The sequence below is a fragment of the Moschus berezovskii genome, chromosome 5 (assembly GCF_049115385.1).
Source record: "Moschus berezovskii isolate FMDL1 chromosome 5, NW_MosBer_1.0, whole genome shotgun sequence".
In the NCBI taxonomy this organism is placed as follows: domain Eukaryota; kingdom Metazoa; phylum Chordata; class Mammalia; order Artiodactyla; family Moschidae; genus Moschus; species Moschus berezovskii.
This window is the reverse complement of record NC_142464.1, coordinates 106,888,004-107,130,426: the sequence shown is the minus strand read 5'-3', so window position 1 is coordinate 107,130,426 and position 242,423 is coordinate 106,888,004. Positions and strand designations below refer to the sequence as shown.

Genomic DNA, 242,423 nt, shown 5'->3' with positions numbered 1-242,423 from the left:
TACAAACATCATTACTCAGTAATACCTCAGGTCATTATTTTAATGGAGAAGCACACCTTGCTGAATTTTGAATTCAATTTTTGACTGACATTCCACAGGCTTGCAAGCCTATTGTGCATCAGGTCAGCCTGACTGCTTTCATTGCTGGTACCTTATAATTTCCCAATCCATGAGTTTCTAAAGCCACGGTTTATGTGCCAGTGGACTCACACTGTGCAATTAGGAGAGGGAGAAGCCTTGTGAAATAGAGCAAACTTTCCTGTTTCCAAAAGACCCAAGAGCTTGTTGGATTTTTGGTTATTATATATGAAGTTAAAGGTAATGAAACTTGTGTCTCAAGTATATCCATGTTATCGCTTATATATCTCTAAAGGCTATTACATTTCCTAGCTCCTGAGAGTGGCCTCTTAGTGTTGTCATTGACTTTGTTTCTTTACTTCGGTAAATACTTAGGAAGCCCTTTACTCAGTTCAGTAGAGACTTCATGTCCAAATGGATATCCTTCCAAGTAGGCAATGTAAGTGAATCAGTAGGGAGCCTATCATAGGATCAGAAAGAATTCAGATTTGATGAGAAGAGAAAACATCCAGATTTTTTTTTTTTCTGAATAGTGCAAGGGTAGTGAGTATATAATTTAAAGGCGCCACTAAGGATGACCAGTAAATATGATTGGGCTGATGGTGAAAACTAACTTCATCTTGTACTTGGTCCAATAAAGGAACTACCCACTCCAGGAAAATTGAATTTATGGTGGAATCAAGTCTAAAAACAGATTTCAGCACTACAGAAGGAAAGCAACCACCTCCTAAAAGTGACCTAAAAATAAGCTGCTTTCTGGATTGTTGCTATTTTAGTTGCTAAGTCCTGTCCAACTCTTTGCAACCCCATGGACTGTAGCCTACCAGGCTCCTCTGTCCATAGGATTCTCCAGGCAAGTGTACTGGTGTGGGTTGCCATGCCCTTGTCCAGGGGATCTTCCTGACCCAGGGATCTTAGCCGGGTTTCCTACAATGCAGGCAGATTCTTTTCCATCTGAATCACCAGGCAACTTCAATTGCCTCTACCTGGGTCTCATGCCCACCACCTGCCTGATCAAGTTCCTGCCCAGAGATGTAAGGTATCCGAATCGGATGGCCCAGGTTATCTGCTCACCCAAGCAGAGTGATGTGAAACCCACCAGAACCACATGAAGTGGTTTCCTAAAGGAAAGGGTGCCATTTTCAGGAGAAGAGTGGAGAAAAGAGTAGGCAAAATGCTCCATTACCTCCTGTAGATCACAAAAGGGAAGTTATGGTACCAGGGTTCTAGACTAGAGAGTCACAGTAAAAAGCTATTAGGGAAAATAGATAACAAGGACCCACTGCATTGCATGGGGAACTAAACTCGGTACTCTGTAATAACCTATATGGGAAGAGACTGAAAAAAAAAGGTATATGTATAACAATCACTTTGCTGAACTCCTGAAACTAACACAACATTGTGAATCAAAGCATTGTAGTCCAAAAAAAAAAAAAAATAGATGTGTTTGAAAAGAAAGCTGTTAGGGAGCCCACTGTATCCCAATGGCTGTAATTGTAACTTCAAGAGGGACAGTGCAGAAGAGCACCTATCAGAGTCAAGGAGCTGGGTTCCAGTGTCTTCTCTGCCACTTACTGTTGGTCAAACCACCTCACTTCTTTCTCCCTCCATTTCTTACCTGTAAAATGAGGGGGTAGGACTAGATGATCTCTAAGGGTCATCCCAGGTGGCGCCAGTGGTAAAGAACCCCCCTGCCAATGTAGGAGATGCAAGAGACTCAGGTTCAATCCCTAGGTTGGGAAGATCCCCTGGAGAAGAACATGGCAACCCACTCCAGTATTCTTGCCTCTAGAATCCCATGGACAGAGGAGCCTGGTGGGCCAGAGTCCATAGGGTCACTAAGAATCGGACACAACTGAAGTGACTTAGCATGCTTCAGTGCCAAGTTCACCTCCAACTCTGGGAGTCTGTGACCCACCTCCTCACAGCGTCTTTGTATCAATATGTTACCTACAAGCCTTCAGAGGGAATGGAAAACAAATTTTGTGATAAGCACCGAAGCTTTGAAGAAATATGATGAAAACAACTCAGGCCTATTTATATTTGGAAACTTTTGTTCCTCTTGTAGAGTTTCTAACTGGAGAAAAGTCAATGCAACACTTTCCTTTGTTGGAAATGAATGGCAGGCATTTAAGAAATAGTTGGTAACTCACGGACTGGGGACAGATGTATGTGTTTGGCCTTGAGGTCCTTAAGTAGTGAGTCCCACAATTAACTTTTCTACAAACCCATTTGTTCCCTCACATCAAGAATACGCCCCATTTGACTACACAGGATATCCGCGATGAGCCAGTTTTCCCTCGGGTGCTGCAAATCTGGGTCACCCTTTTGACATTCCTGAACTCCACTGACAAATGCCCTCTCCGGGCTGGAAAACCACAGGGCCTTCGCCTTCAGAGCACCCATGGTAACTGACACAGCAGGAGGACAAAAAGGTCATTGACACAGAAACAATGACAGCAGCTAACGCTGAGAAGTAAATAAGAGCTTCTCTGCGTTTATCTGCCCTTGGAAAACCAAAATAACGATCCTGAACGAAATAGGGGTGGGTGTTGTGGGGAGAAGGGAGCTGGAGAGCTGGAAGAGATGTGGGTGAAAACTCAATACTGTCTTTCTTCTGCCACAACAAAAGGGATTGTTCATTTGTTTCAGAGAGCTGGCATTTAGGGGCTGGGAGAGAGACAGATAGAGGAGGAGTGTGTTTGGTTTGTGGACCTTGTTTTGAACCAGATGGTGGTCACAGGGGGACGTGGTGGAATATTAACAAACTTGACGTGTCACGGCTGGATCATAAAAAGGATGATTCCTCCATAACATTTGTTAGAGTCTGCGGCATACACTCCTTTTATTTTTTTAACTGGAGGATAATTGGACAATATTGTGTCGGCTTCTGCCATAAAAAGACCCTAATCAGCCATAAGTGTACATATATCCCCCCCTCTTGAACCTCTCCACACCACCCCTCTAGGCTGTCACAGAGTACAACGCTGAGCAAAACCTGTGTTATACAGCCACTTCCCATTAGCGATCTAGTTCACATGTGGCACAGTGTATGTTTCAGTGCTACTCCCTCAATGCGTCCCACCCTCTCCTTCCCCCTATGTGTCCAAAGTCTGTTCTCCATGTCTCTGGTCCTGCCCTGCAAATAGGCTCATCAGTACCATTTCCTGACCATTTTTCTACATTCCATATACATTGTGGCACACACTTCTTGTAGTGATCATTTGATTCCTCTTTGATTCCCCGACTGAGCAGTGAGTCCAGGAGCACAGTCATGGACTCTTCTGTCCCGGGAGCTGAGCTCCGTGCTTGCTTCTGGAGGAGACTAAAGAGACAGAGGCCTAATCAAGGATTGTTCAGAGTCAAACTGAAGACAACTTGGAAAGATGCTCGAGGCAGGGTGTCACTGACAGTGATACCAGAGCCAGGTTTGGTTTCAATACTCAGTGGTTTTTCATCAAGTAGACCCCCTCTGATCTAGGAATTAGGAACTAAGGGCCTTCATGGGATATTTCCAATGCCCAGTTTCCAGCTGCCAAACTGCAGCACTCTCTGAAGAGTGGTCAGGAAAGTGGGGGAAGGGTCTGAAGCACTAACGCTGGGGGTTTTTGTTAAAAGAAAACCCCTTCCTGGGCTTCCCGGGTGGCTCAGTGGATAAAAATCTGTCGGCCAATGTATAAAATCTTAATGGGAAAAATTTTCCAACTCATTTAGTACAGAAGCAGGAATGCCAACCCTCCTGCGAATGGAGGAAGCTGAGAAGATGCATTTTCTATCCACTGTGGTGTTGCTGCTGCTGCTGCTGCTAAGTCACTTCAGTCGTGTCCGACTCTATGTGACCCCATAGACAGAAGCCCACCAGGCTCCGCCGTCCCTGGGATTCTCCAGGCAAGAACACTGGAGTGGGTTGCCATTTCCTTCTCCAATGTGTGAAAGTGAAAAGTGAAAGTAAAGTCGCTCAGTCGTGTCCGACCCCTAGCGACCCCACGGACTGCAGCCTACCAGGCTCCTCCATCCATGGGATTTTCTAGGCAAGAGTACTGGAGTGGCTTGCCATTGCCTTCTCCGCCACTGTGGTGTTGCTGTAGCTCAAAACCAATCTTCCCATAATCTTGGAGGCTAACTTCCCAACTTTATGCTTCTCTGAAATCACTCTCATCTAAAGCCTGTGAGTGGTTTTCTCATCCTGAGAGCAGAAAGAGGTTTACATTTGAAATTTCTGTCCATGCAACTCACCCGAGAGGCAGGCTTTCTCCTCACGCCCCTGCCCCCACCCCCTTCATCCAGAGCCCATTCCTTCCTGAGCTGGAGGAGTTGCCCTAAAAGATTACCTCTGATAAAGGAGAGCAGGAGATTTCATTTCATAGTTCATTGAGGGTTAAGCGAATCCTGAACCCCTCCAGCTCACCCAGTCTGGGGACCCCAGAAGCACTGTGGTTTCCTGGCCAAGCAGGTTTTGTAACTGCATGGAGCCTATCTCTCTGGCCTGATTAAAAAACCATCAGATACCCAGCACTTAAGAGGTATCAAACCCCATTCTGAGCTCTAGTCCTGGAAGGAAAGGGGATGTCTCCATTTAGCACATGAGAAAAAAAAAAAAATTAGGTAAGCTGCACAGAGAGCATTCCCAGCACGGAGCTGTCTTATCCTTAGATTACGTAGGATGAAACTGAAAAGTTAAGAGACCGTCATCATCCCCAAAACACCAGAGTACTCAGACTGGCTAATTCAGAGAGGTGAGGTCAAACACAAACCCAGTTTTCAGATGCCAAACCTGGATCATTTTCTCAACACTGTAGTTCCTGTTGCCAAAATATAGGTTTACTTAAGAAAACCATAGGCATGTAATCCACAAACCAGGGATTGAGCCTGCACCCTTGGCAGTGAAAGTGCAGAGTCCCAACTGCTGAACCACCAGGGAACTCCTTTCCCTCCACAAACATCTTTTTAATTGGAATATATTGCTTTTCAATGTTATGGTAGTTTCTGCTATACAACAACGTGGATCAGCTATGTGCTGTGTTGTGCTTAGTTGCTCAGTTGTGTCCGACTCTTTGCAACCCCATGGACTATATAGCCTGCCAGGCTCCTCTGCCCATGGGGATTCTCCAGGATTGTCCAGGGGATACTCAAGTGGGTTGTCATACCCTCCTCCAGGGGATTTTCCCAACCCAGGGATCGAACCCAGGTCTCCTGCATTGCAGGCAGATTCTTTACTGTCTGAGCCACGAGGGAAGCCCTGAATCAGCTGTAAGTATACATAAATTCCCTCCCTCTTAAGTCTCCCTCCCACCCCTCTAGGTCATCACAGAGCAGTGAGCTGAGCTCCCTGTGCTGTACAGTAGTTTCCCACTAGTTAACTATTTTATGCATGGCAGTGGGCATATGTCAATGTTATGCTCAGTCCATCCCACCTTCTCCTTCCCCTGCTGTGTCCACCGTCAAATATTTTGATGCCTTTTTTTTTTGATTAATTTTGTATTTACCCTTTAGAGGAATATAACCTTAGATAGAAAGTCAATCCCTTGCCAGGTTCACTCCAGTCTCTGAGCCGATCCTTGCACAGTTTTCCAACTGGGAGTCGCTACCAGGTCATTCTATCTTTCAGGGCCTTATCTTTCAGACCCTCTCTGAGAAGCCTTCCTGACCACGCCAGACCACACGCCTCACCAGCAAGTCTCATTCTCAGTTTCTATAGGCAGTGTTGCCATCCAACACTTTCATCTTCTGTCTTCTTTCTCTCTCTGTCCCTGAAGCAACTTCTACTTCAAGGCACATACTACTGGCCAGAGCCTCGGCCCCTGGCTATGACAGTTTTCTTCCAGTACCTCTCAGAGTTGTTTTTCCAGTAGTCATGTATGGACGTGAGAGTTGGACCATAAGAAGGCTGAGAGCCTAAGAATTGGTGCTTTTGAATTGTGGTGCTGGAGAAGACTCTTGAGAGTCCCTTGGACTGCAAGGAGATCCAACCAGTCCATCCTAAAGGAGATCAACCCTGAATATTCATTGGAGGGACTGATGGGGAAGCTCCAATACTTTGACCACCTGATGCAAAGAGTCGATTCATTGGAAAAGACCCTGATGCTGGGAAAGATTGAAAGCAGGAAGAGGAGGGGACGACAGAGGATGAGATGGTGGGATGGCATCACCAACTCAATGGACATAAGTTTGAGCAAGCTTCGGGAGTTGGTGAAGGACAGGGAGGCCTGGCATGCTGCAGTCCATGGGCTTGCAAAGAGTAAGACATGACTTAGCGACTGAACAACGACAACAAAATATATAATCTTGTAACCACTCGATGACACTTGAGAGCTGTTTCCTGTCCTGGTTTCGGATGCGTCCCCCTGACCCTTGGGCACCTGACTCACCATCTTCGCCAGCTAAACCTGGATGCCACCCTGTGGGACTTCAGTCCCCTGTGGAGGTGCTGTCTTGATCCATCGGCCTCCTCAGCTCCAGGCACTGCCCCTCCTCTAGAATCCTGTGCCTCACCTTGGAGTTTATCAATGGGAACTCTTCTACCTCTGTAGGTCTGAAGTTCCAAATCCTGGTGCACAATGGCCACTGCTTCCTTTATTCTCATTTCTTTTTCTTGTTTTTGCCCATACTGTGCAACATGGGGGATCTTAGTTCCTCGACCAAGGATCGAACCCACTCCCCCTGCATTGGAAGTGTGAAGTCTTAACCACTGGACTGCCGAGGAATCCCCTAGTCTCACTTCCTAACAAATAGAAATCCACCTTTCAACTTCTTTAAAACCTCATTGCCTTTGCTTCCTCTGCTTCCTGTGAGTTCTTAGCCTCCGTCTGATCACATTTCCTTCCCCTCCCTGCAGCCTGGACTCCTTACAAACTTCTGACTCACTAGCCACTCGGGTACCTGGGTCTCCTGTCCCCTTCCTGAGCCCCCACCCCACTTCAATCTGGAGGTCTTGTCAGTGAGGCTCCATCACTGTGACTGCAGACTGATGCCGTGACAAGCTCATGGCATTCATTCTATGGTGGGCCCTTAATTTGACTCAGTAACCTTTGCAAGGTCCTAGGTCAGCTTCCTTTCTCATTCTGCTCAACAGATCTTGGGATCATTCATCACTTTTCTCCAACTTTCCCCCAAATTCCCACTCTGCTTACCTGGCAGGTGAGCTGACCTTCCCTGTGGAGCCAGCCAGCCATGAGGGCGCCCCGCCTCACTGCAGCGGCTCCTTCAGCAAGTGCAGCCTCCTTTCATCCTCATTGCCTCCCGTGCATGCGTGCTAAGTCGCTTCACTCGTGTCCCACTCTGGGCGACCCCATAGACTGTAGTCCTCCAGGCTCCTCTGTCCATGGGATTCTCCAGGCAAGCATACTGGAGTGGGTCGCCATTTCCTTCCCCAGGGGATCTTCCTGACCCAGGGGTCGAATCCAGTCTTCCTGCATTGCAGGCAAAATCTTTATCACTGCACCACCTAGGAAGCCCCATTTCCTTCCAGGCTCCAAGAAAAAATTGTCCCTCTGTTCAAAGGTAGGCCAACCAGCTGATCACCTGATCCCATCCTGTCTAACCTTCCCCCAGCCCTAGGAAAATAGCTCCATCAAGCATCCTCTTTCTCATGCTTTTGAACTTTGACCTTTCATTATCTTTCTTTCTCCCCAAATTTGAATATAATAAAATCCCTCCCATTCAAATCCATAGACCACACTAAACTTCATCTCTCTGTTCTCTTCTTCATTGCCAAGCTTCTTAAAAGTTAACTTATACAGGTATACCATGCTGTCTCCTCCTTATTATTATTTTTTTAAAATATGAAATGCTTCACGAATTTGCACATCAAGCTTATGAAGGGGCCATGCTAATCTTCTCTGTGTCATTCCAATTTTAGTACATGGGCTGCCGAAGCGAGCATCTCCTCCTTATTCTTAAACGCGCCTCTGTGTAAGGACTGTTCCCATCTCTCACTGAAAAGGCCTTGACAAAGGTCAGTGATGACCTCTTTGCAGTGGACTCTTCATTCCTATCCTCCCCAGCCTTTCTGCAGTGTTCAAGGCTGCGTCCCACACTCTGCTTCTACTTCCCCATCTCCCTTCTGTCCTCGGTCCACACTGGCTTCCCTTTCTTGGCCAGTCTCATGGATAGCCGTTCACTGGATGTCTATTTCTCATTCTTACCTTCCCTGGGCGACTACTTCTACCACCAGGATTTTACTAAACTGAACTGCAACTAAGTTATTCTCTCCAGGGACTTCCCTGGTGGTCCAATGGTTAAGACTCCACGCTCCCAATGCAGGGGCCCTTGGGTGTGATCCCTGGTCTGAGAAATAGATCCCACATACTCATTTGAAAAGACCCCAGTGCTGGGAAAGATCGAAGGCAGGAGGAGAAGGGGACGACAGAGGATGAGATGGCTGGATGGCATCACCGACTCAATGGGCATGAGTTTGAGTGAACTCCGGGGGCTGGTGATGGACAGGGAGGCCTGGCGTGCTGCGGTCCATGGGATCGCAGAGAGTCAGACACGACTGAGTGACTGATCTGTCATTAAGAGTTCACATGCTGCAACTGAGACCTGAGACGGCCAAATATATACATATATTTATTTTCTCCAGCCTAAACCTTTGCTGGATTCCAGGTCTATATGTATATTTAACAACCGACTGGACAGTTTCACTTGCATGTCCAAAACAAGACTTTTTTTTCCTTATTGAGCTTGCTCCTATTTCTTCAGTCCCATCCCCCAAATGATTGATAAGATAATAATGCTGATGATGACTAATATTTATGGATTCCTTACGACATGCCAGATACAGTTCAGTCACCATGAAAATATTGTAAGAGAGGTATCATTATCCCCATTTCACTAAAATGGTAATAAACATAGTATGATTTAGTACTCAGTAAGTGGCATTGTTTTTTACCTGAATACCCAATCCAGAGACCCCCCAAAAGAATCCTGTCCTTTCTATTTCTCCTCCTTCATGTTCAGTCAAGCATCAAATCCTGTTGGTGCTTCTCTTTGTGTTTCTCTGGCTTTATCGTCTCCTCTCTAACACTTCTTTTCCAGAATCTGTCCCTGTGTCTTACTTCAGATCCTTCTCATCAACTGACCAGATTCTTAACACGGTGTCCTAATAGATCTTCTTGCCTCCAGTCTTAGTTCCCTCTCCTTGCTGTCCAGTCATTCTCCACAGCTCCTCTAGAGCAGTCCTGATGAAATGCAAGCTTGATCATATTATTACACTGCATAAAGCCGATCAGCAACTCCCCTCACCTACCATGTTGCTTGCTCTGCAGGGCACGAAAGACACCCTCCAGGGGCTGCCCACTGCATGCCTTTTCATCTCCATCTCCCACTCTTCCCCTACTTTCGCTTTGGATATTCCAGATACCTCTCTAAGTGACAAAGGCAAAAGCTTTTGCTCACACTGCTTTCTCTTCCGGGAATGCCCTATGTCTCTGTCTAGTAAACTAGTCATCCTTCAAAACTGTGCTCTCTAGTATGTAACCAGTAGCCACGTGAGGCCACTCTGAATTAAGATGTGCTGTGCTATAAGTATGCTCACACTCAGTTGCTAAGGCATGTCTGACTCTTTCGTGACTATGTGGACTGTATGGAATTTTTCCAGGCAAGAATACTGGAGTGGGTTGCCATTTCTCACAAAATGGAATATTATTTGGCTTTTTTTTAAAAGGGAGGAAATTCTGACACATGCTATAACATAGATGAAACTTGAAGACACTACGCTAAGTGATCTGAACCAGTCACAACAAGGCAAATACTGTATTATGAGATATCTAGAGGAGTCAAACTCAAAGAAACAGAAAACACAATAGTGGCTGCCAGGGAGTAGGGAGACAAGAGAAACAGAGAGTTGTTTGATGTGTATAGGGTTTCCGTTTTGCTAAGTGAAAAAGTTCTACAGATTAGTTACACACCATTGTGAATACATTTAACACTACTGAAGTGAACACTTAAAAACGGTTAACATGGTAAATCTTATGTTCTGTGTACTTTACCACAGTGATTTTTTTTTTTTTAATCACGTTCCAAAAAAAGAAAACCTTTCCCAGCTACCACAAACCTCCTCTTCTCTACTGTGAATTAACTACGCCTTCGTCACACCCCAACTTTATCCTGCACACCACTCTTAGGGCTCTTATCACATTTTTGGTAATGATTTGCTTGACAGGATGAAAAGGTTACTGTTCCATGAGTGAGATGATCACTCATCCACTTCTAGGGTCTTGACCAGAAGCTAGGAAAATATACTAGGGTCTTTGGCAAGATGGAGAAAAAGAGACAGTAGTCCTGATGGCATAACATACTACAGGGGATGTTCATTATTAGCAATGGGATACCTTGTTTCTGCAGAGGTTTCACTCTGAGGCTAGACCTGGAGGGGCTGTTTTCTGTCACCCCTCTTTTGTAAGTATTATCTGAAGGGTCTGGAGAGCACTTCCTCCCACTTTCAAAACATAAAAACATCCCCCCTCCCCCTCCCCATCCTGAGTTCAACCAGCTGAAGTGGTTGGCACTACCCAGTCTGACCTGTGGGCAGGACAACAGGAAGATGTTAACTTAAGACAGAGTCAAGCTAGAGTAGTTTAACTAACAGATAAGGGTCTCTGAGGCCACATGAAGAATGATGTGGCCACCCCCTGCCCCCCACCCAGACTCTTGTAGGTATTGGATTGGGCAAAAAGTTCATTCAGGTTTTTCCATAAAGTCTTACAAAAACCCAAACGAACTTTTTGGCCAACCCACTACATGTGATGCCTGACAATAATGTTTTTTTTCCAGATAATGGACTGGACCTTGCTGCCCTTCCCAGTTCATAGCCAAGAGGTGACATTTCTTTAATCTGTCTCCTCTCCTAGGCGGAGCGCTCCTTTAGGGCAGGGACCACATCTTATCCATCCTCGTATCCCCAGCATCTACCAGTTCTAGCACCTAGCAGGTACCTAATACATGCCCAACCAATGACTGAATGGTTAGAGTGATGGTGGGGTGAGTCATTACGATAACCCAGAGAGAGGCTTTTGACAGAGCAACTAGTCTACCCTGAGATAAAGGACAGGCTGAATAGAGAGCCACAGAGAGTATGTGGGTCTGGGGGCTGTGGGGAGCAGAGGGAGCATGAGAAGAAGTGCTTCAGTATGAAACCAAGGTTGAGCAGGTTGATAAAACTGACACCCTCAAGTTTCATGTTCTTTTGTCTCACGGGTGTATTCTTGCCTGGAGGATCCCATGCACAGAAGAGCCTGGTGGGTCGGCAAGAATCAGACACGACTGAAGCAGCTTAGCATGCACACAGACGTTTCGTGTTCTGCTGTCTCACTGGTCTAACGACAGCGCTGACATTTATCTGGTGGCTCGGCAAGTATCCTTTCATTCTATAATTTCAGCTTTGTCTGAAGCAACACCCTAACACTGACTCAGTGGCCCCCATTCCACAAGTCACATATCTTGGGTCAGTTTTAAATTATACATTATTTTCTTCTGGCTGATTGGACCGACTCAGGTCTGCTCGGAGAAGGCAATGGCAAGCCACTCCAGTACTATTGCCTAGAAAATCCCATGGATGGAGGAGACTGGTAGGCTGCAGTCGCTAAGGTCGGACACGACTGAGCGACTTCACTTTCACTTTTCACTTTCCACTTTCACACATTGGAGAAGGAAATGGCAACCCACTCCAGTGTTCTTGCCTGGAGAATCCCAGGGACGGGGGAGCCTGGTGGGCTTCCGTCTATGGGGTCACACAGAGTTGGACACGACTGAAGTGACTTAGCAGCAGGAGCAGCAGGTCTGCTAACAACAAGCCGCTCGTATGTGGCCCTTTCAAGTAATCAATTCTTGGTAGTTTTTTTTCTGTCTCAGACAATTCGAGAGGGCTTCCCAGGTGGCGCTAATGGTCAAGATTCTGCCTGCTAAGAGACACAGGTTTGATCCCTGGGTCGGGAAGATCCCCTAGAGAAGGGAATGGCCACCCACTCCAGTATTCTTGCCTGGGAAGTCCCATGGACAGAGGAGCCTGGTGGGTTGCAGTCCGTCCTGTGGCTAAGAGTCGGACACGACTGAGTGCACAGCATGTACTACAGAGTGCTGGAAAGAATTACTAACAACGGTTGATCCCGGAGTCAGCTTTGTCAACTAACAGTCTCCTTTCAAACTCACATTTATAGAATTTGCAAGCTGGAAAGAAGACCAAGATTAGATGATTAGATAGCATCACTGACTCAATGGACATGAATTTGAGTAAACTCCAGGAGATAATGGAGGACAGATGAGCCTGGTGTCCATGGGGTCGAAAAAAGAGTGGGACATGACTGAGCAAGTGAACAACAAGGAAATTCGTTCCTAGGGCACTGAGCTGGGTCACAGTGAATAAGAATTAGCATTCGGGGCCCCTGGCTTCCATACCTGGGTCTGTCTCCTTCTGCTCACTGCAGGTGCAGCGACGGCTGTTCCCCGCACAGCCAGCTGCCCCTTCTAACTGCGCTCCTGTGCCATCAGGGTACTCTCTGGGGAGCTCTAAATTACCTGCCTTAGGGGGAATGAGCAGACAAGATTTTTTTCTTAGGTTCATTTGCCTTGGAACGTTCTGGGTGATTTTTTTGTTTTCCCCTAAAGCCCCATTCTCAACGGGGGCTGACTTCAAGGCTAAGACAGTCCAGGAACCGACTGGCTAGAGGAGAATTTGCCACGAACAGCTGCGAGGCTGAGGGGCAGCGCAAGTGGGCCGGGCCCGACTGAATACTAAAATGCCCCTTGATCATTTATCATCTGACAGGCGCTATCTGAGCACCTACTGTGTGCCTGACTGCAGTTGTTCAAATAAGAACCGAGCGAGCGGCTGCCTCCATCCCCTCCACACAGGCCCCAGAGCCATAGGAGCCGGGAGACACAGGAACTTCTGATCGTCATCCCAGATCTAGCCTTAACTTATGCTGCGATTTGGGAATAGGATGACAAATTCTTCAGCCTGTAGCTTCAAAGAGGGGGGCAGAAAAGAAATCTTTTTCAATAGGGAAAGGTATTTCGGGGAACTAGAGAAACCACCGCAGCAGCAGCACAAGTGGTTTGGAGGCTCTGCGGACTCCCTGACCTTGCAGCCACGGCCCCCGCGCCCCACTCCCCCGCGCCCCGCCCCCGGCGGAGGCTGCCCGCTGCCCTGCGGACTGCCCCGTCCGGCCCCGGAGAGCCCGGGCAGCCGAGGCCACGGGGGCGCCTTTCTCTTTAAGAGCCGCAAGGGCGACCCTGATTGGCTGTAGCTATGCAGGTCTTTCTTCCCCGCTCCCTCCGAGCAGTCCCTCCCCCGCCGCGCTCCCGGCTCTTTCCACACCCCCTCCCCTCCCCCGGCGCCCCCTCCCTCCCCGCGCGCTCGCCCCGGCTTCCTCGCCGCCGCCGAGTTCTCCTCCGGCAGCCGAGCGGGTGATGCGCCAGCAACAGATGCCGGGCGCCAAGATTGGCATCCTTAGGCCACGCTGAACGCCTGAAGAAGCGAGAAGGAAGCAGAGAAGGGCCGGGAAGGCGGGGACTGGAGGTGCCGGAGATACACCCCCCACCCAATCCCCTCAAAAAAAGGCAGAAGCCGCCGCCCCCACCGGAGAGCTCGGCGCCCCGGAGATCGCCGGCTCGCTGCCACTGCCGCGGGCGCCCAGGTCTCCCCAGCCATGCCAGGCCCGGCCGTGGACGCGGAGAAGGTCCCCTTCCGCAGCGCCAAGGAGGAGATCCGTGCGGGGGTCGGGGTCGAGGGCTCGGAGGGCGGCGGCGGCGGCGGCGGCCCGGAGAGGCCCGGCGCGCGCGGGCACCGGCAGGACATCGTCTGGAGGAACGTGTTCCTGATGAGCCTGCTCCACTTGGCGGCCGTGTACTCCCTGGTGCTCATCCCCAAAGCCCAGCCGCTCACTCTGCTCTGGGGTGAGTAGTCCCGCCCGCGCCCCGCTGCGCCCTCGGGCACCGAGGCGCGGCGAGGCCGGCGGCGCCGGGGCGCGCGAGATCGCGGGTGGCCGCTGGCTGCGGGCCGCGCGGAGCCCCCGCGGCTCTCGGGTCGCCTTCTCTCCTGCTCCCCCCGCTCCTCCCCCCTTCCCCCGCCCCCAGGCCTGTAGTTGACCGGCCTTTGGGACGGGAAGGTATTTCTGTCCAGGTATTTTCAACTTCTGCCCCCTCCGCTGTCTCCTTGAGTAGGCGCCCTTGGCGACCCCTGGATGGAGAGCGAGAGGGACTCGGGGTCCTGCGGCGCCAGCGCCGTGCGCAGAGGCGCGCGAAGGGGGACGCCAAGCCCGGGCTCCAGGGCGGGGAGACCAACGCGGTAACTGTGTAGCCCCTACGCGTCCCAGGGACGCTCCTATCTGCCGCCTTTCAGCGTCTCAGTCTCCTCCGTGGGCCACGGACCTTGAGGCTGAGTGAAGGACTAGAAAGGGAGTTGTAGCGGGGGGTGGAGAGACCACCGGCACCGGTTCAGCGTTGATGTTCGCGCAGGAGATGGAAGAAGCCGGTTCCCTTCCTGCGCCTGTAAGGCCCCTGTCCCTGCCCTCTCCGGGATCTCGTGCCCAGTTGCAGTTTTCCGGTCCCAGAAGTTTCTCGGCGAGCTCTGGCCCAGCACAGAGCTCCGAGGTGGCCGTGTAGCCCCTTCCAGGCCTGTCCCCTTCTGACCAGGTGCCAGTCGGTCGCCGCACCTGTAGCGCTCCCTCGCGCCACCCACTTTCCTAGCACTCCCACCCCTGCCAGCATGGGAGGGAACCCCGGAGCCCACTCCCCCTCCAACTGGGGGCCGGGGGGCTTCAGAGACTGCCCCGCGTGACTTCAGTGGCTGACTCAGAACCACTTCCAAACCCCCTTCCCTACTAACTGGTTTTGGCCTCAGTCACTGTAGTGGCCATCTTAGCCGGGACTAAAAGGCACCGGGGGCTTTGCTATCCTGGGTTGAGAATCTGGCGAAGTAATCCAAAAAGCCCTTTCAGATCTCCTGTCCAGGATCGGCAAGGAACAGGGGAGCAGGAGAAACACAACCTCCTTTTACTTCCAGAGGGGAAGAGGAAGGAAGAAAATATGAAGACCCCTTTGGGCAAAGCTTCCGACTTGGCATAGTGCCAGCTCCAAGTGCCTGGGTTCAGAATGGGGCCGCTGGGTTTTAAGCTTTCCCTTGAAACTCTGCAGTCTCTGCTCTTGGAAGCAGACCCTTCCAGAAGATGGGTGCCTCTTGGGGAGGGTGTATGGCTGAGCAGAGTTGAGGAATGTTGGGAGGGGCAGGGGTCTTTGGAAATCTGGGAAGCCTTTGAAAGTCCCCTGAAAGCTTTGAGTAACCTCTCCCAACGTCAGTACACTTCCTCAATTCAGGGTCCTTTTCTCCATCTTTTTTGTTATGTATTGGTTTCCTTCTCCTATCGGCCTTCTTCCTTTACCTCTAGATGATTAGATCGTAAGATGCTCAGCCATTGCTTCCTGGACACACTTCCTCCACCAGCCAACCAAAGCTCTTATTGCCCGGTATCCCCTAGAGCGGCTCCCTCTGCACCCCTCCTCTCCCCCACCCCCCACCCAGGGGCAGGACTGTGCCTTTGGACTTCAGAGCCCTCCTGGCACCAGGGGATTAGGGCTTGTCTTAATAGCTGCAGTGTCAGAGAGAGCTCAGAGAGAAGTGAGCACTTAAAATATTGTCTTACATGCCCGGAACTCCACAGGCCCACAGGCTCCACCCGTTACAGCCACCCACCCCCTGGTTTTGGCCTCCCCCCAGGAGCCACAAGGACAAGGCCTCCTCTCCAGGTTCGCCATGTCACCTCTGCCCTTTGCCAGCCACTCATGGTGGTGGAGACAGAATCTTCGTTCTGAAAGACCTTGGCTGGAAGATAGCAACCTGGCCCCAGACTCCTCTGGCTCCCTGGAGAAGTCAACACACTGCAGGAGTCTGGGCTCCACTTTATGGGTGATGCTGCCAGGCCCATCCTTTTGCCTCCCTGCAGAGTCTTCTGCTTTAGCTACTTTTCATCAGTTCCATTCCCTGAACCTTGATTCTCTCCCCACCTAGGCTTCATTGCCCTTCCCACCCCTGCTCCCTCCCCCCGCCCCCGCAAATAAAGAGCAGACAGTGGTGGATGTTACAGCTTCAAGATCCAGACTTGTGACTTAGAAACATTCCAAATAAGTGAATGTTATCTGATGGATATCTTGGGAGAGAAGAAGTGAGGGAGAGAGACAGCCAAGATCAGTGTGCTGATGGCTAAGGTCTCCTGGAGGACTGTTGATCAGGATTATTTTTGTTGAAAACCCCGGTGCCTTGAGCTACAGATTTCTCTCCACTGGATGCCTTTTCCATCCTCACTCCCACTGTCTCTGTCTAGTGTTAGGGCTGAGCTCATGCACCAGTGGGTTGTTCATCCACTTCAGGGACCTGGGTTGTCAAGGCAATAAGGCTTAGCCAGCCCATCCATTGCTTGCCACCCTCCACCCCAGGTATGGTTGCCCTGGAAACAGGAGGCATCCATGCAGCGTACCCAGGAGAGGATGTGTTAGGTGTGCAGTGTGTGGAGAGTCATTTGCTTGGCGGTAAAATGTCATCCATGAAAGATCTCATCAAGTTGTTCAGTCCAAACCTCCTCCACTGCCTCATCCCCCGCCTTTTTATGATTCTCCTTGGGGCCAGAGCAAGTTGTTTACTCTTCTCATCGCAGTTTTCTGAGTGGGCAGGCTGTCAGAATGGAATGCTCTTGGTGCCCACAGGTCCTAAGGGATGAGTTTATGAGTTTCAAGGGCAGAATGTGAACTCCAGCTGGAGGAAAAATCTTCACCTGAAGGTTTGAGCTCACAAATGGGCCTGCTTTGAGGATTTTTGACCAAAGGGGCAGTTAATTTATGCCCTGACTCCCAAGATGAGTAGAATAAGGGAGTGAGGAGCAGCAGTCATGATTCAAGGCCAGAGTCCTAGTGTTTTTCCCAGCAAGCTTTGCCCTATGTCTAGGCATTCTGGCCATTGGTTTCCAGAAACATGAGGAACTTTTCTGGTTTCCCTTGAAACGTCATTCGAGTCCCCTAACTATGCCTTGGTGACATCATGACCACCTCCATGAGAGGATCAGGCATGTGAAACAAGTCATCTGCCCTGCTCCTTTGCCTCTTGCAGTTATTGTTGGTGTTCAGTTGCTAAGTCGTGTCCAGTTCTTTGTGACCCCATGGACTGCAGCACTCCAGGCTCTTCTGTCCTCCACCATCTCCCAGACTTTGCTCAAGTTCATGTCCATTGAGTCGGTGATGCCATCCAACCATCTCATCCTCTGCTGCCCCCTTTTCTTCCTGCCATCAATCTTTCCCAGCATCAGGGTCTTTTCCAATGAGTTGGCTCTTCACATCAGGTGGCCAAAGTATTGGAACTTGAGCTTCAGCATCAGTTCTTCCAATGAATATTCGGGATTGATTTCCTTTAGGATTGGCTGGTTCGACCTCCTTGCAGTCCACGGGACTCTCCAGAGTCTTCACCAGGATCACAGTTTGAAAGCATCAGTTCTTCAGCTCTTAGCCTTCCATCTTGCCCCAGGCCTAATATGTCCATTGCTGAAGTAGATACAGGATTCTCTGGTGCTGTTTTGGTTGCTAGAACCCAGCCTATGGGAGGAAGCTGAGACGCGGCAGAGGTGGATAAGGTAGTCTGGCAGGAGCTTGGGTCAGGAGAGGCAGGGGTTTGGAGCCTACTGGTCCACCGGTCAAATTCTATCCAGTCCTGTGAGCTGCCCGAGGATGAGCTATTTTCTGTCAGACATTGGGTAGCCTGGATCCACACCTTCAATGGTCCTAATGTCTTTGTTGAGTTGCGCTTCTTTTTTTTCTGTCAAATCCCTAATATTGTTGAGGAGCTCCAAGAATGCGTAGCCATGGACTTCTGTTTCACCTCCGGGTTTTCTAGGGTGAGCGCAGCTCCAAAGAGAAACAGCTCTCAATGTGAATCCCTGCTCTCCTACTTGTTCACCAACTGCATAGCCTGATGGGACGAATGAACATCTCCAGACCTCAACTTCCTCACCTGTAAAATGGATAGGTCCATACTTCTTGCTCATGAGGTTGTGAGAACTAAATTCGATAATAGGTGTGAATTACTTGGCACAGTGCCTGGCCCTTGGCTGATGTCCAGTAATTGTTAGCTGCCCTTATTATTCCTGGTCCTGATACTGGCTTTTATTTCTTTAGTAGAAGGAAAAAAGGCCCTCTTGCAACACAATCAGTTCTACAAAGCTGGCATACAACGTGGCTTCGTTGCCTCTTGCATGGAAAAGATTGCTTTGGTTTGGGAAACAAGGGTTCTTTCTCAAAGTCTCCAAAGAGAAATGAACACAAATAGCCCTGTTCTTCCTCCCTCCCCCATTCCCTTCTCTTTCATCCTCTCTTCCTCCCGTTTTCCTCTAAAATGTCAGTATTTTGTAAATAAGTATCTTTTTGTTCAGCTGGACAACTCACCTGGTCTCTAGTGTTTTCTTTGGGGCTTTTTGAGCGGAGCCAGTTACAATCGCTGTAAAAACAGGGCTTAATCATTTCTCTAAATGTCTTAGGTTCTCAGTGTTGAATTTTTCCCACATTTTTCTTCTTGAGTCATCTTTTAAAAAAACAAAACTTTAATGTTCAAACTACTAAAAAAACTGAAAAACATCAATGAGACTTCCCTTTAAAGCCTGTAATTCCCAGCCCATTGTTGCAACTCTTCCATTTTTAATAACCGGGCAAGCACTAAGGGCCGCGCCCCAGGCTGGGTGGAGTACAGAGAAACCCGAGAGAATGGAGCGTGCTTTTACTGGCTTCATAGTCTCAACAAGTATAAATATAGGTTGAGATTAACGTTATTAACTCGGTTCTTTTTTTCTTCTAAAACTGGTCAAGGTCACTGCCAACTGCACTGTGATCCTAAAATGTGAAGTCCTTCTACAGAGTAGGAACCAGGGCTGAGATCCCAGCCTTGCCTCTTAGTTCAGCTTCAGGCAAGTCTCTTTCCAGTGTGTGAGCCTTGGGTTCCTGGTCTATGAAATAGGGATGATAATACTGAGCTGGAAGTTCCTTTAAGCATCAGGGCAAGTGTCAAAGTGGAGCCGCAGGGTAAAGAGTTCTCTCTTCTGCTCCTAACCCCCACCGCGGGGGCGGCATCAGGGAACTCACAGGGCTTCAGTGTCTGTCTGTCTGGGATCTGGAGTTCTTGTGGCTCCAATATAATGCACAATGTTTAAATCCGAAGAAAACATCACAACCTTTCCTGTATAACATTTAGTTCTCATCTTGTCCTGACTTATGTATTGTAGAAAATTATAATAATTAGTCACTCAGTCATGTCTGACTCTTTGTGACCCCATGGAGTGTTGCCCACCAGGCTCCTCTGTCCATGAAATTCTCCAGGCAAGAATACTGGAGTGGGTAGCCATTCCCTTCTCCCAGGGATCTTCCCAACTCAGGGGTTGAACCCCGGGCTGCTTCATTACAGGCGGATTATTTACCATCTGAGCCACTAGGAATCTTTTATAACAGGCACCATCATCATTGGCTGGCATTATTCTTGGTGAGTGTCTATTTTGATGTTCCATCTTCTCTGGTGTGCAGTCTCCCCATCCCTCTGTTGTGACGGGTCCTGTTTCTGTGGAAGTGGCACCATCCTGGGATTGAGAGTATGGGCATTGGAGTCTGAGTGTCTGGGTTCAAAGCCAAGTCCCACAGGTACAGTCTTGGGCAGATCAATCGCCCTCTCCAGCGTCCCCAGTTGCCCAGTGAGAATGACAGCTCAGCCAGCATCAGTTTGCAGCTGGAGTGAAATGAAACAAGACAGTAAAGAACTTGACCTTGCTACTTCCCTTCACTCCTTCCCTTCCTTCGGCTCCTCCTTGGCGGCTAGGACTTGTTCCAGCCGCCACACCACCACCCGCCCCCCCAAACCCTGATTGTCAGAAAGCCCTGGTCACGGATAAAGCAGTTGGTTTGATTTTGTTTCCCCTGGCAGTGGGTTGGTTGCCACCACAGCAGGGACCCGTTCTCCTCCCTTGTAAATGCCCGTGGTTTGTTCACTCTGCGTGTGAGCAAGCCATGGGAGAGATCCTCACAGTTGCATATGCAGTCATGTGCTGTACTCAGTATGCCAGCAAATTTGGAAAACTCAGCAGTGGCCACAGGACTGGAAAAGGTCAGTCTTCATTCCAATTCCAAAGGAAGGCAATGCCAAAGAATGCTCAAACTACCGCACAATTGCACTCATCTCACACGCTAGTAAAGTCATGCTCAAAATTCTCCAAGCCAGGCTTCAACAATACGTGAACCGTGAACTTCCAGATGTTCAAGCAGGTTTTAGAAAAGGCAGAGGCACCAGAGATCAAATTGCCAACATCCGCTGGATCATAGAGAAAGCAAGAGAGTTCCAGAAAAACATCTATTTCTGCTTCATTGACTATGCCAAAGCCTTTGACTGTGTGGATCACAATAAACTGTGGAACATTCTGAAAGAGATGGGAATCCCAGACCACCTGACCTGCCTCTTGAGAAACCTGTATGCAGGTCAGGAAGCAATAGTCAGAACTGGACATGGAACAACAGACTGGTTCCAAATAGGAAAAGGAGTACGTCAAGGCTGTATATTGTCACCTTGCTTATTTAACTTATATGCAGAGTACATCATGAGGAATGCTGGGCTGGAAGAAGCACAAGCTGGAATCAAGATTGCTGGGAGAAATATCAATAACCTCAGATATGCAGATGACACCACCCTTATGGCAGAAAGTGAAGAGGAACTAAAAAGCCTCTTGATGAAAGTGAAAGAGGAGAGTGAAAAGGTTGGCTTGAAGCTCAACATTCAGAAAACAAAGATCATGGCATCTGGTCCCATCACTTCATGGGAAATAGATGAAAAAACAGTGGAAACAGTGTCAGACTTTATTTTTGGGGGCTCCAAAATCACTGCAGATGCTGATTGCAGCCATGAAATTAAAAGACGCTTGCTCCTTGGAAGGAAAGTTATGACCAACCTTGATAGTATATTAAAAAGCAGAGACATTACTTTGCCAACCAAGGTCCGTCTAGTCAAGGCAATGGTTTTTCCCGTGGTCATGTATGGATGTGAGAGTTGGACTGTGAAGAAAGCTGATCGTCGAAGAATTGATGCTTTTGAACTGTGGTGTTGGAGAAGACTCTTGAGAGTCCCTTATACTGCAAGGAGATCCAACCAGTCCATTGTAAAGGAGATCAGTCCTGGGTGTTCATTGAAAGGACTGATGCTAAAGCTGAAACTGCAATACTTTGGCCACCTCATGCGATGAGTTGACTCACTGGAAAAGACTCCGATGCTAGGAAAGGTTGGGGGCGGGAGGAGAAGGGGACCGACAGAGAATGAGATGGCTGGATGGCATCACCGACTCTGTGGACCTGAGTTTGAGTGAACTCCGGGAGTTGGTGATGGACAGGGAGGCCTGGTGTGCTGTGATTCATGGGGTCGCGGAGAGTCGGACACGACTGAGTGACTGAACTGAACTGAACTGAACTCATTCACCCACGAATTCATTCATTGTTTTTCCATTTCAACTGTTGTTAAAACATCAGAATCACTTGGATGTCCTTTACAGTATTCAGAAGCCTTGGACCCCACCTGGACTTAATGAATTGGAATCTCTAGGAGGGAGGCCCTGACTATTTTATTATTATTATTTTAAGGTATTTGGGTGTTTCTGAGGCACAACTGGTGCATTTAATTCCCTTCTCCATATTCAGTTATGCTTATTATCACCCATGACTTGCCAGCCACCTGCGCCATCCCTCCCTGACTTCATGGCACTTAAGGCCAGTTGGGGAGACAGAGAGGTGAGACCTGCCAAGGCAGCCTGAGCTGCAGAGCACAAGCCTGGGGGAGTCAGGGAGGTGCCCTAGAGGAGGGGGACTTCAGAGGGGGCTCAGTGGTAAAGAACCCACCTGCCAATGCAGGAGATGCAGGGGCGATCCCTGGAGAAAGAACTGGCAACCCACTGCGGTATACTTGCCTGGGCAATCCCATGGACAGAGGAGCCTGGCGGGCTACAGTCCCTGGAGTTGCAAAGAGTTGGGCACGACTTAGCAACTAAACAACAGCTGAGAGGAGGAGGTAGCTAAACTGAGCCTGGCTGGAGGCCCCGGCTGAGGGGTCGGGTGCGATGGCATTGCAGCCACAGGACAGAGGTGCACAGGGGAGAGAGAAGAGCCAGAGCAGGGCCAGTCCAGGACCTGAAGGTTCAGCGGGCTTGAAGGTGATCGGGGCCCAGATCCAGGGCAGGCAGTCAGTCGGACCAGCGGCTCTGGGAGGAGATCGGGCTTGCGGAGCGGCTGCCCTTCATCCCCTACTTGCCTCTCCCCTCTGCTCACCCACCACACACGCCAGTGGTTCCGAGCATATAATTTCTAGACCAGACACATGCTGGTGGGATGAGTGAGCCCGAAGGTTTCCAGGAAAGACCCGGGGGCAGACGCCTTAGAGCGAGTGTGCAGTGGGGCTGGGTGCCTTCCCCTCAGGCTAGCCAGAGTTCGGGGAGAGCTAGGAGTAATGTCTCAGCTGGGCCTTTGATCTCACAGACTCGGGGGTATTGTCCCAGGACTAGATTACTAATGTGCCCCCAAGGGTATAACAGCGCTGGCACACCACACCCAGGGCATGCTTCTCCTCTCGTGCTTGTATGCTCTCTCCTCTTTTTCTCAAAGGTACAGGTGTGTGGGGGGTTCATCTGACCTCCCTTCCTCCCTGGAACCTGAGTTTAAACAGCTAGTTCTCACTATCCTCCTTCCTACGTCCTGCTCCCCATTTCTGCAGCCTACTGTTAAAGGCTGATGCTTACATGCTAAGTCCTTTCGGTCATATTCCATTCTTTGCATCCCTATGGACTGTAGCCCACCAGGCTCCTCTGTCCATGGAATTCTCCAGGCAAAAATACTGGAGCAAGTTGCAGTGCCCTCCTCCAGGGGATCTTCCTGACCCAGGGATCCAACCCGCGTCTCTTTTGTCACCTGCATTAGCAGACAGGCTCTTTATCACTGGCGCCAGCTGGAAAGCTGGTTAAAGGCTGAAGGGCTCTGCAAGTCCCAGCAGGCTGTGGCCCACCAACCAGCAGCAGCAGCATCACCTGGGAGTGTGTTAGAATGACTCTCAGACCCCATCCCCAACCTATTGAATCAATATCTGCCTTTTGATAAGGCCTCCGGGTGACCCGTCTGGGTTGAACTTAGAGAAAACACTCAAGTTGGGCCATAGGCTGATGGGTCAGAGAAACTGGACAAGTGGGATTTGTCAACTCTTTCGTCGTCCTTCTAATGGCCTCTTCCCCTTGGTGTCCCCTCCTCCCCTCCTGCCTCCTTGTAGCTTATTTTAGAACATGTCGGGATCCTGCTTCTCTTGCCAGCAAAAGGCTGTTGCTAAAATCTTTCAGCCGGCAGCCGTGATGTTTAATTCATGGGCTAGAAAATTATTTTTATTTTCATGAGTAGATCTGGGGAAAAATAACAGGGAGGCTCAGTGCATGGCCCTTGGGAACTCAGCTTGTCTCTTTAACAGATGAACTGATAGAGGTGAGGAGGCCTGGGGAAAGGGCCACCTTCCACAAAGGATGCTTTTGGCTGCAAGTAGCACAAAACTCAGTATGCCGTAAAAGACAAGGAAAATTTCTAATTTCACAGAAAAGTAATCCTAAGGTAGGGCACTTGTGGAGTGACTCAGAAATGACATCAAAGAGCAGATTTCATTTCTGCCATGGGGGTCCTGTGGAATTTAGTTTTCCACGTGGTTGCAGAATGGCTGCCAGATTTCCAGCAGTTACAACGATGTCCTACAGAAGAAAAGAGAGACTCCCCCTTCCTGAAGTTTCACCAGAGAAACTCTCCTGGTTGTCTCACAGCTGTTGTCTCCTCAGGATCATCAGCAGGACTGGGTCCCAAGTCCCTTGTTAAGCCACCATTGGCAAGAGAGTCAAGCTAATCAGGGTTGACCTCTGAGCCACATGGCACATGAGGTGGGGTTTAAGAACCAAACAAAACCCAGGCTTTGGGGGAAGGGAGAAAACTCAGGCTCTGGGGGAAGGGAGAAAAAGGGCCTGGCTTCTGGGACAGCCAACACCTCTGCTCCAGGGCCTGCCTTCACTCCCTCCCCTGACCTTCCCTCACTGGTGTCGCCTCCATTCCATGGGAAGGCCCTGGATTCATGTTTTACATGCTTTTCCCCTCTACTCCCTACCCATTTGGCTTGTCCCCACTCCTGCTGTCATCATGGTGAGTTGTCAACATCCACCTTTTCCATGAGGCTCTGAGCTCTTTCCTGGCATATCTGCCTCCCCAGGCCCCAACACATGGCCTCTGCTTCATATACATGGTGCTGGGAGGGTGGATGAAGGAAGAGTTGAATGAATGAGTTTGATGTCTGTGTGGCCTTTCTTTAAAATTGGGATACAATTGCCTTACAATGTTGTTGTTCATTTCTGTTGTACAAGGAAGTGAATCAGCTACGTGTGTGCATGTATCCCCTCCCTCTTGGACCTCCTTCCCACCCCCACCTCTCCTATCCCACCCCTCAAGGTCAGCGCAGAGCACAGAGCTGAACTCCCTGTTCAGCAGGTTCCCACTAACTGTGGTACACAGAGCTGTGTGTATATGTCAGTCCCAATCTTCCGATTCATCCCACCCTCCCCTTCCCCCGGGCTTCCCTGGTGGCTCAGTGGTAAAAAATCTGCCTGCAATGTGGGAGACCTGGATTCGATCCCTGGTTTGGGAAGATGCCCTGGAGAAGGGAAAGGCTACCCACTGCAGTATTCTGGCCTGGAGAATTCCATGGACAGCATAGTCCATGGGGTCGTAAAGAGTCGGACACGACTGAGTGGCTTTCACTTTCTCCTCCCCCCACTACATCCACATGTCTGTTTTCTCTGTCTATTCCTGCCCCACAGGTAGGTTCATCTGTACCATTTTTCTAGATTCGTGTGGCCTTTCTTTCTAAGGAAAGTTTTCGTTTTGTCCCAACTTTAGAAGTGTTTTGTTTTGTTTTTTCTCCTGTAAGAGAACTTTCCATGTGATTTTGGAGGATGGACTGGAGAGAGAGAAGTCATTCTCAGTGCCCCAGGATTCTGCATGCCCCTCTGCATACATGTCCACCTGGGAGTCACCCGGACTTCAGGAAGGAGCTTGCAGAATTCTCTGTCACTCTTCTGGGGTTTTTATGGGGCAAAACGGGGCTGGGGAAGGTTACTCTGGGCACCGAGAATTGTTAAATGCCTTGTGGGAAAATGAGATTAAGAAGAAAACGATGGACAGTGAGTGACTTAGAATGTGTTCTTCCCTAGCGTTTTCCGTGGTGACACTTTCCCTAGGTCAATGAGTGGTTTTCTTGGCGGATCCTTATCTTCATCTTTCAGGTGACACAGTGGTGTAAGATGTCAGTGATGGCATCACAGCCAGATTTCTGTCCCATGTCACCTCACCCAGCAAGTACTTTTTATCTGCACAAACAAGCTAGAAATGAAGCATCCGTGACTTTGGAGAAAAGGGCTAACTCTGTGATCAGAGAAACAAAGCAGTAGCTTTTGTCTGGAGAGTATGGCAAAGTGCATTTTAAAGATGAGACATGGGGAAATGTATCAAGCGGGTGGCAGTGTAGCTGCTGTGTGAACCTTTGAGTCAAAGGCTGCGTGCAGGGTGCCGAGTTAGGTCAGCGCTTAATCGCCTTTAGGTGGTTGCTGGGTGGCTTGTTAGGAGCAGGTCATTACTTTCCATACACGCAGGTGACATTGATGTGGTCGTTAAGGTCTTTGGGGATTGTAGAAGTATCCTGAGGTTGCCTTTGAAATGGGGGGGAAAAAAGTCAAATACCAGTGGACTCAGAAATGAAGAGGTAGAAGAATAGTGTTTAGAACTCAGGTTAAAAATAGTTTTATTTCTGTATCCCTGTCTGTTGTATGAATACCATTATGCACTCACAATTTGACTGTCATAGTTTGACTTTTTTAATTTTTAAAAAGAATATTTATGTGGCTGTGCCAGGGCTTAGTTGTGGCATGTGGGATCTAGTTCCCTGACCAGAGATCAAACCCAGGCCCCCTGCATTGGGAGCTTGGAGTCTTAACCACTCGACCACCAGGGAAGTCCCTGCTTCTATTGGTTCCCTGGTTCCCTAAAGAGACAATGATTGTAAATGCAACCTGTGACCTAAATGAGCAAGGCCATCTCGCAAAGCATCCTTCACCTTATCATCATAAAGCATTTATCAAGCAAGCAATTAATTTCCTATAGTCTTGAGTCAGGCACTATGTTAAAAAGAAAGAGAGAGCTAGTCTCTCAATCAGTTCAGTCACTCAGTCGTGTCTGACTCTGCGACCCCGTGGACTGCAGCACACCAGGCTTCCCTGTCCATCACCAACTCCCGGAGCCTACTCAAACTCATGTCCATCGAGTCGGTGATGCCATCCAACCATCTTATCTTCTGCCGTCCCCTTCTCCTCCCGCCTTCAATCTTTCCCAGCATCAGGGGCTTTTCCAAGGAGTTGGTTCTTGTATCAGGTGGCCAAAGTATTGGAGTTTCAGTTTCAGCATCAGTCCTTCCAATGAATATTCAGGACTGATTTCCTTTAGGATGGATTGGTTGGATCTCCTTGCAGTCCAAGGGACTCTCAAGAGTCTTCTCCAGCACCACAGTTCAAAAGCATCAATTTTTCGGCGCTCAGCTTTCTTTAGTCCAACTCTCACATCCATACATGACTATTGGAAAAGCCATAGCTTTGACTAGATGGACCTTTGTTGGTAAAGTAATGTCTCTGTTTTTTAATATGCTGTCTAGATTGGTCATAGTTTTTCTTCCAAGGAGCAAGTGTCTTTTAATTTCATGGCTGCAGTCACCATCTGCAGTGATTTTGGAACCCAAGAAAATAAAGCCTGCCACTGTTTCCATTGTTTCCCCATCTATTTGCCATGAAGTGATGGGACCAGATGCCATGATCTTAGTTTTCTGAATGTTGAGCCAACTTTTTCACTCTCCTTTTTCATTTTCATCAAGAGGCTCTTTAGTTCTTCTTCACTTTCTGCCATAAGGGTGGTGTCATCTGCGTATCTGAGGTTATTGATATTTCTCCCGGAAATCTTGATTCCAGCTTGTGCTTCATTCAGCCTGGCATTTTGCATGATGTACTCTGCACATAAGTTAAATAAGCAGGGTGACAATATACAGCCTTGATGTATTCCTTTCCCGATTTGGAACCAGTCTGTTGTTCCATGTCCAGTTGGTCTCTACCCTCCTTTTAGAACTCAAAGAAACAGCTGTGATTTTCCCTAAGTAATATATACAATTTAATGTAAAAGTTCCATGCATGAAATTAGAAATGAATCCCTAAAATGTAACTGTTCCCTGGAGTAGTTTGTCAATTTACTCTTCTAATAAATATGTTCATAAGAAGCTTTTATAGATGGTTACGATGAAGATTGTCCATATTCCCAGCCTGTGAGTCACTAGAGTGTCCCCAAAAGCAAGTGGTTTTGCCCTAGAGTCTCTGTAGGCAAAGGAAGATATTTATTAGCAAGTGTGAATAATACCCACATCTGCCCCCCTCCCATCACCCACCCCCAAACCCGTTGTGTTTGGCTCCCTGGCTCTTGACAAGTGGACAGGTTATTAGCATCTTTGAGCTCTACTGGAATTACTCTAGGCCATCTTGACTCTAATGTGGAACTCTGGGGAGATTTGTCACTACCTCTGAGTATAGACGGAATATGAACCTAAACTTAGCAGAGCTCCCACGAGGGTTGGGATAAACCACAGTTATTAGTGCTAATATTCCTTCATGCACAGAGCTGGTATTCAGTCAGCATGTGCCCAGTGGTTAAAATCATTGAATAGCAGTGCCTTCCCTGGTACTCCTGCAATTCCCAGCAATCCAAGAACTACAATTGCAAAGCTTAAATCTGAAACTAAATTTGTTCTGATTGGTTTTGATTGGGTGGTGCCCTTGTGGGTTGTTTATTTTAATTGAAGTACAGTCGATATGCTGTATTGTGTTAGTTTCAAGTGTATAGCAAAGTGGTTTGGAGACACATACATACATATGTATATATTCTTTTTTCTATTCTTTTCTATTAAAAGTTATTATGATATTGAATATAGTTCCCTATGGACTGCAAGGAGATCCAATCAGTCCATTCTAAAGGAGGTCAATCCTGGGTGTTCATTGGAAGGACTGATGCTAAAGCTGAAACTGCAATACTTTGGCCACCTCATGCGATGAGTTGACTCACTAGAAAAGACTGATGCTGGGAAGGATTGAGGGCGGGAGGAGACGGGGACAACAGAGAATGAGACGGCTGGATGGCATCACCGACTCGATGGACATGAGTTTGAGTGAACTCCAGGAGTAGGTGATGGACAGGGAGGCCTGGCGTGCTGTGATTCATGGGGTCGCAGAGAGTTGGACACAACTGAGTGACTGAACTGAACTGATGCTATATTCAAATATTTTTATGTCATCTCTGCATATGCATTTTCTTGTTATCATATGATCCGAATAATCGTTACTTTATATCCTTGTCTAATTGAGTGAGAACTCTAAAAAAAAAATCAGTTGATCATTCTGGCTGAAATTTATATTCTAAACCATGTAAGGAAAGGTACTAGGGCCCAGGTAAATTCTGGGGTTGAAAGTAACTCACTTGTCCTAATAAAAACTTCTTTTGTGATAGAAGCAATGTGTATCTAAAAGGTGATTTTTATTTTCTAATTTATAATTGCCTTTATGTAAGGTTTCCCCCAGAGAGATTTGATACTAATTTTATTATCAGAAAAAAATGACATTGTAAAAATAAGGTTGTAAAGGTGTATCTCTAGGTGTCGGGAGTGGGGAGCCCAGAACTGGGGACCTTGCCGCTCATCCAAGTGGTACTCCTAGCTCACAGGTCATTGCTTGTGATGTGGTAGATGGTATCTGGACACCCAGCAGCCCAGGATTCCTGCCACCTGGGCTGAAACCATACCTGTCTTATTGATGGAAAATTCCAAACATACACAAAAGTAAACAGAACAGAGTTTCTGTATTCTCCCACACCCCCTACTCATCTGGGGATTTGTTTTTCCTTGTAGCTTTTTACTTAGATATATAATTTCATACACACAGAACCAGTGTTAAGTTCCCTGTTAGTACAGGGAACTCGCATATACTCTAGGCAGACTGAACGGTTTGCATCTTATCACAGTGGCTTTATCATAGTCTCTATGCATATGTGTGCTATGCATATGTGTGTGTGCTATTGTTTTCTGAGCCATTTGAGAATAAATCAGAGCAATCTGTCGTTTTATCTCAAAATACTTCAGTATGTATTTCCTAACAGTAAGAATACAACCACAGGGAATTTCCTGGTGGTTCAATGGTTAGGGCTCCACATTTTCACTGCCAGAGGCGACGGTGGGGATCTGAGATCCCACAAGCAGGGAGGCCAAAAATAAATAAATAAAAATAAAATATTTAAAAAAAGAATACAACCACTGTACAGTGTTCAAAACCAGGAATTTAACTTTGATATTATCTAATCCAGGCTTCCCTGATGGCTCAGCAGGTAGAGAATCAATCTGCCTGCAATGCAAAAGACACAGGAGATGCAGGTTTGACCCTGGGTGGGGAAGATCCCCTGGAGCAGCCCACTACAGTATTCTTGCCTGGAGAATCCCACAGACAGAGGAGCCTGCTGGGCTACAGTCCACAGGGTTGCAAAGAGTCGGACACCACTGAATCGACTTAACACGCACACAGGCATTGTGTATTAGTTGGGGTAATTCTGGCTACACTGTCCACATAGAAAACCTCGAGGGACAGCTTTTCACCAATTGCCCACAGCTCTTTGCGGGAAAACAGCTTTGAGGGGCAGTTTTCAGAAGCAGGAAGGGGTAGAACCTGAGAAGCCAGGACAGGTAATGAGCGAAGCAGTGGTCCCCAGGGTGGGTCTGTGGACTGTTATGGGGCTCATCTGAGTTACTCCTCCCAGAGCCGCCCAGACTCTGCATTTTAACAGGTGCCTTGGGTGGCTCTTCAAGCCTGTGGGTTGGAGGTGCTCTGACCTGGGGGGCAGGTGGCTGAGGAGTGATGCAGTGTCCCTGGCAGTTTAACGTCACATCCCCCCCCACCTGTCCTGTCTTAGAAAAGATGCAGGATTGTCACCTTGCCTGAAATCCCACTGGCCCGAGATGCCTTCTGGTTGATAAAAAGCAGCTTTGGGGGAATGGGAAGAGCTGCAGGGGTTCCCCACACAGGGCTGATCCCGAAGGGCTGGTTGTCTCACTGCAGAGAGGACGTTAAAGAGGATAGAGAACCCGGCATGTGGTCCTGGAATGCTTTGTGGATGGAGTGTGTTTGTTTTCTGGGGGTGGGGGGGCGGGGGCAGAGATGCTTGGCTCATCCCTGAGTCTGTGGCGGGGAAGCTGTTCAGAAGAGGTGAAAAAAAAAAACACCTCAGGAGAAAACCTCAAACACATAGCCCTGGACAGAAACCACTACCTGCTCTGAAGAGGGCTCTGAAACCATTTCTTAGGACAGCGGTGAGGACTAAGGTGCGGCGGCCAACTGCGCAGCCTCAGCGCCTCCCCTGGCATCATTATTAGCGCTCCCAGGACCAGACATGCGCTTTGGTGCTGGAAATCTGCTATACAGATGTGATTTCATTCAGTAAATGTGTCCTTTCTAAATATGGAGGTCAATGGAGCCCTGCTCTCTGGGCCCTTTCATCTCTGAGGGTGGGTGACTTTCCAGACATCTTCATTTGTAGAGGAGCAGATACTGCTTGGGTCAAGCAGACGGGGATGCAGTGCAGCTCTGCCTGGGACAGGACACCCTTTAGGGACATCCTGGACCCAGGCTCCTTGGCCACCTGAGGTACGAGCGCCTTTGGAAATGTTTCTGACCCACCAACAGATGACAACCATTGGGAAGACACTCTAAATCGGGGTCCCCAACCCCTGTGTTAGGAACTCAGCCACACAGCAGGAAGTTAGTGGCAGACAAGCAAGAGAAGCTTTGTCTGTATTTACAGCCGCTCCCCATCACTTGCATTATCACCTGAGCTCCACCTCCTGTCAAATCAGTGGTGATGTTAGATTCTCATAGGAGCTCGAACCCTACTGTGAACTGCCCATGCGAGGGATCTAGGTTGGGTGCTCCTTATGAGCATCTAATGCTTGATGATCTGAGTCTGCTTTATGGTGGGTTGTATAATTATTTCATTATATGTGTGTGTGTGTTAGTTGATCATTCATATCTGACTGTTTGTGAGCCCATGCACTGTAACCCACCAGGCTCCTCTGTCCATGGGATTTCCCAGGCAAGAACACTGGATACTGGAGGCGGTTGCCATTTCCTCCTCCAGGGGATCTTCTAGACCCAGGGATGGACTTCAGATCTCCTATATTGCAGGCAGAATCTTTACCATCTGAGCCACCAGGGACGCCTCCCTCAAGGTAATAATAATGAAATAAATAAATTAATTCCCTGGCGGTCCAGTGGTTAGAACTCTGAGCTCCCAATGCAGGGGTTTGATCCTTGGTCTGGGAACTAAGATCCCACAAGCCACACAGCGTGGCCAGATAAACACACAATAAATGTAATGTGCTTGAATCACTCAGAACCCCTTCCCCCCACACCGTGTCCATGGAAAAATTGTCTTCCATGAAACCAGTCCCTGGTGCCAAAAAGGTTGGGAAGCACTGCTCTAGATGTTCACTGGGCATCTAGTGGAGGCAATGGGTTAATCCTAACCTGCATCCTGTCAGTGTGGCCATGTGACACAGGTGACCACCCTCTAGGACAGTAATCCACGTGGCTGCTTCAGTCCCCCCTGCCGAGGAGCCTTCCCCTCCGTTCTCCTGGCAAGTTGCTGCTCTCTCCACGTCCTTTTCCCTTCTAGCACACGTGCGTCTCAGGCTGCAGCCGGCACCTGTTTAGACAGCCGCCTGTGTAGACAGCTGGGCTGGATTTCTCACAGTGATGTGTGTGAGGAGGCGGCCGAGAGCCTTCCAAACCCAGCCAGGCTCGGAGTCTTCCCGGCGAAAGAGAAATGCAAAACCCTGAAAGCAGAGCTCCTGTTGGCCCTGTGCCCAGGCAGCCGGGCGTGTGGGAGCGGCCCCCGGAGCGGTAGACAGACAAGCTGGCCTCACTAGGCTCCCCCCCAAGGCTGCCAGGTGCTTCTTTAGTCTAAAGGTTGGAGGCAAGACTTTGGACTCAGATAAATTTTTGCTGGTTAGCAAACTCCCAAGTCTCTCCCTGGTCAGAGCCATTCCTGCTGCTGCTGCTAAGTCACGTCAGTCGTGTCCGACTCTGTGCGACCCCATAGACGGCAGCCCACCAGGCTCCCCCATCCCTGGGATTCCCCAGGCAGGAACACTGGAGTGGGTTGCCATTTCCTTCTCCAGTGAATGAAAGTGAAAAGTGAAAGTGAAGTCGCTCAGTCGTGTCCGACTCTTTGTGACCCCATGGACTGTAGCCTACCAGGCTCCTCTGTCCATGGGATTTCCCAGGCAAGAGTACTGGAGTGGCTTGCCATTGCCTTCTCCGAGAGCCATTCCTAGTGGTCATTAATTGGGTTTATGAAAAAAATTGCTTTAGGAAATTCCCTGGTGATCCAGTGGTTAGAACTCTGAACTCCCAATGCAGGGGTTTGATCCTTGGTCTGGGAACTAAGATCCCACAAGCCACACAGTATGGCCAGATAAACACACAAACCGATAAATACACAAATAAAAGTGTGTTCCTCTGAGCTTATTTTTTTTTCAAAGCTTAAAGTATTTTAAAGTGTGAAAGAGTTTCTCCTGCACCATGGTGATGTTGCTGAATGAGCAGATTGGTTTTTGATGTGTGCTCGGGTTCTAGGAGCAAGCGAGGGAGTGTTTTTGGGATGCGCTTTTCCATCTTGGAGACAGGGAGGTGGAAAGATTTAGATGTCTAATTAAATTCTGTTTCACACACATTTATGAACGTGTGCCTAAGATTCTCAGGTGGCGCTGGTGATAAAGGCTCGTCTGTCAATGCAGGAAATGTAAGAGACTTGAGTTTTATCCCTGATCACCCAGAGGAGGGCATGGCAACCCACTCCAGTATTCTTGCCTGGAGAATCCCATGGACAGAGGATTGGCAGGCTACAGTCCATAGGGTTGCAAAGAGTTGGACACGACTGAAGTGACTTAGCAGGAGCACCAGCCTAGTGTGGGCCAGCTTCTGGGAATACATAGATGAGCAAGCCGTCATTCCTGCCCACAAGATGCTCAAAATCTAGAAGGGGAAACCGACTGAGGAGAATTGTAATTCAGTGTGATAAACTCCAGGACCGAAGTGGGCCTGAGGTATGCAGATAGCCAGAGGAGGTGGGCCTGCTAGCTCTTTTAATCCACGTAATAGTAATCCTTCAGGGCATTTGTATCTGCACTGCAGTTCTGAACAATAGCAAAATTTGCAAACAAAATTATTTCACCACTAAATAATAGTGGGGAAGTGTAACCCAGTGAAGCCATTTGGTGGCAAAGCCTGACCTAAACTATCCTTTTCAGCCTGAATAGTCATACTTATGTGCTTAGGGCTTCCCAGGTGGTTCAGTGATAAAGAATCTTCCTACCAAGCAGGAGATGTGGGTTCGATCCCTGGGTCGGGAAGATCCCCTGGAGGAGGAAATCACAACCCACTCCAGTATTCTTGCCTGGAAAATTCCATGGCAGGCTACACAGTCCATGGGGCCACAAAGAGTCAGACGTAACTGAGCACGCACACTCACCACTGACGTGTCTGATGATGGACCCACTGTGGGTATTGCTGTAAAGGATAGACCCTCTCTTACCTTTCTCAGATCTGAACGATTCTGAATCTTGAAGCACATCTAACCCTCGGGTTTTGAGGAGGGCCTGGGGACTTGTCCTGGCATCGTCTGCATTTTGCATCTGAAAGGCAGAATGCAGGGCAGACTCATTTGCCTGAGATCCAAAGCTGTAAGGGGCGGTCAGGGCTGGTGGGAATGTCCTCCTATTCCCGGGCCCTGCTGGGCACCCCCAGGTGGCACTGCCTTGAGAGGCTCCGACTTACACTGCAGTGGTTTGGGTACCGGACTCCTGGGCAACTCTGGAGTGGTGACGAATTGAGGTGGCATTGCCCACGGATGTGCCCGGGCGGCTGTGCTGGGGATGTGTGTGTCAGTTTCCCGCTTTGGCCTGGGCTCAGCCACCTCACCCTGGTGGTAGTCAGGTCCTGTTGGACAAGGAGTGGGTTTTCTATGCATCTCTGCCCACAAGACCTGCTGTTGCCCTGTCCAAAAGCTGCCCACCTCCCCACCCTGGGGTCTTTCTCACTGCTCCTTTCCGCCATTCGTCTCCCGTTTTGTTCCCATCACTGTCTTCTGGTCTGTTACCCTTAAGGTTTCTTCGACCAGCGGGAAAGATGTACTTGCAAATAATTATGGAGTTTTGTAGGTCAACCCCAGGATCAGCTTTGTGTTCAGACAGGGTGTAGCCGATGGTGAGAAGTGGTTTTAGGAACCCAGGACAGGCCTGAAACAGCCCTCAAATCACCTTCCCCGGCTTTCCTACCCATTGAAGCAGGGATTCTGGACTGAGACTGCATGCTTCAGGGGTTTCATGAGCCCCTGAAATAGGTTTTGTATGAGTTGGCATTTTTCTTCTATTGGATTCTCAGCAGAGCCTGTGACTTTAAAAAGGTTAAGTGCTGCTGGACTGGAAAGAGCCTCATTAAACGTGCCAGTGTTCCCTAAAAGATAAACAGTAAATGAGTGTTCATTTATATACTGTCATCCATTATCGCCTCCTGTATCTATTGTCAATATGACCACTTTCATGCTTTATTTAGTAGGCAGGGTAATTAAGCTTTGATAGGCTGAGGGGCCGGGGCTTCCCAGGTGGCGCTAGTGGTAAAGAACCCGCCTGCCAATGCAGGAGATGTAAGAGAGTGGGTTTGATCCCTAAATAGGGAAGATCCCCTTGAGGAAGGCATAGCAACCCACTCCAGTATTCTTGCCTGGAGAATCCAACGGACAGAGGAGCCCATAGGGTTGCACAGAGTCAGACATGACTGAAGGGAATTAGCACTAGCACGTGCTGAAGGGAAAACCTGATCGCTTCTGGATTCCAGAGGTCTTCATTGGGTAGGTCTTCATAAAACACACCAGACCCCCTGCCAAATGGGCTTCCCTAGTGGCTCAGAGAGTACAGAATCTGCCTGCGATGCAGGAGACCTAGATTCAATCCCTGAATTGGGAAGATCCCCTGGAGAAGGGAATGGGAATCCACTCCAGTATTCTTGCCTGGAGAATCCCATAGACAGAGGAGCCTGGCGGGCTACAGTATATGGGGTTGAAGAGAGTCGGACCCGACTGAGCGAGTAATACTTTCAGTTTGTGGAGCACCCCATCTCCACCACCAAATGAGGTGTCCGCTTGGATTGTGGCACATGCCAAGAACAAAAATCATAGGGTGTTTTTCATCCTTTTATTTCATTTACGATTTTGCCGGGTCTTCTCATTACCAGGGAAGTGGTGATGGTTCCTCCAGGGGCCTTTCCCTGCCTCTGCTTTGTTGTTCTTCAGTTGCTCAGTCATGTTGGACTCTGCGACCCCACGGAGTGCAGCACGCCAGGCTTCTCTTTCCTTCACCCTCTCCCGGAGTTTGCTCAAACTCATGTCCATCAAATCAGTGATGCCATCCAACCATCCTCTGTCGTCCCCTTCTCCTCCTGCCTTCAGTCTTTCCCAGCATCAGGGTATTTTCCAATGAGTTGGCCCTTTGCATCAGGTGACCCAAGTATTGGAGCTTCAGCTTCAGCATCAGTGCTTCCAATGAATATTCAGGATTAAAGTCTCTGCTTATCTCTGCTTATTAAAAACACTCTGGCGTCATCATCATGAAGCTCATAATAATTATTGAACAAGAGCCCTGTATTTTCATTGTACACTCAGTCCTGTAAATTATGTAGCTGGTCCTGATACTGGGAAAGTTTCTTGGTCACCTTCTCCCTTCCTTCCCGGTCTCCAGCCTCAGGGCTTCCTGCAGGGCCAGGACTGCACACAGTCACAACAAAAGGTATGTTCCTAGAACTTCCCCAGTGGTCCAGTGGTTAAGACTCTGCACGTCCAGTGCAGAGGCCATGGGTTTGATTCCTGGTTGCGGAACTAAGATTCCACATATGGCATGGTATGGTGAAGTTAAAAAATAAATAAATTTTTTAAAATGTCCCTTTTTGGTGATGGCAGAGTATTTAGCCAGACTTGGGGCCCTTTTATGGCATTGTGTTCTCACCCTGACCATGCACCATGATGCGTGAAGAGGCCACTGCCCAGGATAACATTCGTGGTGTGTGTCCTTGGCTCCCTCTGATATCACAAGGGATGTTCCAGGACTGTTTCCCAGAGACCTGCCAAGACCACGGGCCTTGGCCCTGAGGACTTACTTTCTTATCATAGAACTTGTCTTGGTTGCACTGGATAAACAGAATAATGATGCCGCTTGACAGGCACTTGCTCTGTTTGGCAGGAACCCCACATTCCAGGAGCAGGAAGGGAGAGGGCTGTGAGGAGGAGAAACTCAGGATGCTCGGAGCCTCCTGTTCCGATAGCGTGACCTTGGACAAGCACCGGAGATTCTCCCCGTCCCAGTTCTTCATCTATAAGGTTACTGACTCCAAAGTGACTTCGTGAGGCCGGTTGGTTAAGGGGCTCTGAGAGGGGCCAGGACTGTGGCTGGCTTGTAGGGCCACCAGCTCCCCCACCCATCCAACAGGTCTCTGGCCAGAACAAATGGCCACAGAGTCTGCAGATGAGTGTGGGCGCAGTCCTTGAGGACCAGCTTCATTCAGTGTGGCTGATCTGATGTGCTTGTCCCCCTCCTGCCCTTTGCCTGCCCTCAGCACACCTGCACCCACACCCCACACCCGTGGAGGTGCTTTCCTCTGCAGGACCGGGGGCCGCTGATCTGAGCCTCCCCAGCCCCAGCCTGCCCAGAAGCCTTCCAGCCTGAAGCAGACATCTGAGGAAGACTCGGGATGGACAGGGGAGGGAACCCGCAAGGGAGGAAGGAGACCCTTGTGGTCCAGCGAATGGGGGATGGCCAGAGACTCATCTCCACAGACTCATCCCCACCAGCACTTGCTGCGTCTTTCCCAGCAACTGGTTCATGGGCACTGTTGGTGAGAGGCAGAAGCGATGGCTGGTGTGTCATCTCCCCCACCCACCCGGCTCTGGCCAAGCCCAGGGGGCTAATCAGCCTTGCAGAGGCAGGCTGTGTGAGGGAGGGGGTGCCTAGAGGATCTGGAATGTGCCCAAGGAGGTATCCCTGCTGCAGGAAGTGGACTGTGGAGAGCCCCGGGCAGCCAAACCCGGCTGGGGCAGTGAGCGCGCCTCTGAAGCTGTCCTGGTGGTTGAGGGGCCAGTGCCTCTCTTCTCCTAGCTGATAGCCTCGCCTTTAAGGGGCATCCTGGGAGGACAGGGTGGGTGGAACAGTGAGCAGGGTTGGAGAGATGCAGAAGGGGATGACTTCGGGTCTGGTTAACAGCTTTCTTCAAGCAACACAGTCCTTTCACCAAATAGGAGGAGCAGAGTAGGAGTGGGGTGGGGCTCGAGACCTGAGGCTGCTCTTTTTCTCTCTGAAGAATTTTATTTTACATCTTTGTTGTTGTTGTTTTAACACATATTTACTTTATTATTTGTTTATGTTTAAAATTAATTTTTCTTGGAGCATAGTTGCTTTGCAATGTTACGTTAGTTTGTTGTTCAGTTGCTAAGTTGTGCGCAGTTCTTTGGGATCCCATGGACTGCAGCATGCCAGGCTTCCCTGTCCTTCATCATTTCCTTGAGCTTACTCAAATTCATGTCCATTGAGTGGGTGATGCCATCCAGCCTTCTCGTTCTCTGCTGACCCCCTCTTCTCCTGCCTTCAATCTTTCCCAGCATCAATGTCTTTTCTAATGAGTCAACTCTTTGCATCAGGTGGCCAAAGTATTAGAGCTTTGGCTTCAGCATCAGTCCTTTTCATGAATATTCGGGGTTGATTTCCTTTAGGATTGACTGGTTTGATTTCCTTGCTGTTCAAGGGACTCTCAAGAGTCTTCTCCATTGCCTCCGTTCTGTTCAGTTCAGTTCAGTTCAGTTCAGTCGCTCAGTTGTGTCCTGGCAGCTTCACCTTCATGCGTGTCTTTAATTGTTTCCTCAGAAGACATTTTGATAAGCTTTCCATAGGATATATTTCATTCTAAACTTATTTTTTTTCAAAATTGAAGTACAATTGATTTGTAATATTGTGTTAGTTTCAGATGTACAGCAGAGTGATTCACATATATATATATGTATGTATATTTTCAGATTTTTTTCTGTTATAGGTTATTACAAGGTATTGAATATACTTCCCTGTGCTATACAACAAATCCTTGTTTATCTATTTTATATATAGTAGTTTGTATCTGTTCATCCCGTACTCCTAATTTATCCCTCCCCTCTCCATAGCATACATTTCTGTGTGCATTTTTAAAGCTTTAGACGAGTGGTTCTCCAGCAGAGATGACACTTCCCTGGCAAGGGGCATTTGGCAATATATAGAGACAGTGCTGGAGACCCGGGTTGGATTCCTGGGTTGGCAAGATCCCCTGGAGGGGAGCATGGCAGCCCACTCCAGTATTCTTTCCTGAAGAATTCTATGGACAGAGGAGCCTGATGGGCTGCAGTCCATGGGGTCTCAAAAGAGTCGGACATGACTGAGTGACTAACACTTGCACTTTCAGAGGCATTTTTGTCTGTCACAGCTAGAGGTGAGGATGCTGCCAGTATCTAGTGGTAAGGAAGCATGGTGCTACTAAACATCCAGCAATTACAGGACAACTCTCACATCAAAGAATTATCAAGTTCAAAATGTTAATTAGCACCGACGTTGAGAAACTCTGCTTTGAACACATGAAATCCACTTCTCCCCACCGAGCTTTATTAAGATATAATTGACGCATAACATTGTATAAGTTTAAGATGTATAATATGTTGATTTCATCTATTGATATCTTGCAAAATGATCGCCACCATAGCATTAGCTAACACTTCCATCCTGTCTCATAGTTACCATTTCTTTTTTATGGTGAGAACATTTAACTTCTACTCGCTTGACAACTTTCAAGTGTAGGTAGATCCCCAGAGCTTGTTAATCTTGTGACTGGAAGTTTGTGCTTTGACCACCATCTTCCCATCTACCCCTGGTAACCAGCCCTTTACCCTCTGGACCTCCGAGTTGACTGTTTTAACCTCCACACGTATATGAGGTCATGAGGTATTCGCCTTTCTCCTCCTTCACTTAGTCCTCAGTGTTCATTCAGATTGTCCCAAACAGCCGGATTTCCTTCTGTCTCATGGCTGGATAATATTTCATCACATACACATGGATATTTTTAGTTTTGGTAATATTTGTGGTGCTGGAGCTTGCAAGCCTCCAAGGAAAACAAGGTCAAGGTACTCAGTTTAATTGGCACGCAACTCGGACCAACCCAGTCCCATCCAGTCTCCCACTTGCTGTTTTGGAGAAGGGAAATGACTAATGTGAGCCACTTGGAGCCTGTGCTTGCATCCAGGAGAGAAAGAGGTGCAGGATGCCCTGGAGGAGGTGCAGGAGAAGGGGGACAGAGAGAGAAGGAATGGGGAAGGGGGTGGTGCTGTCCGGACAATGCCATCCTTGTTGCAATGAAAAGAGAATTGTATGTGTTCTTTAGGGACCTGAAGGCCAGTTCCGGGCACTGAGGACCCAGGCAGGGAGAACACACACCACTGCAGAGTGCAGGAGCAGGGAGTGATCAGAAAGCCCCTATTGTCTCCCTGAAGCTGTCATGGGGAGCGAGAAGTCCTATGTCCTGGGGCGCTGGCCAGGGCCCACCCATTGGGAATGGTAAACATCAGTGCTCCCCGTGCTGTATGTTATGAGGTTGTGAGATAACCTGAAATGTTATCCTGTCCATAAAGTCTCCTTTTCAGGCAAACCCACGGCGCTAATGGAAGCCGGCTACTTCATTTATCCATCTTTGAAATGTGTTTTAGTTGTCTAAAGTGAAAGTGAAAAGTTAAAGCTTTGGTTGCTCAGTTGTGTCTAACTCTTGGCAACCCCATGGACTGTAGCCCACTAGGCTTCTCATGGGATTCTCCAGGCAAGAATACTGGAGTGGGTAGCCTATCCCTTCTCTGGGGGATCTTCCAACCCAGGAATCAAACCAGAGTCTCCTGTATTGCAGGTGGATTCTTTACTGTTGGAGCCACCAGGGAAGCCCTATAGTCATCCATTCATAAGATGAATATTCCCCAAGCTTCTTTAGATGCCAGGCCCCATGAAACCCAGGGAGTAACACACAGTCCCTGTCCTCATGGAGCACAGACCCTCCAACAATGTGTCAGGCAGTGTGTGTGCTGTGAAGAGGGACATACATTAGGTGGGAGCACTCTACCTAATGGGGACGTGGAGGGAGCCTGGTGTCAGGAAACTTCTCGAAAGATGTGGTGTCTTGGTAGATACAGAGGCCAGAGTATGGTTCCCAGAGGGGAGGGGGCCTGGGGAGGGGGACAGGGAAATGTGTGAAGGGGGTTAACTGTATGGTAGTGGATGGAAACTGAACTTTGGGTGGTAAGCAGTCTGTAGTGGAGTTGTCACATGTGAAACATATAATGTTATAAACCAAAATAAAGTGAAAGTGAAAGAAGTTACATCAATAAAAAATCAATTTAAACAGTTAAAAAGAGGGCTTCCCTGGTGGCTCGGTGGTTAAAATATCCACCTGGCGATGCAGGAAACAGGGTTCAATCCCTGATCTGGGGCGATCCCACATGCTGTGGAGCAACTAAGCCTGTGTGCCACAACTACTGAACCCGCACGCCCTGGAGCCTGTGCTCCACAGCACGAGAAGCCAGCACTATGAGGAGCCTGTGCACGGGGCTCGAGAGAAGTCCCACCTCGCCACGACTAGAGAAAAGCCCGCCCAGCATTGAAGACCCAGCACGGCCAAGAGTAAAATAAGTAAAATATATACATTTTTAAATTAAAAAGAAATGATGTCTAAGTCAAGAATGGAAGGACCAAATGGAGTTCGCCATAAGCAGAGGAATATAAACTTTTCTCTGGAAGGCTTTGAAAGTAAAAAAGGTTCTGGTCTCCCCAAGGCCATTTCAGTGTGGTCCTTTATGAAGGAGTGCAATTGGACCATGTATACCTTCAAAAATCAAGGTTGGCGACTTTCCTGGTGGTCCAGTGGTTAAGACTCTGAGCTCCCACTGCAGGGGACACAGGATCGATCCCTTAATTGGGAGACTAATATCCTGAATGCAGCCTGTTACAGCCAGATGGATAAATAAATAAAGTGGAAACAGTGACAGACTTTTATTTACTAGGGCTCCAAAATCACTGCAGACTGTGACTGCTTAAAAGACTCTTGTTCCTTGGAAGAAAAGCTATGACCAACCTAGGCAGCATATTAAAAAGCAGAGACGTCACTTTGCCAACAAAGGTCTGGGTAGTCAAAGCTATGGGTTTTCCAGTAGTCATGTATGGATGTGAGAGTTGAACCGTAAAGAAGAGAGCTTAAGAATTGATGCTTTCGAACTGTGGTGCTGGAGAAGACTCTTGAGCATCCCTTGGACAGCAAGGAGATCAAACCAGTCAATCCTAAGGGAAATCAACCCTGAATATTCATTGGAAGGACTGATGCTGAAGCTCCAATACTTTGGCCACCTGATGTGAAGAACCAGCTCATTGGAAAAGCCCCTGATGCTGGGAAAGATTGAAGGCAAGAGAAGGGGATGACAGAGGATGAGATGGTTGGGATGGCACCACCAATTCAATGGACATGAGTTTGAATAAACTCTGGGAGATAGTGAAGGAAGGGAAACCTGCAACTCATGGGGGTCACAAAGAGTTGGACACAACTGAGCGACTGAACAACAAATGAAATACATATTAAGAGGTAATTGAGGCACAGTTAAAAGAAACTTTAAAAAAAAATCAAGGTCTTCTTTAGTCATCTTTTCTTCACTATAAATATTTCCATCATATATAAAAGTGAATGGGGTAATACAGAAAACACCTTTAGTGCTACCAGCACCCCCGTCCAAGTTACCCTGAACGATTCTCCTCCTGCAGTGCCTCCCATCTGCTGCTCTTCCTCTTTAGTCCATCCTCAACACGGCATCCAGAGTGGTCCTATTAACATGGAGCCCTGTGCTACGGTTTGCTTAGTCGCTCGGTCATCCCCGACTTTTTGCCACCCCATAGATTGTAGCCCACCAGGATTCTCTGTCCATGGGATTCTCCAGGCAAGAAAACTGGAGTTGGGTTGCCATGCCCTCCTCCAGGGGATCTTCCCAACCCAGGATCACCTGCATTGGACGCAGATTCTTTACCAGCGGAGCTACCGGGGCATCTCATGGTACTCTGATCATCCCTCTTCTCGGCTCAAACCCCTCCTACGGCTCCCATCTCACTCACTGTATGTGCTGTTCCCGCGTGGTCTCCCCCCTCACACCACCCCTGCCCCGGCCCTGTTACCTCCTTGAGCTCATTTCTAGTCCATTCCACTGGCCTCCTTGCCCTTCCACAAGCATCGCAGGCACAGTCCCAGGAGAGGCTGTTCTCTCTGCCCTGTGATCACTTTGGATGGGATCGCTTTGGATCACTCTAGAAACTCAGTGGTTTCCTTACTTTGTTCTGAAGTATAGTAGGAGCAGCTGAAGAGCTATGAACATTGGTTACGTAGACTCTCAGCCTCACCTCTTCATCCTTTGGTGCTTTCAGGCACTGAAGACACACACAGGGAGGAGAAAGGGGATCAGGAAGAGAAAATGATGTGGAGAAAGATGTCACAAATACTCTCTTTTATATTTGGATATGACAGGAGGTTTACAGGAAGGGTATGGGAGGAAAATAAATTTCAGTTATTTTTCTGAGCATTTGTTTGTTTTGTTTTGGGGATGTTCTCTTATACAACCATGATGGTGGTTTAGACACTAAGTCATGTCCGCCAGCCTCTTCTGTCCATGGGATTCTCCAGGCAAGAATACTGGAGTGGGTTGCCATTTCCTTCTCCATTGGATCTTCCCGACCCAGGGATCGAACCTGTGTCTCCTGCATTGCAGGTGGATTCTTTACCATCTGAGCCACCAGGGAAGCCCTCCTACCACAGGATATCACTTACCAAATGGGTTGACTTGGCACACTCGTCAATTTTTATCCAGTGAGATACTGAAACACAGGTTATGGCTCAACAGAGCTTCCAAATTCTATTGATTTTATTTCAATCTTTTTTAAAAAAAAAAATTCTAATCCTCTGTAAAGTGGTGAAACTTTTATGGGCCTTGGAAAACACTACCTACTTGGCTAATATCCTTTTCCCTTAATAGCCTGCTTCAGTGTAATGGTGTTTTATTAATTTATTAACCATCAGAATCCTATTAAGAGACAGTGCTAGAGCTGGAAGGGATCTTAGAGATTTTTCCAGCCCTATGTGTGTGCATGCAAAGTCACTTTAGTCATGTCTGATTCTTTGTGACCCCATGGACTGTAGCCCACCAGGCTCTTCTGTTCATGGGATTCTCCAGGCAAGAATACTGGAGTAGATTGCCATGCACTTCTCCAGGGGATCTTCCTGACCCAGGATCGAACCCAAGTCTCTTGCATTGTCAGGTGGGTTCTTTACCACTAGCACCATCTGGGAAGCCCTCTTCCAGCCTTCTTTACAATTAAGCAAACTGGGGACCAGAAAGACAGCCCTAACAGTCTTAGGGCAGTGCTTGGGACTGGAGCCTAGAGATCTGAACTCTAGATTTGGGAGTCCTTCAGAGAAGACCAGTCTAGTGTCTGTGAGGGGAGCCTGTGGGGCTCCTGGGAACCCACTGGGCTCTTGATGGGGTATGATGAGTGAGGAGAGCCACACCTCAGCCTCCAGCCGCTGTCTGAGAGCCTTGCTTCCTCTTTTGTTTTACATATACAGCTTCTGCATACGATTTTTTTTTGTAAACTAATTTATTTATTCTAATTGGAGGCTAATTACTTTACAATATTGTAGTGGTTTTTGCCATACATTGACATGAATCAGCCATGGGTGTACAGGTGTTCCCCATCCTGAACCCCCCTCCCACCTCCCTTCCCATCCCCTCCCTCAGGGTCGTCCTAGTACACCAGCCCTGAGCACCCTGTCTCATGCATGGAACCTGGACTGGCAATCTATTTCACATATGGTAACATACATGTTTCAATGCTATTCTCTCAAATCGTCCCACCCGTGTCTTCTCCCAGGGTCCAAAAGTCTGTTCTTTACATCTGTGTCTCGCTGTCTCACATACAGGGTCATCGTTACCATCTGGGCTCAGTATTACCCAGCAAGTGGATATCAGGGCCAGGTTGCCTGTTAAGTGCATGTCCTGGTCTACCTCCACACTACAGAGCCACCTCTCAGCCGTCTTGCTTTGCTTCTTATTTTCAAAGGAAATATTTGCCTTGGGGGAGCAAAGAGCAAAATATTTAAAAAAGAATATTAGTGACTTCGTTTCTCCAGAGCTCTCTCCCTACCATCCATTCCTATCTCACGTGAACCTTCACTGTGACACTGACCAAGATTCCCAGGATATGATTCTCAAGACAGGACATGAATCTTGCTCTTCCAGATGATCTCAGATAATAATACATTTCATTGCAGATCAGTCACATCACTACTACTCTCATTTATAATGCCAAACCCACCATCCTTCGGAATTCTTACCTTCACCTTTCACCAACTAGCTGTATAAAAGGTGATGTCTTGTTTTTCATTGCCTTACTTTTCCTCATTATTGGTCAGACTTTTCTTTTTCATCTAATAAAGACTATTACTCCTTGTTTGAATTGTTATTCTAATAACATTAGAATGTTATTTTTCCAGTGTTATGTTTCCTCAGTCAGGCAGTAGTGTTTCTGACTTGCCAGACCTCTCCTATTTATGACGGGTTTAGTGTCAAACAGACTTATTTCCAGTTCACCCAACTAGTGCGTGTCCCTAAGCTAATCTTAAGTCTCCGTTTCCTCATCTATAAATAATTCTACTGTTTAGAGTATTAGAGAATAATTATCCTGTTTAGTTTATTGCTGCATTATACTACAATTCATATGAAGTACTTGGAAGAGTATGTGATGTGTAATGAGTATTCACTATTCTTATTTTTTTATTGGAGTATAATTGCTTCACAGTGTTGTGTTAGTTTCTGCTGTACAGCAATGTGAATCAGCCATATGTGTACGTATGTATCCCCTTCCTCTTAAGCTTCCCCTCCATCCCACTTACTATTTTTAATGGGAGCAATTTTTGGTTAATCTCAGTTAGCCAAATAAATGAGAAAGTCCAGGGTGTTTTTTTTTTTTTCTTGTAGGGATGAATCATATAATGTACCTGGGATTATTTTTCCCTTGAAGAAGTGAACATATGGAGAATGTTTATGTAGCATAGGGTGAGTGAACTGATGAAACCAGGGTTTCTCTGCAGCCCTGCAGCATGTGGACTTGACAGATTGATCACTGCTGCTAGCATCCTTTCTGGTAATTTCCATCATTACCTTGTGATGTGGGTTTTCAGAGTGATAGTCTGTTTCGTGTACCTTTAGTTTTTAGTACCAATCAAAGAATGAAGAGGCAAAGGTAACGTACAAAAGACTACTTTTAGAAGAACAAGGAGAGAGAATTTTCAGGCACCAGAGCAAGGAGTGGGAACCCAGGTGACGTCTAACCTTGAGTTGAGTATAGGGAGCTAGGAATTCAGGGAGGCCAGTGAGACTAGAGTTCACAGAGAAGAGGACCAAACAGCAGACAGTTGCACAAAGGGAACAAGAGCTCTGGAGACGTACAGGGAGTCCTCCCCAGGTGTTCCAGCTAAGTGCTGACGGTGTATGCATGTGAGGAAACTACCTGAGGGCAGAAAGAAAGCCACAGAAAAGGAGCAGAAGAACAATCCCTAGATCTCACACAGGGCTGGAAATAGTTTGTCTTCCCACCAGCCACAGTGGGAAGCCACACGGTTCAGCGTTGGGTACAGTGCTTAGAGAAATATTGCCTTGTTAGTGGGGTATAACTAGCCCTAAAGATTGCTCTAGTCTCACCTGACAAAGCTTAAAAAATAAAAGTTGAGGTATAGAGATTGAATTTCAGAAGTTGAAAAGAGTTCTGGAGATTGGTAGCACAACAGTGTGAAGGTACTTAACACTACTGAACTGGTAAGATGGTAACTTTCATGTATATTTCACTACAATTAAAAATAATATAGCCCACATAAAAAAAGAAGCCTCAAAATGATGAAACTGTTTATAGGTAACGTAACTGCATCCTAGAACACGGCTCAAGAGTATAATTATAGGATGTAATTTTATATAATGGGATATAATTTATAGAATAATAATAATATTCTATGAAGAAACAAAAATATCTAGCACCAGACAAGGAAATATTCACAATGTCTCACATACAATCAAAATTACAAGACAAATAAGAAGGAAGAAGACAGCCTATAAAGAGGAGGAAAGTCAATCAAAAGAAACAGATTGCCAAATGACACTTATCTAATAGAATTATTCGACAAGAACACTAAGACTGTATCACATATGTTCAAGAAAGTAAAGAGTGAACATGAAAATAAAGAGGTGAATGACACTTTAAAAGACCAAAATCAAGCTTTTAGAGTTGGAAAATATAATATCTGAGGTTAAAAAAATACACTAGGTTGGACTTAGGGCAGACTAGACACTGCAGAAGAGAAGATTAGTGAATCTGAAGACACCACGATGGAAATGATTAAAAGTAAAGCACACGGAGAAAAAAAAGCTGAAAGAAGTGTAACTAACAGCATCAGTGAGCAGCGTTTCAGCTGAGCTTCCCTGGTGGCTCAGACGGGAAAGCGTCTGCCCGCGACGCAGGAGACCCGGGTTCAGTCCCTGGGGTGGGAAAATCTCCTGGAGAAAGAAACGGCAACCCCCTCTAGTACTCTTGCCTGGAGAATCCCACAGACAGAGGAGCCAGGTAGGCTACAGTCCATGGGGTCGCAAAGAGTCAGACGCGACTGAGCAACTTCACTTTCAATAGAGTGTAATTAAAGTCCTCAAAGAGGGGGTGGGGAAGAAAATATTTGAAGAAATACTGGCCAAAATTTTAAAAATTTGATCTGAATGAAAAAATCCACTGGTTCGAGAAATTCAACAAACTCAAGCACGAGAAATATGAAAATAAAAAATTGGAATTGCTTAAAACCAGTGATTCCTGGAGAAGCAAACAGCAACCCACTCCAGTATTCTTGCCTGGAGAATCCCACAGACGGAGGAGCCCGGTAGTCTACAGTCCATGGGGTTGCAAAGAGTCGGACACGACTGAGTGACTTCACTTCACTTAAAACCAGTGATAATGAGAAAACCTTAAAAGCGTACAGAGGGGGAAAAAACACATATTACAGACAGAGGAACAAAACAAGGAAGAGAACAAGCTTCTTGCTGGAAACAAGGCGAGACAGAAGGTATGGGAGCAATGTCTTTACAGTATTGCAGGAAACAAAATCAAGCTGTCAGTCGAGCACTTTGTATCCAGCAAAGATATCTTTGAAACAAGAGGCTAAAATGACTTACAGACATGCAGAAACAGAGAATCCATTGCCAGGAAACCTGCACTAAGAAATGTTAAAAGAAGTCCTTTAGTTATTAATAGGTGGAAAATCTACCAGTTTGATAAACTGATCAACATAAAGGAATGCTATTTATTTCTGATTCTGATTAGCATAAAAAATGTGAATATAATGATAAATATAAAAGACTTTTTCTTATCTTTAAAAGATAATGACTTTTTAAACAAAAATGGTAACAATGTGTTTTGGAGTTTAAAACATATTAATATGTTAGATGTGAAATATTAAATTGCACAAAGGCCGAGAAGAAGATTATTATGAGATTCTTATATGATGTATGAAGTGTTATAATTATTACTTGCAGGTAGATGATGATAAGTTAAAGATGTCTACATACTATTAATGCTAAAATAACCACTGGACAAAACAGTTATCACCAGTAAACCAACAAAGGAGATTAAATGAAATCATGAAAAATGCTCAAATAATTCAAAGAAGACAGAAAAAGATGAAAAAATGAACAAATAACAGTTGGACAAATAAAAATGCATATCAAAATGGTAGAGTTAACCAGCCATAATAGCACCAAATACAAATGATCTACAGCAGGTTACCCAGTAGAACTGTCTGTGGTGATGAAAATGTTCTTTATCGTCTTCTGTACTACTCAGTCACATGTGGTTATAGAGTGCCTGTGAAGGGAATTTTAACTTTTGTTAAATTTTAGTTAATTTAAGTTAAAATAACCACGTGTGGCTAGTGGCCTATTGGGCAGCATGGTTAGAAACACCCAAATTAAAAGGAAAAATTGTTAGATTGGATAAGGAGCGAAATCCATCTAGATGCTGGCAAAACAAACTAGTTTTTTTTTTTAAGGTACAGCATCTTTAAAAATAATTAATTATCTTTGGTTGTGCTGGGTCTGCATTGCTGTGCACGGGCTTTTTCTAGTTACAGTGAGCGAGGGCTTCTCTTGTTGCGGAGCACGTACTCTAGGATGCATGGGCTTTAGTAGTTTCGGCTCATCAACTTAGTTGCTCTGCAGCACGTGGAATCTTCCCGGACCAGGGATCAAACCCATGTCCCCTGCACTGGCAGGCAGATTTTTATCCACAGTACCACCAGAAAAGTCCAGAAACTCTCTTTAAATCTACAGACATTAAATAAATTAAAAGTAAGAGGATGGAAAAAAAATGTATCAGGCAAACATTAAAGGCTGAACTTTTTATGCCAAAGTCAACATCAAGAGAACATCACAACTCTTGTGAGGACAAAAATTTTATTTTGTCATCCTTGGTGTTACATTGTTGCTGGTGGGGACAGCCAAGGAAAGAAGGATGGTGTATTAGGTTGCTAGAGCTGTTGTAACAAAATACCATGTACTTGGTGGCTTCTCACAGTTCTGGAAGCTGGAAGTCCAAGATCAAGGTATCAGCAGGGTTGGTTTGTCCTGAGGCTTCTCTCCTTGGCTTGCAGATGGCCAACCTCTTGCTGCCTCTTGACCTGGTCATCCCTCTGTCCACGTGCACCCCTGATGTCTCTCTCTCACAAGGACACCAGTCATATTGGATTAGGGCCCACAGTCATGGCCTCACTTTAACTTAATTGCCCCTTAAAGGCCCTCTCTCCCAAAGCAGTCATATTCTCACATAATGGGGGTTAGGGCTCAGCATACGAATATTGGAGTGGAAGGGACACAATTCAGCCCATACCAGGAAGAGAGATTATTCATCACCACTGTTCTCCAAGAACAGTGTCTCCTGGCTTCCAGGGTATGGTGTAATTGTCTGGGAACAGGCAGAGACCTCCTTGTGATGACCATGAGGCAAGGGCCAGCCCAAGAGAGAGGAGGGCCCAAGGGTAGGGGGCTATGGCTCACCTCTCAAGAGAGTTGTGGAGGAAGATTGAGTGGGGAGGAAGGGAACCCTGTCCACTCAGAATCTTGTGTGACTGCTATTATTTATGTTGAACCTTCTGACAACAACTTATGCCTCTCAGATATATCTTTTTTGTTACTTGAAGTATTACTATATATTTTTTCTTTTGAATAATGAAAGAAAAGCTTCAAATAAGCAGTGTTGTTTCTTCTGATATGGAAGAGAGGAACCAACTGAAAATGCTGACCCTTCCCTAAGCCCACCAACCCTCCTCACCCACAAGCAGCTGCCTCTTGTTGCCATGACAACATTCATGTGGAGATGCTAGTTTTGGCTTCGCTTTGTTAATGTTGGGAGACTGGAGCAAGTTGATCAATTTAGCCCCTAAGGTGCAGGGTTTATAGGTGAGGCTTGAAATTTGGAAGAGAGGTAGGGGAAGGAGGCTGCAGAAAGGTCCTGTGGGAGCGAAGGCTTTGGGGGCTCTGGGCTACATGATCTGTGAAAGAAGATAGAGCAGGTCTATAGAGCAATTTAAAAACAGATGGATTTCCTGAAGTCACCACTGTGTTTCCATGGTAACATCTCAGCTGACTCTGTCAGTTGCTCTAAAGTGTTCTCCCCTCTCTGTGGACAGAATCTGGGTGTCAGTTGGAGGAGAGAACCCAGGACAGAATATATTGGACTAACCTTAGAAGGGAGAAATTCGGGTTAGCGTCTAGGGCTTTTTGGGGTTCCCTGGTGACTCAGGGCTTCCTTGGTGGCTCAAACAGTAAAGAACCTGCCTGCAATGCAGGAGACCTTGGTTCGATCCCTGGGTCAGGAAGATCCCCTGGAGAAGGGAATGGCTACCCACTTCAGTATTCTTGCCTGGAGAATTCCATGGACATAGATGTCTGGTGGGCCACAGTCCGTAGGGTCTCAAGGAGTGGGACACGATTGAGAAACTAACGTACAACATGTGTATTAGGGCTTTGGGAAAAGTCTCCCAAGAGTCAGGCCTCACATCACCAGGGGAGATTAGAGCAGTCACCTGCTCTAATGATTTTTATGGGAATGGCGACAGCAGTTCTTGGGCGGAAAGGCTGTGGCGCCTTCCTGCCTGCCTCTAGGCTTTGTTAACCAGAGGACACTGGCCAACCTGTGATTTGTTCATTTAGTAAAATATTTATAGAGTGGCTCACATTAAATTCTGCTAGAGTCATCCATCACACAGTGAATTGCATGCCCGCCATGATGAATGCTGGTTGCCTATACCCTCCTATGATCTGCAGCAAATACAGGCTAATATTTTAAATCCTCTAAACAGCTGCTTGCTTCCTTTCACCCACAGTCTTGTGAGGCTTAGGGCACCGTGTTAACTATTGAAGTTACAGAAAGGCATGCAACCAGGTACATTTCCTGCTCACGGGATGCTTACAACCTGGATGGGATGATGAACATTTTCGTGAAAAGAATAAATGTCAGGACCAGGTGGTATATGCTCCACATTCATGGTGCATACAGTAAGCTCTATAGGAGCCTTTCTTCCAGGGCTGGGGTGATCAGGGAGTTCACGGAGGGGTGGGACTTGAACTGGGTTTGAATAAAGAGCAGTACTTGAATAACAGGAAAGATCTTGTAAACAAATAAACAAGGGGAATGGCAGGAAAAGAAGTACTGAGACAGGAGTCTGTGGGTGGCTGTTCAGGAGAAGGAGCAGACTAACTTGAGAATGGTTTGTGGCATGGAGGGTGGAAAATAAACATGGCAAGGCAAGGTCAAGGGCTCTGGTTGTCGGGATTCTGAAGGGCATGGCAGGGAGTTTAGACTTTATCCTGTAGGCAGTATGGTTTGTCAAAGGTTTTAGAGCAAAACAAACAAAAACCATAATAATGTAGCAGGGTGCTTAATCTGGTAGCTGTGTGTAGGATTGAAGGAGGAAAGAAAGAGCCAGAAAGGTTGAATGGAAAACTGATTGAAGGGTTTGGATGGTGGTTGAGGAAATGGAAAGACGGATGCTTGGGTGCATGGATGGACTGAATGGATGGGAGGGAGGGACCCCAGGGATACTGAGAAGGAATAGACTGTACCTGATTGGATACAGCAGAACAGGTGAGAGAAACTGTAATGTTTGAGCTTCGGTGAGTAGCAAAGCAGTTCATAACTTTAAAAGAAAGGATGCTTATGAAACCCTGTGTTAATCAAAAACACAAGAGGAAAATTCTTCCCCTTAAGTAACTCACAGCCAAGTACGAGGAGACCACTGTGATTAGAGATGCCAGGACAGAAGCATGTGCAGAGTCCAGGGAGGGGCTCACAGCAAGGAGTGGTCCTTGATTCTGGGGAGGAGGCGGATTGTCAGGAAGAGGTTTATAAGAGATGCGCTTGAACTGAATGCTGAGGGACAGCCTGTTTGAGGAAGAAATGTGCTAAGTTAGGGATTCTATTTGACTTCAGAGTTGACTTTGAGGTGAAGCAGAACGTCTAATGAATGAATGGAAGCATTCATTCATTCCATTCATTGCTACAGAGGGACTTCCGTGTGAGGCTGCCCTTGGGCAGGAACTAAGAGTTGAATGAGGCTGGCTACCCACCCTGGAGGAACTGCCTGTCCAGTGTGGGGAGGAACATTCACTGTATCTTTCAAAGGTCTGTGTAGAGACTTGGAACCAACCGTGTGCTGTGGGGGACACTAGATCACAGGAGTGAACAGAACGGACTAGCTTCCTCCTCTCACAGAGGCCATCTGCTAGTTAACTTTCTCATCAACAGGCAGAATTGGGCTAGGTAAGAAAGGACAGGTTGAAGGGAAGTGCCAAAGATGCAAAGAAAAGGAGTAGTGAATTCTTCTTGGACCATCTCCATCACCAGAAGGAGTGTCAGGATGTGAGGACCACCTGACGAGTGCTTTTATTCCCCTTGCTTGGAGCCATCAGTCTGTCTGTTGGGGCTGGGGTTGGAGTGAGAGTCAGGTGGCTCCGAGGGATGAATCCCAGTGTTGCGTGTGCCTCCTGATTGCGAGGTGATGGGCTTGTTCCTCTGAAAAGGCACCTTTGTAGCTGGCACCCTGAGCCTGGCATGCTCGCCCTGTGTGTTTTGTGCACCAGGGCGGTGCAGCACCGCCCGGGAGCAGTGCGTTGGTTCACCTGCTCCACGTCCGCGGAGCCCTGGTGCCGACACCAGCATCTGTCACAAGACCCAAGGCTCATGTCCTGGTTACAGAGCAGTCTCCTGTGAGAGAGTGGGTGTTACAGGCCGAGTTGTATCCCACCTCCCATCTACACGTTGAAGTCTTAACCCTCTGCACCTCAGAAGGTGACTGTGTTTGAGATAGGTCTTTACAAGGTAATCAAACTAAAATGAAGTCATTAGCTATGGTTTCTCCATCCATGTACGGATGTGAGAGTTGGACTGTTATAGTCCAACTGAAGAATTGATGCTTTTAAACTGGTGCTGGGGAAGACTCGTGAGAGTCCCTTGGACAGCAAGATCAAACCAGTCCATCCTAAAGGAAATCAACCCTGAATATTCATTGGAAGGACTGATGCTGACTCTGAAGCTCCAATACTTTGGCCACCTGATGCGAAGAGCCATTGGGAAAGACCCTGATGCTGGGAAAGATTGAAAGCAGGAGGAGAAGGGGATGACAGAGGGTGAGATGGTTGGATGGCATCACCGACTCAGTGGACATGAGTTTGAGCAAGCTCTGGGAGGTGGTGAAGGACGGGGAAGCCTGGCGTGCTGCAGTCCATGGGGTTGCAAAGAGTCGGATACAACTGAGGGACTGAACAACCAGGGTGGACCCTGTTCAAGTAGAACTGGTGTACTTATAAAGAGGGAAGTTGGGCGTAGATGTGCTCACAGGGAGATGCCAGGTGAAGACGAAGGCAGAGGTGAGGAGTGATGGGGGCTGAGTCTGAAGAACATCAGAGGTTGCCCACAAAGCAACTTGGAGGGGAGAGGCCTGGCACTGAACCTCCCTGCAGGTTCTCAGCAGGAAGGTTACTTGCCCACACCTTGATTTCGGGCTTCCAGCCTCCAGAGCTGCGAGAATAAATGTCTTTATTCTTGAATAAATGTCTAAAATAAATTCTTGGAGAATAAATGTCTTGGAGCCACCCAGACTGTGGGACCTGCTATGGCTGCCCTCATAGACTCAGACAGCGCCCTGAGCGCTTTCATATCAGGAGCCTGAGGGCCCCGAGACCACGGTGACATGGTCCCTGAGGTCCCTTCCCCTCCCCATGCTGTGGAAATCTGTGTTTTCCTTATGGGCTTGGAGAGTCTCAGTCAGAAGCTTTGCTGGCGGCCCTCAGCTCCCTCAGAGGAGCCGTCGGCGGACGTGAGGGCCCGCCTTTCCCGCGTGTTTACCTGTGTCAGGATTGTTGTTATTCAGTTGCTCAGTTGTGTCCAAGTCTTCAGGGCTGATTTCCTTTAGGATTGACTGGTTTGATCTTGCAGTCCAAGAGGCTCTCAAGAGTCTTCCCCAGTGCCTAAATACAGCAGAATCTCTGCAGATGCTCCGCTGGACAGGTGTTAGATTTGTGAGTAGGCGAGTTAGCAAAGAAAAAAATTTCATACATGCTTGTGGTGGCGTTTGGCAAGATTTACTCCATTATGTAGCATTTTAATGACCTGAGAGTATTTCCACTCCAGGTCCTGGCATGAAGGACAGGGAATCATTTCTGATCATCTTTACCCGCTGCTGACTCTGCTGGGGCCGGAGGTGTAAGGAAGTCATGGAAACAGAGATTGGTTAAGAAGGTCCTCTGGGCAAAGTATGGATCTGTTTCCCATTGTTAGAGCTTTGGCAAAGCTTAGCTCTGGGGAAGGCTTCCCTGGTGGCTCCAACAGTTAAGAATCTGCCTGCAGTGCAGGAGACCTGAGTTCGATCCCTGGGTTGGGAAGATCCCCTGGAGAAGAACCCACTCCAGTATTCTTACCTGGGAAGTCCCAGGGACAGAGGAGTCTGGCAGGCTGCAATCCATGGGATTGCAAAGAGTCAGACATGACTGAGTGACTAACACTGTAGCTCTGGAGAGTTAATCTGCTCTTGTAGAGACTAGCAGGAGGGTCCGGGGATCTGTTGTCCACCACCTGCTGGGGGTGAGCAGCTTGCTCTGGGCTCACTGTCGTCTTCCGGAACTCTCCAGGATGTGTCCCCTGGCTCCTCACAGGGACTGCTTGCACTGACCCAGTCTCTCGGGAACGGAGCGTAATCACTCCATCCGCTGATTCAGCCCTTTTCTCTCGCTGACTTTTTGGAAGTCTCAGAAGCAGCCAAATGAACATCATATCCAAAATTATCTTGGCATAGCCGTTTGTGAGTTCTGCCCATAAAACTAAAGCTAGTGGCCATCCTTTAAAAAAAAAAATGCATTCTATTGGTCTTTTTCATTCGTCAGGATTTTCCCCACTCCCTTGAAGTTTATATCATGGAGAAAGCAAGAGAGTTTCAGAAAAACATCTATTTCTGCTTCATTGACTATGCCAAAGCCTTTGACTGTGTGGATCACAATAAACTGTGGAACATTCTGAAGGAGATGGGAATCCCAGACCACCTGACCTGCCTCTTGAGAAACCTGTATGCAGGTCAGGAAGCAACAGTTAGAACTGGACATGGAACAACAGACTAGTTCCAAATAGGAAAAGGTGTACGTCAAGGTTGTATATTGTCACCTTGCTTATTTAACTTATATGCAGAGTACATCATGAGGAACGCTGGGCTGGAAGAAGCACAAGCTGGAATCAAGATTGCTGGGAGAAATATCAATAACCTCAGATATGCAGATGACACTACCCTTATGGCAGAAAGTGAAGAGGAACTCAAAAGCCTCTTGATGAAAGTGAAAGAGGAGAGTGAAAAGGTTGGCTTGAAGCTCAACATTCAGAAAACAAAGATCATGGCATCTGGTCCCATCACTTCATGGGAAATAGATGGAAAAACAGTGGAAACAGTGTCAGACTTTATTTTTGGGGGCTCCAAAATCACTGCAGATGCTGATTGCAGCCATGAAATTAAAAGACGCTTGCTCCTTGGAAGGAAAATTATGACCAACCTTGATAGTATTTTAAAAAGCAGAGACATTACTTTGCCAACCAAGGTCCGTCTAGTCAAGGCAATGGTTTTTCCCGTGGTCATGTATGGATGTGAGAGTTGGACTGTGAAGAAAGCTGATCGCCGAAGAATCGATGCTTTTGAACTGTAGTGTTGGAGAAGACTCTTGAGAGTCCCTTATACTGCAAGGAGATCCAACCAGTCCATTCTAGAGGAGATCAATCCTGGATGTTCATTGGAGGGACTGATGCTAAAGCTGAAACTGCAATACTTTGGCCACCTCATGCGACGAGTTGACTCACTGGAAAAGACTCTGATGCTGGGAAAGGTTGGGGGCGGGAGGAGAAGGGGACGACGGAGAATGAGATGGCTGGATGGCATCACCGACTCTGTGGACATGAGTTTGAGTGTACTCCGGGAGTTGGTGATGGACAGGGAGGCCTGGCGTGCTGTGATTCATGGGGTCGCGGAGAGTCGGACACGACTGAGCGACTGAACTGAACTGAACTGAACTGAACTGAAGTTTATATATGAGCTTAGGCTGTGCCAGGAACCAGGCTAAAGACTCTGTGTTAAATTAACCTTGTTGTTTCTTCACAATACGTCTGTGAAGGAGGTACTGCAGTCTTCTCTGTTTTACAGGTGGGGCTTCACAAGGTCAGTGACACAATCAAGGTCATAGAGCCAGTAAATGCTGGATACGTGCCCAGCACGTGGATTCCGGAGTCCATGTCCTTAACCCTTGCATCACACAGTCATCGGTTTGGGTTTGACTATATTAGTTATAAAGGTGCTTGGAATGAGTTCCCCTCTCAAGTTTCAGTCTTACTTGGTGGATGTGGAGCAGGAGAAACACACGGGGCTTTGGGAACCCAGAAGGAGGAGTTTGCCCAGGGTTGGGATTCTGGAAGTGAAAATGTTAGTCTCTCTAGTTATGTCTGACTCAACTGTAGGGGCTGTAGCCCGCCAGGCGCCTCTGTCCATGGGATTCTTCAGGCAAGAATACCGGAGTCGCCATTTCCTTCTCCAGGGGATCTTCCTGGACCAGGAATTGATCCTGTGCCTCCTGCATTGGCAAGTGGGTTCTATCTAGGTGCCTCTATCCATGGGATTCTCCAGGCAAGAATACTGGAGTCGCCATTTCCTTCTCCAGGGGATCTTCCTGGACCAGGAATAGAACCTGTGTCTCCTGCATTGGCAGGTGGGTTCTTTACCGCTGAGCCACCAGGGAGTTCTGGAAGGCTCTCTGAAGGTGATGATGACTAAATTGGGACCTGGAGAACTTTTCCATAGAGAAATCACACAAACTAAGACATGGAGGCTGGACTCTGCAAGATGGGGGATGAACAGCAGCTCAGAGTAGCAGGGTAGTGGGGGCACGGAGAGGAAAGGAGATGAAAGAGGAGTGGCAGAATTGAAGATGGAGCGAAGCGGGGAGGGCAGGCTGGGGAAGGCGCCGTCTGACACACTAAAAAGTCTGGATATTTCTTCCTGTGGAGAGTTGGGTGCCGCTGAAGGGCTCTGAGAATGCGTGAAATGTTTGGTTTTGTGGTTTACTTATTTATTTAAAATATTTATTTGTCTGCCCCGGGTCTCAGTTGCAGCATGTGGGATCATATAAATGCTTAGTCACGGTATGTGGGATCTGGTTCCCTGACTGGGGATTGAACTTGGCCCCCTCTTAGCCACTGTACCTCCAGGAAGCCCCTGGTTTTGTGTTTTAGGTAGGTCAGTGCCACAGTTCTGTGGAGGATGGATTTGAGGGAACAAGAGTACAGACGAGGAGACCGGGAGGAAGATGTTAGTCCAGGTGGGAGGTGGTGAGGGCTCCGAGAGGAAAGAGGACGAGGGTGGAGAGGGTGTTGAGATCGACCGGTCCTGACAATTGAGTCCACGAGGCGCCCAGGCCCGGGAAGTCGAAGCCAACACTGAGTGCTTAACGTGTACCAGGTCTGGTTCTCAGTGGCCTGCTTTAATTCATTTACTCCCACAACAGGGCTTCCCTGGTAGCTCTGTGGCTAAAGAATCCGCCTGCCAATGCAGGGGATGCAGGTTCGATCCCTGATCCAGGAAGATCCCCTGGAGAAGGAAATGGCAGCCCACTCCAGTATTCTTGCCTGGGAAATCCCATGGACCGAGGAGCCTGGCGGGCTACAGTCCACAGGGTCGCAAAGAGTCGGATACGACTGAGCGACTAAACAGTGACAACACTCCCAGCTTTCCGAGGTTTCACAGGGGAGGATGTTGAAGCACAGAGAGGCTAGGTGACTTGGCCCAAGGGCAGGCTCATGGCCAGCCAGTGATGAAGCCGAGACTCGAGTCTGGCTCTGTCACCTCGCCTCTTCGTGGCCCTGCTGCCCCTCTCCTGTGTGAGCTCGGGGTGGGGGGTCGGGGGGCATCAAGATGACCCCTCCTCCCCCTCCACTGTTGCCCTTGCTGATGACCAAATGCACGGTGGTGCTGTTGACCAAGGGTTTAGAAGGCAGCAGAGGAAGGTACCGGGCTCTGATTTATGTGTTTTTAGTGGGAGATGCTTGGGGAACACCCAGTGGAGACATTCAACTCAGTCCCTTCCTTTCGGAGCCTCTTGTCACAGAGCCCCCGGGGGCTTGTACGCCTCCACTAAATCATTACACGACTTTACATTTAGATGACAGCCAGATAAGCAAAAAAAAAAAAAAAATTGGTGATGTTGAGTCTAAAGTCTCTCATAATCTGAAGTGATTCCTCTCTGTTTCCAGTTCACTGACTGGTTGGCAGATTAAAATGTGAAGGCTTGACGAAAAAATAACGAAGTGCTGCCAACCTTCAGTGTCTGAGGCATAAAATTAAATTTAACGTTGTCTTACATGTCTGAAGCCTTGTCATCAGAAGGCTGGCCAGACAAATATGATTTAGAGGGTTAGGTTTTGAGAAATGAGTACGAAAAATAAAATGTGGAATAAAAGAAGAGTGGGGATAATGCATTTAAAAAAAAAAGCATATCCAATGGTTTTAAGCAGTCCTGTCTGATGGCTTTGTTTAATATCGCTTTCTCTTTTGCTTGCTTGGCCAGAGAATTCTGCTGTGTTGTGCAAGTTATCCTACTGATATTGGGAAATTCAGCCACTCCTTTACCTCATCCTGACCACCTTCTTCACGAACTCTTTCACCTCTCCTAATTCTCTGTACATCTCCTATTGATTTTCTCCTTTCTTGGGTTTTTAGTCCCTGCCCCCTGCCATAATTTTTTTGTCAGCTGCATGTTCAGTCTGGCTGTGGACTAATTTCCAAGCTCTGAAGTTAAAAGCTAAGATCTGGCTGTCCTCTTCCATCCTACCTGAGTGCACCCTTTACCCAGCCTCTCCGTCCCCTTCTGTTTCAGCCTTGGGTCTCTGTCCACAGTGGGATCTGGTGTCTGACGTCCACTGCTCCCCCGTGTGAAGTCTTCAGAGGGTGTGGACCAGCTCTGTGTCCTGGCCTTCGAGGCTTGTCATTCCTGTCAATATTAGAAGCGAAATATAGGTCGGCCTCACAGCTCCCAGTGTTAAAAGCTTCCTCCCCAGGCCGTGCGGGTTTGCAGATGGACGTGGATTTTCCCCCTTCCCACCAACCCCCTTTCTCAGTTGCTTCTTGGAGTTTGGCTGATGCTACTCTCCGTATAAGCGTGCTAAGTCGCTTCAGTCATGTCCGACTCTGCGATCCCTGTGGACTGTAGCCCACCAGGCTCCTCTGTCCATGGGATTCTCCAGGCAAAAATACTGGCGTGGGCAGCCGTTCCCTTCTCCTGGGATCTTCCCGACCCCGGGATCGAATCCAAGTCTCTTATGTCTCCTGCACTGGCACTCACGTTCTTTACCACTCGCGCCGCTCCGTGTAAAGGGGACCTGGAAATAGAAGAGCAGCTGGAATCGTCTCCCTGGCAGACTCCATTCCCAGACGTGAGGATGGCCGGATCGGAAGTTGTGACTGGAAGCGCTGAGCAGGTTTCCTCCCAGCTGTGGGGTGACGTACACTGACTGCTGGTAACCGGGGGAGGAAACTCAGGTTCCTCTTTCTACAGAAGGTGGTCCTGGGATGGAGCCTGCGCAGAACCCCTCTGCTCCAGGACCACCCAGAACAATGCTCCTGCCGCAGCCACGTGACCGGGCGTGGGATGCCTTACAACGTTGCTGCTCGGACCTGCCCTCTCAGCTTGCTCATCCCTCGTCCCTGCATTTGCGGGATCTCAGGGGCCTCGGCCCCTGTTCTGTGGTGTGAAGATTCAGGAGGCGAAAGCAGAGCCTTTTAATGGATTGTTAGTAACAGTACGCTTCTCTCCTCCTGCCCTCTTGTTTCCTTCTCCTTCTAGTCTTATTTGCCCTCTGATGTCATTTTACCTTCATTCCATTTTGCCCTTCGACTCCTGCAAAACTTGGGAGATCAGTTTTCCTCCACATGAAGAGCCATGGAACTCTGAGACTCCAACACTTTTTTAAAAAATATTTTTTTTTATTGGAGTATAATTGCTTTACAATGTTGTGTTAGTTTCTGCTGTACAACAACGTGAATCAGTCATAGGTATACACATATCCCCTGCCTCTTGAGCCTCCCTCCCACTCCGCCATCCCACCCCTCATCACAGAGCACTGAGCTGAGCTCCCTGTGCTATACAGCAGGTTCCCACTAGCTCTCTGTTTTACACCTGGATCCCAACCTCCCAGTTCTGAGTCTTAGAATAGATCTTCACCTCTGCATTTCTCAGACAAGTCTACTTGACCAGGGACTCCAGTGTCTGTGAGGGGACCGCAAAGAGAACGCTGCTTCGACTTTTGGACTTTTCATAAGCCACCTCGCAGTGTCCCGGCCAGTCTCAAAACCCAAACTCCTGCCTTCCTTCCCACAGCTGGAATCAGTGTTGCTTTTCTGGTAAAAAATGGAATGCCCGAGTCAGCCTCGGATGTAAGCATTTTCCAGGGCTTCAAGGAAATGGCACATATCCTGATTTGTCTCTCACCTTTCTGAACTGGAATTTCTCAGGGATTTCTGTTGGGCTGGTGTGTGTTGGTTGTTTTTCTTAGAAACAGGAGTAGGGGAGAGGGGAAGAGAAAAACAGCTAGGAGGGGGACAGGCAGCTATGAATGCATTTAACACATATACGGTGGGTCAAGCAGAAGTGTTACGGGTACCTGGTTTTCTAAAGCTGTACTCCAGGCCAAACTGAATATGGTTTCTTAGGGAGTAGACTAGGAGGGCTCCTAAAGGAGTGACTAGGGGGGCCCTCTGTGAACGCAGGGGGCTTCCTAGGTGGCGCTACTGGTAAAGAATCCTTCTGCCAGTGCAGGTGATGCAACAGAGGCAGATTCGATCCCTGGGTTGGGAAGATCCCCTGGAGGAAGAAGTGACTACCCACTCCAGTATTCATGCATGGAAAGTCCCATGGACAGAGGAGCCTGGCGGGCTACAGTCCATGGGACTGCAGAGAGTCAGACACAACTGAGAGACTAAACAGCAGCAGCAGCTGTAGGCATAGCCTTCTCTCTCAGCCCAACAAGAGCCAGACTCCTGAGGGCACAGGGAACAGACCTTTCCACAGCTGGAGCCCACCCTCTGGAGGAAACCCTAGGGCGCATCACTTTATGGAGTCAACCTGATCCTTGGTTTACGTTGAGACCTTGTCAAGTCACTTGGCTTTCTGCAGTTCCATTTCTTCATCTGGGAAATGGGAGAGTTGGGCAGGAGCAATGCTACTCAATACTGGGTGCAGAACAGAATCTCTGGGGACCCTTTAACCACCCCACATCCAGAAATATGCCTGGTTTATTTGCTCTCAGGTAAGGGAAGCCTGGTGTTGACGGCTTATAACTTCCCCAGGTCATGCTCCTGGGGAGCCAGGCTGAGAAGCTCTGCCCAGCTCAGGGTCAGAGTGTCCATGTGAATTACATGGATCTTGTTCAATTTCAGACTCTACTTCCATGAGTTCCTGGGGAGCCAGAGGTTCTGTCCTTCCAGCAGGCTCCTGGAAAAGCTGGTCCTCAGACCGTGCTATGAGCAGCAAAGGCGGGGATGGTCTTCAAGGTCTTTGCAGCTCTGATATTCTACACTTTCTTATTTTCTTGGCAAGGAGAGGGCAGGGAGTAAGTGAAAGAGACGTTATTTTAATGGTGTAGTGGGAGTAAGTTCCTGTTCATCACTGGGGCAAAATGATGTCTTTGGGAAAACGTGACAGTATTTGGCGGGTAGGGTTCAGTTTGTATCTGTTTTCAATATTGAACTCGGTTTAATTAGGGAGAAAAAGGAAAACAGATACATCTGTATGTGCGTGCGTGTTGGGATGTGTGTGTGTGTGTGATAGAGAGAGAGAGAGAAATAGAACTTGCATACCTGCATGTGTGTGCTCAGTTGTGTCTGACTCTTTGCAACACCATGGACTGTAGCCCGCCAGGCTCCTCTGTCCATGGGATCTTCCGCGTCAAGAATGCTGGAGCGGGTTGCCATTTCCTTCTCCAGGGGATCTTCCTGACCCAGGGATCGAACCGCATCTCCTGTGTTTCCTGCGTTGGAAGGTGGATTCTGTACCACTGAGCCATCTGGGAAGCCTGAGAAATACAGAGAAACACAGAGACAATGAAAGGGGGCAGTGAGTGAACGCATGAGTGTTCCTGGGGTGAATGTTCCGAATTAATGAATTTTAAGAGGGGTCAAAGGGCGTGTGTAGCTTCTCCAGGCCCAGTTATGGGGAGGAGACTAGAAGAGGGGCTGGTTTTATTCAGCTGGGATTGAAGGTGGAGCTGTTGCTCCCAGAGAAGTTCAGAGGCCAGGAGACTCATCTCCTCAGCACTGTCTCTCCCTGTGCTAAGCAGCTCTTTGCTTAATTTATTCCTGAATTCTAGGGACAGCTTCGGGCTTATCAGAACTTCCCATCATTTGAACTTAGGAGTAGAAGTGAGATCGTGCCTTTCTTGGTCAGAAAATTTCAGCTGCCTGCTTTTGAAAGGTTCTCTCCTTGTACCTCCCCAGCCCTTCAGCCTGACCATGAGCCACGGACACTACCTTGGAATGTGAAGACTCAGTCCGACTTCTGCACAATTAAATATATATATTAAAGTCAAGGTCAGCCTTAGAGATGTTGCTTGCATTTTTGCCTTCTGCTTTTCCTCATCTTGATAGAGGTACAGATTCCTATACATGAGCGAATTCCACCCAGGTTTAAAATTATATTTAATTCAGATTCAACACTTCAGACTTTGTGGTAGTGATTCTCCTGCCCACATAATTATGGGGATTTGTTTTGCTTTAACACAGGTCTCACGCAGAGCAGTATTTCTTGCTAGAATTCACAATCCAGGATTTTGTCACTGTCCTATTTTCAGAGATTCCTCCAACTTGTGGTTAAAGGGAGAATAATGTTTTGGGGATAAAGATATTTTCCAGTCTAGAGAAAGGCAATTTCTCTCTCTCCATGGCATCATTTTAATCCCCTCCCCTCCATAAGAAAGATTCCTTATAGCCTCAATTTACACATCTATCTAATTTGAGTACCAATTCTACCTCACCTCTTGTGAGGATCAGCTGAGATAAAAGTCCTGAAAACAAGGCTAAGGCATCAAGTATTAGTTACATCTTTTCCTTTTCCTTTCTTTCCTCCAATTCTTGTTTCTTTCTGTGCCTCAAATGCATTAGCTCCTGGCCTCCTTGGCACTTTGATCAGTCATTAGGTCATTCAAGAAACATTTCTCCAAGCATTTATGAGACCGGCCTTATCCTAGGCACCAAGAGTGGAGCTGAAAGACCACCTCTGTCCTCGAGGAGGACATAGAAGGAGGTGACCAGGATATTAAATACAGGAAAGCAGGTTGGATTATAAAGGAGGGTTGCCTAACTCAGCCTGGCTGAGGATGGAAGGATGTGGGAGTAGACGGCCCAGGTGGTCGGGGAAGGCTTACAGAGAAGAAGAAGTGAGAGTTAGCCAGACAGAACGAACGGCGAAGTGAAAGAACATGTGATTTCAGCAAACTGAAAATAGTTTTGATGCTTCTTGTGGGGACCAAGCAATCAATAATAAGATTCCCTGAAGGTTAAGATTGAGTTTAGGGGCTTCCCCAGTGGCTCAGTGGTAAAGAATCTGCTGGCCAGTGCAGGAGACTGGGGTTCCATCCCTGGGTCAGGAAGATCCCCTGGAGAAGGAAATGGCAACCCACTCCAGTATTCTTGCCTGGGAAATCCTATGGACAGAGGAACCTGGCAGGCTACAGTTTATGGGGTCACAGAGAGCCAGACATGACTGAGCAAGCATGCACGGATGCAGGACTGAGTTTGTCTTTCACATGGTAAGAGTGATGTTCTGACCCATTGTGGAAGAATGAGTATTTTGAGTTATTCTTTTTGTAAGAATAAGGGATCTGCTCATTCCCAAGGATGTGCCCCTCTGCCAGGTGTTAGCCATCCACTTGTATCTTGAAGAGCAGAGCTAATGGACCTTGGTGGGGAGTGAGCCCCTGACCATGGTTCCACTAGCCCAGTGCTCTGTCCAACTGAGAAAACTCACGCAGGCTTCTCGTGGTGTTGGCCCTGACCTTCAAATTGGGAATTCGCAGACATAATCCTTTATAGCAAGACCTTTCAAACTGCAGATTGCAAGCCATATTTCATGTTATGTAGGTTAGAAAATCAATAGGTTGCAACCAGCATTTTAAACAATGAAGTAGAAGAGAATAGAATATCAGAATACAGCCTACAAATAAGGACTAGTCTTGTTTAGTGAAAGCTGTGCTAGTACTTGATGCAAAATGCCTTTATTTTTGGCTGTACCAGATCTTAGTTGGGGCATGCAGGGTCTATTTCCCTGACTAGTTATTGAACCTGGGCCCCCTGCATTGGGAGAGCAGAGTCTTAGCCATTGGACTGCCAGGGAAGTCCCCAGAATGCCTTGTTTTACTGAGGATCATGGCAAAGAGAATTTGAAATACACTAGACTGTATAGTGCTAGGTCAAGGAGGCTAAGATATTTCCTCTTGTTTTCTAGCTTCAGTTGATTCATTGTGGCTGGCTGGGGGACCGGATTGAAAACAATTCAGAGGTGGTGCCTAGACTCAGCGAGAAAGTGCATCATGGACTAGCAGTGTTTAACGTGGCCTTACAGCAGCGGCCGGGGACCACAGGGCCTGTGCATTTGCCCTCCTTGTGGAAGGCTCTATACAGGCATTAAAAGTAGTTGCTAGGGCCTTCCCTGGTGGCCCATCATTTAAGGGGCTTCCCAGGTGGCACAGTGGTAAAGAATCACCTGCCAATGCAGGAGCCACAGGAGACGCCGGTTCCATACTTGGGGTTGGGAAGATCCCCTGGAGGAGGAAATGGCTACCCACTTCAGTATTCTTGCCTGAAGAATCCGATGTGCGCTACAGTCCATAGGGTCAAAAAGAGTTGGACACGACCAAAGCAACTTAGCACGCACGCACGGTGCACACACAAATATATGTAGTTACATGTACAGGTACACATACAGACACAGATGCCTACACATACTCCGGTTGTAGTTTTCATTAATAAGAAACCTCATTATAACAAAGAATTTCAATGGCTATTATTTGGTAATGAGATAGCTTGAAACATTTTAGCCTGTTAAATAGTTTGGAAAGATACTTAGGGCTCATCTAGTTGATTTCCATGTAGAAAGGGAAAGATTGCAAAGACTGACTTGAACCCACGTGCTCTGAGATAGACATTTGTGTTAATAACTTGAAAATTTCATGTGTTAGGAAGCTACTGCCCAGATTGGTGTTCACAGGGGCTGGGTTTTCTCAGTCCTTTGAGACCAAAAGGCTTAGTGGAACATAAAGAAAGTGTTTCAAGTCGTACCAACAATGGCCCATATAACATAGAACCGAGTATCTAGTCCTCCCGACTGTGCTCCCCAGCACTTGTTCAGCGGCTCGTTCATTTATTCCACAGATATTGATGGTGGATCCATTGTTTGCTTGATGCTGTGCTCACAGAGCTCTTTGCTAAGCACACCGACTCAATGGACATGAGTTTGAGTGAACTCCGGGAGTTGGTGATGGACAGGGAGGCCTGGCGTGCTGCGATTCATGGGGTCGCAAGGAGTCAGACACGACTGAGCGACTGAATTGAACTGAACTGAGATACAGCAGAAACCAAAAGCAGGCTAGGCCCCAATTCTCGTGAAGTTTGAAGGTAGTGAGAGAGACAAGCAGAGACAGAGGAGAGGCAGGTGTGCGACGTGAGAAAGGAACGCAGGTCTCTGAGCGTAGAGCAGATTCCAACTTAGACTGTTTTTCTCCAGTCCAGGGCCTCTGGGGAAGGCACGTTTTTGGGATTTGCTGCAGAATTCGAGAGGAAGTTTGTACCACAGAGCCCTCGGCAAAAAATTTCCACTTGACCCTTAAATATGAACTTAACACATATGATCTTCAATATATGCAAATCAATCAATGTGGTACACTGTATTAACAAATTGAAGAATGAAAACCACATGATCATCTCCATAAATGCAAAAAGAGCTTTCGACAAAATTCAGTATCCATTTGTGATAAAAAACTCCAGAAAGTGGGCATGGAGGAAGCCTACTTCAACATAATAAAGGCCATATACAACAAACCCATGTGTGTTCGTGTGCGTGCTGTCACTTCAGTCGTGTCTGACTCTTTGCAACCCCATGGACTGTAGCCTGCCAGGCTCCTTTGTCATGGGATTCTTAAGGCAAGAAGACTGGTGTGGGTTGCCATGCCCTCTTCCAGGGGATCTTCTCAACCCAGGGATCGAACCAGCATCTCTTATGTCTCCTGCATAAGCAGGCAGGTTCTTTACCACTAGTGCCACCTGGGAAGCCCACAACAAACCCGTAGCAAACATTATTTTCAATGGTGAAAAACTGAAAGCATTTTCTCTAAAATCGGGAATAAGATAAGGGTGTCCACTCTCACCACTATTATTCAGCATAGTCTTGGAAGTCCTTGCCGTGGCAATCAGAGAAGAAAAAGAAATAACACAGCACGTGAAATGGGCTTCCAAACCCTCCACTCCTGGTCAGCCCTCAGACCTTTTAATCAGAGCTTTCTCTTCTTCCCCTCAATACCCTCTCTTAAAGCAGACATAAGTACCTGCCTTTTGATCCCACAGCTCTTTTTTTGCTACCAGCAGCTCTCTGGTGCAGGCGGAAATAAAGCTGTATTCTCTGAGACTCAAAAGGCTCTTCACAACTTCCCTGAATCTTTAAGAACATTTTTCTGGAAGCAGTTTTATTAGCTTTGAAGCATCCTCTCATCTATTGTCCCTATCACCCTCTTCTATCAAAATTTTATAATGAGAGGTTTAAGTATTTTTGAATGTTTTTAAAATTTTTTTATTGGAGTATAGTTGATTTGCAATCTTGTGTTAGTTTCTAGTGTACAGCAAAGTAATTCAATCATACATATACATCACAGTCTTACTCTTTTCGAAATGTGCTTATTTATTTCTAACTTCAAATTTCTTTTTATCATCTCTTGCGTGTGTGGACCAATAATTCCTTTTTTAATCAATATTTTTTTATTGAAGTGTAGTTATTTACAACGTTGTGTTAATTTCTGCTGTATAACAGCATGATGCAGTTATACATATATTCATTCTTTCTTAAAGTATTCTTATAAGGTATTATTACGGTTTATCATAGGATATTGAACATGGATCTCTGTGCTATATGGTAGGACCTTGTGGTTTATCTACTCTCTATATAAAAGCTTACATCTGCTAACCCCAAACTCTAACTCCATCGCTCCCCCAACTCCTCCCGCTTGGTAGGAGTTGCCTCCAGTCTGCTCTCTGTTGGCCCAGTAATTCTTAAGCAGACATATTGGATGTGTTATTTCCCCACATATTGCTCGCTCAGACGGCTCTTGCCTGTCTCTAGTCTTGCACCCACCTGTCTTTACACACTCAGAATGGGGAGGTGGGTCTCCGAGTTACCAGTGCAGGAGACGCTTGGCTGTGCCGTGCCCTGGCCCCTGCCAATGGCCATCTCACACCAGCTCTGGCTTTTAGCCACCTTGTTGAAAATTGTCACGAAAGCAGGTATTTTTGTGGACTCTGTGCCATCCATTGAGCTGTGTACTTTATGCACTGTGTATGCCTCACCATGATTATATGAGGCAAATGTTTTATTCTCATTTACAGATGAGGAAATCAAGGCTTAGAGGAATTAAGTAACCTGCCACAATTACACAGCTGAAAAGCGTAGAAATGGGATTTGAACCCAGGAAATCTGTTCCATAGTCCTTACTCCTAGCTACTAATTTATATTGCCCTCACAAATAAATAATAAATAAATATAAGATATCATTCGGAGTATAAAGCCTATAGTCATTTCACATAAATAACTCAAAATCAGCATGAGGCTAAAACTGACCATTTTAAACAGGACATAAGGCGATTTTTTTTTTTAGTGCATTTTTGGCTGCGCTGGGTCTTCATTGCTGCACAGGCTTTTCTCTAGTTGTGGTGAGCAGGGGCTACTCACTGCGGTGGCTTCTGTTGTTGCGGAGCACGGGCTCTAGAGTATGTGGGCTTCGGTAGTTTTCCTGAGTCATGTGGAATCTTCCCAGACCAGGGATCAAACCCACATCCCCTGTATTGGCAGAAACTTTCTTAACCATTGGACCACCAAAGAAGTCCAAGGCAGTTTTTTGAACGACTTCTAGGGCAGTGATTCTTCATGTCTTAATCTCACAGGTCTCCTTGAAATGTGAGTCTGTGGTGTAGTTGGATGAATTAGAGTGAAAATGTATGGTGTTGGCACTTAGGGCTCTTTCTCTCTAGAATCGTGGTGTGGCTTCTGCAAGATGGATATGTTTTTGTAATATGGAGACACTCAGCAGTTTCCAAGGATGATACATTACCCATTTGACCCAGTTTGTTCTTTATTTTTTCTGTTTATGTACAGGCTTTGTTTCCTTAAATAAGACCCTAGGCTTCTTGAGAACAATGTCCTTGAATGACTCACACGTTGTGGTGAATGGTGCTTATTGATGGTGGTGGTAACAACAGCAGCTACTGCTGTCTCCTCCCACTGGCCTTTCCCACTGAAGGGTGTTGTTCTCTGAGTACGTGACTGGCTGCCTGCTAACCCAGCCCAGTTCTGCAGCATCTGATGATAAATCGAGCACACTGAATCCTCTTTGTTTCTTCCCATTTTGTGTTCTTCTTCCACTAACCTCTGTAAATTCACTTGCACTGTTTCTTGGGTCTCAGAGTTGTTTGGAATCTGCTACAGTAGGGTCCGGGGCTTCCCTGGTGGCTCAGTGGTAAAGAATCCACCTGCCAGTCCAGAAGTCTCAGCTTCAGTCTCTGGTCTGGGAAGATCCTCTGGAGAAGGAAATGGCAACCCACTTTCGTATTCTTGCCTGGGAAATTCCACGGACAAGGGGCCTGGCGGGCTATAGTCCATGGAATTGCAAAAGAGTTGGACACGACTTAGTGACTAAACAACAACAACACAGTAGGGTCCAGATTATATATTATATCCCAGCATCTGTGGACTTAATAACAAATTTAGAAATTCCACTTAGTTGAAACGATAAAGATACTTTGCAAGCTTTTTGCCCCTGTAGACTCAGAGACTGCAGCAGTGGTGGACATCCTCACCCATGCCGATGTTAAAAGTAAATGTCACTCCCAATGGATTGTTCCAGCTTAAATTTAAAATCCTGGCATCTTTAGCCTGGCAATTAGAAGTACATGTCCTCTTCTAGGTGTGTCTATGTGTGTGGAAATAACCATTCCTTCCTGTGTCTCTCCCTCCTCGGACTCCCTCCTCTGTGCCCTGTGCTTACTGAGTTAAATTCCCTCTTAGACCTGAGCCTGGTAAATTCTCCCTTCGGGAGAAATGTTTATTTAGGTCTTCTGCCCATTTTTTTGATTGAGTTGTTTGTTTTGATGATATCAAGCCTCATGAACTGTTTGTATTACTGAATTTTGGAGACTAATCCCTTGTCAGTCACATCACTTGCAAATATTTTCTCCCAATCTGGGGGTTGTCTTTTTGTTTTGTTGTGCAAAAGCTTTTTGAGTTTAATTAGGTAAATTCTCCCTTCTGGTTTCTGGACAGTGCATGGGCCCGGCTCACCTTTTCCCTTCTCCTGGTTTGGCTCTGTCTAAATTCTGGTTCCTATTTAAGTCTTTGAAAATTAAATCCATCTCCTTGAGATTAGAACAGGGCTCAGGAAACTGATTAAATTCTTCCCAACCCGAAATCCTCTGCTCTTTTGTGGGGTTACTTCTTCATGCAGCAAAATGAGCCAAAGCCTCCACTCAAATCTCCAAGTAATTCTTCCTGCCTTCTGCAGTTTATTGAATTCATCCTTCTTGAGACTGATTTGACTGTGGTCTCAAACATCAGCTCTGCCTTTCTGTCTTCCTAGCTCCATAGGCCTGAGCTAAAACCTTTCAGGAGTGCTGGTTTCCTTATTTTACCCTGCTTCTCCATGCTTTTGCCCTCACTGATGTCTGGTTTTCTCCTAATGCCAGGGGCAGGAGTGCAGTGTGATGGAAAATGCCCTTTAAAAAAAAAATTTTTTTTTTTTTTGGCTATGCCGGGTCTTCGTTGACTCCGACTGCCTGCCTTGGGAGCACAGAGTCCCAAACACTGGACCACCAGGGAAGTCCCAGTCCCTTATCTTCTAAGTGTCACTTTCCTTACTTTTCATTGTAATTAAGGTCATCTGTCTGTAAAAGGCCCTGTGAAAATCACGATGTGCTTAGCACCATTCCTGGTGCATAGTAAGTATTCAGTCTGTATGTATGGTCAATGTTATAATTCTGTTAACTTTTGTTTGAATATTATCAAATCTCTCCCATTTACTTGATCATTTCTTTGGAGAAGATGTTTTAGTTTAGCAAACATGATTTAGTCTCTTGCCTTTGCCTTATCAGTCACCTTCTATTTGTCCAGATTTTCACGGAAAGTGTGACATGTATGAAAGAAGGACTTGTTGTATGGGATGGAAGAGTCAATTGATAATAGCTGATACTAGTCAAAATTGAGATGAGAACCTGCCTGATCTAAACAGGGGAATTTTATAAGTTCAAGTTTAAAGTTGATGATCCATTCTAGCACATCAAAATATGTCATCATGGTCTCAGAAGAAAGCCAAAAAGAAAGGAAAAAGGCAAAATGTACATCAGAGAATGAGAATTCTCTCCAGGAAAGAGAGATTTACAGCAACTCATTCCAACAACATCTTTTTTTTTTAAATTAATTTCTTTGCAACGTTGTATTAGTCTCTACTGAACAGCACAGTGAATCAGCTATTCATGTACACATATCCCTTCTGTTTTGCATTTCTTTCCCATTTAGGAAAGAAGTTACCACAGGGCATTAAGTAGTGTTCCTGGTGCTATACAGGGTGTTCTCATTAGTTATCTATTTTACGTGTACTATCAGTAATGTATATGTGTCAATTCCACTTTCATCTTCCTTCACTGAAAAGCATTCCTCAACTTCTGAGGGCTCAAGCCCGGTCACCTGGGATGTCCTTTTGGGTAATTTCCTCCGCTTCTCATTTTCCTGCGGCCTGGTCCTGCTTCCATAATTCTCTAATTCAAGTACAATGGAAACCACCCTTCAGATACAAGGGAAACTGCTGTCCCTCTCAGCATGTCTGACTCCGGTTGTCATAGGAACTCAGTTCTCGTATCTCTGGTGTGGGCAATAGTTTCACAAAGCAATTCTTCCTAATAATGGAAGTTTATACAGTACTTTTTGGGAGCCAGGCATAGTTCTCTGCCCTTTAGAGGCATTAAGCCATTTAATTTTCACAGCCAGCTTGGGGGTAAGTACTATTGCATTCCCATTTTTGCAAACAAAGAAACTAAGGTGTAGATTCAATAACTTACTCGGGGTTGTACACCTGGTGTTTGGCCAAGCCAGCGTTTGATCCTCTGGAGCCTGCCTTGAGTGTCTGTCCTTTCACCACCCCTCTTCACTGCCCCTTACCTCTCTTAATTACATGCAGTACACTTTGATAGTTTCTACTCTATAGTTTATTTTTGTTTTACACATTTGAAATTTTTTTGTTTTATTATAGTTTACAATGTTGTGTTAGTTTCTGCTGTACAGCAGAGTGATTCAGTTATGTGTATACATATATCCCCTCGTTTTTGGATTTCCTTCCCCTTTAAGTCACCACAGAGCATTGAGCAGAGCCCCCTGAGCTATACAGTATGTTCTCATTAGTTATCTGTTTTATCCACAGCATCAGTAGTGTACGTATGTCAATCCCAATCTCCTAATCCATCTCACCGCCCCCTTTCCCCACCTGTTGACCATACATTTGTTCTCAATGTCTCTGTCTCTATTTTTGCTTTGCAAATAAGGCCATCTGTACCGTTTTTCTGGATTCCACATATATGTGTTAATATGTGATATTATTATTTAATGGTGTCTCAGTGTGACTTGAGAAATGATCTCACAGCTCTCATGGTATTGGCACGAACCTTGAAAACCATTGGCTAGACTCTCTGTATTGGGAAAGGACCTTCCAGGCTGCCTTAGTCCGATACCTGAAACATTCCATTCGTGTCTCTCCTTGTTCAGAAGCCACGCTCACCCAGCAACGCGGGGCCTAGCATTTGGTCTCCCGTAGAGGTCTGCCTGCAGGGGAAGAACTAATGTTACATGGACTTCAAGTTTCCCTGTGAATTAATAGATTGTCCCTCTGATTCAGGCTCTGAGGCGGGAAGATGTGACTCTGTCCCTCGGAAATGGATTTTTTGAGAAATGGAGTCATTAGATCAGACTTCCGTGCCCAAGAGGCTGAAGGCCGCACGCTGGACCTTGTCAGAATCTTCAAGGTCCACCCTGAGATGTCTTTTGTAGGACAGCCTGCAAGATTTCTTCCCGGGGTGGTGATTCCCAGCATTGAGGAGGGGCTGCAGGAGCATGATTTATGTTTCCACTGCACTGAGCATCGTTGGTTCCGCAGTCAGAAACAGAGCTCTGCGCCCTTGTTCCTCGTCTAATATATCTTCTCATTGACTCACACAGCTTTCCACAGAAGAGAAATGGATGCTCCTTTCCCACCTGAGCTTTCTTATGAGGCATGAATAAATGTAACACATAACCTGCAAACAATTGATTGAAATGTGATCCCCCTTTTCCTCTCACGCCAAAGTCTCTCTCTCGGAAGATGGTCTCCAGTGAGGCCAGGTCTGCATGCATTATGCATCTCTATGATTATGCATTAAATTCTGGAGAACCAGCAAGTGATACCTAAATTCTTCAAGCATGTTTGGTTATGCTAAATAACTGATGGCATCTTTTATTTATAAAAATTTACCTGCTGGAATTTCAGACCAGAGGTTCTGCCAACCCGTCTTCTCTATTAGATTTCAGCTTCCCAGCATGAAGTCCAGAACCTCACCCACAGATCTCAATCTTTGAAAGCTCTTAGGCGGGTCACCAGGATGAAGTCCTGCATTTCCAGACAAGTGAGACAGACGGACCTGAAGCCAACAGACACCTGTCCTGACCGCTTCCCACGGTCATGGGGACAAAACTTACCAAGACCTTCAGCACCTGGGGAACTTACTTCCAAGTTTATAGCCTCAGGAGCTCAAAGATCCTAAATGGTGAACAGCGAGGGGCTTTCTGGATTTGGACAAGTGTAATCATGTAGTGAGATAAGTTATAAGCCCACCTAGTTTGTATGAAGGGAAGGATCACGTGAGCAAAGAGAAATATGAGTAACTGTCTTGGGAAAAGGAGAATTGAACAAAGAGGATGTTTTTTGTCTTGAAACGCCGGGGTAGGGTTGGGAGGAATTGGGAGTTTGGGATCGACATACATGTACTATTGATACTCTGTAGAGAATAGATAACTAATGAGAACTTACTGTACAGCACAAGAAACTCTACTCAGAGATCCGTGGTGACCTAAATGGGAAGGAAATCCAAAAAAGAGGGGATGTATGTATACATATAAGTGGCTACCCACTCCAGTATTCTTGCCTGGAGAATTCCATGGACAGAGGAGCCTGGCAGGCTATATTGTCCATGGGGTGGCAGAATCAGAAACGACTGACTGACTAACAATTTCACTTTCAAAGATGTTGATACAAAAAAAAGAAAAAAGAAAAGTATATTCTGGAGAAACGGTGAATAGAATAAATGTAACTAGAACGTCCAACAAACACAATTAGGGGTGTCATCAAAATAGTGCTTTTTCTCCTTGTCGCCCTGTACGTTTTATTAAATAGAGGAAGGTGGATGTAAAAGCTCAGCAGGCCTGTGGCTTTTCAACGTGTTCTTAGGAAATAGTCCTCCTGTCATTCTAAGTTGCACTGTGTCTCAATTCAGAAATTAGGATGTCCAGGCCAAGGTGAGAATCGAACCTTTGAACTTGATTGAATGTTGACCCTCTTTTCCTTTCTATTCTGAAGGCTGCGTCAGGCTGGGAACCTACCTTGGGAGCGATAGTGGATAAGTGACAGTCATCTGTGGTCTCTGCCTCGTGCCTTTCCCCTCCCTATGGTTTTCAGTTTGCCGGCTAGTTCCTGAGTCCCTGAGGATTGGATGGGCAGGTTAGGAGCAAAGGACTCAGCAAGGCTGGTTTCCCGCTCTCTGAACCAGGCCAGTGTTTGCTGGACTCTTTCCCCTGTTGGGCCTCGTGGCGGGATCTTTAGAAACCCACGTTGTTGGCCATCTCCCTCCTACAGTCCGCTGGGCATTGTTGTTGTTGAGTTGGTAAGTCATGTCCGACCCTTTGCGACCCCACGGGCTGCAGCACGCCTGGCTTCCCTGTCCCTTTCCATCTCCGAGAATTTGCTCAAATTCATGTCCTTTGAGCCAGTGATACCACCCAACCACCTCATCCTCTGCTGCCCCCTTCTCCTGCCCTCAGTCTTTCCCAGCATCAGGGTCTTTTCCAGTGAGTCGACTGTTCGCATCAGGTGACCGAAGTATTGGAACTTCAGCTTCAGCGTCAGTCCTTCCAATGAATATTCAGGGTTGAGTTCATTAAGGGTTGACTGGTTTGATCTCCTTGAAGTCTAAGGGACCCTCAAGAGTCTTCTCCAACACCACAGTTTGAAAGCATCAATTCTTCAGTGCTCATCCTTCTTTATGGTCCAACTCACACATCTGTACATGATTACTAGAAAAACCATAGCTTTGACTACACGGACCTTTCTTGGCAAAGTGATGTCTCTGCTTTTTAATATGCTGTCTAGATTAGTCATAACTTTTCTTCCAGGGAGCAAGGGTCTTTTAATTTCATGGTTGCAGTCACTGTTCGCAGTGATTTTGGAGCCCAAGAAAATAAAGTCTGTCACTGTTTCCACTTTTTCCCCATCTATTTGCCATGAAGTGATAGGGCTAGATGCCATGATCTTTGTTTTTTGAATGTTGAGTTTTAAGCCAGCTTTTTCACTCTCTTCTTTCACCCTCATCAAGCGGCTTATTAGTTCCTCTTTGTTTCCTGCCATAAGGGTGGGTGGTATCATCTGCATATCTGAGGTGGTTGTCGTTTCTGGTCATAACAAGGTGCCTCTGTATTCCAGGAGATCTCTTTTGCTTTCTTTCTAAGATCCTATCAGTTCAGTGCACATCCCCACTTTCTTGCTGCTGAGGTCTTTCTGCCTCTGTAGGTGGTCCTGTGAGACAGGAGCCAAGCTGATCCCACCCCAGTTTTCTCTTCAGAGTGATCCCATTTGGTTCACAAGACACACGTCAGCCAGGAAACCCTGAAAGAGCATACCGGCCCCCCCACACCTCTACCTTACTGCCACAGCCCTCTCTCTGTATAGAAGGCGCGAATCCAGGACCCATCGTGTATGCTCTTTGCCAGCTCTACAGTAAGTCCCCTACATACAAACCTTCAAGTTGCAAACTTTCGAAAATGTGAAAGTGCATCTGATTCCAGCAAGGAACCAGAACCTGTGCCATCAGCGTCAGACGTGAGTGACACTGCAGCTCGCCCTCCGTCTCCTACTGCTGGCGATCCTTCAGCTCTGCCGTCTCCCACCGCCTCTCCTGCACTCAGAAAGTCTCCTTGTCTGTTCCCTCGGTGCCAGCCGCCATATGCCAGCTGCTGCACTGGACTGTTGTACGTTTCAAGGCACTGTACTGTAAGATTCAAAATATTTTATTTTTTGTGTTTGTTTTTTATGTATTATTTCTGTGAAAAGTATTATAAACCTATTACAGTACAGTGTTACATGGCCTGCTGTGTCAGTTGGTACCTAGGCTAACTTTGGATTTATGAACAAATTGCATTTATGTATGCGCTCTCGGTGTGGCACTCGCATATGAAGCGGACTTACTGAATTTCAAAATTCTCCAAGGGGTTCATGTAAGCCCACTTCACTGGGCTTGAGATGAAGGAGTCACGGCTCTCTGCCCTCTTTCCTTGGGGGTATTCAGCTCACAGCTCATTCACATTTCTTTCTAACTCTTTGCTATTCTTCATCTGAATGGGGTGTTCGGGAATGGTGGAGCCAGGTCTTGATAATTTCCTTGGTGAATTCTGTATAACGGGTTTGTTTCCCATTCACATGGGTATCTGATATCTATCATATTGGTGCCTCGGGCAAAAGAAATGCAGAAAGAATCCCATTTTGGTATCTTATTCCATAAACCATAGAGAAACAACAGAAGTGTACATCTTGGTTATTTCTTGCTGCCGAAACACCTCGAAACTGAGCAGCTTTAAATAAGAGTGATGCATCCTTTCTCATGCTTCTGGGGTGGCTGGCCTGCTTCTCTGTTGGTCTCACCTGGGCAGGATAGATAGTCATCACTCACGCTCACACAGGGGGCGCTGGGTGCTGACTGCTGGCTGGGCGCCTCGGTTCTCTTTCTCAGGGCCTCTCATTCTCTGTTAGGCTAAACCAGCTTCCTTTCATGGTGATCCAGGCAATGTTTCAGGGAACCAAAGCAGAAACTATACAGTCTCCTAGGCTCTGGAAATCACACAGCATCACTAACCCTACGTTGTGTTGGCCAAAGCAAAATCACAAGGGTAGCCTAGATTCAAGAGGTGGGAAAAAGACTCTACCTTTAGCATTTCCAGTTTGGGGCTCTCCCTAGTTCACTGTGGAAAACCTGCCTCTGCCAGCTCTGGTTCTAAACTTTTTCCTGAGCAGATATGGAGTTAGAGGAGGAAGAGAAATGAATTTATATTGGTTTTAGTCAGCTTACATTCGGAAGAATAGAAAGGAGGAGAAAAGATCCAGGAGATAGGAGAAGCAGCAGAGCCACTGTGGCTGACTTTGGGCAAGCATTCTTGGGGGGAATGGACCACAGGTTGGGGACTGGAAGAACAGGCAAAACTTCCAATCATGATAGTAAGAGCAGATCAACATCTCTGTGAATTGGGCCAATGAGACCTTCTGTCCTGGGAAATCCCATGGACAGAGGAGCCTGGTGGACTATAGTCCATGGGGTCGCAAAGAGTTGGACGTGACTGAGAGACTAAACAACACCTAAGACCTTCTGGAGCCTATTGTAAAATGGACTTCAGCACAGATTGAGCTCCCTTTGGGGCCTGGCCTGAGTGGACACCATAGGATGCTATCTTGATACTGGCTCTTTGATGCCCAAACTCTGTTCCTTCCCCCCTGTCCCCTTGGATGCAACCCTCCACCTCCACCCCCACCCCGACTCCACCCTTTCTCTCCTCTGATCTTGCACTCACAGGAGGAGATCAACTTCAGCAAAGAGGGGTGCAGGGTGCTAGCAACACAACTCCGTCTTCAGGTGGGGTTTCTGGACCAGGTTAGTGGGAGAAGCAAGGCGACTGAGGGATGATTAGTCCATTGCTCTGCTCTACTGTGGGCTGCAGATTCAAGGCTCAGAGGTTATCATTTAAAAAAGAAAATTTCTAAAGCCTTTAGAAATGGTTTGGACTTCCCTAGCAGCTCAGAGGATAAAGAATCTGCCTGAAATGCAGGAGACGCAAGAGATATAGGTTCAATCTCTGGGTCGAGAAGATTCCCTTGAGGAGGAAATGGCAGCCCACTCCAGTATTCTTGCCTGAAAAATCCCATGGGCAGATGAGCCTAGCAAACTACAATCCAAAGGGTTGCAAAGAGTTGGATACGACTGAGCGATTAAGTACCTCTCACCTCAAGAAATGGTTTTAAAATGGTCTTTTAAAAAATATGCAAATACTTTATGTGTGTTTATCTAGAGTGTAAGTTGAAAGGGTCCACGCTCCTCATCAGTTGCCCACACGAGGAATGGAGCCCTGGCGGGAGACCTTGGAAGGGCAGGTTGCCTTGCTGAAAAATGAAGTGCCTGGGGCTTGTTTTCAGCCTGCAAGGTGAGCAGTCTCAGAGGACAGACTGTTGAAGCTGATAAGCACAGCTTAGGGGGAAGCTCAGAATCTTTACTTGCCTGATATTTTAAACCAGCACACACAAAATCTATAAAAGAATTTTTCACTTTCAGAGAATAGATATATACCTGCCTTGGAGAGAATATTTCATTTTTTTTTTAAGCGTTTTGTAACTTGTGGCTTTTTCTTATCAACAAGGCTGAGCACAAGACTTTCCAGCTGCCTCACCTCCACCATCTTCTCCTGCTGCTGCTCGATCCTTTGCAATCCCATGCACTGTAGCCCGCCAGGCTCCTCTGTCCATGGGTATTTCAGGCAAGAATACTGGAGTCCTTTCCCCAGGGGATCTTCCCAACCCAGGAATCGAACCCGCATCTCCTGCATTGCAGGTGGATTCTTTACCGCTGAGCCACTGGGGAGGCCCTCCACCATCTGACTCCCACCTAAATGATTCTGTAATCTGTTAGTCCCCTTTGAAACCTTTGCCCATCTGATTTCCAAGCACATTTTATTGGAACACAGGGCAGTTTAGAGAGGGGAGGGAGAGAGGGGGGATGAGCTGAGGGCGAGTCTGAACCACTTTCCCCCTTGCTGCCCTTTCCCACGGTCCTCCCAGCTCCCCCACCTCCAAGGCCGGACAAGCAGGGTGAGCTTGTGACCACGGCCTCACTGCCCAGAGGCTGCCAGTAGGGGGTGCTCTGTCCACACCGCCGGGCACCACCAGTGCGATGACACTCCCAGGCTTCATAAATCCTTAGGCATTTAAAGCTGGAGGGGATGTTTCCTTTCGCCCATGAGGAACCTGTGGTCCAGAGAGGGGAGTTCGTGGTGGGAGTAGGGCTGAAATACAAGCCTCTTGACTTGCGTGCTGGGGTCCCCACCCTCCATCTTCCTCCTTCACATGTTCTCACCCCCAACCCCTCGCGTGATGTCAGGGATCTTGGCAGTGTGGAGAGGAAGATGGCTTGCATGTGGAACTATTAGAAAAGAACAGAAGATGGCAAGGTGCTTCCCGTGGTTGGCCTGGGAAATCAGTCTGGGGCTTTTGCATTTGACCTCACAGGAACAGTCATTTGGAAAGTAGGAGGGATCGCGTTAAAGTGATTTTTTTTTGTAGTCAAACCTAACAGACTTGTGGGAAAAGTTCCAATTGATTACAAATCATCAAAAAGTGACAATACCGGGCTTCCCTTGTGGCTCAGCTGGTAAAGAGTCTGCCTGCAATGTAAGAGTGTGCCTGTAATGTGGGAGACCTGGGTTTGATCCCTGGGTTGGGAAGATCCCCTGGAGAAGGGAAAGAATACCCACTCCAGTATTCTGGCCTGGAGAGTTCCATGGACTATATAGTCCATGGGGTCGCAAGGAGTCAGACACGACTGAGTGACTTTCACTTGGTTACAAAAGAAAAAGTGACAATACCTTGAGAGGAGATATGTTAGGATGTCTATTCCCAGTTGTTATTGCTAGTACTTAGTGGGTGATATTGGCTAAATCTGTAAACTTCACTTTGTCTCATCTGTAAAATGGGTAAAGCAATGTTGGTGAAGGTTCAGTGAGATAGGCATATAACTGCCCATCTCAGCTCATGGCTCATTCTGCTGCTGCTGCTGCTGCTAAGTCGCTTCAGTCATGTCTGACTCTGTGCGACCCCACAGATGGCAGCCCACTAGGCTCACCCATCCCTGGGATTCTCCAGGCAAGAACACTGGAGTGGGTTGCCATTTCCTTCTCCAATGTGTGAAAGTGAAAAGTGAAGTCACTCAGGCGTGCCTGACTCTTAGTGACACTCACTAATTATTGTGCCAACAGCCCAACTATTATTGCACACAGTTATTGCAGCGGCAACGATAATAACACTAGCACCTTTTTCACATCTGTAACTTGGACCCTCAGTGTGGCTAATTCAGTGGAGAAATGCCCCTGCCGCTCACCAGTGGGGTAGACAGGTCTCCAGAGTAGCTTCTTTGTCATCACCTTGGGGCATCTCCGCAGACCAAAGTGGCCGGGAGTTGGCGAGGGTGAGGGAGGGGCTGTGGAGGGACGGAAGTGATGAGTGGGTGGCCTTATAGTGACGTTTGTAAGTCAGAAAGGATTGAGCGAGGAAATGTGCTGGGGTGCAATCTTCCCCAACTGGGGACCCTTCATATAAGCTAGGGGGAAAAAGTCAAGAAATGACTTTTTAAAAAAGAGTTGATTTTTTTTAAAAAAGAGACATCTTTTGGCCGTTTTTATCAAGTAATTTGATAAACGTTTGGCGTTTCTTATACAGACAGAGGAGCCTGGCCGGCTACAGTCCGTGGGGTCGTAAGAGTCGGACGCAACCCAGTGATTAAACCATACAGTTCTTCATTTTTGTTGTTCTTGTTTTACCATCTTCAGTGATGCCCACAAAAGGGAGATACATTTCTAGATGGTGGGTACTCTTTGAGCTAATTAAATTGACCTTATGTCCATTCTATAATGTGTTTCAAATACTTAAATTAAAAAATTTAACAATTGAGATTTAATTAACATAGAACATTGTATTAGTTTTAGGTTTACGGCATAATGATTTAATATGTGTACTCTGAGTGCCCAGTTGCTCAGTCATGTCTGACTGTTTGCGACCCCATGGACTGTAGCCCTGCCAGGCTCCTCTGTCCGTGGAATTTTCCAGGCAAGAATACTGGAGTAGGTTGCCATTTCCTCCTGCAGGGGATCTTCCTGACCCAGGGATGGAACCCGCGTCTCTTGCGTCTCTGGCATCGGCAGGTGGATTCTACATAGAGTGAAAGGGTCATCACAGGAGGTCTAGTTAACATCCATCACCACACATAGTTACAGTTTTGTTTTCTTGCGATGAGAGCTTCCACTCTCTGAGCAACTTTCAAAGATATGTAAGATAGTATTATTAACTGTTTACTACCCTAACTCGCAAATACGTTCTGTTTTCATTTGTTTCATTTCGTCTTGTCCATGACCTTGTTTTCCTGTCCAGCCCCCCTACCCCCAGAGATGACATCGTGACTGTGATTCCTTCTTCTCTTTTCAGGGTCTGACCCAGTAGGTGTAGAATGCGTGGAGACCGCAGTGTGTAAATGCTACCTTGGCGGAAAGGCTCAGTTATTAGTCAGGGATGGTCAGAAAGGCAAGCATGAAAATAGCACCCTTGATTTCTTTTTTCCAGTAGCACATGATACAACATTGAATAATTGCTGGCTATATTTGACACATCAGGAATACAGTTCATTAGGGAGCTAGGAGACTCAAAAAGCAGGCTGCCTTCAGGAAAATTTATGAGGGGATTACTGTGTGCAACCACCAGTAAATAGGGCGCTGGGAATCTGAACTGAATTGATGATCTTCCGCCTGAGTGGGACCTGTGTCCACCGAGCTAAACTTCCTTGAGTCAAAGTGACTTAGGGGAGAAATTGTGATAAAAAAAAGAAAGGATGAAAAAAGAGGAACATTCAGAATCTCTAGGGAATGGAACCACATCCGTAAGAGCAACATTATTTCTACTACTTTCATGGTCAGGAAAATCAGAATGCATGATTCACACAAGAAAACAAATCCTTGCAAAAGGATGCAGCCTCCCTAGTAATCGTGGGAACTTAAAGCACAAAATTATACAACGCCAGCAAAGCTGGTAAAAGTACATTATAATTACAAAATCAAAATCTGGCAAGGCTTTGGAGAAAGCTGCATTCTCATACTGACATCAATTAGTACAATATTTCTGGAAAGCAACATGGCAAAGTGTAGTGAGCCATGGACGATCACATCCTTTGGCCTGTAAACATGTGTTTGAGACCATATCCTGGAGAAATAACTCAAAAGAAGAAAAAATAAGGGAAAAAACAGAAAGAAAGAAAAACCAATACCTAAAAATTTTAAATAAAAACAAACTATTGTATAAAAATGAAATTTGATATTACTATTAAGGATAGTAAGTTTGTCTATTGTGAAAGCAAATAGAAAAGTTGATATAAAATAATAGTAAGTGAAAAACGTGCTATGTGTGTTGTCGCTCAGTTGTGTCCGACTCTTTGCAGCTCCATGAATTGTACCCCGCTTTGTACTCCATGGACAGGCTCCTATCCCCATGTGATTCTTCAGGCAAGAACACTGGAGTGAGTTGCCATTTTCTTCTCTAGGGGATCCTCCTGACCCAGGGATGGAACATTGGGTCTCCTGCCTTGCAGGCAAATTCTTTACCATCTGAGCCATTAGGGAAGCCCAGGTGAAAAACAGCTTGAGCTCAAATTTTTTGAATATTGACTATAGATATGTAAAAAAAAAATTTCCCAACAACAATAAAGCTAAGAAGAGAGAATTCGGTTTTGTTACATCGCAGGGTGAGAAGTGAATTTGATTCTCTGTTGCTTTGGTGTTGTGTTTCGCCTGTCATTACAGAATTGGTTAAAAACACGGTTTTATAGGCTGCACTGTATATTGTAATTTATCAAGGACAGAAAAGAGGTAAATCCTTCCATCTCCGTCTTGTGGTTTTTGACAGCTTCACAGATTGTGAACACAAGCTGGAATCAAACAAAAATGGCATCTCTTGCCGTTCAGGCACTCAGTCGTGTCCAACTCTTTTTGACCCCATGGACTGTAGCTCGCCAGGCCCCTTTGTCCTCTTCTGTCTCCTGGAATTTGCTCAAATTCATGTTCATTGAGTTGGTGATGATATCCAACCATATCGTCCTCTGCCGCCCCCTTCTCCTCGTGCCTTCAATCTTCCCAGCGTCATGATCTTTTCCAGTGGCATTCCCTGCTAATTGTACAGACAGGGGACATGTGATTACCAAGAGCCTGGAGTGGTTGCAGAAGAAAATCACGTTGGGTTAACTATCCAGCTGGCTCATCTAATGCCAGAGCTTTACCTCCTTGGATCTCTTGCTTGGATTGTTTGGGGGTTTCTGGAGGCAAAGCATCAACTCCTTTCTCTCCTTGTAAGAATCTGCCCCTAAGTTAAGCTCATCTCACATTTCCCAGTCACAGGCCTCTCTTACCTTCTGGTCTGATTCCTCTTGTCCCTCAGGCTTGCCATCCTCTTATTTTTCCTCTCATCCACCTCTGACAGCAACAGTAATCCTAGTAAAATATAGGCACACATTTCCTCAAAGTTGCAGGATGCTCTGAAGGCTGAGATAGAGATGTCATTTTATCCAGTAGAGGCCGTTTTTCTCTTCGTCCTTACACATGTGTAAGCAGGCCTTACGTTTCATCGGTTTGTCTCCCATCTGCCTCTTTGCAGCTGCAGAGGTGCCCGAATCTCTGTGTTTGGACACAGAATTCTGCTTGCATCAGGCAGTTCTCAGAGACAGAGGCTGGCGGGCCTGTTCAACACCATCTGCTTTCACAGGAAGATTGAATACCAGCGTGAGACCCAGGATGGACACACCCTCACGTGTGCACAAGATGCTTCATTAGCGTGTGCTTCGCAAGCAGATGAGAGAACCAGCAGGGCCCTCCCTGAGTTTTTACCAGAGAAATTGTTGGAGGGTTTCCAAATTCTTTCTTTCCCTTTGTTCCTTGTCTCATATTTTTCTTCCTTTTTCTTTCCTCCCCTAATTAGAGGCCTTTGAGATAATAAGCTAACACTACTAAATATATGCTCTGTATCAGGCATGCTGACATATATTAATCCATTTTCAGTTCAGTTCAGTTCAGTCGCTCAGTCGTGTCCGACTCTCCGCGACCCCATGAATCACAGCACACCAGGCCTCCCTGTCCATCACCAACTCCCGGAGTTCACTCAAACTCATGTCTGTCGAGTCGGTGATGCCATCCAGCCATCTCATCCTCTGTCGTTCCCTTCTCCTCCTGCCCTCAATCATTCCCAGCATCAGGGTCTTTTCAAATGAGTCAGCTGTCCGCATGAGGTGCCCAAAGTATTGGAGTTTCAGTTTCAACATCAGTCCCTCCAATGAACACCCAGGACTAATCTCCTTTAGGATGGACTGGTTGGATCTCCTTGCAGTCCAAGGGACTCTCAAGAGTCTTTAGTACCACAGTTCAAAAGCATCCATTCTTCGGCGCTTAGCTTTCTTTATAGTCCAACTCTCACATCCATACATGACTACTGGAAAAATCATAGCCTTGACTAGACGGACCTTTGTTGCCGAAGTAATGTTTCTGCTTTGTAATATGCTATCTAGGTTGGTCATAACTTTCTTTCCAAGGAGTAAGCGTCTTTTAATTTCATGGCTGCAATCACCATCCGCAGTGATTTTGGAGCCCAGAAAAATAAAGTCAGCCACTGTTTCCACTGCTTCCCCATCTATTTCCCATGAAGTGATGGGACCGGATGCCATGATCTTAGTTTTCTGAATGTTGAGCTTTAAGCCAACTTTTTCATTCTCTTATTTCACTTTCATCAAGAGGCTCTTTAGTTCTTCTTCACTTTCTGCCATAAGGGTGGTGTTATCTGCATATCACCACCATATCTTCACAAAATATGAAGATAAACCATTCCCTAAGAGGTAGATGGAAACAGTACCAATGTTTCTTTATTTTTATTTCATTTATTTATATATATATGTTTAATCGATGTATAGTTAATTTACAATGCTGTGTTAGTTTCTGGTATACAACAAAGTGATTCATATATATATTTGAATATATATCTGTTTTCAGATTCTTTTCCATTATAGATTATTATAAGATGCTGAATATAGTTCCCTGTGCTGTACAGTTGGACCTTGTTATTTAAATATTTTCAGTATAGTAGTGTGTATCTGCTAATCACAGAATCTTAATTTACTGAGAGGTCCCCTCTAGCCCCTGCTATCCCCTTTGATAACCATAAGTTTTCTATGCCTGTGAGTCTGTTTCTATTTTAAATAAGTTCATTTGTATCATAGGTGGCCTCCCTGGTGGCTCAGATGGTAAAGAATCTGCCTGCAATGCGGGAGACCTGGTTTGATCCCTGGGTTGGGAACATCCCCTGGAGAAGGGAATGACTACCTGGTCCAATATTCTTGAAGCCTGGAGAATTCCATGGACAGAGGAGCCTAGACATGTCCAACTCTCATGTCATTCAGAGTTGGACATGACTGAATGACTAACACACATTTGTATCATATGTGAGATTCCACACATAAGTGATATCATATGATACTTGTCTTTCTCTGACTTCACTTAATATGCTAATCTCTGGGTCCATTCATGCTACTGCAAATGGCATTATTTCATTCTTTTTATGGCTGAGTAATATTCCATTGTATATATAGACCACATCTTTTTATCCATTCATATGTACCACATGTTCATTATCTGTTCTTTAGGTTGTTTCCATGTCTTGGCTATTGTGAATAGTACCACTATGAACAAAGGGTTACATGCATCTTTCTGAATTAGAGTTTTCTCTATATATATGCCTATTAGTGGGATTTCAGGATCATATGACAACTCTATTTTTAATGTTTTGAGTAAGTGTAACCTCCATACTGTTTTCCATGTGGTGCTAGTGGTAAAGAACCTGCCTGCCAATGCAGGAGACTTGAGAGATTCAGGTTCATTTCCTGGGTCAAAAAGATCCCCTGGAGAAGGACACAGCAACCCACTCCAGTATTCATGCCTGGAGAATCCCATGGACAGAGGAACCTGGGGGCTCTAGTCCACAGGGTCGCAAGAAGTTGGACATAACTGAAGTGATTTAGCACACATGCACACACACTGTTTTCCATACTGGCTGCACCAATTTGTACTCCCACCCACAGCATTTCTCCACACCTCCTCCATTTGTTACTTGTAGACTTTTTACTGATGGCCATTCTGACTGGTCTGAGGTGATACCTCATTGTAGCTTTGATTTGCATTTCTCTAATAATTAGCAGTGTTGAGTATATTTTCACGTGCTTATTGGCCATCTGTATGTACTTCTTTGGAGAAATGCTTACTTAGGTCTTCTGCCCATTTTTTAATTTGGTTGTTTGTTGTATGAGCTATTTGTATATTTTGGAAATTAAGCCCTGGTCGATTGCATCATGTGCAAATACTTTCTCCCAGTCCATAGATTATTGTTTCATTTTCCTTCTGCACAGCAAAGGAAACCATAAACAGGTTTCCTCTGCTATGCAGAAACGTATAAGTTTGACAGAGGTCCCATTTGTTTAGTTTTGCTTTTATTTCTATTGCCTTGGGAGACAGACCTAAGGAAACATCGTGACAGTTTATGTCAGAGAATGTTTTGCCTATGCTCTCCTCTAAGAGTTTCATGGTGTCATGTCTCATATTTAAGTCTTTAAGCCATTTTGAGTTTATTTTTGTGAATGGTGTAAGGGTGTGTTCACTTCATTGTTTGAGGTGCAGCTGTCCATCTTTCCCAACACCACTTGCTAAAGAGACTGTTTATTCTCCATGGCATATTCTTGCCTTCTTTGTTGAAGACTAATTGATCACAGATGTGTGGGTTTATTTCTGGGCTCTCTTTTCTGTTCCCTTGGACCTTATGTCTGTTTTGGTACCAGTGTGATGCTGTTTTGATTATCATAGCTTTGTAGTATTGTCTGAAGTCTGGGAGCATTTGCCTCCAGCTTTGTCCTTTTTTCTCCAGATTGCTTTGGCAGTTCTGGGTCTTTTATGGTTCCATATACATTGTAGGATTATTTCTTCTAGTTCTGTGAAAAAAATACTGTAATTTGGTAAAGATGGCATTAAATCCCCTCTGCCCATTTTATAACTGAGGAAATAGGCACCAGAAACCTAAGTGACTTGTCCAAAGTTAAGATGTGGTAGAAGCAAGCTTCAGACCCAAGCAGTTGGCCCTAAGTGCAAGCCTGGAGCCACTAAACTTCATCATCTCATGACAGTGAACCAGGCTTACCTTGTCCATGCTCTGGAAAAAAGACCAAAGCCAGAGAGAGGAGTGAGGTAAAGTGGTGTGTGTGTGTGTGTGTGTGTGTGTGTGTGTGTGTGTGTGTGTGTGTGTGTGTGTGTGTGTGAGGAGTGAGGTAAAGTGGTGTGTGTGTGTGTGTGTGTGTGTGTCCTGCTGTTCTGTCATGTACTCTGTGATTAAACCAAGTTGCTGAACCTCTCCCTTTCTCAGTTTTCACATGGGTAAAACTGCAGGATTTATGAATAGTACTTAACTCCTCTGAGGGTTGTTGTGATGATTAAATATGCTATAAAGTTCTGAGAACTGGGGCTGGTACAGGGCGCCTATGCTTAATCAGTGTTAGCCATGATCCTCCTGCCATCATTCATGCCAGTGCTTGGGGACCACTGCTCCGCCTCTTTCTCCTAGACTGATGGTGATGCAAATAGCACTTCTAACACATTCCGGGGCCATTGCTGCCTCCAGTCTGGGATCCACACTTCAAGAACCACTGAGGAAGAGGATCCAGAGCTCTCGCTATCCTAGCAGCCCACATTCTATTTCTTTCCATGAGCTCTGTTGGAGTCTTTTCGCTTTCTAGAGTGAAGGGACCCAGGGACTGTGCCCCAGCCTGGAGGGCTGTCAATGACCAGTGATAGATGGCATCTCAGAACCTAGCCAGGGCCTGAGTTTCGGCAGGATCTGACAGGTGGTGAGTTTCAGCCATGAGGAGACTCATGTCGGTGGGGGCTAGCAAATGTGGAATATGAAATAGGCAGAGAAACACTCCTGGAGGAGCAGCTCCAGGGATAAGAACTGGATGATTTTAGAAGTAACAGGAGAAGAGAGAAAAGAATTTTCCTCCCCTGAAAACAAATGGCCTTTGAGCAAAGATGCAAGCAGTGAAGGAAAGTCAGGAGGGGAGGGGAGGGAACCTGTTCACAACATTCATAGTTGTAATTGCGGGGCTTGTAAGAGGCAAAAGTTGGTCTGACCCAGGCAGATGACAGCTTGTCTGTTCCAAAGTAGAAGGAGAGAGAATATAAATGAGAAAAAAGTGGAAACTGCACTCATTTTCCTACCTCTGGGGAGGAAGGGGAGTGAGGAGTGAGTTGGCCTGTTCGGGGTCCTTACATGGTCTGGATTCTATCTAGCTCACTCTCTGTCTTAGTAGGTGGAGTGTGATCAGGTTCCCCTCCCGAGGCTCCGGATCCTGGAATCCCCCCTGCATCCCAGCACCTGGAGAGGCTCTGTGCAGGATGCAGAGCTCTGAAAAGAAGGGCTCCACTTCCAGACTGCGAGCACACAGCTGGATGTGGTCTGTACTGTAGCTGCTGCAGTGGTGATGCTTGCTGTGTCCAGGGCTCTCACAGCCCCAAGCTCTGTCCTGGACTGACTCACAGCAATGGCTGTGAGAAAGTTCCTCTGCATTGGCAGGAGAGAGAGGGAAGGAGCTGGTGCCATCTCTGGGTGGCCTGCTCTGCCCTCACTCGCCCTTACAGACTCCTCAGAGTTGTCGTAGCCAGGCTGGGTATGTGCCAGGCCTCAGCCCAGCAGCAGTGATCTGCACCTTGGATTCCTGATGAAGGCAAAATAATTGCCATTCCCAGCTACAACCGGCTGACTACCAGGAGAAGGCACTGAGCAGAATCTGCTGTACCCTCCACACTTCCATATCCTCAGCTTTCTGCTCCCGAGGATGGCGGACTTGCCTGGTCCACTGCACATCAGTCATCAGCTCTCACTGAGTTGAGAGTGAAAATGAAATGGAAAGAACTGAAAAGCATTAAAACACCTAAAAGTCCATCAGCAGATGAATGGATAAAGAGGATGAGGTATATAAATGCAATGGACTGTTACTCAGCCATAAAAAAGAGTGATATAATGCCATTTGCAACAACGTGATTGGACCTAAAGATTATCATTCCAGTGAAGTAAGCCAGACAGAGAAGGGCAATGATATTGCTTATATGTGAAATCTAAAAAGAGAAAATGATACAAATGAACTTATTTCTGAAACAGAAATAAAAATTCATAGACCCGGAAAACAAACTTTTGGCTCCCAAAGGGGGAAGAGGGTGTAGAAGAAGGGACAGATTAGGAGACTGGGATTAACATACATACATATGCACACACGATGTATAAAACTGATAACCATCGAGAACTTACTATATAATACAGGAAACTGTATTCAATATTATGTAATGACCTATATAGGAAAAGAAGCTGAGAAAGAATATGTATATATAAAACCAAATTGCTGTGCTGTACACCTGAAGTTTACATGGTATTGTAAATCAACTTCCCAGATAGTACTGGTGGTAAAGAATCTGCCTGCCAATGCGGGAGATGCAGGAGATGCAACTTCAGTCCCTGGGTTGGGAAGATCTCCCGGAGGAGGGCATGGCAACCCACTCTAGTATTCTTGCCCAGAGAATCCCATGGACAGAGGAGCCTGGCGGGCTATAGTCCACGGGATCACAAAGAGTTGGACACAACTGAGCACACACACTGATTCACTGATACTTCAATTAATTTTTTTTTCTTTTTTAAAGAAAAATGCTAAAGCACCCTAGTTGGGTGGAGCATGCCAATCTGGTCTTTGATGGGTCTCGTGGTGGGGGTAGGGGAGGCTGGGAGGTTTCTGTACAGACAGGAAGCTTGACTTATTTGGAGACTCTCAGCTCTTGACTGGAATCTTCCTTAGAAGAAGCAGTTTTACAAGAGAGTACGCTTTTTATGTTCAAGAAGATGATGGTGTATTTAAAATGCTTCCTCCTAAACATATCCCTTCCACTCCTCCCTCTGCTTCCATTAATTCTGAGACTATCTACAGTTCCACTGACAACCTCTTGTTGGCTCAGACTTATGGGATGCAGAGCTATGCGCCCATACTCTTGCAGGTGAGGTGATGGCTGCCCTCAGAGAGCTTACAGTTGAGCCTGTCAAACAAAGTATAAATATAGGAAAAGGTAACTGACTTCTTACAGGACTCTTAGTAATCCTGGGCTTCCCTGGTGGCTCAAATGGTAAAGCGTCTGCCTGCAATGCGGGAGACCTGGGTTCAATCACTGGGTCAGGAAGATCCCCTGGAGAAGGAAATGGCAACCCACTCCAGTATTCTTGCCTGGAAAACTCCATGGACAGAGGAGCCTGGCAGGCTACAGTATATGGGGCTGCAAAGAATTGGACACGACTGAGCACGTGCACACAGACACACAGTAATCCTAATCTGGTGTTCAGCAGCCACCTACCCAATCTCCAGCTCTGGCCCAGGCTCTGTGCTCCCCTGATGGCCCCCATGGTTCCGTGACCACCTGAGGTGCAGCTTCTCGTCTCTGCTGGGAAACCCAGCCTTCCCCTTCCAGCCCAGTCCCATCCTTCTCCCTTCTGAGCAACAACCTACTCATTTTCCACGGGCTTGGTGATCTATGGTGAGGCCACAGCTTCCAGCACTGGTTGGGTCCCTTTGGAGATCCGCATACTTGTGCTGAGAAGAACTGGCTTGATTTTATTTTTTATTTATTTTTTTAATTTTTAGGGCTAAGTGATTTTATTTTTATTCTTTTACATTTTTTCATTAATTAGGCTGCACCAGGCCTTAGTTGTGGCACTCGGGATCTTTAGCGCATCATGTGGGTGTGGGTGTGTGGGTGTGTGTGTGTGTGTGTCGCTTCAGTTGTGTCTGACTCTTTGCCACCCTATGCAGTGTGTGTGTGTCTGTGTGTGGCTTCAGTTGTGTCTAACTCTTTGCCATCCTATGGACTGTGGCCTGCCAAGCTCTCCTGCCCATGAGATTGTCCAGACAAAAATACTGGAGTGGGTTGCTATTGCCTTCTCCAGGGGAACTTCCCAACCCAGAGATCAAATCCCCGTCTCTTACATCTCCTGCATTGGCAGACCAGGGATCAAACCTGGGCCCTCTGCATTGGGAGGGCCAGAATATTAGCCACAGGACCAGGGCAGTTCCCTTGATTTTTATTTAAAAAACTTTTTTTTGACATGAGATCTCACCTCTGCAAAGGACCTTCCTGGACGATAAGGATGAAATGGTCTTCACTCTGGAAATTGGAGCATCTGCTCTCCTGCTGGCTGAAGAAGCATCTTAAAACATGAAACCTGCTGTAAATGGGAACAGTAAACAATGATTCTCAATCTTGCCTACACTTTGTAATCACCTGGGGAGCTTTAAAAATACCAGGTGGGGCCCCACCCCCAGAGGTCTGATTTAACTGGTCTGGGTGCATCTGTGGCTCCAGAGACGTTCAAAAACACCCGGGTGACTCTGGTATGCCGCCAGGTTGGGAACAGCTGTTTGGACGGCCTCCTGCTGACCCTTTTCAGGCAGGAGGAGATCTTTAATTGGTAACTTGGGAGACACGCAATAGCAGGGAGAATTGTGAAAACTGAAGTGCCTAAGAATTGATGTTTTTGAACTGTGGTGCTGGAGAAGACTCTTGAAGGTCCCTTGGACAGCACAGAGATCAAACCAGTCAATCCTAAAGGAAATCAACCCTGAATACTCTTTGGAAGGACTGATGCTGAAGTTGAAGTTCCAATACTTTGGCCACCTGAGGAGAAGAGCCCACTCATTGGAAAAGACCCTGATGCTGGGAAAGAAGGCAGGAGGAGAAGGGGACAACAGAGGATGAGATGGTTGGATGGCATCACCGACTCAATGAACATAAGTTTGAACAAGCTCTGGGAATTGCTGATGGACAGGGAGGCCTGGCGTGTTGCAGTCCATGGGGTCGCCAAGAGTTGGACACGACTGAGCAACTGAACAGCAACAACAGAATATGTTACAGAAGAAAAAAGGGACAAGGAGACAAAAGCAGGACCTGCATAGGTCAATTCAGAATGATGACTCTTAGCTGGCCTAAACTTCTGGACTAACACAAGGGGGCAAACGGTGCAGCGGGGATGAGAGACAGTCTTGCTCACAAACAAGCTTGAGGCCAAAGAGGAGACACTGAGAGCAGCGGCACTTTCCAGACCAGGGCAAGTCTGGTCTGGGACGCTCCCAGGGGAGCGCCAGATGGTGAGGGATTTACCTGGGGAGTCAGGGCAGTCTTGACTTGGGGATGTCTAAGGGGGCAGACAGGAAGGACCATTAGTTCTCAAAACAACCAAAAGGGAACAAAGCCTAGAGCAGGCCCTCTCCCTGGAAGATGAAAGGAGGGATGTTCACAGAGGCTGGGGGTGCGTGTGAGCCACAACCCCTGACTTGAGGAGCCCTCGGGTGGGGCCTGGACACTCAAAGAGGGTGAGGATATGGGGTGTCCCTGTCGGTCCGGTAATTAAGACTCCACTCTTCCAATGTAGGAGGCTACGGTTCAATTCCTAGTCAGGGAACTAAGACCCTACATGAAAAAAAGCAAAAGTGAAAGTGCAACTCTATAGACTATAGCCTACCAGGCTCCTCTGTCTATGATATTCTCCAGGCAAGAGAGGGTTGCCATGCCCTCCTCCAGGGGATCTTTCCAACCCAGGGATCCAACTGAGTCTCCCACATTGCCGGCAGATTCTTTACTATCTGAGTCACTAGGGCAGCCCAGATCTCACATATGCCCCCTAAGAAAAGATAGGGTGAGACAAGTGCCTCTCTTGAGTGTTCAGCCATGGGGCTAGAGTGCACACTGCAAGGGCACCACTCTCTGTGATCGGGAAGGCTGGCCTCCCTCCATGGACTAGTCCAGAGACAATGCAGGTGGGCAGCACAGTGGCATGTCTGCTGCCTATCACTGTTGCACCCAAATCCTTATGTCCTGTGGTCAAGCTCAGGTTTCCCGTGAATCCAGGGATGAGGACACGTGAGTTGAGGATCTGATGGGTCTTGTGGTGAAGTCTCTCCTCACTTAGATGTGAACCCAGGAGTCTCAGACACAAGATGGAGTTTCCCCTTCTGTAGTTCACCATTCATTGTTCCCGTAAGGGAAAATAGACACCCCTCCCCCATTAGACATAGGTCAGCCTCCATGATTATTGGTCCTTTAATGGACCGGAACCTGGTGGTCCGGAGTCGACCGATGAGAAAGTAAAGGGGAGAGAAAGAGGCAGATCTTCCTTGGTTTACGCAGAAAGCCAACAAAGCCCCTGCACGGGGCCTGCTCTGTTCACGAAGGCCTCAGGCGCCCTCTCGATGGGGTGACGGCACAGAGCACCTTCTCCAGAGGGTCTTAGAAGCCCAGGCAGGAAAGTGAACGCAGAAAGCCTCTACGCTCCAGGAATTAGCCTGAAAAAGAGAGAGAGGGAGAGAGAGAGAGAACGCAAGACACGGGGACCAAAGCTCCGATGGAGCAAAGGTGTTTTATTCAACATGGTGTAGGTATTTATACTGTAGTTATTCTCAGCAAAGATAAAGATTAAATTCCAGACTTACAAAACATAGGCGATCCATATTAAAGAGAGAGAGTTGCAAATAACCACTTTTACCATATGTTTCATAAAAAGGAAGAGGGTACTTATCACCATATAGAAAAACTCATGAAGGAAATGCCTGGATTCCTCAGCCCCTGGGAGAGGCTTGCCTCTCTTAATTCCTGAATATTCAGGAATTAATAAGGAACAGAGAATTCCTGACAGATCCAAAACAGCACTCAGGAAACTTCCTGTTAGATGTTTCCTGACACATGATGGATGCCCTTCAGGACTTTGGAAATGCAGAGGAAAAAGCAAAGCTGTCTTGTTTTTCTTGACCAATCAAGATGGGTTTCTGGCAGCTCCTAGGAAAAGGGACTGCTCCAAAATCACTGCGGATGCTGATTGCAGCCATGAAATTAAAAGACGCTTACTCCTTGGAAGGAAAGTTATGACCAACCTTGATAATATATTAAAAAGCAGAGACATTACTTTGCCAACCAAGGTCCGTCTAGTCAAGGCTATGGTTTTTCCCGTGGTCATGTATGGATGTGAGAGTTGGACTGTGAAGAAAGCTGATCGCCGAAGAATTGATGCTTTTGAACTGTGGTGTTGGAGAAGAGTCTTGAGAGTCCCTTGTACTGCAAGGAGATCCAACCAGTCCATTCTAAGGGAGATCGATCCTGGGTGTTCATTGGAAGGACTGATGCTAAAGCTGAAGCTGCAATACTTTGGCCACCTCATGCGACGAGTTGACTCACTGGAAAAGACTCTGATGCTGGGAAAGGTTGGGGGCGGGAGGAGAAGGGGATGACCAAGAATGAGATGGCTGGATGGCATCACCGACTCTGTGGACATGAGTTTGAGTGAACTCCGGGAGTTGGTGATGGACAGGGAGGCCTGGCGTGCTGTGATTCATGGGGTCGCGGAGAGTCGGACACGACTGAGTGACTGAACTGAACTGAGGAGGGTTAAGCTGTGACAGGACTGTACCAAGAAGCCCAGGCTTCATCCAGCCCGGTGTATTTCAAACAGCACATTGTAACCTAGCAGACTAGTTTGAATCATGACCAACATTTTAAAAAAACAAAAAGTATCAGTGCACTGCATATTGTACGGATTATTTGGGGGCTTCCCAGGCGGTGCAGTTGGTAAAGAATCTGCCTGCCAATGCAGGAGATACAGGAGACGCAGGTTCAAATCCTGGGTCAAGAATATCCCTGGAGAAGGTAATGAAACCGGAAACCACTCCAGTATCCTTGCCTGGAGAATCCCCTGGACAGAGGCGCCTGATGGGCTACAGTCTGTGGGGTCAGACAAAACTAAGAGTCAGATAAAACTAATGAGGCACGCAAGGATTTTTTTCTGAAAAGTTGATTCAGTTCTGTCTGTGTTTGACATTGCAGTGTGTAACACATTTTACTGTACATCTCTATTAAATAAATAAATAAACAGCTGCCTCCTTAGAAGCAGAATAAAAATAACCATTTTTTCCCACTCAGGGTCTGAGTAATTCAAGTTTGCCTAGTTGGGAGAGTTCTATTAGCCTTGCTGTGAAAATTCAGGGTTATTTTTCAGTAACAGACATGCTGGTAGCAGAAAGTAGTTTGCCTGTGCCTCTAAGAGCCTTTGGGAAGGACGCTGTCTCCACTCCTTTGGTCCAGGCCCCCAGGAGCTTCAGAAGCTCATCAACCTTTCAGGTGGCTTTTCCTCACTTTTTTTTTTCTGTGGCTCACCTTGTCACTTGTATGCTGCTCCCCTTAGGTTTAGACCCAAATCAAATGCCTCTGGAACAGGGCTTTATCTTCACAAGGCGTCATGTGTTAGAATTTCCATGGATGAGCTAAAGCTGTCACAGTAACAAATGGGGGGAAAAAAACCCTGCCACCCAAAGCTGTCATTTGTGTTTGCTGGGCGAGACAAAAAGGTACCATGGAGGTACTTTGAGTAGCTGATGGTGAAATGAAAAGAAAACTGGGATTTGGATTTTACCTTCGGAAAATTAGTGTCGGCTGATGGAGAGTGACAGGTCTCTTGGGGTTTGAGTTGAATTCACATTCAAGGTTTTATTTGAAACATCAAAAGCCTTTGTCCTTCGGCTCCTTCCATTCCGAGAATAGCCTAACGTCATCTGCATTGCATGTGAAGTGGTAAGGTTTCTTTCTTCTAACGTGCAGGGAATTTTTTTTTTTTTAAGCACTACAGTATTACAAGGTCTTGACATAGATTACAGGAAAACTTTGGCCTCTTTCTTGTGGAACTATTCTGACTTAATTTTTCTTTTTTGTTAAGAGATCTTTGAGAAACCTCTCTTGAGGGGCAAGTGTGGGAGGTGGGATGAATTGGGAGATTGATATTGGCATATATACACGGAAAGTGTTAGTGGTTTAGTCGTGTCTGAATCTTTGCGACCCCAGTGACGGTAGCCCTCCAGCCTCCTCTGTCCATGGAATTCTCCAACAAGAATACTGGAGTGGGTTGCCATGCCTTCCTCCAGGAAATCATCCCAACTCAGGGATCGAACCTAAGTCTCCCGCATTGCAGGCGGATTCTTTACTGTCTGAGCCACCAGGGAAGCCACTACTATGTAAAAAATAGACAACAATCTATTCGAGATTGAGAGCCTACTGCATAACAGGGGAGCTCTATTAAGTGCTCTGCGGTGACCCAAATGGGACGGAAATTCAGGGAAGAGGCAATGTATGTATCCTTATAGGTGATTCACTTTGCTTTACAGCAGAAACTAGCACACCACTGTGAAGCAACTATGCTCCAATTTAAATAAAAAAGAAAAAGAAACTCCTCTTGAATTCTTCCCGATTATTATGCTAAATATGAAGTGTACCATCTGAAATCTAGATGGAATGTGTGTCCACTTTTCTCTGCCTGGAAGAGAGTGAACTGCTCTTTGAGTTACCCTTGTTGTGCTCGTTAGAAGAAAATGCACGTGCAGTTTCTCTCAGAGGCAGCACAGCCCAGCAGCACCTGGAGGCAGGCGCTCAGGCCCGGATGTCTAGGATTTTACCTTCCTACTGCTGCTGGCTGCTCCCACCACTCACAGTCAGAGTAATAACAGCAGTTCAGAGGGTATTTACCACCTGTCTACTGTGTCAGCCACTGGGCACCCCTCATCTTTAATCCTGAAAACCATCCTTCCTGATTTGTTTTATTATCCCCATTTTACAGATGAGGAAACTGAGACTCAGAAAGGATCAGAGGAGACAGAAACATAGCCACCTGTACATATTTTTACAATATTTCATGTTACCTGACTTTGCATTTCCCACTTATCTTAGAGCCTGCTTAATTGTGAGCAGGAAAGTGTGTTAGTCGCTCAGTCACGTCTGACTCTTTGTGACCCCACAGACTGTAGCCCGCCAGGCTCCTCTGTCCATGAGATCCTCCAGGCAAGAATACTGGAGTGGGTTGCCATGCCCTCCTTCAGGGGAATCTTCCTGACCCACGGATCGAACCAGGGTCTCCCGCATTGCAGGAGGATTAAGTATCAGTTCAGTTCAGTTCAGTCGCTCAGTCGTGTCCGACTCTCCACGACCCCATGAATCACAGCACGCCAGGCCTCCCTGTCCATCACCAACTCCCGGAGTTCACTCAAACTCATGTCCACAGAGTCGGTGATGCCATCCAGCCGTCTCATTCTCGGTTGTCCCCTTCTCCTCCTGCCCCCAACCTTTCCCAGCATCAGAGTCTTTTCCAGTGAGTCAAGTCGTCGCATGAGGTGGCCAAAGTATTGCAGTTTCAGTTTTAGCATCAGTCCTTCCAATGAACACCCAGGATTGATCTCCTTTAGAATGGACCGGTTGGATCTCCTTGAAGTACAAGGGACTCTCAAGAGTCTTCTCCAACACCACAGTTCAAAAGCATCAATTCTTCGGCGATCAGCTTTCTTCACAGTCCAACTCTCACATCCATACATGACCATGGGAAAAACCATAGCCTTGACTAGACGGACCTTGGTTGGCAAAGTAATGTCTCTGCTTTTCTATCAAGGTTGGTCTTAACTTTCTTTCCAAGGAGTTCAGTTCAGTTCAGTCGCTCAGTCATGTCCGACTCTCCACGACCCCATGAATCACAGCACGCCAGGCCCCCTGTCCATCACCAACTCCCGGAGTTCACTCAAACTCATGTCCACAGAGTCGGTGATGCCATCCAGCCATCTCATTCTCGGTCATCCCCTTCTCCTCCCGCCCCCAACCTTTCCCAGCATCAGAGTCTTTTCCAGTGAGTCAACTCGTCACATGAGGTGGCCAAAGTATTGCAGCTTCAGCTTTAGCATCAGTCCTTCCAATGAACACCCAGGATTGATCTCCCTTAGAACGGACTGGTTGGATCTCCTTGCGGTACAAGGGACTCTCAAGAGTTTTCTTCAACACACAAGTGTCTTTTAATTTCATGGCTGCAATCAGAATCCACAGTGATTTTGGAGCCCAAAAAAATAAAGTCTGACACTGTTTCCCCTGTTTCCCCATCTATTTCCCATGAAGTGATGGGACCAGATGCCATGATCTATGTTTTCTGAATGTTGAGCTTCAAGCCAACCTTTTCACTCTCCTCTTTCACTTTCATCAAGAGGCCTTTGAGTTCCTCTTCACTTTCTGCCATAAGGATGGTGTCATCTGCATATCTGAGGTTATTGATATTTTTCCCAGCAATCTTGATTCCAGCTTGTGCTTCCTCCAGCCCAGCGTTCCTCATGATGTACTCTGCATATAAGTTAAATAAGCAGGATTAAGTATGAGTATATTTAATTCCCGCATGCTGGCCTCTGTGTTCAGCTGCTTGGTGTGTTAACATTTGAGGCAAAAGAAAAAAGGTGACATTTAGTGTCTGTGTATTGGCTCTCAGTGACTTTTGTTTCCTCCAAACTTTTAATATGAACATTTTCAAACACAGAGAATTTTAAAGACTAGCACAGTAAACACCAGCACATCTGCTACCAAATTCGACAGTTATTAACATTTTGCCACAGTTGCTTTATCTTTAATTTTTTTCTCAGTCATTTAAAACCTCTGGGATCTAATACTGATGATCTGAGCTGAAGCTGATGTAATAATAATAGAAATAAAGTGCACAATAAATGTAATGCGCTTGAATCACCCCAAACCATCGCCTCCCTCCTCCACCACGCTGGTCCATGGAAAAATTGTCTTCCCCAAAACCAGCCCCTGGTGCCAAAAATATTGAGGACCATTGCTTTAAAACTAAGTTACACATGCATGGTGTGGCCCTTTATTCCTAAATAGTTCCACATGCATCCCCTAAAAATAAGGATATTATCATAACTTAATAATAATCTATCTCATTTATATTCAAATTTCTCCAGTTCTCAAAATATCTTTTTTTTATTTTTTAGTATTTTTATATTTTATTGGAATCTTGACTTTATTATGTTTCTTCTTCATATGGTTTTTTTAATGCTCAATAAAGAATTTATTTTTTTTAATTAATTTATTTTAATTGGAGGCTAATTACAATATTGTATTGGTTCTGCCATATATTGACATGAATCTGCCCCGGGTGTACACGTGTTCCCCATCTTGAACCCCCCTCTCACCTCCCTCCCCATCCCATCCCTCTGGTTCATCCCAGTACACCAGCCCCGAGCATCCTGGATCATGCATCGAACCTGGACTGGCGATTCGTTTCACATATGATAATATACATGTTTCAATGCCATTCTCCCAAATCATCCCACCCTTGCCCTCTCCCACAGAGTCCAAAAGACTGTTCTATACACCTGTGTCTCTTTTGCTGTCTCATATACAGGGGTTATCATTACCATCTTTCTAAATTCCATATATATGCGTTAGTATACTGTATTGGTGTTTTTCTTTCTGGTTTACTTCATTCTGTATAATAGGCTCCAGTTTCATCCACCTCATTAGAACTGATTCAAATGTATTCTTTTTAATGGCTGAGTAATACTCCATGTGTATATGTACCACAGCTTTCTTATCCATTCGTCTGCAGATGGACATCTAGGTTGCTTCCACGTCCTGGCTATTATAAACAGTGCTGCGATGAACATTGGAGTACATGCGTCTCTTTCAATTCTGGTTTCCTCGGTGTGTATGCCCAGAAGTGTGATTGCTGGGTCGTATGGCAGTTCTATTTCCAGTTTAAAATATCTTTTTAAATTTATTTTTTGAATCCAGATTTAATCAAGATTATTGCATCCCATTTGATATTTATTCTGTCTTTAGAAAAGGCTCTCAACTTGGACATAAATGTTTTGAAGAGACCAGGACAGTTTTTTTTTGTAGAATGTCCCACATTTGGAGTTGTCTGTTTTCTCTTCTCCCTATTTTCTGAATACCAGGAGCTGAGAATACAAGCATATGGAGATTAAAGTTAAGCCTAGGTGGCAGCAGTTCCTCCAGGGTGATACAATGTGCTTCATATTCATTGTGTCAAAAGGCATCTGATGTCATGTTCCTCCACCATTCCCGATGCTAAATTTCTTGGCTAGGTGCCAGATTCCTCCTTTGTAAACTTTTATTTTCTGCTTCACAATTAGTCTGCAGTCCCAGGGGTGATGCTCTGAGACCTTGAGGATTTCCTGCTTTGCATCACTGCTCTGATCTGATGATCTGAGTTATCTGTATTAGTTTGCTAGGGCTGCTATAACAAAGAACCATAGACACGGTGGCTTAAGCAACAGAAGTGTATTGTTCCTCTGTTCTAGAGGCCGGAAGCCTAAAATCAAGATGTTGGCAGGGTTCGTTCCTCCTGAGGGCCCCGAGGGAAGGATCTGTTCCAGGCTCCTCTCCTTGGCTTGCAGGGGACTGTTTCACTTTGTCTTCCCTCTGTGTGTGCTTGTGGGTCCAGATTTCCTCTTCTTATGAGGATACCAGTTTACTGGATCAGGGCCTATCCTGTCCTACACATTCCATCTGTAAAGACTCTATGTAAGGTTACATTCTGGGTGCATCTGGGAGTTAGGAATTCAACACGTCAATTTTGGAAGGACAAAGTCCAACTCATAACCACATCCATTGATGATTCTTGCCAGAATCCATTACTTATTGGGATCTCAGGTTGGGTTTTTTGGGAAACAGATTTTGAGATGCAGATTCAAAATCTGTTTATCAGGGGAGGTATATCAGGAATTGGGCTTGGTTATGACTTTTGCTGTTATGGGCCCCTTCTGCCATCAGAAAAATTAGAAATTATATTTTATAACTGTTGGTATAAAGACACATATAACCTAGGCTGGATTCATTATTATATATTTACTGTTATGTTTGTTTTCCTTCTGAAGAAAATATATTGTGGACTTTCAGAGCTGTGTCTTCTGTGCCTAACAGATGAGGCCTTGGCCCTGCTTCAGGTCAGAGGCTGGGTGGGTGATAAGCGAAGAGGGTTGATCCTAGGGTGTCCTTGTGAATGTGGTTAGTGGGGATGGCGTCAGAAGGGAAGGGCCATTTAGCTCCTGATGTTTTCAGATCTCTCTATTTTTCAGAAGAGGGTAGAAACTGAGATTTTAAATTTTGAATCAGCAGAAACTAACACAACTTTGTAAAGCAGTTATCCTCCAATTAAAAAAATCCTATGATAAAAGAAACTATATATACAATAATCTACAAGGATATCGCTTCTAGGCCTTTTGGCTAAGATCAGGGGTACAAGGATATATTGTATAGCAATGGGGAATACAGTCAATGTATTATGATAAGTATAAATGGAATATAGCCTTTAAATTTTTTAATCACCATGTTGTACGCCTGATGTGTGTTAGCTCAGCCGTGTCAGACTCTTTGTAACCCCATGGACTGTAGCCCTCCAGGCTCTTTCATTCATGGGATTTTCCAGGCAAGAATACTGGAGTGGGTTGCCATTTCCTTCTCCAGGAGCTCTTCTCAACCCAGGGATTGAACCTGGGTCTCCCACACTGCAGGCAGACTCTTTACTATCTGAGCCACCAGGGAAGTGCCTGAAATTAATACAATATTGTGTATCCACTATACTTTAATAAAAATAATCCTAATAAACGAGCTTCCCAGGTGACTCGCTGATAAAGAATCCACCTGCAATGCAGGAAACACTGGATCAATTCCTGGGTCAGGAAGAGCCCCTGGAGAAGGGAATGGCAACCCACTCCAGTATTCTTGTCTGGGAAATCCCATGGAGCCTGCCGGGCTACAACCATGGAGTGACAAAAGAGTCAGACACGACTTAGCAACTGAACAGCAACAACAAATAAATAAATAAAACTTGAAATCCTTTTTTATTTTCTGGTCACACACTGGGCATGTGGGATTTTAGTTCCCCGACCAGGGATGGAACCCACGCTTCCTGCAGGGGAAGCACAGAGTCCGAATCGCTGGACCACCCAGGAATTTCCTGAAATCCTGTATTTTTAATTTTCAGTTTTGTTTTGTTTTTTTAATCTGTGGGCTGGTTGTGGCCTGAGGGCTGCCAGTTTGAGGAGTTGTTCTGCCATGAGGCTCCTGGGGGATGGCTGTTGACCATTTCCGTGCTGAGTACCTTCTAGACAGCCGGGCACATGGAAGGCGTTTGTGTGTGTTTGTCGAGGAAGGAAAGAACCAAATATTTTGCTAAGGCAACTTATAAAATCAGGTTGGACTTTTTGCTTCAGAACCTGTGACAATCAGAAAATCAGGCCCTGGATTATGCTGCAAAGAAAAAACAAGCCCAACCCGCCTTGGGTTATTCACAATAACTTACAGAGACTTGGCAGGAATAGAAAGGTGTGAAGGAATCTCTTGAGACCGGAGCTCGTGATCTAGGTCAGACTGCCCTGAGGATGCTGTCGCCAGTCAGAGTCGAAGGGGATTTCTTGGTGTCCCGATAGAATCCTGCCTTATGAAAATTTTAACTCTTTTCTTTAAGGCAGAAACATTATTGTGGTAAAATAACGTTGGACGGACTGTGTTTCGTCGTTTTTTCCCTTTGGGGCATCAAGGCACTTCCACTGCCAAATGTGTTTTGTCTCTGTCCTATGGCTGCTCTGTGGGGAGGTTTGTTCCAAGCCCACTGTATTCACGTGGAGCCCTGGGGAGGACCCTTCCCTGATCGGAAGAGTGAATGAGGATGGGGAGGAGATCCTTGGGGAGGGACGAAGACAGACAGAAAGCTGTGGCTCCCAGAAGCTTTCCCTCCACGTCACTTTAATTCCCAGCTCTTCAAAGGGCTCAGACATCAAAGCAACAGCGGTGCCTTGGGCTTCTCCTGTCAGAACTTTCCTCCGAGACCCTTCCAGGCTCAGCACTCAGCCCTCTGAGGGTCTGGTTGACACACCTTCATGGTTCACTGCTGCTAATGCCTGCTGACGCCTGCCTAAGCCTCTGGCGCGGGCTTCAACCCCTGGCTGTCTTAATCCCAGTAGGGAAATAAATAGCTTGTTAGGGGAGAGAGAGAGAATGAAAACTCAAAAGTACCCGGATAATTCAGATGAGAAGGGAAGAAATTATTCTTTTTTTTCCGTTCCCTCAAATGGCCAGTTTGGATGCTGTTTGGGTGCTGATTTTGGTTTTCCTTCCTTCAGGGGGATTGACATTTTAGATACTGCAGTTTTCTATTTGTGGTTAAAGACATTAACGAGCGTGCACATAGTTAGAACAATATGATGTATCTCTGTCTCCTCTCTCTCACACGCTCGCAGTTACTGCCCAAGAGAAAAATCACAACTGAATAATCAATGAAAAAGGAAATTCAGTGTGCTAGAGTGCTGTGCATTATTCTCTTTGTATTCAATGATCTCTCATTCTAATTTTGATAGTCCTGTCCTGATCTTGACTGTGTGTGAGAGAGAGTGAGCGAGAGGGAGGGAGGGAATGATGGGAGTTATTCTGTATCATGAACTCTGCTTGCTTTTGCCAAATTCACCTCCAAGAAGCTGGGAGGGCTGAGAATCAGCGTAAGGAAAATCGTTGCTTTGAAACTTGCGGCATCCTTTCCTCTGAAGACCCTGCTTCCTGGTCTCCCAGCCTCTGTCTGAAAATCTTTGTCTAGCAATGAGAATAATGGTGTTTTCAGTAATGTTGATTAAGATACTACTATTTGTTGAAACCACCTTAAAAGCTGAAACTCCAATGCTTTGGCCACCTCATGTGAAGAGTTGACTCACTGGAAAAGACCCTGATGCTGGGAGGGATTGGGGGCGGGAGGAGAAGGGGACGACAGAGAATGAGATGGCTGGATGGCATCACCGACTCGATGGACATGAGTTTGAGTGAACTCCGGGAGTTGGTGATGGACAGGGAGGCCTGGCATGCTGTGATTCATGGGGTCGCAAAGAGTCGGACACGACTGAGCGACTGAATTGAACTGAACTGAACCTTCTGAGATAGTCTTTTGTTAGCGTGTGTGTTCCATAGATAAGGGAACTAAGACCAAAAAAGAGTAAGGTGGTATCTCCCCATCCCCAGCTAGGAAAGATAGGCAGGCAATTCACTTGTGAATTCTCAGATTTATTTGCGCACCCCTGCACTTCTCTATCGGAGAAGGTGATGGCACCCCACTCCAGTACTCTTGCCTGGAAAATCCCATGGGCGGAGGAGCCTGGTAGGCTGCAGTCCATGGGGTTGCGAAGAGTTGGACATGACTGAACGACTTCACTTTCACTTTTCACTTTCATGCATTGGAGAAGGAAATGGCAACCCACTCCAGTGTTCTTGCCTGGAGAATCCCAGGGACGGGGGAGCCTGGTGGGCTGCTGTCTATGGGGTCGCACAGAGTTGGACATGACTGAAGCGACTTAGCAGCAGCAGCAGCAGCAGCAGCAGCACTTCTCTGTATAAAGAGCCAGCATTCTCCATGAGCTGTTCCAATGAGCTCTGATTCCCACACCTAATAAATGATCCCCTCCACCCCAAAGAAGCTTTGTGTTATTTGAGGGAGAGGAGAAGTCTTGAGAGCTTCCCTGGTGGCTTAGTGGTAAAGAATCTGTCTGCCAATGTAGGAGCTGTGGGTTTGATCCCTGATCCAGGAAGATCCCCTGGAGGAGGAAATGACAACCCATTCCACTATTCTTGCCTGGAAAATCCTATGGACAAAGGAGACTGGTGGGCTACAGTCCATGGGGTCACAAAGAATCGGACATGATTTACTGACTAAACAATAACAAGAAGAAGTCTTGAACAAGAAAGTAAGAAGCACAGAGGGAGCAGGAAGCCACGCTGAAAAGATCCCATTCTGAACTAGTTTGTGCTCTGAAATAGTTCTCTCTCAAGGACTTGCTTCAGTGTCGAGTTGTTGTTTTTCGGTCACTCAGTCGTGTCTGACTCATTGCGACCCCTTGGACTGCAGCACACCAGGCTTCCCTGTCCTTCACTATTTTCCTGAGTTTGCTCAAACTCATGTCTGTTGAGTCAGTGATGCCATCTAACCATCTCATTCTCTGTTGCCCCCTTCTCCTCCTGCTTTCAATCTTTCCCAGCATCAGAGTCTTTTCTAATGAGTCGACTCTTTGCATCAGGTGGCCAAAGGATTGGAGCTTCAGCTTGAGCATCAGTCCTTCCAATGAATAGTCAGGACTGATTTCCTTTAGGATGGACTGGTTTGATCTCCTTGCAGTCCAAGGGACTCTCAAGAGTCTTCTCCAACACCACAGTTAGAAGGCGTCAATTCTTCCGCACTCAGCCTTTTTTATTGTCCAACTCTCACATCTGTGCATGACTACTGGAAAAACCGTAGCTTTGACTGTATAGACCATTGTTGGCAAAGTGATGTCTCTGCTTTTTAATATGCTGTCTAGATTGGTCATAGCTCTTCTTCTAAGGAGCAAGTGTCTTTTAATTTTATGGCTGCAGTCACCATCCACAGTGATTTTGGAGGCCAAGAAAATAAAGTCTGTCACTGTTTCCAATGTTTCCCCATCTGTTTTCCATGAAGTGATGGGACTGGATGTCATGATCTTCGTTTTTTGAATGTTAAGTTTTAAGCCAACTTTTTCACTCTCCTCTTTCACCTTCATCAAGAGGCTCATTAGTTCCTCTTCGCTTTCTGCCATTAGGGTGGTGTCGTACTGAACAAATATTGATAAATCATAAAATCATAAAATAATCCTGATTTTTATTTCTTTTTTGCATTTCTAGTAAAATGTTACAATTGACAGCTCCAAATATAGATCTTCTTATACATGTGGCCACTTGCATTAGATGCTAAATATTTTTAGAAATGAACTAGAAGCAGAACAATGTTAGTTTCTGACATTTTCTTAAGACCTAAAGAAAATAAACTCCTCTTCCCCTCTCTTCCCCCAACAATTCAGCTTGGTCAACATGTTTTACATACTTTCCTTCAGAGGAAAGGCTGTCAACACCATTCAGAGATGATTAAGAGCTCTTAAGATTCTGTTTAACAAATTCTTATTCATACCCAGGGACCTTTTTTCTTTAATCAGACCTCTTCCACACCAAGGCGTGAAGGTATTGCAGTGCACAGATGTCTTCAGCCATTGTTCTTTTAGCAGTTCAATTCTTGTGTTTTTATGTCATGGAATTGTTTAAGTGATGCTTTGAAGGCAGCCCTTTTCTTGTCTTCTAAATTTTAAAATCTACCTGAAACAAGGATTTCCATGGCAGTCCAGTGGTTACAACTCCAAGCTTCCACTGTAGAGTGCATGGGTTAGATCCCTGGTCGGGGAACTACTAAGAACCACATGCTGCGTGGTGCAGTGAAAAAAAAAAAAATAAATTAAAATCTACCTGAAATAAACTTTTTCACTCTGTACCCGAGATGAGAAAGAAAGCAAGGAAGAGAAGGTAGGAAGAATGAGCACAGGTTGTGGGTAGGGAGATGAGACCTCGCTCCTAGGCTTCTGTCCTAAACATCCTTTTGCTTGTATAAGAAGCTAAGAAGAGAAGCTGGGTTTCCTTGGTCCTAAATTCTCTGCAAGAGTTACCCAGTGTCTTGCAACTTGAAGTGTGGTCCCTCGGATAATAGCAGTGGCATTACCTGGGCGTTTGTTGGAAATGCAGAATCTCTAGCTCTGCCCAGACCTACTGGATTAGTATCTGCAATTTCATAAAACCCTAGGTGATTTATAGGGCTTCCCAGATGGCTCAGTGGGTGAAGAATTCTCCTGCAGTGCAGGAGACACAGGAGACCTGGGTTTGATCCTTGGGTTGGGAAGATCCCCTGGAAAAGGGAATGGCTATCCACTCCAGTATTCTTGTCTGGAGAATCCTATGGACAGAGGAGCCTGACAAGCTATAGTCTTTGGGGTCACACAGTCAGACACGACTGAGGGACTGAGTATGCATGCTCTAGGTGATTGATGGGCACGTTAGTTTAAGAAGCACTCCCCTTGTTCGTCCCTCTCCTTGTCCATCACTCCCATAATTGGCTATATAACTGGACCATCTGGAGTTACATACTCCAGCCTCCTGGGCACAAGGATCTAGAAGATGTGTATAGATTTTAAAGTTCCTCGAGTAATCCTGATGCACCTAGTCCAGCTCCAGAAGGAGCCCTTTGGTCCAGCTGATAGAGGCTAGCCTCCGAGGGCACAGAACAGCAAGAAAAGAGAAGGTGTGTGTCTGCAAGGGCTCGTGGAGAGTATTCAGCACAAGGGATAGTTTCAGCCTACTAGATTCCATCTTGCATAACACGTTCACATCTGTCATTCTAAATTTGATCATATAACTGTTATGCCCTGAGTCCGGTCCCCCCCATACTGGTAGAATAAGATACTCGCAGCAATGCAAAAGCAAGAATGGGGTTTATTTCTAGCTCGAGCTAGGGCTCATGCCTCCTCCAGCGCAGTGGAGTGGGACAAGAGCCCCGAGCCCAGGTTACAGTGGTTTTTATAGTCTCAGGTTACGTAAGCACCTATTTCTGTTCAAAAGATCAAGCTGGCAGAAGCTCATTGGCCAGTTCATGCACGCGCGGGAGCTCATTGGCCAGTTTATACGCGCGTGGGGGTTTTTCTGGGGGATTTCCCTTTTTACTCTGATTGGCCCAACTTTTGGCGCCAGCGGGACTTTTCTAGGGAGGAGTTTCTGTGGACTTAGCCTCCACCCTCTCTCCAGGAAATCAAAACTTAGGCCTAAGCAAGGTCTCAGGCCTATCCTGGCTACTCAGATGTTAGGGCTCCTAACAATAACATTATTTTAAAATTTTGTTTATTTATTGGTCGAGAGGGCTCTTCATTTCGGCGTGCAGGCTTTCTGCTTCTGGTTGTGGCACAGAGGCTTCTCCAGTTGTGGAGCACGAGGTCTAGATTGTGCAGGCTCTCTAGTTGCAGTGTGAGGGCTTAATTGCCCCGTGGCATGTGGGACCTTAGTTCTCCCAACCGGGATAGGACCCGCGTCCTCTGCCCTGAAAGGCAGATAGATTTTTAACCACTGGACCACAGGGAAATCCCTGACCATGTAACATTCTTTAGTGGAACCCTCTTGTCCTCAAGATTAAATCTCTTTATAACGTTAAGCACCTTCCTGGTCCAGTCGCTGCCTGTTTTTTGCATTTCATTTCACTCCACATCCCCTCCCAGGAGCCAGACCCCACCACTTGGCAGGGCTCCTTCCAGGAGCCTTCACACCTCTGTGCCTTTGCACACAATGTCACCTCTGCGTGGAATGTCAGTCCCTCCTTCCGGGGCTCTGCTAGCACCTCTGCCTCTCCTTCACCGTGTTCATTCTTAATACACATCTAGAGATTGCCCACAAGGAAAGGGACCACGTCTGTCTTGGCTGGACTGGTGGGAACAGTTTTGATTGGGATCGGAAGTGAAGATCTGTAATCCACAATCAAGAGACAATCCATTCAGTGAATTCTGTGTAAAGAGGAGCAGAGAAAGCGAGTAGGTTCTAGGTGGGGGGAGGGTGTCAACAGAGGTTTTTTAATTTTGTTTCTTAAAATGAGAGAAATAACAGCTTGATTGTAGGCAATGGGAATAGTAATACGGTATTCCTGATGCAGAGAGAGGGGGAAATGGCAGAGCAACCGAGTAGGATGGAATGGATAAGATGCATAAGAAAGGGCTGGCCTTAAAGGATGTGTGGCCTGGCCATCTGTAGGAGTGGAGAAATGCAGGGTACAGAGGCTCAGGTGCTGAAGGGCGAGTGGGTCGAGGGGGTGGAGCCTGGGGAAGTTCTGCCCTCAAACAGAAGCAGCATTATCATATGAAGTGGGGGAGGGAGAATGGGGTGGGGAGCATGGTGATCAGAACCAGGTATGAAACACTGATCTAGGAGGGAGGGAGTCCATATGGACCAGGGGAAAGTAATATGATTTCTGGGTAATACTCAAGCTGAACTGTCAGTTCAGTTTAGTTCAGTTCAGTCGCTCAGTCGTGTCCATCTCTTTGCGACCCCATGAATCGCAGCACGCCAGGCCTCCCTGTCCATCACCAACTCCCGGAGTTCACTCAAACTCATGTCCACCGAGCTGGTGATGCCATCCAGCCATCTCATTCTCTGTCGTCCCCTTCTCCTCCTGCCCCCAGTCCCTCCCAGCATCAGAGTCTTTTCCAGTGAGTCAACTCTTCGCATGAGGTGGCCAAAGTATTGGAGTTTCAGCTTTAGCATCAGTCCTTCCAATGAACACCCAGGACTGATCTCCTTTAGGATGGACTGGTTGGATCTCCTGTAGTTATGGTTTATGAATTTTAAAGTGAAACCAATCAGCATGGTTGCCTATTTTTCCCTAGCTAAGTTATTATAATGGCTTTCCTGATACCTCAGTTGGTAAAGAATCTGCCTGCAATTCAGGAGACCCCGATTCAATTCCTGGGTTGGACAGATCCCCTGGAGAAGGGATAGGCTACCCACTCCAGTATTCTTGGGCTTCCTTGGTGGCTCAGCTGGTAAAGAATCTGCCTGCAATGTGGGAGACCTGGGTTCAATCCCTAGGTTGAGAAGATCCCCTTGAGAAGTGAAAGCCTACCCAGTCCAGTATTCTGGCCTAGAGTATTCCATGGACTGTATAGTCTATGGGGTCACAAAGAGTTGTTATACAATTATATACATACATTATATGATTATAATAGTTGCACAAGTACCCGCTGACAGTACACACAAGGACAGACAAGATTCCTGCCCTCCTGGAGTTTATGTTTTAGATGGTATTCGATGAACAATTACAAAGTGGTGATTTGCATTTTGGAAAACACAGAGGGCAAGAGAACATCTAACAGGGATGCCTGGCTTAGCCTGAGTACCTGAAGTGACCCCGGTGGATACAGAACGAGGTCCTGGAAAAGACTCGAATGCTTACCTTCTTTTTTGTTTATGAAAGTGAAAGAGGAGAGTGAAAAAGATGACTTTAAAATCAACATTCAAAAAACTGAGGTCATGGCATCAGGTTCCATCACTTCATGGTAAATAGATGGGGAAACAATGGAAACAGTGACAGACGTCTATTTTTTTGGGCTCCAAAATCACTGTGGATGGTGACTGCAGCCATGAAATTTTTAAAAGACACTTGCTTCTTGGAAGAAAAGCTATGACCAACCTAGACAGCATATTAAAAAGCAGAGACATTACTTTGCCAACAAAGGTCTGTCTAGTCAAAGCTATGGTTTTTCCAGTGGTCATGTATGGATGTGAGAGTTGGACTATAAAGAATGCTGAGCCCTGAAGAATTGATGCTTTTAGACTGTGGTTCTGGAGAAGGCTCTTGAGAGTCCCTTGGACTGCAAGGAGATCAAACCAGCCTATCCTAAATATTCATTGGAAGAACTGATGCTGAAGCTGAAACTCCAATCCTTTGGTCACCTGATGTAAAGAACTGACTCATTAGAAAACACCCTGATGCTGGGAAAGATTGAGGGTAGGAGGAGAAGGGGACAACAGAGGATGAGATGGTTGGATGGCATCGCCGACTCGATGGATATGAGTTTGAGCAAGCTCCTGGAGTTGGTGATGGACAGGGAGGCCTGGCGTGCTGCATTCCATGGGGTCACAAGGAGTCGGACATGACTGAGCAACTAAACTGAACAGATAGTATGGTGCAACAGCAGAGAGGAAACATGCTATGCTGCACTTCATGGTTGTCAGTGATCTGCTATGACTTATATACTACTTGTCATATATTTTGTAAATCAACCAGGAAAAGGAAGCTTTGCCCACTGTTTCTGAAGGTTCACTTCAGAACAGTCTAAGTGAACCTAACTGAAGGCAGGAAGGATGCTGGAGGAAAATAGGCAGTTCCTATGAAATGCATGAAATCTATCTTCTCCCTTCTGTTCTGTTCCCTTTCCATTTAATCTAGAAGATGTGGGCACTTCCTTCAAGACGCCTGCAGCCCGTGTGCCGCAGAGAAGGTGGCGAAGAGGAGGAGGCGGGGATCACAAAGGCTGTTGGTGATTGTGCCGTATGCTGGAATTACCAAGACAGCACTGTAAATCAGCTCAATTTTTAAAAAATACAACAGAATTTGGAAGGTTTAAAAGTCAAAAGAAGCCCTTTGCCTCTAAGCCCACGGTTCTCGTGATCTTGTAAAATGTTCTGATTTCGAGTCAACTGTTCAAATAGTATCTAGGAGGAATTTGCCTCCAAATCTCACATGCTATAAATCCAAACCTTTTACTGGAAGACCTAAGGTCTAATTGCAACTCTTTGTTACAGCGTCTCCTGAGGTGAGTGGCCCTAGAGGGCCTTGCCCTGTCACTGCAGCCCCTTATTAGCCCCTCTCTCTCTCTCACATCTGGTGGGTCAGCTAAGCACTCACTGGTGGGTGAGCTAAACACCCAGACCCTGAACAGACTTGTTAGAAACAAAACTTCCGGGCCTCTCCCCAAACATACTGAATCTCTGAGAGCAGAGCTGGGCATCTGCATTTTGCAAGACCCCGGCCCTTTAAAGTTCAAGAATCAATGACCTAAAATACTATTGGCTTTTTGTCCTTGTTCTTGGTTTTCAGCTTGTTTATCATATGTTATATTACATTCAGTTCAGCTCACTTCTGTCGCTCTGTGCTGTCCAACTCTTTGTGACCCCATGAATCACAGCACGCCAGGCCTCCCTGTCCATCACCAACTCCCGGAGTTTACTCAAACCCACCTCCATGGAGTCGGTGATGCCATCCAGCCATCTCATCCTCTGTCGTCCCCTTTTCCTCCTGCCCCCAATCCCTACTGGCATCATTGGATTGGCCAAAAAGTTCATTCGAGTTTTTCCATATGATGTTACAGAAAACCTCAACAAACTTTTTGGCCTATGTTGCATTGCGCTGCATTACATTATGTGTATATGTGAAACGTGAGTTACTCCTATAACTCCCCATGAAATCAGAGGTGTGAGGAAGCAAGGCCAGTGTAGTCACACTAGGTTTCAAGAACTGTCCCAAGAAATCAGAACGGGATTCTCTACCTCGGTACTCCTGACATTTTGGTCGTGGTCCCTCTTTGTTGCAGGCACTGCAGGCTACTCAGCAGTATCCCTGGCCTCTACCCTCTAGGTGCCAGTAAAACCCTTCCAGCTGTGGTTTGTGACAATGAACCATGTCTGGAGTCTTTGCTAAATGTCTCAGAAAAGGGAGTAGGCAAAATTGCCCATCCTCTTGAGAATCTCCAGCTCAGAGTGATAAAGAGCGTGGGTGTCTTCACAGGGGGTTAGCCGGGAAAAGGCTAGTTTCAGAGGCAGTGGGCTGGCATTCATAACTGGGGCAGTAGCACTTGCCAGGCCTGGCTCACAATGTACATTCACTGTGGCTTTCAGTCCTTACGGCAAGCCTCTCGGGCTGGCTGTGTTCGCATTTTATGGATGAAGAAACCAAGGTTCAGAGATAAAGTCACACTGATAAGTGATATACCGGGGATTCAGCCCAGGTTCATCTTAACCATAATGCTATAGCACCCATCATTTACTAATTTCACTTTTTGTGAAGACTTTCTCTATTTTAGGGATAAAGATATAAAGCCCGAAGTTTCCTTTTCTACTGTTAACTTACTTATTTTTGGCTGCCTTGGGTCTTCCTTGCTGAGCACCTTGCTGAACGTGGGCTTCCTCTAGTTGAAACGAATGAGAGCTACTCCTTAGTTGGCGGTGCATAGGCTTTCCATTGCAGTGGCTTCTCTTATTGCGGAGCACAGGCTTTAGGCGGGCAGGCTTCAGTAGTTGTAGCCCATGGGCTTAGGTGCCTCATTCCATGTGTGATCTTCCCAGACTAGGGGTTGAACACGTGTCCCTGGCTTTGGCAGGCAGATTCTTAACCACTGGACCACCAGGGATGCGTGCTAAGTCGCTTCAGTCATGTCTGACTCTTCACCATTCTGTGGACTGTAGCCTGCCAGGCTCCTCTGACCATATATTTCTCCAGGCAAGAATACAGGATTGGGTATCCACTGTCTTCTCCTTCGGATCTTCCTGACCCGTTTCCTTCATTGGCAGGCGGGTTCTTTACCACTTGGAAGTCTGCATTATTTACTCATATGTGTATTTGTATCTCTGTGTGTATCTCTTGATTCATCTATGGCTGTGTCTACCTTTCTCCACTGATCTGCCAAATCTAGGAAAGACTGGAGAAGAGAAACAATCATTTGTTGGCCAGAGCCCCAAAGTGACCTTCAAAACACTTGAGCCTAAAGGGCAGGTATCCAAGTGCGCTGTTTTCTCCCAGGCTCCGCCCCTCCCCTGCCCTCCCCGGCTGCCCCCCATCCTCTGCCCCTCGAATGTGGCCCTGTCACCAGGATCCTTCACCCTCTGATTCCTGCCCCTGGTAGAAAACAAGTCCCTGTGAGCTTGGGTCCTCCCGCCTGGGGCCCCCTGCCCACCCGCCATCCAGTCCGGTGCATGGATATCAAAGGCTCCAGCCAGGAAGTCTGGGGAGCATCTCACACCGTCAAAGGAGCCGCCAGGAGAAGAGCTGTAGGACGGCCTGGGTTCACATGAAAGGACAGATTGGTGTCTCCTGCTCCCAAACTGCTGAGCATTTACTAAGCCCCGTGGGAGTCAACGTGGGGTGGGGGTGGGGGTGGGGGGGTTGGAGGGAGTGCAGTGCACTCTGGGTCTAGGTTTCTGCGTCTGTAAGTTCAGGGGATGGGACCAGATGGTCTCTAAGGGACAACATACCTTACAGGTCAGTGGTTTCTCAGCCCCGGTTTTGCATCAGTCCTCTCTGCAGAGAGATCCCTGCTCTGTGGGCCCTCATCTCTGATTCACGGGGCCCCATGGGTCTCGAATCTGTTAAAGATCCCAGGTGACTGCAGTGAGCACAGGGGAGAGGGCTTGGGCTGGACTGAGCTGGTTTTTGGGCCCCAGCTCTGTCCTTGTGAGATCCCGAGGCATTTATTTAATGGCTCTGGGCTTCAGTTTTACACATTTGTGAAATGGGGATTAGATATCTACCACATAGAAACAAGACAATAAAATTAGACATATTGGTAAAGTGTGGGTGCATGGCAGCAAGCAGTGAGAGCAGACCCCCTTCTCCAGCCTCTCTGCTGACACTGTTAGGCAGTGCAATGCATTTTTCTTTTTTTAATTGGAATTTTACCGTGCGCTCATTTAAGAAATTATAGAAACCAACTTCTTTTTGCACACTCTGTCCCCAAATACCGATTTTTTTCATCTTTATCGCTCCCATAATAGAGATTGCAATGATCTTATGTGTGCAGAGTATTTAAGGGTGAACGAAAAGAGCTTATTTTAAGATGTACTATTCACACTGAACTGAAAATAAAGTGAAAGAGTCGCTCAGTCATGTCTGACTCTGCGATTCCATGGACTGTAGCCTGACAGGCTCCTCTGTCCATGGAATTCTTCAGGCAAAAATACTGGAGTGGGTTGCCATTTCTTTCTCCAGGAGATCTTCCCCACCCAGGGATCAAACCTGCAACCCCTGCATTGCAGGTAGATTTTTTTACCATCTGAGCCACCAGGAAAGCCCAAACTATACACACTACTATATATAAAATAGACAAACAGCAAGGACCTCCTGTGTAGCATTATTAATCTATAATGAATGTATATATTTATATATATACACACATACCCTGGTGGCGCTAGTGGTAGAGAACCTGCCTGCTAGTGCAGGAGATACAAGAGATGCAAGTTTGATCCCTGGGTCGGGAAGACCCCTTGGAGGAGGAAATGGCAACCCACTCCAGTATTCTTGCCTGGAGAATCCCATGGACAGTGGAGCCTAGTGGGCTACAGTCCATAGGGTTGCAAAGAGTCGAATATGGCTGAAGCGACTTAGCACACACATATGTATATATATACATTTTCCCCCTTGGACTGTTCTTTGGTTTTGTGGTCCAGAGAGGGTCACTTCAGTTATCCTCCACACATTGCTCCAATGGAGGAATCCAGATCGGTGGAGACTCTGCCTTCGACCATGGAAGCCAAAGTGACCATGGATTCTCTCTCTTCTGTTGGTAGAGCGTGGACTGTGATCTGAACATTGGCAATTAGGTGATTCTGCCCTGGAATCTTTGGTCTGGATAGATTCATGCAGAGGTGTAGGGTCAAACAGACACTCTTGGAAGATTTAAGGGTCCACAGTGTGATATGTGTGCCCTTTGGTAGCAAGTGTCCATTCTAGGCAAATGGTTGATTTTTCTTTGTTTTGTGCTGTGTTCTTTTGTGACATGTCTATTTTATTTACACTGAGAAAATATACATAATAACAAACTCTAATAGAAGTTCAGTCATATTTTAAATAATGACTTTATTGAGCTATAACTCATGCCATACAACTCAGCTATTCAAAATGTGTGATTCATTAATTTTCAGTATATTCACAGGTTTGTGTAACCATCACCGAAATCAATTTCAGAACATTTTTGTCACTCTTTAGCCCCAAACCCTATACCTATTAGCAGTCACCCCATGCTTCTCCTCCCTGCCCCCCACCCCATGCAACTTGAATCTACTTTCCATCCCTATAGATGGCAAACCATTCTTAAACTGGGATTTAGACTGTACCTTCCTTCCCTCTAGGGAAGTTTCCTATTCAGGTCTTACATTAATCACTTCCAGCTGCAGAACAAAGTACTCCCAAAGTCAGCGGTTTAAAACAACATAGATTCATTTTCTCATAGTTTTTATGGAGCAGGGATCCAGATTTACCTAGGCTGGACTGTCTGCTTCAGGATCTCTCATGAGGCAGCAGTGTCCTGGCCAGGACTGTGGTCTTACCTAAAGGCTTGACTGGGGAGGGATCTACTGCCAAGCTCACTTACATTGTTGTTGGCAGGACTTGGTTCCTTGAGGACTGTTGAACTGAGGGCCTCATTTCCTCACTGATTGTTGGATGAAGGCCACCCTGAGTTCTTTGCCAGCCTAGCCTTCCCAATATGGCAGCTTACTTCACCAAACCTAAGGGAAGAAAGAATCTGCTAGCAAAACAGAAGTCATATCTTTTGTAACCAAATAATGGAACTGATATTCCCTCAATGTTGCTATGAGCCTTAGAAGAAAGTTAGAAGAAAGTTACTCAAGGGGAGAAGACTACACAAGGCCGTGAATTGAAGGAGGTAGGCAGCCCTGGCGCCATCTTGGAGGCTGTGAACCAAAACCCTATCCTGCAACCTCCTCGTGAGTTCCATAGACTACTTAATATCTATTTAATACATGTCTTTTTGGCTTCAGCTAAACAGAATTGGTGACTCTTATTTGCATACAGACCAACCCATGTGTTGCTTACTGTTCTGTGATTTTGTGATTCCAGTTTCTATCACTTTAGCACTTTTCTTTGTGAGGTATGAGTTATTTGCTAAAGTTATTGACACTGCCCATTACTCCTTTTCTTTCAACGTCATCAATTCTGTATCTGATTATTCACTACCTCAGAGCCAACTAGCTAGCATTCATCAAAACTTGTTTGGATATTACTCTCCACAAACCTCATAGAAGAGAGGTTAAGAATCTCTCAAATTAGCCCTGTCAAGTAGGAAAACTGAGACCTGTTAAATGGAACATCCCATAAATCCTCATAACCAGCCCAAGATTTTTGCTGTTTATCCTCATTTGGACTATGACCGAAAGATTGCTTTCTTTCCTAGACCTTCTGCAGAATATCAGAAATCTAGTGCAAACTAGCAAGAAAAGGGAATTTGTTGGCTCACATTACTGGGAGGAATACTGGGGAGGCTCAAAGGATGAAAAGAACACCTAAAAAACTTCAGGGTCTGAAGCCAGTGGCTCAGTGCAGACCATTGTCCTTCTATCTCTTGTAGAGCTGGCTCTGTCTGTCATCTTCACATCTTAATCTCCAGGCCTCATTCTTTACTGTTTCAATCATGCATTAGTCTTTAAGCCAGAAGAGAGAAAGCTTGGGTCAGGTTTGTAGTCCCAGAGCAAGGTAGATGAGGGTACAATGCAAGGCCAAGGCCTGGGTCAAACAGCTACATTCTTGTTGCCAAAAGAAGGACCATGAGAAACCAATAACCACTACTGCCCAGTGCAGGCTCTGACTCAAACCCATTGTCAGAGGCCCACTCAGACATGAACAGATCAACAAGGTAAATGACTCCTGAAATATTGAAAATCTTGAAAAGGACAAGACAATGCCATAGTCATGGCAAGGCCCTGAGAACTGTGGTTTGGAGGGATTGCTTTTAGGCCAATATGTTTCATGGAGCCTGGGAATTCATCTTATTGCACTCAAGGTTCAGTGTCTTAGCCCACTGGCAAGATAGGGTCACATTGAATTTTTCCATCATAGATTTCACTTGACAGTTAGAAAAAAATTATTGGCAGAGCCATGAAGGCCAGGGATGACATGGGAAATAGCTGTCCATTTCATGGATTCATGACCAAGGTTAAATTATGATAACAAAAGAGGTCAGAGTGTTTTATTTACTGCTACTTTCTGTGATTTATGGGCAGATTGTTGCTTTTTGTTTTTAACCTTTCAAGGAAGGAATAATTTGTCAAGTTCATGAAAACCACACGTACTCAGACTCATTAATCTTAGTGCCAAGGGTGAGTCTTGTTTTTAGACCCATATAAATATCAGGGTCAAGATCAGTCAGACTTGACTTTTGGAAGCTGTAATATTGTGCTCCCTTTAAATACGTATATTGACACTGAAGTTGCCCTAGTACTTCCAAAGAAGTCCTACAAGGGTCTTCCTAAGAACTTGGCCTGGATACCGTTCATGACTACTCATGGATCTACTCACAGCTGGTCACTTGGTCTTTGGCACTTCTTTATGGAGGGCCTTATGTGTGCTAAGTGGTGGAAACAATCGTCTAGGACTGTCTGCCTGAGCCTTCTTACATATAACCTAGTTCAGGACTCTACCCTCTAGTAAGGAAGCAGCTCACTTTTAAATTTAGACTGGGATCCAGTATTAAGGATGTTGGGCTTCCCTGGTGGCTCAGATAGTAAAGAACCGTCTGCAATGCAGGAGACCCAGGTTCAATCCCTGGGTGGGGAAGATCCCCTGAAGAAAGGAATGGCAACCCCCTCCAGTATTCTTGCCTGGAGGATTCCATGGACAGAGGACCCTGATGGGCTATATAGTCCATGGAGTCGCAAAGAGTCAGACATGACTGACGTGACTGAGCATGCACGCGTTAAGGATGTAGGGTGTAGAGGTGGCGGTGCTGGTTTAGTCACTCAGTCATGTCCGACTCTTGAGGCCCCAGGGACTGTAGCCTGCCAGACTCCTCTGTCCATGGGATTCTCCAGGCAAGAATACTGGAGTGGGTTGCCATTTCCTTCTCCAGTGGGTTGCCATGTAGAGAAATGAGGATAAAACTTACCTGATGTCTTCCGGAGGCAAAGGAAAGTATAAAGGGCAAGCACTCTGTTCTTGGTTCAGACAGGCTTGGGTTTGACTCTTAGCAAAGACACTCCCCAACCTTGTGATACTGGGAAATTAGTTAACTTCTTTAAGCCTTTGACCCAATAATAATATAGACCTATAAGGGTTGTTTGCTATGTTTTAATAAGATAATTCAAGTAAGACATTTAGCGTTTTGTGGGAACATTGCTTTAAAACCACTAGAGGAAAATAATCTCAGGAACTGTGATTTTTGGTCTCCTTTTTACCATGCACTCAACCTTTCCCAAGTCTTGTGCAAAGAACAAATCACCACCACCACGTGGGGGCAGCGTGGGGCCTCTGGGCAGAGGCTTTGGAACCACGCTGACTTTGGCTTATATGAAGGATTTAACTCAGAGATTTAGTTCCTCAGCTGTAAAATGAGATGCTAACACTTGTTATGAGGACTAAAGATAATATATTTAAGTGTGTGGCAGATAATAAGCTCCAATGTAGGTTGACTTTAAGAAAATTCCCACCCAGTGTGGAGAAACGGGACCCCTCCTATACTGTTGGTGGGAACGTAAACTAGTACAGCCGCTATGGAGAACAGTGTGGACGGTCCTTAAAAAACTGAAAATAGAGCTGCCATATGATCCAGCAACCCCTCTCCTGGGCATATATCTGGAGAAAACCATAATTCGAAAGGATACATACACCCCGGTGTTCACTGCATCACTATTTACAATAACCAGGACATGGAAGCAACCTAAATGTCCAGTAACAGAGGAGCAGATAAAGAAGATGTGGTACATGTATACAATAGAATATTACTCAGCCACAAAAAAGACCAAAATAATCCATTTTGCAGCAACATGGATAGAACTGGAGATTCTTAAACTGAGTGAAGTATTCAGACAGAAAAAGACAAATATCATATGATCTCACATATATGAAATCTACAAAAAAAGGCTATGAGTGAACCTATCTATAAAACCAAAATAGAGTTACAGATATAGAAAATAAACTTATGGTTGCTGAGGGGTAAGCAGAGGGGGGGAAATTGGAAGATTGGGATTGACACATACACACTTCTATGAATAAAATAGATAACTAGTAAGGACCTACTGTATACCACAGAAACTTTATTCAATACTCTGTAATGGCCTATATGGGGAAAGAATGTAAAAAAGAGTTGATCTATGTATTTGCATAACAGATTCACTTTCCTATATACCTAAAACTTAACACAACACTGTAAATTAATTATATCCCAATAAAATTAAAAAAAAATAACTAGATCCCCACCTGGCCATCTCTGCCAGCCCTGTCATCATGATGGTGATGGTATAAGTAAGGAGTGCTAGAAGACAAATCTCAGCTGTCCATGATGTCAGTTTTAGTCTCATTCTTACTGGCCCTGAGCCAGACTTCATTGCTTTTAGGTCTGGCCTGAGTTCCTTCAAACCATTTAGAAGAGCCCTGAAAATGGGCACTGCCATTTAAAAGAGTCATCCTGGCATGGGTGCCAATTAAGAAGCAAGATTAGAGATCTATTTCAGCTCCACCGAGAGTGGACACGTAAGAATTACAAATGCACACTAATAGAGCCATGATTTTGTATCAAGACTGGCAAGAAATAGATTCCTTTGACATAGAAAAAATAGATGTTTCAAGGTCCCAGTTTCTTAAGGAAAGTTCTCTCTGGCACTGGAAAGCTGAAAACCAATTTAAAAAAAAGCTGCCTTTTCCCAAGTTATTGATTCTTCACACTGCATATGCTTCTGACACCATCCCTCATGGGTCCCTGTTCAGAAGAGAGAAAAGCTGCGGGAAGGTTGAAAGCTCTGACACCTGCTAACTCTCTCCCCGCTTGTGTCTTGCAGCCTACTTCTGCTTCCTCCTGACTGCTCTGGGCGTGACAGCTGGTGCCCATCGTTTGTGGAGCCACAGGTCCTACAAGGCCAAGCTGCCCCTGAGGATATTTCTGGCTGCTGCCAACTCCATGGCTTTCCAGGTGGGAATGGAGGGTCCTCACTCTCAGGGACTCAGCGCGGATGGCAGGGTGGGAGGAGACACAGACACACTTCCTGTACAGTGGACATCCTCCACACCCATTTTAGGCCCAAGCACTCTCTGCCTGTTTCAAGTTTTTATCTTCTTGTGGCTTTTGATACTGTAAAATGTTCCCTGGGGGTTTTAAGCCCCAAGGCATGCTAAACTACGAGGAGGAAAGGAGATTCCTTCATCCAGAGTCCGTGCTCTAAACATGACCCTGAAACCCTCAACATCTGTCTGGCTCTAATGAGGGTCAAGTTCTATGCTGTGCATATCGCCTTTGATCCTCACCATAACCCCACAAGCTAGGTGTGATGCATGTCCCCATTTTACAGATGAGGAAGCTAAGGCTTCATGATGTTCAAGAATTTTCCTAATTATATGGCTAAAAAATGGTACATCTAGATAGGCCAGTGCAAGTCTAACTCCAGAGTCGTTGCTCCTACAACACATATTCTTGAGGTCATGCTTTAGGTTTGTGGTGAAAAGTCTGTTACTCAGTGTGGATTAGGAAGACTCAAGCTTTAGTTCTTACTCTGATGGTTGCTGAAGACCCGGGTTCGATCCCTGGGTTTGGAAGAGTCCCTGGAGAAGAGAATGGCTACCCACTCCAGTATTCTTGCCTGGAGAATTCCATAGTCAGAGGAGCCTGACAGGCTGCAGTCCATGGGGTTGCAAACGAGTCAGACATGACTGAGCGACTTCCACTCCACTCCACTCCATTCCTTATGGCTGCTGGGCTTCCCTGGTGGCTCAGATGGTAAAGAATCTGCTTATATTGCAGGAGACTCAGGTTCAGGAAGATCCCATGGAGAAGGAAATGGCAACCCACTCCAATATTCCTGCCTGGAAAATCCCATAGACAGAGGAGGCTGGTAGATTATAGTCTATGGGGTTGCAAAAGAGTCAGACACGACTGAGTGACTAACTCTCATGGTTGCTAGCTTTGATTCATTCATCTCTAGTTTCTTCATCTGTAAATATAAGAATATGACTTCAATTTCAGAGTCATTATGAAATCGTGACACAAATGTAAGAGGAGTCATGACTGCACTAGGATTGGGCCATATACTTGAAGAATTTGCCTGTCCTAGACCATTTCCCACCACTGTGGGCACTTTCTGAGCTGCTGAAATTTTGGATTGATCATGAATCTCTGTTTTCCCAGTTCCTCATCCAAACAGGGAGGGTGAGAATAACTTGCTTTCAAAATTTCTGCCCATGTTATGAGGACAGATGATTCCAGGCCCTGGGTATTTTCAACCTATTGGGAAGAAATGGTGATTCCCAAAACTACTTTAGGGCCCAGGGAGACAGGTGACCCAGAAGTCTCACTCTGACCGTCAGACGTGCAGGTCAGGTAGCCACCTATACAATGGACATCCCATTCCTACAAGACAGCCTGACCTTGAATGTTTCTCTAAGTTGCTCTTGTGTCTTAATAATTCATTTCCAAATTCAGGCTTCCCTCCTGTTTGTGCATTCATAAAGCAAAAAGGATCTAGCACAATACATCACTTAGGGATCAGAGTTCATATTATGAATATCTACCAAACAATTCAAGTACAGTTGGGAATAAGCACCAGGTCCCGGGAGGAAGCTGTTTGCACAAAGGAGCAGCTGGCAGCTTTTTGGTTTCATGTTCTTTTGTTCACTGTTGGCAGTGGGAAATATACTGCCCTTCACTTTGAATTCAGCCACCTTAGTTCAGTATTGTGCTTTGTTTACCCTAACAATGAGTTATGATAATTATAATTTAGAAACTCACTGATTTAGGTCTTAGATGCTATTCAGGACTTAACTCAGTAATTTTCATTTATTTTGTTCAAGCAATTTATTATTTTTAGCCTTCAGCTACGTGAAGCCTTCAAGCCTTCATGTAGTTATAAAGCACCTCTATTACTGGAATGTTTTCCAACATAAATAACTTGAAGTGGAGAGCCTGAACCTCTTTTTCCAAATGAAACTTGGAAAACTTGTTTGTAACTCAGTTTTTAAAAACTTAAGTTTCCTTAACAAAACATCACATAGAGAACATCACACTGTGATTTTAAATTTACTTTGAAGAGAAAGTATATTGTCGAAGGAAGTATCCTGGTCATTGAATAAATTCTTGGCTTTGCCATTTGCTGGAGGTAGGCTTTTGTTCACGTCTCTGTTCCTTCATCTGCAAAAGGTGAGTGGGGGGGTGCAATGATATTTACCTCACACAGTTATTGGGAGGATGAAGTAATGAGTAAAAAGTGCCTAGCTTATAGAAACGCTCAGTGAATATTGTTCCCATCTTCTTTTTGAGAACTGGCAACCATCTTACTCATTTCTGTATTTAGTACCTATCACACAGAAAATACTCAGTGACTGTTAAATGAAATAATAGCTGAGGGTAAAAGAGGAGAGTGAAAAAGCTGGCTTAAAATTCAACATTCAAAAAACGAAGATCATGGCATCCAGTCCCATCACTTCATGGCAAGTAGAAGGGGAAAAGTGGAAGCAAGGACAGATTTTATTTTCTTGGGCTCCAAAATTGCTGAAGACTGTGACTGCAGCCATGAAATTAAAAGATGCTTGCTCTTTAAAAGGAAAGCTATGAGAACCCTAGACAGCATATTAAAAAGCAGAGACATCACTTTGCTGACAAAGGTCCATATAGTCAAAGCTATGGTTTTTCCAGTAGTCATGTACAGATATGAGAGTTGGACCATAAAGCAGGCTGAGCACTGAAGAATTGATGCTTTTGAACTGTGGGGCTGGAGAAGACTCTTGAGAATCCTTTGGACAGCACGTTGGTCAAACCAGTCAGTTCTAAAGGAAATGAGTCCTGAATATTGGAAAGACTGATGCTGAAGCTGAAACTCCAGTACTTTGGCCACCTGTTGCAAAGAGCCAACCCTGATGCTGGGAAAGATTGAGGGCAGGCTGAGAAGGGAGTGACAGAGGATGAGATGGTTGGATGGCATCACCAACTCAATGGACATGAATTTGGGCAAACTCCAGGAGATAGTAAAAGATGGAATCCTGGCGTGCTGCAGTCCATGGGGTTGCAAAGAGTCAGACACGACTTAGCAACTGAACAACAACAACAAAGTATTTTTAGAAATCATCAAATTTGAACTATGCATGCTTCTTCCAGGCCCGCATCTGTAGAGGATTTCTTCATTAATACAGCACGTACTTACTGAGCACCCGCTATGTGGCAGGCACTGAACTAGGCACACTGGATAGAGTGATTTGCGAACATAGTTACAAACCTTGCCTTTTTGCAGGCTTCCATCTAATGAGATGTTTCCCAGTGGAAATGTAGGTGCTTTTGGCGTCTGCAGTTTTGCAACAATGGCACTTCAACCTAGATGAGTGGTGTCTTCCGTAAGATCAGCAAAGGGCCAGGTTCCATATAATGCCTGAGTCAGAGGAAAGAATGCAGTTGATTCAGGGCCACTTAACCTTAGGAAGAGAACCCCCTGGGAAAGTAAAAAAATGTGCTGTGATCTGCCAGTCCAGGGTATTGACCTACAACTCTAACTTAATGCAGCATCATTGATTCAGTTTCCCTTTGATGTCCCCTTGCATTTTAAAAGATTGTTTCAAAGGTTCTCTTCTGCTTTCTTTCATAAGAATAGTCATGCCTTTGGCCAAAATAGACAAGTCATGCCATGGTTGTCTCTGTTTGAGGATCAACAGGGCTTTTGCTAGATGCTGCCAACAAGACCTTGATCATCAAGAACAGTCTTAAAAATATGACTGAAGTGTTTGAAACTTCTTTTTCTGTTTCTTCTGCAGAGGACCTGGGTATGGGGGAGAGAGCAGCAGTGGGAAAGCTGAGTCTGAACAGATGATGATGGGCACGGAATGCCAGATAAGGAGCTGTAATAATCCTCCGTCCCGTCCATACCTTGCATTCAGCAGAGACCCCATGATTCCTCTCTGGCTTGTTCTCCTTCCTTCAGTTCAGTCTCTCAGTCGTTTCCGACTGGTTTGATCTCCTTGCAGCCCAAGGGACTCTCCTTCCTTCCCAGTAGGATGTAAGTCACTCAAAAGGTTGCTTGTGAACTTCTTATAATTTTCTCCAGTCAACTATGGACCTGGGTGAGGGGTTCCTGCCATCCAGTGGTCCCCAAGAGTTTGGTTTCCGCAGAGTACCCACAACTTTGGATTTGGGCTGTCCTGTTCATGCACACACACACCCCTGCTGGCTGCAGCTGGGTCTGTTGTGACCTCAATCCAACCAAAAGCACCTGTAGATGCTTTAGTCCCCTCCCTTACTGTCCACATTTACTCGTCAGACCCTAGTAGAGAGGCACTGGATTTCAATCTGTAAGGGAACTACAAGGATTTGGCCTGGGTCCTCCTATTTTATGGAAAGATAAAGAGAGGCAGTGGGTATGGGGTTTGAGTCTAAACACAATTTTGCTCTCCCTACCATCTTGTTGATGGGCTTCTCTCATATCTCAGTTGGTAAAGAATCTGCCTGAGATGCAAGAGACCTCAGTTTGATTCCTGGGAAGGGAAGATCTGCAGGAGAAGGGATAGGCTACCCACTCCAGTATTCTTGGGCTTCCCTTGTGGCTCAGCTGGTAAAGAATCCGCCTGCAATACGGGAGACCTGGCTTTGATCCCTGGGTTGGGAAGATCCCCTGGAGAAGGGAAAGGCTACCCACTCCACTATTCTGGCCTGGAGAATTCCATGGACTAAGTCCATGGGGTCGCTAAGAGTCGGACACGACTGAGTGACTTTCACTTTCACTGTCTTGTTGGGGCTTATCCTTTGCCCTTGGATGTGGGGTATCTTTCTTTGGTGGGATCCAACTTTCTCCTGCTGATGGCTGTTCAGCAGTGAGTTGCAGTTTTGGAATTCTCAAAGGAGAAGATGAGCACACATCCTTCTTCTCCATTATTTTGTGTAGGAAAAAAAAAAGCTATAGTCAAAGCTGTGGTTTTTCTAGTAGTCATGTTTGGATGTGAGAGTTGGACCATAAAGAAAGCTGGGTGCCAAAGAATTGATGCTTTTGAACTGTGGTGCTAAAGAGTCCCTTGGATAGTAAGGAGATCAAACCAGTGAATCCTAAAGGAAATCAGTCCTGAATATTCACTGGAAAGACTGATGCTGAAGCTGAAGCTCCAATACTTTGGCCACCTGATTTGAAGAACTGACTCTGGAAAAGACCCTGATGCTGGGAAAGATTGAAGACAGGAGGAGAAGGGGATGAGAAAGGATGAGATGGTTGGATGGCATCACCAACTCAATGGACATGCGTTTGAGAAAGCTCCGGGAGTTGGTGATGGCAGGAAGCCTGGCCTGTTGCAGTCCATGGGGTCGCAAAGAGTCAGACATGACTGAGTGATTGAACTGAACTGAAAGAATATCAGGGACTTGTTGAAGGTCACAAACTAGTTAGTGGATAGACCAGACTGAAACTTAAATCTCCTGACCCTTGGCTTACAAATGGATATTCTTTTGTGATGCTCAACAGTGTGATTTGTAAACAACTGTTAGTTGGATCTTGTTCTGTTATCCACCCCAACAGTCCCTGTCTTTTAACTGGTGTATGTGGACCATTCACACTCAAAGTGATTATTAATATATGTGAATTCTGTTCTGTTCTTTTCAGTCGCTCAGTCGTGTCCGACTCTTTGCGACCCCGTGGACTGTAGCCTACCATGCTTCTCCGTCCATGGGATTCTCCAGGCAAGAATACTGGAGTGGGTTACCATTTCCTTCTCCAGGGGATCTTCCCGACCCAGGGATCGAACCCGGGTCTCCCGCATTGGAGGCAGATGCTTTAACCTCTGAGTCACCAGGGAAGCCCGTGAATTAGTATCTACCATATTTCTGTTTGCTATTCATTGCCCTTGTTCTTTGTTTCTTTCTTTTGTCTTCCAGTCATTTTTCTGTCTTCCCTGGTTTTATTTGAACATTTTACAGGATTCTATTTTCTTTCCTCTCTTGACATGTCGATTATACTTCTTTTCAAATTCTTTTAGTCATTGCTCTAGAGTTTGCAAAATACATATAAAGCTAATCCAAGTCCACTTTCAGATAACACTGTACCATTTCATGGTACTGCACTAATATTCCCACTTCCTATTTCTTGTCCCTTATCACATCACTGTCATTCATTTCATACATCCATAAGCTATAATCACCAATTCTATTTTTGCAATTATTATTGCAAGTCCATTATTATCTTTTAGATCAATTAAGAGTAAAATTTGAAGGTTTTATTTCACGTTCATTTATTCATTCTCTAATATTCTTTCTTTGTGTAGATCTGAGTTTCCAACCTGTGCCATTTTCCTTCTCTGTAAAGAAGTTCTGTCATTTCTTACCAGGCAGATCTACCGGTGACAAATTTCTTCAATTTTTGTTTATCTAAGAAAGTCTTTATTTCCCCTTCACAGAATAACTTTCTGAGTACAGAATTCAAGGATGTGGATTTTTCTTTCAACATTTATGATAGTTTAGTCCACTTTCTTCTTGCTGATATGTTTCTTAAGAGGAACCTGGTATACTTGGTGTAATTCTTACCCTCACTCCTCTACCGTTAAGGTGTTTTTTTTCCTTATGCTTTGGTTTCTTTCAAGATTTTCATTTCATCTTTGATTTTTTTCCAGGTGAATATGATACGCTCAACAGTAGATTTTTTTTGCTATTTATCCTGCTTGGTGCTTGCTCTCTGAACTTCCTAGATCAGTGGTTTGGTGTCTGTCACTCTAGAAGCATCTCTTTCAGCCATTATTTCTTCACATATTTCTACTGTTGGTTCCCTGTTCTGTCCTGCACACCCTCTCTTGCTCTTTCCTACCTTCCCTCCTTTCTTTCCTTCCTTCTCCTTTTGGTAGTCCCATTACACGCGACTTACACCTTTTATAATTGTCCCGCAGTTCTCAGATACCCTGTTACATCTTTTCTCGTCACATGTCAGTCTGGGGAGACTGCTGTTGACATGTCTTTAAGTTCAGTGATTCTTTCCTTAGCCATGTCCAGTCTAGTGATGAGCCAATCATTTGTTACAGTTTTTCTGCCTTCTGTCAGTTCTCATTCTTTCTCAGACTTTCCATCTCTCTGCTTATAATGTCCACATGTTCCTGCATGTTGTTCACCTTTTCTGTTAGAGTCCTTAGCACATCAATTGTAATTATTGTAAATAGCCAGTCTGATAACTCCAACATCTCTATCACATCTGAGTCTGGTTCTGATGCCTGCTCTTTCTTTTAAGATGGTATTTTTTGCTTTTTGACATATTCCATAATTTTTTGTTGAGAGCTGGACACGATGTACTAGGTAACGGAAACTGGGGAAACAGGGTTTTCGTGTGAGGTTTTTCTGTTTATCTGGCTAGGAATTAGGCTGTGTCAGTGTGTGCTGTTTCTTTAATGTTGAAGCTAAAATTTCCTCCAGTGAGCTTCTTTTTGTCCCTGCCTTGCTGGGTTTTCCTAGAGACTTCTTTAAACAGGAGTTAAGGCTTTCGGTTCTTTCAGTTGAATCCCCTGTTGTACAGAATCCTTTGAGGGGACACCTCCTCCATCCCATGATTCGATCTCAGTCTTCCATTGACCTGGAGCTGAGTATTTCCTTCCCCCACCCCCAGATTAGTCAGGCTTTGGTAAAATCCCAGTTGATTAAGCTCTGCTGAAATAATTTCTCTTAAGAACAGATCTTGCTAAGGGGAACAGAGAGCTCTGTCTTGTATTTCAAAATGTTTACTTTTCTCCTCCTGCTGGAAGAGCAAGGGGATTTTTCTTGGTTGATCATAGTGAGAACCTGGTAGGGCTCCTAGAGGGAAGATTCATGAAAGTGTGGGAGTGCCTGGACTGGACCCCCTGTGAGTTTTTCACTCTCACGCTCACCCACACTAAACCTCCAGCAACTCATCAATTACAGCTTAAAGTATTCCTGTGGCGCTGCTGCCAGCTGCAGGCTTTTCCTCCTGGCCTCAGCTCCTGCTCATCTGTGATTCCGTCTGTCTGTCTTTCTAGCTTTTGGTGCAGCAGTTTGCCGTGTAACCTCAATTCTCTGTTAGATCTAAGAAGACTTGCTGATTTTCAGTTTACTGGGCTTTTTTCTTTCTTGTTACAAAAGATAAGAGTAAACAACTTCCAAGCTCTTTACGTGTCAGACCAGAAAGTGGAAGTTGCAGTGTGATTCATAAATACAGTCAAGTGAATCTCAGAGTCAGGGGCCATGAACTTTGGCAATTATATAGCAACAAAACAACAACAGTTACTTAGCACTGAGTACATACCAGCACTTCATTTAGTATTTTAGTCGTCTGACAATACCCATACAAAGTAGATACTGTTCTTTTCCTCATTTGATAGATGAAAACATTGAAAGAGGCTATGTAATCTGTCCAAGGACATGCAGATTTGAGTGACAGAAGGGGAATTCACGTGCAGGCACCTTGACTCTAGAGGTCACCCTCTCATTGCAGTGCTCTCATGCCTCTCCCAGCATTCAAGTGTCTGTTTGTCCTTCATTTGGCAGATACATGTGCCAAACGTCATCTCCAGCACTGGAGAAGAAAAGGCCAAGGTCTCTGTTCTCATGAACATGTATATTCCAGTGGGAGAGAAGGCAAATAAATAAGCTTATTCAGAAAGAGATGGAATTCTCTGGGCCAGAATACTGGAGTGTCTTTCCCTTCTCCAGGGGATATTTCCAACCCAGGGATTGAACCCAGGTCTCCCGCATTGCAGGCGGATTCTTTACCAGCTGAGCCAAAAGGGAAGCCCAACAAGCAATGAATAAACAAGTTTATTTAGAAAGAGAGAAGGGCTGAAGAATTGAAACACAGTGTATGATAAAGAATGCCCAAAAAAAAAAAAAGAATGCCAAGGAGAGTGACTCCTTTAGAGAGAATGGTTAGAGAAATTGTCACTTAGGGGTGACATGAGAACTGAGGCCTAAGGAAGGGAACAGGTAGGGGAAGAGCATTCCAGATGGACGCAGGAGTCAATAGTGGGAATAAGTATGGTACGTTAAAGGAGGAACAAGATGGCCCGTTTGACTAGTCCACGTGAGTGAGGGAGAAGGTGGTCACAGGAGAGGCCAGAGAGGAGGGCTGGGCCACATCAGTGCAGGGCTTTGCCAGGAGTGGCAAGGAGTTTGGATATTATTCTAAAAGCCCTGGGGGCACTTCCCTGTTGGTCCAGTAGCTGAGACTCTGTGCTTCCAATGCAGGGGACATGGGTTCAATCCCTGGTCGGGGAACTTAGATGCGACATGCCATGTGATGTAGCCAAAAAATAAAATAAAATAAAGCCCCGGGAAGGCACTGGAAGCTTTTAGGCAGTGGAGCGACATGCCTCATGCATTTCGATGACACATATGAGCCTCAGACCGCCGTCATGAGACCCCAAAGATGATGTACCAGATTCAGGATCGGGGACCCACCCCTAAAGCTAGGTCTCTCTGGGGTGTGTGTGTCAAGGAGGGAGACTGAATGTGAGGCAGTCCCCTCGAGGATGGCTTGGGGTGTTAGCAGCAGCATGGAGTGACCGTTGGCTATAACGTGAAGAAAACCCCAGAACATGCCACAGGCTCAAGAATCCTGAAGCTTACGTGGTTCTTGGGTCCTGACTCTCAGTGCGGAGCTCCTCTTTCAGGTTCTACCGCCTTCCCTAACAGCTACCCTAAGTTTCAGATGTACAACCTTTCTTCCACATGGCAGAAACATGTTCTTCTTCTGTTGAGATGGGTGAATGTGGTTGGTTTCCTCCCACTGTGTCAACAGTCAGTGCAGAAGTGGTCCTGACCCCAATGCCCAGAGAAGACTTCCTGGTTTGGTTTTGGAAGATGACTCCCATGTCTGCCTCATACCATCTCCTTCTTAGAGGGCATCTTGCCCTCCTGGTCACCTCTGGTATTGAGTAGAAATAGGGCTTCCCAGGTGGCTCAGTGGTAAAGATTCTGCCTGCCAGTACAGGAATAGCAAGAGACACGGGTTCAATCCCTGGGTCAGGAAGATCCATCCCCTAGAGGAGGAAATGGCAATTGTCTCTGGTGATAGATACATGGATTCATGAAAGCATTGTTATACACATGCTGCTTTGTGGCTCCATCAGGATCGAGAGACACTCCGAGAGATGACGGGGAGGAGGTGGGAGGCAGGAAAAAGAAGAAATTCCCCCAGGGCTACTGCATGGGGCTCAGCATTTTCCTTCCTTCCTGATACATATTTCCTGCCAAGAAAAATGTACCATTTAAGGTAGAGATTAAGATGGCTCTACCCGCCTAAGATGCTTTACCTCCTTCTTTGTTATCGATCTAGGTCAGTGGAAACAGGTGACGTGAGGGAAACCATCTCAAGGGAAGGAAAAGGTAATTGCCTGAGGTGGCCTGAGCAGAGAGAGTAACTGTAGACGGACATGCCAACCAACAGCACTAGTCTGGTCTCTTGTGTTACCCTTCCCAGATATAGCAGAGGCTTTTTATAAAATCTTACCCTCTTTGTACTACAGATGTGTTCCTAAGCATTTCAAGGTGATTAACTTTTGTAAACAAATAATGACAGACTTTCAAGGCATACAGAGAATTTTTATTGAAAGAAACACTTGGTAAAGTTGAGGGTATTTTTGCAAACAAATAGCCACCAGATTTTTACTGATACGTGTGAATTTGGCTGCACACCTGTATTGAAAGATACTTTTAAGATGAATTTCACATGCAATTCTGTCCATTTGGAATCTGTCCTGAAACATATTTTCAAGCTAAATGTTTCTTTCTCCCTTATTTTCACACCTAAGATGTTTCAAAGTGCAGAGATGGGGCATCTTAACAGTATTCTGTCCCTACCCTCTCTTCACCTCTCTCCCCACCTCCACTCCCCCCGCCAGTCTCTTCTGAAACCACAAAAGTTTGAAGCTGAGGGACATTAAAAACTAAGTCGTATCCCTTTTCTAACCAACTGAAAAGTGCTGAGTCGCTCAGTTGTGTCTGACTCGTTGCAACCCTGTGGATGGTAGTCTGCAGGCTCCTCTGTCCACAGGGATTCTCCAAGCAAGGATACTGGGGTAGGTTGCCATGTCCTCCAGCAACTGAAAAATGAAGGGCCAAATATCATACTTATTTTTATTTTTTCCACATTGCCTCCGAAAAATACTGGTGGGTGTTGAAGGAGACTCTGTCACAGTGCAGTTCCTTGCCCAGCCATTTCTTTCCGTCCCTGCCACTGAGCACTGGGGCTGAGCCAGCAGGTTGTCACTGCTTATTCTTCATTCCACTGCCCTCCTGCCAGACACTCTTATGTTGCTGCTTTCTAGGTTTCCCAACCCACTGATTATTTTGCATTTTGGATGATTTCTTTCCCAGCTGCCTTCATTTGCATTTTGCCTAAATCAAATCTCATTGTGATAATTTCGCTTCCTATTTCTAACCTCTTTAGATCCATCTGTGTTATTTCTCTGTCCCTCAATGATGTCTGCAGCACCCCCTAATTTGGCACCAACCAAAAATATTATTAAACGTGTATGGCTTGTTCCTAGTCATTAATGAAGATGCTAAATCAAGCTAGAGCTAACACCTACTTTGGAGCCTTCCATTAGTTTCATCCCCCAGCCGATCCCCATAGACTCTGAGCTGTTTTTCATCTCTGGTTCTTGTTTGTTAAAGTTCAGGCTTTTCAATCATACTGTTCTGGTTCCTTCTCATGCCAACCAGCGCTCTTGTCACAGGAATGTTTCAAGGATGCTGTTTTATATGCTTTATTAAGCTCCAGAGGTACAATAGCTACAGAAGTCATTGAATCAAGAATTTTAATTAACAGTAAAATTTATAGTTTCATACACCGGAGGAAATTTTTCGCCTTTTAAAAACTCTTTTGCAAGGCAAACACATTTGATTACCCTTTATCTTCTCCTATTTATTCTTTAGAGCTTTTTGTGTAAATCTGCTAGTTAATTCTCTTTGAATTTAAAGGTGCATAAACCATTATGTGCTGGTGAAGAACACAGGCTATGAAAATGAAATGGCCCTTGTCATGAGAAACTTATGATCTGCTCGAGCAGGCTAGATTCATGTATAATGAAGAAGGACTCTATCCAGACGATGTGGCATTAAATTGCTTGAAAGCTTCAAACTGACTCTTAGGGCTGCAAAAATAGGAGTATGGGTTAGGGTATTAGGATAAAACCTAAGGTAGAAGGAAAATTTGAGCTGAAAACTCAAAAGGTGAAAAGGATTTGCATTGGCAAGGAAGAAGGGGAAGAAGGGAAACATTTGAGCAACAATGGCACCCCACTCCAGTACTCCTGCCTGGAAAATCCCATGGATGGAGGAGCCTGGTAGGCGGCAGTCCATGGGGTCGCTAAGAGTCGGACACGACTGAGCAACTTCACTTTCACTTTTCACTTACATGCATTGGAGAAGGAAATGGCAACCCACTCCAGTGTTCTTGCCTGGAGAATCCCAGGGACAGGGGAGCCTGGTGGGCTGCCGTCTATGGTCGCACAGAGTCGCACAGACTGAAGTGACTTAGCAGCAGCAGCAGAGACAGAGAAGGGCTTCTCAGGTGGCGCTAGTGGTAAAGAACCCGACTTTCAAAGGGAGATGTAAGAGAGGCAGATTTGATCCCTGGCTTGGGCTTCCCTTGTGGCTCAGCTGGTAAAGAATCTGCCTGCAATGTGGGAGACCTGGGTTTGATCCCTGGGTTGGGAAGATCCCCTGGAGAAGGGAAAGGCTACCCAGTCCTGTATTCTGGCCTGGAGAATTCCATGGGCTTATCCATGGGATCAAAAAGAGTCGGGCACAACTGAGCGACTTTCACTTCTCTCACTTTGGGAAGATCCCCTGGAGGAGGGCATGGCAACCCACTCTAGTTCCCATGGACTGAGGAGCCTGGCAGGCTGCCAACCATAGGGTCACACAGAGTCAGACATGACCGAAGTGACTTAGCACAGCAGAGCACTGAGAGAGAGAAATGATTGTGACATACTGCGTCGAGTCCCTGAGTAGTAGAACATCGGTCTGATTGAAGAAAAAAACTGGTGTGGCTCATTGCAGATGTACAGCATCTCTCACCAGACTGTACAGCATCTCTCACCGGACGTGTCTGAGCCATCTTAAAACCAACCAACTTAACATCTTGAATCAAAGTTGTTACTCCATCCTGTCCCCGAAACTACTTCTCTCCTAGTTTTCCCGTCAGAAATCTGGATGTCTTCCATGATTTCTCTGGCTCCCTGATCATCCCTCATCCAATATTTTAGCCCATCTCTTTAGGTTCTGCTGCACAGGTGTATCTTGTATCTGCGTGCTTCTCATTTTTGCCACTCTCTAGTCTCAGCCTGGACTACTGTAAAAACCCCACAGTTTCCTCCTCCAGCACTTGCCCTTCTCCATGCCGCAGCCACACGGAACTTACTGAAAATGAAACGTCTCTAACAAGAAAAGAAAATCTTTGAGTGACTGAGCGGTGCCTTTGAAGTGAAATCCAACCTTGTTTTCATGACATAGATAGCCTGGTGCGGTCAGGCTATTATATACCAATGCTTTTTTCAGCCCATGTGGGTGCACTTCGATATAATTCTAATACTAACCACTTGCGTTGGCTTCAGATACACAAGGAAAGACACCACTTTGCTGAAAAAGGTCTAGTCAAAGCTATGGTTTTTCCAGTAGTCATGTATGGATGTGAGAGTTGGACTTTAAAGAAGGCTGAGCACCAAAGAGTTGATGCTTTTGAACTGTGGTGTTGGAGAAGACTCTTGAGTGTCCCTTGAACAGCAAGGAGATCAAACCAGTCAATCCTAAAAAAAATCAATCCTAAGTATTCATTGGAAGGACTGATGCTAAAACTGAAGCTCCAATACTTTGGCCACCTGATGCAAAGAACTGACTCATTGGAAAAGACCCTGATGCTGGGAAAGATTGAGGGCAAGAGGAGAAGGGGACGACAGAGGATGAGATGATTGGATGGCATCACTGACTCAATGGACATGAGTTTAAGCAAACTCTGGGAGATAGTGAAGGACAGGGAAGCCTGGTGTGCTGCAGTCCGTGGGGTCACAAAGGGTCAGACCCGACTTAGTAACTTAGTCAAAAATCAGCACAAGGGAAAGCCCCAGTCTTCCATATGGGTGCCCCTACTTCATATGCCAGCCACAAGCAGGGGTCTCCAGGCCCCTCATACCTGCAGATTGAAGGGTTCCCACAATTCCTTCGGGTTTAATAATTTGCTAGAGCAACTCACAGAACTAGAGAAAGCACTGTACTTACTCTTACAGTTTTATTATAAAGGGTACAAATCAGAACCAACCAAGTGGAATAGACACACAGTGGGAGGTCTGGGAGGATTCCTCATGCAGATCTTCCTCGCCTCTCCCCATGGAGTCAGGGGTCTCACTTTGCCTGCCTATCCATGGGTTCACCAGCCAGGGAGTTCCTCTGAACTTCAGCATCCAGAGCTTTTACTGGAGTTTCATTACAAAGGCTTGGTTGATTAAATCATTGTCCATGTTACCGAGCTCTATCTCCAGTCCCCTTCTCCTCCCAAAGTGCCAGCACTCTAATCACATGCTTGATCTTTCTGGTGACCAGCCCTAATCCTGAAGCTATCCAGTGGTCCATACTGAGTCATCTAATTAATATAGTAGTCACTTCTATCATTTAGGAAATTCCAACAGACTTTGAAACTCTCTGCTAGGGACAGGTATATATTATATCACAATACTTCTCAGATCTCATCTTGCACCACTCTTGCACCCCACCCACCAGACATGCTGGTCTTCTCTTAACTCCTGGACTGTGCCAACTCCTTTCCTCTCCCTGAGACAATTCCTTCTCTGTTTCATTCCCTCCCTGTCTCCCCCAGCCTAAGAATATATGTCCAGTGCAATGGACATGAACTTGGGCAAACTTTGGAAGATTGTGAGGGACAGGGAGGCCTGGCAAGCTGCAGTCCATGGGGTCGCAGAGTCGGACACCACTGGGCAACTGAACAACAACAAGATTATCTGATTAGAAAGCCTTTGCCTGTCTCAATGTCACCCTTTTATCTCCCCATACTTATCTGCTTCATGGTGTTCATGCCAGTCTGAAATGATTTGATTTATGTTTATAAAATGTAAACTCCTTGATGACATAGCCTTTATTGTCTTGCTCCTTCTTTATCTTCTAGCACATACCAACATTCAGTAAATATTTATCAAACTAAAGAAAGTGGGAAAGATAATAATCAGGCCAGTGGAAGCTATTTGACTGCTAAGAAGAAGAAATGTTTAGGCTTGATGAGAAAAGTGATATGGTGAAGTTGTCAAATAAGAAGCGAGAGAATGATAGATATTTGGGGAGAATGAGTATGTGAAGTGTGATCACAGTTTATCAAATGTATTGTGGAAGGGAAAGGATTAGAGGCAGGAGGCCCTTCCAGGAGTCCAGGTAAACTGACGGAAGTCTGAACAAGGGTGTTGGAGTAGGAATGGAGTGAAGGGGAAAGTGAGGTTTTTAAGAAAGATGCCCTTGACATTTTTTCTTTTTAGGTTTAACTTTTTATTTTGAAATAATTTCAAACTGACAAAAAAAGTTTCAAAAACATTATGAAGGACTCCTGTGTGCCCTTCACCCAGATTCGCTCATTGTTAATATATTGTTCCGTTTGCTTTATTATTCTCTTTCTTTCTTTGTATGTGTGCATACATTCTGTGTTATATTCTGTATGCATTCTTCTGTGTTATTTTTTTCATGAATCCTTTGCAAGTAAGCTATCAACTTCATGCCTCTTCATCCCTAAATACTTCAGTGTGCATTTCCTAATGAGAAAGACATTTCACAGTGACACAATGCTTGTACCAACACCAGGGAATTTAATGTTGATGCCAGCAAAGGTCCATCTAGTCAAGGCTATGGTTTTTCCCGTGGTCATGTATGGATGTGAGAGTTGGACTGTGAAGAAAGCTGATCGCCGAAGAATCGATGCTTTTGAACTGTGGTGTTGGAGAAGACTCTTGAGAGTCCCTTGTACCACAAGGAGATCCAACCAGTCCATTCTAAGGGAGATTGATCCTGGGTGTTCATTGGAAGGACTGATGCTGAAGCTGAAACTGCAATACTTTGGCCACCTCATGCGACGAGTTGACTCACTGGAAAAGGCTCTGATGCTGGGAAAGGTTGGGGGCAGGAGGAGAAGGGGACGACCAAGAATGGGATGGCTGGATGGCATCACTGACTCTGTGGACATGAGTTTGGGTGAACTTCGGGAGTTGGGGATGGACAGGGAGGCCTGGCGTGCTGTGATTAATGGGGTCGCGGAGAGTCGGACACGACTAAGCGACGAACTGACTGACTGACTGACTGACAGTGCTGTATCCGGGGTCCTAGCCCAGGAACCAGCTCGAGATCCCACATAACAGTGAGTTGACCTGTCCCTTTAGTCCCTTTCGTTTGGAATAGTTCCTTGGTCTTTGAGGCTAGACATTTTTGAAGTATGCAGACCAGCTATTTTGCAGAATACTCCTCATTTTTGGTTTGCTCAAATTTCCTCATAACTTCACTCAGATTGGGCACTTGGGGCAGGAATGCTTCATTAATGATTTTGTGTCCTAGCATCAGACAAGAGGCCCATGATATCACTTTGTCATATTCTTGGTGGTATGAACATAAATCGCTTAGCTAAGGTAGTGTCCACCCTGTTTCTCCACAGTAAGATTACTATGTTTCCGTTGGTAATTAATGAGTAATTTATGCTGAGATCCTATGAGCCGATGTAATATGTTTTTTATTTTAATCAACCTTTTGATCTTAGTAATTTTAGCACACCTTGATGAGTCTTGCCTGAATCGGTTATTGCCAAGGCACCTGCAAAATGGTGATTTTTCTAGCTTCATTATTTCTCCTACATTTGTTGGTTGACATTTTACTTCTTATTTATTTATTGTGGGTTCATGGGTTCTTATTTTATTAATCCATTCCTGTTAGTATTCATCTTAACGCACCCAAATTATTCATCAGAGTTTGTTCAGTGGGAGCAGTTTGTTCAGTGGGAGCACTGCAGATGGACTCATGTGTCCTTTTGATAGGTCCCCATCATATTTTGGAGCAATTCCTTACTTTCTGGTGTAATAAAATATACCAGGTTCCTCTTGTGCTTTTCCTGCCTTTGTCCTGGCACCAGCCATTACATCGAAGAGTTCTGATTCCTTTTTAGTGGGGAATGGTATTTAAAAACCAAGATCTGGGAGTGAGGTGTATCTGTGGTGACTGGACTGTCATTGTTTTCCAAGTCCTTTCTTCCCTAAAATTTTGACTCATTGAGTGAGAGAGATCTAGGTTAAGAGACTGAACAATGGTTACCTCATAGACCAAAATCATCCAAATCCCAAACTGGAAAGATTCACAGAAGGCCAACTAGTCTACCAAGGTACTGGTGCTAAGTCTGACTCTTTGCGACCACATGGATTGTAGCCCGCCAGGTTTCTCTGTTCATGGGGTTCTCTAGCCAAGAATACCGGAGTGGGTTGCCATGCCCTCCAGGGGATCTTCCCAACCCAGGGATCGAACCCACATCTCTTATTTCTCCTTGTTGGTAGGCGAGTTCTTTACCATTGAGCTAATAGAGAAGTCAAACAAGAGGACTACCCAAGCCATCTTAAAAATGGGTCTTAGGTGGCTCAGAGGTTAAAGCGTCTGCCTCCAATGCGAGAAACCCGGGTTCGATCCCTGGGTCGGGAAGATCCCCTGGAGAAGGAAACGGTAACCCACTCCAGTATTCTTGCCTGGAGAATCCCATGGACGGAGAAGCCTGGGAGGCTACAGTCCACAGGGTCGCATAGAGTCGGACACGACTGAGCAATGGAATGGAATTACACAAATATATTCTTTGTGTAAGAATTTAAATACTGGAGGAATAAAAGAAAACATGAGTCACTCCTGCAGTTTTTAAGTTTTGTCAGCAAACACTTTTTAAATGCTAAAACAGGTTTTTCAACGTTCACCTGGCTCCTGAAACTTCCCCAGGCTTAGCACGGCATGAGGGCCAGACAGCAGGTGGGGACTTGTTCTGTCGAAGTTGCAATTTGCCAGGTGGTGAAGGCTGATGCCAGGCCTTCTTGGGGACTTTCTGGGCCCTTCTTACAGATTGTCAGTGTTATCTGGAGGAAAAGCAGTACTGACCCAGTATCAACTGTGGGGAAAGCACCGAACGTTCTTCACTGTTTGAATAGCGCAGTGTTGTCATCTGAACTGGGGGAGATGAGACTCAGACTTGGAGAGTGAGATAAAGTCTGTTTCAAATGAGTCTTCAGGTCCCTAAAGAGTGGAAGCCACAGCGTCTTTCCCTCTTTGACCCCCTTGATAAAACCACTCTTTTCTCAGACAGGATACAAAAGACTCACACACACACACACACACACACACACACACACACACACTGTACTCTAAAACTTGCCTGTTCAAAGCTGACATGTTGGTCCTGGTTTCTTTTTCACTGCTGACTGGAAGTTCAGTTCAGTTCAGTTCAGTCGCTCAGTTGTGTCTGACTCTTTGCGACCCTATGAATCACAGCACGCCAGGCCTCCCTGTCCATCACCAACTCCCGGAGTTCACTCAAACTCATTTCCATGGAGTCAGTGATGCCATCCAGCCATCTCATTCTTTGTCGTCCCCGTCTCCTCCCACCCCCAATCCTTCCTAGCATCAGAGTCTTTTCCAGTGAGTCAACTCGTCGCATGAGGTGGCCAAAGTATTGGAGTTTCAGCTTTAGCATCAGTCCTTCCAATGAACACCCAGGACTGATCTCCTTTAGGATGGACTGGTTGGATCTCCTTGCAGTCCAAGGGACTCTCAAGAGTCTTCTCCAACACCACAGTTCAAAAGCATCAATTCTTCGGCGATCAGCTTTCTTCACAGTCCAACTCTCATCCATACATGACCACGGGAAAAACCATATAGCCTTGACTAGACGGACCTTTGTTGGCAAAGTAATGTCTCTGCTTTTTAATATGCTATCTAGGTTGGTCATAGCTTTCTTTCCAAGGAGTAAGCGTCTTTTAATTTCCTGGCTGCAATCAGCATCCGCAGTGATTTTGGAGCCCAAAATAATAAAGTCTGATACTGTTTCCACTGTTTCCCCATCTATTTCCCATGAAGTGATGGGACCAGATGCCATGATCTTCGTTTTCTGAATGTTGAGCTTCAAGCCAACCTTTTCACTCTCCTCTTTCACTTTCATCAAGAGGCTTTTTAGTTCCTCTTCACTTTCTGCCATAAGGGTGGTGTCATCTGAGGTTATAGATATTTCTCCCGGCAATCTTGATTCCAGCTTGTGCTTCTTCCAGTCCAGCGTTCCTCTTGATGTACTCTGCATATAAGTTAAATGAAGGTGTATTACGAATACAAGTGGAATTACCTAGGGGTGTGTTTTGAGACCACCTGGTCAACTTTCCCTTTTGGAATTTTAAGCAGCCACACAATTGAATTAGGGGACAGAGCAGTCACACGGGGTGTCTGGTCAAGCATCTGTTTGCAGTTACTCTAGGGGAAAGGCAGCCAGTGATGCTAGTCTCAACAGGGAACTCTGCTCAATGTTATGTGGCAGCCTGGATGGCAGGGGTGGTGGAGTTTGGGGCAGAATGGATACGTGTATATGTATGGCTAAGTCCCTTTGTTGTCCACCTGAAACAATCACGCTGTTAATCAACTGTACTCCAGTACAAAATGAAAAGGTAAAAAAAAGATTCTGGTCTTAGATCTGTTGACTGGGACAAGCTAAATGCTGTTCACACTTGGCCTTCATCTTATTACCCAGAGCAAATGAGGTGGGCCTTAAAAGACAGGTTCCCCTACTGCCATTTAGAGGATTAGACTCAAGAATTTATTTTCAATATAAAAGGAGGTTGGGAGAAAAGTAGTACTGATAGAGCAGGTTCTTCCTAATCTGCTTCAGTGGAGCTTTTGAGATTGATTACCTTTACTCGAGTCCCAGAGAACACGCAAAGGCTGAGCTTATGAAGAAATATCACCACAGGATCAATTTCAGTTTCCACAGTCTCAGCAGGGACCCAGTTAGGGATATTATCTATGATGGAGAGTGAAGTAATAAAGGTACAGAACCCAGGGTGGGTTTCAGTGAGGGCACTGTTGCTGTACTTGAGTTGGGATTGGTTGATCAGTGCTCGTAAGAACAGAGATCGAAGAAGGGTGATATAAAGATGTGTCACTGACTGCCTTCAGTTCAGTTCAGTCGCTCAGTCATGTCTGACTCTTTGTGTCCATGAATCACAGCACGCCAGGCCTCCCTGTCCATCACCAGCCTTACTAGATGAATATTACTGCTTCATCATTTTTTCCTAACATGGGGGTGGTGGCGGAAGCTGATTGTTTTGATTCAGGCATATAAAAACTTAAAAGTAATTTGTTACCCTCATATTACAGAAGAAAAACTTATTATAAAAATGTAGAAAATATAACAAACAAAGAAAAAATTAAGTCATCCACTGCCCCCACTTCCTAGGGAGAACCGCTACAAACAGAATGACATATAGGAAAATATTTTTCTATGCTTAAATACATATTTGTATTAAGAATCCATTCATTCCTGTGTTCATGCTCATTCGTGTTTGACTCTTTGCGACCCTATGGACTGTAGCCCACCAGGCTCCTCTGTCGATGGGATTCTCTGGGCAAGAACACTGGAGTGGGTCACCGTTTTGTCATCCAGGAAAGATCCTGACCCGGGGGCCAAACCCGTGTCTCCTGCGTCTCCTGCATTGGTGGGTGGATTCTTTCCCTGTGAGCCGCCAGGGAAGCCCAGTGCCTTCAGCACTCTGTCACTTATTTTGTTTTTGACTTAACTACTTTCTGCCTCACCTCTTCATGTCAATAGTACAGTATCCCTTTTTTTGGTCAGTTTTTTTAAAAGATTTTTTTGGTGTGGACCATTTGTAAAGTCTTTATTGAATTTGTTACAATATTGCTTCTGTTTTATGTTTTGGTTTTTATTTTTGGCCCCGAGGCATGGGGGTTCTTAGTTCACTCACCAGGGATCGAACCCATACCCCCTGCATTAGAAGGCGAAGTCTTAACCACTGGACCACCATGGAAGTCCCTTTTTGCTAGTTTGAAATACAAAACCAACGGATGCCCTTGTTAAAAATTTCTGAGTATAGAATAAAAAGTATTTCTCCTGCCTTCCAGTCTTCCTTCCTTGACGTAACCCTAAGACTCTGTACTTCATATTTCTCTCCAGAAAATTTCTATGGACACACACACACACACAAATAGTACTCAACTAATGAATGTATCACAAGGTAGTAAGTAAAATCCTGTTATGTGGAAAATCAGGGTTTTTCCAAGTTCAGTGAACATCTTTGTGATTAAGCATTTGCACATAGCCATGATTATTTCCCTAAAATAAACTCCAGAAAACAAATCGCACCATTTTAGCTCATCTGATATGTGCAGTGCATTCACCCTTCATATGATTTATGCCAGTTTCTCGCTGTCATCCAGAAGCAACTTTGACTTTTTAAAAATCTTTAAAAGTATAACACATAAAAAGAAGTGTCCAAATCATGGGTTAAATCTGCCCTGTCCAATATGGTAGCCACCAGCCACACATGGCAGCTGAAGTGTGTGACACTAGAAATGTGGATGGCCCAAACTGAGGTGTGCTGGAAGTGTGAAATACCCAGTTTCGAAGAACTGGTCCAGAAGAAAGTCCTAGGAAATATTTCATTAATGATTTTATGCTAATAATATATTAAATGACATTTTGGATGTAGTCTGTTTAGTAAAAATATATGAGTAAAATGGATTTCACTTGTCTAATTTCACTTTTTTAGTGTAGTTACTAGGGAAATTCAGGTCATATGTGTGGCTTGCACTGTATTTGTCGTGGACAGCACAAAGTAGGACACCATACAGATCCTCAGATAATAAACCTGACACTGAGGGATGCACTCCTGATAAGCTCTCTTCCTCTTCTGCTCCTCCTGCCCCATGCCCACCTGTGCGTCAGTTATAGCCAGCACTCTTAGAACTAATGTAGCCCCCTTCACCACCAACAATCCTCTGTCAGGTTCAGTTCAGTTGCTCAGTCGTATCTGACTCTTTGAGACCCCATGGCCAGGCTTCCCTGTCCATCACCAACTCCCGGAGCTTGCTCAAAACTCATGTCCATCAAGTCAGTGATGCCATCCAACCATCTCATCCTCTGTCATCCCTCTCCTCCTGCCTTCAATCTTTCCCTCTGTCAGGAATGATCAGTAAACATGTGGTGAATGCCCACTTTTGAAGGTAATGGGGTACTAAGACCGTAATCTACCAGAACTGACCGGGAATACAAGCTCTAAGTTGCATCATTTGTTTGATTGGTGAGAAAGTGTATGTATTTCGACTTCAGGAATTGCTGCTGGGTTCAACATCATGCTCCTGCTAAAATGTGCATACAGAGCATGGGCAGACGGAATATTCAGACTTGATGGACAGTTCATTGATGGAAGGCTGCCATCTCTTATCAACCCTCAGCTTTCCCTTCCTCACTGTTGATTGTACCAGACGCACCCTTGGTGCACACACCTTTTCATCAAACACGAATGCTGTTCCCACATTGGCTTCCACACCCAACCTGAAGTGTGGAAACATAATGCAGAGAAGTAGGAAGAAAAGGCCCTAGGGATTAGCGTGTGACTCTTGCTTGCTTTCTGCCCTGTTGTTGGCTTATGTCTTGTTCTTTGAGTCACTTTTTCACTGGACTCAATTTTGGAGTAAAAAATAAATAAAAGATTTTTCAAAGTACATCACAAAGTATTTGGGCTCGATCAGTTACTTTACATCATAAAGTAATTGTATGCTCAGTTATTTGGAATGTGGCCAAAATCCTTGCTTCATTCCGTTGCTTCCCTCAGAGTAGCTTCTGTAGGGAAGGTCTCCAGATGAGAGGAATTAAAGGAACATCTCTGCTGCAACTTGTCCTCATTATCGCTCTTTTGTTGTTGCTATATCATGCTTAATTTCATAAGAATAATGTTTCTAGCCCTTTGGAGCCCTCCACTTAGTTTTTATAAAATAGCACTGTAATAAATTCAAGAGTCAACATAACCTTTTAACAAGAAAAATGAGACTTCTCTTTCAAAGATTCCCTCTCCCCGAACTTGAAGGGTAAGGGAAATATCTTGTTGAAATGAGTGTGAACTAAGAACCGAAAGAGCTCCATCTTTGATCCGTGATTAGTTTAACTTAATAGATGAACTTCATGTATGGATGTGAGAGTTGGACTGTGAAGAAAGCTGATCGCCAAAGAATTGATGCTTTTGAACTGTGGTGTTGGAGAAGACTCTTGAGAGTCCCTTGGACTACAAGGAGATCCAACCAGTCCATTCTAAAGAAGATCAATTCTGGGTGTTCATTGGAGGGACTGATGCTAAAGCTGAAACTCCAATACTTTGGCCACCTCATGCGACGAGTTGACTCACTGGAAAAGACTCTGATGCTGGGAGGGATTGGGGGCAGGAGGAGAAGGGGACGACAGAGAATGAGATGGTTGGATGGCATCACTAGCTCGATGGACATGAGTTTGAGCGAACTCCGGGAGTTGGGGATGGACAGGGAGGCCTGGCGTGCTGTGATTCATGGGGTTGCAAAGAGTCAGACACAACTGAGCGACTGAACTGAACTGAAGCCTTAATTTTGCCATCTGTGAACTGGGGACAGAGTGTTCCCCCTTCTTCCTATGTTCAGATGGGTTTGCAATAAAAGCAATGAATTGGATGAAAAAGTAATAAATTATTCCCCAGGCTGCAGTGATCTTGACATTTGCAATTCCTTCCTGATTCCAAATTCTGTGATTGTAAGTAATGAATGCTTTCAGTCTTTCCAACCACTGTGTTTCAACACACTGGTAAAATTTAAAGACCTCTTTCTTATCACAGTAAGCCAAGCTATAATTTCCGCCTTACACAGACTTCTAAGCACCTTTTTCTCCCTCTTTGTATTCAAAGCTGAGCATATACTTCTTAAGGTCTTTCTACTTTTCCTCTTTGTCCCATTACCAAAGTGTTAAGCAAATTTTTAAAGTTATAAGATAAGATTGAATCACCTTCCACCAACACTGGGTGAGCCAGAGACACACACACACACACATACAAAGCTCCACAAGTCCTTTTCTGATTAAAAGAACTGTTAAAACTTTGAGAATAAAACAGTTCTCTCTCTTCTCATCATTAGGAAGAAGCCAATACCTGTGAAATGACAGATTCCTAATGAAAGCATGACTCAGTACTGAATAATACAGTACAAAACATTATTATCTCTTTTTAAAGGGCTTATCCACCATATACATTTATTTTTATTTTAGATTATAGTTGACCCCTGAACAACTCGGAGGTTAATCCACCTATAATTTTTCATTGACTTTTCCTATCTGTGGTTCCTTTACATCCTCAGAGTCAACCAACCTCAAGCCATGAAGTACTACAGCATTTCCTATTGAAAGATATCTGTGTATAAGTGGACCTGTGCAATTCAAACCCATGTTGTTCAAGGGTCAGCTGCAATTTTCCTATCAAAAACACTACTTCCCGACTTAATTTGCCATTCTCAAAGTTTTGAAAGCATTATCAAATAAAAGCAAAACAGTATAAACTGAAAAAAATCTATAGATCTTTCTGGCCCATGGCTATAGCTAAGGTTTCATTAACAGTTTCAGCTGAAATACTTCCTCGGATAGCTCACCTAGGACCTCCAGACCCTGACACTATCTCCCATCATGAGGTCAACAGCTGATCCCCCATGTGTGCCTGAGCCCCGCCCCATCTGTGGGTTTGGCAGAATCTGGCGGACTCCAACGTGTCTGCTTCTTTGGGCACCAGAGTCTCTCTTGGGATTCCAGTGAGTGCTGCTTGCCTCTCCACATGGGATACTGCCAAGCAGACCAGATTCCTCAAAGAGCCAAGTCTCCTCCCTTCCTGTCTGTGACACACTGTTAGAGCAGTCCTCAGACAATATTATTTGTGCCTTGGCATTCTGCAGAGATTTGGTGAAGCAGCTCTTTGGGTTTTTACTTACTGACTTCCTGTTGTCTGGTGTGTTGGACAGGAAGCCCATTGGGAGGAAGAACAGAGAGAGTCCGGCCAAGAACTAACCCCCTTCTATACTCAGGGTTGCCCCTTTCCTTGAGGATGATTGTCTCTTTTCTGGACATGAATGATCTCCCAGTGGGCTTCAGTAGTCCCCACCAGAACTTTCTTCTGACTTCCTTACTAGTTCACTCAACAAGCCAGAACCTCCTACAGGGGGCACATCCTAATTCCCTGGTGGCTCAGTCAGTAAAGAATCCACTTGCAATGCAGGAGACCCGGGTTCAATCCCTGGGTGGGGAAGATCCCCTGGAGGAGGGCATGGCCGCCCACTCCAGTATTCTTGCCTGGAGAATCCCATGCACAGAGGAGCCTGGCAGGCTGCAGTCCATAAGGTCTCACAGAGTTGGACATGACTGAAGCGACTTAGCACGCATGCAAGGACAAGCTAAGATGCCTACTAAGTGAGAATCCCATGCACAGAGGAGTCTGGCAGGCTTCAGTCCATAGGGGTACATAGAGTTGATCATGACTGAAGCGACTTAGCACACATGCAAGGACAAGTTAAGATGCCTACTCAGTAAGGATGTATTTTTGTTTGGATGAAAACCACCCCAAACCAACCCCCGGGGATTGAACTTGAGGTTGAGAGACTATGAGTTGAGGATGGGAGCAAGTCTGCCAGTGGTGAAGATAGAAGTGGGGATGGGAGTAGGTGGGGGGGGTGGGGGAAATTGGGGAACTTTCGGGAAGGTGCCAGGGTGCTTGATCCCTTCACTCAGATCTACCTTCTCCCTGCAGAACGACATCTTTGAGTGGTCGAGGGACCACCGAGTCCATCATAAGTACTCAGAGACGGACGCTGACCCGCACAATGCCCGCCGGGGCTTCTTCTTCTCCCACATCGGCTGGCTGTTTGTCCGCAAGCATCGGGACGTCATTGAGAAGGGGAGGAAGCTTGACGTCACCGACTTGCTGGCTGACCCCGTGGTCCGGTTCCAGAGAAAGTAAGTGAGCAATCACCGTCAATGTCCCTGAGGGACGGGACCCAGAGACAGAGCCCGGTGGGGTGTAATCATATCCACAGGCAGCTCCCCTGCAGATTGGATCTTCTTGTTAGGGTCGCTCTCTAATTGATTCATTCCCGTTTGATCATGATGTTTTTCTCTGTTTACACATTTGTTTTGAATTTGACCTTGATTTTGAAATGGAGTTCCTGTAAGCCCACTTGTCATTTCTTTCCGATCCATCTGCGCGACTGATTTCATGGAATGTTTCTGTTGTTTTTCTCACTCGCTCGTCTGTTTCCCAGGGCTGGTGAGGAGGGCAGAGAGGATTTGCTTTATTTTAGTGACATGCTGGACTCCAGCGGGACTGGCCTTCCTCTCGGCCCCCTGCTGTGTTCTCCCGGAATTCTCCCCTCCCCCACTCCTGGAAGCGTTAACACCAGAAGGTTTCTGTGCAGAGAAAACATGACCGGGAAACAAAGAGCCTCAAAGTGCTTGGGTGCATGCACGGTGTCAGCGGAGCGGTTTCAGCCCGTCAGCGTTTACAGGGTGAATCTCCTTTCAACAACCCCCCGGTGATAGCCTGCCTGTCACTGCGCTGCACGTGGGGAGCATCCAAGGTTCACATTTCCACTAGGAAGCCGGCTTGGGCTGCATCCATGTTGCTCTAGATATGCAGAGTTGGCCACAATGTGTTAGTGCTAGTTGCTCGGTCATGTACGACTCTTTGTGACCCTGTGGACTATAGCCCACCAGGCTCTTCTGTCCATGGGATTCTCCAGGCAAGAATACTGGAGTGGGTTGCCATTGCCCTCTCCAGGGGATCTACCTGACTCAGAGATCGAACCTGGGTCTCAGGCATTGCAGGCAGATTCTTTACCATCTGAGCCACCAGGGAAACTCATGTTGATTTAGATCAGCAGAGTTGGCCACGATGAGAGCACTTATAAATAGGTTCCTTGCCCCCAAAACAATGAATTTATGTGCAAAGAGTGATGATTTGAGGATGGCATTCTAGTGAGAGCCTTGAGTTGGTATGGTGGACAAATGGTCCCTGGATGCCATCTCCACTGATAGGCAGGAATCACTTGAAGTGTTTTCTCAAACAGAATCTCCTGATAATGGAAATGGAGTCTGTACCTTTGACGCAAAGTTCGTTGCGTGAGAGGAAGTATGGCTTAGAAATCTGCCCTTTTGATCCTTAGCCTCTCTTCTCACATTGAAGATGGTGGGAAGAAAAGGGAGGGTGGAAGAGACAGATTGCACAGGCCTGCACCTGAGCACCTCCCGTCCTTGCAAAAGAGTTGGCTGCTCTCAGGGCTCAGTTTTGGCTGTAAGATGAGGGTAACAGTAATACCTGCCTCTTATAGTTTTTGTGAGGACATAATGAAAACAAAAAGGATGGGAAATGCCTGGCACAGAGTATAGATTCGTGATGACTCATGCCCTAGGCAGGAGCTACTCCAGGCCACCCCCTGCTTTCTTTTTTTTTTTTAAGTTGTGCTGGGTCTTTGCTGTGGTGGGCTCAGTAGTTCTGGTGCATGAGATTAGTTGCCAGCATGTGGGACGACCTTAGCTCCCCAACCAGGGATCAGACCTTTTGTCCCCTGCATTAGAAGGAGGATTCTTAATCGCAGGACCACCAGGGAAGTCTGCGAACCTCTGCTTCTGTTGGCTTCACCATAGGGTCTTCTTTGTCTCCCGCATACAGTTCTTTCAGGCGGACGCAACCAGTATCAATAGCCAAAAGTTTTATAGCAGAAAATAATGAGATGCTTTCAGTTAAATGACTTCTTGATTCTGGTTTTTTAACATGAGAGTCAAATAGGAAAATTTGCAGAATTCGGAGAAGTAGGAAGAAAACCACCCACAGTTCTAACACATAACACAACCACAGTTTAGATTCTGTAATATCGTCCACGTTTATGCGTACATTTGACATATTTTTACATGATGAAAGTCATACTGCTTATGTAATTTTATGTCTTCCTTTTTAACTTCAAATTATGTTTTAGGCACCATTATCAAAGGCTGCATGGGTTCACTGTTTGAGCGTCAGAGGTTATTTAACCATCACTCCGCGACAGGATATGTATGTCATTTCCAATTTTGCGACATAAATGATGTTGCTATACAATTAGTAATGCTTTGGGACAATCAGACCTTAGATTAATTTTCAAGAGCTCAGATGAGAAAGCAGAGGATCTTCTATTTTATTCATGAGAAGTGAGCTGAGTATAATAGTGTGGTTTCTCTGACCATAAAAATGGAAAATTTTTTTTCAAGTTTTCCCTTTTAAACAATGTGGTAATCTGATTCATTAGGTGTATACTCATGGTACATATGTCCAAAGACTATCTCTAAAAGCAGGCAGAAGAACAAAAACTATTTCAGCATGTTCCCTGAATAGATGTCTGAGAACATCTTTCATTACCAGTTCAGTGACCGAAGGATTGCAGTATCAGAAACCATTCATTCACAGTATCATTTCATATATCATTGAGGTCCTGCTGGAAGCCAGAGCTGAGGATACAGTCTTAAAGATTGATCTCAGTTCCCCCAGAATTTGCAGACTAGCAGGGAACCCAGAAATTAACTTACAGATAATTATACTCTAGAGGGAGGAGAATGATATATAATAGGGTAGGGTAAGGCACCGTGGGAACACAGAGAGGGGTCTCCTAGCCCACCCTGCAGGCTGGAAGGACCTAACTCCCAAGCCAAGACCTGAAGGATGAGAAGTTAGATAAGGATGGGGGCAAGAATATTTATTATGTCTGTCACTTCATAGAAGTCTGTAGAGCCCTTGAGTTTTGGAGCTTTTTATAAGTCAGTTAACCCATGCCTTCCATTTTTCCTATGAGAAAACGAATAAACAAAATGTAAATAGAAAGTTGGGAATAGAAGTACTGTCAGTCTGTTTGCGCTACTATAACAAAAATACTGACGACCAGGTAGCTTACACAAGAGACATTTATTTCTCACAGTTTTGGAGGCTGGGAAGCCCAAGATCAAGGCACCAGAAGATTTGGTGTCTGGTGAGAGCCTGCTTCCTGGTTCCTAGATAGTTGTTTTCTTGTGTCTTCACAGGGCAGAAGGGGCAAGAGAGCTCTCTGGGGTCTCTCTCATAAGAGCCCTGTTCATGAGGGCTTCACTTCTGTGACTTACTCACCTCCCGAAGCCCATCATTACCTTGAGGATTAGGTTTCAATATATGAATTTTGTTGTTCAGCCACTGAGTTGTGTCCAACTCTTTGAGACGCCCTGGACTGAAGCCCGCCAGGCTCCTCTGTCCATGGGATTCTCCAGGCAAGAGTACTGGAGTGGGTTGCCAGGCCCTCCTCCAGGGCATCTTCCTGACCCAGAGATTGAACCCGCATCTCCCACAGTTCCTGCATTGCAAGGAGGCTCTTTACCACTGAGCCACCAGGGAAGCCCTCAGACCCGATGCAGCCTCATAAATAAGTATTAATAATAAAACAATCACTGAACTGCAGGAAGAGAGCTACGTTCATGAAGCCAGCTTTACCCATCCTTTCATTCAGGCCCCGTAGAGGAGGCAGACTCCTTAAGGAATGAGTCCTTGCTCATAGGGATGGGGGCTGGAGCAGTGGGTCCCATCATGGGTGGCACGGCCACATCGGGTCTCAGACCTTGCTGTTCTGTGCCAAGTTGGAGGGACATCTTGAAACACAGAAGCAGATACTCACTCGGAGCCCAGTCTTGTGCCATTTCAGCAGCACTCCTTAGAGAGTCCCTCTCCTGGGTGGAATTCCCGTCCCCTCTGTGGTCCTCGGAGGGTGACGGTCCTTATTCCATTTTAGTGGCTGGGGTTTGCCACTGATTCCACTACCTCCCGGAGAGCAATGGTTGTGCAAAGAGACCCAGCTAAATAAACACTTGGAGAGTTTTCTCAAACAGGCAAATGGGTAAATGACAGAGACCCAGGATTTAGAGACTCCTCCTTCGGTCAGAAGGTTGCCCAGGTGGCACAGGGGTAAAGAATCCACCTGTCAAGCAGGAGACCTGTGTTCAATCCCTGGGTTGGAAAGATTCCCTGGAGGAGGAAATGGCAACCCACTCCTATTCTTGCCTGGAGAAGCCCATGGACAGAGGAGCCTGGTGGGCTACAGTCCATGGGGTCCCAAAGAGTCAGACACAACTTAGCAACTGAGCACACACACACCTTCAATCAGAACATGATTTAGTTTTATTTTATTTATTTTTTTTGGCCACTGTGTGTGGCATGTGGGATTTAGTTCCCCAACCAGGGACTGAACCAATACCTCCTGCATTGGAAATGTGACATCTTAACCACTGGACCACCAGGGAAGTCCCCTAGCACTAATATTACAGTTGATGGATCCACTGTGCTTGGTCATCCTAATGAACCCATCAAAAGAAAAGCTTGCCTGAGAGCCAAGCTTGCTCAGCTTTCCATTATACAGTCTAACAAAAGAAAGAAAATAGTGGCCTTAAGGGTAATAGGGCTCCCCTTGTGACTCAGCTGGTAAAGAATCTGCCTACAATGTGGGAGACCTGGGTTCGATCCCTGGATTTGGAAAATCCCCTGGAAAAGGGAAAGGCTACCCACTCCAGTATTCTTGCCTGGAGAATTCCATGGACTCTATAGTCCATGGGGTCGCAAAGAGTCGGACATGACTGAGCGACTTTCACTTAAGGGTAATAGGAAAGTGGCACAGTTAAGTTTTAGTTCCACACTTTTCCTCTAAGAGTTCATTCTTCCAAGGTGATTACAAGCAGGTAGCTGGACAACTTCAGGTTTCGCTCTGTTGTCAAGTTGTGAACGCTGCAAGGGCGTTAGGAGATGAGAGGGCTAGAAGCTAGTGCGTCACATTTAGACAGTGGCGGTTGGGGTCCCTGCCTGGCTCCTGTGCCTTCAAGAGCTGTGTTTGTCCTCCCAGGGCAAGAAGATCACAGAGCACAGGGCTTGCCACCTGGACCCTCCTTCCACTTCTAGACCTTGCCTTAGGGTCCTCGCATCCTGGAATTCCCTGCCCAAGTGTCTCCGAGCTCACTTTCAGAGTCTGCACCAGCCTCTCCCAGGCTCTGTCCTCCTGAAGGGAAGTGCGTGTGCCCTAGACCCAGAGTGGCCGGGGGGCCATGTTGGCGTGGGGAGGAGCTTAGACGCCTGGGCCTGGATTTCCACACAAAGAAGACAGACGTGGGAGGAGAAGGGGTTCAGCCACAGCTAAGGGCCCTACCTCTTCTCTTGGCCTGGACCCTGAAAATGATAGGAGTGAGCCTAGAAGGGGCTATTCGTAAGGTTGACAGTGGGAATTGTGTGTGTCTTAAGATAGAAGTTCGTTTCTCTCACATATGAAAGAATTGTACAGGTCCAGGTTATGGCAGAAACACAGGGCCAAGAGAGAACTGGATTCTTTTGTCTTTCTGCTCCGTCCTTAGCGTATGACTTTCCATGTTTCATTTTGTGGTTCAGGTCACCACTAAAGTTCCACCCAAAGGAAGGTGGAGGTAGGGATGGGGTTGTGCTGTGTTTAGTCATGCTCAGTCATGTCTGACTCTCTGTGGCCCCATGCTCTGTAGCACATCAGGTTCCTCTATCCATGGGAATTTCCAGGCAAGAATACTGGAGTGTGTTGCCATTTCCTCCTCCAGGAGATCTTTCTGACCCAGGGATCTAACCAGAGTCTCTTGTAGTCTCCTGCATTGGCAGGCGGATTCTTTATCACTGAGCCACCTGGGAAGCCCTTAGAAGAGAGGAAAATGTGTAAATCTTACCATTTCAGGAAGAAAGGCATTTGAATCTTTTTGAGGTCGATTTCACTTCACTTTGTCTCTTAATTTGTTATCGTTGGTCTTTTTTTTCCTTTTTTAAGGACAAGCACCAAATCTCTCAGTGATACCTTCCTTCTTATGACTTTGTTTTAGTCCTTTCTGTGTAAACCCTAAGTGTATTTCTCTGTTGGTAACATCACATAACCAAGACAGAGCAGTCCAGCAACAAGTCTACAAGTGACTCATTTTCACTTCTCTATCCTCGAAGCTTCATCTTCCACTTGGGGGATTCCCTAGCGGGGTGGGATGAGTCACCTGGGAATTTACAATCAACTTGGCTCCATCTCTGTTGACCAAATCCATTGCTCTTTGGTTCTGGCTCCATGCTGGGTCTTGGGGAGTTTCTCTCCACCCTGAGTTCTTTTGCCTTGCAGCCCTACTCTAACTGTTGCTAGAGTGACACAATTCTTGTCTAGAATTTAGTGACTTTGAATGGCTGAGCACATTGGTTGGCTAATTGTATTTTGTGGAAAATTCTATAGAAATTACCCCCAAAGAAGAGATCCTAGATAATGAGACATTCAAACATCCAAACATGGATGAGATGTTGGGAACAGAGTCTTTCAAGCATAAACACCCTCTGTAGCTCCCTTGCTCATCAGTCACTTGTGGTTTGACCACTCCCTGTCTCACTTGGGTCCTTGATGGTCTTGCAAGAGCAGAATCAAACCGTCCCCAGGGTGAGCATCACTCAGGCATGCTGTATGCAGAGCCCAGCTCTTGGACATCGTCTCTGCCCACTCACATCTCAATAATGAAAGTCTTTGGACGTCCCCCATGATTCAGTGCCTAAGAATTCAAACTCCCAATGCAGGGGGGCCAGGTTCGATCCCCGGTCAGAGAACTAGATCCTGTATGCTGCAGCTAAGAGTCCAAAAACAACTAAAAGATCCCACGTGCCTCAGGGAAGATTGAAGATCCCGAGTGCCACAGCTAAGACCTGGCACAGCCAGATAAAGAAATATTAAAAAAATAATGGAAGCCATGAGGCACATGGGCTTCCCTCATGGCTCAGATGGTAAAGAATCTGCCTGCAATTCAGGAGAACCTGGGTTCAATCCCTGCGTTGGGAAGATCCCCTGGAGAAGGGAATGGCAATCCACTCCAGTATTCTTGCCTGGAGAATCCCATGGATGGAGGAGCCTGGTGGGCTGCAGTTCATACGGTGGAAAAGACTTGGACACGACCGAAGCAACTAATACACGCGTGAGTCACATGGCGTTTCTCAGGGCATCCAGCCTCCTTTTCGTTTCTATGTGTATCACTTTTCATTCAACCACTGTATTTTGAATATTCGCTCCATACCAGGCTCTGCTGTAGATGCTGGCAATGGAACGGGAACAAGAGAACCAGATCCTGGACAGAACTTGCTCTTTCTGTCTAGAGCCCCCATTTGGGTTTGGGAGAGTGAGAAAGGAAGCCTCGCCAGACAGCCGCCCATGGCCTGACTGGTGTCTCTCTCCGTGGACGCCTTGGCTGCTCCCTGTTCCTCCTCTCCTGTTACTCAGTCCTGTCCCCCGAAGCTGTTTCCAGTTCGTGCCGTCTTGTTGATGGGCCTCTTACCATCTTGGCTGTCTTTGTCTCTTTCCCTGCCAGAGGGCTTTGTTCCTTGGTGCCCCTCTCTGCACGAGGACATGTCCCCTCCTCTGTCACACAGTGTTCTGCCTTCTTGATGTTCCCCGTGTCTTCCTCTCCTCCAGCCTCTTGAGAGAACAAAAGCCATTCAGCCTGTTGCTCAGGCGTTTAATTTTGATGGCGTGAGGGTTTTGTCCTCTTGTCATCTCTCCTCGCTCCATTGTCTTGCTCAGGTTTATTCTTTTCACACACTCGTTGTATATGTAAACGTTCCTTCTCCTTGAGTCTTTTCTTCCGCTTGCGTGCTCAGTTGTGTCCGACTCCTTCTGACCCCACAGACTGTAGCCCGCCAGGCTCCTCAGTCCATGGAATTTTCCAGGCAAGAATACTAGCGTGGGTGGCCATTTCCTCCTCCAGGGAATCGTCCCAACTCAGGGATCAAACCCACATCTTTTGGGTTTCCTGCACTGGCAGGTGAATTCTTTACCACTCGCGCCACCTGGGAAGCCCTGTGAGAGACAGGTTAACCGCTTGGGCCCTGGAATCTTCTCTCCCGCTCTGTCCTCACTTTAAAACTGTCACATCTTATCCGGGCTCTGTAAAACTTTTAAGAATGAAATAATTAATTTATTTGAATAACTTTCTCTATATCCAGCTGTCGTTGACGGGAGTTAAAATTCTGAATCTCTGAGGTCCAAGGACTTGATAAAAATCAGTGGAAGAGGTATGAGCTGTATTCAGTCAGGTCTCTTTTGTTAAAAGTCGATAGGAAGAGGTGAAACATCCCAAGCTAAACTCACGCGAAGAGTTGACTCACCGGAAAAGACTCTGATGCTGGGAGGGGTTGGGAGCAGGAGGAGAAGGGGACGACAGGGAATGAGATGGCTGGATGGCATCACCGACTCGATAGACATGAGTTTGAGTGAACTCCGGGAGTTGGTGATGGACAGGGAGGCCTGGCCTGCTGCGCTTCATGGGGTCGCAAAGAGTCGGACATGACTGAGCAACTGAACTGAACTGAACTGAAACTTCTGGCCTTTCCTTTAAAAAAAAATTTTAATGGGGTATTGTTGCTTTACAATGTTGCTTTTGGCCTTTCTAAAGAGACTCTGTTGTAGTCAAACACCTGGATGCTACTCTGGGATACAGGACAGAGATGATTCAATATTGAGGTGGCAGCACCAACAAAGTTTCCCTGTTTTAGTGGCAAAAAATTTGGACAGGGGAGAAACCATGTGGCACATAATTCAAGAACTCATTTTGACTTTTTAAAAATTTCCAAGTGAAGATGTCATTTGTTTGCCTCTGTAAGAGGTACTTTTCCTACTAGGACTTTGGGAGAACTTGACTCTGTGTGTGTGTGTATGTGTGAACACACACATCAACTGCGTTAGTTATCATTTTTCTTTCCCCACACTAACCATCCATGCCTATGTGTGAAATTCCCCTGCAAGATGAAGAGACAGTGTCTCGAATGTTATCTGAATATTCCAGTCACGAGCATGTTAGACATATTAATCAGTAGGTGTCAATGGATTTTTGAACTGCTGTTTGTAAAGTGTTATCTTAGCTTCCTTGCTGATGGCAGTAAGGCATCTTCATGCATCTTTGAGTCAATTCAGTAGGCAATAATAGCTGCTGTTTATCCTGGTGGCTCAGATGGTGAAGAATCTGCCGGCAATGCAGTAGACCTGGGTTCACTCCTTGGATCTGGAAGATCCCCTGGAGAAGGGAATGGCTACCCACTCCAGTATTCTAGCCTGGAGAATTCCACAGATGGAGGGCTACTATCCATGTGGTCGAAAAGAATTGGACACGACTGAGCAACCGACACTTTCACAAACTGCCTACTGTGCACTTACATCATGTCTTTGTTGTTGTCAGTCTATTTCTGATCCTTGCAATAACTGTCATGTAAACGATGATACCTGGATTCTGTTCTTGAATTCTAAAGATTCAGGCTCCCCACATCCTTGATTAACCACGTCAAAAAAGAAGAGCACAGTAAAAATTCTTAAAAGTAAAAAAGTAAAGAAGAACAGCCCATATATCTGCACAAAATTATTCTTTCAAAATCACTGTGGACGGTGACAGTAGCCATGAAATTTAAAAAATGCTTGCTCCTTGGAAGAAAAACTATGACAAACCTAGACAGTGTATTAAAATGCAGAGACATCACTTTGCTGTTAAAGGTCCATCTAGTCAAATTTATGGTTTTTCCAGTAGTTATGTACTGGTGTGAGAGTTGAACCATAAAGAAAGCTGAGCGCCAAAGAATTGATGCTTTTGAACTGTGGTGCTGGAGAAGGGTCTTGAGAGTCCCTTGGAGTGCAAGGAGATCAAGCCAGTCAATACTAAAGAAAATCAACCCTGAATATTCATTGGAAGGACTGATGCTGAAGCTAAGGCTCCAGTACTCTGGCCCCCTGATGTGAAGAGTCAACTCATTGGAAAAGACCCTGATGCTGGGAGGGAATGAAGGCAGGAGGAGAATGGAACGACAAAAGAAGAGATGGTTGGGTGGCATCACCGACTCAACAGACATGAGTTTGAGCAAACTCCGGGAGAGGTGAGGGACAGGGAAGCCTGGCGTGCTGCAGTCCACAGGGTCACAAAGAGTCGGACTTGACTTAGTGACCGAACAACAAATAAAATATTGATGTGCTCAGTTGTGTCCGACTGTGCAACCTGATGAACTGTAGCCCACCAGGCTCCTCTGTCCATGGAATTTTTCAGGCAAGAATACTGGAGTGGGTTGCCATTTCCTTCTCCAGGGGATCATTCCAACCCAGGGACTGAATCCACGTCTCTTGTATCTCCTGCATTGACAGGCAGATTCTTTTACCACTGCACCACCTGGGAAGCTACCAAAACTAAGAAGAAGTCTTAGTTTTCATGTAAATTTTGAATAATTACGGAGATGTCAAAGCAAAATTAGAATGACATTTGAAAGATTGACAAAATGAAAGACATTTTGGTGCAAGTAGATAACATTCTCACTAATATTTAGGCATTATCAATTCCTGGCTCTCTTTCTAGACCATGTAGAGATTAGTCTGTTAATATTTTCTTGGAATAAACAGCCCTTCAAGTCATGTATATGGCTCCAGTCCCAAAGTTTCAGCCTGCAGAGAGAACATCCACAACCTTTCTAAGAGGCATCTAGTTAATCCTTATTTATTATCTAGAAACTTAACTTTATTACTATTGGCTTATGCATCAAAGAGGCCCTTTCTGCCTTTTCTTTGCCTCTTTTTTCCCATATAGTAGGGGGGGAAAAAGTGGGAAAAGTTTTTCATAACAGAAAATTCATTTCCTAGTTATTATTTCTTCTAACAGTTAACTTAGAAAATTTCTCTAACCTCTGAGCTCTTAAAATCTGCACATTATCTTTAAAAGATATTTTTAGCACAAAATGTAATATAAATTCAATGCAAAAAATTAAGAAAATGCAAATAAGCTTTGTAAAAAATAAAATAATAAGTACTCCTTCCACTTAGAAAAAATTACTTGAAATTTTTATGTATAACCTTCTAAAGTTTTTTTAAAGTGCATTATGCTTTTCTCTTTCATGCATTGGAGAAGGAAATGGCAACCCACTCCAATGTTCTTGCCTGGAGAGTCCTGGGGACGGGGGAGCCTGGTGGGCTGCCGTCTCTGGGGTCGCACAGAGTCGGACACGACTGAAGTGACTTAGCAGCAGTAGCAGCAGCATGCTTTTCTTTCTACAATATATATCCATACTCCATATACTATTTAAAAGTAATTAAAATAAGAAAAGTATATTTAATATTTCCCTTAATTATTTCCTTTCCAGCCTGTTTACTGTGTGTGTATCCTAATTTCCATTTGATATCACCTTCTACCCAAAGAACTTTCTTTACTATTTCTTGTAACACAGTTTTATTGGCGATAAATTCTCAACTTTTGTTTGTCTGGAGGTCTTTATTTTACTTCCATCTTTGAAAGGTATTTTTACTGAACATAAAACTCTGGATTAACACAATGTTCAAACTACCGCACAATTGCACTCATCTCACACGCTAGTAAAGTCATGCTCAAAATTCTCCAAGCCAGGCTTCAGCAATATGTGAACCGTGAACTCCCAGATGTTCAAGCAGGTTTTAGAAAAGGCAGAGGCACCAGAGATCAAATTGCCAACATCCGCTGGATCATGGAGAAAGCAAGAGAGTTCCAGAAAAACATCTATTTCTGCTTCATTGACTATGCCAAAGCCTTTGACTGTGTGGATCACAATAAACTGTGGAACATTCTGAAAGAGATGGGAATACCAGACCACCTGACCTGTCTCTTGAGAAACCTGTATGCAGGTCAGGAAGCAGCAGTCAGAACTGTACATGGAACAACAGACTAGTTCCAAATAGGAAAAGGAGTACGTCAAGGTTGTATATTGTCACCCTGCTTATTTAACTTATATGCAGAGTACATCATGAGGAACGCTGGGCTGTAAGAAGCACAAGCTGGAATCAAGATTGCTGGGAGAAATATCAATAACCTCAGATATGCAGATGACACTACCCTTATGGCAGAAAGTGAAGAGGAACTAAAAAGCCTCTTGAGGAAAGTGAAAGAGGAGAGTGAAAAGGATGGCTTGAAGCTCAACATTCAGAAACAAAGATCATGGCATCTGGTCCCATCACTTCATGGGAAATAGATGGGGAAACAGTGGAAACAGTGTCAGACTTTATTTTTTGGGGCTCCAAAATCATTGCGGATGCTGATTGCAGCCATGAAATTAAAAGACGCTTACTCCTTGGAAGGAAAGTTATGACCAACCTTGATAGTATATTAAAAAGCAGAGACATTACTTTGCCAACCAAGGTCCGTCTAGTCAAGGCTATGGTTTTTCCCATGGTCATATATGGATGTGAGAGTTGGACTGTGAAGAAAGCTGATCGCCAAAGAATCGATGCTTTTGAACTGTGGTGCTGGAGAAGACTCTTGAGAGTCCCTTGTACTGCAAGGAGATCCAACCATTCCATTCTAAAGGAGATCAATCCTGGATGTTCATTGGAAGGACTGATGCTAAAGCTGAAACTCCAGTACTTTGGCCACCTCATGCGATGAGTTGACTCACTGGAAAAGACTCTGATGCTAGGAAGGACTGGGGGTGGGAGGAGACGGGGACGACAGAGAATGAGATGGCTGGATGGCATCACTAGCTCGATGGACCTGAGTTTGAGTGAACTCCGGGAGTTGGTGATGGACAGGGAGGCCTGGCGTGCTGTGATTCATGGGGTCGCAAAGAGCTGGACACAACTGAGCAACTGAACTGAACTGAAAGCAGACTTTCAGAACAATAAGATGTCAATCTTGCCTTGTATAGAATCTGAGAAGTCTGCTGGAATTCTTAGCATTATTCCTGATCTAGTTCCCTGGCCAGGATTGAATCCGGGCCCCTTGCACTGGGAGCGCAGAGTGTTAGCCATTGGACCACCAGAAGTCCGTAAGCAAGCTCCAGGGTTAGTCACTCAGTCGTGTGTGACTCTTCGTGATCCCATGGATTTTAGCCCTCCAGGCTCCTCTGTCCACTGAATTCTCCAGGCAAGAATTCTGGAGTGGATTGCCATTTCCTTTTCCAGGGGATCTTCCTGACCCAGGGATCAAATCCGTCTCCTGTACTGCAGGCAGATTCTTTACCTTCTGACCCGGGTCCACATGTAATGTTTTCCTTGCTGCCTTCAAGATTTTTTTTGTCTTTGGTTTTAAGCAGTTTGACTCTGATGTGTCTATGTTTGTTTGTTTGTTTGTTTGTTTTTGAGTAAGGGCAGAGCAGGAGAGTGCTATCCTGATTGAGAGTCTTTGAGCTTCCTGAAACTGTGGCTTGTTGTCTTTCATTAATTTTTTTAAATTTATTTTTTATTGAAGTATATTTGAATCACAATACCGTTTATTATAAGATACCGAGTATAGTTTCCTGTGCTATACAGTGGGACCTTGTTGTTTAACTATTCTATATATACCAGTTTGCATCTGCTAATCCCAAATTCCCACTCCTACCCTCTTTTAGCACCCCAAGCCCTTGGCAACCACTAGTCTATTCTCTCTGTCCCCTAATTCTGTTTCTGTTTCACAGATGGGTTTATTCGTGTCATATTTTAGATTCCACATGTAAGGGATACTGTCTGGTATTTGTCTTTCTCTTTCTGACTTACTTCATTAGTGTGATAATCTCTAGTTGCATCCATGTTGCTGCAAATGGCATTGTTTTCGGACTTTCTTATGACTGAATGTGAAATGTATATATGTACCACATCTTCTTAATCCAGTCACCTGTCGATGGACATTTGTTTCCATGTCTTGGCTATAGTGAATAGTGCTGCTATGAACATAGGGATGCAAGTATCTTTTTGAATTATTGTCTGGATATATGCCTAGCAGTGGGATTCCTGAATCATATGGTAATTCTATTTTTAGTTTTTTTCTGAGGAGCCTCCATACTGTTTTCCACAGTGGCTGCACCAGTTTACATTCCCACCAACTGTGTAGGAAGGTTCCCTTTCTTCCACGCCCTCTCCAGCATTTGTTATGTGTAGACTTTAATGATGGCCGTTCTGACCAGCATGAGGTGGTATCTCATTGTAGTTTTGATTTGCATTTCTCTAGTAATTTAAGATGTTGAGCATCTTTTCATGTGCCTGTTGGCCATCTGTATTTCTTCTTTTGGAGAAATGTCTCTTTATGTCTTCTGCCCACTTTTCAATTGGGTTGTTTTTTATTGTTGTTGAGTTGTATGAGCTGTTCGTATATTATTTCATTAATTTTTAAAAATTCTTGGTCATTATATCTTCAGATTATTTTTGACCTTGTTTTCTATCTTTGTCTTTTTCTGGGACTCTAATTACACAGATGTCTTACTGTTTCATGTTCCACAACTCTTGAAAGTGCTGTCCTGTTTAATTCACTCCTTTTTATCTTTATATTTCAGTTTGAATAATTTCTGTTGACATATCTTCAAGTTCATGAATTCTTTTCTCAGCTGTGCCCTAACAATACGCCCATCAAAGAAATTATCTCTGATACTGTTTTTTATGTACAACATTTGGCTTTGACACTTTTGTACTTTCTGTCTCTTCGCTGAAATTTCCTGTCTGTTCGCGCATATTGTCCATCTTTTCCACTAGATCCCTTTAACATGTTAATTAAAGTTCCTATCTGATAGATACAACATCTGGGTCATCCTTGAGTCTGGTTCTATTTATTACTTATCTCTTGATAATTTTTTTTCTTGTGCTTTTGTGTGATTCATAATTTTTAATTATGTGCTAGACATCATGTCTGGAAGTACAGACAGACTAAGGTAAATACCATTTATTATCAAGAATGGGCATACCTATTCTTTCAAGCCATCAGTGTTGGAGGTGTGTGGCAGGGGGTGGAGGCTGAGTCAGTGAATCAAAAGGTGAGCTGGATTTGGGTTTTGTTGTTGCTATGGTTACAGTTAGTACATCACAGATTTCAGTGGATGGTTGCTGGTACTGTGCGTGTGTGGAGGGGAACCTGGGGTGCGAGAGGAGTTTTCTAAGCATTTATCCTTTACCCTCAGCTTTCAGCTGTCTCTGCACACCTGCACACAGAGTAGATCTCTCGTATTCTTGTCCTCACCCCAATGATTGGAGGAGAGAAGCACTCACTTCTGTTGTTCATTTCTCTGGGTGTGGCTTGTTGTAGGGGTAGTGGGGTTTCTTTGTTGTCCTGGCCTTGTATCAGTCTTAGGCAAGCCTGAACCTTGGGGTTAAGGCTTTCTAAGCATTCCTGCCTTTCTCTGCAGTGGGAGACCTGCTTTGGAGCAGTGCGTAAGCCAGTGGACAGAAGATTTTTGCTTCAACCCTTTGCTAAGCTGCAGTGGCTCTTTGCTTATGTCTGGGGGAGAGAGACTCCTACTCCTCCCTTAGAGAAAAGCAAGTTTTGCTTTTATTCTTCTCCCAGAAGCAATGGACTTCTGCCTGGTCCTAGAGGCCAGAGGGTTTTCTGCCCTTCCCACAGGAGCTTGAGATTTTTGCCTTGCAAGAGAAGGCTCTGGGAAAGAAGATGAAGCTAGCTTGTCTCCCAGCAGCAGCTGCTTGTCTGTGTCACCTCCTGCATATCTGTGAAGTGGAGGGGGCCTCTCGCCAGTTTCCTCCTCTGCCTCTAACCTTTGTTATGAACACCCAGTGGAGGTCTGTAGAAAAGAGCTTGAGAGTAAGTGTGAGCTCCCTCTTGTCTGAGACGCTTAGCTATTCCACATTGACACACTAACCCAGTTACACTGGGCCTTTAAGTACGCGTTAAATGTTCAGCTAATTACGTGGTGACCACCTCTTGTGCTTGTGCTCTGCCAAAAGTGAGGCAGTTCATGGATGGACCTCTCGTTCTTTGGAATTCAGTTTACTTGGTTGCCTTGTGACCTCAATTCTCTGATGGGCTCAAGAAAAGTTATTGTTTTGTAAGTTACTCAGCTTTTTCTCATCATTCAGATAGAAACAACATTCTCTTAGGACTGTCCACATTGTAAGTAGAAGCAGAACTCAGCGTCCTACTTTATAATCTGCAGTTTTCTCTTAACAGAATACTGTGAAGTCTTTCCAGTTTTAATGTTTTTAATTTATTTTTTAAGTTGGAGTATAATTGCTTTACAATATTTTGCTAGTTTCTGCTGTACAACAGCATGAATCAACCATCAGCTCAGTTCAGTTCAGTTCAGTTCAGTCGCTCAGTCGTGTCCGACTCTTTGCGACCCCATGAACCGCAGCATGCCAGGCTTCCCTGTCCATCACCAACTCCCGGAGTTCACCCAAACTCATGTCCATCGAGTTGGTGATGCCATCCAGCCATCTCATCCTCTGTCGTCCCCTTCTCCTCCTGCCCCCAATCCCTCCCAGCATCAGGGTCTTATCCAATGAGTCAACTCTTCGTATGAGGTGGCCGAAGTATTGGAGTTTCAGCTTCAACATCAGTCCTTCCAATGAACTCCCAGAACTTATCTCCTTTAGGATGGACTGGTTGGATCTCCCTGCAGTCCAAGGGACTCTCAAGAGTCTTCTCCAAAACCACAGTTCAACAGCATAAGTCAACCATAGGTATACACATGTCCCCTCCCTCTTGGGCCTCCCTCCCACCTTGCATCCCACCGCTCTAGGCCATCACAGAGCACCGATTGAGCTCCCTGTGCTGTAGGCAGATTCCCACTAGCTATCTGCTTTATCCATGACGGTGTATTCATGTTAATGCCACTCTTTCCTTCATTCCATCCTCTTTCCCACCCTGTGTCCACAAGTCTGGCCTCTCCATCTACATCTCTATTCCTGCCCTGCAAATAAGTTCATTGGTACCATGTTTCTAGATTCCACATGTATGTGTTGGGAAGTCGCTTCAGTCGTGTCCGACTCTGTGCGACCCCATAGACGGCAGCCCACCAGGCTCCCCCGTCCCCGGGATTCTCCAGACAAGAATACTGGAGTGGGTTGCCATTTCCTTCTGCAATATATGTGTTAGTATGTGATATTTGTTTTTCTCTTTCTGACTTACTTTGCTTTGTATGACAGATTCTGGGGTCATCCACATCAATGCAAATGACCCAAATTTCGTTTCTTTTTATGGCTGAGTAATATTCCATTGTGTATGTGTACCATATCTTCTTCATCATTCCTCTGTTGATGGACGTTTAGGTTGCTTGCATGTCCTGGCTGTTGTAAACAGTGCTGTGATGAACATTGGGGTAGTCTTTCCAGTTGTAATCCCTGCTTAGTATCTCATTGTGAAGATGTGTTGTAATTATTTCTGATGAATAATGAGGGATTCCCACCCCTTTAAATTCCCACAATGCTCCACAACCAGAGAACTCAGCCCATGCTCCACAGCTAAAAAACTAAGCTTGTGTGCCACAGCTGGAGAACTAAGCCCATGCACCACAACTAAAGAACTAAGCCTGTGCTCCGCAGCTAGAGAACTAAGCCCATGCTCCACAACCAGAGAACTAAACCCATGCTCCACAGCTAGAGAACTAAGCCCATGCTCCACAGCTAGAGAATTAAGCCCATGCTCCACAGCTAGAGAACTAAGCCCATGCTCCACAACCAGAGAACCAAGCCCGTGCTCCGCAGCTAGAGAACTAAGCTGGTAACCCACAGCTAGAGAACTAAGCTGGTAACCCACAGCTAGAGAAGTCTGCGTGGCACAGCGAAGACCCAGCAGAGCCAAAAAGTAAATAAACTGCAAATGCAAGAATTTCATTTGTTTTTTTTAAAAGAAGAGATACTGTCTCTTCATCTGTCTTCCTTTCTTTTAGTTGTTAAAGAGAGCTATCTGAGAAAGTGAGGTGACAGCGCCTGCTTTTTTTTCTTTAATGATTTTATTTATTTATGGCCGTGTAGGATCCTCGTTGCTGCCTGGGCTTTCTCTACTTGTGGCAAGCAGGGGCTGCTCTCTAGTTGTGGTGCACAGGCTTCTCACTGTGGTGGCTTCCCTTGTTGCAGAGCACAGGCTCTTTGCCCACAGGCTTCAGTAGTTGCAGCTCCCAGGTCCTAGAGCACAGGCTCAGTAGTTGTGGCACGGGCTTAGCTGCTCTGTGCCATGTGGGATCTTCCCGGGATTGGAAGGTGAGGGTCCTTTACCACTGAGGCACCAGGAAAGCCCTCAGGAATATTTTCGATTCTAGTTTTCCACACTCGAATCTGGTGAGAGAGGCCGGGATGAAGAGGCCTGGGAGCTGGGAGTCTTCAGCCACAGTTCTGGCTCTGCCATCAAAAGCTCTGGGACCTCTGGAGACAGGAGCTTCCTTAGTCTTGTCCAGCTCTTTGCAAGCTCATGGACTGGAGCCCCCCAGGCTCCTCTGTCCATGGAATTTCCTAGGCAAGACTACTGGAGTTGGTTGCCATTTCCTTCTCCAAAGCCTACTTTTTTTTATCCAGAATCCTGCCTATCATGGGACAAGAAGGTAGAACAGTCACAAGTGAGTCTGATGTCTGGATAGGCAAATTCACCCCTGAGGTATGTTACACGTGTCTTTTCATCCTTCCTTCAGTGGTCTGAGCTGGAATATATTAACACAGGTAATGAGTCATTTTAGTGCTGTTTTTTTTCATGCAAGACTCTCTCCTATTCCAGCTCCTCTCCACATCTACCTGGAGAGAACCACTAAGCTAGAAAGAGAGCCACAAAGAAGAAGATGTTTAAACAGAGGCATCTGAAACCACCAGTGCATACACTTAAAGAAATAGACTAGTTAACCGGAAACAGATCCATTACTTATCATACAACCATAGTTCTTTCTGTGAAATGATTTGCAGTTTATGTCATTGTGACAGCTGTTTTGTGAAATTTTTGAATGAGGCTGACTCTGTTTTTGAAACTGAAAGTGTGTGATGCCTACGTATTTGTGAAATTCAAGTATGTTTTTCTCTCTTACTGATGCAGACTGCTGATTGGTAATGTATTATGGAGCTCCCTTGTCCATTGACAGCTGAAGTGAAAATATTGTCTTAAGTAATAAATTTATTGGTAGCTGTTCCATTACCCAAAATGAATGTTTAGATTACTCATGAGAGTCTGTCATATCAGAGCTACCAGGGAGCTTTTCCTGTGACACAATTTATTCTAATTCCTAAGTCCCCGTCTCACCATGTTATGGCCTATTAAATGTGTCATAGAATGATTAGGTGTGAGGTTTTGTTATTAACACAATTTACACAGGAGCACTGGAAAAATGAAACCCCTGCTGAACAAACTTGGGTTGAACTCTCAGTACCAAGGATGTCCAGAGACAAATCAGGATTCTCAACCATGAGGATGTACTACAAGGCTCTCTGTGAATTACATCAAGGATGCATATTGAAAAGTAACCCTCATGGCTTTATTATGAATTTCTTGAAACCACTCCAAACAGTGCTTCTCGATGCCCCCTCCCATGCCCCTTCTAACATCCCTGGAGGTATTTTGAAGGTCAGAAGAGAGACAGAATATGAGACTTGTGGTATTACATAATATAACATTGGCGGCATATATATTACATGTATTGACAACACCATATACAACAACAGATGTGCATTCAGAAACCAAGACATTTTTAAAACTATGTGAAGCATAGAGAGAATTATGATCTGTGTTAGCACTGAGTCATGCATTCATTCTTTTAGTTGACCCAAAGAGGTAGTTTTGGAGAGGTTAAATACAGTCTTGGAATCAAAAGATCTGACTTTTGCATTCTCTGAGATTCTGTTTCTTCCACACCCATAAAATGATGATAGTGATATCTACCTGACAAAGTTATTGGGTGAATAAATTAATTTATATGAAAATGTGAGGAGATATGCAGTAAACATTTGTGTAATTAATTACACATCCAGCACTCCATGAAAGCCATACTGTTTGTGAAGACCTTAGGGTTTTTTTTTTTAGTATTCTGGTTATTTTGTTATTTATTTATTTATTGGCTGCTCTGGGTCTTCATTGCTGTACACAAGCTTTCTCTGTGGCAAGTGGCGGCTCCTGTCTAATTACAGTGCCTGGGCTTCTCATTGTGGTGGAGTTGAGGCTCTAGGCATGTGGGCTTCAGCATTTGCAGTGCTGTGGGCTCAGTAGTTGTGGCACATGGGCGAGCTGCCCCGCGGAGCAAGGGAATTCTTAACCATTGGACCATCAGGGAAGTCCAAAACCTTAGGTTTTAAAAGCATGTTCATTTGCCCAGTTTGCACATAAATCCAAAGTGACTGAGGTTTTATATCTCCATAAGTAAAAACATTAAGTGGATCCTTCACCTTCAAAGCTTTAAAACCAGAGTACGCTTCTCTTTCTTGCATTCGAGCCAACATTTCCCCCCAGATGTGGACCTCCCAGAGCTTTCTCGAACTCATGTCCGTTGAGTCAGCAATGCCATCCAACCATCTCATCCTCTGTCGTCCCCTTCTCCTCCTGCCTTCAGTCTTTCCCAGCATCTGGATCTTTTCCCCCCAGATGTGGGCCTTATATTTTGGGCCCCAAAATCACTGCAGATGGTGACTGTGGCTATGAAATTAAAAGACGCTTGCTCCTTGGAAAAAAAAGCTATGACCAACCTAGACAGCATGTTAAAAAGCAGAGACATTACTTTGCCAACAAAGGTCCGTCTAGTCAAAGCTATAGTTTTTCCAGTAGTCATCTGTGGATGTGAGGGTTGGTCTGTAAAGAAAGCTGAGTGCCAAAGAATTGATGCTTTTGAACTGTGGTATTAGAGAAGACTCTTAAGAGTCCCTTGGACAGCAAGGAGATCCAACCAGTCTATCCTAAGGAAATCAGTCCTGAATGTTCATTGGAAAGACTGATGCTGAAGCTGAAACTCCAATACTTTGGCCACCTGATACGAAGAGCTGACTTGTTGGAAAAGACCCTGATGCTGGGAAAAATTGAAGGCAGGAGCAGAAGGGGACGACAGAGGATGAGATGGTTGGATGGCATCACCGACCCGATGGACATGAGTTTGAGCGAACTCCAGGGGTTGGTGATGGACAGGGAGGCCTGGTGTGCTATAGTCCATGGGGTTGCAAAGATTTGGACACGACTGAGCGACTGAACTGAATTGAAAAGAGACAGTCCTTGTTTTTATTTATCTTATCATTTAAGTAGAGAAGACTCTTCAGAGTCCCTTGGACAACAAAGAGATCAAATCAGTCAGTCTTAAAGGAAATCAACCCTGAATATTCATTAGAAGTACTGATGCTGAAGCTGAAGCTCTAATACTCTGGCCACCTGATGTGAAGAAATGACTTATTAGAAAAGATCCTAATGCTGGGAAAGCTTGAGGGCAGGGGGAGAAGGGGATGACAGTGGATGAGATGGTTGAATGGTATCACTGATTCAATGGACATGAGTTTGAGCAAACTTTAGGAGATAGTGAAGGACAGGGAAGCCTGGTGTACTGCAGTCCATGGGATCTCAAAGAGTTGGACAGGACTTGGTGACTGAACAACAAAATCATTTGAGAAGACACTCATGAAATTTCCAGAGACCTCCAAGTCCATGTATGAAAGTAACACTAGTAGATGATTATATCATGAGCTGAGAAAATCCACAATAAAGTAGGGAAGAAAGAACAGGGTCCTTGAAGTCTGCATGAAAGTGATGGTTCTTTTTACCTGGTGGGGTGAGGGCATTCTCCTGAGTCTCTTTGTCCAGGAACAGAGTTGATTCCTTTGTCATACTGTCCTTCAGTAAATGTTCATAGTTTTCTAAATATAGATCTTGCATGTTTCTTGTTTGGTTCATTCCTAGGCATTCTATAATTTTTGTTATTGTTAACAGCATCACTGAATTTGTATCCCAGGGACAGGGAGTGGATGCCCAGACCTTAACTTATTGGCCTAGGTATCTCAGGTAAATGACAGGAACTGGTGAGTTACTAGGAAATGGTGAGTTACCCGGACTTTTCACAAAACACCTCTGAGGCTCATACCTGTAGAGAATGTGGAGGTTGTTGCCCCAAGGGGTGCTGGCAGGAGGCATGCGTGCATGCTCAGTCATTGCAGCCTCATGGACTATAGCCCGCCAGACTCCTCTGTCCATGGGATTATCCCAGGCAAAATTACTAGAGTGGGTTGCCATTTGCTTCTCCAGGGGATCTTCCCAACCCAGGGATTGAACCTGCATCTTTTGCATCTCATAGATTGGCAGGCAGATTCTTTACCTGGGAAGCCCCTCTGGCTAGAGGCAGAGGGCACCAATCCAGAACCACCATCAAGACAGGTGGGGTAGCTTCCCCAGCTTTAGAAATTAAAAATTCACCCTCCTTCCCTCTTTGATTTCTTTCAAGAGATGCTTTTGGATTCAGAGATTCTTAAAATGAATGAATGGAGCCTTCCCTGGTGGTCCTGGACTAAGACTGTGTTCCAAATGCAGGGGGCCCAGGTTCGATCCCTGGTCAGGGAACTATATCTCACTTGCCACAACTAAGACCTGTTTAAGCTAAATAAATAAATATTAAAATAATAAAATAAATAAAGTAAAATAGAGCACAGGCTATTTCTCCCTTTGTGGGAAGTTCTAAGAGCTTACGGCAAGGATGTTCTAAGAGCCAAGTTCTTCTCGTAGAATACTGAAATTACAAAGATTAAGAAAGATGAATTCCCAGTGAATAGAAAGACCCAGGAAATCACCATCGGCCCCCCCAGCTAAGGAAAGTCTTGTCAGAAATTGGCTTTGAACTGTCTCCCTGACCAAGTCACTTATTTCTCCTCACACTGACTATTTTTGTATAAAACAATAACAAATCAGTCACATGGGTACAAAGACTCACAGCGCTGGGATAATGTGGTTTGTCCAGACATGCTCATTGACGACTCAGCTGAAGTGAGCTATCTCTTCTGACATTTGGCTTTCTCTCACAAACCTCCTCTTATCTTGCCTTTCCTTTCAAAGTAAAGAAAAACAATTCCTCAGATATCCTAACTATCAAGAGATTTAGACAAACCCCATATATGTCTTTTCTTCAAAATAAATAAATATATAGGCTTTCAAATTCTGCCCAACTAAGAATCTGTTTTTAGGGTAATGAAAACTTTCATTTATGGTCAGACAGCCAATGGCTGCTCTAACAGAGAAAGCGACACATCATATGTGACTGCAGTAACTCACACTTCAAGCCAAGAATGAGGTATTAATAGTCTCAGAATCCCAGGTGGTGCCAAGGGAATTTCTGCAAGCCAAGTGTTGTAGAGAAAGAGGACTAGAAAGAGCTACTCTGAGTGCTCAGGCAGAGAGAGAACTTTTAAAACTGTGGTGGCTGTATTTCATACGCATAAATTTCTTCCTCTGTGCCCTTTGGATCTTTGCCCATTATTATCTGCCATTATAACCACCAGGAAACTAGAAGGGGAAAAACAATCTAAGATTTAAAGCCTTCAAATTTTGTATTGGAACTTTGGGCCCAAGTTGTATTACAAGAAAAAAAAATAATTAGCTTGAGGCCTGAGGTCCTTCTCTTCCGATTGCCATCAGCATCTAATGTCTCTCTCCTTTTCCATTATTTTTTATTTGATTTTTTTTCCAGCCACATCTTGAGGCATGCAGAACTTTTCAGATCAGGGATCGAACCCGTGTCCCCTGCAGTGGAAATGCAGATTCTTAACCCCTGGACCAGGGAGGTCCACCTCCTCCATTACTGAGGATGACTGTGGGCTGACACTGCCTGGCACATCAGTAGGAAAACATTCACTTTTAGGTGATTCCCCTCTGTTCTTCATTCTGAATGTTTTTGCTCTTGAAAAAAACAAAACCCTTAAACTCCATTGTCTTGTTTCATGCGTTCATCTAGTGTTAAAATAACAGCAATAACTTCCAGGTTTTTTTTAAATTATCTCTATAACATTCTTTATTGTATTCATTTCAGTGCTTTGAATACCTACTATGCACCAGACTCATTCTCTGTGCATGTAATTCATATCTCTTTACACGGCATGGGATCTGAAGCTCTAAAACATTGACTCGGTATCATTTTGATCTTAGCCAAAAGGCCAAGAAGCGATTCGGTAACATTTTGAAGAGGGCAAAATTGGAATTTAGGCAAACTCAGTCCTCATCCAAAGCACATGTTCTTCCCAATAAAGTCTGTTATCATAATATCCACGGAGAATGTTATCTTCCTCCACTTCATCCTTTTCACGCTTACTTTGCTCATATGTTTTGTGTTTATTGCAGTTCTGAGTATTTGTTGTTGTTCAGTTGCGAAGTTGTGACGCCATGACTGCAGCACGCCAGGCTTCCATGTCCTTCACCATCTCCCGGAGTTTGTTCAAACTCAGGTCCATTGAGTCAGTGAAGCCATCCAACCATCTCATCCCTGACTCTTTGTGTGAGCCAGACTTGTCTCATGCTTAAGACCTTCTCATGGCTTCCCCGTGGGAAAAGTTAGCACTGTCATCTCTGAGACCAGGCCTGCTTCCCTTATCTCTGGAACTGCCCGCCTTATATTCTTTGTCTAGTCATGCCATTCCCTCGCACTTTAGCCTGCTCCCTGACACTTTGCCTTCAATCCCTGCTTTTTCTCTGGCTTAGATTTATGCTACTCAAACTGCGGTTCTGGGGACCAGCAGCATCAGTATCACTTGGGAGCTCGTTAGAGAAGCAGAATTCCAGCCCCACCCCCAGATCCCAGGTGATTAGGATGTGCAGTGATTGTTTGGGAAGCGCAGACCTAGAACTGGAGGAGGGCACGGCAACCCACTCCAGTATTCTTGCCTGGAGAATCCCATGGACAGAGGAGCCTGGTGGGCTACAGTCCATGGGGTCGCACAGAGTCGGACACGACTGAAGCGACTTAGCACGCGCGCATGACCTAGAATGTTCTTGTCTTGTCATATTTTTCACCTTGACAACTCTCACTTATTCTTCAAAACTTACCTTTGGAGAGCTGAGGTCCGTTTTCAAGGTCCCTCTGGGTGAGAGGTCCCCAAGCGTACAAGTTTTATATGTAGCATATAAGCTCTTGCCTTTTAGGGAGGGGGTGTCTGTGAGATTCTCTTTCTAAGCACAGAGCTGTGTAAGGCAGCTTTTCTTCAGAGACATCAAACAAAACAGTATATTGCAGCAGACTGAATGCCGGCACAGATATGTCAATCCAGCTGCCTCTATTAAGCCAGACATTAAAGAGAGTTGCAATTAAGTAAAATGAGGCCATTCTTCACACTAAAACTCTTTTTGTTTTGGAAAATAGTTATTTTTCATCACCATATGTTATTTATGCTAACATGTAATAGGTTTATTGTTATTTTAATGAACTGATCACTTTAATATTACTGTATGACATGAACAAACAAATTGATTTACTTTATATGTAATTTTGTATTGTTGATATATATGGACATTTAGTATTGATTCAATCAAGGAGATATTTTTATTTTAATTTCCCTTATAGTGAATCTTGGGCTTCCCAAGTGGCTGAGTGGTAAAGAATCTGCCTGCCAATGCAGGAGACAAAAGAGACGTGGGTTCTATCCCTCAGTCGGGAAGATCCCCTGGAGAAGGAAATGGCTACCTGGCAACCGGTTCCGGTGTTCTCGCCTGGTGCACTTGTATAGTTCTCTCATTAGATCATAAGCTCCTTGAGGACTTTGACTATGACCTATTCTCTCTATTTATTGAGAGTAAAGAAACATGTAGCATCCTCCCAGAATACTCTGGGGAGTAAGGAGTATGTTTACTCTCCAGATTATAGAGAGAGCCCTGGGCAGCCTACACCCGAGAACTGGCTTCAGGGGTGATGATTTGTGTATGATGCTGTAACCCTCAGTTGCTAGAGTGATGACACATGGACATCACCACCGGCCCCAGGGGTACTCCGCTCCATGTTTCAGCTGCCCAGAGTCCCACCTCCCGCGGAGGGTAGGGGAGTTCCATGAGCAGCACCGCCCACTTGTGCCCGGCATCACCACACCAGCAGTCACCCTCTCCTGTGTCCGTGCTTCTCTGACCCGTCAGGGTACAATGAGAGGGCTAGGGCTACAGAAACATAGATGGTGCCACTGGAGACGCGTTTGGCCATGTCTGCTGGGAACAGACTTCGGCCAACTCCAGTGTGAGAGGAGGAAGAAGCCCATGGCAACAGGATCCCACATCATACTACATTCTACCGCTATTAGGGACAAAAACAGCCACGTACCACATCTGCAAGCTTCATGAATCCCTGATTCCTACCCTTTAAAAAAAATTGTTTTAATTTTGTATTGGAGTGTAGCTGATTAACAGTGTTGTGATAGTTTCAGGTGGACAGCAAAGGGACACAGCCATACATAAACATGTATCCATTCTCCCTGCAAACTCCTCTCCCATCCAGGCTGCCACATAAGCAGAGTTCCCCGTGCTATACACTGGGTCCTTGTTGGCTTTCCATTTTAAATATAGCAGTGTGTAGATGTCCATCCCAAACTCCTTAACTGTCCCTTTCCCCTATCCTTGCCTCCCGCACCCCCAGAGCAACCATAAGTTCATTCTCTAAGTCTGTGAGTCTGTTTCTGTTTTGCAAGTAAGTTCATTTGTATTTCTTTTGAGATTCTGCATAGAACATATGTCATTTGCTATTTCCTCTCCTCTGTCTGACTTGCTTCACTCAGCATGACAATCTCTAGACCCATCCATGTTGCTGCAGATGACTTTATTTCATTCTTTTTAACCCTGCTTCCTGCCCTTTTGAATGCCACAACAAGCCCCTTGCGTGGAAGCCATGCTGCAGTCGTATCCTCTTCCTGTTGGAATCCAGCAACAGAATTCTGTCAGTGGCTGGGCACAGGGTGGAACGAAAGCTTAGGTGATGCTACTCGGATTCTGCTGAGAGGTACCTATCTAGTATTTCTAGCCAACTCACATGTTTTGACCACTCATTTTATTAGTGAAAATTTATTTTCCTTATCCTAATTACAAACTTTTTAGGGCTGGTTGGAGATAACAGTAGTTGAACTCTATAACAGACCTCTGGTTTATGAACTATGAGAGTTTGTCAAATGCTAACTAATGAAGTGGGGGTTCCTGATGAGGGTACTTCAGATGTTTATGGACATCCCCTAGAGTGAAGAATAAAGCACATGCACGCACACACACACACCCCTGTCTTACACTGTTTATGCTGAAGTGTCTTCAAGTAAATCACAGGCAGTATAACAATATCATTAAGTTCAAATACACACAGTACAGTGAAAACTAAATATGGTAGAGTCTCATTTATCTGAAATTCAGCTGTGCCATCATTTCATTTAACTGGAATAAAGCCAAGAACCTGTGAATAAACAGAGAGAAGCATCACAGTAGATGCTCAGTACCAGATTCACCGTATTTCACGGAATCCTCTAAACCTCCGAAATACATGTTCCCCGCCTTTGCCTCCGTAGAAACAGATCTTTGAATAAACGTCACACTCCCAGTAATTCTGCATTTTCAGTCTCAGCCACGGTTACCCTCTTTGGCCCTGACTCAGAGCCTGTGTGTTCTCCATCTGCATGCAAATTCAAGTTCAGCTCTCTAGGGTTTTCGGACCCTTCGCAGATTAAGAGGAGCAAGTTAGATGGAGACAGGGAAGGTGCTGCAAGTGGGAAAACTGACAAACGGAAGTGGCAGCTTTTCAGTGTACCTGAAAATAAAGGCAGAATCAGCAAAATTTAATAAGTAAATATAAGAACTCAGTTCTTGTAATGACTGAGTCATATAATAAGTCAGTTATTTGAGGCCAAGAGCTCTTCATACCTTAACAGATCCTGTGGGCAAAACAGAGTCTAAGGCTCACGCTCATTGTGTCAGACACCCGTTAGGCAACATTACAGACATCTGGACTCCTCTATTCTGAGGCTGAGGCCCCTCATTCTCCAAAGTTCTCTGCGCTCCAGCTGGTTTCTGGCAGGTTCATCCTGACAGCGCTGTCCTTATGCCTGAGCCTCCTGCACTGGGGTGTCTCTATTGGTGCTGGAGCCTGTGACACCTCTCTGTACCCATGTTGACAATCCAGAAGTTTCTGTGTGGTGGTAGTGGGGATGTGGGCAATGTAGGGGGGCTGGTAGATGCACTCTTCCCCGCTCTTCCTCCCAGAGAGATTGTTCCAAGTCTCCGTCACCCATTTGGCCTCTTGGAAGATTGAGCCACCAGGTTAAGGATCAAGCAGTGGCCAGCTCAGGTCAGCCCCCTGACTTTCCCTGCTGCCCACATTCTGTCTCCCCGGGACTGAACCCTTTTTATAGAATGAGTCATAGAAGCTTTGGCTTAAGACTTGCCTTTTGAGAAACCCAGGCCAAAATACTCATCACCGTCATGGAAGGTCAAGTTATTTCAAAAAATCGATGGTAAAGAATCTGCCTGCAGTCAGGGAGACCTGGGTTCAATCCCTGGGTTGGGAAGATCCCCTGGAGAAGGGAACAGCTATCCACTCCAGTATTCTTGCCTGGAGAATCCCATGGTCAGAGGAGCCTGGTGGGCTACAGTCCATGGGGTCACAAAGAGTCAGACTTTCACTGATTAAGAAGGACCAAAAAATGGGCACTGATTTCCACATACTACTTATTTGGCACATAGAAATTCCCATTAAAATTTTTTATTGTTTATTTGATTCAGTTTTGGTTGCACTGGGTCTTGGCGGCTTTGCTCAGGCTTTCTCTAGTTGTGGCGAATGGGGGCTACTCTTTTTATTTTTAATTTATTTTAGTTGGAGGCTAATTACTTTACAATATTGTATTGGTTTTGCCATACATGGACATGAATCTACCCCGGGTGTACATGTTTTCCTCATCCTGAACCCCCCTCCAACCTCCCTCCCCATCCCATCCCTCTGGGTCATCCCAGTGCACCAGCCCCGAGCATCCTGTCTCATGCATCGAACCTGGACTGGTGATCTGTTTCACATATGATAATATACATGTTTCAATGCCATTCTCCCAAATCATCCCACCCTCGCCCTCTCCCACAGAGTCCAAAAGTCTGTTCTATACATCTGTGTCTCTTTTGCTGTCTCGCATATGGGGTTATTGTTACCGTCTTTCTGAATTCCATATATATGTGTTAGTATACTGTATTGGTGTTTTTTTTTTCTGACTTACTTCATTCTGTGTAATAGGCTCCAGTTTCATCCACTTCATTAGAACTGATTCAAATGTATTCTTTTTAATGGCTGAGTAATATTCCATTGTGTATATGTACCACATCTTTCTTATCCATTTGTCTGCTGATGGACATCTAGGTTGCTTCCATGTCCTGGTTGGGAGTTACTCTTCATTGCAGTATTCCGGCTTCTCACTGAGGTGGCTTCTCTCATTTTGGAGCACAGGCTCTAGGGCTCAGGCTCAGCAGTCATAGTGCTCAGACTTAGGTACTCCATGAGCTTAGGTGCTCCACGGGTTTGTCCACTCCACAGCATGTGGAATCTTCCCGGACCAGGGATCGAACCCATGTCCCCTGCGTTGGCAGGTGGATTTTTTTAATCCACTCTGCCACCAGGGAAGTCCAGAAATACCCATCTTTAATAAGGTATAATTGACATAACATTATATTAGTTTCAGGTGAACAACAATACGCGTCAGTATTTGTAAATACTACAGAATGATCACCATAGTAAGTCCAGTTAACATGCCTCACCATACATAATTAGAAATCTTCATCTCATGATGAGAACTTTCAAGATCCGTTCCCCTAGGTACTTTTGAGCATACAACACAGGTATGTAACACAGTTTTATTAACTATAGTCACCATGCACATTATAGACCCAGGACTTACTAATTATAACTGGAAATTTGTGCCTTTTGGCCCCTTTCATGTAGAAATTTCCATTTTCATTCAGATTCCATCTGATGGAATTCCATCTTATCCTTTGCCACAAACAATTTAAAAGAAAGTAGCGGTAATAAAATATTTATACCTTCAGCTGGCAAGAAAACCCAGCTGTCTAAAGCAGTTGTCTTGTTGAGTCTTGACAGCACAGTTGTGCTGAGGGGCATTGGAAAATGCAGTCAGCAGAGTTGGGAGGAGATTTACCAGAATAGGCTTGCTTTCTTTTTTGTATTTATTTACTTTTGGCTGCGTTGGGTCTTAGCTGTGGCTAGCGGGCTTGGTTACCCTGCAGCTTGTGGGATCTTAGTTCCTCGAACACAAATCGAACTGGCGTCCTCTGCACTGGAAGGTGGTTTCTTAACCCCTGGACCACCAGGGAATTCCCAGGATAGGCTTTCTGAAGGAAATCAGACTTCAGCTGAGTTCTGAAGGCCTGGAGACCTTGAATTTAGGAATGGAAGCCATGGGCTAGAAAGCATGCATTGTGCACAAGGGTGATACTTCTTCAACGTGAAATGGAAAAAACTGTTTTGTCAGCCTGTTCATTTTTGCCCAAGGAAAATACTCAGCCCACCTAAATCAGTTCATCTGTAGCAGTTGATATTGATCATGCAGATAGCCAAAGTTACTCCAGTGGCTTCTTTCTTGTGCAGAAACCAGCTGCTGGTGAGTAACTTACCATTGATAGAGTTTGGGAATGAACCTTGCTCCCTCGGGTGGGGCAAGAGGATTGTACTCTTGTCACTTGGCTATTGTCCCTTCAGCACGAGATCCACATGTGAGCACACACTCATACACACACACACTCAGTGTGCTATCTACTGTCACTAATTCTATAAAAAATTTTACTGTTAAATAGAGAAGGGAGGACAATCTCATATTTTAAAGGACCACTCTTAAAAAAAATTTTAAATACATCAAAGGACCACTCTTTAAAATGAATTAAATTTTTCTTACTTAAATCTTAGGCCAGATCCTAAAGGAAACAGAGAAAATAAGACTTAAATAACAACATGATCAAAGCAAAAAGTAGTAACCTAACATATTGGGCTTTCATTCTTTTGGGAACTGAATATCTCTTTGAGAATTTGATGAAAGCTGTGGACCTTGAACTGCAGAAAAATGGGAATCCAAAAAAAAAAGTTTGCATATAATTTCATGGGTCCCAAGTTAGAGAAAATGGTTATGTTTTCCCCAGTTTATCTCAGATAGCAAGAGTCGAGGTGGAATGCAGTTTTAAGGGTGCAGTTTTAAGAGAGAAAGTAGACATGCAGTGACTTTGTTTTAAAGTTATTTTGTAAATAATTGCAGTTGTTCATCTTAGTCATCGTATTCTGTTACCGTTGGGAGTTAATCTGTCATTCTTATAATTTATTGAGAACGATTGGTAACTAATTAGGAAGGGAGGGAGGAGAGTGGGAGGAAGGAAGGACAGAGAGAAAAAATCCTCGAGAGAGACACAGATTGACATAGTGTCTAATCAACTTAAATTTCTAGAGGAGACTGGAGAAACCCTAAATATCAAACAGTTGAGGGTGAACTGACTTAATTTCTTTTGGCCAAAGACAGGTGGATTCCTGCCACGCAAGTCAACAATTCAGCTACTTATTGGGCACCTGCTGTGTTAACCAGCATTTTGTGTTCAAGGAAGTACAAATGATGTGAATTAGATCAAGACAAAGCCTAACCTCAAAGAGTTTGTCCTGCGCTCATTATGATGGAATCAAAGCTTTGAAAAGGGAAAAAGTCCTTTTAACCTCCCTTCCATGGTCTTAACAATCAATATGTCTGGGCATTTTTCTTCAAGCCCTTCATTGTTAATGAGGTAGGGATAATGCTCTTTTGTGTTAAAATTCTGCAGTGATGGTGTTTGTCTTTTGAAACGCTGCTTAGTGAGCTCATGCAAGCTGTTTGTACAAAGACAAATTAAAATCAAGTAGATGGATGCAACTAGCCTCCACATTCAGACCTCAAAAGCAAATAAAGCTGAAGTCAGAGAGAAAATAAGTCTTTTTTCCCACACGTTGCAAGTTTCCAACAGAGATGCTTTCATGGAGAGGCTGGTTGCTATCTCTGGTTCCTCCATGGGAGGAATTATCCAGGATATGGGAATTATGCATATAGGTAGTCTAGTTAAAGGTTTTCTTCTAAGGGAATGCTTATTGTGAAGTAGCACAGGGAAAGTGATGTCAAGACTAACTGAGGGTCAAAAACAAATCTGGAGTGATTAAAACTTTCTGAGAATACTTCAAATGCAGCCGTCATGAAACACTGTCACTTAAAAAAAGAAAGAAACACTCTCACTTAAAGACACTGAAGCATCCGAGAAGCAGGCTCCAGGGTACAGTGGTGAAGCCTGTTTTCAACTTAATTCAGAGAGCCTGGAAGATTTTCTGAAGCCCATCAATGGGTTTCTGTCTTCAGATCTGCCTCCAAGCGAATCACATATTCCACCTCCCGGTGGTCGATAACAGAGGAGACAAAGGAAGAAGGAGGGAACGGTCCATTCATTTAACCAGCTGCCAGGGCAGATCATCTGTCCTCAAAATAAATGTTTATTGTAAGCACCCAGATGATTTTGCCTGGTCCCCTACAAGATGCGAAAATTGCAGGGAAGATGAATTTCTGAAAGTGGAATCACAGAAGCAAACATGTTTAATCAAGATGCCAGTGACGGCTCATCCCTCATCATTACGATACGTTTGAGGGCTGTAATTTCTCTCTCACCCGTTGTATTTGCTTCTTTTCACATTTCCTGAGCTGGCTCTGTTTGGAAGTCAGCAGGTCATTTCCCCTTCTTTCATGCTCTAATAGATTTCACTCTCAAGATCTCACACCCCGGCAGCACCGAACTGCTGTGCAAGGGTTAGTCAAGCAACACGAAATGCTTGCAGACAGAGAACAGCAATTTCTTTTTCCTCTGAAGAAAAATGAGAATTTTAAGATGCTTATCACACCCAGATTTGAATATATATATATAAAATCCCTGATTCTTCTCCATAGAAAAAACTTTTGGTCTCAAGGCCTTTAATGTTTCAGTTCTTATTGTGATCCAGTTTATTGGAATAAGGATATTCTTCAACGTGTTGAAAGGTTAGGGCCTGTGTCAATATCTATGTTCTGTAATCAGAGCCTACTTGGACGGAGGTGTTGTGGTGTGATGGCATTTGATGTGTGAAAATGGACTGCACGTGCGTGCTTGGTCACTTCAGTTCTGTCTGACTCTGCAACCCCATGGACTGTAGCCCACCAGGCTCCTCCGTCCATGGGATTCTCCAGGCAAGAATACTGGAGTGGGTTGCCACGCTCTCCTCTAGGGGATCTATCCCACCCAGGGATCGAAACTGCACCTCTTAAAGTCTCCTGCATTGGCAGGTGAGTTTGTTTTTGTTGTTTCCACCACTCACGCCACCTGGAAAGCCCAGTGGACTGCATATCTTGGGCTAAATGCTGAAAACCATCTTCCCACTTTGATGTTAGTGTCATGAGCAACTGTGAGATGGGAACTGAAAGGTTTCCAACATCTGTTGTGGGTCTCCTCTTATAAACTGTCACCTTAAAGCTCTAGGATACTCCTCCCGAGTTACCTGTAAGGTGCTTTGACTTTTGTGATTTTGGCTTAAACGTGTGAGTCTCCGGTTTCAGATCTGTAAAGGAGAGCTACTCTTCCTTGGATCATTCTCAGATTCGTACCGCCCCTTCTCTCTTTCTTCACCCCTTTCTTTTTCTTTCTCCCTTGATTGTAGGAGGCTTCTCCTGTCTCCTTCCTTTTCCTATCAGGTAACTCCCATCTGAGCATTCACAGAAAGACAGAGAGGAAGTCACTCACATTCCAAGAAAAGACCAAACCTGTTAGACTGGCTGTTCATCTTAAATGTTGCCAAAAATGTAGCATATTTGGCAGCTCAGAGAATGACCTAGAAGCTCATGCTCAGAAATCACTCATTAAACTGGAGGTAGGATATAAGATATAGTTCAGGCCGAGGCAGAAAAACAGGAGAGAAGACCTCAACGGAGGTAGGTTATCTTTATTCAGGCAAGGAGGGGCGACAGTTGGACTAATGACCAGGGATTAGGGAGGCTTCATATTTAAAGGGAGGTTTGTGGAAGTGATAAGGGAAGCGTTAGTCAGGCAGGACGTTTTGGATGATCTTTAGTTGAGATGGCATTTGTAGTTGAACAGGGGGTGGGGGGTTTTGGGCAGGGGGTGATAAGTCCCAGGCAGATGTAGGGGGTGGGAGGTTTCTGGGCAGGGAGTGATAAGTTCCAGGTAGATGCAACCAGCCTGGAGCAACAGGGCAGGACTTAAAGTTCAGTTTTGTTTTCCCCAAAGTTAGATGATTCAGTGAGGGCCTTTGAGACCGTTGTTTTCTTTTCCAGGCCCAAGGACTCCTCCATAGGAAGCCTCACAGTGAAACCTGTTGGTGGAAGCTGGGGGTTGGGTCTCAGGGAACATTGATGTCTTTCATCTAGTTGTTGACTTCATATACACAATCCTGTGTTGGCACCAGTCCAAGAGATGAACATCTAACGAAGGACCTGAAAGCAGGCTGAACATTCATTGTGCAGTTTGTGGGTGTTTTGGAAAGCCTTGGCATCTTATCTGTCACACTCTGAACAGCCCTGCTGAAGTCACACAAGTGTTTTTATTTTTCTGAGCTGAGAACTCATCATTGACGAATCGTTCCTGTAAACATATTTAGGAGTGCCTGCTCTGTGCAGGGCTCTGTGCTAGACTCTGGAGAGTCTGCCTTTATGCCTCACTCCACAGGCCCAGCGGTCTATCCTTGTGGCAAGACAGTTTACCCCGAAGTTGCCTCTGAGATGGATATTACATTGTAGAAGGTTTCCTGGGGAGGGTTGTTGGGGTCAACACCTGTGGAAGAAGGGACAGAAACAGGATTGGGGAAGGGAAGAAACTGGGCCTAGACTGGTCTCAGTGGAGGCTTCAGCCAGCCCTACAAGTGGTATATTCTTCAGAGTCATGGTGAGTTGGAGCGGTGGTATACTCTACCTGGGTAATGGACTTCTGCCCTTTTAGGTCACTCACTGGATGGGGTTGTTGGGAGAAGGTGTGACTTAGGGCAAGATGACTCCATTGGGCAGAGACAGCATTGCCATTGCCTGGGAGATGAAGCCCTCTGATCCTAAGAGGAATCTGGATGCCTCACCATAGTGTCCACTACATTATGCTAGGAGGCTTTTGGCTACTCCACAGAACCTCTTGACTCGCCTGTCTTGTCCCAGAGTAATAACCTCAGGGATAAAGCCACTCTAGGGTTGGTTAGTTTGGTGGTTCAAGAGTCTTTCCATCTTTCTGCTCTGTCAACCTAAGAGGTCTCCTTTTTTTTCTGATCCTTCTTCCTGTCACTGTCGCAAGGGCTGTGACAGTGGAGCAGGTCCAGGAGACACTATGAAAATGAGAGAGGCCATCTTTCCCTCTGAGCCCTTTCTGTTATCAAGGAAAATGTTCCTTCAGCACTCTCTTTTTTTATTGAGGTAAAATATACACGACATACTATTTATTATCTTAACCATTCATAAGTATATAATTCTGTAGCATTAAGTATATTCATAGTGTCGTATGTGGGCTTCCCAGGTGGCGCTAGTGGTAAAGAAACCACCTGCCAATGCAGGAGACCCAGGTTCGATCCCTGGGTCTGGAAGATCCCCTGGAGAAGGGCATGGCAACCCACTCCAGTAGAATCTCCATGCCTATAGAATCCCCATAGACAGAGGAGCCTGATGGGCTACAGTCCATGGAGTCACAAAGAGTCAGACCTGACTGAAGTGACTTAGCACATAGCACAGTGTTGTATACCTACCCTCACTTTTATACTCAAATCTTTTTCATCACTCTCAAAAAAAAAAACCACTATACCTATGAAGCAATAGGTATTGCTTTTCCTTTCCTCTTCCTTCCCAATTCCTAGTGACCTCTAGTCTACTTTCTCTATGAATTTGCCTTTTCTAGGTTGCTTGTATAAGTGGAATCGTACCATATTTGTCCTTCTGTGCCTGGTTTATTTCATATTTTCAAGTTTCATCCATGTTGTGACTTGTATCAAAAGTTTGTTCCTTTTTATGGCTGAATAGTATTCCATAGTATGGATGGACAACATTTTGTTTATCCATTTGTCTATAAATGGACACTTGGGTTGTTTCCACATTTTGGCTATTGTTAATAATGTTTCTATGAACACTGGTGTTCAAATGCCTGTTCAAGTCCCTGCTTTCCAACCTTCTGAATAGATTTGGAATGGCTGGATCAGATGATAATTTGATATTTAATCTTTTGAGAAGCTTTTATTTTTTGCAGCAGCAGCAGCTTCACCGCTTTCCATTCCCATCGGTGATGCATAAGGGTTCCAGTTTCTCTACATTGTCATTAACACTTGTTATTTCCCTTTCAAAAGTTATAGCCATCCTTTCTCTCTGAGAAGTACAATAACCTGGGGCGTCCTGCCTGGTCCAAGGGGGCTATAGAAATCCCCTGAGAGGGAAGAACAGTTAGACTGAAGCCGAAGCCTGTGGGCTGCAGTCAAACCAGAGACGGTGGATTCCATAGGGTGGGGGCAAAGCAAGAGAGTCATGGCAAGGGCCAGGCTTCTCCCCGGGGAACCACAGCCCCTCTGCACCATGGCACAGCACCCTCACTGACAGAGTATGTCCATCCTGAGTCCATGGCGAGGAGTAAACGAGAGAAAGCCTATGGCACACTTAGCCCAGCATCTAGCACAGAGTCAGCCGCCAATACATGATTTCTGTCTCCTTTCCAGGAGCAAAATGAGGGCCCCAGACTGTGGCTCAGAACAGGACTAGGGGGACTTCCCTGGCGATCCAGTGGTTTAAGAACCCAAGTTGCAATGCAGGGTACATGGGTTTGATCCCTAGTTGGGGGACAAAGATCCCACATGCCATGGGGCAGCTAAGCCTTGATGTCGGGAAAGGAAGGAAGGAAGGAACTGTATTTTAAAAAAAGAACAGGACTTCGAGAGGCTCCTTTCAGAGGTACTGGATTATAACTCAGAGTGGAGGGATGGAAGGAACCACCCGAGTTGCAGGACGCCCTGCGGACAACAGTCAGCTGCTTCCTGTCCTCCCCAGAGGCACCCAAGACGAACAGCCACTGCAGACCGTCGTCTCTGGGCTTCTCCTCACTCACCCCCAACAAGCTCCCAGGACCCTTGGCCACGGCCTGCGTGCTTCTTGCAGATCTCCTCTCAGTGATGCTCCCACCCCAGCTGCCATCCTTTCTGGGGAGCTGCCCTTGTGCACAGGTTCACCCAGCCCAGGAGGCACCTTGAGGCCAGGGGCTGGATGATGCGGTGGCACCTTTCCATCCAGGATAAGAGCTCTAAAAGAGTCACCCGGCTCCACGGAATCTGCCAGGGCTCACTGGGCATGAGCTTCTCCCCAGGCCTATTCTGCCATCCTCGCTTCACACATCTCCCCAAAAGCCTTCTGCATCGGACTCTGGGAGTCCAGACTCAGACCAACAATCTCTTCTTCACTGTGTGTTGTCTTTGCCCCTCCAACTACAGCCACTCATCTGACCCTCCTTCCACTAAAATGCAGTCATATCTTATGCCGAAATGGGTGCTGATAGGTTAATGTTCATGCGTGATAAGTCTCTTCAGTCATGTCCAACTCTGCAACCCTATGGGCTCCAGCCCCCCAGGCTCCTCTGCCCATGGGATTCTCTAGGCAAGAATACGGGAGTGGGCTGCCATGCCCTCCTCTGGGGTATCTTCTTGACCTAAGGATCGAACCCCTCTCTCTTATGTCTCCTGCATTGGCAGGTGGGTTCTTTACCACTAGCACCACAGGGGAAGCCTGATGGATTAATATGTTGCCCAATAAAAACAGTGATAATTATGTGGGAACTGAACCTTACATGCAGCTAGCAATCTGCAAAACCTACATGATTTTATTTGCAAAGCAGAATAGCCTGATAGTCTCTGAAGTGGTTCTGCCTGGATTTGAATCTTGGTCCTACTACTTATTAGCCTGGTGACCTTGACCCAACTATATAACCTATAAAATGCTCAATTTTCCCATCTGTAAAATGAGGATACTACTGGTCCCCTCGTTCTAAATTTTTGTTAGAATTAAATGAGCCCATACATGGATGGGTCTCAGAATAGCCATGACACATAGTAAGCACATAGTATCCATTAGGTATTCAGTTCAGTTCAGTTCAGTTCAGTCGCTCAGTCGTGTCCGACTCTTTGTGACCCCATGAATCACAGCACGCCAGGCCTCCCTGTCCATTAGTGTTTTTCAAATTGGAGTATAATCACTTTACAATGTTGTGTTGGTTTCTTCTGTACAGCAAAGTGAATCAGTTGTGTGTACACATATATCCCCTCCCCCTTGGACCTCCCTCCCATCTCACTCCCATCCCACCCCTTGAGGTCATCACAGAGCCCCGAGCTGAGCTCCCACGCTGCATTAGTCTTTGCTCCTCCCAGGAACCCCATGTGGTGCTGTGACTCCTGCCTGTGTTGGACACCTCCTGTGCCCACCTCATACTCCCAGCCCACCGTGTCACTCCAGCTGTTCCTGCAGCCACCTGCGGCGCAAGTGTAACTCACCAGCAACATGCCCAGCCATACTGCCTACCTCCTGCCCTGGCTTCTCTGCCACCCCCACCTGAGATGCCCTGACTACACTCAGCCATTCTGACCCAAGCAAACCTGAAAGTGTGAGAGAGCTGACATCCCACATAGACCCCTTGACCAAAGAGGAACTGGAGCCAACGGGAAAATAGTCCCCTTTTCATTCCTAGAGAGAATCCCGAGCTATGTGTCCCATGGAGGTCCCGCAGCAGTGGGCGCCCCCAGCTTGGCTCTTCCCTCCTTTCATTTCCCTCTTCCCAGCTGCCCACTCCTGTTACTTGAGGTCACTTCCCCAAATGAACTACCCACAGACAAGCCCTTTCCTCAGGCTCTGTTTGGGGAACCATCTCACTGTGTACACAAAGAGTGAAAGAACAAAGAGAGGCTTGTTTTCCGTGAAGAATCAGACCTGGACTCAAGTCAGATTTCTTCCACCTCCCACATCTCATTTCCTCAAGCTGTGCCCCGTCCCGGTTCATACATGTGCCTTTTAACGGAGGCCTCCCACGAGCTGGGTCAGCCGAAGGAAAACCGAGGAGAAAACAGCTATGAACAGGCAGCTTTGTTTTGTTTTATTGTTTTGGAATGAGGCAGGGGTTGCTTTATTTTTTGACCAAACTGCACAGCATGTTTGATCTTAGTTCCTTGACCAAGGATCGAACCTGTGGCCCCTGCAGTGGAAGCGTGGAGTCTTAACCACTGGACCTCCAGGGAAGTTCTGGAGCAGGCAGCTTTGGACATTTTCATTTCACAGCCCTTTCATGTCCCTTCTAAGAGCCTGTCCCACACAGCCAAAGGTTTCACACGACCGGAGCAGGGACTCTTATCCAACTTGTCTTAGTACCACTATCCCTTGGGACCTGGTATACAGGAGGCGCTCAGGAAACACTTGCTGGGTACACAAGTCCAGCAATCAAACTATTGATGGTTTATTTTTAATCTTTGCTTTATACTGGCCATGTTTGTTCATATACTTGTTTATTTTTATGCTGGTTTGGAATGTAATTGCAAATGGACAGAGAACATTTAAGGAAGGGTTGTTTACCTTTTCCCCAAGCTACATTAAAACAGATTCACATGCCTGCAAAGTATTCAAAGAATATTGGATATTTCTTGAAATTATGGTTAAAAAAAAAAATGTTTGTCGGGTTGACTGACTGATGAAAGAAATAGAAGCCATCAAACTGTGGCTTGTAGGACGCGTGTAGCTCAGAGATGCATGGGTTTCACCTGTACCGATTGTTTAATACTTAAAATTCTGAAGTTTGCAGTGGGTCGTACCACTTCCTGTAACTTCCGCCTGCCCTAATTCTCAAGTTGGTGTTACCTGCCTAGCCCTGGTAGGTGGATGGGTTTGTGACTCCCGTACAGAGACACACAACAGGGTCCAACAGCTGATGGAGCTGACTGGCATCCTTCCTGACTCCCCCTGCAGTTTGCTCACTCCCCCACCACCACCAACAGGTGCCCATGACAGCGTGACCTCCTCCCCTTCCCAGGTACTACAAGGTCACCGTGGTGCTCATGTGCTTCGTGGTCCCCACGCTGGTGCCCTGGTACATCTGGGGAGAGAGCCTGTGGAACTCCTACTTCCTGGCCTCCATCCTCCGCTACACCATCTCACTCAACGTCACCTGGCTGGTCAACAGCGTCGCCCACATGTACGGAAACCGGCCCTATGACAAGCACATCAGTCCGCGGCAGAACCCGCTCGTCACCCTGGGTGCCATCGGTGAGTGTCGGGTGGGAACCACTGCGGACAGTGGATGTTCAGACCTTCCTGGCCTCTCGGGGGTTTTGCGGGACATGTTAAGGGAGGCAAGGGAGTGGAGTGGACTGGAATGGCCTTGGGCTTTGGCGTTAGGATGCTGGCTCTTGGACGAGCCTCTGACTCTCTGGTTTGCAGCTTTCTTATTTGTGAAATGGAAACAGGAATACCTGCTTCATAAGGGTGTTACGGCTTCCATCCCTGGTTGGGGAAGATCCCGTGAAGAAGGAAATGGCAACCCACTCCAGTATTCTTGCCTGGAGAATCCCCAAAGACAGAGGAGCTTGGGGGGCTACAGTCCATGGGGTCGCAAAGAGTCAGACCCGACTGAGGGACTCACACTTCACTTTCAAGGGTGTTACGAGAATTAAATAAGATACTATATATCATCTGCTTAGTATGGTGCCTGGCACATAGTAGGTAATCAGTAATTGCTGCTGCTGCTGCTGCTAAGTCACTTCAGTCGTGTCCGACTCTGTGTGACCCCATAGACGGAAACATTAGCAGCTATTTATTTTTACACTGGCCATTTCCTTAAAGGAGGAGTAGCAGTTGATGTCACTCTCAAACTGCCTGACCGCTCTTAGCCTCAGCTGTCCAACGTTTGGCTGACCATTTAAAAAAGGCCCTCAAACAGAGGGATGGAGAGAAGTGGGACCTTGACAATCTCATGGGACCGCAGAATGGTTAAGAGTCAGTCTGACAGGCTTAGTTGGGGCTTGGTTCCTCTGCTCAATCTCTGGGCAAGTTATCTGGCTCCTCCCCACCTTGTGTTCTCATCTGTAAAGTGGGGATAAGAGTAGCGTTGACCTTCGCCCAGAGTCACCAAAGGGTTAGATGAGTTAATACCTAGTGTTTGCAGCACTGCAGCAAGCCTTCAGGGATGTTGTTTTCCTTACTAGCCTAATGGTCTTAGGCAAATAACTTGTCCCTTCTGTGACCTGCCATCCTCATTTTAAAGTAGGGTTAATCATAGCAGCTAGCTGAGTGATGTGAGGATTATAAGCATTAATACCCTTTGAAGAATTCAGCCCTGTGGTTGGCACACAATAAGTGATTAATAAATGTTACCAGGACTTCCCTGGTAGCTCAGCTGGTAAAGAATCCACCTGCAATGCAGAAGACCCAGGTGTGATTCCTGGATTGGGAAGATCCCCTGGAGAAGGGGTAGGCTACCCACTCTAGTATTCTTGGGCTTCCCTGGTGGCTCAGTTTGTAAAAGAATCCGCCTGTAATGTGGGAGACCTGGGTTCGGTCCCTGGTTTGGGAAGATCCTCTAGAAGAGGGCATGACAAACCACTCCAGTATTCTTGCCTGGAGAATCCCCATGGACAGAGGAGCCTGGTGGGCTGCAGTCCATGGGGTTGCAAAGAGTTGGACATGATTGAGCGACTAAGCACAGCTGTGTCTTGATAGAAGCATCTCGGGCTTCTGTATAAGCTGAGCTTGAGCTCGAGACCAAACCCAGGAAGGAAGTTTCCTGCTGTTAAGTATAAACAGTCTCTGCATCACTCTGCAGTGAATTTCTGCCATCATGGTGTAAGGGTCACCCATTCATTAAGACTCTAGGAATCTTGTGTTGACAAGAGCAATGTAAGTTGAATAAACACCAGATTTAGCTTTGGGAATAACTTGATGAGCAGAGAGAAGTGTGAGCTTCCTGATCCCTCCTGTTGTTTTCTCTTCATCTCATGCTTTGTCTTTAATAAGTACTGTGGTGAGGGAAGCCACATCCAGTGGTGACTCTGAGAGTGGTCAAGAGTGGGCACCATACATCTGTTACCACCTTACATAGGGGATGGTGGGCCAGGAAACCCAAGGAATGTGGCCATGACACAGGTCCTGAAAAACTGGGCGTTGGCTTGAAAGCTTTCCAGGTCTACACTGAACTCTCAGTCAGCTTTCCTGATAAAGGTCATTAGAAGACTCTTGTCACACCAGCCATATGGGAGACTGGGGGATATGTTTAGAGTTCTTAGAACAGTGCCTGTTTCTGAAAAATAGGGGAAACTCTAGAACTCTAGTCCAAGAATGATGAGGGTGGAGGGGCAGGGTAGAAAAGACCTAAATTAAAAAGAAAATTGCAGACCACAGACTGATCCATCTGATGGACACATCGTACAGCAGAATCTTCCAAATGTGGTCAATAGAAGAACTGTATGATGACCAGTAGCCACTTAAGAAGTAAAGGAGGAATCTGTTGGTTCCTCAAATGGTTAAAAATAGTACTATAGGATATAGCAACTCCACTCCTAGATTTATACCCTAGAGAAAAGACAATGTATGTCCACATAGAAACTTATATATGAGTGTTCATAGCAGCATTATTCATAACAGCTAAAAAGTAGAAATACACCAGATGTCACTCACCTGATGAAAGGGTGAATGCAGTGTGGTATACCCATACCTTGGAATACTCTTCAGCAATAAAAACAGAGGAAGTATTGACACCTGCTACAACCTTGAAAACAGTATACTGAGAGAAAGAAGCCAGTCACAAAGGACTGCATATTATTCGATTTCATTTACAAGAAATGTTCAAATAAGCCAGTCTACAGAGAGTGTATCAGTAAAGGTTCTCAAGAAAAGTGAACATGAAAGTTGCTCAGTTGAGTCTGACTCTTTGTGACAGTGTGTGTGTGTGTGTGTGTGTGTGAGAAGAAAATGGCAACCCACTCCAGTACCCTTGCCTGGGAAATCCATGGACAGAGGAGCCTGGCGGGCTACGGTCCTGGGGTCACAAAGAGTCAGAGACGATGTATATATATACATGGTAGTTTAGTTGCTAAGTTGTCTCCAACTCTTAGCTCCTCTGTCTGTGGAATTCCCCAGGCAAGGATACTGGAATATATATATGCAATTACATATATAATATTGCTTATAATAAGTCTCTCCCTACCTACATATTGGGTATATTCTGTAAGATCGTATGGAAACCTGACCGAACTTTTTGGCCAACCCAATATATATCCATATAGAGGGAGATGTATTCTGTTTTTGTGTGTGTATGTGTGTGTTTATGGGAACAGGGCAGGGGAAGGAGGGGAGATTTGTGATGAGGAACTGGCTGGTGAGATTATGGAGGCTGAGTCCCACCATCTGCCATCTGCAAGTGGGAGACCCTGGAAAGCCAGTGGTATAATTCATGGGGTCGCAGAGAGTCGGACACGACTGAGCGGCTGAACCGAACTGAACTGAACAAAGGCCTGAGAACTAGGGGAGCTGATGATGCAGATCCCAGTCTGAGGGCAGGAGAAGATGAAATAGACATTCAATCAGTGTGTCCGGAAAACAGGGGGCAATTCCTCCTTCCTCCAGGCTCTTAAGGGACTGGCTGATGCCCACTCACACGGAGGAGGACCGTCTACTTTACTGACTCCACTGCTTCAGATGTTAATCTCATCCAGAAACACCTTCACAGACACCCAGAAATAAGGGTTAATCTGCACACTCCTTGGCCAGTCAGGTTAACATGTAAAATTAACCATCACAGTGAAAGAAAGTAGGACTGGAAGGATGGGGGGATGGATGGGTCTCAACACCCATCCATCGTTAGGGAGTAAGGTTCTTCTTAGGTAGTGAAAATGTTATAAAGATCGTTGTGGGGATGCCTGCACAACTCGGCGAATATACTGAAAGCCATTAACTTGGATACTTTAAATGGGTGAATTGTATGGTGAATTACATCTCAATAAAACTGTTTGAAAAAAATGAAAAAAAGATGTGAGACTCCTCCTCAAAACACCCTGGGGGAGAGGCAGTAAGGGAGGAAAAGTTACTCTCTGTGAAGGGAAGAGTAATATAGGCAGATTTTGGATATTTAAAGATCCAGCTCCTTAATTCACTTACTTATGGGAACAATGATCATTTATCTCTTCCGAGCTTTCCTAAGAAGTCTTCCTTTAAGCCCTTCAGTCGACAGAGGCTATTTTGCTTTTATGAACATACATCAAAATGATCTGTTATCAGCCATTCGGCATTTAGCTTCCGAAGTACAGCTCTAAAGTCATGGGAGCATGTCACCAGTTCACAGGGAAGATTCATCTTGAGACTTTATACTGATAACTTTATTGTTATTTTTCTGTTCCTATCGTTTGTCTAGCCAATTCAGTGGACGCTCCCTAAGGGCAGACGGCAAGTACAGTAAGTCCCCTACATACAAACACGTTCTGTTCCGAGAGCAAGTTCAGAAGTTCAGTTTGTTCAGAAGTCCAACAAAGTTACTCTAGATAGCCATCTAACACAATCGGCTATATAGTACTGAACTGTAATAGGTCTCTGATACTTTTCACATAGATAATACATACATAAAAAGCAAACAAAAAATAAAGCATCTCTCATTACAGTCCAGTACCTTGAAATGCATGCATAGTACAACAGATGGCATACAACACATCTTTGCAGGTTTGTACTAGGGGACCTTCTGTAAGTTTTTTGTATCCCATGGAGCCTAACACAATGTCTTGCAATCTCGTGGCATTTAAAAACTCTGCAGAGAGGTGCTGATAGTGTTATTTCAAGCCTACTTTGTCTTCCAGGTGAAGGTTTCCATAACTACCATCACACCTTTCCCTTTGACTACTCTGCGAGTGAATTTGGCTTAAATTTCAACCCAACCACCTGGTTCATTGACTTCATGTGCTGGCTGGGGCTAGCCACTGACCGCAAACGGGCAACCAAGCAGATGATCGAAGCCCGGAAAGCCCGGACTGGAGACGGTAGCGCCTGACTCTGGACCCTTCACCTGCGCCCGCTGTCAACGACGCCTCGGTTCATGGCCTTTGTTACTACACTTCTCTTGTTCATTGGATCGTGGGAGGGGGCGCAAGCTGGGGAGAGAACAGAATCCACGCAGTTTGGGGATTTTTTCGTTGGTCTCAAAATAATGTCAAGATACAAACTATCAATGAAAAGAATTTTTTAAGTCAGTGTAACTATGCTTTAACACTAGAACGCGGACATGTGATTTAATCGCTATAGCTACAACATGTCATTCAAACATACATCGTCATGTGCTTGTACTTGTACGTGATGTTAACCCTGACAGGATGAAGGAATTTCATATTCTTTCAGTGTGATTCAGGAGAGCCTTTGTTTTCTGTTTTAAACCCAACCTTATTTTTAAACAGACTATCTGAAGGAGCAGAGAGGCAGGGTGGAAGACAAAAGAGAGGGTCTAAGTAGTCAGGAAAGAATGTTTCTGCTTTGTAATTATTGTGTGTGTTTGTTGTTGTTTTAAAGTAAGAAAATTGAAAATGTTAAAAAATGAGAATACAGGAAATGGCTCTCTTGTTTTTTTGCCCCGTTTCCAGCTTGTTAATGTTCCACTTTCTTTGCTTCAAGGGGTCTGTTCACCGCCCAGCTAGTTTTGTGTCCTGAGCTGTCCGTCCAGCTGACCCTATAAATCAGTGCCTGTTTTAAGTGTTTGATTTCATTCTCTCTTTGCTATTGTCATTTTAAGGTGTAGAACTCAGAAGTGCCAGACATCAAATGAAGCTCAAATGAAGCTCTCATTTAAATGTTTAGACACCTAATTTATATTCTAATTGATCCTAGCCACTGATGCATGTACTTTACCTACTCCTGCTAAATAAGCATATTAATTTTCCACACCAGGTCATCAGATCTGAATAACCAACAGTTATCTAGAACTCAGTGTCGACAAATGTTTCACCTGCATGCGGCCTTCATTGATTTTGCAGCAAGACATAAAGTGATCATTATGTAGCCTCTGGATTTTAAAAAAACTTTGTGTGTTAAGTTGCCTTGTAAAGAGCATGTTGAATTAATGGGACAGCGTGCCCTTTGTGTTAGATGTTAGAGCAAAAGAGAGCCTTATAGTTTGGCATCAGAGCACTTCGAAGATAGTGCGTCAAAGATAGGGAAGATGTAGGATTTAAATTCAAATTTTTGAAAAAGAAGTGACGCCAGTAGGGGATTGTCGTAATAAAGTTCTTCATCCAGCAGGTGTTTAACGGTGTTATTTTTGCCATTAATAATGTGTAAACTATGAGTGATTCACAATAAATGATTATGAATTCGTTGGTGTTCCTGACCTGATACTTAAACCCAGTTTGAATGTCCCTCAAGTGTGCCTAATGCTTTGTGATGATCATATAATGCACATTGGATTTGGGCTCTGGGCTAACAACAGCCCCTAAGACTGGACCTCTCCTATCCCATCAGTCTTACGCATAACCAGAGGGAAAATCAGCAGGTTTTATTTGAACTGTAGGACAGCAGTCCCCAACCTTTGGCTCCAGGGACTGGTTTGGTGAAAGACAATTTTTCCACAGACTTGGGGTGTGTGTTGCAGGGAGGGGGTGGTTTCGGAATGATCCAAGTGCATTACATTTATTGTGCACTTTATTTCTATTGTTATTACATCAGCTCCACCTCAGATCATTAGATCCCAGAGGTTGGGGACCCCTGCTGCCCGTGTGGTGTCATTTCTCACTCACCAACACCTTTGCTTATACTGCTTCTTGCTGACACATGGGAACCCAGCTCCTCCATGTCATCAAAACATCATGAAGCATCCCTTCCTCCCCACAGCCTGCCAGGCCCCCCAGGGGTGACCCAAGGTGGGCAGATGGACTCAATTCTCACTCCAGCCCTGCTTCTCAGCCATGCTCCTCACTCTCTGCCCATCTTTTGCCCCGAAACAATGCCCTGGTCATCAGCTGTCAACGTCCTAGCCTGCCTGCAGTTGAGTGGGAGGCCAGCCCTTGGTGGGGGCCAGACCAGACTTCATTAGTAAGGACTCTTATGAGGCATTGTTCAGCTGCTTCGTACCCTAACCATATGTTGCTAAGACCTTGAATGCAGTGTTGGTAGAGTGTAGTCCAAGGCGAATCTATATCCACCTGAACTAAAATGACCCTGATTGGCCATATTTCTGTGAACTTTTGACCCCTCAAAGTACTAAACTTATTTGCTTGTCCATTAATAGAAAAGATTACACTTGGAATCTTTGTAATCTTCTCATGAAAGGAGGCTGTTTCACAGCTAATCCAAGTAAATCCAGAACCTCTGGATTTACACTCCTCTGAACTTGAGTTCCACATTTGTTTTTTAAATCTATTTTGGTTGTGCTTCATGGAATGTGGGATCTTATTTCCCCAACCAGGGATTGAACCTGTGCCTCTGTATTGGAATTAAGAAGTCTTACCTGCTGGACCCTTGGGGAAGTCCTTGGTGCCACATCTTTACCCAGGAATGAGATAAGGACTGCAATGGTTTTTTTTTTCTCTTTTAATCAACCCCAAATTACACATTTTATTATTTTTATTAGAGGATAATTGCATTACAACATTGTGTTAGTTTCTGCTGTACTATGAAGTGAATCAGTTATATGTATACATACAGCCCCTCCCTCTTAAATCTCCCTCCCACCTAGCCCCATCCCACCCTTCTGGTCATCATGGAGCACCGAGCTGAGTTCCCCATGCTATACAGAAGCTTCCCGCTAGCTATCTACTTTACACAGGGTAGTATATACATTGGAGAAGGAAATGGCAACCCACTCCAGTGCTCTTGCCTGGAGAATCCCGGGGATAGAGGAGCCTGGTGGGATGCCGTCTGTGGGGTCACATAGAGTCGGACATGACTGAGGCGACTTAGCAGCAGCAGTGTATATATGTCCGTTCTACTCTCTCAGTTCATCCCTCCCTCCCCTTCTCCCCCGCCCTCAAGGACTGCTGATGGAGTGGATGAAGGTTAGAGTCTGCCAGTCTTCCATACTCACCTTCCCTGCAGGTCTCCGCAGCATCTAAGGATGCCGTTTTCTCATCTGTAAAGCGAAGGGATGACATTAGACTCTGTCTCAGGTCCCACCCTGCCCGAACATTCACTGGCAGCAGCAGAGACAGGAATATGCCTGTGTGCAGGCTGCAAGCACCTCTCAAGCCTTTCTAGAACCTAGGAGGTCAAAATTGAGGGGAATAATTGAGTCTGAGTGGGAGACCACAGACTGAGGCCAGAAGGAAAGAATGTTCTCGGTAAAAATAACAAAGTGTATGTGTCTCGTTTATTCCCAACATATAGTGAAGCAGTAAGAAGTAAGTATAACCCATGAAAAATAAAATACTTCCAAAGACTCCAGCTTAGTAGAGTAGTAGAAATAGCACTAGACTCAGAGACCAGGAAGTGGGATTCCCTAGTGGCTTAGACGGTAAAGAATCTGCCTGTAATGCAGGAGACCCAGGTTTGATCCCTGGGTCAGGAAGATCCCCTGGAGAAGGAAATGGCAACCTACTCCAGTATTCTTGCTGGAGAATTCCATGGAAAGAGGAGCCCAGCAGACTGCAATCCATGGAGCTGCAGAGTCAGACACAACTGAGCGACTAAGACTCACTTTTAGAGACCTGAGCTTGAATTCACTTTTTTTCCCAACTGAGATGAAACTGACATATCACACCATATTAGTTTCAGGTGTAGAATACTGTGATTTGATATTTGTATGTAGTGCAGAATGACCACCATAGTAAGTCTAGTTAACAGCCATTACCACACATAGTTAAATAATTTATTTCTTGTGATGAGAATTTTAAAGATCTCCCCTCTTACACACTTTCAAATATACAATCAGTCAGTCAGTTCGGTTGCTCAGTCGTGTCTGACTCTTTGCGACCCCATGAATCGCAGCACGCCAGGCTCCCTGTCCACCACCAACTCCTGGAGTTCACTCAAACCCATGTCCATTGAGTCGGTGATGCCATCCAGCCATCTCATCCTCTGTCGTCCCCGTCTCCTCCTGCCCCCAGTCTTTCCCAGCATCAGGATCTTTTCAAACGAGTCAGCTCTTTGCATCAGGTGGCCAAAGTATTGGAGTTTCAGCTTCAACATCAGTCCTTCCAATGAATATTCAGAACTGATTTCCTTTAGGATGGACTGGTTGGGTACAGTGTTATTAACTCTGTCAGGAAGAGTCCAGCATGACTGAAGCAACTTAGCACACACTGCACGTGAAGTTGCCATTTACTAATCCATAGAGCGCTCTGAACCTGAGTCCTCATCCACAAAATAAGAGAAACCCCAGAGGCCTCGAGCACAGGGCCTGGTGCTTCCTAGACCACCAAGGAAACAGTCACCGCGGGTGAGTGCTTGCCGTGAGAAGGAAACTGAGCTGTAGTCAAATAACCGCAGACCGGAAGTGAGGAGGACCAACTTCCAGTTCTTGTTTTGCTACTAACTTGCCTGGAGAATCCCAGGGACGGGGGAGCCTGATGGGCTGCCATCTATGGGGTCACACAGAGTTGGACACGACTGAAGTGACTTAGCAGCAGCAGCAGCAGCTGGATGGTAAAAGGCAGTAGAATATGCCCAAACAAGCTAGTTTGACATAAGATTATTTTGAGTTAGATTACTTTAAAAACAGCAAATGCAAGAAGGCGCCCTGACTTCCTTTTTCCTTCCTAAAAACAGAAGACAAAACTCCAGTGTGAAAGATACCCTCTCTGTACCAAGAGGAAAGAAACGTTCTTATCTCCACAGACAGGGAGAAGATGCCAAGAGAAATCAGTACAAACAAACCTTGTTCAAATAACCCTTATCTTCCTTGAGCAGCCCCATGTATTTTAGTTACCTTTTCACAGTTACTACTCTCTGTTCAACCTAGAGCTGTGCTGAGTGGCTCAGTTGTGTCAGACTCTTTGCAACCCCATCGACCATAGCCCACCAGGCTCCTCTGTCCATGGGGATTCTCCAGGCAAGAATACTGGAGTGGTTGTCATACCCTCCTCCAAGGTATCTTCACAACCCAGGAATCGAACCCAGGTCTCCCACATCGCAGGCAAATTCTTTACCATCTGAGCCGCCAGGGAAACTAGTTCAGCCTAGTATATGAGCACTTAGACCCAACCATTTTGGGGGTCTTTTTAAAAATGTATTTATTGAAGTATAATTGATTTACAATGTTGTGCCAATCTGCTTTGTACAGGATAGTGACAGCCACACACATATACATTCTTTTTAAAATATCCTTTCCATCATGTCTATCCCAGGTGATTGGATATAGCTCCCTGTGCTATACAGTAGGACCTTGTTATTTATCCATTTAGAATGGGGGAATCTTCATTTTATCTGTGAAAGCTCCCAAGTCCATGTAACAATAAAATCTGTATGCTTTTCTCCTGCCAATCCATCTTTGTTTTTGTTCAGTTGCTTAAGTCGTGTCTGACTCTGTGCAACCCCAAGGATTGTAGCACATGGCATGACCAGGTGGCACAGTTGGTAAAGAATCTGCCTGGCAATGCAGGAGACACAAGAGACACAGGTTTGATTCCTGGGTTAGGAATATCCCCTAGAGAAAGAAATGGCAACCCACTCCAGTATTCTTGCCTGGAAAATCCCTTGGACAGAGTATCCCTGGTGGTCAAACATGATTGAGCACACATGCACGGACCGCTGCACACCAGACTCTTCCTCCACGATCTCCCAGAGTTTGCTCAAATTCATGTCCATCGATTCATGTCCATGGAGATGCCATCCAAATATCTCATCCTCTGTCGTCCCATCTCCTCTTGCCCTCAATCTTTCCCAGGATCAGGGTCTTTTCCAATGAGTCGGCTCTTTGCATCAGGTGGCTAAAGTATTGGCGCTTTAGCTCCTGCATCAGTCCTTCCAATGAATATTCAGGGTCAATTTCCTTTAGGATTGAATGGTTTGACCTCCTTGCTGTCCAAGGGACTCTCCAGAGTCTTCTCCAGCACCACAATCCATCTTATGTCAACTTAGCTCTGCCCTGACAGTAAGAGGGTAAAAGAAAAGTTTGCTTTCCCTACAATTCTAACCTCTCCGCGCTTCTGTGTCCACACTGCTCCCTCCACTGTACAGGAACCAACTGGATTGGGGGATTGGGTTATCCATGGGTTATCCTCTCCGGCTCTGTAAGTCTGTCCTCTCTGCAGACAGAAGGCCCCACAGGCTGGCTCTGTCCAGCCCCAAGTGGTTCCCTCTGCACCCCTGCCTTCCTTCCTGAGCCTTCACAGTCCCATCAGAGGACAGGTCTGGCTTGCAATGTCCTTTACGCTTCTGTAGCTCATTTTTCTCCTCATCAGGAGCTGGGATAGATTTGTGCAGGGGAGAGGTTGAAGCTAATGGAAAAGAATGAGCTTGGGGATTACCTGGGAGGTTCATTTATCCATTTCAATCCTGTCCCCAATTACACAGGAGACTGAAAGCCAGTTGTGTTCTCTGTGGCTGCTCATGTGAAAAACAGGGAAGGAAGAAAGAAACCTTATAATCCTTTTTAAAATTTCCCCATTTTTAGGTCAGGGTATGAGCCCCACAGATCCACCTTTACCCTTCCTCGATGTCGGGGCTTGGGGTGGGGGAAATCCTCTTGTTCTCCCTGGGGAGCTGTGGCATCCACCTCCCCGTCCCCCAGTCTCCACTGGCCCAGGAATGTTCCTGGTTCTAAGTTTGCACCATCACAGGAGGAAGGCACGTGCTCACCCAGGAATGCCCATGAGGCTCAAAGCCCGTGAACAGCTTCTGTGGGCTCCGGGGCAGCAGCCTTTTTCTTCTCCTCCCCCTTCCCCACCCTCCACCCCTCACCCCCACCTCCATCCCCCGCCCCCACCACAACACCTCTGACTCCCTTTGGACTCCCCGTGTGGAGGATCAGCCAGCTGCCTCCTGCCTCCACTTCCTCACAGGATTCAAAATGAAAAGAGCAGCTGACAGCACCAGAGCAGGCTGGCCTGTGCAGGCTTTGGCCCCAGAAAGTGCCCTTCCTCACAGGGCCAGTCGGACCAGGTAGGGCCCTTCCTGAACGACAGTTACTGGCGGAAAGAGACTGCCTGCGACCATCTGTCCAGATCCCTACAACTTGGGGTTCACTACCTCAGCATTCCCTCTCCACCCCGCTTTCCTCCCTTCCCATCACTGAGAGAAATCTCCCAAGTTGCTTTTCTAATAAAAGCACCAACTGCTGGGCATCACCCCTCCCTCCCCACCCCACCCCCTCCAACCTGTTGCCCATGGCCGAAACCACCGGTTCCCACTGGATGGGGTGTGGTTGTGTTTTTAACACCAGATTTTGCTTAAGCCTGTGCTCACAGCCTGTGGAAAGAGAGGAGCTGCGTGTGGACAGCGCTTCTCTCCTGGGACCTGGGTTCTTCGCCTTCCCCAGTCAATGGAAATTGACTAGAAGCCAGATAAGAAATTTAGGCAAGGCTTCACTGGGGCTCTGCTGCAGTGTGTGTGGGGGGGTGGGGTGGAGGGCTGAGAGAACAAACAGCAGGTTCCCTGACTTGCTTGTTCCCCACTAGGAGAGGTGAGCTTGTTCCTTATATGGGGTGAGGGTAGGAATGTGCCCAGGGGTCCCATGGAGGAGTGGCTGCCAACCCCTCAGGTGATGCAGTGTGCAGGGGACAGGCACTGTAACTTGCTTTTGCTCCTGACACTCTGTTTTTGCTCCAGGCTCCTCAAAGGTAGCAGTTAGGTTTTTTGGTCTCTTTGCCAAAATTTGCCCTAACTATGCAGTTGGTGATGGACAGGGAGGCCTGGCGTGCTGTGATTCATGGGGTCGCAAAGAGTCGGACATGACTGAGCGACTGAACTGAACTGGACTGATGCATGTATGCAGTTATTTTTAGTCCCATATAGTTTCTTTGTATTTTGTTGCTCGAGGAGAGGTGTGTCCAGGAGCAAACACTGCAGCACTGCAGCACAGGGTCCCACGCCCCAGCCTGTCTCAATGTGACGACACTGTGTGTGAGGGTGCGTGCCCACAGCAGGTACACGGTGTGGTTATTGTGATCACTGGTGGAAGATGACCTGGGCTGCTCACTAGGATATCCAGGGTCTCAAAGCAAGAATGAATGAGCAATGTGGGTGATGACGTTCTGGTTCCAGTAAGCAGGCTTCTCACACCTGACGGGGAGAGGATGGGAAGACCCATTTCAGCTCCTTCCTGGCCCCATAGGGACCATCCATTGAACACACACACAGCTCCTTGAGAGCCAGAGGGGCTCCCTCAAATCCCTTCTGTGGACTAAAAGGCACTTAAGTGCTCCTGATATCATAAAGTGTTTGTTCCAGGTGTGCCAAGCAACGAGCTCAGCTGTTTGCACTGTTTTCTTCACCTCCTGCTAGACGGAGCCATTTGTAACACGCAAGATCAGAATTCTGAGAGTCAGCTTGTTAGAATAAGTACAACTGAGGTGAGATGGGAAAAATGATCTGCAAGTGGATACTTTGTCTTTAGTGTTAGTTGCTCAGTCCTGTCTGACCCTTTGCGATGCCATGGACTGTAGCCCACCAGGCTCCTCTGTCTGTGGGATTTTCCAAGCAAGAATACTGGAGTGGGTTTCCATTTCCTTCTCTAAGGGATCTTCCCGATCGAGGGAATCAAACTGGGGTCTCCCACATTGCAGGCAGATTCTTACTGTCTAAGCCACCAGGGAAGCCCTATATATACTTTGGCCTGGATGGTTTCAAAGCACTATTCTAAATGTGAAGACCTTGGGACTTCCCTGGTGGTTCAGTGGCTAGGAATCCACATTCCCAGTGCTGTGGGTCTGGGTTTGATCCCTGCTTGGGGAGCTGGATCCCACATGCTGAAACTAGATCCCACGTGCCACAACTAAGGCCCAGTGCAGTCAAATAAACAAATATACTTTTTAAAAATGAAGTCCTTGCTTTTGTCTCAATGTGGGAGATTTTTAAGCAATGATACTTTGGAGCCTTTCCCACCACCTGCTTGTTCATTTTGAAGCCAGGGACCTGAATCCATTTAATGGCACTGAAATGGACAGGCCATTTTCATTTGGTTTTGTTTAAACATTACTTGACTCCTTGGCCTACATTTATACAACCCGGGGATGGCTGCATTGTCAGCTGGGAGACAAACAGCCTAAGGAAAAATATGCAAAATCGCTGCTTCTCCATCCATAATATGTAAGAGCTATTAATAGAACAATGATTGCTGCATCCAGTCTTAGGTCAGAAACTACAGGAATCGATTGCAAGCAAGCTTAGGAGGTACTGGATTCAGCTTTACCCAAGCAAAAGATGTGGCCAGAAGCCATCCTAGTTGTGCATCCCTAAAAAAGGAAAGAAGGGACAAGTCTCAAAGACAGCATCACTCAGAAAACTGACCCTGTTTCCAAGCCCATATGAACAGCTGGTGGAGATACTCATGAGGCATCGTTTTGATGGCTAGATATTTATGCACCATCTCGGGTTTTTTTGTTTGTCTTTATTGCTCTTTGAATTGTTTGAAGTTCCCATCGAAGAGATGCCCTTAAAATGAGCATTGCTGTGTCCAGGAAATTGCAGCTTTAAAACACTTGGAAACAATAACATGCTTCAGAATAAGGTCACCACCCATCATATGCCATGGGGATTTGGCTGCCAGAGCTCCCCACTCCATGTTAGAATTGGGCTGCTCAGAAATCGTTTAAACCTTCCAACCAACTTGTCTTGGTTAATCTGATTTTTACAATGTCTTCTGTTGTAACAGTCAGTCTGTTGTTTTCCTATTTGCTTTAACTTGAACACTGCCACATAGAGAGAGAGAAAATAGGACAGCTTGAGGAGGTGTAAAAATATAATTACTTCTTGAAAGTATGCATATGTATCTATTTTTTTTGCTACTCCCATTTCGCTTGTCTTTTCAGCTCTAAATAGGAGAATGCTCCTGGCTTGTGGGTATATAGTACTTAAGGGTTATTTCTAACTGAAAAGAACATCCTTTATTACAAGTTCTAGGCCAATGATTGTAGTGCATTTCTAAAATTTCTTTTGCTTTAGAAAGAAAGTCAAATGAAAGCACATCAGATATGACAGACCACCAGTGGTACCATAGAACCTTAACAATGTGCATGCTACATGCTAAGTCGCTTTAGTCGTGTCCAACTCTTTGCGAGTCTGTGGACTTTTTGCGAGTCTCTGTCCACGGGATTCTATAGGCAAGAATACTAGAGTGGGTTACTGTTCCCTTCTCCAGGGGATGGATCTTCCTGACCCAGGGATGGAACCCGTGTCTCTTGTGTCTCCTGCATTGGCAGGTGGGTTCTTTACCACTAGTGCCATCTGGGAATCCCTAAATCTTAGCAAACTAGTCTGCAAATGACACCTCAGATTACTGAAATTTTGCTCAGCACACCACCTTTCAAAAAACAACGTACAGAAAAAAAGGTGGGGGGAGGAAAACTTCATTAGAAAGAAAGGTATTTCCCCAAATTCCACATAATTTTGACCACATTTGGCTCAGTTTTCTGAATGTATTACAGCCGCGGCTATAAAATAATAGGCAAAGAATTCACATCTCCCGTTTAAGAGCCATGCAGATCATGCCAGACTTAATCACCAGTGTTTTCCCAGCAGGCAGAACAGGGCCTGAGGTGGGAGGAGTCCCATAAATGTTACTGAATGACTGGATGAATGGATGGAGGGAGGCAATGCCATACAACGCAATGCAACGCAGAAAGAAACTATTTAGTATTGCTGTCTTAGATTTGTAACTCATTACCTTGTTAAAGGTGAAACCCCAGGCAGGCAATCCCAAGTTCGTGGTGTGCACACCAGTATCCGAAGCTCTCAGCAGAGAGCTTACCATGTACCAAGACCTCAACATTGTTGGTTCAGCTGTCACTGTTTGTGAATACAGATGGGATGCAGCAATCTAACCTACAAAAGTAAATTGTGGACTTAAAAAAAATATTCACAACCTCCAAGTTGAGAGTTTATGCTTTATTTTTTGCTTTTTAAGCTTTTTATATTGTATTGGGGTACAGCCAGTTGACAAACAACGTTGTGATAGTTTTGAGTATGGTGAGGGGCTCAGCCACACATATACATTCATCCGATCTCCCCCAAATTCCCCTCCCGTCCAGGCTGCCATAGCATTGAGCAGAGTTCCCTGTGCTATACAGTAGGTCCTTGTTGGTTATCCATTTTAAATACATCAGTATGTACATATCGATCCCAAACTTTCCTTTCCCCTCATCTTTCCCTCCACCCCAGCAACCATAAGTTCATTCTGAGTCTGAGTCTCTTTCTGTTTTGTAAGTAAGTTCGTTTGCATCATTTCTTCTTAGATTCCACATACAAAGGATGTCACAGGATATTTCTCCTTCTCTGTTTGACTTACTTCACTCAGAGGGACAGTCTCTAGGTCCATCCATCTTGCTGCAAATGGCATTATTTCATTCTTTTTATTGGCTGAGTAATGGCAACCCACTCTAGTACCCCTGCCTGGAGAATCCGATGGACAGAGAAGCCCGTCAGGCTACAGTCCATAGCATCGCAAAGAGTTGGACATGACTGAAGTGACTCAGCAGAACCACATCTTCTTTATCCACTCCTCTGTCAGTGGGCATTTAGGTCACTTCCTGTTGCTAAGTTGTATCTGACTGTTTGCAACCCCAAAGAGTGTAGCTCACCAGGCTCCTCTGTCTGTGGGATTTCCCAGGCAGGAAAGTTACGTTTTCTTCAGTGGGAATTTTTAGCACTTCAAGCCTGGGAGATGGCATCTCAAGTAACCCTGAGCGAAAGGAGGTGAGGGAATGAGCTAGGTTACATAAAAGTTTACAACGAAGGGCAGGTAGTCTGAAAGCAAAAGATTATTATTAATTAAAGAAAACTAGATAGCTCAACTTAAGAAATTTAGCACTTTTCTATGTATGGGAAGATGCAGGAGCCTGGGCTCACTGAATCATTCCTTTGTCCCCCTCAGCTGTGGTGGGGGAGGTGGGCAGTATCCTGTTTTCACATCCTGAGCTTCCTCAGGGCTCACCGTGGGGAGTGGCTGTACTCTGATGGCTGCTAGACGGCAGGTATTCTTTCCTTCCTGAGTTCCCCCAGGGCTCACCAGCTCACCATCTGTAGTAGCTGCAATTGCTGGTGACTGTGACATCCTTGTTTACCAATATGGCAGGAAATAGTCCATTTCTCAAAATCAATTAGAAGACAGATCATAGTAATGTATGTATCAGTTCAGTTCAGTCGTTCAGTCGTGTCCGACTCTTTGTGACCCCATGAATCACAGCACGCCAGGCCTTCCTGTCCATCACCAACTCCCAGAGTTCACGCAAACTCATGTCCATCGAGTCGGTGATGCAATCCAGCCATCTCATTACCTGTCGTCCCCTTCTCCTCCTGCCCCCAGTCCCTCTCAGCATCAGAGTCTTTTCCAGTGAGTCAACTCATCACATGAGGTGGCCAAAGTATTGGAGTTTTAGCTTTAGCATCGGTCCTTCCAATGAACATCTGGGCTGATCTCCTTTAGAATGGACTGCAGTCTCCTTGCAGTCCAAGGGACTCTCAAGAGTCTTCTCCAACACCATAGTTCAAAAGCATCAATTCTTCGGTGATCAGCTTTCTTCACAGTCCAACTCTCACATCCATACATGACCACTGGAAAAACCATAGCCTTGACTAGACGGACCTTTGTTGGCAAAGTAATGTCTCTGCTTTTTAATATGCTATCTAGGTTGGTCATATATATGTGTCAATCCCAGACTCCCCATTCATCCCACCTTCCTTCCCTCTTGGTGTCTGTAAGTCTGTCCTCTACATCCCAGTCTCTCTGCTTTGCAAATAGGTTCAACACCAGTTCAGTTCAGTTCAGTCGCTCAGTCATGTCCGACTCTCCGCGAGCCCATGAATCACAGCATGCCAGGCCTCCCTGTCCATCACCAACTCCCGGAGTACACTCAAACTCATGTCCACAGAGTCGGTGATGCCATCCAGCCATCTCATTCTTGGTCGTCCCCTTCTCCTCCCACCCCCAACCTTTCCCAGCATCAGAGTCTTTTCCAGTGAGTCAACTCGTCACATGAGGTGGCCAAAGTATTGCAGTTTCAGCTTTAGCATCAGTCCTTCCAATGAACATCCAGGATTGATCTCCTTTAGAATGGACTGGTTGGATCTCCTTGCAGTATAAGGGACTCTCAAGAGTCTTCTCCAACACCACAGTTCAAAAGCATCGATTCTTCGGCGATCAGCTTTCTTTACAGTCCAACTCTCACATCCATACATGACCACGGGAAAAACCATAGCCTTGACTAGAGGGACCTTTGGTGGCAAAGTAATGTCTCTGCTTTTTAATATACTATCAAGGTTGGTCATAACTTTCCTTCCAAGGAGCAAGCGTCTTTTAATTTCATGGCTGCAATCAGTATCTGCAGTGATTTTGGAGCCCAAAAAATTAAAGTCTGACACTGTTTCCACTGTTTTTCCATCTATTTCCCACGAAGTGATGGGACCAGATGCCATGATCTTTGTTTTCTGAATGTTGAGCTTCAAGCCAACCTTTTCACTCTCCTCTTTCACTTTCATCAAGAGGCTTTTGAGTTCCTCTTCACTTTCTGCCATAAGGACAGTGTCATCTGCATATCTGAGGTTATTGATATTTCTCCCAGCAATCTTGATTCCAGCTTGTGCTTCTTCCAGCCCAGCGTTCCTCATGATGTACTCTGCATATAAGTTAAATAAGCAAGGTGACAATATACAACCTTGACGTACACCTTTTCCTATTTGGAACCAGTCTGTTGTTCCATGTCCAGTTCTAACTGTTGCTTCCTGACCTGCATACAGGTTTCTCAAGAGGCAGGTCAGGTGGTCTGGTATTCCCATCTCTTTCAGAATGTTCCACAGTTTATTGTGATCGACACAGTCAAAGGCTTTGGCATAGTTAATGAAGCAGAAATAGATGTTTTTCTGAAACTCTCTTGCTTTCTCCATGATCCAGCGGATGTTGGCAATTTGATCTCTGGTGCCTCTGCCTTTTCTAAAACCTGCTTGAACATCTGGGAGTTCACGGTTTACATACTGCTGAAGCCTGGCTTGGAGAATTTTGAGCATGACTTTACTAGCGTGTGAGATGAGTGCAATTGTGCGGTAGTTTGAGCATTCTTTGGCATTGCCTTTCTTTGGGATTGGAATGAAGACTGACCTCTTCCAGTCCTGTGGCCACTGCTGAGTTTTCCAAATCTGCTGGCATATTGAGTGCAGCACTTTCACAGCATCATCTTTCAAGACTTGAAATAGCTCAACTGGAATTCCATCACCTCCACTAGCTTTGTTAGTGGTGATGCTTTCTAAGGCCCACTTGACTTCACATTCCAAGATGTCTGGCTCTAGGTCAGTGATCAACACCAGTACAGTATATTAATGCATATATATGGAATTTAGAGGGCTTCCCTGGTGGCTCAGACGGTAAAGTGTCTGCCCGCAATGCGGGAGACCCAGGTTCAATCCCTGGGTCAGGAAGATCCCCTGGAGAAGGAAATGGCAACCCACTCTAGTACTCTTGCCTGGAAAATTCTGTGGACTAAGGAGCCTGAGGAGTCCATGGGCTCTCAAAGAGTCGGACGCAACTGAGCAACTTCACTTTCTTTTCTTTCTTTCACTTTCTTGTACCACTTTTTCTAGAGTCTACACATATGCGTTAATATATTTGCTTTTCCCTTTTGGACTGACTTCACTCTGTATGACAGCCTTTAGGTCTATCCACGTCTCTGCAAATTGCACAATTTCACTCCTTTCTATGGCTGAAGATAATAGTCCAGTGTGTGTGGATATATGCGCATATATATATATACAGGATATATATTCCATTCCATATATATATATATGCCACATCTTCTTTATCCATCCCTCTGTCAGTAGCTATTGTAAATAGTGCTGCAATGAACACTGGGTTGCGTATATCTTTTGGAATTGTGGTTTTCTCCCAGTATATGTCCGGGAGTGGGATTGCTAGGTCATATGATAGCTCTATTTTTAGTTTTTAAAGGAACCTCCACATTGTTCTCCAAGTGCCTACACCAATTATTTCTGACTGTTAAAAAGGAAACAAATTCTTGAGGAAAGGAAGGAATCTTCCCCATCTCCCATCCCATCGTCCCAATACCATCAGATGGCTTAGACATCTTTCACAATCACTTTTCTAAATGTGTAGGAAAAGAAGTATCTTAGTAAGTCCTGAGCCTTCACTTAAGGATTTGACCCTTGATGATTAAATGGGGGCGGGGGGGAGGTGCTTGGAATTATAGACAAAAAGAGTTACATACTTTCTCTGAAAATAGGCCAAGCATCATCAAGCAATTAAATACATTATTTCCCTTTAATAGAGGCTCAAATCAAATGTCTCACTCAATCAAACTAAGTTAGGAGAGAAACCATCTGTCCACTCTGGGTTCAACTCCAGCAGGCCTGTGTCGAACCCCATTGGCTGAGGCCTGTTTGTATCATTAAAAAATTATCTTAACTGCTCGCTGCCAAAAGTAATTTGCCTAGCATTGTCCACTCCTCGGAAGCAGAACTAATGTTTCCTGTGGCTGTGAATGTCTGTGAAATAACATCACAAAATAAATGCCTACAGGCAGTTGGAGAGAGTGAGCTGTAACCGAGAGGAGCCCTCTGTAGCAACTGATGAGAAAGACCTAAGGGGATGCGTGTGCCGATGGCCACAGAGTGCTCCGAGAAGCCGCCAGACCTCTGAAAGATGGACTGACTTGGGGAGTCTGGACCACACACACAGGTTTATAAGTAGTCTAGGGCGTGTCGCTGACTTCAGGTTCTGGTTCCCTCAATGCCTCATACTGAGATGTGAGATCCAGGAGAGTACTGACAGAACAAGATGTGTGGTGCGCGTGAGGGCGTGCCCTCAGTCTGTCTCCCTCCCCTCCTCCTCCTCCTCCCCAACACCGTGATCCTCGCCATCCTCTCTCCTGCTCCTCCTTCCCTCTCTCCCCATCTCTCTCTCTCATCTCTGTCTCTCTCCCTCCCTTCCTTCCTCCGCTTCCAAGGAATTGTTGTCCAATTGATCCGTTGTGTCCGACTCTTTGTGACCCCATGGACTGCTGCACACCAGGCTTCCCTGTCCTTCACCATCTCCCAGAGTTTGCTCAAAGTCCTGTCCATTGAGTTGATGATGCCATCCAACCATCCAAGGAATTACTCGGTCATCTGCCACTGAGGACCTTGCTTTGGGAACTGCGGCTGCGGAGAGCCGTGGTCTAGAACCTGGCCAGCGATCACAGGAAGCACACAGGTGGGGAGAAGCACAGCACGGCAGCAGCGTGTCCTGACTCCTGCCTTCTCCAAGGCTGGTTCATCTCTCCCTCTGTAGCTGCTCCTCGGAAGTTGCCCTTGGATGCTGGAGGCACTTGTTTGCCCCTCCACCCCGCTCTCTTCTAGGGGAGGCTGACGGGCGCACGTGATATCAGTGAGCTGGCTGGGACTGGAGAATGGGAGCACCAGCAGGATGGGGGACCGTGAGTGAGGTCCAGGCATTGGTGCCCCGATTCCCTCCGTCCTTGCTGCCTCCTTGAGCTGATGATCATGGTCAGTCTCTCTGTCTTTGGAGCTAAGGGGCTAGTGGTGCCCAAGTCTCACGAGCTCCATTCTGTTGCTTCCAGTGGCTTAACAACCCCACACCCCATCTTTTCTCGAGTAGCCCAGATGATAGCCATAGAGGTGTGTCTCCCAAATCTTTTTCAAGGAAGAATTCGCCAGGACTTCCCTGGTGGTCCAGTGGCTAAGATTCCGCACTTTCAGTGCCGGGGTTCCAGGTTCCATCCTTGGTCGGGAAACTAGATCCCGCATTCTGAAATGAAGATCAAAGATCCTGCGTGCTGCAACTGAGAGCCAGTGCAGCCAAGAAAAAAAAAAAAAGAATTAGCCACTGAGCTGCAAAGCTGCAGCTAACCAATGGGCTTCAGACTTCGAGATCAGAATTCCTACCGTTGTTTCCATCTTCCCGAACAGCCCCAGATGGTGATAGCATCATGGGTAAGCCTGGCCATTTCTGCCCAACAAGAGGGACTCCCCTAACTGGCAGTCTTTGCTCACTGTCCCTGTTGAATCAGTTAAGATTCTGTCAGATCTGAATGGTGCTCTGAGGCTTCCCTGCCCAGTCCTGCTTCCTGCTCTGTGTTCTTTCACAGGGATCAGATTGGCATCAAAGAGCACAGCATTTCCCTGTTCATTCCTGTTTCCTTCCCCTTCATCTTGCACAGACATTACCCCCAATAAGTCAGTTACACCCTAACTCCACCCTAGCATCTGCTTCCTGGAGAATCCAGCGAAGCCATCCCTTTTAACACTCTCTTCAGATGACCCTATTTGACTGTACCCCCTTTTCCCTCCCAGGCCCTCGATGGACAGTCCTTAGTATTCACTGAATGTGTTTCCCCTGGGTTCACAAACTGACTTGGGGTGGGGAGAAGCCCCTGAGAGCTTTGAGGACTGCCCTGCCCATGACGGTGGACAGAGGGAAATGACCCTGTGAGACCCCAGTTTCCATCACACCCCGGCTTCCCCACCGCATTTCTTCATCATCCACCGCTGTGCTTCCATCCTGGCTCCTCCAGGCCTGGGAATAGCATCCCAAGACAACAAACTGGAGAGACAGAATCTCCTGGAATGTGGGACCCAGCAGTGACAGGAATAGGAAGTGCCGGTCTCTGGTTTTTCTCAAAAGAACCTTAGAAAAGCACATTTAATCTCAACCTTCCCTTGTGGCTCGGCTGGTAAAAAATCCACCTGCAGTGCGGGAGACCTGGGTTCGATCCCTGAGTTGGGAAGATCCCCTGGAGAAGGGAACTTCCCTGGTAGCTCAGACAGTAAAGCATCTGCCCACAATGCGGGAGACCCAGGTTCAATCCCTGGATTGGGAAGATCTCCTGGAGAAGGAAATGGCAACCCACTCCAGTATTCTGCCTGGAAAATCCCATGGATGGAGGAGCCTAATAAGCTACAGTCCACGTGGTTGCAAAGAGTCAGGCACGACTGAGTGACTTTCACATTCACATTCATTCACAATCTTAACTAGTTGGAAGAAAAACTCCAAAGTCATTGAAGACAGAGAGCCAAAAACAGAAACCTCCAAAGTCTATTCATTTTCCCTGAAATCCAAACATGTTACGTCTTGGGAGCTGGACTGTTCGGACATCCTGGGCCTGATAGGCGCTGTAAAGAGAGGAGGTTAAGAAGTGGGTGTTCTCTGCAGGGAGGAGATTGTGCGTGGCTTGGGTTAGGACCTGTGACGACTAAGGCACTTTGGGGCAATATCTGGCTCAGTCACTCCTAGCCCTATCTTTGCAACATTCCACATATTTCCTAATTCTCTCGAGATGGGGTGAGTGTCACGAAATCCTAAAAACAGAATTAACTTAGCTATAGAAAGTGAATATGGGGGCTTTTCTGGTGGTCCAGTGGTTAAGATCTGCTTTTCAGAGGGAGGGGACATATGTATACCTATGGCTGATTCATGAGGTTTGACAGAAAACAACAAAATTCTATAAAGCAATTATCCTTTAATTAAAAAATAAATAAATTTATAAAAAGAATCTGCCTTGCAATGCAGAAGACACCAGTTCGATCCCTGGTCTGGGAAGATCCCACATGCCATGGGGCAACTAAGCCCATATGCCACAAATACTGAGCCCATGTGCTTCAGTTACTGAAGCCTGTGCCCCTAAAGCCCATGCTCTGCAACAAGAGAAGCCACCGTCATGAGAAACCCATGCACTGCAACTGGAGAGTAGATCCCACTCTCTACAACTCAAGAAATCTTGTGCTTAGAACAGCTTAAAATAAATAAACATTTTTCTAAAAAGTGAGCATGTCCTAGAGAGCCTACATTTCGGCGGGAGGCGGGGAGGGGGATGGGGGCAGGTCTAATTTCAAGAATTCTGGCTTAGTAACAAAAATACACTTATGGTCAGAGCTTTTATTGTCTTTAGGGTTCAGAAAATTTAGTCCTATTGTTGATGCATCATTTTTAGGAGAGGAAAAGAGACAAGGAAAGAGGAAATGTGGCTGCGATACTCTTGAACTTCAGAAATGCTCAGATTTATCCTAATCACATCAGACATTGGTTCTTTCATGTAATACATGGAGCCAAGTAGTTCTCCACTTGTGGCCTTCACCCCCAAATCCTCAGATTTGTGATTTTTCCTTGATTTTCTTTTGACTACATGGGTGCCTAAGGAAATGCCAAGTGAGGGAGAAGCTGTACCTCTCTCCAAAGACCCTGGTAAAAACCCTAATTCTAGATACCTCAACTTCAGGCAACTTTCCGATCCTGAGGTTCTTCACCAAGAATCTTGCTTCCATTTTTGGCTTGAACTTCCACATGTATGGGCTTCCCAGGTGGCGCTAGTAGTAAAGAACCTTCCTGCCAACGCAGGAGACATCAGAGACGTGGATTCCATCTCTGGGTTGGGAAGATCCCCCGGAGGAGGGCATGGCAACCCACTCCAGTATTCTTGCCTGGAGCATCCCATGGACAGGGGAGGCTGGCAGGCTACAGTCCATGGGGTCACAAAGAGTCAGACTTTTGATCTTTTGATCGAAGCAGCTTAGCACGTAGCACGCCACCTATATGATACTGGAGTCAGAATCAACATTTGTGACTAGACTCATCCTTGCTACCATGCACAAATGTGTCCCTGAATAGCAGCAAAAATGCAGAACCTTTTCAGGCTCCAGTTCTAGCCCATGGGGCCGTGTTGCCTTCAACCACTAAGCCTCGATCAGTGGCTGAAACACTGCAAGCCTTTCTCTCTGTACTTCTATTCTTTCTAATCCTCGGACACTTTGCCCCCAGAGGCAGCACTCCACGCTTCCCTCCATCCTCTCTCTCTTTACCTCAATCTCATTTTCTGATTTATTTCCTCTGACTCTTCCCTTCACTTGATAGAGCTCCCCTGTCCGTTTCAATTATTTTCCAAAACTCCCACTGGAAACAAACTCTTCCATTTCAGCCTTCTAGCCTAGAAGCTGTTCCTCTGCTTCACCCCACAGTCACTGGGGCCAAGCAGGGGAGGGAAACATCCTCCCACTGGCTGCCTCCCACTGATGTTTCCAATCCATTACTTCTCCACTCTCGTGCGAAAACTCCGCTCACTTGATTCCCCCAACATTCACACCTTCTTATAACTGCCACCGCCCTCTTGCTCCTCTCATTTGTGACCTCCAAGTCATGCCCCCTTATATACAAGGTGCTTTGCCATCTTGTTTACGTACTTTCTTTCTCTCTACACCATGTTCAGCAGAAGTTCCTATTGTTATATCTGTGTGAGCAGCATCTCTGTATAAGTTTGTGTGCATGCTAAGTCACTTCAGTTGTGTCCAACTCTTTGCAACCCTATGCTAGGCTCCAGTCAAGAATACTGGAGTGGGTTTCTCCAGGCAAGAATACTGGAGTGGGTTGCCATGACCTTCTTCAGGGAATCTTCCCAACCCAGGGATCGAACCCGAGTCTCTTATGTCTCCTGCATTGGTAAGCAAGTTCTTTACCACTTGAACTAAAAAGCCTCTTGATGAAAGTGAAAGAGGAGAGTGAAAAGGATGGCTTGAAGCTCAACATTCAGAAAACAAAGATCATGGCATCTGGTCCCATCACTTCATGGGAAATAGATGGGGAAACAGTGGAAACAGTATCAGACTTTATTTTTTGGGGCTCCAAAATCACTGCAGATGCTGATTGCAGCCATGAAGTTAAAAGACGCTTACTCCTTGGAAGGAAAGTTATGACCAACCTAGATAGCATATTAAAAAGCAGAGACATTACTTTGCCAACAAAGGTCCATCTAGTCAAGGCTATGGATGGTTTTTCCCGTGGTCATGTATGGATGTGAGAGTTGGACTGTGAAGAAAGCTGATCGCCGAAGAATTGATGCTTTTGAACTGTGGTGCTAGAGAAGACTCTTGAGAGTCCCTTGGACTGCAAGGAGATCCAACCAGTCCATTTTAAAGGATCAATCCTGGGTGTTCATTGGAAGGACTGATGCTAAAGCTGAAACTCCAATACTTTGGCCACCTCATGTGACGAGTTGACTCACTGGAAAAGACTCTGATGCTGGGAGTGATTGGGGGCGGGAGGAGAAGGGGACGACAGAGAATGAGATGGCTGGATGGCATCACCGACTCGATGGACATGAGTTTGAGTGAACTCCAGGAGTTGGTGATGGATAGGGAGGCCTGGCGTGCTGTGATTCATGGGGTCGCAAAGAGTCGGACACGACTGAGCGACTGAACTAAACTGAACTGAACTGAACTGAAAATCCCCAAGTAAGTGGCTTAAATAATACAGAGTTCGTTCACATAAAACAAGTCTAGAAATTAGGCGGAACAGGGTGAGAAGGGTGAATCCATGTTACTGGGGACTCAGTCTTTCTGTTCTTAGCCTTGGTGTCTATCCTTCAAGTGGCCTCAGGGTTCAAACTGACTGAAAGGCTAAAAGAAGAAAAGGGGGAAACAAAACGGCAAATGGGTGCACCTTCCAGGTGCCTGCTCACTTCAATTTTCCCAGATCCCCCTCCCCTCTGAGGACTTCTACTTACATGTATTCTTTGCTGTGCCAACTGCAGAGAAAGCTGAGAAGGGTGGTCATCAGTGAAAACTAATATTCTCGCCTTATGGTTTTTGTCCAGTATCATTGACCTTCACGTCTACTCTGCTTCACCCACCCTAATCTTCATGACCATTTTTGGTACTTTGTTACGCCTCACCTCCTAATCAACTAACTTTTAATATTCTCCTCTCTGGGCTTCCCAGGTGGTTCAGTGGTAAACAATCTGCCTGCCAGTGCAGGAGACCCAGGAGATGTGGGTTCAAACCCTGGTTTGGGAGGATCCCCTGGAGGAGGAAATGGCAACCCATTCCAGTATTCTTGCCTGGGAAATCCCATGGGCAGAGGAGTCTGGTGGGCTACCATCCACGGGATTGAAAAGAATCGGAGATGACTTAGAGACTGACCACACACACACACACACACATCTTTCTCTCTCATCCTGTCTACCCGTGCAATCCCTGTGCTCTCACATCTGTTCTTCCACCACATCAAATCAAATCCCTTGGTCCTTTTTTTTTAAGATTATTTTTATGTGGACCATTTTTAAAGTCTTGATTGAATTTGTTACAATATTGCTTCTGTTTTATGTTTTGAATTTTTGGCCACAAGGCATGTGAGATCTCAGCTCCCTGACCAGGGCTTAAACCCACACCCCTTGCATTGGAAGGTGAAGCCTTAACCACTGGACCACCAGCGAAGTCCCTCCCTTGATCCTTTTATCCCCTGCCCCTGCATTTGGGTAACTTACAAACTGTTACATCATTTTGGATCCTTGACAAGCCAGACACAAAGATGGAATTAGATGTACCAGAGATTTATTGAGGGAAATGCCTGTAAACATAAAGAGGGAGGGAGTGGGAGTCATCAAGGAGAGGTTTTGAGCCATGATGCTGGTGTGACACCTATGAAAGGAGACAGGGAAGGCAGGTCCTGACTGCAGCACAGTTCTGAGAAAATCTCCATCAGGTCACCAGAAAGTCCCGGAGCCAAGATTGCCCATTAGACGGACCCTGTGTTTGGCAGAAGCAGCCCAGATCCAGTGTGTCCCCTGCACTCAACTTCCGGTCCCTTGGGTTGTCACGCTTTCCTCTACATCCCCTACAATTTCTACAGCTCTCCTGAAATCCCAGCAGAGCTCTCCGGCCTGTCTTCCTGTGTCTCTGATCACTTGTTTTCTATGTCTTCCAGGTTCTTGCCTCATTCATTAGTCCATTTGCTCCTGCTTCTTCAACCCTACCAGCAAGAGATGAGAGCAGGAGCATAAAACAGCACAGGGAGAGGTCAGGGAACTGCCAGGGCTGGTAGGGCTGGAGCAAAATGTGCAAGGTTGGACATCCTTCATCATGTCAGCAAGGGCCACACAGAGAGGGCTTGAGGGCTACGCCCAAGAGCTTGAGCTTCACCCCACAGTGGGGAGTCGTGAGCCACTGAAAAGCGTTAATCAGGAAATGACATGAAAATGTCATTTAAGGAATTAATCAGGAAATGGCGGATTAACATTTCATTTGGATTCCTCTGGGGGCAGGATGAAGAGAGAATTTCATGGAGCAGAAACCAGAGCTGAGGCCAGGAGAGGAGCTATCAATAGATTGTCACAGTGGGCTTGGGAAAGTGAGAATAACGAAGAGACCCAGAAACAAAACTGAGGATGTTTTGTTGGCAGCAGGATGCACTTCAGGTGTCAAGAACTCCCGGCTTAGCTTTTGCAGAGCTCTCTCGAACTTCCCTTCAGGCAGCCCGCACTCAGCACCTCCCAAACCCACAATTTTATCTTCCTACCTCTGACATCCATCCTCTCCTGCTTGGGAGTCAAAGTCACCCCACCTAGTGCCTCTGGGATAATCGATCAGATCTTTACAATTCTTCCTCATAAACACCTCTAGAACACGTTTTCTCGCATCTGCCCCCTGAGTGTCCCGTCATCAGATCAGGCTTGCCTGGACCACTCAACACACTCCTCAGCTCTCACCTGCCACCACTTTTCCACCCTGATTTATCCATGTTGCCGTCAGCCACTCATTATCCCTCTGATTGCAACCTTGCAATGGCTTTCATTTGCTACAAGAAAAAAACCCAAGCCCTTTATTACTGTATATGAGACCTGACTGTAGTAATCTACACACAGCCTTAGCTCAGATGTGCCATCAATCTGCTGCACCAAATGGCCTTTCACTGAAGTTACACTGTTAGTTACAGAGGCTTCCTCAAAGTAAATATTGGGTGGCTAGATGAATGAATGAATGAGGGAATGAATGAACATTAGCCATCTAATTTTGACCCGAACTTACTAGATCACAGGTGTTATGAATATACAAAGTTGCTGAGCTAGTGCTGTGGTCTGAGTATTTCTGCCCCACCTCCAAAATTCATATTTTGAAATCTTGACCCCCAAAGATGATATGCTATATTACTATTTATAATATTTGGGTTCTTTTTAGTCACTAAGACATGTCTGACTCTTTACAACCCTATGGATTTCCCAGGCAAAAATACTGGAGTGGGTTGCCATTTCCAAGGGATCTTCCTGAATCAGGGATCAAACCGACATCTCCTACATTGGAAGGCAGATTCTCTACCTCTGAGCCTCAGGGAAGCTCATATTATAGTATACACATAGTATACTATATTCCATATAGCATATATATTCTAATATATATAGTATATATATATATTCTAATATATATAGTATATTATATGGGGCTTATATATATATATATAATATTATATGGGGCTTCCCGGGTGGCTCAGATGATAATTTGCCTGAAATTCAGGAGACCTGGGTTTGATCCATGAGTTGGGAAGAGCCCCTGGAGGAGAAAATGGCAACCCACTCCAGTATTCTTGCCTGAAAAATCCCATGGACAGAGGAGCCTGAAGGGCTACAGTCCATGGGGTTGCAAGGAGTCGGACATGATTGAGCAACTGAGCACATGTAGTACACTATATTACTATAATACTAATGTAATATTAAGAGATGGGGCCTTTAGAAGGTGCTTAAGTCATGAGAGTGGAGCCCTCTTGAATGGGCTCTTTCGTCCCTTCCACATGTGAAGACACAGGGAGATGGCTCATCACCCAACCCTGTGGGTAGCCTGATCTCAGACCTCTAGCCTCCAGAAATATAAGAAATAAATTCCTGTTGTTTGTAAGCTGTTTTGTGATAGCAGCCCAATGGACTCAGCTAGGAAAGATGATCTGCTGATCTCTTTCTTACTATATTGGAAACAAAATCATTTTTCCAAGTTCCTCATTTCATTTAGAAGATGACTTTAGGGAATAGCTAACTTCAGAATAGAGCCAAATAATAGAGTATTAAGGATTTTCCCTAAACTAACCAAACAAAAAATTATCTATTTAAAAACCCTCACATTACAGCACAAGGGCTTAAGCAAAGGAAAATCTAAAAGCTGTGCTGAAAGAAACATTTAAAGAATCACACTGAACAGATGAAGATTCTCTTAATCCATGAGTCTTATATCCCTATCAGTAGGGAAATGGAGACTATGAATAATGTTTAGATCACAATTTTCATCTTCACAGAATTAAAAATCTGGGTAGTTTTCATGACTCATATTTTTATTAGGACACCATCCTAAATCCACATATGAAAGTCTTCGAGGATGGTGCATTGTACACAGTATTAGTGACTAACTGTTAGGTGGAACATCCATTAAAATCCAGCTGGTGAACAAAATGACAGTATCATTTTTTTCAATGCCTCATCAAGAGAAGCAAAAAAAATTTCCCTGAGTCACCAAGTGATTGTTCATATTAATCGAGATAAAACTATAATAAGCTGCAGACAGAAGCCCCCACGGCACACCCGAGCTCTCAGAGGCGGGACCCACGGAAAGAACTCAGGAAGTGCCTTGCAGTCCAGGTTTCCTTGACAACTGCTTCCATAGAACCAGGCGTTCAAAGATAAACTCCAACCAAGCAACGAGGAAGACTAATTGATGATCAGACTCCCACGTCTAAGGAAGCCTTGCGTTTTGATGGTATCGTGCAAACTATTTTTCAATTTAAATGGAAATTTAGGTGGCAGTGTATTTTCAACCTTCCTTCTCTTCTTTCACTGTTATTTTTCATGGAATTCCCCCTGCTTCTTTCTCAGTTCCAAAATAAGACATCCCTTCTTAAAAAGGATAACCACCACAGTTAAATTGCTACCCTAGAAAACTCTAACCTAGAATATAATTCTTTCTCATGTAAAACCAAAATTCCCACCAAAGGGCAGCAGAAGAGCCAGGCGGAAGTGAGTGACAAATGGGAGGGACTCTGGGGGAGATTTAATCAGAACTCTTTCTCCTTGTGTGTGTGTGTGGGGGGGCGGTGATGGATGCGTCAACAATCCTGGTGTACTGCCAAACACTGGGAAATTAGTTCATCGCCCAAACTGTCAGAGAAATGCAAGCACACGCTGAGAAAGAGAAGGCGACACTCCTACTGAAACAACCTCTTTTCAATTTGCTTGCAGACGGAGATGTCTCAGCAAACAATTCTAGGTGCAAGAAGAAACCAGTGTGCGAACAATAGAAAATCTGCAAAGGGGTGGAGGGGACAGAGAGGCAGTGAAAGACATTAAGGACAAACAGCCCAAAGGAACCGAATATATTGGAACAAAACAAAACCTTTGAAGTGTTGTAAGAATCTTACTAAGCCAACTCTGAAGAAGAAAGCCCAGAAATGCAATTACTCCAGCCCTGAAGAGTAAATACATAAAATAAGAAGCCAGACAGAAAGCAAACCAGAATAAAGACTTAAATTAACAGAAGCACCCCAACAAGTCACCTTTTTCTTCTATTTTCTCGGTGAAATTTTAGCTGCCTTTTCCCAAACGTGCGATTATCACAGCAGAACGAAGTGAGAAATGAAATGGCAATGTGCTCACCCCAGAGTGGATGAGTGCAAACCCAGAAACCGAGGGCTGAAGGACAGCTGCCAGGCGCAGGCTCTGCTGGTCACCCGGGTGGACCGTCATGTGGGAAATTCAAGTCTGAGAGACTGAGCCTTAGAAAAGTGCTTTGAATCATTTCATGCTAAGTAAAGCAAACAGCTATTCCTCAGTGTCAACAGCAGCAGCAAATCTACAAGAAACTAGAGTCCTTTCGTTGTGGGAGGGCAAAGTGGAAGGTCCAGGTGGTGAGCCACTTCCAGTTGTGCAATTTGACCTCCTTCCTTTTCTGTCGTGGTTTGAGAGAGCAGAGCTGGGTCTGCATGCAACATGAGGTCAGCTGAGCAGTTTAGTCATCCCAATAGGCTGATGATATACAGCTCACAGCTCTTGCCTACTAAGGGAGAGGTTCTCAACTCCAAGGCATTTCTTGTAGTTTAGTCATTTCATGCGGAGAAGGCAATGGCAAGCCACTCCAGTGTTCTTGCTTGGAGAATCCCAGGGACGGGGAGCCTGGTAGGCTTCCGTCTGTGGGGTCATACAGAGTCGGACACGACTGAAGTGACTTAGCAGCAGTAGCAGCAGCAGTCATTGCATGAAATAATTGACTCCCTCCAAAGAGAAATAATGTGAATTAACTTTCACTTCTAAAATTTTAAGCAATACATTAATTCACTGTTGGTGAAGGTATAGAGAAAGTGGTTTGATTGCTAAGCCGTGCCCAACTCTTGTGATCCCATAGACTATAGCTCGCCAGCTCCTCTGTCCATGGGGTTTCCCTGACAAGAATATTGGGTATCTCCTGACCCAGGAATCAAACCTGAGTTTCCTGTAAGAAACTTTACCAACTGAGATTGTAGATTGAGTTGGTAGATTCTTTACCAACACAGCTACAAAGGAATCCCATTAAATTGCCCATCAGTTCAGTTCAGTTCAGTCACTTAGTCGTGTCCGACTCTTTGTGACCCCACGAACCACAACATGCCAGGCCTCTCTGTCCATCACCAACTCCCAGAGTTTACCCAAACTCATGTCCATTGAGTCAGTGATGCCATCCAACCATCTAATCCTCTGTCATCCCCTTCTCCTCCTGCCCTCAATCTTTCCCAGCATCAGGGTCTTTTCAAATGAGTCAGCCGTTCGCATCAGGTGGCCAAAGGATCGGAGTTCAGTTTCAACACCAGTCCTTCCAGTGAACACACAGGACTAATCTCCCTTAGGAGGGACTGGTTGGATCTCCTTGCAGTCCAAGGGACTCTCAAGAGTCTTCTCCAACACCACAGTTCAAAAGCATCAATTCTTCTGTGCTCAGCTTTCTTTATTAGTCCAACTCTCACATCCATACGTGACCACTGGAAAAACCATATCCTTGACTAGACGGACCTTTGTGGACAAAGTAATATCTCTGCTTTTTAATATGCTGTCTAGGTTGATCATAACTTTCCTTCCAAGGAGTAAGGGTCTTTTAATTTCATGGCTGCAGTCACCATCTGCACTGATTTTGGAGCCCAAAAAAATAAAGTCTGATACTGTTTCCACTATTTCCCCATCTATTTGCCATGAAGTGATGGGACAGGATGCCATGATCTTAGTTTTCTGAATGTTAGGCCAACATTTTCACTCTCCTCTTTCAGTTTCATCAAGAGGATCTTTATTTCTTCTTCACTTTCTGCGATCAGGGTTGTGTCATCTGCGTATCTCAGGTTACAAATAGACCATAGGAAGTACTAATTGGCACAAGTTTTCTGGAAGAAAATGTGGCTATTGTATCAACACTGAAAAGAAAGTAATCAGACAAGTGGTTCTATCTTCAAAATATATTTATAAGCTGACCTCTTTTCATCACCCACTGCCAGCTCCCTGATCCAGGTCACCATTTTCTCTGGTCTGCTTTCCTGCAGAAGCCTCCAGATTATTCGCTGAGCTTTCACGCTTGACCCTTCGGTCTCTACTCAACAAGCTGTCAGATTATATGATACCTCTTGCCACACCCTCCGGTGTCTTCCCACATCATCAGGTTAAAAGCCAAGACCTTACATACCTTTTATTTCCTACCCCAAACTGCTCAGTCTCCACCTTCTGCTTCTCTCCACTTTGCTGGCTCTGCTCCAGGCAGATCAGCCTCTGGGTTCCTGAACTCACCAGGCATGGGGGCCTTTGAACTTGCTGGAAAGGTTGCACCCTCTCTGTTCTACCTCCACCCATCCCGCACCACCTTCACGTCTCTTCTCAAAAGCCGCCTTCTTGGGGAGGCTTTATCCTGGATGTTTCACACTGCTCTGTCCCCTCCCTCCTTAGTCCTCTCTCCTGCTTAACTTCCTCCATGGAATTTGGCAACCTTCTGATACCCTATGAAGTTGAAAATTTTTATTTAAATGTTATCTAACAGAGTGCCTCCTACAATTCTGGAATATCTGGGGTGTACCCAGGTAGCTGATCTCTGAGTCATAGAAACTAACAAAAGAATTCATAACTATCATAGAAAATCAGTTGTCTTGGTTTTAGGTTACCTCTCCCAGGTGACACGGATGGTGATGAGTCTGCCTGCAGTGCAGAAGACCTAGGTTTGATTCCTGGATCAAGAGGATCCCCTGGAGAAAGGAATGACTACCCACTCCAGTATTCTTGCCTGGAGAATTTCATGGACAGAGGAACCTGGTGGGCTATAGTCCATGGGGCTGCAAAGAGTTGGATATGACTGAGTGTCAGGAAGCAACAGTTAGAACTGGACATGGAACAACAGACTGGTTCCAAATAGGAAAAGGAGTACGTCAAGGCTGTATATCGTCACCCTGCTTATTTAACTTATATGCAGAGTACATCATGAAAAACGCTGGGCTGAATGAATCACAAGCTGGAATCAAGATTGCCGGGAGAAATATCAATAACCTCAGATATGCGGATGACACCACCCTTATGGCAGAAATTGAAGAACTAAAGAGCCTCTTGATGAAAGTGAAAGAGGAGAGTGAAAAAGTTGGTTTGAAGCTCAACATTCAGAAAACTAAGATCATGGCATCTGGTCCCATCACTTCATGGGAAATAGATGGGGAAACAGTGGAAACAGTGTCAGACTTTATTTTTTGGGGTGCCAAAATCACTGTGGATGCTGATTGCAACCATGAAATTAAAAGACGCTTACTCCTTGGAAGGAAAGTTATGACCAACCTAGATAGCATATTAGAAAGCAGAGACATTACTTTGCCAACAAAGGTCCGTCTAGTCAAATCTATGGTTTTTCCAGTGGTCACGTATGGATGTGAGAGTTGGACTATAAAGAAAGCTGAGCGCAGAAGAATTGATGCTTTTGAACTGTGGTGTTGGAGAAGACTCTTGAGAGTCCCTTGGACTGCAAGGAGATCCAACCAGTCCATCCTAAATGAGATGAGTCCTGGGTGTTCACTGAAAGGATTGATGTTGAAGCTGAAACTCCAATACTTTGGCCACCTGATGCAAAGAACTGACTCATTGGAAAAGACCCTGATGCTGGGAAAGATTGAGGGCAGGAGGAGAAGGAGATGACAGAGGATAAGATGGTTGGATGGCATCACCAACTCAATGGACATGCGTTTGGGTGGACTCCAGGAGTTGGTGATGGACAGGGAGGCCTGGCATGCTCTGGTTCATGGAGTCACAGAGTTGGACACGAGTGAGCAACTGAACTGAACTGAGCGACTAACACTTTCAGTTTCCTGCTATAAATACCTATAGTTGATAATTATATATGTCATGACTAATTTCTCCAGCAGGAAAAAAAATTAGCCCCTATGGCATCTGCTTATTTATCTTCCTAATGTGGAGCATATCTTAATATCAGATGGAAGCTGGATCTTTCAGTACAAGATGGAATCTGAGAAATGTAAATTCTTATATGCAAATTAGAACATATCATAGTTAATTTAATACAGGCAAGACATCTTCTCAAAATCCTATTTGATGAATTTAACCATCAGCCTTAGGGGTAAATAAATAGGACAACCTCAGCTGTGGCCTTAACCCCATTCTGTTAATTTTGCAGTCTTATGATTGATGTGGGCTTCCCAGGTGGCACTAGTGGTAAAAAGCCTGGAAAACCCCATGTACAGAGGAGCCTTGGAGGGCTGCAGTCCATGGGGTCGCAAAGAGTAGGATACGACTGGGCAACAAACACATACGCCAGTGCAGGAAACATAAGAGATGCTGGATCGATCCGTGGGTCAGGAAGATCCCCTCGAGTAGGGCATGGCAACCTATTCCAATAATCTTGCCTAGAGAATCCCATGGACAGAGGAACCTGGCGGGCTATAGTCCATAGGGTCACAAAGAGTCGGACACAACTGAAGCAACTTAGCATCCACGCACTCATGATTGCTTGTCGATTGCTTTCATTAGTGGTAAACTTTTCAAGCCCAAAGCTTGTATGTGTGGAGGGGAGTCTTCTGTTTCTTTTAATCTGTGTGATTGTCAGGAATTCAGTTTACAAATATTTCCAGATGACTCCCTGTGTGTTGATGCTGGGGATGTGGCATTAAGCAAGCTGAATAATAGCCCTCCAGCAGAATGGAGAAGACAGAGGTTGGACTGGAGCCATGAGAGTTACAAACATGAGCAAAGCAAGCCCTTGGTGTGTGTAACTGAGGGACCAAAACTCACAGAGGGTCCAGGGCGGGGATGGTAGAGTGGAGTGGAGGGGTGGGGACCAGGGTCAAGAAATACCTCTCTGAAAAGTGGAGTTTAACCTTGAACTTTCTTGGCAAAGATGGTGAAGAAGGAAGGGCTCTTCAGGCAGAGGGAACAGCTTGTGGAGGGAAAAACCTGGAAGTAGCAGAAAAGAATGTCCCAGAAGCAGAAAGAAAACCTGTAAGACTGGAAAGGTGAACAGAGTCTAGGAGTCTGGGTCAGGACTGTTAGACTTGACCCTGAGGGCACAGAGGCAGTGAAAAGTTTTAAGTCAGGGATCGGTTTGCCCTGTGCCCTGGGGTTGGCTGGTCTCTGCAGTCTTTTGATTTTCTAACCATGTCCTTGCCTAATGGCTGTGCTCTTATGTGAGAACAATTTCAGACTCATTTTTCCAGGACTTTAAAGGAACATATTACATTCATTTTACTCTGGATTTAGCTTATTTGTAAGATACAAAACAGATTTTAAATAACACCTAAAGGGCACTTTCCTGGCAGTTCAGGCTTTAAGACTTTGTCTTCCAATGCAGGGGTGCAGGTTTGATCCCTGGTCGGGGAGGTAAAATCCCACATGCCTCATGGCCAAAAGGCCAAAACATAAAACAGAAGCAATACTGTAACAAATTCAATAAAGACTTAAAGAAAAGAATGGTCCACATCAAAACAAATACTAAAAAAATAACGTCTAAAGCACCTAATTTGGAGAAGGCAATGGCAAGCCACTCCAGTACTCTTGCCTGGAAAATCCCATGGATGGAGGAGCCTGGTGGGCTGCAGTCCATGGGGTCGCTAGGGGTCGGACACGACTGAGCGACTTCACTTTCACTTTTCACTTTCACACATTGGAGAAGGAAATGGCAACCCACTCCAGTGTTCTTGCCTGGAGAATCCCAGGGACAGGGGAGCCTGGTGGACTTCCATCTATGGGGTCACACAGAGTCGGACACGACTGAAGTGACTTAGCAGCAGCAGCAGCAAAGCACCTAATTGCTTAGCAAAAAGTTGTATTTCACTTATAGTATCTCTACTCTTCCATATTCTTCTACCAGATATAGTGCAAATGTACTGTTTAGTGTTTAGGAGAGCATGGATTCTGGAGTTTGGGTTCAGATCTCAGCTCTGTCTCTCACTTCCTTGTGTGAACTTGGGCAGATTCTTGAATTGCTCCGTGCCTTGGTTTCCTCATTTGTAAAGTGGGGGATAGTAATAGGACTTCATGGGGCTTCCCTGGTGGTTCAGTGGTAAAGAAACTGCCTGAAATGCAGGAGACTCAGGGTCGATCCCTGGTTTGGGAAGATCCCCTAAGAGGAGGGCAGGGCAATCCACTCCCATATTCGTGCCTGGAGAATCCCATGGACAGAGGAGCCTGGCGGGCTACAATCCATAGGGTTGCAAAGAGTCGGACACAAGTGATTGAGTGCACACGCACACATACTCACATACACACACACTCACATACACCCACACGCACAATAGGACTTCATAGTCAGGGTAATCACATGATTGATTATCCACACTGGACATTTTGGAGATGAAGAGGGTAATACCCCAGGTCAATGTGTAAACGCACAGAATAACGCCCAGCACAGACTAAGGGTGATCATTATCATTATCGAGGTTCTTTCATTTATTCCTTAGAAGACTAGAAACACCAGCTAATTTTAAACATCAACATGGTTAGAAGGAAGAATTGAGAAATAAACTTCACGGGCCTGTGGAATTTTGTAACTTGAAGAGGATTATCTTTTGACAGAAAATAAAACAAAGAAATAAAAACCTAAACAAAAGCAAACCATAGCTGTGTTTAGAAAGACAAATACATTTGGTGGGCAATACTGATTAAACCAGTATAAGTACTTTTTATTTTTAATATTTATTTATTTACTTATTTGGGTGCACCAGGTCTTGGCATGTGGGTCTTCAATCTTTGTTCTGGCACGTAGGATCTAGTCCCCTGACCAGAGAGTGACCCCCAGGTTCCTGCATTGGGAGCACAGAGCCTTAGCCACTGGATCACCAGGGAAGTCCCTGTAAGTACTTTTAAAAGTGGGATTTAAAGCAATCCGATTTACAGATTTGGGTGTTAATGTGCCAGAAGCATCCATGAAAGGAGCAGTTAATTTAGTTCTGATTATTAAAGCAATAACTATTGATTATAGAAAAATTGAAGGAGAAAAAAGAAGGAAATAAAAGTTGGTCATTTTCATACCACTAAAAATAACCACAGCTAACATTTTGCTACATGTTCTTTGTGTAAGATCCCACTTTTTTTGTATGCCTTCGCCTGTGAATACTCATACAGGTACTTATCACAAAATTAAGATCATTCTATAAATGCGTGTGTTTTAGTTTCCTAGAACTGTTGGAACAAACTGCCAGACCCTGCCTCTGTCTTCACATGGCCTTCTTCCTTGCGTGTCTGCTTCTTTGTATGTTCACATGGCCTTCTTATAAGAACACCAGTCACTGGATTTAGGCTCCAACATAGTCTAATATGACCTCATCCTAACTAATTACTTTTGCAAATACCCTATTTCCAAATAAAGTCACATTCTGACTTTAAAGTCACAGTCTCAAGTGGACACGAATGTTGGGAGGGGGTCACCCTTTAACCCAGTAGAACCTGTAAGGAAGATATCTGACTTCATAGAATAAGATGGAACACAATCCCTCCATCCCCTGGTTTCCCAAAAAGAAATACTTGAGTTTCTTACCAAGGTTCACAGGAAGTCCAGTCTGGCTTCCTTCCACACTTGTCCCTCCAGGGGTGTCTTCCTGCCCACTGGGGTGGGGTGGGGGTGACTCTGATGTCACCCAGGGCCCAGGGGAGATAGTTAGAGTGAATCTGCCTAGGGTCCCAGAGACTACAGCCTGTATTTAACCACCTTGCAGTGTTAAGCATGGCTGAGAAGTGGGCCACTAGTTGGACCATTTGGAGAGGTCAGCATTCTCAGAACCACATCCTTGGCACGGGCCTGCCTCCAAGACCCTGTGCCCTGGCACACTCCCTTACTTTCATGTCCATGGGCCTAGAATGGTCACTGATGTGTGCCAGCTCAGGACGCAACAGGCTACCCGTCCTATTTCTTTCTACCCTCAAGGTAATTTTCTCAAAAGACCCTCAGCCTACGCCAACTGCAAGCCTTAGGGCCCTTCCAGCCTGACCCAACAGACTTGTTTAGGGACGGTCACTTCCCCTCAGAAGATCCTGGGCTCCTCATGCAAACAAGAGCACTTCCTCCTGAGAATGATTTGCAGGAAGAAGCACCTGACGGAGAACTTGGCTCAGCCACAGAAAATACTCTGTCCTTCCCTCAGGCAGCAGATGCCTAACTGCCTTCTTAGGTTTCAGAGCAAGCTAATGACTACTAATCATTCTTCCCAGAGAAGAGAAACTGTGTGTCAGGAGGCCGGTGGTCTCCTTGTGCAGACCTGGCATAATTTTGAAGACTTCCCACAGTGTACTGCTTTGGAATTAAGCACCACATCATAATTCGCACATTATTCTAACACATGGCTATACTCTCGGGTTGGCCAAAAAGTTTGTTCCGATTTTACGGCTTACAGTAAAAACCTGAACGAACTTTTTGGCCAACTCCAATGTAACTTATTTAATTGTTCCCATACATTTGGGTGGTTTCTCACCATAAATCAATTGGGATAAAAATATTCACTTAAACAAATATTTATTACATATCTACTAGATGCCACTCAATGTTTTAGGTCCAAAGAGTCTTACCTGTATGTGGCGGAGAAAGACAGCAACCATCCAATGTGAAATATAATGCCCTCAGAGTGCCCACAAAGTAAAGGAGAGCCAGGGGTCAGTTAGTAACCTGGGATGCTGTTCTGCAATAGGGTAAGCGGGAGGGGTCTTCCTGAAAAGCTGGGGTTTGATCTGCCCAATCCAAGAGCTGGAAAAGTTCTACAGAAAGCACTGGGACACAGGAAGTTCTGTCATTTTTGTTTCTGTTGTTTCTATGTCATGTTTGAATGTAAATAAATTGGAGCTGTCTCCGTCAATTGAAATTACCACTTAAGTCAACCTAAGTGCAATTTGCACAAGCAGATGATGAATAAACTGGATTTAAAAATCAATGGATGCTCAAAAGATTATGATTAATTTATCTACTTGGTGAAACATGCATATTACCAAATAAAAGGATGACACTGAAAACTATGAAAAGTGACCACTAAATCACATTTAATTGAGATATGGCTAAATCTGTCTGTAAGCTGTTTGTGTTCTTTTTTCCTAAGAATTTTTGACAGTTTTTTGTCCCTTTGACAGTTTTTGGTTTTGTCAGCAAAGCTGGTACCAAATGAAGACTAGTAGAACTTCTCAGACTCTGAAAGTCTTTCACAGCCTATTATTACAATTTATTTACTAAAAAGGCCCAGTCTGCTTTTATAATACTGTCCTGAATTTCAAATACTTAAATAATTTGTCACACTGAGAACCAAGCTCTTCATGATTTTATACCTTAGTTTGATCATGCTGCAACATTTTAGGTAGCCAGATGTTTAAATGTCTCGCACTTAGTTTTTAAAGTAAGTATGTCTGAGAAAAAAGAATACCTGAATCACTTTGCTGTATAGCAATAAATAGAACAATATTGAGTCTTCCTTGGTGGCTCAGTGGCGAAGAATCTCCCTGCCAATGCAGGAAACGCGGGTTCGATCCCTGGGTTTGGAAGATCCCCTGGAGAAGGTAATGGCAACCTGCTTCAGCATTCTTGCCTGGAAAATCCTATGGACAGAGAAGCCTGGTGGGCTACAGTCCATGGGGTCATAAAGAGTCAGACATGAGTTAGCAGCTCAACAACAACAACAAATCAGCTATACTTCAATCAAAAATAGTAATAATAATATAAAAGAGTAGGTATGTCCATGTGTGTGTTATCCCTCTACTGCTGCGTAACAACCACCCTTACATTTTGGTGCTTAAAACAGCAGTCATCCCACTGTGCTCACTCTCTGTGAGGCAGGAATTGTGACTGAGCATGTTTGGGCAATTCTCCTGCTTTATGAGAATGCAAAAAGGAGCATTTTATGAGGTGCAAGAACTAAGTCACTCAGCAGTATCCAGTTGGTCACAGGGCTGGGCTGGTGGGGACAAAGATGTCTTCATTCCCAAGGAGTGGGGCTCCTCAGTGGCAAGAGTTGGAAAGTTGAGCCCCTTTCCCTCTCCATGTGGTCTCAAGACCGCTCCTTGTGGTCTCTCAGCAGGAAAGTCAGACTTCGTACATGGCAATTCCAGGAACCAGGCTTGTGTCCCAAGAGACAGTGGCTAGAAGCTGCCAGTCTTTTAAAGCCAAAGTCAGTAAACAAACACAGGGAGGGTCCCTTCCACTGTATTCTGTTGATAAAAACAGCCGCCAGCTTAAGGGGAGGAGACATAGACCCCACCACTCAAAAAGAGGGAGCATTCGAGAATTTGTAGCCATCTTTATTCGCTACTATTTATATATGTGTATATATGTATATATATATTTACCTTTTATTATGGAAAATGTTAAACATATCTAAAAGTAGCAAAATAGTACATAAACCTCCAGGTGCACATCATCTAGCTTCAACAGTTTTTAACTTACAGACAATTTCATCTAAACACTCCCCACCTACTTCCTCTAGCCCTACAGTGTTTTTAATCAAATCTCAGATATAGTAATTCATCCATCAATGCTTAAAGTGTTATAACAACCAGAAAACAGAAAAACTTTTAGAGGGAAAATCTATCCTTTTCAGAGGCTTTCCTTTATTAATACCAAATGATTCTTACCTCTTAGAAGATACCTTCCTTCCAAGAAATCTTGAAATATTTGAACAGTAAAGAACAGCCACTGGGACTTTCCCAGTGGTCCAGTGGTTGGGACTTAGCCTTCCAATGTAAGGGATGTGGATTCTATGCCTGGTCGGGAAGCTAAGATCCTACATGCCCAGGGCCAAAAAATCAAAGCAGAAGTAATATTGTGACAAATTCAATAAAGACTTTTAAAAGGTCCATGTTTTTAAAAGAGAAAAAGAGCAGCCACTTTCCTACAGAGCTTCTGGTGAAGTTCACACTGGACTAGGAATCAGGAGACCTGGGTTCAAGGATCTCAGACACTGACCAGCCATAGAACAGCAGCTAACTTTCACCGAGGCCTCGTCTGCCACTCCACACTCACCATTTCAATTCTATTATTATTCCAAGGTCACAGATCGGTTGGAAAAGCTAAGCAGTTGGCTCAAGATCAAAGACTGGCAGGGGTGGGATCTTAGCCAGTTCACCTGGAGGCTCTGTTTCCTCCTCCATCCAATGGAGAATATTGTCCAAGTTCAACCTACTTCTCTGGAGAACAGTATAACAAATGCTCTCAACAAACCAGTTTGAAAATATTTCAGATTCTAATCACAGAAGCTTTGGAACAGGTAATCCACTTTCACGGCTCAAAAATCCCAACAATAGAAAATGGTGAAGAGTTTGCCTGTCACCCTGGTTCCCATTATTTCGATTCCCCTCCCATTTTCTCTGTACAAATAACCATCAGATGGTTTAGTTGCTAAGTCATGTCCAGCTCTTTGCAACACCATGGGCTATAGGCCACCAGGCTCCTCTGTCCATGGGATTTTCCAGGCAAAAATACTGGAGTGGCCTGCCATTTCCTTCTCCAGGGGATCATCCCCAGCGAGGGATTGAGCCTGGGTCTCCTGCACTGCACACAGATTCTTTACCAACTGAGCCACAATGGAAGTCTGAGTAACTGTCTAATTCTATTTATTTATGCAAATTCAACAATATGAAGAAGTATATCACTGTATGACTCCTTTTTACACAGCGGGTAACACCTTTATATGTTCAACCTCTATGGGAGTTATTCCTGTGCCAGGAAATAGCCTCCTTGTCCTTTTTGATAGCTGCCTAATACTTCATTGTGTAGACATTCTATTATTTCACAACTTCCTTGTTGATAGACATTAGATTTTCCCCCCAACCTTTTGCTATTGCAGACAGTCAGGCACAAATTATTTTTGTGGGAAAACTAAAGAATGGAGTGTTTATGTGCATCTATTGGGCTGGCCAAAAATTTCACTTGGATTTTTCTTTGAAATCTTATGGAAAAACCCAAGTGAACTTTTTGGCCAACTCACTATTATGAGAGGGACAGTCAGTAGCAAAGCCTGCTAGTTCACTGTTTTGTTCAGGGTTGTGATTCCTTAACTGCTTTTGACATTTAACACAAGAAGTTCATCAGGCTTAACTAAAGAATCTGTATGTTCTTTTGGAGTCTTTGTATGAGGGGATCCCCAGGGACCAAAGAATGAGAGCCCGTACATATAATATTATCATTGTCTCTTTCTATCAAGCTTTTCTGGGTTTGCTTTCTTGAAAATTCTGCTTATAGATCCTTGTGAACATACTGGTCCAAAGTCTGATATCTTAGAAGAACTGCTTTTAAGGAAAGGTATCCTGGGATATGTGTTTCTTTTATCACAGTTTGTACAGTTATAAGCCCAGCTGGATTGACTAAGGACATAGGCCAGAGACAACCATAACCAGTGACATAAAAAGAGTAGGCAACACCCCAGGCAAAGGGGGAAGCATCCCATGGCTTTATGAGAACATCTCCTGTTTCCCCCACAACTTCTCTCCTAGCTGAGGAGGTGTGACTCTCTTGCTGATTAGTTAAGTAGCTCGTTTGTTGTGGCCTAAGTGGGTGATATCAAAGATGGCCTCAGACTTCCTTCACCACCCTTTGTCACTGTTTGCAAAGTCTTCACTTTCATTGCTCTTTGTCACTGCCTACCGTTCTACCAATTACAGATCCGTTTGAGTTAAAAGCATCTCATTGAAAAGGTAAATATCAGGACTTCCCTGGTGGTCCAGTGGCTACGACTCTGCACTCCTAATGTAGGGGGTCCAAGTTCAATTCCTGGTCAGGGAACTAGATCCAACAAGACTCAACTAAAGATCCCACATGCTATGAGTAAGACCCAGAGCAGCCAAATAAATATTATAAATAAAGAAATGGGTTTGGTCATTTATGCCTTGAAGTAAATTGATTTACCCCACCACCCCATCCTAACACCCAGTGTGGATTAACCATGCTGAGCTGGAATAGACTGAGGGTTGCAAGGAGAGAGGTGGTGGTGCCTGTGATAATTTATGAACTAGAGTGAGGGTTGGGGGGTGGAGACCAGTGGGAAGAATTCACCCCAGAGGATTCTGGGATGCTAGCATTGGAGAACACTTATTATTCCATCAGCAGGAAAGAAAGGCAGCAGGGAACAGAGACACGCAGAAGAGACGTTAGATAGCCCCCAAAGGGACATGATCATCTTTGTAATTTTACTCAAGAGTCGCCCTGCTTTTTAGGACATATTAACCAAGAATGCATTAAGTTCCTTAACTTTGGCTGTTTCCTCTGTATTGTTGGTCCTGGTTTACTATTCCAAATATAAATTAGCATCTAGAGGTGGCAGAACAAGGTATCACCAGAAAGTAAATACTGGTATCTAAGGTTATTTGGTCAGCAATGTTCTCAGTGACACTACCCCACCAACACTGTGGCTTAACCACAGAATATTTTGTTTCATGGTCTGCATTTCCAAATTCTCAAACATGTTATTACACCCACACCAAGAACATGAAGAAACTACTTAGGCTGGAGCAAAGTTTTTTAAGAAGGGATGGAGTGGGGGGAAGAGAAGCAATACACACATTTTCAAAGAATTATGTTAATTATTTCTAAAATGATGTGAGAAAAAAAGACTCTCAGTTTCACGCACACCTCAGTCTCCTTTCCTCTGCCAAGACCCTCCAAGTGAAGTCTTTAAGACAAGGCACCATGCATGCCTGCATGCGTGCTAAGTCACTTCAGTCGTGTCTGACTCTTTGTCATGGACTGTAGCCCGCCAGGCTCCTCTGTCCATGGGATTCTCCAGGCAAGAACACTGGAGTGGGCTGCCATGCCCTCCTCCAGGGGCTCTTCCCCACCCAGGGATCGAACCCCTGTCTCTTACCTCTTCTGCATTGGCAGGCGGTTTCTTTACCAGGAGCGCCACCTGGGCTGCCCTACTAGTGACGAAGCAGCCTAATGCAACATCTGTGTTTTGACAGATCAACTTCCAGGAATCAGGGGGAAAGAAACAACCATCTTGTAACACCACGAGCAGTGAACGCTGTGCAAGCCTGACAGACATGAAACAACAGCGTCCGATTCCTCAGTGTCTCCTGCTAGGGCTTCTTTCAGCATCATGCATCTTCTCTGAGTCTCCATTTGCTTTTTTATAATATTTCACCCCGATGTAAGTGTTTCTTCCTTTCCTGACCATTGCAAGCACTTCCTCCATTTTCCCATACACATCATAAATAGTATTCCTCCAGCCAGAGTCCATTCAATTTCTGCTTTATATTTACATCATACCTCCTTCTTACCCACATCACTGGTGGCTTGGATGGTAAAGCGTCTGCCTGAAACATGGGAGACCCGGGTTCAATCCCTGGGTCGGGAAGATCCTCTGGAGAAGGAAATGGCACCCCACTCCAGTACTCTTGCCTGGAAAATCCCATGGACTGAGGAGCCTGGTAGGCTACAGTCCACAGAGTCACAAAGAGTCAGACACGACTGAACAACTTCACTTTCCTTCTAATCCCCTTCCTCGAAGACTCCCTGGCTGAGCCACAGGAAACCGGATGGTGGGAAGTGCCGGCAGAGTCATCACCTGTGGAGCACACCAGCCAGCGCTTCAGATGGCTTCTGGACTACCTGGTTAAGCTTGATGAGAGCATCCCATTTTCCTGTGCCTTCATTTTCTTTCTGGCTCCAACAGTAAAGAGGTAAAAAATCTGCCTACAATGTAGGAGACCCAAGTTCGATTCCTGAGTTGGGAGGATCCCCTGGAGAAGGGAATGGCAATCCACTCTGGTGTTCTTGCCTGGCAAATGCCATGGACAGAGGAGCCTGGTGGACTATGGTCCGCAGAGTCACAAAGAGTTGGACACGACGGAACGACTAACACTTTCATTTTTCCTTCTGTAAAATGAAATTCTAGAAAAAAATCATATCACTTATATGTAGAATCTAAAAAAATGATGCAAATGAACTTTGTTACAAAACAGAAATAGACACACAGGCATAGAAAACAAACTTGTGGTTACCAAAAAGGGAAAGGAGGGGAGAGGGATAAGTTAGGAGTCTGGGATTAACAGATACACACTGCTAGAGAAAAAATAAGTAACCAACAAGGACCCGTTGCATAGCACAGGGAACTATATTCAGTATTTTATAATAACCTATAAGGGAATTGAAAAAGAACATATACATATATATAATTATGTATGTATAACTGAGTCCCTTTGCTGTATTGTATACCTGAAACTAACACAACATTGTAAATCAGCTGTACTTCAATTTAAAAATAATAAAAAATAAAAATACATGATTTTAGAGTAGTACATAATGTACAGCCCTTCAACTTACACTATCTCAATGTGATGCACGAAACCACCCAAGGAGGGTGGGTGTTCCTATCTACAAGCCAACTCGACTGGGTTTGCTGCAGTTGTTCTGACCTGGGGCACAGGTAGGTGCTGCAGACACTATTGGTTCCTGTACACTCTTCCTTACTTGCCGCAGAACTCTGGTTTGCTGAGTGTTCCTCCCTGGAAGAAGACCCTCCCCCAGTTCAGTGGTAAAAGCCCTGAATTATCCAAGCCAATCATGGTGACTTTATTCTCTTTGCCAGTGATTGTTTTGGGGCAAATGACCCAGGTCAGCTAATGCAACAGGAGACGAGTCTGCTGGGGAGCTTCTAGGAAAGTCTTTTAAATCTTAGAAAGACACAGGGATGAAACAGTCCTTCAGGACTCCACTGCTGAGTTTGATGTCTAGGACTGTGGAAGCCTTCTCATGACTGTTCAGGTAACTACCCCAGAAATAAACCCACAGATGACAGAGTGAAAAGGAAGAAGGATGTCAGATTTTTTTCTTATGGGAAGAACTAACATTTACTCAATCAACAATCGCTGGGTGCCAGCTAAGTCAGGACTTTGCTGTTCATCAGGTTACAAAGAACATGTGATTAGTCGATGTAAAACTACATGACATCAACCTGCCCTTGTTGTTCCCAGACATTACTAAGTGACAAAGTGCACAGTGTTTCAAGAATGTAAGACTTTGCTGATGTCATTGAGCCATTGAATTAGCCAAGCCTAGCTCCAATCCCATCGGAGAGGGCAATGGCACCCCACTCCCGTGCTCTTGCCTGGAAAATCCCATGGATAGAGGAGCCTGGTGGGCTGCAGTCCATGAGGTCGCGAAGAGTTGGACACAACTGGGAGACTTCACTTTCACTTTCACTTTCATGCAATGGAGAAGGAATGGCAAGCCTCTCCAGTGTTCTTGCCTAGAAAATCCCAGGGACAGCGGAGCCTGGTGGGCTGCTGCCTATGGGGTCACACAGAGTCGGACACGACTGAAGTGACTTAGCAGCAGCAGCAGCTTCAATCCCATAGATGGAGGAGCCTGGTAGGCTGCAGTCCATGGGGTCTCTAGGAGTCGGACATGATTTCACTTTCACTTTTCACTTTCATGCATTGGAGAAGGAAATGGCAACCCACTCCAGTGTTCTTGCCTGGAGAATCCCAGGGACGGGGGAGCCTGGTGGGCTGCCGTCTCTGGGGTCGCACAGAGTCAGACACAACTGAAGCGACTTAGCAGTAGCTTCAACCTACCTTCGACTTTTATTTAAATGAGCAAACCTCCTTAGTTTAGGTCTTCTGTTCTTTGTTTATGTTTAACTCAACATAACCTAAACATTGTGTCAAACTTTACAGGTATGAATTGAGGCTCTCCTCAGAGGTCCCCAGCAGGATTCTCAATCTTGCCTGTGCATTAAAATCACCTGGAAATGTTCAAGGCATATTCATGCCTGGTCTTCACAAGCAGAGTTTCTGGCTTAATTGGTCTAGGCTGGAGTCTGGGGTTTGATTTTTCTTAAAGCTCCTTGGACAATTTTAATGTGAGAACCATGGGCCTAAAAACTCCAAAGGACAGGGAAGATGGGTGTTAGGACGCTTTTTCCTTCTTACATCTATCCTGCCTCACTCCTCCTCTGGCCCCACATGTTCTTAGGACCTCCCAAACACAGGGTGACCATACATCTGAGTCTGACTGGGACAGTCTCAGTTTATAACTGTTGCCATGACATAATTATCAAAAGCAAATCCTTTCACTCTTAAAAATGTCCCCATCTGTATGATTGATTGCTTTACCTGAAAGGATTCTTAGTGGAACTAGTTTAATCAAGACCCTTAACACCACCCCTCCCCTATCTTACTCTTTTAAAAAGGTATTTATTTATTTCTGGCTGTGCTGGATCTTTGTTGCTGTGTACGGGCTTTCTGTAGTTGATGTGAGTGGGTTCTACTCTCCAGTTGCAGTGCTTGGGCTTCCCATTGCCGTGACTTCTTTTGTTGCAGAGCATGGGCTCTAGGCACATGGGCTTCAGTAGTTGTGTCCACGGGCTTACTTGCTCCATGGCACGTGGAATCTTCCTGGACTGGGGATGGAACCCATGTCCCCTGCATAGGCAGGCAGATTCTCAACCACTGGCCCACCAGGGAAGCACTCCCTCCCCTACTTTAGATGAATGTGCACCTCCCCTAGTGTTGGTAGAGACCTGAGTTTGCAGAGGACCCAGTCCACTGTTTAATAAGTGCTTCCGTCCCAACCCTGGGGGCTTTAGATTAGGGTAAAAGATTGTGGATGACAAGAGAGTCTCAGATATCTTGTAGTGAGATAAATATTTCCTATTATTTTTATGTGCTGAATTTTTTGTGCATGTAATCCCACCTGAAAGCAGAGGAATGATCTAAATCATTCCCCTGGGGTTCTCCCCAACCCCAGGATGCCCTGATATCTTACTTCAGCCCTTCAGAATTAAAAGAGGAAATTACACCGGGGGCTGCTGAAGCAGAAGAGAGCTCTGGATTTAAGATGCTGGGGTGACATCCAACACAGACAGCCAAAGCATCAGGCAAAAGAAATTGAAATAGGGGATCACAAAAACCAAGGGAAAGAAAGCTACTGAGTCTCTTTACAATGAGCTACTGAGACTTTGAGTAGCTTGCTTGGGATTTTTTTTTTTTTCAGTCGCTCAGTCATGTCCGACTCTTTGCGACCCCATGGACTGTAGCCTACCAGGCTTCTCCATCTATGGGATTCTCCAGGCAAGAATACTGGAGTGGGTTACCATTTCCTTCTCCAGGGGATCTTCCCAACCCAGGGTTCGAACCTGGGTCTCTCGCATTGGAGGCAGACGCATTAACCTCTGAGCCACCAGGGAAGCCCTAAGTAAGGTACTTTGGATGTTACGCAAATGTAACTAAGGTGTGGACATCAGAGGGGGCTGGGCCTATCTACCATGGCTAAGTGGAATCCTAATTTCACAGAGATCTGATTAATCTTTTGGAGGAAAAAACAGAGATGATGTGGAGGACTGCTAATTGGGCTCCTAGAAGCCATAATGAGGACTTTTAAACAAGAAGGGGTCATCAAGGCCACTCTGGCTTTCTTGAGCAATGCCTTGCAGGTTTAGAGAGACGACTCTGGGGGAGGCAAAGCTGAGGGCCCTAGGTTTCTCTTGAATCACTGGTCAGTTGTTGAATAATTCTTCACAATGAGACACTTAAGGACTTTCCTGGTGGTCCAGCAGCTAAGACTCCACACTCCCAATGCCAGGTGCCCAGGGTTCACTCCCTGGTCAGGGAACTAAACCCCACATACCACACTAAGAGTTCACATACCACAGCTAAAGATTCCACATGCAGAAACTAAGACCCAACACAGCCAAATAAATAAATATTGTTTTTTAAAAAACGAGACACTTAAAGGTGCCACCTCAACTTCTGATTTCCCCGATACAACTCAGGAAAGAATTAGAAATGGGAATAGCAAATTTCTTGCTGTTGCCCAGAGGCAAGTGATCTCTCTTCTATCTCTGGGAGAGAAGCAGGGTCAACTCGGGGTTGTAACAGTTATACGTTGCTGTGTCACGATCTATTCCAGAAGTTAATGGCTTAAAACATGAACCACTTATTTGCTCACCATTTTGCTATCAAGTCAGGATTAAGCATGGTCAAAGCTATGGTTTTTCCAGTAGTCATGTAGGGATGTGAGAGCTGGACCATAAAGAAGGTTGAGCACCGAAGAATTGTTGCTTTTGAACTGTGGTGCTGGAGAAGACTCTTCGGAGTCACTTGGGCTGCAAGTAGATCAAACCAGTCAATCCTAAAGAAAATTAACCCTGAATATTCATTGGAAGGACTGATGTTGAAGCTAAAGCTCCAATACTTGGCCCCCTAAAGCAAAGAGCTGACTGATTGGAAAAGACCCTGATCCTGGAAATGATTGAAGGTGGGAGGAGAAGGGGATGACAGAGGATGAGAAGTTTGGATGGCATCACTGACTCAGTGGACATGAGTTTGAGCAAGCTCCGGGAGACGGCGAGGGACAGGGAAGCCTGGTGAGCTGCCGTCCACGGGGTCGCAGAGTCAGACACGACTGAGCGACTGAACAACAGCAACAGGATTAAGGCTGAGACAGTTCATCCTTGCTCCACGTAGCATCTGCTGGGACAGCCTGACTGGGAGGAGGGTTACTCTCAAGCCTGCCTCCTCCCATAGCTAGCTGTCAGCTGAGCGCTCAGCCTGGGCTGGCCACCAGGGGCCTCAATTCTCTTCCAGAGGGACCTTGGCAAGTGTCCAAGTTCAGGCTCCTTCACAAATGGAGGCTGGGTTCCAAGAGGAAACTGGGACAGCGTCACTTCCGTTATTTTCTTCTGGTCAAAACAGCCACAAGCCTGGCCCAGCGTACAGAGCCGCAGAGAAATAGCTCCTACTTTTCAGTGTCAGAAGTGGCGGTAAGTTTCCTGCCTTTTTTCTGTGTGTGGCAACAGCTGGTCTTGGTTGCAGAGCAGGATCTTTGCTGTCTTATATGGGATCTCGTTCCCTGATCAGGAATCAAACCTGGGCCCCCCACATTAGGAGCACAGAGTCTTAATCACCGGACCTCCAGGGAAGTCCCTGCTGCCATCTTTAACGCCCTACACAGACCATGGGAAAGATCGGCTATAGAATGTCAGAACAAATGGCTATTTAAGTAGAACTTCACAGTTGTCTGGTCCTACCAGGAGGAAGGAGAAAGAAGTTTTGGGACTTCAATATTCCTGGTGATTTGCTGGGGGGGAAGAAGAGACAAAGACCGGTTTCATTACTTGCTACTGTGTTTCACACTCTTGGTCTTATTCCTAAATTTGTAAAGCCAAGGGGGAAAAATATACATATATATATATATATATATATATGAAGCTGAAAACTTCGAAATTTAAGATTGACATATGACAAATGACTTAATTCAAAACTATTAAGTTAAAATATTTACTATGTGCAAGATAGGATAATAGGTCTTATAATGATTATAAAGTTTTACAGGTCATGCCTTCTGTCCTTGAGAAACTTTTCAGTTTATTTAACAAGCATTAGCCAAGCAGGTGTCAAACACCGTCTAGGTGCTACTAGCTGGTAGACACAAAGATAGGAAGCACCATCATCTCTGCCTTCATGGACTTCACAATCCACTAGAGGTGAGAGATGAACATAAATATGTCATGTGGCAAGTGAGATCCAAACTCTGGAAATGATAAGTAAAATATGTGTATAACAGAAAAAATCAAAATACTCAATCCAAAATGTTAAGAATGAGACGATGAGTGAGCTTTTGTTTTTGCTTTATACTTTTACTTTTTCAAGAAAATTTTTACTAATTTTCAAATAGAAAAAAAAATTATATTAAGTGCAATGTGGCGCTGTAATAGAGAAATTCCAGGATGTTCTGCAAGCTGAGAGGGAGTCCCTAGCCTCTCCTGGAAGGAGGAGAGAGAAGTTTATACAGAGGGGGTGACTTCAAAGTCATGGATTGAAGGGGAAATAGAAGTTGTGGTTGACCTTTGTGTTTTGTGGGGTATAACCTTGCCCAGCTCTCTTATTTGAGAGAAAATCTTTATTGGGTGTGCACTTTTGGGTCTCTAGAACTTTGTCTCCTCCAGGTAAGAGGTTCCATTTAGACTTCTTTCCTTCCTGGAAGCCGAGGCAGGAGCACAAGCCCTGGGTTCAGCCTGTCAGACTCCCTGCCCACAATATTGAATCTGGTGGCAGAGGAGCAAACTGGACAGAACTCATCTGTAGTCAGTGTGGGCGATGGTACTGATGTGCCTACTAATGGCGATAGTGTCCAGCAGCCGCGATGGCAGAATCCTGTAACCAAACAGCTGTACCTTTGGGCCTTGGTCCTCCTTGGTTCCCTGCTCATGTCTGCATTCCAATCTCGGTCCTCTAGCTTCCTGTTATTCCATGAGTCCCTGCCAACAAATTCCTTAAGGAAAACCAAGCTTGGGTTCTGTTGTTTGAAGCAACTGACTGATATAGGTGAGGGTTAGGCAGGCAGGGTGCCAGGTGTGGGGGGGCACATGGAGGAGACAGGTGTAAATCACAGCGTGTGCGAAGATGGAGTAAGAGCACAGGTAGTACTTTCTAGAAGGAGAGGTGAGATGTCTACTCAGATATAACCGTGGTAGGGAAAAACATCCATGTGAAATACTTTGGAGATGCAGAAGAAGGCACAATCACTTCTTTTTAGAAGAGTTATTTTAGTTATTTAGGCTTCATCAGGTCTTCATTGTGAGGAGTGGGCTTCTCTCTGGTTGTGGCACAAAGGCTTAGGGCCCCAACCACCGTCACCTCCCCCCATGCCCCCACACTCTCCCACATCCCCCCAAACCCCTGGCCCTGGCATGCAGGATCTTAGTTTCCCAATCAGGTTTCAAACCCGAGACCCCTGCTTTGGAAGGTGGGTTCTTTTTTTAAGTGAATTTATTTTAGTATTATTATTGATGTTATTATTTTGGCTGCACTGGGTCCTTGTTGCCTGTGGGCTTCCTCTAGCTGCATCAAGTAGGGGCCTCTCTTGTTACAGAGCACAGGCTCTAGGGGCGAGGACTTCAGTAGTTGCAGTACACGGGCCTAGCTGCCCTGCAGCAAATGGGATCTTCCCAGATCAGGGATGGAACCGGTGTCTCCTGCATTGGCAGGCAGACTCCCAACCACTGGACCACCAGGGAAGCCCCTGGAAGGTGAATTCTTGGCCACTGGACCACCAGGGAAATGCCCACAATCACTTCTTACTGGGTTTATTAGCAAAGGTGCAGTGGAAGAAATAGAATTAGCTTGATCATTGGAGAAGAGGAGAAAAGTAATCACCAGAAAGAAAAAAAGTATCACTCCAGGCCGAAGGAGAATTATATCCTGATCGAAAAGATGCATATGTATTTAGGAATCTCATAGTAAAGTAGTTCAGTTTAGCTGATGCATGGGAGAGAAGCAGAGAAGATCGGGCAGTTGGCAAGTACTAAATTCCCTTGGTGTTTCGTGCTAGGACATAGACTTTGGACTTTAGTACATAACAGGGAAACATGAGGGTTTGTGAACAAGGAGTGTCATCATGTGAGTGATGCTTTAAGATACTGAATCTGGTGGTCATGGATAGAATGGTCCATCAGGGCTGCTGCAATAACTTAGGATGAGCTGAATGTCCCAAATTAGGCTGACAATAGTGGGAATGGAAAGGACCAACGTGCAAAATAATAGTTTGTAAACTGATGGATCCTCTATTTAAAAAAAAATCTAATTTTAAACATGCATATGCACACAATCACTGTGTTTATAAATGGGCTGCATTTACATATATACAGAGTATAACATACCACATATGCTGGCTGTAATTCTCTCCAATGAATAGCGTGGTGAATTTATTCCACACATTATGCAAAACAAATAAAACAAATATAGCCAGACAAAGATGCTCTGCATCATTTCATGCAAGTGTTTGGAATATATGTTAGTGTGTGTGTACACATGAGTGTGGATTTGGAATATAGCAAAAAGCTTGGACAATAGGTGGAATTCTCCAGTTCCTCTGAGGAATCAGGCTGTTTCCTGTAACTCTGCTTTTATTGCAGTTGATGTGCATGTGTGCTCAGTCAATCAGTCACGTCCAACTCTTTGAGACCCCATGGACTGCAGCCTGCCAGGCTCCTCTGTCCATGGGATTTCCCAGGCAAGAATACTGGAGGGGGTTGCCATTTCCTTCTCCAGTTGAAGTTGGTGGTTAATACAATGTATTATTGCTGAGGTAGGTGGAAGTTCCCTGGTTTTGTCTATAGAAAAAATTCTGGTATTCCCAAGGACAGTGAAGTTGAAAAGTTAGTTTCCTTAATAAACAGGATGAGCTAAAGCAATGATGAGACAAACTGAGATTCATCTTACAACCCTCCTGTCATCCAATCACATTTATTGATTCTTCTTCCTAATTATATTTGAAATCTACATCCTATTCTAGTCTAACCCCTCACTGTCACCCCAAAATTCAATTCAAAAACAACTTCCTGACCACAGTATCCCTAGTCTAAATCTTTGGTCTCTTGCTTGACAAAAAGGATATGCATTGGTCAGTTTGCTTCCAGACTCCCCTTTCTAGTCAGGCACGACCATGGCCCTTCCTGAGTAGACAGTAGGCTACATGACCCTGCCCTCAGCTGTATTTGGCCCTGATTCAACGTTCACTTACTACATTCTTTTTCTTAGGAATTTGAAATTGGAACCCAATGACTCTAATTACCTGTAAGTGTTAGATCTGAAGGTCACACAGAGTCTAGAGCTTAGCACCATTTGGGGGAAACCATAGGGGTTTCCCTGGTAGCTCAGCTGGTAAAGAATTCACCTGCAATGCAGGAGACCCCAGTACAATTCCTGGGTCAGGAAGATCCCCTGGAGAAGGAATAGGCTACCCACTCCAGTATTCTTGATGTTCCCTGGTGGCTCAGATTGTAAAGAATTCTCCTGCAATGCGGGAGACCTGGGTTCGATTCCGGGGTTGGAAAAAATCCCCTGGAGGCGGGCATGGAAACCCACTCCAGTATTCTGGCCTGGAGAATCCCCATGGACAAGAGGAAGCTGGCGGGCTGCGGTCCATGTGGTCACAAAGAGTCAGACATGGTGCATCATCCATGGTGAACCTTGTGAAAACCAAGTAATGAGGTGAGTCCGGAGAAAGGAATAGATGCACCGAGGGAAGTGGAGACAAAGACCCCATTATCCCCAAAGAAATGAAAGAGATAGAGATGCAGAAAGAGAAAGAAATGGCGAGACTGCAAGCTGCTCTGGTTCCTAAGGTATTTCAGATCTAGAAAATGGGCTTCCTGAATCCTAAGGATCCAGGATACACTTCCTTCTTGGGTTCCATGACATTTCTCTACATCCTTACATGAGCCCTCCTTGATTTCAGCTAGTCTGAAGCCATTCCTATGCTTTTCCCCTAAGGAAACTTGACACATACCTAGTCCGCGCTCTGCCATAGCAATTACCGTATTACACTGCAGCTGTTTATTTGCTGTCTCCCTTCCCTGTTGGGCTTTGATCGCCCTTGAGACAAGACCGTCATCCTGTTCTCTGTTCATCCTTTGTATCCCCAGCACTTAGGGGAGTGATGGGCATATTAGCAAATATTCAGTAAATGTTCAGAGAGTACTTCAGAGGTAGGGGTCATCCCTTTCACCACTTGTATTGATTCTGCCTTATTGTAACTCTTTTTTTCCACAGGGTTTTGACAACACAGACAATATGTACGAACAATTGCTTCTGAAGCTGTCCTGGGAGTCTCAGAGTGCAGAGCTGGGAGCTGGAAAATCCCATACTCCTGGGCTAAAAGAGACCTGGAGAAGCCATTGTTCTGGGAAAACAGAGTTCTGCCGTGAAAGATTAGCTAGTCTGTTCATTTAAGAACATTATTTGACTTCACACAAAAAAATATTATAGCAAGACTAATGACTTCCCTGGTGGCTCAGACGGTAAAGCGTCTGTCTACAATGCGGGAGACCCGGATTCGAGCCCTGGGTTGGGAAGATCCCCTGGAGAAGGAAATGGCAAGCCACTCCAGTACTATTGCCTGGAAAATGCCATGGACAGAGGAGCCTGGTCGGCTACAGTCTGTGGGGTCGCAAAGAGTCGGACACGACTGAGCGACTTCTTCTTAATGAAAAACTAAAAAATTTAAAAATTCACCCATGAAGTCATCATGATCATAAAATAGCCTGTTTTCATATGTCTGCATATTTCCCTGCCAGTCCTTGTTTGTATGCATTTATGTAACTTTTACAGAGTTAATGTCATCATTAAGATAAAAACATGTTTTTCTTTTTACTGGATATGTCCTCATAATTAGGGACTTACTTGGCAGTCCAGTGGTTAAGACTCCTTGCCTCCACTGCAGGGGGCCTGGGTTCGATCCCTGGTCGGGAAACTAAGATCCCAGGAGCCACAATTGCTCATTCAGTCATTCAGCCGGGTCTGACCCTTTGTGACCCCATGGACTGCTGCACACCAGGCTTCCTTGTCCTTCACCATCTCCTGGAGCTTGCTCAAACTCATGTCCACTGAGTTGGTGAGGCCATCCAACCATCTTGTCCTCTGTCGTTCCATTTTCCTTATGCCACATGGCCCCTAAAAAAAAAGAACAAGAAAAAAATAACATAATTCACCATAATTATTTTTTCCATGTTGTTACAGAGACTTTCTAAGTTTTAATGGATATATATATATAATAATATCAGAATTGATTAGATATGCTTTAAATCGCTTAAAATTTCCTATCGTGGAATCACATTTT

General features: G+C 45.6%; 1 protein-coding gene and 1 non-coding gene across 2 annotated transcripts; one reads left to right on the top strand and one right to left on the bottom strand.

The window, feature by feature from the left end:
- Nucleotides 1–7,853: 7,853 nt before the first annotated feature.
- Nucleotides 7,854–7,960, bottom strand: LOC129562261 (U6 spliceosomal RNA). The gene has a single exon (XR_008687175.2). It is a non-coding gene; the product is annotated as a U6 spliceosomal RNA (small nuclear RNA).
- A 5,471-nt stretch (nucleotides 7,961–13,431) lies between these two features.
- SCD5 (stearoyl-CoA desaturase 5) lies at nucleotides 13,432–191,826 on the top strand. The gene is made up of 5 exons (XM_088836421.1): nucleotides 13,432–13,971; nucleotides 119,551–119,681; nucleotides 145,529–145,734; nucleotides 185,518–185,750; nucleotides 190,325–191,826. The coding sequence occupies exons 1-5, from the start codon at nucleotides 13,725–13,727 to the stop codon at nucleotides 190,513–190,515; spliced, it is 1,008 nt and encodes a 335-aa protein (XP_088692547.1). The 5' UTR covers nucleotides 13,432–13,724; the 3' UTR covers nucleotides 190,516–191,826.
- The last annotated feature ends 50,597 nt before the right edge of the window (nucleotides 191,827–242,423 follow it).

Excerpts from the sequence above, each read along its gene's own strand:
- SCD5 (XM_088836421.1), top strand. The coding sequence starts at position 13,725 with ATGCCAGGCCCGGCCGTGGACGCGGAGAAGGTCCCCTTCCGCAGCGCC. Across the intron at positions 13,972-119,550 it reads GCCGCTCACTCTGCTCTGGG|CCTACTTCTGCTTCCTCCTG; the intron begins GTGAGTAGTCCC and ends TGTGTCTTGCAG. Across the intron at positions 145,735-185,517 it reads GTGGTCCGGTTCCAGAGAAA|GTACTACAAGGTCACCGTGG; the intron begins GTAAGTGAGCAA and ends TCCCCTTCCCAG.